Source organism: Podarcis tiliguerta, assembly GCF_965153285.1.
Source record: "Podarcis tiliguerta genome assembly, chromosome: 4".
Lineage (NCBI taxonomy): Eukaryota > Metazoa > Chordata > Lepidosauria > Squamata > Lacertidae > Podarcis > Podarcis tiliguerta.
This window is the reverse complement of record NC_139537.1, coordinates 64,075,919-64,334,830: the sequence shown is the minus strand read 5'-3', so window position 1 is coordinate 64,334,830 and position 258,912 is coordinate 64,075,919. Positions and strand designations below refer to the sequence as shown.

The window sequence follows — 258,912 nt, the reverse complement described above, 5'->3', positions numbered from 1 at the left end:
GTGAAAGGCTGGTAGTTAATAATAATAGTAATAATAATCAGCTCCAGTCAGCATGACCAACAGGCAGGGATTTGTAGGCTATCAACATCTGGAAGGCCAGAGGTTCCCAGCTCAATGGGCAGGCTTGGTGTCTGCATGTGTCATCGTGTGCCATAACTTACAAGCTATGACTCCCAGAGGACAACAGCTTGAAAAGGATGCACACACACACACACACACACACACACTCAAAGCAAACAACATTATTGAGCTTTGTCCAAAGTTTCAATGAAGCTCAGAAAGACCGAGCCAAACAGGAATGGGGATGAAGGTATCTCACCTATCACCAGTGCTGTTTTCTGAGGGTACGCAGGGGTACCTCTACCCCTAAACATTTTGTAAATCTTAAGTTTGGCCTCATTGCAGGGCAGTATTTCAATGTGAGTAGGAAAATGAGAGTAACCCTAAACATTTTTTTTTTTAAAAAAAGCACTGCCCATCACTATGACAAAATGCAATCCTCACCATTGCCACACTTCACAAGGCTGTGCATAGGAATGAGAGAGGAGTTCTGTTCCATAACTGTTCAGAGATTCCTGCACAACCGGGGTCCTGTGTGACACCAAGCATGAGACAAGTGGTTGTGGCTTGGGAAAGCCACTTTGCGAGCCAAATTAGGATCCCTGATGGGCCTGATTAGGACTGGGCTGGAGGTTCCTCACTCCTGATTTAATATATGCAACATTTGTACAGTTTTAAACTGCTCTTGGGGTGGTATTCTCTGATGAACTAGAGAATTAACCTATGGCTAATTTCATGTGTATAACGAGGAGGGGGAGAAAAGGAAGCACACACACAGAGAGAGGAAGAAAGAAACAGAGAAGGGGCACATCATCCATTCTTGGTTCTGACTCCACCCACTAGCAGCATGTGCCCCTTGACAGATTAACCCCCAAGGGACTGTGGACCTACTCACTCCTGTTTTAGTCTAGTTAGTGAGTTTATGTTTCCTTTGGTGCATTTTATAGCCTTGGCATGCTGTGAGCTGCCTTTTGAATGCTTATCCTCAAAGCCAGTGTAATTTATAAATAAATAAATAAATAGGAATACTTTGTACACGCTCTTTGCATCTTTGGGTAAAATACATATATAACATTGCTTGACCACCCCATTAGTTTTTGACTTTGAATGCTGGCTGGGAGGATGAGAGTTTAAATCCAACAGCTAAGTTGGAGAAAGCAGACCTGCTGCATAAGTAAGCACATTTGTTGAGAGTCCTACTGACCTAAAGCTGAATGTTTGTATATTTCTGATGATGTTTTCATTGCTGCTGACATTTCAAGCTAATACAGACAGCATTTGCTTGCAGCCGAATGGTCTCCAAGCAATTACAGAAGTGGAATTGCATGCAAACTGAAAAGAAATCTTTGATCTCTACAGGCCTGGCAGCCGCTCTGCTTTCTTTAATAGAGTATTGAACAAAGTCTATCATTACGGTCTTGTTTTAATTGGTTCTATAGTTCCCATCAACCCTCTTCAGCCTGATAGACAGGAGGCAGTATAACATCAAGGAACTGGAGAGTTGGCTTTCACAGACTGTTAATAGCTCTGCAAACATGACACTACTTTAAAATAAAAGGGGGACTAATGACCCCCAAACACCTTCATTTAATAGTCCTGAGTTTAGGAGATGATTATTTACAACAAGCTATCAATAACAATTGTCTCCTGGACAAACAGACTCAGGAGTGAAACAAAAAGACCCATATTTAATGCAGAATATCATTCTGCATAAGGAATGCGGGTGGCACTGTGGGTTTAACCACAGAGCCTAGGTTTTGCCAATCAGAAGGTCAGTGGTTCGAGTCCCCGTGACGGGGTGAGCTCCCGTTGCTCGGTCCCTGCTCCTGCCTACCTAGCAGTTCGAAAGCACGTGAAAGTGCAAGTAGATAAATAGGTACCGCTCCGGCGGGAAGGTAAACGGCGTTTCCGTGTGCTGCTCTGGTTCGCCAGAAGTGGCTTAGTCATGCTGGCCACATGACCCGGAAGTTGTATGCTGGCTCCCTCGGCCAATAAAGCGAGATGAGCTCCGCAACCCCAGAATCGGCCACGACTGGACCTAACAGTCAGGGGTCCCCTTTACCTATCATTCTGTATTTATAACTGCAGTACTGTAGGGAGGGAACAGGGAGAGAAGAGAGAGTGATGAAGGAAAGAAGCAGAAAGGAAAGAATGAAAAAACTGTTAAAGAAACCATTTCGTCTGTGTTCAAGCATTCTGTGCTCTCTTTACCAGGAAATCAGCTATGAAAAAATGGGGTTTCTTTATTGTTTTCAGAGAACTGGTGGGAAGTAGGCTTACATCAAAAGTGCAGATTGTGGTTTCTTTTATTAAAGGAAAACAACTGACAAAAATGAGACATTTATGCCTACATTTATTCCAGCTCCAATTACTAAATCTGTGTTCCAAAAGTAAAAAAGGATTACACCTTTCAAATACATGCCTGGCTCTAAACTTCAAAACCATCTTTCATTGGAACAAGAAATACTTAAACAGAATCTTAAGCTGTTTGAGACACAACCAGGCTATTGTCAGTTTCCCTTTGATGTTCTAAAGGTTTATTTTTAAGACATCACCAGCTTAAGCTGACTGACATGTTTCTGCCTTCAAACAGCCATGTTAGTTCTCCATTGTTCAGCAGAAAATTCAGATGCTGGTTGGGGATTTTAGCCCTTTCCCCACTTCCTCCAAAACTCCAGGAAGCCTTGACTATTTGCAATGAGTTTCTGCTGGTAGAGCGGAAGGACATGCACACTAAGTGATCTTCCTTGTCACTACATTTCTACTTGCGGTTTTTGAACTTCCTGGGACTATCATTTCTGCCTTGCAACTCCAATCCAATGTGACCGGGTCATGGTATCCAACTTCTCCATATCACAGCAGCAACGCTGCTTTTGCGGAAGGGATTTAGCTCAGTGGAAGAGCTTCTGCTTTGCATGTGGAATGCCCCAAGCTTGATCCCTACATCTCCAGGAGGGCTAGGAAAGACTCCTGCCCTTCAGAACTGCTTCCGGTCAGTATAGACATTGCTGAACAAGATGGTACTAGGAAAGTGGTACGTACTCCAGCTCTGCTTCATGCCTTTGAGTCTGTGGTGTGCCTCAATAGTAGCCTATTCTGTCCACATTGCTCTTTAGCACCTACATGAAACTGCTGGGAGAAGTCATCTGGAGGTTTGGGAAGCATCACCAATATGCAGACAATGCCCAATCCTGCCTCTCATTTCATTCACAAAGCATGGAGATGCTGTGAAACCCCTGAACAGGTGCATTGACATAGTTTTGGAGCAGATGAGGGTGAGCAATAGCCATTCAAAAATCCATAACTTTTAAGAGACCATGTACTACAAAAGGGAGAGAGTTCCACAGTCTGGGAGCCAGTGCAGAAAAGGCCCTGTCTCTTGAAACTGTATTGTTTTCACATGATTTCACTGGATTGATTTCACATGAGCAGGGCCTCTGAGGCAGGTGCTTCAAATAGCCCAGTCCCCACCTGTTTGCGTAGGCCCTTAAATGTTGAAAGCAGCACTTCAAAATGTACCTGGTAATAATGAGTTCAGCTGGTATAGAACTGCTCCCACCAGCAACCAAACAGCAACATTCAACACTATCTTCAAAGGCAGCTCTATGTGCAGTGCGTTAACGTAAGTCTAACTTGGATTTGACTGGATGTGCATGGTTTATTGACCCATGGTCAAGCTGGCCGTAGCTGATAAATCTGCTATGTATGGGCAATTCTATCCATTTTGGTTTCTTCTATAAGACACAATTACGCCTAATATACATGATTGCATAATATAATGCATTTTGTATGTTATTGTTACTAATATATACATTTGTATGCACACTAGAGTAAGGAACGGCATTACAAAATTTGGGGAAGTATGAATTTTTGAAGGGTGGCTGCATTTCAGTTTAAGTGTTGTTTCAGAAACTGCACATTTGGTATGTTTGCCTTTAAATCCAAATTGAATAGAGGGTTTTTTGCCATCCCTAGTGCAGCCTAGGCTGCTGAAAGGCACTCCTATTCACAGTCTCTACCAGCACTTCCACAGATAGAATGATTGACTATTAAACCACTCAGAACCGCAGCTCTGTGAAGGGAACAGGGGTCTTAATAAACTACATTTCCCAATATTTGGGGGGGGCATGGCAGTTTAAAGTGGCATGATACTGCTTCAAATGTATAGTGCAGATGAGGCCTGAGCAGGATTAGCAACAATTGTAGCCCTATATTTTCCACCTACAGTCTCAATGTACCCTACTATGCTTCTGTTTTATTTCTTATCTCTGCTTGATAAAGAAGCATTTGCTCTGCTTTCCTTCTTAGTTGTTCTCATTTATGATAACAAACCTGGAAACCAAACTCACATGATTTCATTAACTATTTCTTCTCCTATTCTCTCTTTGTTAATGTCTGTACATGAACATACCTTTGCTCGTCTTCCTTGCTTTTGGAATTTTTCTGCCTGTTTCTTTATTTGTTCATTGTATTAATTTCTATCCTGCACCATATGCCCTCCCAGGAGAGACTGCAAGTTTTTAAAGAAAGAAAGAGAACAGCAATGAAAGCAGCTAGAAAATCATAAAATAATGCTCCGCAGTAAAATAGCAGATAAGGCACAATGGATTATAAATGCACACACAGCTGATAAGATGCAGCTTCCAAAATGTCTTTAAAGGTGTGTTTTTTATATAAAAAAAATTAGGATAATAATGCGCTTTCCACAGGGAATCTGAATATAACTTTTAAATGTTAAGATTTTAAACTTAGTATGCAGCCTTTATTTTATATCTGAACAATTGGGACACAGAGATTAATGTTTCTCTATAAAGTACAGAGCATTTTCCCTTAGTCCAATTTTGGGTACAGTGGTACCTCTGGTTAAGAACTTAATTTGTTCCGGAGGTCCATTCTTAACCTGAAACCATTCTTAACCTGAGGTACCACTTTAGCTAACGGGGCCTCCCACTGCCGCTGCGTGATTTCTGTTCCCATCCTAAGGTAAAGTTCTTAACCAGAGGTACTGCTTCCAGGTTAGCGGAGTCTGTAACCTGAAGCGTTTGTAACGTGAAGAGTTTGTAACCCGAGGTACCACTGTACCACAATTTAGGAAGGTTGTTGAAAAGCTTGAGTGTGTGCAGAGGAGGGTAACCAAGATTATAAAGGGTCTGGAAACCAAACCGTATGAGCAACGGTTGAAGGAGTTAGGAATGTTTAGGCTGGAAAACAGGAGACTGAGGAGATATGATAGCCACCTTCAGATATCTAAAGGACTGTCACTTGAAGCGGCACAAGCTTGTTTCCTCTTCTCCAGAGGCTAGGATCCAAACCAGTGGTTACAAGAAAGGAGATGATAAGTAAACATTAGAAAGAACTTTCTGGCAGTACAAGCTTTTTGACAGTGAAACAGACCCCCTCAGAAGGTGGTGGACATCCCTTCCTTGCAGGCTTTTAAGCAGAGGCTGGATGGTCATCTGTTGTGGATGCTTTAGCTGAGATTTGTTGGACAAGTTGACCCCCTGGGGTCCCTCCCAACTCTAAAATTCTATGATTCTATGGGTGGTTCTGGATTAAAAGTATCCTGTTTTGGTCAACAGATGGCAGCATTGTCAGCATTAACTTGGTAGCTTGGCGGCTATATATCATACAAGACCTTTTGGGTTTTGTTGCTGTGAGGAGAAATGTGTGTGTGTGTGTGTGTGTGTGAGCGCGCGCGCGCGCACACACACACACACACGTTCTGGAAAATAAAAGGAACAAATGTGGCTCAAATACCCTTGAAATGTTTTGCCTTATACAATTTCAGGGATAAGGCTCAAGGATTGGAAGAAAAATGTTTAAAAGGCTGAGCAGGTTGTCAGCTGCAGTGGCTGACCCATTAGCCTGAATGCAGCCACACCAAGCTCAGCTAGGCCCCATCCGCCTGCCTTCTTCTGGGTGGAGCTGCCTGTCAGATTCCTCCTCCTCCTCCTCTTCAGTCTCAGTGTCACCTTTGTGGAACTCAACAGGAATGACACCAGAATTAGTTGGCTTTCCTTCTCATTGGTCTCTGCCTTCACCAGCCACTACAGCCCCTCAGAAGGGATTTGTGAGGCTGAAGGGTGAGAATGAAACTTCTCAAGTTGGGTGATGTGTTGGCTGAACGGTGCTTCCTACCCTATGTTAAAACTTGAGGGGAGGATTCCAGGAGTCAGAAGCTGCATTCAGCATTTTTTAAAAAAGGATTGGGCTGGTACGATTACTTCTATCTTTCTCCAAACCGGAACTCTGTTTGGAAAAAGAGCTGTGTGTAGAAAAAGGACTATGTAAAAGTCCTTGAGAGGAAAATCCATCATAGTTGAGTAGCAAAACATCTGCTCTGCATGCAGAAGGGTCTAAGTTCTACCCCCAACATCACCCGGTAGCATCAGAAGAGAACCGTGTCTGAAATCCTGGAGGGCTGCTACCAGTCAGTGTAGACAATATTGAGGTAGATGGACCCAAGGGTCTGACTTTGTATGAGGCAGCTTCCTAGGTTTCTAAGCACATCCATATACTTTCAGCAATTCTGGCAACAGTCTTGTAATAGCCCATTTTTAGTCATGTATTATAGACATCAAAACATGATGGGACATGGTGAACTGAGCTGAAATATGTACCTGGGGTTTCAAGTAGCAATTTGTTCTCATCTCACAGCTTACCCTCTCAGCCAGCCTCTCTCCCAGCCTGGTCCAGACGTTTTGGACTACAACTCCTATTAGCTACAACCTGCTAGCTCTCACACAGGTGTTCAATAAAAACTACATAATTTCAAAGCCAAGACTAGGCTCTCTATATTCGAGTGCTATTTCAAAGCCAATACACCCACACCAGCATTTTTGACATTGTGAGCTACGGTCATCCATCAGCTAAACACAAGCCGCTGTTAGACGCACCAGAAAATACGCAGACAAAGCAAATGACATTTACAGACACACACAAACATGTTTACTGTGGTAAAAGAGAATAACCTTGCAATAAATGCATTATGCATGTTCACAAATTTCAATCAATTTGCCTATTTTGAATGTCAATGGTTGCTCTGCTTTGCTTAATGTTAAAACTATCGATTGGGCTGATTTCCCCTGAGCAGTTATGCCAGTAGTATAGCTTCAACCAGAGTGTTCCTTCAGATTATAGGTTTTGGTTGAAATGCTGATGATTTGTCACACGGACCCTGACTCTCATATCACGGGAACTAGTGTAACGGCTGGCCACAATTAGTGTGACCATCTACTTTCCCTGACATTTTAAAGTACTGAGAGTGGAAATTGCAGGTGGGATTTTTTTAATGTCACTCAGAGTCTGGATAAGATGTGGGAGGCGGAGGAGACAGCTTCAGTGCTGAATTTGCAAACTAAAAATGCCAGACCAAAACTTTACTGAAATTCAAAACCTTTGCAGTTGGGACCCTTTCTACTTCTTCTAAATGGCATATGAGTATGTGTTTGGGGCCAATTATTGGTAGTCTGCCCCAGAGCTGAATTGTTGCATTCTCAGGAAGCTTCTCCTCAAGCACAGGAGTGGGAAATCTGTGGCCTTCCAGATGTGGTTGGACCCTCCTCTCAACATCAGCCCCATACAGCCTGGCCAATTGTCAAGGATGATGGGAGTGGCAGTCTAACAACAGCTTTATGAACAGATTCCCTATCCCTGCTCTATTGACTGGCAATCACTGATTTACAACTTAAATGGGCTCTTACCTGTGTATTTTCCTAACATTTCTGAACTCTTGAAGATTGCAATATACATTAAAACAAAACTAAGAATGTAAAAGCTTGCCGGATCAGGCCAATGGCCCCGCTAGTTCAGTATCCTGTTCTCAAAGTAGTCAACCGGATGTCTGTGGAAAACTCACACGAAGGATCTGAGCCCAATAGCAGTCTCCCCTCCTGTGGTCTCCAGCAACTAGTGTTCAGAAGCATTGCTGCCTCCAGACTGAGATTCTCTGGGTTCTCTGAAAGGTCTGAACACCACCTTTCCTGTTTAACAAACTCAAACTAGAAGATGTTGCTGAGTTTCAGAAGCGGCACACCACGGGGCAGAGTAGCTGTGCTATCTGGGCAGCTGTGCTATCTGGTTGCTGCTGTTGTTGGGCAAGGCAGTGGGGAGGTTGTCATGGTGCAGACTCACTGGTGGAACCAATCCAGTGCTTCTGCCAATGTGTTTGCACCATGCCAACCTCTCTCTCCTTATAAGCAAGACACCCACCAGGAAGCTAGTATAATAGCTCTACCTCACTCAGCAAGACACTTCTGCTTAAACTTTGCAAGTCCTTGGCTTGCAGCACTTAGGGTGAGGCTCTTATTTGGCTTGGATTAAACTATTTCCTCTTCTCCTTCCTATTTATCAACCCACATACTTGGCAGTGTTTTGTCCCAAGTTGGGTCTCAGCTAGATGGTGATTCAGCTCAAGAGGGGGGGTTCTAGACACGAGTTTGGGTTCTACCAAGGCAAAGTCAAATAGCAGAAAGCTCAGCTTCTGTGAAGGCAAAGTTCAGGTTCTAGTAAGGCAAAGCTCAAGTTCCAAGTTGAACCCAGATTATTCTGGAGATTCATGCCAGCAGGCTCAAATGTTTATGCCATAACACGACAGCTTCAGGTGGATACCAAAATAAGCCTTCAGTTTGTTCTGGGTGCCTAGCCCTGCCTCTGTTGGGAGAAGACTTGTGGCTTCACCAGCTATTGGCTGTAACAGTGCAGTGGAGATCATGTCTTCTGGGCCAGAGTAGTTGGACCCGGAGGATAGCAGCATGACTTTTACAGGCTCAGGAAGTGGTAGCAAGATGGGCTTATGATGAAGAGGGGGTTATGAGAAAGTGGAGTCATCTGGGATTGGTGCAAAGGGCAATTCCCCCACCTGATGCTTCCTCCAAATCCTTGACCTCGTGATCCTCTGAGCCGTTGCTCAGGGTACTGTTCCAGCAGTGATGACTATCCCTTCCCCTTAGCACCGGGAATTCTGGAAATGGTTGAAGGGGGGAGGCAGAGACATGTGGCTTCTTCCCTTTCATCCCTTGCCATGTGGCCAAAGCAGCCATTTTAAAGGAGGGAAAGGGAGAGGACGCAGCACGGCCATTGCTACTGAAGGTTTGTGGCTCAGGAATGGTGTAGTGGGAGAAGCCGCTGCCTGAAACATTACAGTGAGCTGCTGCCACTTAGCTGTACTGGGCTTGGCTAGATGGACCAATGGTGTGACTCAATGGGGTTTGGAGGCTCGATTGATTGGTGTGTTTTTGTTTTTTAAAAAACCTAACCAAAACTTCTACAGCTCTTGAGAAAAAAAAAAGACATTTTCCCCAAGTGTCTCCACTTTGGCTTGCAATTACTAGTCCCAGTTGAAATCAAGCCTAAGCGAGCTTACCCATTTAGATACCAATTTGAAGGGGATCTACAAAACACAGAAGCGTGAAAACCAGAAAGCATGTTTTCTTTCTCAAGTACTTGAAATTAACTAGAAGTGACATGAGTTCCCAGAGCATTAATTAGATATTGCAGCAGCGTCCATCTCCTGCTAATTTGCATGATTGTTCAAGGTTTTAGCATTTTTATTTCCTGAGCTTTGATTTTTCTTTAAAAAAACACAACCCACCGGTGTAACAATAATCCACAACAAAGAAAGAAAATGCCTTTTCTAAAAGCAGCAGATAAGTGTTCGTTTCACCACCCCAAAACTAAGTGTCAGCTCATTTTCTGAGTATAATTATGGTATAAGAAAATTGACTGGGTAGGGGAATAAATATGCTAGTTCTTAGACCGCCATTTGGGTAAGTGTCTTTATTATAGAATCATAGAGTTGGATGAGAACCTGAGGGTCATTTAGCTCAGCCCCCTGCAATGCAGGAAGCTCAACTAAAGCCATGACAGGTGGCCATCCAATCTCTGCTTAAAAACCGCCAGTGAAGGAGAATCTACAACATCCCAAGGGAGTCTGTTCCACTGTGAAACAGTTCTTACTGTCAGAAACTGCTTCCTGATGTTTAGTCAGAATCTGCTTTCCTGTAACTTGAAGCCATTGGTTCGAGTCCTACCCTCCAGAGCAGAAGAAAGCAAGCTTGCTCCATCTTCCACATGACAGCCCTTTAGATAGTTGAAGATGCCTATCATATTTCCTCTCTCTTTTCCCCCAGGCTAAGCATACACAGCTTCTTCAACTGTTCCTCATAAAGCTTGGTTTCCAGACCCTTCATCATCTTGGTTGCCCTCATATTTGTTTTCTCCCTTTCGTGAGCCATTCATGAGATGGGCTGTCCCTCATTGCTTTTGAGGGTTTTGCAGTAGTGGGCCAAAAGCACAATCTTGCTATGGAGGTAGATGGTCATGGCCTGTTTGACATGGGCTGACAGCAATAGGGGCCAGCATAGAAAAATCTTTCTCTAAGGGTAATAGGTGCCCAGATAAGATCTCAGGTAGGTCATCATGATGAAAACAGATCACCTGTTGCATATAGTGTAAGGGAACTACCAGGCTGAGCACTCATCCTAATATTTTCATGGTTATATTGCCAGCTAGTAGAGGATATTCTGCATTTTCCTTTGCAATATCCTATCATTTATCAGACTTTTTGTAGCTTCTAGAAGACTGAAGTTCAGCAATAACAACTAAATTGTGTGTGAATAAGTAATCTGGAAGTGTGCTATGGGTGGTCAGATTTGTTCGTGAACCAGATGTGGCTTGTGATTTGTTGAAAAATTCTCTGAGAGCCATTTATATAACCAAATGAGAAATTCACAGTGATTGTGTAAAAGATTAGCTGCAAACGAATACATGGACTTTCCCCCTCAGCTCCTACTGGTAAGGGGAGAGGAGCAGTTCAGGTGGTTATTCGCAGAGTGGTTTAACAGTCAATTCCTCTCCTCAGAAAACTCTTGGGGTCTTTGAATAATTTTCAGCACCCTTAGCAAACTGTACTTCCCAGGATTGGAGGGAAGCCATGACTGTTTAAAGTGGCATGATACTACTTTAAAAGTATAGTGCAGATGCTTCTTATTTATTAAAATTTGTAAATTGCTTGATTGAAATTTTGTTTTTCACAAAGTGGTTAAAAACCCCCACAAAGTGCTTAGAAAGTAGAGATTTTTCTATGCAATTGATAGGGTTATTAACTTCCATTCCCATGGGGGGGTCTATGGTGCTGTCTTTAATAGATGCTTGCCTAATAAAGGAAATTTCAGTTGGCGTTTCAATGTGCACAAATGACTTAATAGCACTGAAATAAGGAGACCGTTGCTACTTTGTTGTTTGAAAAGTTATTCATGAACTACGTTATCTTGTGCATTTAAAATATGCTTGCTGGCAACGTGATCCATTGTTTTAAAATAGATGAACTCTGCTTTTATTCCCTTCAAGCTTTCCCTGGCCTATGGAGGAAATGTTTTTATTGGCAAAAAGAACTGTGGTTTGCTGACTTTTCTTTTGAGAATAATGTCAAGATGCCTTAAGAAAACAACATTTTGAGGGGAGGAAAAAATGTTAAGTAGACAGACGCCCTCCTTGGCAGAATCCTTGACCTCAAAAGCAACAACATCTCATGAATATTGGTTGCCCATAGCCAAAGTGGTTAAATGGCGCTCCTTGCTCTTCAGGCATTGTTTGCTAATGAACTTTTAAGACCTGTTGTGTTCTGGATAGGTAGTTTTGCAGGTGATGGGTATGAAAGTGGTCCTTTCTCATAATGCCTAGGTGACCTTTGAACTCTTCCTTCTCCAATATTCTGTTCTAATCATCTCCAGTCTTAAACATTTCTTGAGCTTTTAATATAAAACCAGGTGTCATAAGAATGAATTGCCATGGGGTATCTAAGATTTTAAACATTATCCTCAATCCATTTAACTTTTAATAGGCTTCAGTTTGAAGAAAAGTTTTATAAGGTGGTTTCCTTTATGCAGGCCAGTCTTAGACGAGAGAGAGACAGAGAGAGAGAGAAAGAACACAAGCAGCTTCACATTTGAATTAAGTATTATCTCAGGTGGATACTATCCAGACCTAGTGATTTCTTTCGTATTTAATTTGTTAATGAAATTTAGAACTTAATCTCTTGCCACAACTGTTCCCCTCAGTCCATCTGTTTCCTACTTCTGTTATATCTAAGGATGTTGTTGTTAAAATATGCTTTTAGTGATGTGCTCCTCAAATTCCTTTCTTGCTTTCCTCATTTAGGCAAGACCTTCATTTTTTAAAGGAAGACCTTTTGCCTCTAATAGCTTCCTTGACTCTATTAATAATGCTGGCATTCTCTCAGATTTGGTGGTACCAATCCTAATTTGAGATACAGTGGTACCTCGGGTTAAGAACTTAATTCGTTCCGGAGGTCTCTTCTTAACCTGAAACTGTTCTTAACCTGAAGCACCACTTTAGCTAATGGGGCCTCCCGCTGCCCCCGTGCCGCCGGAGCACGATTTCTGTTCTCATCCTGAAGCAAAGTTCTTAACCTGAGGTACTATTTCTGGGTTAGTGGAGTCTGTAACCTGAAGCGTATGTAACCTGAGGTACCACTGTATATAATATTCCCCCCCAAGTATTCTGGAGAGATTTGATCCACTTGACTTTCCTTTTTACCAATGCCTTCATGGTTTTTTTTAGAAGTCCCCTATTTTGGAGTAAAATATGATGGCTGTGCTGGACTTTCCCGACCGTTATTCACTGACATACATGCCAAATTTTGAAAGCCCCCGGAGCTGAGAGTGCTCTTGTGTTCAGGTCCATAGCCATCTGGTTGGCCATTGAGAGAGTAGGATGCTGGAACTAGATGGAGCATTGGCCTGATCCTGCAGGCTCTTCTTGCATTCTTAAAGTGCAGTGGAAACCATTTCCAATCAATGTAGGAACACAGAAGTCTCCCACAAGGTAGTGAGCACCATTTAAGATTAAATCCAGGCTCACCTTCCTTCTTGGTAGTTTCCCATATGTTCTAGACATTTTTTTGTTACCAAAACATGCACTTTCCCCAGTCTAAGCGGAGCTAATTGAAGCCTGTGCTTTCTCCCTCAACTGCTTCTAATGATCTCCATCCTGAGATCATTTAGAGCATTTGGGTTAGAGGGTAGACAGTTGCATGCCTGTAGTACTAAATTACTTTTGGGACTTTCAATTGCCACCTACAGAAATTCTGCGGAGGAGTCTGCTTCATAATGGTACATATATATATGAAATCATTGTTGATGAGATGTGGACCATTTATTAACTTTTGGAGTACACTAACTGGTCAACAGTATGCTTATACTAATATGCATAGGATCCCCCAGTGTCCAGTCTTCTGTCCTTTTGCTTTATCTTAATGATTTTCTCTAATTTTATTGCTTCTTGTTGTTGCCAATTTATAACAAAACAATTCCATTTTGTTATTTTATAAGGGATTCTTACTCTAAGCTGCATTGGTTGTGGTTTATAAATAGAAGTCATTAAGTTCAGATACATTGACATACTTTAGATACTTTAATATAAAAAAGCAGTACCTAAACATTTTCAACTACCATGTAAATAAACACCATCATAAGAGGAATATTAAGAGCATCAAGGGAAAGACAAAAGCACTGGACGCTGAAAATAAATTATATAAAGCTTTCTGTCCAACGCTTATGTAAATTCCATCGCTCCCATTCTGATTGCGTAATCATTCCTACCATCACACCCCCTCTTCAGTTTTATTGTCCACTGAGAATTTTAGTTGAACTTTCTGTACTTTAATAAGATTTTGCATTTTCCAGAAGCCTTAAGGAATTGTAGCTACTGTATCATCATATAATCACAACCTCTTTCTCAAATAGATTTCGCAAAAGCTCCTGTGATTTCACTCATTTGTGTTAAGCTTTCTTCTTTGTATGCCTTTCGGTTTTTGGTGCGCTGGTGGCAAAACAATGAATGAAGGCATTCACATTCGGAATGCGTAAGCATGCTTTCTGAATGCAATTTATGAAGGCCACATTTTGATGTAATATTAAAAAGCACATCCATATTTGATTGCCACTCCTAAAACCAAGGCTTAGAATGGCACACCAGTATAGTGACAAAGCATTGCTTTACACCAGGGTTGCAAGATTATTACACCAGCAATATTACATTTTTTAATTGCATTTATGTACCACCTTTCATCTTAGGAGCTCAATGGTAGTGTATACATGGTTTCCTCCCTTCATATTATCCCCACAACAACTCTGTGAGGCAGACTAGGCTGAGAGCTGGTGGCTTAAAGTCAACCAGTGGCTTTCATGATGAAGTGGTATTTTGATCCCTGGTCTTCCAGGTCCTAGTCTGTCACTCTGCCCACTTAGAACACAATAACATAAGATGAGCCTCCTGGGTCAGGCCAATGGACAGTCTAGTCCAGCATCCTGTCCTCATAGTGGTCAACTAGATGTGTGTGTGAAGCAGGACCTGGGCACAACAGTACTCTGCATGCCTGCAATTCCGAGTAACTGGTATTCAGAGGCATACTGCCTCTGACATTAGAGATGGAACATAGCCTTATCCTCCATGAATTTGTCTCTTTTAAAGCCATCCAAGTTGGTGGCCATCAGTGCCTCCCATTGGAATGAGTTCCCATAGTTTAACTATGGAAGTACAGTGGTACCTCGGCTTACATACGCTTCAGGTTATATACGCTTCAGGTTACAGACTCCGCTAACCCAAAAATAGTGCTTCAGGTTAAGAACTTTGCTTCAGGACGAGAACAGAAATCGTGCTCCGGCGGCATGGCGGCAGCAGGAGGCCCCATTAGCTAAAGTGGTGCTTCAGGTCAAGAACAGTTTCAGGTTAAGAACGGACCTCCGGAACGAATTAAGTACTTAACCCGAGGTACCACTGTACCTCCTTTTACCTGTCTTGATTCTTACAATATTAAGTTTCGTTGTATGTCCGCAAGTCCTACTAGTTTCATGAGAGAGGAGGGAAAACTCCCCTCTATCCATTTTCTCTGAGCCATGTAAAAATTTCTGCCATGTCACCTCTTACTCACCTTTCCCCTAAACTAAAAAAGTCCCACATGTGGTAAAATACCTTACAGAAGAGATCAGTCTGCTTGCCTATTTCTGAATTGTTTCCCACACTATAATAAACCTTTGGAGGGGAGGCGATCAGAACTGTGCACAGTATTCCAAATGCGGTCTCAGTAGAGGTAAAGGGACCCCTGACCATTAGGTCCAGTCGTGACCAACTCTGGGGTTGCGGTGCTCATCTCACTTTATTGGCCGAGGGAGCTGGCGTTTGTCCGCAGACAGCTTCTGGGTCATGTGGCCAGCATAACTAAGCCACTTCTGGCGAACCAGAGCAGCGCACGGAAACGCTGTTTACCTTCCCACCAGAGTGGTACCTATTTGTCTACTTGCACTTTGACGTGCTTTCGAACTGCTACGTTGGCAGCAGCAGGGACTGAGCAATGGGAGCTCACTCCGTCACAGGGATTCGAACCGCCGACCTTCTGATTGGCAAGTCCTAGGCTCTGTGGTTTAGACCACAGCGCCACCTGTGTCCGGTCTCAGTATAGATTTGTATAAATGCAGTTTTATTTCCAAATCCTTTGCTAATGACCCCTAGCATGGAATTTGCCTTATCCACAGCTGTCACATGCTGGGTCAAAGCAACTGGGTGCTCCTTACCATCTCCTTTCACGTCTGCTTAACGCACCTCAACACTTTGTCAACTAATGTATAGGCACTTTGTCAACTGGAGCTCCTTGTAGCTCATAAAGCGGCAAATTCCACTATACCACACTGGTTTAGTGCTGAATACAAACCTGTCTCGACACTTGATATGATGTGGGCATTGGGTAGTTATTCACAGGAATCTCCTAATGTAAGGAAGATAATTTAGTATTGGGGCTGCCAATATCCCTTAAGCCTCACACTTGAGGATCCTGGAGCTACTCCCACCTGAACAATTGGAATTGCATCAGCCCGAGCCTTCCCTACTTTGGAGTTTCCCTAAATGAATATATGAAAAGCAGGTTTTGTCTAAATTCCAGAGTGTATAAATATTTAAGTAAATATGAATATATGAAACCGTGCAAAGTGCAGATTTTTTTTTTTTGCCGTAGCAAGAATAATATTGTTGGAAAATATGTAAGCTGTACTGCTTATAAAATATTGAAGATGAGCAACAAAACAGTGAAATAGTTATATTGTATGACATTATACAAATGAGCGAACTATGCTTGTTTTTCACCTGATCGAGAGTTTGCATATTTATTGCAGCTCACACAGAGTTTCTGTATCTCCAGATACCCTCATTTATTTAAATGAATGAACTGATGAGATTATTAGTCATGTTAACGACTATATAGAGCTTTCAACCTGAATAGCAGGAGGAAGCTATTGTCTTCAAGCCCTGCTTGCTGGCACCCCAGAGAGAACCATTTGCAGAGTGCTGGACTAGATGGAAATATGGTCAATTCCCCAGGGCTCTGCATAGTTTGGGTCATTCAGCCACTGTGTAGGCATGGAACGGTCTTATCTACTGAAATGATTGGGAAAGTCATTTCGGGCTTAGGAGCTTCATGCCTGTGCTGGCACAATGGGAAAGTACAGTGGAGTGGTTTTAGGTGTGGCCATTTTGTGAAACATCTGTCCACTGGGTTGTATTCAAGCCTTTTAGTCCTTAAAGCTGAGAGCAGCAAGATGAGCCCCATATAGTTGTGGAGGGACATGCAGAGGAGCACAGCTCCATGGTGTTTTCCAGAGCTGGAGTAATGGCGTTATCTGCTGGAGCACCAGGGTCTTTGATGGACCCCCCCCCTTCGTAGGACAATGAATATGGTCATAATGAGGCTTTTAACTTCATTGGTGATGGGTTGGCATAGAGCAGGGTAGGGACCTGTGGTCCTCCAGATATTGCTGGATAATCTCCCTTGATCTTTGGCCATTTTGGTTGGGGATGATGGGATCTATGAGCTGATGGGCTGGAGTCCAATGACATCTGGAAGGATACAGGGTTCCCCACCCCTGGTGTGGAGAACATCAGAGAATGAGGGAAACCATCAAACAGGGGCTGGAAACTTATTTCAATTTCTTTGACGAGGTTCTTACATTATTCTAGCAGTTTAAATGGTAACACTTCTTTGCAAGTTTGTGTTTCTAATTAAAAGTGAAAAGCTGCATTTTAGTTGTCTGAAGAACTCTTTTGCCAAAGCTCAGTGTGCTTTACAAGTTGATCTTGTGTGGTCAGAAGTAAGCAGCACTGAGATCAATGGATAGATCAATATCAGGAAACTATGCATAGAATTGAAGCTACGTTGCTTCTGATAAATGAGTATTGTACTATGTATTGCTGCTAGGTAGATAGATAGATAGATAGATAGATAGATAGATAGATAGATAGATAGATGGGATAATGGATCAACACAACTGCCTGTACTTTTGGACTTTCCTTGGAGATGTTGGTATGGGGGTTGTCAAGATGAACTCTTGCAGGCTAAAATTTACCACTATACCACTGATTCCATAACTCAAAATGTGTTCTAGAAAACATCCACTTGTTGTAGACAGAGTGATGGATCTGTTGGGTCTTGGATGGTTTGAGCTAGTATGGCTAACAGCTCTTGTCATTGCCTTTCCTTCATTTCCTTGTTTGTAGTGCAAACCTATGCAATTAGCACTTCAAAATATCCAAATATCTGATTAATCTGAAAGCAATGGCTTTTCCCTCAGGCTAGTCAAATAAATAAGCATGCACTTCAGATCTAAAGCAGACATTAAATATATTTAAGTATTGCATCCATAAGCAAATCTATTATATATCTATAGATTTTCTAAAACTCATACCCTTTCTCTGTTATGAATTTTTGAACATTTTATTTCAAGCTTGCAAAAAAGTCCTGTATTTTTAATTGTTATTTTACTATGTATTCACTTTAGTCTTTCAAACAGTAAGGCCAAGTGTCCTATTAACCTTGTCAATCTGACAGTTTTTGGAAAGAGTTAGACGTCAAGGGCAGTACAGCTGATTTGAATCACAATGGAACATGCAAAACAGCCCATCAATAATGGTAATTTCTACAAGTTATCAGTCATGTAACCTTGCAAGCCCTTTGGCTATAAAATATGGAAACAATTATCTTCACGGAGAGTTTTCTTGACCAAGATAACCTTGTGTTTCAGCAGCATGTCAGTAATAACCCTACATCATTTTAATTATAGTTTACATGCATCAGAGAAGAACTGGAGTTGTTTACAATAAGACCCATTAAAAAAGCTGTATTTGCATCCTGGTCCTAAACATTTGCATTGATGTAGCATCATTGCAACATTATTGGTATGCCCCATCGTAAACTTTTTTTTTCTTTTTGCTGGCACAAACATTTTTTGAAAATCAGGCTGTTGATTTCAGTTTTAGCTTCTGTAGCAAATTATTCATATTTTATTTCTATTTCTATTTGATCATGGGAAAGTAAAGACGATTTCCCTCCTGCTCTCAAAGAGATTGCGTCAGGAATCATGTTAGAATTGAAGAGGTATTGTATCAACCACTGACTGGTGTCACGTGCCATTCATCCTAAATGGTGGGGGATGAACTGGTATGCTTCTCATGGCGCAGTCAAGACATGTATCAAAATGAACCCGAGAGGCTAAGGAAAGTTATTCCTTCCTTAGAAATTCTACACACTTCCTAATGGGGCCTCCTGCTGCTGCCGCGCCGCTGGAGCAAAGTTCTTAACCCGAAGTACTATTTCTGGGTTAGCGGAGTCTGTAACCTGAAGCATATGTAACCCAAGGTACCACTGTATTTAGTAGTTATAGGGCTAATTCAGTGGCTGCTCTTAGGCAGGAGGGAAGGATGGTCAATGTAAGATAAGGCTTATCTGCACTTCCTCTTCCTCTGCTGCCTTCCCCCAAGGAAAACTGCTCTTTAACACTCAATTGGAGCAAACAATGGGTTTTCCCTTGGACCTGTGCCTAGAAAATGTGGATCAAACAGAAAACTGCTTGGACTCGTGCTTTCAAGGCATGCCACAAGTGGAAGTCTGGACAAGCCCATATAAACATGGCCCTGCAAATTCCACTTTTCTGATGCTTTGGAAAAGAGATTGGAGCATGATAGGAGAGTACTACATGATCTAGATGTATTTTTTCCACTGTAGTTTGATTACATCTTTTCTTTATTATTGGAAGGACATTCAACCAACTATGTGTTTAATAAATGTTTTCAGACACACACATTGTCCTTCAAACATCATTATAAAGATATGTCAAATTTGCTGTAGCCATGCAAAAATAAAGTCACTTCTTGAAATGGAATTGAATAAAGCATGTTGTCTAGTAATGCCCCCAATCTAACTCCAGGATACGTAGAGTGGATGTTTTGATTAATCAGGTCCATAAAGCATAACTGTGCCAGTGAATTGAGTGGTTTAGTCTATGCTCACAAAAGAAAGGTGGTTGGTCCATTTGTCAAGGTGAACATCACATCTAGACTGGATGTCACTATGCAAGTTATCCACTGTATCTGTTGATATCTTTAACTCGAAGAAGGTTTGCTACATTCAGGTTTTATAGGTATGAAGGGTTGTGGAGAATAAATGTTTGAATCGGGGTAGGGAACCTGTAGCTCTCCAGATATTGTTGGACTCAAATTCCCATGTGGTCAATGGTCAAGGATAATGGGAGTTGTATTCCAGCAACATCTGAAGGATGAACCATTCCCCATTTCTGGTTTAGATTAATTCTGTTTCTTGTCCCAAGTAATTCCTAAAATAACAATTTGTGAAATAATATTTTCAATGTGATAATTTTCCTACCATACAAAAGAGGGGATATAACAACAGGTGGGAGCTCAGGTTTTCCAGAAGGGATCCCAGGCCACTGTTGTAACAGTAATACCCTGCTGTTGAGCTTCAACTGATAGTGATGTACTCCAGTTGAAAGAGTATGCCATGTGTGTTGACATTTCAGTCGAAACCTCTGAAGCGGCAACCTTTGAGGAGGACACGATCAGCATGAAGGTTGACCTGCTCTCATACCTGACCTTTCCTCCAGCTGATCTCTTGGCACCTTTCAATAGAGTTATCAACCTTCAAACAACATTTCTCCTACTCATGATGTGTAAATCTCTCCATTTGAGCGAAGCAAACTACAGCCAACTATACTGAAAAATTTCCATGTGAATCCTACTCTTCTCTCCCTCAACCTGCTGTGAATCTGGGGCATTATCAATAGATTTCCAGATATGAAGAAGAGTGCAGTAGAAGAATTTGGAGGTGCTATGTTGTATTGCTTCAGAATTCATATTAGGAATATATTTCTGAATGTTCTTTCCATGTAAAAACAAACAAGCATAAAACACCACAAACTTGCCAGCAAGTAAAGATCTAGCAGAGCAGGAGGAAAGTGTTCAGCCCAATTATATTACTATTCTGTTCTACTCACAGAGGGGTTTTTTTAATGCAAGGGAGCATTCAAAGATGTGCAGTGTGTCATTGTGTGAGTCATTATACCACCCCAGCACACCACCATCTCACTTCCATCTCATTCTGTTGCAGGTGCAGAGTATTGCCCCCCACTGGAGAAGGGAGCAGCAGTCAAAATAAGACACTCAAACAACCATTGCTGAGAAGTTGAGCATACAAGGGATTGGAAGGACAACCATGGACAAGTAAGGTGACCTCTTCTCATAAAAGCTTTCTCCAACATGGGTATTTTATATCCACAAACTACTGAGAGTCTGAAGCTGAACATGTGATGGTGGTGGAGGGTTGGAGGGCTCTTTAAAATCCTGAAACGGCACATGGGCAGGAGCTATTGAGACCTCTTTGACACCATCTTCTCAGTGCTTTCCCTCCAGCCAGGCTTGTTTCCAGTTTCAGAGATTAGCTAGGACAGGGGTTCCCATAATGTGGTCTGCAGACCACTTGCTGTCTGTGAGTATCATACAGGTGGTCTGGCAGTGACTGCATAGCTCTGTGTGTATGAAGAATGGCAGGTGCAAAGGCTATATATATTTGAAGAACAGCAATCAAATGTTTGCATTCTCTTTCACCCACTGAACTTGGTTCAAGGGATTTTTCTTTCCAACTTTTGTTGGCACAAATTGCTAATGCTAAAAATGGTTGAATGTGCAGTATACTGAGAATGTGATTTGACTGTCTGTGTTAGGTGGAAAGAAGTGGCAAACAAGGACCATGTGAGAATTCATTTGTGTTTTTCTCCCCATTTGCCTATTTTGTTCAAAAGGCCTGTGAAGTTGGGTATCATGTTGGCGCTGTCTGTTCCATGGGGTTCAAAGGAACTCAATGGAATATCTATTTCTTGGGACTCTGGAGATTTTTCCCATGCAGAAGAATATCTGTTCCATAAAATACTGTATAAGAACTAGAGTTTTGTGTCTAGTATGTTCTATGAATGGCAAAGCCTTTTGGGAAGAGGTCATATACTTTTAGGGATGCAAGTGGCGCTGTGGGTTAAACCACAGAGCCTAGGACTTGCTGATCAGAAGGTCAACGGTTCAAATCCCTGTGACGGGGTGAGCTCCCTTTGCTTGGTCCCTGCTCCTGCCAACCTAGCAGCTTGAAAGCACGTCAAAGTGCAAGTAGATAAATAGGTACTGCTCTGGCGGGAAGGTAAACGGCATTTCCGTGCGCTGCTCTGGTTCCCCAGAAGCGGCTTAGTCATGCTGGCCACATGACCCAGAAGCTGTATGCTGGCTCCCTTGGCCAATAAAGTGAGATGAGCGCCGCAACCCAAGAGTCGGCCACGACTGGACCTAATGGTCAGCGGTCCCTTTACCTTTTGCATATACTTTTGGCCCTCCAGATGTTGATGAACTCCAACTCCCATCAACCCCAGCCACTATGGCCAATGATCATGGGTGATGGGAGTTGTAGCTACAGGCTCCCCGCCACTGTGATAGAGGTTCAAGGCAAGAACAGAATGCCCCCATGAAACTCTAGGTTATGTGTGGATAAAGTTTAGTATTGAATGGAGTGTGATTTAATGCAACTGAGGAACACTACATTCTGTAGAAATAAACCCCACTGATTTCAGTCTAGGATATTTCCTGGAAACTGCAGTTTGGAAATGTGATCAAAGTCCATAGGACTACTCTGATGTGAGTGGTTTAAAGAAGGCAGTTTTAGGAGCCTGTGGTTCTACTGACATTCAGTGTTTCAAAGTAACTATTTTGACTTAAGCTCCTGAGACACTTAGAGGGTTTTCAAAATATTATCTCGAGATTCCACAATTCTATATCCATCTCATTAAATCTGTGCAGGGGGATGCCATTAACTTCCATCTTTTCGCCTAATGATATAATACATGCTCTTTTCTTTAAAAAACACACATTCAGCATTTATCTTTCTGCTGGTCATATTCTTCCCTGTTCCCCAAATTTTACTGTTTTTAGTGTGGTTCTAAATTATGCAAACATAGTTTTAGCAGAGTGTGTAGTCTGCTGGAAGCAGAGATGGTCCTAAGGAATGAGGTTATGTGATAAGTAGAATTGGCTGGGGACTTTCCTCCTACCCCCGAATTGCCTTTTTGCTTAAGCATTTTATTGTGCCAGCTTTTGCTGTGGGGTTTTCTTTTCCACAAGGACATGTGCAAAGCCAGCATAATCATACAAATCCTGGAAGTGCCAGTAATAATTGGTTATGCCCAATTTACACATTTAATTTTCCAGTTGGAGAGTTTGTCCAAAGCATGCCTATGAACTGTCTATTACAGGTTCTGAGGGTTGATATTTTGAAGAAACTTTGTAGGGAAGCAGGTTGTTTCTTTTACTCATACTCAGTTATTCCATTTTGACTGGTATATCATCTAGAACCAAACCACATGTAATATTAAATGTGTAGCCATTTCACATTTACTATTTTATTTTATTTTATTTTATTTTATTTTGAAAAGCGCTCTCTCTCTCTCTCTCTCTCTGTGTGTGTGTGTGTGTGTGTGTGAGAGAGAGAGAGAGAGAGAGAGGGAGAAAGAAGAATCAAAATCACGATTATTATTTTTTATGCTTTCTTTTCATGTCATGGCCGCAACAAAAGTTTACACTACACTGAAAAGCTGCCAACTGTGCCACTAGTGATCATGGCATGGAAAAACTTCTCTTCACTGCCATCCCAACCTGATTGCTCTGTCATCCCCATTGTTTCTGTTTACACACCACACACACACACACACACACAACTTACTATTTACAAGGCAAGTGATTGTGGTGTGTTCCATGCAAAGAAATGAAACATAAATGAGCAAATAAAAACATTAAGGTAGTATTTGGTATACAAAGATAAATGAGACTTGTTCTGGGGTTCAACAACAAAGACATCAACTAGAAAATGCACCTCTCTCCATCTTTTTCTCTCCCCTTGCCCCACCACTGTACACGAGGAATATTTACATTTATCAGCTTTGCCTGATCCTGTTAATACATTACAAAAATGAGACATGCGGGTATCTCTGGAAAGTGACTTCGTTTCTGTATTCTAGTTCAAATCCAGAGTAACTTGAAGACTATAAAAGGAATGGAACTTCTGCTAAAGATTGTTAAGGCTGGAATGTATGCTGACATAGTGAAATGGCTCTTGAGTAGTTGAAACTGTCACTTTCCAATTAGCAGTTCATGAGCTTAATCTGGCCCACAGCTAATCTATATCTCTTTCTGCCGCTCGATTTGTCTTAAGTGGCAGGGGCTAACATTCCAAACTGGCCTTATGCCTTTGCTGAGATGGGGGCAGAAGAGGGGTAATTGCAGAAAACCTTCCAACCTTTGGCTCCACTTATCGACTGGCTGAGGCTGCCAGAGGAGCACATGGAACCATTAGCACAGTGGAGCTTGTGCGAGTAAACAGCTCTGAACAGGAAGACTTTGTCTTGGCTCAGTCTGCCAGCGCTGTGCTCTAGAATGGTAATCAACCTGGGGATGTTTACCTTCAGTGTAACACGGAGCTTTACAGAATATCATAAGCGCAATGGACAGCTCCCAGCTCCAAAGCGTTTACAGCCTAAAATAAAAAGCTGATATAGCATTCTAGCTCTAAAAAATGTTAAACAGTAAGGAAGGGCTGCACGTTTCCAAAGTCATTCCTTGCATATGTTTGGGATGCTTTTCATACTACTGGCAAGCTATGTTTATGTGCACCCTACTGGCTTCTGTAGGGACGCAGGTGGTGCTGTGGGTTAAACCACAGAGCCTAGGACTTGCCGATCAGAAAGTCAGCGGTTTGAATCCCCGTGACGGGGTGAGCTCCCGTTGCTCGGTCCCTGCTCCTGACAACCTAGCAGTTTGAAAGCACGTCAAAAGTGCAAGTAGATAAATAGGTACCGCTCCAGCGGGAAGGTAAACGGCATTTCCGTGCGCTGCTCTGGTTCGCCAGAAGCGGCTTAGTCATGCTGGTCACATGACCTGGAAGCTGTACACCGGCTCCCTCGGCCAGTAAAGCAAGATGAGCACCGCAACCCCAGAGTCGGTCATGATTGGACCTAATGGTCAGGGGTCCCTTTACCTTTACTGGCTTCTGTGGGACTTACACATGAGTCACGGGAGCTCAGAGCTGATGCCGTGGGATTTCTCCCCATCTTGAATTATTGCCCTCTGGCCTTTTGGTTAAAAGATGTGCTCTCTGCTGAACACAAGTGTTCCTGACACTATGTATTTTTTTTAAAAAAGTCTTCATTTTGGCACCACCTTTCGATTGCACAGCTGGCAACAGTCTCCAAGGAGCAACTGGGTTATTTTGATCTTGGAAGAAAAATGCCCATGGTGCATAGAAGGTGGTGAGGAAGATTAGCATTTTGCCAAGCTGTATAGGAGCTCTTCATTTATAATCATGCATTCCTTCACAGATTGTTTTGGAGCCTTGAGCAAGGTTTCCTGTTTTTAAAGAATGGGTTTCCTGGGGGAATTTGCTCTGTGCTTTGTATTCAGGGATAGAAATCTTGGCTCAGGCGCCGCATAGAGCTGCCACTAATGAGCCGCGCGTTTCTCTTCCCCATCAACCTCTGGGCAGAGGAAGTCCTGGAGGCAGCCCTGCAAGCAGGATATTGCCGTGCAAACAGAGACAGTGCTCCCAAGGTGGTTACTCAAAACCATTCTCCAGGAATATATCTGGATTTCCCACACCTCTAGCATCATGTAGTGGGGAAGGCATTATGGTCTCTTCTTGGCTGCCTACTGGATATTGCATATGACAGGTGTATGAATTGCACGATGGATTGCATGATGGGATGGGATCATTTGGCTGGTTGCTGCCTTATGTGCTTGAGTCATGGGGTGGGATGGTATACAGTTCCTAGGGATGCTGTAGGAATGTGGGAACAGTGTATTCTTGTGCTATTAATTCTGATTTGGTTTAAGTACAGGACTGAGATTCGTTTGCACAGGCATTAGCCTACTCAGTCTACTAGAGCCTGAGGGAGCACAATTTGCCATTATTTATTTCTGTATTAATTTTCTCCAAGGAACACTGTGTGGCATGCATAGCTCTCCTAACCACCACTCTATTAGTCCTATGAGCTTAGACTGAAATATGGTGTCTAGCTGAAAGTCATTCGGTGAACTTTGTGGCTGAGTGAGGATTTGAACCTGGGTCTCTTCAGCCTCCCAACCTAGCAGTTCGAAAGCACCTCAAAGTGCAAGTAGATAAATAGGTACCGCTCTGGTGGGAAGGTAAACGGCGTTTCCGTGTGCTGCTGTGGCTCACCAGAAGCGTCTTAGTCATGCTGGCCACATGACCCAGAAGCTGTACGCCGGCTCCCTCGTCCGATAAAGCGAGATGAGTGCCGCAACCCCAGAGTCGGCCACGACTGGACCTAATGGTCAGGATCCCTTTACCTTACCTCTTCAGCCCTAGTTTGATCTCTGCACCACAATGAACGTGCAATGCAAAGGTATTATTTCATGTGATTTTTATTTGAGATAACTGATTTCTCCAGCCCACTCATTCTGCAATGGGTGTGCATACTAATGTTAAAGCAATGACTTGAAAAGCAAACTTTGATTCTGAAAGAAGTATAGTGGCGGAGCAATAGATGCATTTCCCATTTCAGGTGCTGCTAGAAATGAATATCTGTTAGTACTCTCCTGAAGGAAGGCAAGATGACAGCTGCTTCCAAATGAAGAGTATATTGAACAGTCACTTTGACAAAATTTGTGTGGAGGTTATACAATGTCTCTCTCAAGTGGTTATTACCCTGCACTGTAGTTTTCCATCACCTTTTCCCATCGCCAATATTTGTTTTTCAAAATGGATTGTTTTGCCACTGTGATTTCTTGCAATAAGATCATAAGAGCTTTGCTGGATCAGGCCAAAGGCCAATCTAGTCCAGTATCCTGTTCTCACAGTGGGGAAAGAGATAGATGCTCCCCTAGAAAGGCAGCATTCAATGTACCCACTTTCACTAAGGTGGGCTGTGAAAGTGCACTCTTATTGTGCAAAGGGCCAGCAACTATTGAAATGTGTGTGAGATCCATAGAAAAGTGTAGACTGGAAACATCTAAGATGGCAGGTCCTTTCTGCAACACGTTTCTCAGCAACTTTTTAAAATGCTTCACATTTGGAAGCTGTTCAAAAGACGGACATGCGAGTCATTCTTCTGCTCTACTGCTTTCCTAATTTGCTGTAATGGGAACACAAGATTACTTGTTCTGATATCACTCACCTTATGGTACCAAGCTTAAAATGCCTTGTGCTGAAAAGCAATTACCTTTTCAGTAGCAAAAACAGAAAAGAAAAGTCTCATGTAGATGTCCTGGCCATTTTAATTTAAAAAAGTGACTGTAATGATATTGGACATATGCATTAAAAAGTAATATCTGTTTAAAATTGAAAAAACGAAGTTACCGTTCTTAAAACCCTTTTGCATTAAGAACGGTATGAAAAGCACTTATTAAAATGATTTTCTTCTTCTGGTAAACTCTTATCACTCCCTTTGCAAATAATTTTTTTTAGTTTTTCATGGGATCAGATTAACATTACAAGTAACCGGATATTATTGAAATATTGTTTTCATCTCAACTATTAGCACTTATTTGGTTTACCGTGCTACTTTGAACACCTTTCAGCACAGAACTAGATGTTTTAAGTCCAGTGAAATCAAACTTGTACTCAACAAACAATTACAAGGACTTGTAAGTTCATCTCGCTTCAGGCCAAGGGAGCCAGCGTTTGTCTCCAGACAGCTTTCCGGGTCATGTGGCCAGCATGACTAAACTACTTCTGGCGCAATGGAACACCGCTTGGTGTGGAACACTGCTTCTGGCACAATGGAAGCCAGAGTGCATGAAAACACTGCTTACCTTCCCACCACAGCAGTACCTATTTATCTACTTCAACTAGTGTGCTTTCGAACTGCTAGGTTGGCAGAAGCTGGAACAGAGCAACAGGAACTAACCTCGCTGTGGGGATTCAAACTGCCAATCTTCCGATCAGGAAGCACAAGAGGCTCAGTGATTTAGACCACAGCGCCACCCACATCCCCTTACATATGAACAATGCCTTGTGAGTATTTGGCCATAAAAGGCAGCCCAACATTCCTTTAAATAAAAACTTGACTAAGAGGTGTTAATACTGGGATAATGTGGTGCTTATATAATTGTAAGAAGAAAGCATTGGCCACAAAAGACTGCAGATTTGGAATTAGTAATCTGGATATAGCATTTTTCTGTCATAACCTGGAGCATTGTTGATTCATCTCAAGTTGACTCACTTATCTTTCTGCGTCGTTAAATTAGCTATAAATAAATTAATTCCCATCCTTAATAAAGTAATCATGGTGGGAAAGCAACACCACTTGACTAAAAGACAGCTATATTAAATTTGCCTCATCTAAGATAACTAGATTACAGCTTCACTTCCTTTAACAAACTACAAGTCAATTGAATAACTAACTCATGTGTAGCATCCACAATGAACTTTCTCAGGCAAATAAACTTTGAAGTATATTGAAAGTCATGTAAGGGATATATAAACTGGAATGACACCAGATTGAAAGCAGAAATGACAGTACAGTGGTACCTCAGGTTAAGAACTTAATTCATTCTGGAGGCCTGTTCTTAACCTGAAGCACCACTTTAGCTAATGGGGCCTCCTCCTGCTGCTGCGCCACCGCTGCACAATTTCTGTTCTCATCCTGAAGCAAAGTTTTTAACCCAAGGTAATATTTCTGGGATAGCGGAGTCTGTAACCTGAAGTGTATGTAACCCGAGGTACCACTGTATCCCTTTCCACCCCAACCATGGCAACCTAATGATGTGTAGGGTAGCTACCTACCTGTTCTAATGTTGTTGACTTAGAAAGTTTTTTAAAGGTTAAAGGCGTATCTCTATTTTTATCAAAAGTTTATACTGCATATTAATAGCATACAATAATACATACAAGAAACAGGCATTAACAATATGCTTCAATAATTACTTACTTTAAATGTCTACTGTTTCTTTAAGGAAGCTGTTATCTCCTTCCCTACACTTCCTTAATGAAAGACCTCCATGCCAATTACTGTATTCTCAGCTGCACTCCAGTTAACTCTCCTAGAAAGACAGATAGAACAAGACCTGAAGGTCTTCTCCATTGGATGAGGGTTAAATGTAGTTCCTTGGTTGTCACTCACAATGGAGCAGCCTCTTCCTTCAGTGATTCCAGGATCTGCTTTACCCAAACCCACTACAGTGAATAAGGCAGACACACAGCCTACTTAAACCCCCAAACAGGGCATTTTAAGGATAAGGACGGGTTATTGCTGAGGATCTACTGCACCCTAGCCCAGTGCAGCCACCAGCAAGTTGTGCCAAGGGGGTCTGATACAAAATGGTTTGCAAACATGCAGGCTTTCCTTCTCCTTCCCTTTCCACCCTGGTCAGTATGAGCATCTGGGCTCTAGATATGGTAGTGATGGCTTTGTTGCCCCCCAGAGGTGATTGTGCCCTTTAGACTACCCCTTCATGGATCACTGCCTTGCCGTGGCGAAGGGGCTTGAATAACTCAGAGAAGCTATGAGCTATGCCGTGCAGGGCCACCCAAGATGGACAGGTCATAGTGTAGAGTTTTGACCAAACGTGATCCACCTGGAGGAGGAACCAGCAAGCCACTCCAGTATCCCTGCCAAGAAAACTCAATGGACAAAGACAACAGGCATAATAAAAGTTATGACGCTGGAAGATGAGCCCCTCAGGTCGGAAGGCGTCCAACATGCTACTGGGGAAGAGCGGAGGACAAGTACAAGTAGATTCAGAGTTGATGAAGCGGCTGGGCCAAAGCCGAAAGGACGCTCAGTTGCGGATATGCATGGAAGCGAAAGGAAAGTCCAATGCTGTAAAGAAAAATATTGCATAGGAACCTGGAATGTAAGACTTCAGCTAGAGAGGCCTAAGAAGTAGGTATACTAGCCTAACATTTAAAAAACATTTTACCTCAGTAGTCAGGCACTGTGAATGTGAAGGGATGTGAATGTTGGGCAATTCTTCCGCAGCTATTCCAGCTGGCAATCACAACTATTGGTCCCGGTAGTGTTCTAGCAAGAAGGGGCAGGATAAATGTCCCCCACCAATCACTGTGAGCCAAATTATTTGGTATTCTTACCCAGCCCTAGTACTCCCTTATGTCACCAATGGAATAATTTTCAAGAGATGAGTCAGAGAATTAGTTTTTGTGTTCTTGTGCCTTAAACCTGAGAAAATTGTAGCTTAGATCATTGTAGGTTGCTCAAATAGCCATAAGGAAGTAGTCTGTCTAAAAAAGCCAATATGTACCAGATAAATTCAACTGGATTTGAAAATCTGGCTACATCACATTGGGGAAAGCTCAGCTCATAGGATTAGGGTATAAACAAACAAATAAAAAAATTGCATTATAGAAAAGTGTTGCTGAAACCTTCTGGCCACTCTTCACTCTTCGGGGAAGAATTCGACAGAAACAACATTAGACCAACTGAGTTTTCTTTCCATCACATTCAATCAAAATGATTTCATATGACTTCTCCTGGCTTCATGAAGCTCTGCTGCCATGCTCTTTCTTTCCAATTGCATTATCCATACAGGCTCGGGCCGCATTATTGCAGTCGATATTCCAGTTACATTCTGTCTGGGCCCAGCTGTTCTGCTGATTAACATCCCACGGTGGCTGCAATAAGCCCATTGGCTATAAAGGGAGGATTGATGCCAAACAGCTGCAGTGCAGGGTCACTTGGAAGAAGGCGGGCAGCGTATTTGCAGAACGCAAGGAAACAAGACAGGGATGAGGCAAAGAATTATTAAACCCCAATGTGCACAGTGTTTCATACGAGAAGCAAAATCCTTCTGGCTGTGCAATCTAGAGGCAAATTATGATATTGTCTGGTTTTTAATACAAACGGAAGAGGACAGGGAATGTTTTCAAAATCCAACACCACCTCGGTGAATATAATAGTTATTTTTACATTTCTATCCAACTCTTCCATGGGTTCACCGAGGGATGCTCCCCAAGGACAGTGAGTAAGGAGGGGATGCTGATCTGCATCTGACCTCCAACAAGTGATGCCAGTACACTTACTGGGAGGGAGAGGGGCAAGCTGTTGGGGAGGCCAGCATTGTGTGGTTGCACTCACAGAGCCAGTCTGGGGTTGCCTGGGATCGAATCTGGGAGCTTCTGCATCCAAAGCAGATGCTCTGCCTGTTACGTTGTGGGTGAACATATCAGACGACACAGCGATTCTTCAAACAGCTCTTGTTTATTCACAGGCCAGAACAGAACAGAACTGAAGGGTTCAGCCAGCCTGCTTATATAGAGCTTCACTACAACACAACTGTATGGGATGCGGGTGGCGCTGTGGGTTAAACCACAGAACCTAGGGCTTGCTGATCAGAAGGTTGGCGGTTCGAATCCCTGCGATGGGGTGAGCGCCTGTTCTCGGTCCCAGCTCCTGCCAACCTAGCAGTTTGAAAGCACCTCAAAGTGCAAGTAGATAAATAGGTACCGCTCTGGCGGGAAGGTAAACGGCGTTTCCGTGCGCTGCTCTGGTTTGCCAGAAGCGGCTTAGTCATGCTGGCCACATGACCCGGAAGCTGTACAACGGCTCCCTCGGCCAATAAAGCAAGATGAGCACCGCAACCCCAGAGTCGGCCATGACTGGACCTAATGGTCAGGGGTCCCTTTCTTTACCTGTAAAGAACTGTAACAACTTTCTGTAACTATCCAATCACTGAACGTCACTTTCAATCCCTTATTTGCATATGTGGACCTGAGTGAAAACTATCTACTGTATCCCCCTGCTGCCCCAGGATGAGAAATTCAGTACATAACACTGCCACTGAGCTAGGACCCTCTCCCCATTCCACTTCCCCTCAAGCTAAGTGCAGTCATGCTGCTGATGAGACGAGAGGGGCAGGGCAGAGCCCCTCCCCACCAGCTACCCCTGCCTCTCTCACAGTTAGGCACTGAAAAGGTCTGTCACTGCTTAGTTTCAACAGTGTCACACCTGGGCAGATTCTTCACTGTGCCTCTTTTAAGCAATGGCACTGTTATATATTTCTTTGGCTCACTGTGTTGGGTAATAAATACCACTTAGTGACTGCAATATATTGGGTTGTTGTGAACACCACCAAAGGTTGCCAAATGGCCAAAGCAACTCACAATGCTGCTGTCACAATGAAATAGATGATACAGGTCATGGCTGCTAGGCTGCAATCCTCAAATATCTACTGTTGAGGGGGTCACGGAAATTACTTTGGAGTAATTAGTTTGTGGCCTGAACATATCATTGACAGATACCTGGAAGTCCCAGGAAACTTTCAAGTTTGCCCAAGGACATCTGTCAAGTTTAGGTTTAATGATGTTTGGCTGTTCTTCCTAAAAAAACTCCAACCCCTAGTAATACAACTCTCTCTTCATTGTGTGTATTGTAAACTGTCCTGGACAGATGACTTTGCCCCATACTTTTTGCTGTCCTGCTATCCCTCCCTTCACATGTCAGAAAGCATTGCAGAGTCAATTGCAGTCATATTAACGTCAAGAAAGTGTCTGAACTATCAGAACAATTTGCAGTAGGAGCAGTTCAGCACAGAAGTATGTCAGTATTAGTACTCAGGAAATACAACTTCTTCAACAAAAAGTGACAGCCTTTGACCTGTTCCACGGAGCAGAGAATCTGGGCTTGCACAGCCAATTTTGGCTTAGTTGCTCCCTGTCTGCTGAGACAGAAAGGTGTAAAAGATGCCATCACATACTGTCAGAAGATATCTTTGTACATTAAGCTCCAAGCAGTTTGTTCTCTGGGTATTTAGACTGCTATCCTCAAGTTCCTACAGGTGTCATACTTTTTGGCAGCTTGGTAAGAACTGAGATTGCTTAGACAGCCAGGTTTCAAGTTCATTTACCCAGGAATCACAACAATGTAAGATGTATCCTAAAATTTCAACACGTAGTTTCAATAGTGTGTGTGTGTGTGTGTGTGTGTGTGTTAAAAAGAGTGTAGACTTGGTGTCAAGCCAGCTTCTAAGTTTGAAACACTCAGATTGTAAACATCTTTGCTCCAACATTACTGATGGTGATGCAGCTGATTTCCAGAATGGTGCGTTTTGATCACAGCCCAAGTCTAGAAATATTATTCCTTCTTTCTTATTCCAGCTGAGTACAGTTAGTGAATTCTAACCGCCCACACAATTTCTCTTAGGATTGCCACAGCGTATGAACAGAGCCTGCTGTAATCCTCAGGCAAATGTTGTGCCACAGGCTGTTGTTTTAAGTCAGAAATTGCCAACTGGTGAGTCACATGCTACTTCCAGCAATTGTACTTGGCCCTGCTGTCTTTTAATGAAGGTGTGGTTGTCCCCAGAGGTTTTCCAGCAAAGTAAATGAGATGGTTTTTAAAAGTACGTGAGAGTGTGTGTGATGAAGAGAATCAGTATGGTAGTTTTTCTGTCTCTTTGGGTTTTGCATTCAGTATCCAAGTAGATGTGTTCCGTGAGTATAATCACAGTGCTAACTTTATTATAGTGCCTGAATACCTGTGGTGAAGTTGGGCACTCAAAGGGGCACAGCTACCTCACCAAAGCTTCCAGATATATGAATAGATCCCTTTATGGGTGGCATGTGAAGATGAAAGACTGGGTGGACAAGGACACAATGGCCCACACGAGAAGAGGCTGCTAGCTGCAGAAGTAGTGGGCAGGCATTTCCCCATAGTACAGTGGTAGAACAACTGTCTTGCATGCAAAAGGTCTCAGTTTTGATCCCTGACATCTCCAGGTAGGACTGGGAATGTCCCCTAGGAAATCCCCCCCCCCAAAGGCACTGCTGGTTAGTGTAGACTAGGAGTCACCAAATGTTTTGGATCACTGGGCAACCTTTCAAATTTTGAGAGAGTGATCTGGGTGCCAGTCACAATATGGCTGCCATGGGGTGGGGGGGTATGGCATAACCCAAAATTATAAAGAGAACAGCCATGGCAAAGCTTTCCCCCTATTCATATTTGTATACAAGAAACTGCGTAAACCAGGGGTCAGCAAACATTTTCAGCAGGGGGCTGGTCCACTGTCCCTCAGACCTTGTGGGGGGCCAGACTATATTTTGGGGGGGAAATGAACGAATTCCTATGCCCCACAAATCACCCAGAGATGCATTTTAAATAAAAGCACACCTTCTACTCATGTAAAAACACCAGGCAGGCCCCACAAAGAACCCAGAGATGCATTTTAAATAAAAGTGCACATTCTACTCATGCAAAACCACGCTGATTCCCAGACCGTCCGCGGGCCGGATTGAGAAGGCGATTGGGCCGGCCCCGGCCCCCAGGCCTTGGTTTGCCTACCCATGGCTTAAACTGTTGAATATTCTACCTGTTAAAGAAACAAGAGCCCTGTTCCCACCCCCAAGGTCAACGCTAAACGAAAACATAGATCGTCATTCTGTACCCACTTACCTGGGAACACGTCTGATAAACAGAAAGAGACTTACTTTTGAGTACACCTGCATATCTCTGTACATTATGAATGCAGTGAAGACATACCTAAGCCTCTTTGCTTTATTTCTCTGGAATTGCTGTCCTTTGCTCACTCACATTTTGGTGGGCATATTGGTGAAGTTCTCCTGAACAGAGCTTGGCCAATAACTTTGGGAGCTCATAAAAGTTAGAGCTCGCTAAACCATGTAACAATCACTGCTTCTCTCTCCTCATTCCCACCAGCCTTTCACTTCCCCCACTCTTCTTTTTAACTTATTCAAATGGTTGTCGTGGTGGGAACAGAGCAGCCCCATGCAGAGAGGAAGGAGGCTGGTACCTTCATTGTTCTTCCTTGCTGTGTTGTGTTGTAACTGCGCTAGCCCTAGCTCTATTTTCTCTGGAGCCTTGGGTCATGCGCCAGAGAGGGAGGGGGCTGGCAGGGAGGGTGTTTTGGTGCAAGGAGGGGTGGAATCTTGGATTTCCACATCTTGGGTTGGTTCAGAAAATTATCTGAGTTCTTCTTCATTTTTTTATTTTAAGTCCAAGATAATTTCCAAGTTTATCCAAAGCAAGTTTATCACAAAGCAAGAGCACACCCACCTAAGCGTCTTATAGAGAAATGATGCAACATCAGTGTATTTGGTGTTTTCCATTTGTGCCTTTTCAGTTCTGATTTGTGGTGATATTTTGGCAACAACTGCAGTACTAGCTTATCTAGAATAGAAAAGCAGAGCATTACCGAGGCATTTAAGGACTACTAGTAGAGTTTATTGCCTCCTGATGAGGACAGATTTGGAATTAAATAGCCCACTAATTGCCCTATGAACAGTCTCTCTTAATTATCCATATCAGTTTCTGGTGGGGAAGTGGGGGGGGGGCTTTATTTGCCTTTTTGTGTGTAGAAAAAATAGCACTATTCCACTTCTGTGCATGAGCAGGAATTGACATTTGGGCAGCTAATAGGCTATTAATCACTAATCCACCCACCCACACTCATCAGAAAGCAATTAAATGAGCGGAATTTACAAGAACTAAAGTCTTACTAATATTGCTGAGAATCGTTACTGAACAGAACTTACTTTTGGAGGAACATTGCAGGATAATTTTAGTGACGGAGCATTGTTCATCAATATAGGCCAACTAAATGATACTTCCATTTAAACTCAGCTAGCAGCGGAAAAGCAGCGTCTCAGCGGCATTAATGGGTAATTGCATATGTCTCTTTGGCTGGGTGGTGATTTTATGATTAGACCCATTCAACTGGTCTTTGCCTACGTGGGTATGTTACTTTAAACAATATAAGATTTGTTGTATGAACAAAATGTTTACATCAGTTACTGTGCCTTATTTTCCTCAGAAATCCAGTAGTTCACTGCACTTCATGAGGAGGAAAGCAGGGAGACAGTTAATGGGGGTAAAAGCCCATTACAATAGAAGGATGCATTAAGAACATTTATGTTCCACCAAAATCAATGAGACTTACAGCCCAAACCTAATTGTATTTACTCGGAAATAAACTCTACCAATCTCAGTGAAACTTTTAAGCATGAATACCTTGTTAGTACTGCTTTGAATTCTACTAACACACACACAAACACATATACATACACATATATACTTTTAAGTCCATTCATTTGGATTTAGGAATGCAGATTTCTCTAGATTGCTCAAATCTATGTTGAAATGTGTTGGATGCACATGCATATTGTATCAGGGCTACAGTGCAGCATAGGACTCAGGCTGTTTATGACATGCATACACCCATTTTGCTAAATATTACATTGGTACAGATATAAAGAATGAATGTTTCAGAAGCATAAACACATTGAAGACTACTTGAATGGGTGTGCAGAAGGCTGAACAAAAGGATTGCTGTGTGAAGGATGGCTTTCTAAGCTGCCTGAATTTTCAAGGAAATATTTGAATCCGAAAGAATGACAGTATTTGACTTAGATTCCATTACCATCATATTTTTTTTCAAAGGCACTGTAATATCAGGATTTTCGCATGAGCTGGTGACAGTGGCAGTTTGTGCAAGCAGTGACTTTAGCAGTTTTACTGCTTCAGCTAAACCAATTCTGTGGCAAGCGGAGTCATTTATGGCATCTGCAGTTGTTGGGTTGTACTAATGGCACAATCTGTGCTGGCTCTCCTTGTAGCTCTTTGTTCTCAGTTGTTTTCACATCTTGTCTTTAGTTTGCTCAGTTCAAGCAATCCTTTGATAGTGTATCTCTCATTAGCAACTTACAGCAGTAGTGTGGTAATGGAAATTAGAAAAAAATAATAAGATTGAGACTTTCCCTAAGCAATGAAGCTAAAAATGCAGCCCTATTTTCCCTTATGATTCTCAAATATGGCTAAAGTCTTAGGAGAATGGGAAAAAAATATAACCTGTGAAATGTTGGCATCAAAATAAAAACTTGAGAATGTGTATTATCCCTCACATGTTTCAGAGACTTCATCAGCGTTATTATTAATAATTCATTTATAACATTTACGGTATATACCACTTTTTGTCAATGGATTTCAAGGCAGTGTACAAATATTAAAGTAAAATAGCAACGAACAAAACAAACAGCAGATAAAAGCAGAAAGCAGTGTCATATGCTGTGTAAGCAGCATTTTGGCTTTATAGAAGGGTTTCTTGGGCACCTCCAAAATCTGCCCCAGAATAACGGCAAGTTCTGTTGCACATACAGAAGTCTGCTGAATGAACAGAATGGCAGTGCTGGATACAATCCACAAGTTTAAAACATTTAAAGTATTATGGGTGGTTTTAGAATGTTTTTAAGTTCCTGGGTTTTGGGAGGGGTGCCTAAAAGACAGCAAAGTTAGTGCCACAAAGCTGTAGCTATTTTGCGATAGCATCCCAAAGCTGGGGCACCAGTACTAAAAAAAAGTCAGCCATCTTGGACTTCCTTGGGCAGTGGTGAATTCTCCTTCCCTGGAGGTTTTTAAGCAGAGGTTGGATGGCTACCTGTTATGGATTCTTCAGTTGAGATTCCTGCATTGCAGGAAGTTGGACTAGATGGCCCTCAGGGTCCCTTCCAACTCTATGATTCTATAGGAGGCTAGGAGGGCAGGTGGAGGCGGCGGGAGGTGGGCATACTGCCCGCTCCTAGGGTGGCTCCCTCAAAGGAGGGACCCCAAGCCCTCCTTCTGGGCTCCCTTCCAATGGCTGGACCCAGGGCATGTAGCGATCTTGTGGTGGTCAAGGGCTAGTCTCAATATTCTGGTGATTCTATAAGCTTCACCTCCAATTGAGATGGTATTTGAAGAATAGTCTAAGCAAAGGGGAATGTTGCTATGAGAGAAGGTGCCCCGTCAAGTGAAGAAGAAGAGGAAGAAGAGTTTGGATTTGATATCCTGCCTTTCACTCCCCTTCAGGAGTCTCAAAGCGGCTCACATTCTCCTTTCCCTTCTTCCCCCACAACAAACACTCTGTGAGGTGAGTGGGGCTGAGAGACTTCAAAGAAGTGTGACTGGCCCATGGTCACCCAGCAGCTGCATGTGGAGGAGCGGAGACGCGAACCCGGTTCCCCAGATTACGAGACTACCGCTCTTAACCACTTACACCACACTGGCATATGAGTCATATGTCACTTCTGATTTCTCCAAGTTTTTTTTACAGTCAATACTTTTTTTAAAAAATCAAACAAACCCAACCACAAATACATATCGACAAAATGTTGTGTAGAAATCTGCATTGTGCATGGTCAATGAACATCTTAAAAACTTCACAGTAGAATTGACGGGTTCTGATTTACATGCAAGAGAACAACATCCAGCTTCAGCTGAGGTTTGACATAAGAAACCGTTCCACCAAGAACACAAGCACTGCTGAAGAAGGCAGCTGCTGCTGCTGCTGCTGCTTTTTTAGATATTAATTTGCAATGCATCCACTTCCTATTATTTCATGCCATGACACATCCCACTTAAGCTATTTTAGAACATCAGATGTGACTGCAGTGCGTACAGTGTGTCACATTATATCACATCATGAGGCAGCACGGGGTAAACATGGCGCGATTGGCAAGCTTTTAATTTGCTTCTCGGGTTGAACAGTTTGGCCCCGTCAGATAACAGAAATGGAAATAAGGAAAATAAATGAAAATACTGCAAGTGAACAGAAATGGAACAACCTGCCAAGCGTCTGCTTAAAACGCAGCTCGAAAGCATTCCAAATGCCTGCATTTCCTCTCACTTGCAGGATATCCTTGTTCACTTCCATTCGTTTTTCTTTTAAATTCTTATTCTTGCCTGTGATGTTAGTGCTGAGCTTGCATGTCTCAGCTCAAATGGACTAATTGTCCCCATCTACAGATATGGCCACTGTGCTATTTATTTCTCTAGATGCATCCCTCCAGATGTTGCTGGGCTCCTATCGTCCTTGGCCATTGGCCATGACCACTGGGACTGATGTGAATCCAACAACACCTGGAGGGTCTCAGGTTTCCCCTCCCTTCTCTCGATCTCCATATTTCCCAACCTGTCTAACTGCATGCCACAGCAACCAACCAGGAATGTGAGGGTACACCCTGTACTGGCATCATTAAATTTCCTGGTGATATTTTGTGTCATTTTGTTTGGATTCAGGCTGTGTGAAAAGTTTCCTGGTTTGCATTTTGTACTGAATATCACGGATAAAGAAAGTTTCAGTGGAATCTGATTTCGCCAAATTCCATGGGGAAAGAATTTTAGTTTGGTTTGGGGTGCAAGTGTTTGCAGTTGTTCGTAGGTAATGGTTGTTTCCTTATTGTTGGTTTTAGTTTCCATATGCTGATCTAGAATGGAGGATGTCATGTTTTCCTACCAGCAACTTCACTTTATGAACAATATAGCTGAGCCTCAACTGGCTTCTGCATATTCCCTTAAATATTCTTTATTGTGATGACATTTTAAACACTTACTGCATTGTACTTGCCCTCTGAACTTTCATGAGAACCAACTACCCACTATATTTTCAGAGGGTGTGCCTTCAGTCCTGCAGTATCATACTGTGGCGATCACACAGGGCCCACGGATGTTTGATGGTCTATTGACCCTGTGCCACCACTGTAATTGCGTTCTTTGCTGCCACCAACCCCTTTCTCACGGGTACACACGGAGTCCAGTCAGTTGGTAACATTAACAAATAATCAAGGTTATTTTTATAGGCATGAACAAGCTTATGGTTTCAGTTAATTTTTCTTGGCAGTTTCTTAATCTTAGTTCCTTAACTGTCTTATTCGTTCCTAACAACTTCAAACTAATTATCCCAACTAATTATCTATCTGACTCCACCTAACAATTCCTCTCACAACACAACTCAACCAACCCACAGACTATTCCTCCTTCCTCCTTCTCCAACTCCCCACTCTCAACTGACTTTCACACAACTCCCCCTCTAACCCTAACTCCTCCTATCAGTTTCCACTGGCCAATCACATCATACTCATTTTAACCCTTTCCTTATGACCCACCTAGGACGCAAACGCCACACATACCTCTCCCTCTCTCCCATTACTTCTCAACACCGCTGTGCTTATGCTGCAAGCCTTTTCTCCAAAATGTTCATTTTCCAGGGTGGGGTGGTAATTGTGATTGTGGCAACAGCTACCTGCATGTCCTCCCAGCAACACAGCTTCCCTAACCTGAACCAACCCAGGCACAGAAGACTAGATCTGTGAAAATGACTGGTGGAGAAGAAGCCCAGCTCCAGGGACATTTGGGTCAACAGGGTCCTTGCTGGGAGGGATAAAGATTGCCCCAGTTGTTTCTGGGGGTGCACGTTTTCAGTGCAAGTTACTGGGAGAGCAATCCCTTCATTAATTTGCATGTGGGGGTGGGGAATAGGCTGGATCCTTAGAAACACCTGGTGGTGGGAGAAGTGCAACCTCTTGCCAGGGGGCCCCTTGGGTCACTACTAGTTGCTTGTGTTTAAATTTCTCATTACTGTTCAAAGAGATCCTGCCATGTCTTCTCTTAATCATAAATCACACACTCTGCCATAGACCATCCGTGCAGACACTGACCCAGGTATTCATATGTGTACAAAATATATTCAAAAGTTTACTTGATTTAAAAGACCTTTCAACTATTTCCTTATGATTAAAGACCTTCCCATTTTTATTGCTTTCCACAGTGCTATGGAGCACAGAATGGCACCATAAACAAGGGAAGTACACCATTCTATGCCCTACAGTGTGCCCCATGAATGGCCTCCTAGGACAGTGATGTCTCACGAATGAAAGGGGCTTTGGTGTGAATGGGACACAGGGCAGAAAATGCAGGCCCAGGAAGATGCACACCTCTTTTCAAGACTGTTACCTTTTAGGACCTGACCAGCAAACTAAAACAAGACTGAAAATATGAACCTAGTTAACCTTTTTTTCCCGTACAACCTTTACTTGTCATTGTTAGGTTTTCATCTAAAAAGAAATGAGTTGCATATAGGGTTGTTTGGGATACTGAACAAAGTAGCCCTTTCATCTTAATTGCTTAGGGGATGGATAGGGCAAGCCTGGAATTCTTCTTTAGCTCAGTTTTTGGAGCATGGTGGGGTTTAGAATCTGCCTGCTTTAAAAACCAGGAGCTTGCCTCTTTTTGACACAGGATTTTAACAGTTCCTGAAGTTCACATATGAGCCTCCCCAGTTATTTTTAGCTGCCTTTTCAAGGGTGTCTGTCACTGGAGATGGTGGATAGGTTTGCTTTCCACCCCCGATAGAAGTGATTAGGTAAGACTTCTGCTGCCGAGAGGGAGATGGACTGGTTAAACCCGTGGGATTTCTTCCAGCTATATAATGCATGATTTGGCAATCCAAGCAATACATTAGGAAATGAAGCTTCTGCCTTGCTTCCCTTTTCTGTGAAAGAAGAAACAATGCTTTAGGAGGGATGATGATGATGATAAATCTGGGTTACTTTACTGAGAATGTCAAAGCTTATTTTGTTTTGCTGGTGCTCAGAAATCTGGACTTGTCTCCCAGGTGAACAGCTAAGCTTCCTCAATAATTAACAAATGTTCACAGGTCCCCCTATGGAACAGGAGTACAAGGCAGTCTTGACAGCTTAGTCTAAACTGCTGCCAAAGTCCAAATGCCTTCTAATATAGTCCATTCTATCTCTTTCCTAAAATCAATGCTTCACTATACAATTAGCAAAACTGCAATAGATTCCAACGAGCTGCTTAAATGAGTTGATCTACAGCTGGAAGAATCTTACAGTCGTTTAATATCCACATTTTCTGCTCTCCTTCTGTAAGAACAAATTGATTTTCTTTAAATGTTTATCTCATCCTCAACTGACCTAAAATCTCCTAATAACAATACTTAGCAACCAAATAGTGTTTTAGATGTGGCCTGCTTAACCAGCGACCCACAATATCCAGTGCTGTCCATCAACCAAGAACTGTGGCCTCCTTTGGGGTTGGAAAAGCATAGTACAGTGGTACCTCAGGTTACAGATGCTTCAGGTTACAGATGCTTCAGGTTACAGACTCCGCTAACCCAGAATTAGTACCTTGGGTTAAGAACTTTGCTTCAGGATGTGAACAGAAATCGCGTGGTGGCAGCACGGCGAGGCCCCATTAGCTAAAGTGGTACCTCAGGTTAAGAACAGTTTCAGGATAAGAATGGACCTCCAGAACCTGAGGTACCACTGTATCATGGTAGGTGAATTGCATGTTGGGATTTGTAGTTAAAGAGATAGAAATAATCTGGGAGAATCAGGAAAGAAAGGGGAGACTGAAATGTTTGGAGAAGGGCAGAGTTGAGCTTTAGTCTGAATTCACAGGGAAATTTATTCAGCTTCTTCAATGTTTCCCTAACGGTTAATTTCTGTATTATATTAGAGCTTTTACATGACATAAAAGCCACTTCTGGAAATCTAGTGGAAAAGTTTAACACTCATTTCTGGTTAATTGCTTCCAGAAAAATCCTTTTTGCAGTTGTGGGAGTAAGGTGACAGAATTTGGGGCCTGTGATTCTTTCCTGCTATTTTCATGAATGAATCATGGGGGGTGGGGGACAGAAGCACACATCTGTGGAAAGGGCAGGAGAGTAATGACTTTATCCAATAACATTTGTTTGCTGTGCCCCACTGGTGTGAATGGAGCATGGCATGCCAGTATATTGGTCAAAGAGCCGCAGTTCCAAAATGACAACCCTGTGAGGTAGGTTAGGCTGAGAGCGAGTGACTGGTACAAGGTCACCAGGTGAAATTCATGGCCAAGTTTGAAACCTGGTCTCCCAGTGCTCTGCTACACCACAATGCCTCTTTACTCAGCTGCTTTACTCTGCCTCCAGATTCCTGCCATCTCTGCTTCCCACTATTGATACAAAATTTAGCAGGCATTAGAGTCCGCTAAATTACAGCTACTATCTTTGACACAAATTTTCTTTATGAGATCTTGGTATCACTTGGATGTACCTTTAATGGCAATATGCTTGAAAATTCATAGTCCTCCACTTAGACATTAATGGCAGTGGTATAAGACATACGTGATATCATTATTCATGCCAGGTGATACATGACTGAAATCTAAAATGGGTTTGCATATCAATCAACTACTTGAAAATTTGCCAGTAGGGTGATCTAGAGTTCATTGAGCCTTAGGTTGTAATCCTGCTCACATTTACCTAAGAGAAAGCCCCATTGAACATAGTGGGATTTACCTTTGAGTAAATAGGTATAAGATTATGAAAGATGGGTGGATCTTACCAAAAAATCTCGGCAGTGTGTATAGCAAATTTCGATGACCTTCAGGATGTAGTTGTATAACCACTTTTTGTTACTTTCCCCTCTCAATATTTCTAGTAAGAATAATAGCATTTGTCATTTTATACAAAATCTGTCTCTCTCAAAGTAACTTAATAACAAGGCAAAAATGAACAATTTAAAAGCCAACAAAAAACTGAAACATAATCCTAACCATTGGCCCCGTCAGACATTGCTATATTACAACTCCCATTTGGTCTGTTTTTAGGACCTGCTGTATTCCTGCAACTGTAGTTTGCTTTAACTCTTTTTAATTATTATTTTTAAATGGCTGTAACCTGTCCCCCGATCAGCTGGCAAAGGGTGGGTAATAAATTTCATCATCACCATCCTCTTTTTTTATTGGCTTTGTTGCCTGGGGCTGTGGCATCCAAGTGCCATAGGTTAGCAGCCTTTAATGTAAACAGTTCCTAAGAATCCTCAGCAGTCCTGGATTTGAGAGGAGTTTCAGACCACAAATGCATAACAGGGTATTTCCTGCCCCCACCCCACTTCCGTAACTTTTAAGAATCCCCAGGTCTTGAGTTCTGCTGGAGCTTTGGGAACTCTTATTTCAGAGCAGCAGGAACATATAGTCGACTGTGTAATAGATCTGAGTGATTCGTTCCCAATAATGAGCTCAACAGGAAAGAAGAGAAAATAGCCTCTCGAAAATGTGAGTCTGATTTTTCTCATGGCACAAAAACAAGCCGCTCTCCAGAGAAAATGTGAGATTCCGCAAAGTGGACGCAACTGAGACGTTTTGTGTAATGCCTGCATAATTTGCATGGGAGGGATGTTCAGAAACCACAAAGTCCTAATGATATTCCTGACAGTCATATGAAAAATATGGCTGGTGGTGGGGGGAATAAGGAACAACAACGATGCATCTTAAATTGTTGTGGAGTTATGCAATTAGATTAGATTATGCACAGCGCTGCCAGTTATTTCAGAAAAAGGTTTAGCCCTTTAGTTAGTATATTTGTTAATATATGACTGCTCAACAGCAGCACATTAATGAAGCATTAATGGTAATGCGGTTTCCCACTCATAAAGCATGGAGTCTGCTAAACTGCTCTTACAGCTGCTGTCTCCCATTGCTGTTGACTTCATCTGTCTTGATGCCTGCAGCAGTTCAGCAAGACCAAGAGAAACAACATTAGACTCTTCATTATTTATAACCTTTCCCCCCACCATCCACCACCAATAAAACCGAAATGCTATAAACACTGTTTCCATGGAAACACAAGAAAAGCGCAAAATATCATGAGTTTTTGCTGTCATTGGTATCTCTGAGGCCATAGGTAGGAACAGGCTGAAACATTGTGTGGTAAGGTAGACGAGGGGTGGTTGCCCATGTTTATCCCTAGTTGAAAAAATAGTGCAACAGAGCCAGTGTGGGGTAATGGATAAACTATTGGACAAAGACTGGACAAGATCCACTGTCTGTAAGATATTGCAGTACTGGGCTAAGCCTGGGGGGAGCCAGGTTCTGATCCACAATTGGCCATGAAGCTCATAGACGATCTTGAGCCAGTTGCTATCTTTTGGTTTAACCTACCTCACAGGATTGTTGTGAAAATAAAATAGAGGGTGCAGGGGGGACTTTGAGATCCTACATGGAAAGGCAGAATATAGAAGTTGTTATTCATACATACTAATGTACACACACATTCACAGGGCAACTTAGTGTTTATTTCTGCATGCCAACAATTACAAATCAGTATTCCTTTCTGAAATGGAGGCAGTGAGAGATTTTACTTTCTTGGGCTCCATGATCACTGCAGATGGTGACAGCAGTCACGAAATTAAAAGACGCCTGCTCCTTGGGAGAAAGGCGGTGGCAAACCTGGACAGCGTCTTAAAAAGCAGAGACATCACCTTGCCAACAAAGGTCCTTATAGTTAAAGCCATGGTCTTCCCAGTAGTGATATATGGAAGTGAGAGCTGGACCGTAAAGAAGGCTGATCGCCGAAGAATTGATGCTTTTGAATTATGGTGTTGGAGGAGACCCTTGAGAGTCCCATGGACTACAAGAAGATCAAACCTCTCAATTCTTAAGGAAATCAGCCCTGAGTGCTCATTGGAAGGACAGGTCATGAAGCTGAGGCTCCAATACTTTGGCCACCTCATGATAAGAGAAGACTCCCTGGAAAAGACCCTGATGCTGGGAAAGATGGAGGGCACAAGGAGAAGGGGACGACAGAGGACGAGATGGTTGGACAGTGTTCTCAAAGCTACGAACATGAGTCTGACCAAACTGCAGAAGGCAGTGGAAGACAGGAGTGCCTGGCGTGCTCTGGTCCACGGGGTCACGAAGAGTCAGACACGACTAAACAACTAAACAACAACAACAAAATTCCTTTCTGAAACCCAGAAGGATGTTTTCTGTGCTTTTCTTTCTAAACATTGTGCCTCCCCTCCATTCGTTTAATGCCTACTGGAAAACTGAGGACCAAAGGCATGGTTCCAGTTCCATCTTTTTTTGTGACTTAATTGTCAGCTGGTTGTGTTTGGCCATCAGCTCATAGATGAAGTATGAAAGCAGTCAAAGGAGCAAATATCAGCTATATTTGGAATATAGTTAAGCTAGGCACTTATGAATTGCCCCCCTGCCCTGTACAGCTTAGGCCCAGGCTATCTGACATATTCTCCCATACAAACTTGCCTGGGCTCTGAGATAATCAGGGGAGGCCCATCTCTCTCACACACCTTTGGTGGGGATGCAGGAGAAGGCCGCCTCAGCGGTTGCTCCCAGTCTTTGGAATTCCCTTCCTAGAGAAGCTTGATTGGCACCCTCCTTGTTGCCCTTCCACTGGCAGGTGAAAACTGTTTTATTCCAACAGGTTTGGGGCTGAAGGTTCCCCATGTCTATTGTAAGGACTCCACAGGTAGCTGCTTTGGATAGGCACAAAACCACATGTATATTTTGTATGCTCAGATTATAAATTATGTTTGAAATCTATTTCCCTGTTATCTTTTCTTTTTTAAAAAAAGAAACACTGAATGAAATTGAGTGGGCATTACAGCAGAACCTTCACTTACCAGTCCTCATGCCTCAATGTACTTTGTGCTACTATTTAACTTCCTTAAATAGAGAAATATGATGCAAGCTTTCTCCCATTTCTTCTTAAGTGCAACTTTTAAGACTAATAAAAATCTAGGATGGTTATATATATATATATATATATATATATATATATATATATATACACACATACACACACACAATTTGAGTGAGAGATGGTCCTTCCTTCACCAGCTTGGTGTTAATGCTGTTATTTTATTTTTATTGCTAAACTCTGCTTTCCAGTAATTGCCTAGAGATATGGCACTAGGTAAATCTTTCTGTGACAGAGCCAGGCAGGGCAGCCATTATTCAGCGCTTACTAGAAGAAACAAGTTGTCTTTATCCGTTGATCAGCCAGCAATTTGTTTCACCACATTGATTGTGCTCCATCTTTCTGTCTGGGATTCCATTCTCTGAAGCATTTTGTCATTCACCCTGGCAGTCTTAACAGTGCAATGCCATACATTAAGTTCAGTGGCACTTAGTTAGCCCAGGTAATCCATGATTCAGCTACAACAGAAAAGTGTCCGTGAAAATCCCTCAACATTTTAGTATGAATGTCTCCTAGTATGCACATTTTCTATGCATTTTCCCCCTAACATTTTTGGAAAGCAGTTTTCCATACTATAATGTGTTCTTGTATGTTATTTTCACTAATACTTGCATTTATATGTGCATCTTACCCTAATATATGCATTGGTGTCCAGACCCCTTGTCTGGAGAACTGCACCGCAAAATTCAGAAAAAAATATGAATATAAAAGGATGGCTTTGTTTTGGTTCACTAATTGTTTTGTTAAAGTGTGAATTAGGTCGGTTCACCTTTGCAAACTGACTTGAATTTTCTCCTCATGCCTACCTCCAAGTGAAACATAATTGAACACAATCCTCCTTCTATCCTGTAACACTAAGACCTTCCAGTTTATACTGAATTTTCCCACTGGTCAACAAGAAGATTTGAAACAAAAAGGACTTATTTAGCAGAAGTTGGAGGGTTCCTCAAAAAAACACAACTCCATTGCATCTGAATTATACCAGCTTTTTCATTTTTCTCGAGAAAGTCAGTGGGGGAAAAAATCCCCCAATTAAATGGGGGATGGGGGAGAGATGGAATAGCTGGAAAATAGTAGGAGCACTAATAAGAGGGCTTGAAATGGAAGAAAATCACTCAAAGTGAGGATGGAAAAAGAGAAGAGCAGAACTCATAGGTGATATTAGACAAGGAGAAAAGAATGAGGAAAGACAAAACCCAAGAATGAAACCTTCTGTTTTTTTTTATAATAATATTTATTAATTTTCCAAGTGTACAAAAAAGAGAAAAGCTAGAAATAATAATAAAAAAGAGATACATACAATAAAATAAAAAAATAAAAAAAAGGAGGGGAAGAGAAAGCAGGGGGAAAAAAGCAAAGCCAAAATATACCCAAACAAGAATCCCACACCCTCCCTCCACCCTTCCCTTCAAAACATACAAAAAGAACATCAAAAAACAAAAAACAAAAAACAACAACAACAACAACAAAAAGAATAAATCTCCATCATTCCACATCTATTTTCAAATAACTTATTTCCTTGGCCTCCTCCCCTCTCCCCTTCTGCATTCCAGTTATTAATCAGATCAGCAAATTCTTTCCGTCTTTTACTGCTTACTCACTTATTTACTTAATCCATTTATATCTTATTATCTTCCCAGTTCAAGTAAGCGCCTAAAAACAAATTTAACTAAACTCCAATTCCCTAGTTAAAAAGAAGATACAAAAAACAACCACAATAGAAACCTTAAAACTTATACTTTTAACTCATATACCTTTAAATCTTATTCCCTCATTTCCTTATGTTGTTTCCACAAAAGCCGAATGAAGTCATTCCACCATCTCCCATTTGTTCTTAATTATACCATATTATTTAAATACTGTTTTTTATTTTCCCAATTTTCCCCACCGTCTCATCTCCCTGGTATCAGGTACTGCCAGTCTTTTTTACCAGTTTTATCAATCTTATCAGTCAAAATTAATTTCCTAACCCGGTTCCCTTATGTCCGAGGCCCTCAAATCGTCTCCCTGTACTGCCTGCAAGTTTCTTCTCTGGCCTAAAGTTAAGTCCCAAAGAGCTTTTCTCTCAACGTCTTCTTTAATTTTCTTCAGCACGCTCGCCCAAACTTCATAATTCAGTTCGTAAACCAGTAAGTATTCCAAGGCGTGCTCCACAGTTTCTTTGGGGTAACAATCGTCCATCCTTTCAGACTTTCTCGCAGTGTCCCCCTCCAGCGTGTTTATCATCCATCTTGCGTCACTCAGTCCATGAGGGACACTGCTCTGTCTTTCAACCTCAGTATCCTCAAAGTCAGATTTGTCTCCATCAGTTTGGGACTCTGCTCCTAAGGCTTCCCCTTGCAAAATCGAGGCCGGTTTTAATTGCTTCCTCGTCTTTTCCAGTGCTTGACTTTGTGAATTTGGTTCCTTTTCTCGAGCCTCAGTTATTAATTTGTTCCCATTCTGTACCAAAGTCATTACATTCTTCCTCAGATCAGAAACACTCTGCTCAAAGATATTCACTTTATTTAAAATGTCATTCAGTAGAGCTGTTATTCTCTGAGCCATATCTTCCAGCTTGTTTTCCCAGTATTGTCTGCTGCCTCTCAAGGTCACTTCAGAACTTCTTGTCTACCATCTGGTCAAAATTTTCCATCTGCTGTAACTATGTAACAGTCCCATTATCCAAGCAGGCAACATTTAGAAACTTTTGGCAACAACTTACTCTGGTGATTTTCCATTCACTTCAGTTGTAAAAATCTGCCTTTCCACTCCTTTTTTCTTTCAAAACCTGCGAGTCGGTGCCAAAAAGTATATGTCTCTGATCCTCTTTCTCATTAAGATATAGTCCATTCCACCATTATTGTTGTTTTTAAATTATACAGGCTGACAGCCCGGTCCCAGGTTCTGAGACGGCAATAATCCAGGTCAGGTTTTCTGTCCTGCAGGGCTCAAAAGATAAAGATCTCCCCCTCTTCCCCTGCTTCCGAGGGAGGGTCGGCAAGCTTAGATGGTAAAATTCCTCGCTTTAAAAGACACCTTTCCCAAGCTCCGGATTCTAGCGTCTTTGCTTTAGTCTTTATGCAGAACGGAAGGTGAGCTTCCTGTTTATACCTTCACGTTCAAATGCCAAATTCAAATAATTTATCATCCAATTCTGTTACTTACGAGGTCTTTTCAAGTCCAAATGTTCACAGGAAAAGTCGGCGCTTTCTGGCAACAGCTGTGCGGCTTCACTCCCTGAAAACAGCGATTGATCCGATGTGCCGTGCCACTCACCCCACGTCGCTCCGGAGCCCCGAAACCGGGGTCTCCCCGCGAGTAGGGGGGGCACTGAAGGCACCTACCGAACCCCAAGTCCACGGTCTTCCTCCGACCGTGGTTTTTAGCGGGTCTCCGCCTCGCCGTGGCGGTCAGACCCTTCTTTTCAGGGAGCAGTCTCCTCCGCAGCGGAGGAAATCCGCCATTAGCCAGCGCGTCGACTCGGAAGCTCAAAACCCAAGAATGAAACCTTCTGTGGTACATGGTGATGTTATTAGGAAAGGATGTTATGAGGAACAAGAAAGAGATTGATAAAACACATGAGGGAGAACAGTACAATGCACAGCAGGAGTGCTCCCTAACAAGGACAAAGAACCGCAAACAGATGACACAAAGGGGTGATGTGCTTAAATTGCTTATTATTTATAAGTTTTCATAAAACTTGAGTCAATAAGATGACATCAGTTCTCATAGCTCACGAGACAGAAAGATCCAGGCCACAGTTCTATCTTATGCTGACTTCAGTGGTGTATCAACAGGCAAACACACTGCTTTTTTTCCAGGGGGTACTCAGGGGTATGCAGTACTGGCACCTCCTGTTGTGTTGTTAAAAAGTGTGGCACTTACTTTAACAACTTCATGGTGAGTACCGACACCTGTTTTTCCTAGAAAAAAAGCACTGGGCAAATGTATGTCCCAGGTTAGAGTCTCAGTGATGAGGAGGAGAGCCTGGAGAGTGAAAAAAACACATCTTGATACCACCCTTCAATAATATTTCTAGGGCAGTTTACACAAATCTGGACTATGACTGCATTTTTTTGCATCTGAATCCCTATAGACATTCAATCCTTGTACAGTACATCTTGCCCCTGCTCCTTTTCCAGAAGGGAGGTCATTAGCTGGCCATATTGCTGTTCAGCTTGGGTTCCATTAATCATGGGCATTGCCCTCTGTACAAAACTTGGGGCATTCCCATGTGGAATGCAGTGAAAGATTGAGATCCCTTAATGTCTCATGCTTTACAGACTGTTTTATGATATGGCAATTAAAGGTGACAAGCTGTAGCTCTTTAATCCTGGGTGGCTTCCTAGGCAGCCAGAGAGAAACCGCTGATAGTTTTTTGATGTGGATCATTAGAAAGCCATGCAGTGCAGCACAGTAGAGCTCTGTCGTCTCTCTGCCTACAGGACAATCGAAATTCAAAAGCTACTGTGAAAAATACTCAGTGTTGCTTTGTGACGATGCACATTTTTGGGAAGGGAATTCATAAAATAGCTATTCCAGAGAAACAGGTTTGTGCTCTGAGTGTTAATTAGTCCCTGTGAGGGAGCCAGAAGAGCTGATTCATGTGAACTTTTATATTCACATCTTTACAAACCATTTGTTTCCAACTCTTGTCCAGGAACAAGGTATGTTGAAGTAGAAGAATGGAAGTCTGTCAGGCACAGGGATTGTCAATCATTTGGCTTAAATACCAGATGAATGCAAGATGTAAGCAACACTATTATTCTGCCCCTTCTTATAATAAGTCATGGCTTCCTTTCATTTCAACTAATGATCTGACCTTGTTTGTCAGTGAAATATCTTACGAAAGGTCACCCTTTTAAAAAAAAGTTGGAATAAAAAAAGAAACATAAATCAGAAGTATTTATCTGTGAGAAAACCACTGAAGCGCATTCTACTTAATATTGTAAACAGGAAACACATATCATGTAGACATCAAGATTCCACTGAAGCCAAGGACAGATTTCTAGTTTACTGCCTTGGCTGAGCTTTCGGGTGTGGAAATACAGGCAGGTAATGCCTCTTTTACAGTCAGATTCTTCCAGCGGTAATCCCCTTTCGTTTGTCCCATTCTCTGTGATCTTGGTTACCATTCTGTAGATTGAAATGCATTACTGGCTCACCTCTGAGAGAGGCAGAGTTGTTACTCTAGCTTCTCTGCACTCTTATTACTAGGAGTGAGGAGGCGGCAGGAAGGATGGACCTGCCTAAAGCCTCTCTCCTCCCCTTCTGCAAGCTTAGATAAGCTTATGGAGTGTGGGGCAGTTTTCTGATACACACAGACACACAGACACAGACACAGACACAGACACAGACACACACACACACACACCTTTTTCTGCTCTGTGTCCCTCAGTATCTGCTCTCAGCTATCTCAGTCTGTCCAGCGCTAGGGCTGGCCCTGATTCTGCTGCTGTTAGAATCAAAAACGGCATGTTTTGTGATTGCCACTTGCATGTTGTCATTAAAGGTGCTGAGCTCTACTTTCAGTTGTAACCAATCATTCTGCCTTTACACACAAATGGTCATGGAAATCCTCCCATGCCAATTCTAAAGTAGATAGACCTCAGATGGCATCTATTAGGCTCCTGCGGGGCAACTCTTAGTTACATTCAAAGGGGTGATGCATAATGATATAATTTAATCCATTCCGTTTATCTCGAACAAAGGTAACAAAATCAGAATCTCAATTACAGTTTATTTCATACTTGAAAGAAAATATGTTTATTCATTTGCTCATTGGGATAAATGGATATAATAGCGCATCTCCCTTTATTTTTCAAGAAATGATGGTGTATGAGAAATGAGACTGTGTCCTCAATTTATAAAGGGTGACGTTGTCGGCCATGCTGCCAATTTCCTATAGTGGTGCAAAATAACGGAAGTTCCTTTTCACAGTGCCAAGAGCGATCGTAATGAGATTGGTTCATGTGTGTCGCATAATAAATGCCATTAAAATTGGCTAGCTCATCCCTATCTTTCACAGTTATCTAATTTGGAGCCGGATAGTATATTTGCATGCCCTACTGTGAAAGCAAAAGTTCTAGCCTTGAGAAATATGTAGAGATTAGGTAAATCAATCAAGTGAATTCTATTCTGCCTTTAATCAACCTGTCCTCTGGGTTGGCCCCAAAATGTCAGTTTGCCTCTCCTTGAGAAATGAAGCCATTGAAACACACTCCCCACCCCTTCCAAGATATAAATATATTAATATATCCATGAAACTTTGGGAGCATTACTAAAAGTCAAATGTTACAATACAAAAAGCATGCTACCACATTATGTCTTCACTGGTCTTCTGGCTGTTAGAGCAGCTAACGGCATTCCATACTAGAACTGAGATGATCCTGCAAGGTATCATTCTTGGCCAAGAGGACCCATAAGTGGAATAGAGTGTTATGTGTTCACCAACAAAAGCTGCAGCGCTCTTTATTGCTTTCATGGGCGGCTGACCTGAAGCTAACCAGCCTTTGGGGTTTATGGACAATAGGCAACATGCATGCTTACTTTGTGTCTCCTGTGTGGAAAACAATGCTCCTACCTGTGGAGAGTTATGGAGGCTTGATAAACTAGTGCATAGTTCCCATTGTGCAGGAAAGAAGAGGAGGCCACAGGCACCTGGCTGCTATGCACATTTTCTGCTCAGGGCAGAAGTTTGGTGCTTCTGTGGCTAACAAAGGTGTAAAAATCCCTAAGATATTAGAACACCCATCTTTTTATGAAGGAAAGCTGCCTGTTGGCTCTATTAGTAGCTGCCAAGCTAACTGTAGAGCAATCTCTTGATACACAGCCCTTTTATAGGAAACTGAAGCAAAAATACAAGAATGGATGGTGCAATGAATGCATGATGCCCAAAATTATCCAGCCAAGGATGGAAATTTTAAAGTTAGGTTTTTGAAAATATTACTAATTGATCTGAAGATTACTACATATTTTCTGGGCAGAACTTCTGGACAGATGCTTCCCATGTTTTATTTTACCGTTGACATAGATGTCAGATCTCCCTTCCTCCCACGCACTGGAGATCAGATGTAAATGAGGTTCCCTGTATTTTAATAGTTGTATAAAAGGGCATTTCAGCAGAAATTATGCCTGTGTGAAAATCCTCCCCTAATGTGTTCCTTTGCTCGCACAAGTATTGGGGATACATGTCTTTTGGCATCTGGTTACCTTGTTCACAAAAGGGACAAATTAAACATCTTGAGTGTCAGATCATCGTTGTTGTTGTCATCATCATCATCATCAATGACAACATCTAAATCATATCTACCAGATTTAACTAAATAGTAGCAATAGTAGGAGTCAGTGCAAGTCCAGTAGTGCAATGGATCTTTTTTTCCTCCCTCTCCTCTTCCTGCATCCTGCTCCACCCAGTCCTATCCCATCTTTTGACTGGGAAGTCAAAAGAAGCCCAAGAACAACACATGGGAGGAGGGAAAAGGAGACTCTTTCACCTGACAAGCCGAAACGCTTGTGCTGACAGATCTCCTTAGTGCTACTTTGAATTCCACCCATATTTAGGATACTTTATAATGAGTTTTATAATGAGTTACTGGACTGTTTGAGAACAGGGCTAATACATCATTCCAATGATTTTATTGAAACGTTATACTGTGCTAGAACACTAGGATAAATGTGATGTATACCAGATGAGAAAACGAGAATATTAGATGAGATATGGCAATTCTGTGACTGAAACTCTGTTCTTCTTTTCTTATATATATAAAAAACAGGCACGGGGAGGATTTGGACTAGAGCTGTCAAAAGGTTCTAACTCTCTGACCCTATACCAATTCTATATCTGAAATTGCCTTGAAATTGTGATTGGGCAGGGAAGGGTGAGTTGCATCAAAGTTGTGTAATAAGATCATAGGTGTAATATTCTCAAGTGGGTCCCTTGTATATCGCCTCGCATGATCGCATACACTCCTGTTAGCCATGCATTGCAGCAGATTCCAAGATAACACCAGAATAATTGCTGTATGAAACAAAAGGATAAACTCCGAGACCAGCTAACACAGAACTGAACTGGCAGAAGGCTGAAATACACCACAGAAACCTCACCCACCGAGTTAATGGAGGGGGAACAGTGGCTGCAGTCAATCACCTTTTAACCCTTTAAACACCATATACACCACAAAAGTATCTCAAGGACATGAGAAAATCATTGCTGGATCAAGTCCTCTGGTCAAGCATCCTATTCTCACAATGGGCAACTAGAAGATGTCTACAGTGGTACCTCGGGTTACATACGCTTCAGGTTACAGACTCCACTAACCCAGAAATACTACCTCGGGTTAAGAACTTTGCTTCAGGATGAGAACAGAAATAGTGCTCCGGCAGCGCGGCGGCAGCAGGAGGCCCCATTAGCTAAAGTGGTATTTCAGGTTAAGAGCAGTTTCAGGTTAAGAACAGACCTCCGGAACGAATTAAGTACTTAACCAGAGGTACCACTGTATTGGAAGCCCATAAGCAGGACCTGAGTGCAAGAGTGCCTTTTCCTCTTGTGATTCCCAGCAACTGGTATTCAGGGAGATACTGTCTTCCACCAGTGGAGGTAGAACATAGGCATTGTGACTAGCAGCCATTGAGAGCCTTATTTTCTACCAAGCATGCCAACTTGAATAAAATATTGGGGGGGGGGGGCATGTAAGCCCTGCCCCGCATAATTGATCACAAGACATAGCACAGACGTACACATACACACACACCATTTGAATGGCAATGCCCATCAACATTTTTTGGGGGGGTGGCAACTGACCCCCTCAAATACTTTATTGGGGGGGGGCTGGAGGGACCTCGGCTTCAAGGAGTTGGCTCCTATGTTCTCTACAGAGTTCTGGAAGTGGAAGAGGCTGCCGTCCCTCCTTCTCCACAAACATTAGCCAACACAAACTTGACATATAAGCGTGGCTTCATCTTTTTTTTGGGGGGGGGGAGTAGCAGCTGCCCTTGCAATTCTGCTTTCCCACTCCCCCGAACCTCTGTTTTGTATTGATTTAGAAGAGTGATGCTGACAGGTATACAAATCACCTCATTAGTTCTTGTGAGACCTTTCCACAGTATGCACATAGAATAAGTAATTAAAACCAAAATCACAGCAGGGTGGAATTCCCAAACTAAATATTTGTCAAGAAACACATTATATTAGTGCCTTGAAAAGCAAGGGAAAGAATTGGACTGACCTGCAGGTCACAGCAATTCTTTGATTGTAGCTATGTCTCAGAAGGAATTATCCTCATCCATCGGTTGGCGGGGGGTGGGGGAATTAACCCAAATAATTACCAGGCATGCAACCATCAATCACAGCCCAAAACTATGTACCACTACCCTTATTTTTTAGGGTGGGCACACTATTATTTTTGTAGCAGATATGATTAAATTATTCGTTATATAACAACCTAGTATCCTTGCACCAGATTGAATATATTTGTCAGATTGGATATGTGGGAATTTCTGGTCCTCATTCTAATCAATAATGGAACTGGAGAAAATGGCATTTTTCACTGAGAATTGGCAGCGCTTCATAACAAAAGCATATCTGGAAAGTTAATCGTTTTGCACTATGGCACATCTCCATTTATCTATGAACTGACACTTGTATTTAATTTTGGAACCCTGATACCTGAATACTGACACGGATTTTTGTTAGGTGTTGACATTATCTATAAGGGATGCTTAAGTTGTTCAGGGAGTTGGACTAGATGGTCGTTGGGATTCCCTCCAACTCTGCAAGGTCAGACGGTCACAAATCATGCATCTTGTATATCTGACTTTCAAAGCAATGCTTTTGGAGTCATTTTGTATGGAATACAGGACTAGGCGGAGTCCTGATCTGAACTAGCTAGGCTTTTCTTATCTTGAAAAAATTCAGTAGAGGGCAATGTGGATATAGCATTTGATACTTACAGGAAAACTGAACCAAAATGGCCTCCCCATGGCATTTTATGAGTAGTGAAATGGGAGAGTGGTGGCACACACACACATATCGACATTGGATGAATTCTTCAGTGTTTTTTCTCAAAAAACTCTCTTTGGATACATTTTGATTTACTTAATGTTGTCAGTTCATGTTGGTGGATGCAGGAAGCAAGCAGGATAGGAGAGGAGGACTGGAAAGTGTATGGTCCAAACCCACTGAGTTCTTCAACGATATCAAAGAAACATTAAACAATAATAAAACCTGATCTGCAGCTGCACCCAAAATTAAAGGACAGAAAAATTGAGGAGGCCATCTTGTTTACAATTCTCTGGGGGAGGACCAAAATTCCAAAAGTTCAAATTCTCAAAGAAAGCACTGAAATTCTCCAAGAGGAGGATCTAAAAAAAATGGGGGGGGGGGGAGCCAAAACTTTGCCAGAGAATTATTTTCTGAGAAAGTTTGACTCAGTCCTAATGCAGGTGCTTCTGTGCAGTCCTCTTCTAGGGCAAATGATTCTGCATGGTATCAGATGGAAGGGGAAGGCAGACCGTCGCCTTTGTCTGACTCCTGGTCCACTGCATCACTACTGCATACTGCGATGCAGAGGGGAAGGGCCAAGGTGGTGTGAAGGCACACACACTTTGCAGACAGCACTGCTTTGGCAGAAACAACCTGGGTGACCCAAGATAAAATGAGCTCTGCGATCCCACCACTGGCTACTTATTATGTCTTGGTTTTAGGAGCATTTCAGCCACCCCACCCCATTCCACCTGTTTCCATGTTGGTATTAGAAGGTACCGTAACCAGGTGCCAGCCAGGATTTACTGGTCATGCAGTGCAGCTCCTGCTATGTATGTAAGGTCCAGACTGGTCTTAAAAGCAGATCACTCACATGCTTAACCTGCTTTACATGTATCACGGCTTACATTCCTGCATCCCACCTTGTGGAAGGAGCAACAGTGGAACATGTCCTTCTGGTTTGCAGAAGAAACTGAATTTGTGTAATGCAGAATACTTAATTTACCCAGTTGTATATATTCAAAAGGACTTCTGCCCTTTTCAACAACTAATGGCAATAATTAGGAAAGATAACAAATGCCACTATGTAATTGCATCCCTTGAGAAATGTAACTTAGGAGAACAGAAGTGCTGTGTCTGCTTCTCTTAGAATTGAATAAACATCTCACCAGCCACTCTGTGGTTACCTGAGGCTGAAGCGGGGCTGGCTGTTCCTAGCCTTTGAGGATATGGATAGCTTATTGCAGGGGTATGCTTTTGCCTGTTTTATTGCATTACTTATTTATTAGAGATGGTAATAAAGCTTATGCTCAACAGAGCTTAGGAAAATGATTTCAACTGCCAAAGGCACTGTTGCAAACAGATCCACCAAGGACAAACAGAATTAGAACACTATGGCCCATATAATTCATCTTCAAGAAAAAGGAAAATCAAAAAGTAACCCACAGGAGATAAAGGAGGAAAAAAGCAGGCACAAATGGCAAAAAATGTGACCCAAATTTGCTAAGCTGCACACAAAGCAACCACCAACGGAACAGGAAGGACTCTGGGTTTCATTTGCATCATGCCATGCAGCAACAAGTGTGGATGTAGCGCCAACTGTGCACATGACAGGAAGTCTCACTCAGTTCTGTCTCTCTTGGCCCATGTACCTGTATGATAGCCACTCTTCCAAATACCCAGGGCTGCATTCCAAATCCACATTTTCACATGCACCATCTAAACATCTGGGGTGGTATCAAATTAAGTTACTTGCACCCATTCATTTCGATGGGGCTCCTGAGAGTGTGGCCAACAAAGAGCTGTGCCACCCACTTGAGTCTATGTTGTGAGACAGAGAAACGTGATGTGGAAAGAAGCCTTGAGGTATTTTACACATTCGTCACATCATAGCAGTCAAATAATCCAAGTTCACAGACCCTTTTTTCTATTATTGGTGTTACTGAATGTTCTATTGCCTGTAGTGGTGTGTTTGCACTCTCTCTCTCACACCCACCCACCCACCCACACCCACCCATCCACCAAGGGCTGCTACACGAGTATGTGAAAATAAAGGAACTCACTCTGAAACTCACCTACAGGTGGTAGCTAACACCAAGAAAACTAGAGATAATACGCCCAGGAACCTCTCCAAAATGCTGGAGAGGGTGCACCTCCACAGGCACATACCTCCACATGTGGTGGGAGTGCCTCAAAATCCAACTATTCTGGACAACAGCCATATGAGAAATATGTGAAATAACTAAGCAAGTATTAGACACCACCCCAGAATTGGCCCTACTAAACATCTTCCAAGACAACAATGACCATTTACACCACAAAGAACTCATAACCCACCTACTTTCAGCAGCCAGAAACACCATAACCAGACACTGGAGAGACCTGTCAGGAGTAAGCATGGACCAATGGTACCAAATAGTATGGGAAACATCCCTACTAGAAAAATTAACCAATAAACTGAAACCGGCCCCGGGACAAACAGAAGAAGATGCCTTTACCCCGATATGGCTCCCCTTTATCACATACACAGCCCAACAAGACAATGACAATAATCCACCAACAGCATACAAATCAATATGGCTGACCTGATCCAAAACACCCACCCACCCCACTCACACACGAAAAAAAAGATCACCACAGCCAATCACAAACAAACAACCACACCCTAGGCCAACCCCAACCTCTCTCACAACCAAAGAAACACAAATGAACAGCACGAGCATTGCTGACACCAAACCCTACATACATTAAGCAAAATAGAAACATTGCCACCCGACCCCACCCCCACCCATCTTCCCCCCTCCACCCCCTTTCCCCCAATGTCTCAACAAAAAAAGAAAAGAAAGAAAGATTGGGGTTGCCAACGTGGTACCCTCCTGATGTTGAACCATTGTAGTCCAACAGATTCTGGAGGACAGATTGGGTACCCCTGAGAAAGAGGTTAGGATGATCTTAGTAAACTTTTAGGATCTTAGAGCATTCATTTAATAGCCTAACTCAAGTGATCAGAGAAAAGTACAGGCAAATCCTCCCAGGGCACAGAACCTGCCAGCAGAATGAACTCTGATCTTGTTTGGATTCTGTTTCAGTTGGTCTACCAGCATCCATGGCATTGGGCCGGCGAAACAAACACCTGCTGTGTGTTGGTTGCTTAAGAAAATTCCAACATGGTGGCTCTAACCACACTAGAGTTCTGGGTGAACTCTTACAAACAGCAGAAGTGCAAACCTATGCATGGATGCTACCATTTCAGAATGCAAATGAAAGCTTACAGGAGGGGATGCTCCTCCACAATGTTCCCATACATTGAAAAAGTATCATTTTGGGATGGAAATTATATGCTAGAACCCTTCTTTCCCAGTCTAGTATTCCATGTGCAGGCAAGAATTTGGATGAAGAAGGAATTGAGTTATCATCTGCCCTCTACAGTGGTACAGTCTAAACACAATTATATGACCTTGCCAACTGTTTGTGAGAACTACCATTGTTCAGATTATTATTTCCCCAGCACCTCCCACATCCTTCACCACCAAGAGTTATGAGAGCTAGGAGCTGTTGACACCACCTGTCCAGATGAGATAACTCCTCACTCGCTTTAGTTACCATCATGTTGTGCCTGGTGCTTGGTAACATTCTCCGTAGGGTGGTCACTTACGCATTGCCAAAAAAGAGAGGAAACGTATTAAAAACTTCCCCCTGAAAAAGAGGGTACTGGTGTGCATAAATTTGCACATACTAATTTATAGGTGCAAATTTAGAAATACAGCACATCTCTCCATAGTGGAGAAGACCTGCTCAGTCTGCTGTCTTGGTGTAAACCATTAAAGGACAACTTCAAGGTCCCTTCTCTCCCTTCTTATGGTTTTTTTTATATCGAAACTGGACTTGAAATGGACATACAACCCTTCAAACAGAGGATGCCTTCAAATAGATGACTTTCCTCTGACAGTCCTTCTCATGTGGTGCTCCTCTGTGGAGCAGGAATGCATGTCCACACTCTGTTCACTAGGGAGAGAGGTCTTCCTTGTGGCCTGTTGAGCAACAAGAGGGTTGAGTACAGGAAAGTTGACAGCACTGACCCTCCAGCGCCTCTAGCCAGCTTCCCCAAATGAGAGTCTTGGGAGCCAGGAGCCATTGATTCAACTTGCCTGATGAGGATGAGAAGACTAAAGTTACTCATAAAGGAAGAGTGAAAATGAAACTGTAGTGAAATTTTAGTAATCTGCTTTGAGAGCTTTTTGTCAAAAAGCCTTATAAATATTCCAGATGAGTGAATAATAATGAATCCTTGTAAATAAAGCAATATGGGGTTTTGGAAAGATGAGGCAGTGGATTATGGATTTATCTCATTGCCTGAAATTACCATTTTATGAAAGGCTAATGATCTAGGACTCTGTAGGACAATGCATGTTGTTTATTTATTGACAGCTGCACAGAGGAATGGATTCTGAATGCACCCAGAAAAAGAAGGATCAAAGCTTTTAATCTCTGAAAGCAAAAAGGCCAAGGGTTAGCTTTGGAAAGGCGGTTTTGCTGTTGTGTGTTTCAGGGCTTATTCCCAAAGTATCCACTGTGTCCAAACGTAAATGCGGAAATGCAGATAGAAAAGTTTGTCCAAGGTCACCACCTTCAATGCTCTTTGGCAATCCATAAATTCATTGCTTTCTTTGATCTCATCCTTCATCTTAAAGGTCAAATTTAAGTGCTTTGAACTTTCCATAGTCTCTTGGAATTTGCTAGAGAAATGACTTCAGGGTTCCCGCTTGAATCACTTACTGGTGGAATGCTGTGTTACACTGAGTAGACTCTATGCAGACAGTCCTGACTAGTGGTGCAGTTAGATGATTTTAGACTCTGAGCTTCGTAGTCCTACAGGGCATCTTCTCTTTAGATGGTAATATGTGTTACTTTACTTTCTTCAAAATGTAATAAACCAACCCACTGCATCTGAGGGCCCTCCTGCTAATTTTACGGAGTGGCACATTGAACTTCTGCCTTTTAATAGAGGTGGTTCCAATTCGGCTCTGAGTTGCTGATAAGACCATGACATCAGCTGTCCTCCATGCCTGCAAGAATCATTCCTAATTATGTAAGCTATGCAATTGCTGCCCAACTCTCCAAAATTCCTACCAACATACTGCAAATATCTAAAAATTTCAATCTGAGAGTTAAGAAGATGATTGCGCGGTGCCAATGAAACAATGGCAAACTTATTTGTTATTCCTAATTTCTCATGAGTATTCCAAATGTGCTTTTATTTTTATTACATTTATCCTTATGACAACCATAGGAAGTAGGTTAAGCTGAGAGACAATAACTTACTGAAGGGTCTCCATTAAGCTTCCTAGTAGAGCAGTGATCTGAAACTGTGTTCCCAAAGTTCAAACACAATATGGCACCCATTGTAGCACCATGACCTACTAACTGACATGTCCAAAGTCAGTATATGCATAATTGTCACTTGTTGGCAACACCACACAATGTCTTGCATGTATGAAAGAGCCCACATCAATCAAACATCTATCCATCCACCCACCCATCCACTCATTTATCCTGTAATATAATGATTCTCAATAGAGGTAGTTCACACAGCCAGCTGTTGAATGATCAAGCTATGAGAGATTAAGGCTGTAGTCTTAAATACAGTTAAAGGTAGAGGCCCCTGACAGTTAAGTCCAGTCGCGAAAGACTCTGGGGTTGCAGCGCTCATCTCGCTTTACTGGCCGAGGGAGCTGACATTTGTTCGCATACAATTTATCCGTGTCATGTTGCCAGCATGACTAAGCTGCTTCTGGCGAAACTAGAGTAGCGCACAGAAACACCATTTACCTTCCTGCCAGAGTGGTACCTATTTATCTACTTGAACTTCGACGTGCTTTCAAACTGCTAGGTTGGCAGGAGCTGGGACCGAGCAACAGGCGCTTGCCCCGTCACAGGGATTTGAACTGCCTACCTTCTGATCAGCAAGCCCAAGAGGCTCAGTGGTTTAGACCACAGTTACTAGGCAGTAAATCACATTGAAGACATTGGGGCTTACTTTTAAGTAAATGCTGTATATAGTACCAGCTGTTCTGTAAGTGATGAACATGTATTTGTCCTTCAAAGTCTTCGACAAATTCCTTTATTGTATTAGCACAGCTCTAAAAAAACAAACAAACAACCATTGCCATCTCATGTTTCATTTCATTTCAGCTTCTCTTTTTGTCTGTTCTTCATACTCACAGCAATCTTTGTCTCAGTTAGCGGGTGGGTTAATCTGTCAATTTCAGCTTGTCTCAAAATTCTCATTTTTCTAAACTTAGGGTCAGCTCTTCCCATTTCCACATCACTTTGCAATCAAGTTCCACATCGTAAAAATTCATCAGCATTTTAGTGCAATTTTCTCCTAATATGCACATTTCTATGTACAGTGTTGCCAAATAAGTACATTTTTAGGAAATCAATTTCCGCTAACATTTTTGTATATTTTCACCAAACTTTATGCACGCTTTACGATATGCATTTTTGTAAACATTACTTAGCTGTAGAACGATGTTGCAAAATTCAGAGAAGTCCAAATGTTGATGCATGCCTGTGTTTCAGTTCTCATATTTTTCAGGAAGTCCAAATCAGGTAGATTCACCTTTAAATGTGAAATGAATTTTCCCCTCATCCCTATTCATCCCTATTCCCAGCAGGTCTTTCTCACTTGAGTGCCTTTCTCTAGTTATGGTCTGTGATCCATGAATCAAGTCATTCATTCTGGGTGCCCAGGAATTTGGGTTTGCATTTTTTCCAGAGCAGCGTGTCATGCCACATGCCAATCTGCTTTTGAAACATTGTGATGTGGCATGTGTGTGGATTCAAAGAGAGAAAAAACCCTAAGTTACTACTGAGCACACCCAAGGCCTTGGCAAGCCAAAGTGGATCGTGTCCATGGGCTATAAAAGTGGAAGCCCAACAAGATGGATGATCATTCATTAAGGCAATTTGTACAATATATAGAGAGGATTTACTTTATACAAGAGACAACTGGAAACTGTATTGCCTGCGTAAGAAAGAGCTGACTGTGGGGGAACCACCGCCCGGCGCGCCCGGCGCGCCCAGAACCACCGCCCGGCGCGCCCGGCTCTGATCTGTCAATCTGAAAACACAGGGTAAAGGAGGGACTGTGGAGAGAGACTCTGAGATTTTAAGCTCTGCAAACTGGATTATACTGTTAAAAGCTGAGACTGTTTAAGTCTTGTTACTGGGAGGAATTAGCTGCAAAGTTGCTGGGAAGGAGAAGGAGAAGACGGGAGCCATTGTTCCCAGGGGCTATTGTATCCCCCTGGTGGACATAAGGATTGTTACAAAGACTGATACAAAGAAACAGAAAGCAACTGGGAATTTTCCACTGTTTGGTTTTAAAATCTGACAGCTTGCTGCAGCTGGGAAAGTGACTGGGGACTTTCCACTGTTTTGACTTCAAGTCTGACAGCTAGCCTCAGCTGAGAGTGACCTTGAAATAAGTTGCTGTGGTATGGCAAGTGATAAGGGAAAAGTAGACCAGCTGCAGGAGAAGACTACAAGATCTGGGAAAACCTTTTACTCAGGAAGAAGAGCCTCTATACCTGACCCAATTGGAGGTGCATCTGTACAACCTAAACCAAAAGCTATGTCTTCAACTGAGGACCTTTTCAATACAGGATTTGCAAAAATTCAAGAATCATTAAATAAATTGACAGAGGAGGTTGTAGAAACAAACAAAAAGGTGTCAGAGACATCTTCTAAAATAGATCAAAATACAGCTTGTATTAAAGAAAATACGAATTTAATTCAGCAATTATTGCAGGAATCATCAAAAACAAGGAAAATTGCAGAAGAAGCTAAAGCAGCTGCAGAGGCTGCAGAAGAAAAAATACCACTGATTAACAGGCAACTAGAGGACTATAGAACAAGATTTTCCATGCTTGAATTAAAAGATAAACAAACGAATCTCAGGATCAGATCCTTGCCAGAAATTGAAAAAGAAGGTCTTAAGGAATTTCTTGCACAGGAATTTGCAGATTTCTGGAAACTGGATCTGGATAAAGAAGAAATCAAAATAGTAAGTGCTTTCCGACTGGGTAAAACAAGCAGGAGAATCAAGACAAGAGACTGTTTGGTCACCTTTGGATCTAAAGAGGAGAGAGATAAAATTTTGGGACTACATTTCCAAAGGCCTTTGGAAGTTGGTGAATCAAGAGTGGAATTGTTCAGGGACATCCCCAAACATCTCTTAGACCTCAGATCTAGCTACAGAGACTTGGTCACACAGCTGAGAAAGAACAACATCATCTTTAGGTGGGAGTTCCCTGAAGGGCTTTCGTTTAGTATAAAAGGAAGGAAAATAAAAATAAAATCAGTGGAAGATAAAGACAGATTTTTAAAGGACTACGAGGAGGACTTACAGAAGGAATTCTTTAAAGACCAAGACCCGTCCGATACACAAGAGAGAAAAAGGAGAGATATAGCTAAAGCAATCTTGGATTTGGACAAGACGACACCACCGGGACCAGAAGAGAAAGAAGACACATTGGGAGCTTCTGGAGGAATATAGCAGACCAATTTCAAGATGTCTCTGCAACTATTAAGCTGGAACTGCAACGGTCTAAACGTGGTTTCTAAGAGAAAATCAATTTTTCACATTTTAAAAAAAGAACAATTGGACTTGATTTGTTTACAGGAAACACATGTAACTAGGCTCCATAGAAAAATTCTAATTAATAAAAGACTAGGTCAAGAGTTTATTTCATCGGACAAAGTTAAAAAAAGAGGAGTGGTGGTATATGCAAAAGAGAGCCTAGCACCAAAATTAATTTTTAAAGATGAACAAGGAAGATATTTGGCAATTGAAATTCAACACCATGGACAGAAATATCTGATTGTTGGCGTATACGCACCGAACGAAGGAAAATCGGAATTTTTCAAAAAGTTACATGAGACATTGATGGACTATCTGGAGTACAATGTGATCTTGATGGGAGATATGAATGGAGTTGTTTCTACAAATATGGACAAGGCACAACGGCAGGTAGTCACCAAAGATGGGAGACTACCGAAAACCTTTTTTGAACTGACTGATAACCTGGACTTGGTGGATATCTGGAGAACCAAAAATCCTTTAGAAAGAGAAGGAACCTTCTTTTCTGAAGCCAAAAAGACATGGACAAGAATTGACCAAATCTGGATCACAAGAGGACTGGCACCAAAGACAAAAAAAGTAGAAATCTGCCCAAAGACTTACTCCGACCACAATGCTGTAAAGATGGTAATGAACTTACAACCAACTGGTTCTTTCAGATGGAGGATGAATGACTCTCTGTTTAGAGATGAGGAAATAACCAAGAAAGCCCAGAAAACTCTGAAAGACTATTTTGAGATAAATTTAAACACTACGGTGGAAAAAAGAACTGTATGGGACGCAAGTAAAGCTGTTATGAGAGGATTTTTGATACAACAGAACGCACTCAAGAAGAGATTACAACAGGAAAAAAGAGAAAAGATATTGGAAAAGATTAAGGAAGGTGAAAAAAGACTGAGATCAAATCCAAAATCACAACAAATCTTGAGAGAGATAAAGTTATATCAAGTACAATACATGCAAATGATAAATCAAGAGATTGAATGGAAGGTCAGACAAATGAGACAAAGAACTTTCGAATCAGCAAACAAATGTGGAAAGTTATTGGCATGGCAAATAAAGAAGAGACAGAAAATGAATACAATAACAAATTTAGAAGAGGAAGGAAGAATTATTCAGAACCCAGTGGAAATTAGGAGTACCTTTCAAAGATACTTTAAACAGCTTTATTCACAACAACCACAGAAGGAAGCAGATATGGAGGAATTCTTGAAAGAAAATGGGCTACCGGAAATATCTCAAGAAAGTAAATTTAAATTGAGCTGCAGGATAACAGAACAAGAGGTAGAGAGCGCCATCCAAAATATGAAACTTGGCAAGTCGCCAGGACCTGATGGGTTGACGGCAAGATATTATAAATCAATGAAAGACTGGCTAATTCAACCCTTGAAGGATATATGTAATGACATATTACAGGGGAAAAGGACACCAGAAACGTGGAAAGAAGCTTTTGTGACTCTCATACCAAAGACAGAATCGGAAAAACACCAACTTAAGAACTACCGGCCTATATCATTACTTAATGTGGATTATAAAATTTTTGCTGACATTTTGGCTAGAAGATTAAAGAGGGTTTTAGCGGAGGAGATTCACAAGGACCAAGCAGGCTTTCTCCCAGGAAGGCACCTATCTGATAATGTAAGGAATATAATTGACATTTTGGAACTTTTACAGGAAAGAATAAACACAAAAGCAGCTTTAGTATTTGTGGATGCGGAGAAAGCCTTTGATAACATTTCTTGGGGTTTTATGAAAAAGAATCTCCATAGTATGGGGGTAGGCCAAGAGTTCGAAAATGGTATAGGTGCAATCTACTCTGAACAAAAAGCAAAATTAATTGTTAACAATGTTTTGACTGAAGAGTTCAGAATAGAAAAAGGAACACGACAAGGTTGTCCTATTTCCCCTCTGCTTTTTATATCGGTCCTGGAGGTGTTGCTGAATATGATTAGAAAGGACCAGATGGTAAGAGGGATACAGGTCGGAGTTAAACAATTTAAATTAAGAGCATTTGCAGATGACTTGGTTTTGACATTGCAGGAGCCAGAGTCCAGTGTGAAGAGGGTTTTAGAACTGATTCAAGAGTTTGGTCGATTAGCAGGTTTTAAACTCAACAAAACAAAAACTAAGGTTTTGACAAAGAATCTAACAGAAAAAGAGAAAGAAAGGTTTCAGAATGAGACAGGTTTGACAGTGGTGAAAAAAGTGAAATATCTGGGAATTATTATGACCTCAAAAAATGGGAACTTATATAAGGATAACTACGAAAAATGTTGGATGGAGATAAAAAAAGATCTAGATATATGGTCTAATCTAAAACTCTCACTGTTAGGTCGTATTGCTGTGATAAAGATGAATGTATTGCCAAAAATGTTATTTTTGTTCCAGACACTGCAGATTATTGATAAAATGGACTGTTTCAAGAAGTGGCAGAAAGATATATCCAGATTTGTCTGGCAGGGCAAAAAGCCAAGAATAAAATTTAAAATATTAACAGATGCAAAGGAAAGAGGAGGCTTTGCCCTGCCAGACTTGAAACTTTACTATGAAGCAGCAGCTTTTTGCTGGCTGAAAGAATGGCTACTTCTTGAAAATACAGATATACTGGACTTAGAAGGATTCAATAATGCGTTTGGGTGGCATGCTTACTTATGGTATGACAAGGTTAAAGTTCACAGAATGTTTAAGATTCACATTGTCAGGAAAGCATTGTTTAATGTATGGATTAGATATAAGGATTTCTTTGAAAATAAGACTCCAAGGTGGTTATCTCCGATGGAAGCAAAAGCAGTCAAAAAACTCAATATGGAGGCCAATTGGCCAAAATATTGGGAGATACTAGAACAAGATGGAGACAAATTGAAACTGCAGAGTTTTGACAAATTAAAAAGTAAAGTCCGTGATTGGCTCCACTATCATCAGATAATGGAGGCATATAAATTGGATAGAAAAATTGGCTTCCAGGTGGAAAAATCAAAATTGGAAACAGAATTGCTAGAACCCAAAACTAAGGTATTGTCAAGAATGTATAATCTGCTGCTGAAATGGAATACACAGGATGAGGAAGTGAAATCAGTAATGATTAAATGGGCACAAGATGTGGGTCACAACATAATGCTAGCCGACTGGGAACGGTTATGGACCACTGGGCTAAAGTTTACGGCATGTAATGCCCTAAGAGAAAATATTATGAAAATGATATACAGATGGTACATAACACCAGTCAAACTAGCAAAAATTTATCATATGCCCGATAACAAATGTTGGAAATGTAAAGAAACTGAAGGTACTTTTTTTCATCTCTGGTGGACATGCCCAAGGATTAAGACCTTTTGGGAGATGATCTATAATGAACTGAAGAAAGTATTTAAATACACATTCCCAAAGAAACCGGAGGCCTTTCTCCTGGGCATGGTCAACCAAGAGGTACGTATGAAAGACAGGATATTTTTTATGTACGCCACAACAGCAGCAAGAATACTTATTGCAAAGTATTGGAAGACACAAGAATTACCCACGCTGGAGGAATGGCAGATGAAAGTCATGGACTATATGGAATCCGCAGAAATGACTGGCAGAATCAGAGACCAGGGTGAAGAGACGGTGGAGGAAGATTGGAAGAAATTTAAAGACTATTTACAGAAACACTACAAGATTAATGAATGTTAAAATAACATCAGATTGAATGTAGAAGGTTATTGGAGTAAAATTTTAAGGATCAGAAGACCCAACATTCTAAGTTCTAAGCATTGAATAAGCTATATTAAGACATTCAAATCAGAAAAGAGGTTAATTATGACAGAGGGAAGGGATTTGTTGTTTAATTGTATGAATTGGAATACAGGGAAGGGAGACTCGGGGAAGTCAGAGAAACAAGTTAATGCAAGATTAATATGAAGATAAGATTGTTTTTATTTCTGTTTTTTGTAGTATGTTATGTTTGTGTAATTTTGTATGTTTTTGGTGTATTGTTTGTTGTTTTGTTTTGCTTTGTTGTCTTTTATGCAAAAACGAATAAAATATTTATAAAAAAAAAAAAAAAAAAAGAGACAGTGTACATGCTGTAATTGCAGTATTAACAATTCAAGGGTAATAGTTAACATCAGTTTGAAAAACGCTATTTAGCAGTAAATCCTTAATTAACTGGAAATGTGTCTGCCTGTTTTTATGAGGCCAGGTATATTGATACTTAACTCCTAATTGGTGTTGGCTCCTGAAGCATAATGATTCAACCTGCTTTTCCTTCCTATGACTGCATACCCAAACGTGCTTGCCTGAGAGCAAAGTCTCACTGAAGTCAGTGGGTGTTACTTCTCAGTGATCATATATACTTAGATGTGTGCAGATATACACTGCATCTGTACTCAAAAGTAGAGTAGAAATGCATTTTCGTGAGTTTTTCACAGATATGAAACAGCACATAGGAGGTCCTATAATGAGAATATTTTTGGGACTATGCCATAAATAAAAAGTAGAAGAGCTATATTTGACAGGTGTCCTTTTGTGGGAATGTGTAGCAGACTTTTCCCAGTAGTGATGTATGGAAGTGAGAGAAGGACCATAAAGAAGGCTGATCGTCGAAGAATTGACACTTTTGAAGTATGGTGCTAGAAGAGACTCTTGAGAGTCCCATGGACTGCAAGAAGATCAAACCTTTCCATTCTGAAGGAAATCAGCCCTGAGTGCTCACTGGAAGGACAGGTCGTGAAGCTGAGGCTCTAATACTTTGGCCACCTCATGAGAAGAGAAGACTCCCTGGAAAAGACCCTGATGTTGGGAAAGATGGAGGGCACTAGGAGAAGGGGACAACAGAGGACGAGATGGTTGGACAGTGTTCTCGAAGCTACCAGCATGAGTCTGACCAAACTGTGGAAGGCAGTGGAAGACAGGAGTGCCTGGTGTGCTCTGGTCCATGGGGTCACGAAGAGTCGGACATAACTAAATGGCTAAACAACAATAGCAGAGTCAATGGGGGCTTTTTTTTGGCAGGGGGAGAAGGACCCTCCACAAGCGACCTCTTTTTCTCAAGTATTTATGGTGACCTGGTCCTGTGTTTGGATAAGCAGATGTAAGTGATGCCCCCCGTAATTTGTGAAAAGGTACGGTGAGAGAAAAGTTAGGGCTTCTAGAAAGAAAGAGGGTTGATTATTCAGTGGCTTAAGGAAGTTTGTGCAGGTGATATGAACATGTGAGAAAGACAGTGGGTCACAATGATTAGGGGGTACATACATATTGAGAAAGTGAGAACCTAAATTGCAGGATCAGAAATGCAAAGCAGTGATGGGAGCATTGTGGAGTCATGTGATGGCATGGCATATAAATAAATAAATATAACCTGGGACTAATGTATGCCTTCATTATATTTGCATTGGAGAAATGCAAGTGTTTGCCTGTTTCAGGTTCTGGTGTAGGAGAACAGATGCTATGCTCTTAACCCGAGGTACCACTGTATGTTTTGTGCCTGTTTAGTAGTCTTCAGAAGGACTAGTACATTCACAACAGGATTCTTTCTGGTACTCCTTTCTCCTGTAATGTCAAGGACAAGATCATTCCCTCCATGTGCAGAAGCTGATTGGGGTGGCAGCTGGATCTTACCTCAGTACTAGCACTGGGATAGCATCCTCCAGCTTAGCGGGTGTGGCGCAGGCTGCAGAGTGCACACAGCTCTGTCCTTTATCATCTCACTGCTACTCTTCATCCCTTACATCTGATGCCTGAACTAGCCACCTCACTCTTTCTAATGGCAGGTCTGGCCCTGGGAAAGAAAGAACCACCTGTGTTAATAATGAAATCGAGAGGATGTGCATTGAAATAGCAGCATTTCAAAGACACTAGTAAAAATAATAAGATCAGTGTGTCTGATCTTCTTCTTGCAAGGAGTGGGAGTTTTGACATTGACTTCAACTGGCTAATTATCAGTCCCTTAATTACCAAGTAAAGAACATTGGAGAGATAATTAACATTCCTCATCTTGGGGAGTCTTATTTAATTACTCAGAATGATAACTCTAATATTTATTTGCCATTTCATCCTTATGGCTTGTTAGTTATGTACAACATGCATCAAAGACACATTGAAAACAGGAGCAAAGGAGGGCAAAAAAGAAGCTCAAGCTAGCACATCAAATCCTAGCACACACACAAAATCACAAACATTTCATCAAGCCAACTATTTAATAATCCCTAATTGTTGCATTGCACACAAACGTTGACACACACACACACACATACAGCCAAAGCTTGTCATTTGCATCTCATCTTAAAAAGGCCAGCAGACAAACAAGACATTAGTATTATCTGCGAGGTCTTTTAGAACATATTTTACAACGTCTTTTAGCCCAATGTGCTCTTTGTCACTTCAGGAATATACAGTGGTACTTCTGGTTACGTACTTAATTCGTTCCAGAGGTCCGTTCTTAACCTGAAGCTGTCCTTAACCTGAAGCACCACTTTAGCTAATGGGGCCTCCTCCTCCTGCTGCTGCTGCGCTGCTGCACGATTTTTGTTCTCATCCTGAAGCAAAGTTCTTGATCCCGAGGTACTATTTCTGGGTTAGCGGAGTCTGTAACCTGAAGTGTATGTAACCCAAGGTACCACTGTATGTGCATAGAGAGCCAGTTCAGATATTTTAGAGAATGGTGAAGTCCATGCTAGCTGAAGCCATCCAGGTCAGGGATGGAGAATCTGTGGCTCTCTAGATGTTGTTGGATTCCAACTCCCATCAGCCCCAGCCAACATGGATGGTGGGAGTCATAGTCCAGCAACAACTTCTGGAAGGTGAAAGGCTCTTGTTCCTCTTCCCCATTTTCAGTTTAGGATGCTGTTATCAAATCAATATCTTCATTAATCAGTATTTTCATTAATTTGTCTAGATTGAAATCAATATCTTCATTAATCAGTATCTTCATTAATTTGTCTAGATTGAAACGTAAACATTGATGGATATTCAACAAAGATTGTTATATCATTCACTTTAAATCATCATCATCATCATTCATTGCACTCATTAGTTGTTTGTTTTAGAAAATGAACCTTAAGGAGACTTATATTGCAAAAATCAAAACCAATATAAAAGGAAAACAAAATGAAAGCTTAATAATGTCCACATACATAAAAGGAAGTCTAACACATCTCAAGGGACGCGGGTGGCGCTGTGGGTTAAAGCCTCAGTGCCTAGGGCTTGCTGATCGTAAGGTCGGCAGTTTGAATCCCCGCGGTGGGGTGCGCTCCCGTTGTTTGGTCCCAGCGCCTGCCAACCTAGCAGTTCGAAAGCACTCCCGGGTGCAAGTAGATAAATAGGGACCGCTTACTAGCGGGAAGGTAAACAGCGTTTCCGTGTGCGGCTCTGGCTCGCCAGAGCAGCGATGTCACGCTGGCCACGTGACCCGGAAGTGTCTTCGGACTGCGCTGGCCCCTGGCCTCTTGAGTGAGATGGGCGCACAACCCTAGAGTCTGTCAAGACTGGCCCGTACGGGCAGGGGTACCTTTACCTTTTTTAACACATCTCAGCTGCTAAAGGAGGCCACAAAACACATTTCTAAGACATACTGGGTAAGGCTAAGATCTAAGTTCTCCAGCACAAGCCCCACAGAAAGGAACAGGTTCCATGAAAAAGGAAAGTCAAGTACACAGGCTATCTGTCCAAAGGAAGAAGTCACCCATTTCCAGATGGCATAATCTGTAGGCCATAAATCCACAGATTATCTTGCTTTGTGGCAAATTAATTCTCCTATTGATTCAATTTCCTTCTAATGTAAGATACTTCTTGACAGGCAAAGTGGCGTTTAAAAAATGCCTCCTAGGAGTGATTAGCTATTTCATGCTGTAAAAGGCTCCAATTCTCTCATCTGAAACTTTAACTATAGTTTTAAATTACTCATTTAACACTCCCTCAAAAAAATTAGTTGCATTAAATTCAGTGCAAGAATGTAATGCATTTGTCCAGTGTACAGGATTTTAGGTTTTCTTTCCTACCTTTCCATAAGTACAGTATCCAGATTCAAATAAATGAGCCCGTTGCTCTTAAGCGGCTGCTCGAAAAGTATAAATCCAGATTTTAGACTAAAAAAACTATCATGTGAACGGTATATTTTCTTTTTTAAAAAATAAAATAAAATACCACGACGCAAGAGATTCCAATGATATTAATAAAAGCTGCAGTACTTTACCCATTTATTTGGTGAGTATGCTTAACAGTGCAATCTTTTGCATATCTACCTCCCACGAAAGCCATGGGGCTTGCTCCCAAGTGTTCCTAGAATTACAGCAGGGACTGCGAAATTCCAGGTGTCCAGCTCCTATAATTCCTGACCATTGGCCATGCTAGCTAGGGCTGATGGAAGCTGAAGTTCAACAACACCTGAAGAGCCACAGGTTCCCCACTCCCAGATTAGAGTAAAGAAATGTAGTGTAAAGGAAAATCAGACACTAACCAAATTCACTGAAAAAGAATAGAATCTGTACAAAAGTGTTCACATGCCATCTCTTTAAAAGAGCAGGCCATATACAAATCCCTCATATTGCCCCGGAAATTTATACTTTCTGATGCAATTATGCAACTCAAAATGAGTTCAGTGACAGCAATTCAGATACAAGTTGATGGGAAGTTTCCTATTTTCATTTGAGGATTGCTGAAAGGTGTGTTGCCTCTTTGGTGTCTGTGTTTCTCACTTCCACACAACTGACCCTACTCGACTCTCCCTGGAAAATTGGGCACTTGGAAGGTATGGAATTGGGCAAAAGAACTTTCCAGCAACTTGTATCTGAATTGCTGTCACTGAACTCATTTTGAGTTGCATGAATGCATCAGAAAGTATAAATTTCCAGGGCAATATAAATGAAAATATCCTTATTTTGATCTGAAGCATGTTGGAGGGTATGCAATTCCCAATGAAATGAGTAGAAGTTGTGGAAGCTGTCTCTCACACAACTGTGCACACCTCACATCCATCAATGGAGCATGTGCAGGAGAACTTCCTGGTGGATTGTGGCCTTTGAATAAAATATAGAGAAAGTAGCACGTTATTCCCTCAAGGAATTATTTTGAGAATAGTGAGGTGAGAACCTTTTTCCTATTCAAATATAGCAATTTGAATTGGATTTAGATAAGGCTGCTTTGTGAATGCAAATATGAACATAATTAATACAAGAGAAGGAATAGATAATACAGCATTCTGATGATCATGCAGTTAAAATTATTTAGGTGCGGAGGAAGCTCCAGCATAAAATTGCTTCCATTCTTTAACAAGCATTAATGAAAAAAGAGGGCAAAAGAGTCACAGACAAGCTGACACCATACAAATGTCCTTGCTGTATATCAGCTATAAATAGCTTACTGACTAAAGTAGATATATGTATATGGACTTACAATGGAGAGGCATGAAAAGAACAACTATATGCACTGTGAAGGGCCTTTCCATCATTTGATTTACTACTGGAAGCCAATAGGCACCATCCATTTTTCCATCTTTGGGTAATTTAAAAGCAAGGACTATACACAGGATTTTTAATAGGCTGCATTGTTCAAGAAATCAGCGAAAATATGTGCATATTTAAAATATGGAAGCTCTGGGAACATAGTTTGCCTCGAATGTCTAATTTCTTTGAAGGTTTCCCCCTTTCCAACGAGCAGAAATGGGACTAATTCTCAAAGTCAATGTCTAGTAGATGATTTAATTCAGTGATGGAAAGGTGCTGTGGCACAGGTAGATGCAAATGCAACTTATTCACATTGTTTGTACATGATTTCCCACCACCCCAATTCAGCTCACATGTGGGGTTAAATGGTTCTCAGTCACCTCTTCAGAGTGTGATAATTCAGTGGTCCTTCAGGGCAAGAAGACATACAAAAGCCCTGTTGGCTTTAGCACTTTGTCACTAGCCATATCAGTGCTTCATTTTAATGGAGTGTAAAGCATCCGTCATTCATGGTGGCAGCGAGTTATTATTGATCCAAGGGACAGATCTACTCTATAAAAATAGGGAGCTGCCTTATACAGAGTCAGACCATTCCCTGCCTGGCTCTGTATTCTCTACACTGATTGACAGCAGTTTCTCCAGCGTTCCGGACAGGGGATGTTCCAAGCCCTACCTAGAGATGCTGGGGATTAAACCTGGGACCTTCTGAAGGGAAAGCAGATGCTCCACTAATGGCTATGACCCTACCCCATCAATATGGTTCCTGTCCATGCTTTCTCTGCACACAACATCAGTGGCATGCAGTGTTCCATCTGCACATCTCAACAAGGTGAAAAAGGTAGACAAATGTGAGTCATATTATGGTGAGAGTGACTCACAAAGGATTATAAAGTTGCATAAGAGTATAGTGAGATCCAATATTTTTTTGCCCTCATGGCTAGGTCCCTTCCATCAGGTATGGAACACACACACACACAGAGAGAGAGAGAGAGAGAGAGAGAGAGAGAGAGAGAGAGAGAGTTTTATTATAGCAAGTATGGCCAATTTGTGGAAAGGCTACAGTCCACTTCTCCCAGGTAGTGTGAGGACCAATTGGGGTCACGCCAGCCCGAAAACCCCCCTCTAGCCATGCTCACCTTCAGTTCAAAGGAGTGGGAAGGCCCCATCTCACAATGTTGCCTGACTGTGCATGGTAAGTGGATTTCATGCTTGGGACTGGGTTGCCCAAATACTTTCTTTAAAAAAAGTAATAGAATGGAGAATCACAATAATCTTATTCTATGTGTGTATTTTCAGACATAAGTCCCACCAAATTCAATTGTGATAGGATCTATTTCTAAGTTAGTGGGCATATAGGAGTGTCGTCTGAGTTTAACTTATGTCAGATTGTGGCTAGTTTGAGCAAAAGGATCTGTTTACACTTTCTATTTTGCATTCATATCGCATGAGGAAAACAGCATTCAATCACTGCATCCCCTTTCACCACAAACCAGCCAGGAGTTATCATACCATAACATTTCAGATTTTGATCATTGTAGGAATGATTCACAGCCTACTATAACTCATTTCACATTCATTCTTTATACTGTTATCCCGGCTAGCCTAAAACCGTGTCCTTTGAGAAATCTGCAGATGGCTCTCTAGATTGTTGGCATCAGTCTATCTGACATGTGGGGCAGCATAAATCTATCAGGCCTTTTCCTACAAGGCAGCATGGATTTTGTGCTGGGTCTGACTTTCAAAATCTATTTAAAGGTTCCAGCTGCTTACATTGATATTCACCTTGTATCAGAGGCTCAGTTTAGCTGCATGTTTTTATTAAGCCAAAATGTAATTTTTTTTGGGGGGGGAGGGGAGTCATAAGAAGGAAAAGAAGGAAAAAGATGTCTGGGATGTTGCAATTACTTTCTTGAATGATTAAATATAAATTTCTCCTTTAACACTCTCCTTGCTAGTGAAGCAGCTGTTGACTGGATGAGCTAAGAGAGAGAACAGGTGTTAATACCTGCTGCCAGGAATGATCTTGGAGGTATATAGGAAACTCTTCATGACAGTTTGAAAAACTGCAGCTACATGTTCACAAGTATTGTAGATGGTGGTCACTTCCAGATGGCCGGTTTCTTGATCATTCATCCTGATTTGTTTGCACAAAGTTTATGCAGAGGTGAAACGATGTCCACTTTTCATTGAACATACCTTTGGATTTCTTTCAGGGAAGTTAGATGATGTTGCACTGCAAACAAATGTTATCCTACGCTTTCACATTAAAATGTTAATGAATTTTCATGAGGAATTGTTTTTAAAAATTGCAAACTGATGTGGAAATGTAGAGAACTAAACCTAAAAAAATTGGAAAAGTTGGAAACCGAGAGAAATGGAAACTGACAGATCTTCCCGTCCCTTGTTAGAAGGCACGCCCCCCCACTAGTCTGAACTGATCTGTGTCAGCCATGTTCCTTCAAGAAAGTTTTTTCCTTTATTTAATCACATTTATTGGTGCCTGCCTCTTCTTCCCCCTCACTACCAATGGAGAGTTACAGACTGAAGAACAGAGCAGTTTCTGAGGTGGAGGCAGAAAAAAAAAAGCATAGTTAAGGAAGACAGTCTATAAAGAAGAATAGAAGATTATATTGATCAGAGAAAAAGGGAGAGAGAAATATGGTAAATATGAGAACGTTCTATGTCTAAGGAAAGAAGGAAGGGGATAATGGAACATTAAAAACCCTCTATTTGAAGTACTGTCTGTCCCACATCCAGTTCAAATATAAAGAACAGGATGAGAACAGGTGGGGCCTTGAAGTTGCCTATCAACTGTTTCACCTTGGACAGCAGCCTGAGCAGGCACAAAGGTACCCTGGTCCCTGTCTTCAACACTATGATGAGATGTTTGTTTATTCAGCACTTATGTCTAAATTAGCATAGATACATATACATCTGCATATGTAAATATTATGCAAATCTTTATTTTTGGTGACACTTTTTTCCTTTGGAGCAACTCATAAGTGGCCACCCAGCATAGGGTTTCTGAAACTGGAGATTGCACACAGCCAATTCTTTCCCCCCAAGAAAAATAAATTCCAGTGTTCACCATGAATTTGTTACAGTAAGTAGGAGAAGTCAGTAGGTCCTAGGAGAAGGGGGGTCTGGAATGCCTTCTAACGATAACGTGTCAGCCAGCTGCTCCAGCTCTGCTGCTTCCCCCTCCTCTTCCATTATCTCCCAGCTTTGTTCCTCTTCTGTCTCAGAGTCATGATCTTCTACAGACCAGCCATCTAAATCTATACTGTCCTCCTCTCCTCGGGAAGGTTCAGGAGAAGGCGGAGCAGTCTCCCCCATTCTTCCTCAGTCTAGTCCCTGACAGCAGTTAGGCTGAGGATGTTGTGCATTGCCTGCTGCTTTGCCCCTTATATTCAATGCCCAGAGACATTCTTTTATGACCTGTTCTTGACTGTCTCTTAGGCAGATTCCCCCCAGGAAGTGCCAGTCGAGCTCCTTGCTGATAAAGATCTCCAGATTACACATCTGGTAGCCAAATTTGCTCTGGCAACTAAGAAGCTCCATTCTAGATATGTTAATGCTTTCTAATTTTAAAACCTCATGCTGTAAATTTTTATGCTTTAACTTTTATAGGTCTTGATTTCAGCCTTGTTCTTATCCCCCGCTGTACATTGTAAAGGCCTTTGGCTATATAGAATAAATTGACTGTTTGAATTAAAATAGCCTGAAAGCAATGTAACAAAACAAAAATACAAACAGAAAAAAAAACAATTGAAAGTCATACAATTTAAAAAGAAAACACTGCACAATGCAAAATTCCTAAGATGCTCATCAAACAAGGAGGCCATGTTTCCGTGTTTTACTTTCAGTTTCTCTTCTGACACTGGGCAATGTTGGCTGCTGCAAACTTTATAAAATGAGGCCAGAAGAGACTGACGTCTATAACAAACAAACTTCATATATACCCTACCCCAGCTTGGATGGCTTTGAAAAAGGAGTAGACCGATTCATGGCTCTCATTGGGACAACACTCTTGGCACTCAGGTCCTGCCTTCAAGATTCACATATGCATCTGGTTGGCCACTGTGAGAACAGGGTCATGGATGAGATGGGCCTTGGGCTTGATCCAGCACAGCTCTTCCTATGTTCTTACTGCAATAACTGAACACAGAGTAGCTGCTGCCCTTGGTTTCAATTCTCTTCTGGTGATTTGCAGAACTGCTCCTCACACCCATTCCCAGAATGATTTGTTTCATACTGTCATTACAAACCTAATGAAGAATGCAGGAGAGACTTATATACCTATAACTAGAATATGCGTTGGATGAAATGAAATCCCAACATGGAAATTTGTCTTATGTGAAGGGATGTTAAAACGTGCCAGCCCTATAAATAGTCAAATTACTGTGGAAGGCTATTGCATGGTTGCCATCAAACATCCCGGTGCCCCCTTAAAGGAGGATGTTGGCACACAGCAATTTTTACACACACCACAAAGCACCAAATACTTGTTTTACAAAGCCATGTTGCCCTTTTTGCAGTACCTCATAAATAAATCTCATCTTCTCCGTATAATAAAATATGACATGCCACTGAATACAAGAGTGTGCGTATTGGGCGGGGGAGAGAACCTGTGCTTTTATTTTGCATAAACTATTTCTACTTGCCTCACAAGGGCTTAGAGTTTTAAAATAAAACCTCGTCATGGGTTATGACAGCATTTTGCAGTATTGTAATATACGATTTTTAGAAGCCTTTTCCAAATGTTCAGCTGCTGACATATGAACTGCCTCTGCTCAAAGGTTACTGATTTTTGCCATGAAGTGGAGTGCTGCATTAACCTTTATTTTATTTCCTCTAAATTAGAGGAACATTTCCTTCTGTTGAGGCCCGTCTTGTTTCAGGGGTAATCCACTGCATGCTAGTGGCATACATTGCTCACTTGTGTGGCCGCCACTTCTTCCAATGCCTTCCATTTGCATTTTGAGGCCCCATTTGAGAAAATGAGTAAGGTCACATCCACGCCATTCGTCTAAAGCTCTTATACCACTTTAACAGCCACGGCTTTCTCCAAAGAACCCTGGACACTGTAGTTTGTTAAGTGTGGCATGAGTTATTAGGAGACTCCTATTCTCCCCCGCAGAGCCACAGTTCCCAGAGTTTCCTGGGAAGAGGGACTGACTATATTAAACCACTCTGGGAATTGTAGCTCTGCTTGGGGAATAGAGGGGTTTCCTAACAACTCCCAGCCCCCTAAAAAGCAACAGTTTCCAGGATTCTTTAGAGGAGGCCATTTCTTAATCAAAGTGAAGTCTGGGGTCCTTTGATGCTGTCCTCATTTTGGTACAATGACATATTTTCTAGAATGGAGCCATGTGGCTCTTCTTGTTCTTAGTAACACTCTCTTATGGTTAGTAAGACTCTTTATGGTTCTATTAAAGGAAGAAAAGAAATTGCCAATGCCAAGAGAATCTTTCTGATAGGGTTCAAGCCTATTTGGTGTTTTTCGTCATTTATCGAGATATTACAGCTGTGGCAGTTAACATTGTCATTGAAATGAAATATCACTTTCCCCAAAAATGTTAACTGCTCCAAAAAGGTAGAATCTTCTCTCATGTTTCTTAGAAACTGCTCACATAAAGCTTCCCTTAGTGGCAGAACCCGCTTCCATTAAGTTTATCTTTTTTTTTTCTAAACTGCCTTATGAAATGTCATCATTAACAGCAATAGCTGATTTCACATAATTTTTGAGGAGCCTGTTTTGATCTCTTGCTTGGGGTCGGGAAAAGGTCCTGTAACAAAGTTGTGACTTTGCTATATATCAGAGGGCCAAACTTGATGAGACAAGGTATATCCAACTAGGGATCTCCCATCTCTTTACATTTTGATAAAAAACACACACACCAACCTGGCTTTTTCTGCAGTGGCTCCCTGGTTGTGGAATGCTCTCTCCAGGGAGGCTTGCCTGGTATCTTTAAGTGGGGTGCTTATTGTTTTTGCTTTTTACTATGGTATGTATTTTGTGTTTTTATCTTGTAAACTGCCCTGTGATCTTCGGATGAATGATGGTATAGAAACTTAATAAATAAATGATACAGTGGTACCTCTGTTTAAGAACTTGATTCGTTCAGGAGGTCCGTTCTTAACCTGAAACTGTTCTTAACCTGAGGTACCACTTTAGCTAATGGGGCCTCCCACTGCCACCACCGTGCAATTTCTGTTCTCATCCTGAGGTAAAGTTCTTAACCCGAGGTACTACTACTGGGTTAGCGGAGTCTGTAACCTGAAGTGTTTGTAACCCGAGGTACCATTGCGATAATATATTTTCATAATCTTGGCCTCATTTGCAGTGTGATGCAAATGGCTATACCAAGGGTATATGAAAACCCTGATATAGGTTTAAAGGGTAGGATGATCTGTTGTGGACTTATTTCTTGTTGGCTCAAGCTTGTTTGCCGAAGAGTGTCCACCTGTGGATGTCCTTCCACTGTCACCATCACAATTATGATGGTGGCTTTACTTTTTCCTGCCACATTTACAACACGGAATTGCTTTTCCAGAATCTTCTGGATAGTTGGGTACCCCCCACCCTTCAAATGATAGAGACAGATGCATCCATTCTTTATATCAAAAAGCACACCCATTCACAGCACAAGCCCATTCACCTTTACTGAGAAATAAGTCCCACTGAGCTTAATGGGGCTTACTCTCAGCTAAGGAGGTTCAAGATTACAGCCTCAACTCCCAAAATGAAAAGGTGTCACCTTCGTTACTATGTGGGATCAAGCATTTATTCCACACCCACCCACCCCTCATTCTTACAGCAAAAACAGGTCACATCTGTGCTGTTCTGAACAGGAATAATTTTAAAGCTTTAGAAGTCTATAAAGAAATTCACTTTGGGGCCAGAAACGTCAGAGAGCAACCAAAAGGAGAGGGGGAAAAGCAATTCTCCTCTGTAAATTTTTCCAGGGCTGCACAGCAGGGATACTTTGCTGCTCACCCAGATTTCTTTATGAAGATGAAGGAAGACAGGGGCTTTGTTTTTTAAAGATATATATGATTAAAAAACCCCAAACTTCTGTTTTTCTCAAATATGCAAATTTGGGTCTCCATAATTCATAATTTAACATTCTGTTAAGGTATTTCTTTGCTTCCCCTCTCCGCTCTCCCTACCTCAACTTTGTCTTTGTCTCTAACAATGGTGCCAAAGAATGCTGAATGAGTAATTGCAACAGAGGAATTGCAGACTTTAGGTTTGATGGTTTTCAGTTTAATATCCACAACACTGCAGGATTTTCAGCTACTCATTTATAGCCCTTGCCTGTGCAATCAATCAGTTACCCTAAACAAAAAAGAATAGCAACACCAAGCCTATGGGTGTGAAGCTTTTCAAGTTATTATTTCAAGATTTCTTTTAATATAAAAAAATCCAGCCATTATTATCCACACAGATTGCCATGAGCAGCTGTATATTCTACCATTTGCATGACTAAATTAAAAGCTATCGCATGCCTTGTGTGACTCACTTGGCATCATTGTGAGGAAGGCTGTGAACATTCACTGCAAATTTCACAGCATTCAATTTAAGCAGCCCTACAGCAAAAAGGCCTCATTCAATGCCTAAATGAGCAGAACAACCAGACCAATGGCATCACATGTCATGTGATGCCATCTCACATCTTCTCAATGTGCTTGGCACTGGGGATGACACAAACCAGAAATCGAGGAGTTCCCAATAGAAAAGAATAACATCTGAAGATTTATTGAAGTATTTTAAATTACCAGATCTTACCTAAATAAAGGCAATGTACCAATACAGTGTGATGTGGTGGTTGGAATCTCTGGTTAGGAAGACTCAGATTCTGTCCCTCCCCCTTCTGCCATTTTAAAAAAGTAGGTTTTTTTGTTTGGATGATCCATATTGAAAGAAGACTTTTGAGTAATGCAAATGTAATGGAAAATGTGTCATATAAATCCATTTGACTATAACTAAATCCCTGCTCAACCAAGAAGGTTACTAAATGACCTTCGAACTGCAGACCTTCTGATCGGCAAGCCCTAGGCTCTGTGGTTTATCCCACAGCGCCACCCGCGTCCCTCCCACTTTGCCTTAGGACGTCCCTATTTTTATCAGACAAATGTTGGAGGGTATGATGTTGCATCAGTGAGGCTGGGGTTGTGCAGATGCACTGGCAAAGCCAATGCAGCCGCCCCATTGGTCCGCTATGCAGCCTTAATAATAAGAAGTGACCTCAGGTGACCTCAACCCACCCCCCTCCACTTCCATACTACTCAGAATGTGGTGTCAGGAGACCAGCTTTGCAGAACCATCCTATTGTTCCAGCTTCTCCTGATGGTTTCTTTTTGGGGACAGAAGTGGGTTTGAACACACACACCAAAAATCTGAATAAAGCCATGTGGTGCTAGGCAATGAGAAGGAAGCATTTTCCTGCTTAGTAGCTCCCTCCCAAGAAATCAAAGCCAGCCTTAGGTTGTTCTAGTTATATTGACTGTGCCTTTTACATAGGAACCCCACAGACAAGCTTAAACATCAATAAGTATGCCAGCAATTAACTAAATTACCTGTGGAGAGGGCACATCAAGCCAGGCAGAAGGCAATTAGGCATCTTTTAGTTCTGCATCCCCTTGCACATTAACACTACCCGAGCAGCATGGAGTAAGGAAGCTGAACTCTTGAGAAGTTCGCCCGAACAAATAAAAAGTATCACAAGTGTTCCTGTCAGTTATCTGGGGGGTGGCTAGTGGGAAGTGGGTGTCACCAAGAACTGGGCTTCCCAGCACTGGTGTCACTGCCCTGTGCTGTGATGGCACGGGGGACAGAGTGGTGGCAAGTCTGAGGCAGTTCTAGGGCCGGAGTGAAGCCAATTCAGTGTTCCTGCAGCTGCTCCCACACCAACCTCAACCCCATAATGCCCTCACCCATTCAGGTAAGCGGTAATGATGCCAGTTCTGGAAGCACAGTCCCTGCCGAATGCCAGAGTCCACCTCTGTTTTTCTGTTTAAGTCATAGCAATTAGATTTAAGTTTGTGTCTATATAAAATAGGATCATAGAATCACAGAACTGTAGAGTTGGAAGGGGTCCTAAGAGTCATGTGGTCCAATCTCCTGCAAGGCATGAATCTCAGCTAAAGCATCTCTGCCAGAACAATTTATGTAAATGTGCATCCCCATTTATGTTCTTCTTTTGGGGTGGTGCATTTTCATTTTTGCTATGTGTACACAGTTACTCTACTTTAGCACACCAGAAATTCCTGCTGTTGCCTATCCCCACTCTTCTATGCTCTTCCACCTCTTTGTAAGCTCACTGTGGGTGACGGACCAGGGAAATGCTTGGCCAGGGGCCCCCTTCAAACCTGGCACTCACCATTGTTACTATTACTACTACTACTACTACTACTACTATTTTAATCCTTTATTTCCCATTCTTCCTCCCTTAGGAGATCAGTGTTTCTGGGTCAGGACATTTCAGTAAACTAATATAAATAAGTGCTAAAAAATAAGTAATGCTCGCAGCAGACCAAATAACTAGGGTGTCTCAAAAGCCTGAATGAAAAGTCCTAACTGCCCTCCTTGGTGCAAGCAGTGAAGGAGCCATATTGATTTACTTAGGGAAAGTGTTCCAGAGACGGGGGGCCACCACAGAAAAAACCATCTTACACCTTTTCTTTAATTTTCTATGAATAATCTAAGACTGTTGTTTTGTTCAAGCAGTTCAGTGAAATCATCTTTGATTTAATAATATATTCTTATTAATAATCATCTAGTATCAGATTTAGCATTTCTTGTCTACAAGCAGCTAATTGACATCAATGCAGTTCTTGCCGGACATTATTACTTCGGACGAGGGATGGGGGAGAAATTGGATTCAGTGAGCATTTAAAGCCGAATCTACCAAATTTGCACTTTCTGAACCAAAACATATGGCTATCTTTCAAAATTTGAAGTTACCTGGATTTTGTGATGCCTTAATCCGACCAATGTTTACAAAAGTGCATACTGGTTTATGAAGGGAAAGTACATAAAAATAAAGATATTCATGAAAATAATGTAGAAAGATGTTGATGGATTTTCATTAGGACTTAAAACCTCCCCACCCCATGCCAGCAAATTGCTGCATAATGTGGAAAACTGAATTTAAGATAGGAAAGATGAGAAACCGAGAGAAGTGAAATTGGCAGGTCCTTCCATCCCTACTTTAGACCATCGGGGTCAGTTGTTAGGTCCTATATAAAGGCCCTAGAGCAGCATGGCTTGGCTGCTCCAATCCTTGTGGCAGTGAGGCTTCAACAGAGCAGGTGACAAACAGGTTTAGAGCTCTAAACAAAGACCAACAAACTTAGCTGGCCTATTTCATCCAATAAAATGCATGGAGAACCTGATATTTCCATGATGTAGGGGGAAAGAGCAGCTGTGTGTTTCCCCTGCCCTCCACTCCCCGCTCTAATACATATCCGTAATGCTGACTGACAAGGGAGGAGGGATTCCAAAGAATCAAAAGCCTGCGAAGCCTTTTAAGGAAGTTTATCTGTAAAGAAAAAAACATTCTTATGGGTAACTGTAATGAGAGCTTGCATAGCCGACTCGACAGGATTTAATTTCTGTGCCAACCTAATAAGTCACAACTGTAATGCATATATGGTATGAATGTTCTCTCGCCTCTAATGGGCTATTTCCGTTGATAGCATCACAGAACAACATCAGCTGTGCAACATGCTACTGTTGACTTCTGCCGGTGAGATTTATCTTTCCAGATGTGGGTTAATCTGTGGTTGGTGAGCAATGACCTGGTTAGCATGCCAAATGATTTGCCTGCCTTTCTAAATAATAATGCTCAAGGTCAGCCCTCATTCTCAGTGTTCTGAAAAAGGGCTGTCGAGGGTGGAATGACTGAATCCATCGACGGAGCCAGAGTATTTTCTTGATTGGAACATTTAGAGGGCAGAAGATATTACATTAATCCATCTTTGAGTGTAATGAGACTCCACATCACTTTCTTGTGCTGGCAGGCAGTTTTCCAAACGGAGTTGTTACTGAGTGTTTCCTTGATCTTTCTGTGCCAACGGGGCTACCTTTTAACTTATTCAGCCTTTGGCAAGTGGACACATTGCACTGGAGTTATGGTACATGCCCTGTGTTTATTAATAGACATGAGCTGGGCTTTTCTCCCAAAGCATCGTGCCTTGCTGAAGACCCCAACAGATTATATATATACACACACACACACACACACACATATATATATGTATATATATATATACATATATATATGGCAGGGTGAGCTCCCGTCATTTGGTCCCAGCTCCTGCCCACCTAGCAGTTTGAAAGCACCCTTAAGTGCAAGTAGATAAATAGGTACCGCTTTATAGCGGGAAGGTAAATGGCGTTTCCCTGTGCTGCTCTGGTGACGGTTCGCCAGAGCAGCTTCATCACGCTGGCCACGTGACCCGGAAGTGTCTGCGGATAGCGCTGGCTCCTGGCCTCCAGAGTGAGATGAGCGCACAACCCTAGAGTCTGGCAAGACTGGCCCGTACGGGCAGGGGTACCTTTACCTTTTTATATGGCTTTAAAGGAGAGAAGCAGTTCTTGCGCATGTAAGAAGACATAAAATACCTGGTTACATTTGGAAAGGTCATTCTCTTTTCACTCCCCAAGAACTAGTGCTTTGGAAGAGAGCATAGAGCTGAATTTATTAATCCAATTTTTGCACCCTCCGTCCAATCTTCAGAAGCCTTTCTGTGAGTGGAATGATCAAGCAGATTCTGGAACAGCTTCTGTGCAACCAAAATGTAGTAAAGGTAATCAGAAAGAAAATATAAATAGGAAGCGGGGGACGGACGACCAAGGCTTTGCATGTGGATTTGTGAATGGCCACAATCTGGAGCTGAAACTCCTAAACGTGCTCACAAAACAGGAACTGCTTGCCCTTGTGCAGGGACTTGCATGAAGGCATTCCCTGGGTGTTATGTGATGTTAGTTACAGTAATCCCACTGAAATCAATGAACTTTAGTATCTTGTCCATTGATTTCAGTGAGCCTAATCTGAGTATCACCAAAGCTGCAATCCTAATCATGTCTACTGAGAAATAAGTTTTATAGAATTCAATAGGGCACGTTCCTAGGTAAGTGGGGTTTGGATTTTAGCTTTCATTCGATAACACCCTCTGTGTTTTTAAAATTGCTTTCTACCATCACCATCTTTACCATCAGCCCCTACCTGTCTTAAACAAGACCCAGCAGCTGCAGATAATAGCCAGCTGCCTGGTTAGAGGAGATGCCTCTATGGATCAAAACATCTGGCGCTACCTGGCTCTGGGTTGCTAGGCAGCACACACTGGAGAGAAGAGACTCTGCTCCTGTGGTCACAACAGAACCTTTGCAGAACAGCAGCTGAAGCAGCCAAACCACCAGCAGCATCTAAGTCACCCCACCCTAACTACAGCCTTCATAAATCACTGCTGCCTTTAAAAACCCTTTATTATGTTATGTATTAATTTTCATTTATTGGCAGCCATATTGGGCATCTGTCATCACACAGAAGGGTGGAATATATGTACATATTTTAGATAAATAAAAAACCAAAAAGATTGCTTCCACTCATTATACTGTTGCTGTGTGTATGCACAGGGAAATAATCTGTGTATGAAACAATCTTAGAGACTCAGAGCTGGCATCCTGTTGCTCTTACTGGTTGCTTCATCCCTAGATGAAAGTTTAGGGTTTTTAAACTGTAAGATGGGACCTAATTAAAGCACAAGGATGGGGAGGCTGTGGCCCACTAGATATTGTTGTACTACAACTCCCATATTCCCTTGACCATTGGCCATGCTGCTTGCAGATCATGGGAGCTGAAGACCAGGGATACCCAAAGAACCACAAGTCCCCCAACCCCTGTTTTCCCCCTACTTACCTAGATTTGAAGTAACACAGAATTAATTGCAGGAAAAGCCTTCATAGAATTCCCGGCAATTGCTCATTCATTCATAAAAACCTTTTTAAAAAGGCCCTGTTGGATGGGACCAGTTGCCCATCAAGTCCAGCATCGTATTCTCACAATGGCCAACCAGTTCCCTATGGGAAGCCCCAAAACAGGGCAACAGTGTTCTCCCCATTTGTGCTGCCAAGCAGCTGGTCTTCCAAGGCACACCCCTGTCCTGACATTCATTGATTTAGTCATTGGTTCATTCGTAGCTCTGAAAAGGAGTGAGGCATGGAAATCAGCTGCCTTGCTAAACATGCAAGAGATATCCCATTGTGGCTAGGTAAAGGTAAAGGACCCCTGACCATTAGGTCCAGTCGTGGATGACTCTGGGGTTGCGGTGCTCATCTCGCTTTATTGGCCGAGGAAGCCGGCGTACAGCATCCGGGTCATGTGGCCAGCATGACTAAGCCACTTTTGGCGAGACAGAACAGCGCATGGAAACGCCGTTTACCTTCCCGCCAGAGTGGTACCTATTTATCTACTTGCACTTTGATGTGCTTTTGAACTGCTAGGTGGGCAGGAGCAGGGACCGAACAACGGGAGCTCACCCCGTCATGGGAATTTGAACCGCCGACCTTCTGATCTGCAAGCCCTAGGCTCTGTGGTTTAACCCACCGTGCCACCTGTGTCCCCTTGTGGCTATGTAGGTGATTATAAATCATTTGTCTAAAACTGATCTAGCTCTGCATTTTGGACCACTGATTGCCCATTTCAGCCCATAAGAATAATAAGCAAAGAAAGAAATCTGTGGACAATGAGGTGGTAGCGCTAGCAATGTTAATTTATCAAAAGACTTATAAAAGAATATTACTGTTTTCACAATCATACCACAAAAGAAGAAATGATATATTTGCACTCAGGTGCCAATTAGTTCACTATGGAGCCACAGGCAAAAGCGAAAACATATGGAATTCTTAGTGTGTAGCTTAAAAGCAATTATTTGCTTTAATGATAAAATCTGCCTAGCTTTCCCGACTCTTCCATGTAAATTCCCATTTAATTTCACAGATGGCATCTCTGTCATCATTTCTTTCGCCAGAGAGAAGCTCCATTTCTCGAAACAATTAAATTTCAATTTCTTTGGTAGCTTGCATGTTCTCAACCACGTTTTTAGCCTTGTAGGCACAGTGGGAGGAAATTCAGAGCTGTGATACCAAGAAGGGGGGTGGGGGGTGGGCAGGGACAGACAGGCAGGGAGAGATGGGGAGAGGGAGAGAGAGAATGGAGTCAAGTTGAGGATAAATGCCTTGCCTTGCAATCTAAGCCACAAATCTGCTTTTGGGAGCAGCAGCGCAGCTAGAAGAGGTTGTGATCCAAATTGACAAGGAGCGAAATTGACAGTGCAGGTTTATAGAGTCTGAGCACAAGCATATTAATTAGAGTCAATCAATGGGAAAGCGGATGCTTGGATGAGAAAAGAGAACCACAGAATCTGATCTGCTGAAACTGCCTCCAAAAGTCCATCCATCTTTCCTTTTTTCCATGCTAAGGAAAGTGGGGCGAGGAGCAAAAATGTTGGGGGGGGGGGACCTATTCAGACTGCATGGGGAAAGTACACCTTATTAATATGCAAGCTGAAACTGACAAAAATGTTAGGCAGTGGCTGATGGGTTAGACATTAATAGATTGTGTACAGCTTTTTCTTTTTCCCATTCTGGTAGCATTACTATTATTATTATTTAAAGATGCAGCCTCATATATTTTAAATGCATGGCTCTGTGTCAAAACACCATGATCCTAGAAAGTCTGTGCAAAGCATGGAAGGGAATTGGGATCGTGGCTGGAGGCATTTTGAATGTTATTGCTGCAAGTTACCCTGCTAAAAAAAAGGGACACGGGTGGCGCTGTGGGTTAAACCACAGAGCCCAGGACTTGCCGATCAGAAGGTCGGTGGTTCGAATCCCCACGGCGGGGTGAGCTCCCGTTGCTCGGTCCCTGCTCCTGCCAAGCTAGCAGTTTGAAAGCACGTCAAAGTGCAAGTAGATAAGTAGGTACCGCTCCGGTGGGAAGGTAAACGGCGTTTCCGTGCGCTGCTCTGGTTCGCCAGAAGTGGCTTAGTCATGCTGGCCACATGATCTGGAAGCTGTACGCCGGCTCCCTCAGCCAGTAAAGCGAGATGAGCGCCGCAACTCCAGAGTCGGCCACGACTGGACCTAATGGTCAGGGGTCCCTTTACCTTTACCCTGCTAAAAGGGCAAAATACTTCTATGGTGTTGGATTACCTTTTCAGTTGGGTGAAAACTCCCCAAACACCTTTAGGGTGTCAGGGTGGAGGAGGTAAATGATGCAAACTGCCCCAGGACTGCCCGCCCCCCAAGCCTGTCCCTTCCAGTGTAGTGATTCAGCCACCTGGTGCAGATTACTCCATTGCAACCTGTTCTAAGTTACTCCCTGGAATGTATCCAGTAGATCTGGAATGTGGAGTTAGGTGTAAAGTGTATCAGCTTTATGTTAAAATAGGAAAAGGACTCAGGGCTGCACAACAGCATCATCACAATGATACTTGTATGGAAAAGCCGCAAATAACTGCTACTTCAGCTGTCCCTTTAGGCTACCTACGGAGGAGATACGATGCTTTTCAATCAGCTTTACAGATCCCTATGAGAGTTCTCCCCATCAGCCCCATATCCGCTCTCCACCACTGTGGTTAAAAGAGCTCTGATAAGTGGTTCTGGCAACTCCAGCAAAGTCACAAAACTTGCTTGTCAGAATCCCTTCTCCAACCCCAATCTCCCCAAAACTTAGCTTCTGGCTTTTATTTATATATATTTATTTACCTTCCTAGCTGTATATTTCCCTCAAACTGAACACATTATGTGACTATTGGCCCACCCCCAAGTAATATTTCAACCATGCCTTGGGTGGCAAGGGGTGAAGGCATGGCGGGGGTGAAGTGTTCCATTGCCTGTTGTTTGTCAATTGTTGTGGAAATGTGCTGCCTCACTGTGCCTAGAATGTTTTATCCTGAGATGATCTGCAGGGATTATATTTGGGCAGCTTTTGACTGGATGTACATCTCTTCTATTTATTAGATGCTAAAACTAGACAGATTGGCAAGTGACATTTTTCGCTTCACCTATAGCAGATGGCATAGCTCATTTGACTGAATGTGGTTCACCTTGGCCAATTCTGTTTCCTGCCTGTGTGTTTTCTGTTGGCTTGTATGTGATGACCTCCAGGCTCTTTCCATCCCTATACATCTGATTCCATTGCATCTTTTTAAGTGTGCTACTTCAAAACATAAAGTACCATTCCAAATCCACCTGAAATTCAATTGTGTGAAGATCAAGCAATAAGGTGGCATCATGTGTCATTGAGGGAAGGTGTCTGCATGTTGCCATACATTTATCCCAAATTCATGTTATTCTTTGAGGGGTCCCCCACCTCTCACAAGCACAAAACTTCTTTTCTGTAGTGAAGGAAGGGGATTCTGCATCAGTTGTCTTTGCTCGCCTCTCCATTGGCAGGAAAACAAACTATTGAGAAGGTACACCTGGTGGGCAGGGCAGCCCTCTTGCCAGTTCAACTTGCTGCCAGCTCTTGCTGGAAGATCAAGGGATGGCAAAAGAGAAGAGGTGGGAACTATTGAGCTCTTTTCTCCTAATAAGTTGTGTTCATTTCACTTCCTATTCTGTTAAGTTGTTTATTTTTTGGCTATACAGTTACTTGCTTAATCACGAATTGAACTGGCCAGGGGGTTGCCCTGCCCACCAGGTGTACTCTCTTGAAAATTTTACTTCCTGGGCAATGGGAACCCACACAGGATCCCCTTCCTTCCTTCAGAGACAGAACTTACCACAGTAAGTTCCAGCATTTGCTCCTATAATAATGCTATATGGATGCATTCAGACCACAAAGAATACATGTATGCCAGCTTTATTTCTGAAGGGCATGGAGGAAGGCCGGCCATTGTGATATAATCACTGTGCATACCCACCATGAATTCTTATGACGGAACTTTTGCTCTCCAGTCTTTGATATTCACCCTGAGGTTCTGAAATCTATAAAGAGTTGCCTTACAATGAGTCAGACTAATGATCTATCCAGGCCAGGATGGACTAGCAACAACTCACCGTGGTATAAGGCACTAATCTTTCTCTGTTCTGCTACCTGAGATCTATAATTAAAGATGCTAGGGGCTAAAGCAAATGCATTATGCAGATAAAGTTTCTGCTTTGTCACTGAACTCTGGTCCTTGCTTGAAGTTCTGATGATTGCTACCTCACATAAGGCAACCAATCATTAAAATACTCATGGCAATGAAATGTCAGAGTTGTATGAACAAGCGTTTAATCCATGTTGCAGGGCACAGGTATTGTATAGTGGTGCTACTTTAATTGGCTTTAATTGTCCTGAAACAAAATTCTTAATGAAAGAAACAATATGTGTCCAGAAGCTAGAAAAGTGCCAGTTATGACACTTGTGGCTTTTTTTGCTCCTCTTTGTGAAACTTGAATGAATCTGTGATGGATTGCCATGGCCTTTGTGCATCGGTTGTGTTTTCATTACGTCATACAATCTGTTGACCAAAGGCAAGCAGAACTGACAGAAAATAAAATACTTTTCTACTTTTAGGATGCACCTCCTTCAGTTAGGGATTTTATTTTCTTGGAGGTAACTATATTCCATTCCATATATTCCAGAGAAAAACTATTCTGAGAGACTCTTGACTTGAGTTGCATTTAGGTAAATCTTGTCTTCTCTCTCTCTGGTTCCTTTGGGGATAAAAATTCTAGTAATGAGCTTGCTGAGTAATTATGTTCATCACAAGCCCTAAATATTAACAGTGCAACCCTACTCACATGTAAGTCTTACTCTGTTCAGTTGGGCTTCCTCCAAGGTAAGTGAGGTTAGTATTGCAGCCTCTGGCATCAAGCAGTTTAGGAGATGATAATTTTCCAGAATGGGTGATTAATATTGATTATATGCAACCTAGTTCAAATGAAAACCATGGGAGCTTTTATAGTCACCTTACTGGGATGTTAATTGTACTCAAAGTTAGTTCTTTAATTTCTTACATGTTTAAAAAGTGTTTTGAAAAAGTGTTTTGGTTTCAGTATTTTATTAACCCAGTATGAAACACAGGGCTTATTGTTTTTCCCAAAGGCTTCAATTCAAAGTGTGACTTCACCTCATGCACTTTTTCCTCTTTCTGTCTTTCATGGACATCCACAAGGATTTTTTTTCCAGAAAGAGGGACAAAATAAACACTTCAAACAAATAAACATAATTATCATCAGAGAACACATCTACATTTTTTTTTTGTACCTCTGATGACTGAGTGGTGGTGGTGGGCTGACCTGACCTCTGACCTAATCCTGGTCTATCCCTCCACTGTTTCTCAATGCGGTGGGACGCAACTTGAATTTTTTTTTAAAAAAAATTGTTCACAGTTCACAGCCAAAGTCTGCAGGATCTTATAGATATAAATAAAATTCATCTACATTGCCCTGGTGCTAGGGCCCCCTTAGGAGCTGCACGCGGGGCCCAATTTGGCCAAATTGCTCCAATTGCCTTAAGGTCAGCCCTGATGAGACTGTGCAGGGGTTGGACTGACAAGCCCTGCACCTTCTAGGTCCCTGGTGTCACTATTCAGAGTACAGACTCAACGACTTTTTATAGAAATAAGGGGGGGCGCTTATTGGAAATCAGTTTTGTCAACTCTCCTCCACCCCAAACCCCGAGACAATGAGCCCAGCCACCTTTTATTCACAGTTGCATAAGCACTACACAGTTGCATAAGCACTACATGGCCATAAACTTGTACATTCAACTGCTGAAATACACACCCAATATGTAGCAATGGAGATTTATGTTATTGCTTTATGAATGAACACTGTGTTTTATTACTGGACTCTATATTTTTGGAATTACCTAAGAGCCACCAATAGGGAGCTCTAGAATCTGACAGCTAACCAATTGGGTACTACCAAACAGCGACCCCTATTGCTGAAAGCAGGTAACCAGCAGGAAACGCTTCAGCTCAGCCTTTGCACTGGTGACTGAACACCCCCTGCTGTGCAGATAATGGAGAAAGGTCGTAAATTGTATCCCTTCTGGCATCCTGGCCAACTCTGTTATGCTGGTGTAAACCCTGGTGCACCAGGAGCTCAGAATAGCAGCAAATAAAATCCACTCACACGTCAGCGACTGATAAAACTTGTCAACCAGTTCTTCCAAAGTCTTACTAAATTATAAAGCTCCAAAATACAGGCCAAAAGAGAACAGGTCTGGGAAGAGTGAGGCATACAATGGGCACCACCAATGAAAAGACCCTGCTCCGCGTAGCTCCTGCCCTGTCATTTGACAGGGTGCCCACTTGCCCTCCTTCTTGACATGGAATGCTTTCTATTGGAGTCTCCAAGTCCAGTACAAAGACCATAAGAAGGGAGAGCAGAGACCTTGAAGTTCCCAACAGCTGTTAATCAAGCAAGCGAGCACACAGGTCACCTTTGTCACAGTCAGGATTCCTATGTCCTGGCCCGGCCTGCTCCCAATCTTGTTCTTGTACAATCTTGTTTGTTCTCAGTAACCAAAATTATATTATCAACATATACAAGCAGAAAAGTTGTTTTCCTTCATTTGCAAGGAATCGTACAAAACAAAGTGGCACTAATAAAGAAAAGTTCCAGGGTGACAACAGAAAGCAAACTAAAAATGCTTTTGCAGTTTGTCAAAACTATCCAGCAATATCAAATTATAGAAAAACTGGTGCTATTAACAGTAATCCTTCTAGTTGGTTAATTGGTTCAGCAACTTCCATGCACATGACACCTGATGCTAATTCCCCCGCCCCAAGAGTTAAATGATAACTCATCAGAGGCAGCCACAGTTGCAAATGGCAACAAAATATCTGTGAAAGGAAGAGGAGCAGGTTTGTTCAGGTGTGTTGCAGGTAGAAATACTGTTTGTAATGAAGTGAGAGCAGTAGTTTACTTGCTTGAATTAACAAATAAGAAAGTTTTGAGAATTGAAATTCTAGATTAAAATTGATTACTTAATTGAGAAGGGGAGTGTAAGAAAAACATTGGGGCCTAATTTGAATAGTAGAGTGCCTGGTATCTGGTAGGCAATCTCATCCTTTATTTCCACACTGTGGCTGCAGACCAAATTACCTGTCAGGAGAGTTATGAGATTCAGGTGAGGGTCAGATGCCTTGTCAATCCCAGCAGGTATATAAGAGGCCTTTGCCCTGGCCAGGCCTTTGCCCTGGCCCATGCCCCCTGCCCTGTGGTCACCCATGCTCTCTCTAGTGAAAGTTCATCCTTAAAGAAAACCACGGGGAGGGTAGCATTTATACAGTGGCTTTGCCCTTGGTTCTAAAGCTAGGTTCTCCATTCATTGCTAAAAGAGAGCTCCTAACAGTGTACTTCACAGAATTATTATAAGGCTGAATGAACTAAAAATGGCCATGTTCAAAAGTGATAAATAATTCAGTCCTTCGAAGCTATCACTCTCAGTGATGCAGTGAGTGCAATGCATCACATGGGGACCAGATTGTGCCATTTTTGTGGATATCGGAATATAGCTCTAGCTTTTCTTTGGGGACTGCTAGTTTATGATAGAAAGCCAGATGTGAAGGAATGTGCACATACCCTAATGTGAGACTGTCATGTTTGTCAGACAGTGGCAGCATACTAATTAAGATTCTTATTTTTAAAAGGAAAAAATGTTACGTGCCCAGTGTGTGTGTGTGTTCTCTACTCCTGTTTTTTCTGAACAGCAGGAAGTTCTGGGCATTTCCCCCTTCCCCTTTTTACAGGGATCAGTTTCCTTTTAGAGGAGAGAACATTGTACACAAGTGACGACTCTGCAATGCCCTTTTATGATTTAGAAATGTTCAGGGACTGCGGATGTCTTGGAGCATAGAAACAAGTGCACATGTGCAGTGCAATCCTATGCATCATTACTGAGACGTAAGACCTGCCATGTTCAATGACGCATGCTCCTTGGGAAGTATGCATAGGATGGTATCTACGGTCAGCTACATCAGCTTCAAAGCAAAGATCTAAAGGAGCCAATCTGGGTCTCTCTCAAAATCTCTAAGCAACTCAGCTAGCCAGCTGCAATGCCCACATCCATTTATTTTCCATGTGTTCTGGAAAGGAGTTTTTTTGCACGGGTTTTCTGTATATGCAACAAAGACATACCTGGAACTGTCCAAATTATTATTATTATTATTATTATTATTGTATATTTATTTATACCCCGCCTTTTCCCCTGAAAGGACTCAAGGCAGCTTACAACTAAAAGCAAGAACCACTAAAAACATATAAGAATCCATCATTAAATTACAATTGAATATTGATAGAACTAAAACTATATACATGTTTAAAATCAGTTTAAAATGTACTGGTAATTGCAATAAAAATAGCACCAGCCCTTTAACTAAATAAGTGGTAGCAGCTCCTGAAGCCCTCAAACTCATCATCTCCTTATTCTGACATAATTAAAAAGGTAGAATAGAAAGATGTCCTAATGTTTTTTATTTCGTCTGTCACTCTAGTAGTCTTCAGTATGTTTTGCAGAGCATTCACCAATAAGAATAACACTTTTTGTGCAGTTGGCTTTATTCAAATGATTCTGCATATTATTGATATTTGCCTGGGAACTTACTGCAATTCCTTTAATTATTTATTGGGAATTTGGAAGGAAGGCATAAGGAATATGTTGGGGAAAAACCTTTTCCTTCTGAATATTAACAATTAAATATTAATTGTATACATTAGTATTTTTAAATGCCACAGATACTTTGAAAATGGCAAGACTTCCAAATTACAAAGATATTCAGACAGCTATTTGCACATAAGAAATTAACAACTTTGCAACTTTAAAATCTTCATAGATTTCAGTTCAAACGCAACTTCCACAAGTGGTGTTATTTCCCCATCAGAGCAGCATCCCAAACATCCAAATCCAAGACCTTTGCTTTCTGCATTCCTGTTTTCCATTGCTCTCCCACCAGTTTGCATCATCATCATCATCATCATCATCATCAATTTATTATTTATACCCCGCCCACCTGGCTGGGCCTCCCCAGCCACTCTGGGCGGCTTCCATAGAAACCAAAAATACACTAAAATATCACACGTTAAAAACTTCCCTGAACAGAGCTGCCTTAAGATGTTTTCTGAATGTCAGGTAGTTGTTTATCGCTTTGACATCTCGTGGGAGGGCGTTCCACAGGGCGGGCGCCACTACCGAGAAGGCCCTCTGCCTGGTTCCCTGCAGCTTTGCTTCTCGCAATGAGGGAACCGCCAGAAGGCCCTCAGCACTGGACCTCAGCGTCCGGGCAGAACGATGGGGGTGGAGACGCTCCTTCAGGTATACTGGGCCGAGGCCGTTTAGGGCTTTAAAGGTCAGCACCAACACTTTGAATTGTGCTCGGAAACGTACTGGGTGCATTGACTACCATACATTCATTTGACACATTTTCAGTTCAGTAGGTTTCCAAAGTTGGCGCCGTCGATAGCTGGAGCTTCTCTGCAGCTCTAACACACAGTTAAAATTGTGCGTATGTGGTGCAACCAGAGGTGTGCATTTATTTCAGACTAATTGAACAATGGGGCTTATTATCCACTTATTACAAAATGTCTGTCATGGGTAATTTAAGGGGGGGGGGGCAAATGGGCTTCATTTTCGTTACCTAATTCACACCCAATCATCACTCATTCAAGATGGCTGATTTCTCAGTGACTGCCTCCTGTCATCCATACATTTTATCTTTCCAAAATCCCCCAGAAATTGTCTCATTACAGGTCACTCTGGACAGAAATGATGGCAGCCACAAAATCATGGTGTCTGCTGTTTGGAACTGTCATGTATTGTTTGGGCTGATGCCAGTCCCCCCCAGAATACCCCAGGAAGAAAGCAACATCCAGAAGACCTGGGGAAATAAAATGGCTTCTGATAGCATCAGTGTTACAGATCCATAAAGGAAGAAAATGAATGTGATAAATGAGGAATGCAGTTTTTATGAGTGAATAATCAAATGAAAGGGTTTAAGCGCATAATGAAATGAAGGAAGTTGCTAATAATGGAAATGAATAGAATAACAAAAGGGTGAAAATTCGTGCACATCCCTTGATGTTAAGAGAGCTACAGAACTGCCACAACTCTGTCACACCAAACATTTAAATAAAGCACATATAAATCACACACACAGAGAGAGAAAATTCTGGGAACTGTAGTTCATTAAGGCTTCTGGGTGTTGTAGCTCTGTGGAGGGCAGTAGCAGCTGGCACCCACTGGCTTCTAGAAGACTGGGAGACCAAGGTCATCGATAGGTGGAGTTTTGTCTCCATCCTTCTCCCTGCTTAGCTCTACAGGGGCAACACTGAGGCCAAGGAAGATGAAGCTGATCCAAGTAAGAAGTCAGTCCCGCGAGGTCCGATTGAGGGCAGGCTGAGGTTAGTGAGTCAGTGCCCCATTCATCTTAATGGACCAGCCTCCAGTGCATCTTTTTCCTATGTGTCCCCTATTAGATTCCTGTGATTTGGGCTATCGGTGTGGGATGACCTGGCCAATAGCTCAGCCATGACCAGATAGTGTTGATAGCCCATAACATTCAGATGACTTGTCTCTGTGGGAACTAAGATGATCCCAAAGGTCAAGGGATGATCTGCCTGCATTGATATAACTATACAGTGGTACCTCTGGTTACGTACTTAATTCGTTCTGGAGGTCCGTTCTTAACCTGAAACTGTTCTTAACCTGAAGCACCACTTTAGCTAATGGGGCCCTCCTGCTGCTGCTGCGCTGCCGCTGCACGATTTCTGTACTCATCCTGAAGCAAAGTTCTTAACTTGAAGCATTATTTCTGGGTTAGCGGAGTCTGTAACCTGAAGCTTATGTAACCTGAGGTGCCACTGTATCTCCAATTGCTTTAAGTGTTGAGTATTGTATTCTCGATTTTGTTGTGTTTTTAGGTTTTGCTAACCACCCTGCGCTCTGTGTGAGGAAGGGTGGATGATAAGATAGATTTCTGTGCAAAAAGTAACAAGGAGCAGAACTGCAGTGGACACATAATGTATGTATATTTTTAAGGATGCACAAATATTAGGAAATTACAATAAGCCTTTAAGTGGCTTCCTTCCAAAAGAAGCTAAATGCAGGGAAGGACTGCATCCCTGGAAGTTCCTCCTACTTACAACAAAGGGGGGATATGGGGTGCCAGACTGTCTTCTGCTTGCTGGAGCCAAAATCCCTTCCAGGGTTTTTGTGTATTTATTTGTTGACAGCTATGTACATGAGACAGGTATAGGAGCTCTGAGCAAAATGTTGGCAACTCAAATAGGCATATTTTCCTTCTATGTCTCCAAATGGCCCTGCCTTCCCTTGAGCTGCCTCCTCCTCCTCCTGCTGGGGCTGCTCCTTCCCTGACCCCCTCCCACTAGTAATTGCCTCTTTCCCTTCAGCCCATTTGCCCAACTGTGACACCATAGGGAGCCAGTGGCAACAGCTGAGGAAGCATCTGTACAGCCTCCCATTATCCATCTCGGTGGGGTGAGTGGGGGGGAAAGCTTTAGTGAACACTACTTAGTGTTTGTATGGATGGTTTTGTTCTTTGGCATTTAGCGAATTGATTTTATTGTCGTTAGAGCTTGCATTTATGTGTTTTATTCTGCTTTTACCACGTACACCACTTTGATGGCTTTATATTCTGAAGCAATCTATTATATTTATTTAATAAATAAATAAGCAAGCAATAGTCACCTCCCATGCACCTCACTTTGACTAATGGCTTTACCAGTTAAGTGGGTGTAGGATTGCAGCATTTGTCTACTAGAGCAAGGAACTGCCTTCCAATGATTGAGATAATTTGTGAGTTAATAGCTCAGATGTGATTTCAGGAAAGCAATTTCAATCTGAGTTTAGAGAAACAAGCCATAGCTGCCGCTTTATTAACTGATAAGGTTATAAAGGTTACCGGGAAGTAAGGTTCCTACCAGCTCAGTGCATTTATTGCTGAGAAAATTACTTAACTTTCAGGGGATCTGTACCAGCAACATTCTCATTAACAGAAAGCCAGCCTGTTTTATCTTTGTGGGCTCCTAAGCACAGAGATTAAATTTCATTTTCCTGCAAAATTTAGGATTAGAATTAGTTCAGCAAATAAACTTCCCTTGTCATTTTGGATGTTCCTCCAGAGGCAGTCCTGTACCTTTGAGTGATCCATGCATATCTAGAAAAATCTGACCAGTGAAAGTCTGTATTTCTTTTAGAAGGGTTGGATGAAGCATGCATCCTTGGGAGAGTAGTGCTTTTGGGTTGCTTGAAAATAATTCACAAAAAGAAACTTCTACTGGAAATGTTAACCCATTTTATATCCACCCACTACTCTTGTCCCTTCACCACTTACTGATGCTTTGGTACCACCACTGCCCTGCCAATTGTAAGGACATATTTCTCCTTCACGACATTATCCTAGCCAATTAGGGATCACATGGCAAATGCATCCAGCAAATTAACTATACACTGTCCTCTTAAAGACAACCTTGCCTCCAGCCTCTCCCTTTCCCTCTTCTCTTTTAAACTTCGGGAAGCTCTACTGCACACTGCTGTCTTGGAGCCTGCCTGAGTACTGTATGTAAATACATCAGTAATCTGCCAACACCAGTGCGGAGCCTAAATTCAGTACAGACAGCACAGCAAACATGATGACGTTCACGTTAGATGCTTAAAGTTTCACACACAAAAACAACTACCCCCTGTACATCTGTAATGGCATCTGTTGCGGTCGTAGCTTCGACATTCTTGGAGAAGACAGATGTGATCCTACGCACTCATAACATGTACGAAAGCTACACTGAAATCATTGTAACTAGGAACCAGGCAAAATGACCATTTACCAGGTGGCAATTTACTATGAGGTGCAGGTTCTCAAGTGGGTTGAGAACATTTTGCCACATACTGGGCCAAATTTTGCCACACTTTTGTTCCTGATACATGGCAGGATCCTCTACTACTTCACAGGATTGGTTTGATAGGCTGATTTAGTTCATTTATATGCCGCCTTTCCACAAGACGCGGTGTCCAAAGCGGTTTACAACAAATGTCCGCTTATTCTTGAAATACAAAGCACTGGGGTGGGGTGGGGAGAGGAACCGGTTTACAAAATGTATCGACAAATTCAAATCAGGCAAAAACCAACCATTGAACAAACATAGAATAAATTCAACATTACAAATGAAATAATCTAGACTTCAATATGTAAATATTCAGCAAAAAGAAAGTTAACGGGCATTAAAGTTCCAACTGCTTGTACTTGTCTTGCTGCACTTCAGAGGGGAGGAGTCATCTCACCACCAGTCTAGATGTCTTACAAGTGAATGATAAAGAGAACCACATCTTGCCATCTGTAGGCTTAGTGTACCATTATGCTAAGTGATAAAGAGACTTATAGCACACAGCAGGTACAGAGAGTTGGTAAACGGCCATCTATGGCCAACCTTCCTTCATATAGTACAGAGACAGTTGGCACTTCTCAGGTTCAGATGTGTACCAGACGACAGTCATGTCATTACTGTCACATTACATTTCAAAATGCTGCTTTGAGACATAATGCATCAGCTAAGAGAGGGCTTGTATTTACGGGGCGGGGGGGGCAAATTTCAATGGCTTCTTTAGATGTCATTCTGGTATTTGTGAGGCATGTTTCCTTTTTCTTGGTCCGTGTCCGCTTTCTTTGAATTATTTCATTTCATGATGTTGTGGACCTTTTTGCCAGTGAAAGAGCCTTCTGTCTCACCCCTGAGAAGAGCCTGAATGAATAATAAAAAAAAGGATACATTTAAAAACCTTCTGAATAAGTAGTGTGATCTTAGATTCGTCTTTCATAGAATATTTTAAACTGATATTTACAAAAGAGATTCCCAGTAGACATTTACTTCCAGGCATTGCGTTTCCAGTAGAACCTTGAAGTTTTATGGGGTTTTTGAAAAACAATCTACAAAGGCTGGCAGCAGCAATGGCTATCCGCTCAGATGACTTGGAAGATTAATATCTCTCTTAGCAGATATTATATGTGATAGCTAATTTCTAGTCTATTCAGAGGCAGTATATGGCTAAATAATAATGAGAAATAGCCATGCTTTGCTCAAAAACTTCCTAGACTAGGGTAGATGGGTGCAGAAGTGCTAACACCCATGCTTTAGGTCCCAGGTCCAAGAGCTATGGCTCAGTGGTGGAGCATGAATGTAGAAGACATCAGGTTCTGTTAGTTTCTGTTTGTGCCACTAGTGCAGTGCTTTTGAGTCACAAGACTCTGTTTACATTTCAGAGATTCCAGGCTATTGGAAGTCTCACGGAAGATAGGATGTTACTGGTTTCCTGTTCCTTTGTTTTTTAGTTGCTCTCTGCTCTCGCAGAGAGAGGATGTATTTTCTTTTCTGTCTGCGTAGCGAGAAATAAAACTCTTTAGCCATGTAGCTCATACTATCTCGTCCTTCCGCATGCTGCTGTATACGCTGCGTAATGGGGAAACGTGCTTGGAGCCTTATCAAAGGCACAGGTCGTTAATCATCGTCAGAGGAGATTTGGAAGGCTCGACCGGAGGAGTTGTTCGGTCGAACGCAAGTCCAACAGGTTCAACCCCTGGCATTTTCAGAAGGAGAAGGAGAAAAGGAAAGGGATTTTTTTTGGGGGGGGTCCTGAACTTTCATCCTGAGGTGCAGCCCTACTCGCACCTCTGGTGGGGCTCAGAAAGGAGTCCTTGGAAGTAGGAGCTCAGAAAGTAGTCATCCTATTCCCTTACTTGTGAGTGAACATCAGTAGAAATTAAGTGCATCTTGGCTAAGAAGCTGTGATTATTTACTTTATTTCATCCCTGGTTCTTCAGTAAAATCCAGAGCCACCCCAGTAAACATGTTTCATGAGGACTCCACAAAAGACTTGTAGTGGCTAGGAGCCATGGCTGAAGATCCAGGAAAGCACAACATGTGCTTCCGTTACAGCAGAAATGACAGTTTCTACCATCACGAATTAAAACTGGGGGTGGGGGGCGGGAACCCAGCAGCCACTTCTGGTTCTTTGCAATATTACAAAGCATAAGGGTTCGATTCTACTATACCTTTCCTAGAGCTTGCCTCTTTTCCATCAGAGGCTGTCTGTGATGTTTTCTTCTGATCAGTGCTCTAAAAGGCTTCCCCCATCACCTGTGCCATCATTCACCTGGAGCCTTAATAGCCTTGCCAGCCTACTGAAGCCACAAAACGAGAATGAAAAGAACAATTTAGGGAAGAGACAGCATAAGGACATTCTTCAGCACTGCAACATCTTCAAACGTATATTTCTTTCCACTTTCATGCTTGGCAGGCCTCTTGCTATATTAGTTTCCTGCGATGGCAATCCCTTTTTGAAAGTGCTTTTAAGTTGTGGCTGTTTTTAAATGGAGGTTTCGCCCAACCCCAAATATAATTGAAAGTGTTCAGAACTTGATGGCTGGGGCCTAAGTGGCATCACTTGCCTCCATCCTCTGCATTTATTAGCACGTGGACTATTTTTTAAAAAATATATAAAATGGTTGCAGGTTGCATTGCCCATTGTCTGCCACATTTTCGTTTGACCATCTTCCATTTTAAAACTCAGGGCAGCTTAGTATGCGCTGTAAATTTATTGCTGAAAATGTTAGTGATCACCTCCTTTGTATATTTATCTCTCTATGCTGGGAAGACTAAAAGCTCATCCACACTTCTGCTTGTCCTGTGCCTGGAAAGCACGGGTCTGAGAGATTTCCCACTTGTCCTGTGCTTTCCAAATAGTTTTTCATTTGTCCCACCATTTTGGCATGCATTCAACCAGTGTACCTCTTCATAGGAAGGCTAGTGATTTGAAAATATGAAGAAATGAGCTCATATTAGTGCTTTAGTGCTGATTGGGCCCAATCTAGGCGTGATGTAAACACATCATGAACCTGGGAGATCCATCATCGACTCGCCCATTCTTTTCTTGTAAGGGTTAAAAGCAACTGTTTCCCCCTAGATTTGTTTGGGACTGCAGTGCTGAATGAAAGAGGTCAATCCTTTCTCCTGTAACTTTTTCCTCCACTAAATTGCTCTCCTGTAGTTATTTGCATGTTGTCCTCCAGGACAAGTTTGAGATGCTTAGTTGAGGTTGTTATTTATTCCGCAGGGGAGAACATGCAGGAGCACATAAACAAGGGATCAAATACAGCCACAGGAAAGACACCACAAGACACACACACACACACACACACACACACACACAGAGAGAGAGACAGACAGCTGCATGGATTTGCATTGTTCCCAGTGCAATTTGAAAATTCATCTTTATCAAGGGAAACAATATTTATATTCCTCCCTGAAAGCTGCTTGGCAGGTGGGTGGTAGGTGGGGAAAGACTTTCATGCCTCAGCTCCCTAAAGCGGTCCTTTTGTCTTTGGAAAACTTAAGACTCGTGAAATAGGCAGAGATATCTCTGACACAGTTATCCATGCTCTAGCAACACATAGTTAGATTAATGTGCTGTATCTGAGGTGCTGCCTTTGAAGACTGTCCTGAAACTTCGGTTGGTTTGGAACGCAGCAGCTAGGCTGTTATCTGAGATGTGCCAGTTTTAACTGATCAGACTTTGTGCACAGTTTGAGACTGGGAACATGGGCCACCAGCTTGTTTCAAGGCAGAAAAAGTGCTGGCTCTGATGTGTAAGTGCAAAATAATTTGGGACTAAGGTAGTGGAAAGCATGCCGATCTCCCATCTCATTTTATCCAGTCTTTAATGTTCGCATCAGAGCAAATTTTATTTGTGGGTAACCCACCTTTGCAATGACAAACCTAGACAGCATCTTAAAAAGCGCAGACATCACCTTGCCAACAAAGGTCCGTATAGATAAAGCTATGGTTTTCCCAGTAGTGATGTATGGAAGTGAGAGCTGGACCATAAAGAAGGCTGATCGCCGAAGAATTGATGCTTTTGAATTATGGTGCTGGAAGACACTCTTGAGAGTCCTATGGACTGCAAGAAGATCAAACCTATCCATTCTTAAGGAAATCAGCCCTGAGTGCTCACTGGAAGGACAGATCATGAGGCTGAGGCTCCAATACTTTGGCCACCTCATGAGAAGAGAAGACTCCTTGGAAAAGACCTTGATGTTGGGAAAGATGGAGGGCACAAGGAGAAGGGGACGACAGAGGATGAGATGGTTGGACAGTGTTCTCGAAGCGACCAGCATGAGTTTGACCAAACTGCGGGAGGCAGTGGAAGACAGAAGTGCCTGGCGTGCTCTGGTCCATGGGGTCACAAAAAGTCGGACACAACTAAATGACTAAACAACAACAACCAACCTTTAGGGATTAGGCAGGAGTGGTGACAAGAGAGGGCCTTTTCAGTGGTGGCACACTCAACAGACATATTTGTGAAGTGCATGCACTACTAAGCAGCGAGTTAGCACTTTTTATTTACCAAGGCTTGAGATAGTCAGATGGTGCTTTCAGTGTCATACTAGATCTATTGGGTTTATTGACCAATCCTTTATTGACTGCTGTTTGCTACTTGCATTTATTTTATCTTTGGTTAAATTGCCTTTTATATTCATTGTATCTTTTGATTTAGTCTTGTATTTTTGGTTGTTGTTTTTTTTTACAAAAGGACACACTGCAGGCTATTTCGGAAATCTTTTAGTGGAAATGAAGGAATGAGGAAAGGAAAAGGGGGAAGGGATTTTGGACAGATAATGAAAAAAAAGCTGCCCAGTTAGAAACACAGTCTAACCTGAAAGTTATAAATTCAGTAAGCATATTTGCTTTCCTGCCACATGGAGAGAAGAACAAATGCATTTCTATTATCAGGCTGCTCTTGGCTGTGAGGCTGTTGTTATTTTTTGTATATTTTTATTCTGGATGATTTATCGTGCTTTTACACATGACGTTGACAGTGCTCTTTTGCAATTTGTTTTTAATTTATTTTGCGAAAAGCATAAATAAAGACTTATAAGAGTATTATTTTCTGCTGTTTTCCACTTGAGCAATTAAAGGTGAAATAAATGTGAAAGATGTATTTTATAAAGGGAGATTTAGCCCTGGAAGTATTGTGACCTTGGGACACATCCACATGGCGCATTTAAAGCATTCTTATACCACTTGCACAGTCACGGCTTTCCCCAAATAATCCTGGCAACTGCAGTTTGTTAAGGGTGGTGGGATTGTAGCTCTGTGAGGGGTCTCCTAACAAATTTTAGGAGATTACAGCTCCCAAGGTTCTTTGGGGGAAATCATGACTGTGAAAGTGGTATACGAGGGCTTTAAGTGTATGGTATGAATAGCTAACAATTCGCTTCCCTTTCATGAAACCCAAGACCCGCTTGCAACATGTCATTTATGCAACAATATCACATTAATGATACTGGAGCTGAGGCTCCAGTACTTTGGCCACCTCATGAGGAGAGAAGACTCCCTGGAAAAGACCCTGATGTTGGGAAAGATTGAGGGCACAAGGAGAAGGGGACAACAGAGGACGAGATGGCTGGACAGTGTTCTCGAAGCTACCAGCATGAGTTTGACTTAACTGCAGGAGGCAGTGGAAAACAGGAGGGCCTGGCGTGCTCTGGTCCATGGGGTCACGAAGAGTCGGACACAACAACAAATCACATTAATGGTAGATTTAGACTGGCCTGTCCCCTTTATTAGTTGTTCTGCAGTGCTTCCTCAGTGTTACCACATGATTGCTGTTTAGAGGGTCAATCTTGAAACAGCAGCCCCCACGCCCCCAAAAAACCTAGAAAATGTGTGGCATAATGCTGTTTGTGTTGCTGTGATGTGGCAGGTCAGTCTGCTAAAACCCAAAGATTTGCTCGCCTCCCATCCCAGCGCTGACTCTAGGTAAGCTGCCTAAGTTTGCTGCCACAGTGTGTAAAACTGCAGGGACCATGTTATTCTCCCTCCCCAGTCTCTTATTTCGTAGAGCTCATGAATTTAGATGGAAAACAGTCAAAGCCTAGATGAATTACCAATTTATATTTGCTTTATTCTACTTTGACAGCCATGGCTCCCCACAAAGAAAGAATGCTAGGCACGGGGGTTTGGTGGGCTGCTGAGCCTCCTCTGACAGAAATCTCTGTCCCCATCTGAAAAAGTACAGTTCTCAGGAATCCGAAGCAAGAAGAAATGTCTCTTAAACTAGTTTAACTGAAAAGTCCTGTGAAAGTTAACTTTGGAAGTAAGGTATTCGTCACAATTTGCTTGTACAGATTTTCTGGGGTTGGATCTACACACAGGAGGAAAGCGCTATAAATAAATAATAAATAAAATCTTTATAACAAAAGAAAAAAACCCTATGTAAAATCGCATAGAAATGTTTTGTGCTCTACAGTGCCATCTGGTGTTGCATGTTTATAACACATTTTAAATGCTGGTGTTTTTTAAAAATAATAATAACGTAGCTGAGTCCCAGGTAGGCTGCTAACAAAGCATGCCTTCTGATTTGTGGGAAGGTTCTATGATGCAGAGTCAAGCAATTTTTACCCCACACTTTCTAGAGCACTTCCTGACCACAAAAAGTCCCGCTTTTTTAAAAAAGTGGGCTTGCCACGGAAAAGCACAAATCCAGTTGAAATTGGCATCCTGAATTTGCCAGCATGTATTGAATCTCACTTGAAAAATGGCAACAGTCTACTGCGTTCTGTTGGGCTTCCTCCCAGGAAAGTCTGCTTTAAGGTTGACAGCCTATGGCTGAAGTCTGATGTGAGCAAGCCCCTTAAAATGTACTTAACTTACAAGAAACATGCACATAATTGCACTGGGCATCTGCAGTGTGATTTTCCCTTCCGTTGAAGCCACCACACAGTTATTTTAAATCACATGCATCGTATAGGGAGGAATTCAGTGCCAGGATCTTCTGATCATTCTGCCAGCATAAGCATTCCCACATGCCAGACAAAATGGTCCCCCTCCCTCTCTCCCTGCATGGGTTCTGAGGGTTCCCACAATCCTCCAGAGCAATTTCTTTTGGGGGGGGGAGATGGTGAAAGCCCCCTTGCACTAACGAGAATCCTTGTGCTTTCTTCCCCATATGCACTGGGCTATTTGACTGTGGCCCATATTGTTTACCCTCCGTACAATCGATGCTCCTGTAGAATTTTGGTTGTAATAAACAGAAGAGACAGATCAGGCATGATTTTTGAAATATAAGGTCTTGCATTTTTTGTTCCCAGAAATCTGCTCTGTCTTCTATCAAATTATTTGAGAGTCAATGTCAGGAACAAACATGGGCTAGTTCATTTTAATACTGTCGTACAGAGTTTATTTATGGTAAATCTGAGGATTAGCACTACTAGAGGTTCAAATATTTTGACGTCAAGTGAAACTCCTGACAGCGTTAATATTAATTATCGGATTTTTATTCTAGGAAACCTTCTTTTAATAATTGATGTAAAGTGTGTGTTGCTGCCACTGTTCATTGTTTAATTACTTTTCTGATCAAACACATTAATGAAGGAAGACCTAATAAATCATGCAAGAGCATAGCGAAGTACTTAATTAGTATGTGTTCCGTTGATTGATGGTAATAGAAAACCACAGCAATCTCGAAAAGGTACTTAAATGTGACTGTGCTGTATTACAAGGACACCTTCAACCAAGTTTGCTATTTGAACTAAAATAGGAGGCAATAATTCCTCTTTAAAACACAGTCTTATAAGACACTGAGGCTGAAATATCTGTTACTTTGCATCCTAAACCTTTAAAAAGTGACTGAATTAGGGATGAGAATTCCATGGCCTTCCATATGCTTCTGAGACACTAATTCACCCACCATCCCTGACCATTGCTCATGCTCGCTGGAACTGATGGGATTTGGAGTCCAACAGCATATGGAGTGCTGCAGATTGCCTCTTCCTGGTAATTTGAAGGTTGGTTATCAAAATGCACGGTGAATAATGGATATTGGGCAAGGTAAGCCATCAACACTGAAGCCTACTCCAGGTCCTAAACTTGGCACCTGAGGCACTTCAGGTAGAGATACTCATCTGACTGCTGACATGAAGGAAGTTTGAAAAGTTAAATTTTGCTATTTGACAACAGCCCCACCCAGTAAATGTAAACATTTATCAACAAAGGCTACAATCCTATATCCCTGCTTATCTGGGGGTCTGAGGCGGCCTCTGGGTCTAGTAACCCACCGACATCTCCCGAGCTGCAGAGACTGAGGTCTGAGAGAAGGAGAGACCTGACTACTTGCAGGAGGAGTGCTCGCCTTTGGACGAGACAGGGAGGTGAGTCACCGGGGGATCAGGACCGGCCGTTACCCTGACAGAGATAAAAGGCTGCTGGACCCCGCCCCAGGTTGTGGGAGCAACGTTGCTGTTTGCCAGAACCTGCCTGTGATCCTGTGCCTGACCTTACCTGGCTTCCTGCCTCGTGTCCTGCCTTGATCCTGTCGGACCGACTCCTCGCGGAACCCTTGGATTCGGGAATGGATCTGGACCGTGTTGCTTGGGTTACCCCCAGGCTCAGCACACTAGTGACTTCCATGTTGGGAAGTCAGGTGAGCAGTGCTGCCCCACTGGCCACTCCACTATAGGAATTGTGCTGTATGGGTGGTAGCAGGCAATATTACTGTGAGGGGGTTGGATAGGTCCTGCCCCCTCTTGCTGTTCCCCAGGGTGGTGAGAAAGGAAGCTCTTCTTAGCACAGCTGCATTCCTTCCAACTAAGTTTGCAGCATTCCTGTTAAGAAACTATGGTTTGTAAGCTACTTCAGGAGACTTTTTTGGCCAAAGAGCAGGATAATAAAAATAAATATGTAAAACACAGTGTCTATGTTTTGTAAGATTCTACAATGGCATTTTCAGCCATCGGCAAGCCCTGTGTGAGAAAAAGAATCTCATTCAATTCCAGGAATTCTTTTCCGATTTTTTTTTTATTATAAAAAAACACACATTATTTTTACCTAAGCTTTGATGCCTTTCCCCACACTGATTTAATTAGTGTTGGAGTGACAACAACTTCTTGAGGAAGAAAAACCTGCATGCTGGTGATAAAGAAAAAGTAGGAATTTAAATTAAGGATAGCCTAATAGCTCTGCTTCATTTGCCAGACCTGATATCAGCAATAAACACTGGTTTTAGGCTGAGATGGTGTATCCAATTTTTCATACAAAACTCAGTTGTAGCAAAGAAGACAGGAGATTTATGCACACTATTTGTAGGGTCCACAAGCTAGTGAACATTAAAAGCCCTTGAACTTTCTAACAGTATGTACTTCTTTCCTGTCATGACTATATGTGCGTTTAACACGCCACATTCTGCATTTCATTTTTACTCATAGAGTGAGATCTGACAAAGCATTGGTAGGTGTCTGCTTGTGTAATGGGGCAACTCTTTCCACTTATCTCCCCTGCAGCCCCTCTGACACACCTAAAATCTGCTTTGGGGGGGTTAGGGGACTTTCCAGAGCAGACCTTGGGCCCAGACAGGGGCTTCAGGAAGAAGGAGAGAGAGAAAAAGTCCCATTTCAGAACCGGATTTCCTGTTGCGCAGGCAGGAAGACACCATTGGATGCCATCCATGATGTTCTGTACTACACATAAGGCTTCCCAATATGCAAAGCATGTATTTCTTTCCAGACATTTCCTGTAATCTTCTAGAGATGCCATCAACTGCTTTTCAGTGGCAATGTAATTTTCAAGTATATTCCTGGAACAGGTTCGTCCGACACGTATGTGGGGTGTATAGCATTTTGATGTGTGTATTTGGAGTCCATAAAGACAATGGAACTGGAGATGCTTGATAACTTCTTCAGTGACATCAGGCAAAGAGGAGGAGGAGGGCATTTTGTCAAGCTTCCAAATGGGATAAATCTGGGAGGGATTGCAATCGTTTTAGAGATCAGGTCCACGTAGGTAGATACTAAATAACAGTTGGCTATAGCAACAGGGAAATGTAACGGGAAATTTAAAAGGTAAGAAGGACTAAATGCCACAGTGATTGCCAGGCTGAGTACGAGTCAGCAATTTAACTCTCTTACCTCACTGGTCCCATTCATTTCAGTGGGAATTCTGTTGGAGAATTTCCCAGTGGAGTTTGACAAGGGACTTTTCTGCACCAGAGCAAAATGTGCATCCTATCCCAGTGTTGTCCTGGACCATTCTCATTTTAAATCTGGGTCATGGTAGTCGTCCCCCCATTTGGATATTCCAAGGATTGCAAACCTCCAGATTGAAAGGGGTGAAAGTCAAGGCAACTCTGGGGTGAGGAGGCCATCATGTGGATATCTCTGCATTCTTGAGGAGACAGGCTGCTGCAAATTTACATTTTGCTCCAGTGTGGATGAGTCCAACGAATACATAAGGACTGAACTCCACAGAATGAAAGCTCGACTATCCTGCACAATTTTTATTATTAATATAGGGAAAATGCAATAGGTATGTGGCTGCTTCACATCACTCACTTAAGGGATTGTGTGGTGATGAAAAGCTGAGGTTCTACTTTGGGAATGCAAGTCATGAGTTGGCTAATTGCTTACATCCATCATGACATTATAAGATGTAGACATGAAAGATATTTTGGGGCCCTGTGACTTTTTATTTGTTTGATGACACAAATGAAAGGAGACTTTATGGAAGCCAGACTTGATCGAGTACACTCTGCAGCACATTGTCATTTATTTAGAAATGCTAAATTAGAACAACGAAGAGTTGTGACAGAGGCGGTCATTTTTATTATTTTTAAAAGCACAAATTATTCCATCAAAAGAGGACCGTTTGTAGGGTATCTAATGAGCAATGTGTATTAAGATGTCAGGCAATCACAGTACATATCAATCAGATTACTTACCCATTACAAAAATGTTAAGCATAATGCATACAGTGGCAGGGTGCCAACAGGGCACAAGGCAAGGAAAGGGTTTTTATTTTTTTTGGTCTGCCATTTGTACAATTAGACTCAGCAAGGATTTTTTTTTAAAAAATCTCAAAACAATTAGGAACATTAAAGGAAAACAAGTGGTACCCTGCTTTAAGCACACACCTGTTTAAAGAATGAGATAAGAAGGTTCTTTGAATGTCAAGCTAGGAGTTAAATGACTTCCAGCTGATCTGTTCGTTGAGCATCCATCCTAGTTTGTTGCACAAAGTTTGCAGGGTGGTTATATGATGTTCACTGATTTAGCATTACACTTTTCTTTGAGTTCAGCGAGGTTATACATGGAACATCAAATGATTGTTGTTCCACACGTTCCAGTGCATTTTCTCCCATCACTTTCCTTACTGCAAAAAGGCCAAATTTGGAAGGTTGGAGATAGGATTGTTGCACAAGAGGGCCAAATCCAGTTTAAACAATAAGCTGGGTTGTGCCTGGATGTTGCCTGCAAAGCAGCAACAGTCTAGAATCATCCTGAGCTCTTAGAAGAAAGATGGGACAGAAATGCAATAAATAAAATAAAAGCATCTGTCTTTGTCTCAGTAGGAGACTGGAGTAAATAAAAGCAAGTGAAATAAGACATGTTCCATTTTTAAACATTTTCAAAATTCTCATGAAAATTCATCAGCGTTTTGGTAGAAGTTTATCCTAATATAACTTTGTCAGTGTGCAATTTTGCATTGATGTACACATTTTTGCTAAGCCATTTCCCCTAATGCAATGCATTTTTGTTTGTTATTTTCACTAATATATGCGTCCTAGTTCATGTATTTTTGCACACGTTACTTGGCTGGGGAACTGGATTGCAAAATTCAGAGAAGTGCAATTTTCAAAAGGTGCCTGTGTCTCAGTTCACATATGTATCAGGAAGTGTGAATGAGTTAAGTTTTCCTTCAAATGTAAAGAAAATAGAATTTCCCCCCAGTCCCTAGAGGTGTTACGCAAACCTGGGCTGTGTACACATTACCAGCTTAAAATGCAGCTAGGTTAACATTTTCCTCAATTCAGATCGAAGCAGCTTTGGGGTAAGACACATCAAAATGAAGTATTTCCTAAGAAATGGCATGAAAGATACAAATTGTATCTAATGTTGTGTTCATACCACTTCCCAGACCAGTGATGAGAGTGCACTGGATGCATAGTATACAACATTATTTGGTTGGTAGTGTTTATAAAAGCATTTCATTGTTTGTTTGTTTTTAAAAGCCCACACACCAAGAATTCCTCTTTGCAGGAGAATTTACAAAATAAAACGATGAGAATAGTCTCATCATAGCTAACAATCTCCAAGCCCTGCTGCCCCCGTCTTCAATGATCTAATAATATAAATTTGGACATATAATCATATTTGAGTTTCTTTCAGATGTAGAAAGGCTTGTTTTCTTTTTAATCTTCTGGCTGCATATTTCCTCTGGGTAATTCAACTCCTTTATCTCACGTTGTCTTCAGAGTGTTTGCTGAATCCCCAATCTGATCCTTCAGAATTTACTTCTGTTTATGACTCTTGCGCACATTTTAATTATAATAGATGAGACAATTTAGCTTGAACAAGCAAGAAAGTTCAGCGCACATGATAAAGAGTAAACAAGTAGATCAGAAAGATTGATTAGTTGACTTAAAGGAGGGAGCAGGCATCTGTGACCTGACTGAAATCTGCATAGTATAGTTTGGAAGTTGTTGTTCTAGCTTCATCTTTTGAAACTGTGTGTGTGTGTGTGTGTGTTTAAGTTGCAGTTTGTTTTTGTTGCTGCCATCGTTTTGACATTGCCATCCTGAAAATATAGATACATATTGATTCTATTGTATGGAATCTTAAATGGTAGATTCTGTTTAATAGATTCTAATATTTAATCTTAATATTTAAGATTCTAATATTTAATAGAATCTTAAATATAGATTCTATTGTATGGAATCTTAAATGCTAGCCCCCTTTAGAACAGGAGTGGCTAACTTGTGGGTCTCTGGATATTGTTGGACTCCAGGTGCCACCAGCCCCAGCCAGCATAGCTGCTTTATAGTATGGAAAACCATGGGAGCAGCCCAGGGCCAGCCCTATGATGAGGGAGAGTGAAACAGCAGCTTCAGCCAAAAGGTGCAGGGAGCGGCCAGAGTTGTGAGTGCCATGTGGTCTGCCCTGCACCCCCTATGCTAGCCTGCTGACCTCCAGTGCAGTAGAAGAAACCGTTCCTTCACCAGAGTCAGAATAGAATTCAACTACCAGTCCAATTGGCACCTGTGTATGGTTAGGGGAAGGCTGCCATCTTGTCCTTTGCCTCAGGCTGCAAAATGTCTTGAGCTAGCTCCAGAGCAGCCACACACATTTCAGCATGAACATTGCAAAATAAGTCAATCTAGAGCATTTATATCTGCCAATAGCTACCCTGATACAGCAAGGGAGGTTTGTTGCTGAAACACCTCCCAACCCATCACCACTCACTTATATGGGTTTAGATGAGAAATGCTAATCTAATCCCCAGCAATAAGTATCTTTTACTGCGGCAATAAAGGTTAATTCTTACCCACCTTTTTATTACAAGTGGTGTGCCAAAGGGGGTATTGATTTCACTTTTGAGTATGACAGTTCCAGAAGAAGAAGAAGAAGAAGAAGAGGAGGAGGAGGAGGAGGAGGAGTTTGGATTTGATATCCCGCTTTATCACTACCCTAAGGAGTCTCAAAGCAGCTAACATTCTCCTTTCCCTTCCTCCCCCACAACAAATACTCTGTGAGGTGAGTGGGGCTGAGAGACTTCAGAGAAGTGTGACTAGCCCAAGGTCACCCAGCCGCTGCATGTAGAGGAGTGGAGAAGCGAACCCAGTTCACCAGATTATGAGTCCACTGCTCTTAACCACTACACCACACCAGCTGTTGATGAACTGGAAAAGTTTCAGAGAGCAGTAACAAAAGATGAAGACAGGATGGTATGATTAGCTCATGAGACCTACAGTAAGGTTACCAGATTTTTTTCAAAGAATCCGAGGACACTTTTTTTAAAAAAAAAAGAGAGAGAAAAGTTATTTTAAAAATTATTTTTTAAAAAATTAAGAAGTAATATCTTCTCTTCTGTGGTCTCCTCTGTCGCACAGCCTTCCTCTGGGCCCTGGCCTGCTCTCTTGGAGCACTAGCTGCCATGAAGAAGGCTTGGGTCGAACCTGGGCTCGGCCACATGTCCTTGCCCTCCTGGTGCTCTCTTACCTCTGCTCCTCAGCGGCGGCAGTGGCGCGGCAAGGTCGGGGCTCCCCTCTTTTTTCTCTTTACTCTTTCTCTCTCCTCCTTCCCCCTGCATCAGCTCCGGGGTTTTTACTGGCCCCGGAGTGCCACTGGGCAATCAGCTGCGTGGCCAGGCACTCTCACTCCCGGCTCGATTTGGGTTGCGAGGGGGGGATCAGCAGTTCCCCCAGTTGACATGTCGGGCGTCCCTAGTTCCCCCTCAGCAGTGGCAGTGACAGCGGCAGTCTCAGCAGCGGAGCCAGCCTGGTAGCGCAGTTGGCTCTGGCTGGCTTCAGGAGCTGCTCGCTGCCGTGGCGCCCGCCATTTTGTCTCACCGGAAGTCCCCATATGATGTGTCTTTTGCCGTTGAACCAATCCCGCAACATTCATTCCTTACTAACATATCTACAACACTTAAAATATAAATCTGGGGACATTAAATGAAATCTGGGGACATTCCGAGGACACATTTTGTCTGGGGACAGATTTGTAAAGTCCAGTCGTGACTGACTCTGGGGTTGTGGCAGTCATCTCGCTTTACTGGCCGAGGGAGCCGGCGTACAGTTTCCGGGTCATGTGGCCAGCATGACTAAGCAGCTTCTGGCAAACCAGAGCAGTGCACCGATACACCGTTTACCTTCCCGCCAGAGCAGTACCTATTTATCTACTTGCACTTTGACGTGCTTTCGAACTGCTAGATTGGCAGGAGCAGGGACTGAGCAACGGGAGCTCACCCTGTCGCGGGGATTCCAACTGCAACCTTCTGATCAGCCAGTCCTAGGCTCTGTGCTTTAAACCACAGCACCACCCACATCCCTTTGGATTAGAGTAGCATGAGGCTAATATATAAGAAGAAGAAGAGTGCAGCAATGGAAAGCGTTCTGGAGGGATGTCTTTGGAGTTGTATCATGGGGATATGGCAGGTAGGGCCATGGCTGCAGAAAGATGGATTGAACACCCCACACATCAGCTGATGCACAAGGAATTCTGCTCTGTCTCTCTCACCCACCCCCACTCTGGAGGGCCAGTTTGACACAAAGGTGGGACAACACAGTTATCCATCACCTATGTCAACATGATGTCAGATAATTGACAGGTGGGTGGTCCTGCCCATTTGTCAAAGTTGGTCTGCTGGAATGGGGAAGATAAACACCTGACCCATTTGGCCAAAAGGGTCCCCCACCCCTCATCTATATATCACAGCAAATCCTGGTCTCAATTTCAGTATAACCTACCAGGGCGGAAAAGATCACACAGCATATTAGCACTCTTCAGGTCCAAATTCAGCGGTTGTCCTGAGGGGATGCTGATAAACAGTCAGTAGGACTTAATGAGAAACATATATATAACTCTATTTTAAAAATACTATGTTTCTCATTGTGCCAGTCTCCTGCAAGACCATTTACCATGGTGGTTTTTTTTATTGACAAAATTAATAAAACCATTCAGCTTAGTGGAAACATTTTGAAATGTAATTAGTATTCCATAATAGTGAGCATAAAAGCTGTCTAAACAGTATAAAAGCTGCCAGAATTTTAAAGACTAATTTTGATTGCCTCCTCATTGATTAATTCGCAGGCGCATAACCAAGCATTCATATCCCCGGCAGAGTTAGTGATAAATAAACATGAGCCAGGAACCTGTGAAGAATATTTATTGACCTCACTGCACAGAATGCATTTTGAATTGTCAGGAGGGCAACACAGCAGCCCAGGAAGAATTGGACCTTGGTAAAATTGATATTTTGTGTTATCTGAAAAACATTATGTGAAATAGATGCTGCGTGGCCTTCTGATGCAATCAACAGCTTCCTTGTTATGGAGCAGTAACTGACTTTAATGAAACTATCCAAGAGTAAGCCTGCAACCGTAAGCTTAATTTTTTTCTTAACCTGCTACTAAACTTCTTGGGTAGACATATATAGCATTGCATTGTAAATGGATATGAAAGGCTGCCATGATCGGTTGCCTTTCATAAACATGCTTCCCTCACCAGCTTTACTTGCAGGCACCTGAAGGACATCTGGTTGCCTGCCTCTGGAAATAATGGCAGAAGTGTGGATTTCAACTCATCAGGGAAGAATAATCTTCACAAGAGAGGTGCATCATCACAGCTCACTCAAAATCCATAGCTACGCAGAGTAGGGTAGCAGCCTCTAGGGGTTCACTGCCATGAGATTGGAAAAAAGGACATGAGATTTTTGAACCCTGCCAGGGGGCAGGAAGGGGGAAAGCCATGTCCCTGTTCACCTTTCTGATGAAGTTTAACCTTGTTGCAACTGTCCAGGGAAGGGATCCTGGGATTGTGGTGGATAGCTCAACGGAAATGCAAACACAGCATGTGACAGACATGGAATAGATGAATCCCATGTTAAGAAATTTAAAGTCATGAGTGGTTGAAAAAGAACCAAACCACCTAACATCTTCACCAAAGCAAGGACTTTAATGCTGAAAAAACTGTGCCTGGTGCTAGGTTTGGTTTGTGGGGAAGAACATGCAGATTATTGAACGCCATTGGCAAGTTGTGGCTTAAGAGTGTATCTCCTGAAGTGTGCATTGAGTGTTGTGGAAGGGGAAAGGGCATTCAGTGAACTGTCCCTTATAAAGAAGAATCATGTCTGGTCAACCATGAGTGAAGAGCGATTGAACAGTTTAGTGCTATCACCCATTGAACACGAACTTGCTCAAGGTATTGATTTCTCAGAGGTCATCAGAGACTTGGTGAATGAAAAAATATCAAGAGGATGGCACTGAAAAACATGTCGAAGAAATTTATTCATTATATGATGCTGTTTGATCTACCACTGTCACTTGGATATTGTTCTTTTTCAAAAAGACACGGATATTGTTGAATACTGTTCTTATTCATAAAGAACTTAGACTGATTATTTCCCTGTTTGAAAAGGTTTTTTTAGCTGCTCCTATCTTTTAATGTTTAAATCTTATAAAATAATTATCTGATAGTTATATGATTATGACTTTTGAACTATTTATAATGGTTGTAGAATGCCCTGGGAGGGCTGAAACTCCGAAAGGCAGGTTAAATATCTGTTAAATACATTTTAAATAAAGACTGTGGATTCAAAGTAACTGTCCATATTGGTAATATACGAGCATGAACACCAGGTCTTGCCAATTGATTAACAAGCAGTGGGATGGGATAGGAGACCCAATCCACATACAGTGTGCAAGATCCGGGAAATCCGGTTGTCACTTGTGCTGTGGGCCATGGGATAGCCATCTCTGGTGTAGAGAAAGTGGACAGAGAGAGGCTTCATTGCCTCTTTAATAGCACAAGTGTTCATCCAATTAAACTAAATGGTGGGAGATCCCGGGAAAGCAAAAACACATACTTCATCACACAGTGCATATGGAATTTTCCACCACAAGATGTTGCCATGAGTGAAAACCAACATAGATGGCTTTAAAAATGTGGATTTGACAAAATTCATGCAGGGTGAGTATATCAGTGGCTCCAAGTCATGATGGATACATTTTAGGATCGGTGTTACCATGCCTCCAAATACGGGGGGGGGGGGAGCAGTGGGAGAAGTCTAGTGCCTTCACATCCTTTATGTGGGCTCTTCATAAGCATCTATAGTTGTAGAAAGCAGGATTCTGGACCAGATGGGCCTTTGGTCTGATCCAGAAGGGTCTTCTTATGTCCTTATGACATTAGATGAATAGAAGCTTCTAGAGGTCTATACAGTATCAGTCTTCAATATATATCCAGGACTGGTATCTTTTCATTAGGTACATCATGCTCCCAAGTCTGCTGAACAGTGTTGTGAATTGTGCTGCCAAGCGGAGAATCAAAATGTTGCTTACATATGGCACATTAACATTTGTATGAGCCTACTTCCACTCTTGCATCCTATTATAGCGGCTGCAGCAATCTGTCATCTATAAGGAGTTTCAGAGCTTGTTGAGAAACTCATAAATAAGCTACAATAGTCTTCTATTGTGCTGAGGCATTCTGAAACATCCTTATGCAGTGTAATAGCCCTTGAGAACTAATGTCGGAGAAGACATTGCAGGGACCTCATGGATGTCCATCTCATTTTTTATTCGTGATCTGGACAAGACAAGATGTCCAAGCTAAGAAAGGGCAGTGTGTTGCTTTTTTAGTACAGAAAGAAGCTCCAAATTTCCAGGAGCTAAGACGAACCTGAAGTACATTTTTGCTCTTTAGAATCCTGAAATGCTTCTTACAACTGCATACCGAAAATAACCTGTTGTTTACAGTTACCACTTTGAGTCACGATCATTATAGTTTGAGTGTACCGATGCAGTTTGACAAAAGTTCGAATCTCAAGGGGATAGATATGCATGTCCAGAAAAAGTTTCCAACTCAGTTCCATGAGTCAAGAGGCCTTTGATAGTTTCATCCCAGGAGGAATCTTGCTCAAGATGCTTTAGAGAAATTAGAATAAAATAAAGTGGATGAGTCATAACCACAGTTATTAGGAGCTGGCTGCATAAACCCTCCAAAATGGAATCTGCGGCTCAGAATTAAACCTGAGAGACTTGGGCTTCAATGACAGATAGTATAACCCAGTGGGAGCTTCTTCACAATTCCCATTGAAATGAATGGGGATATTAATATATTAATAAAAGAGCACTTCTTGTTTTTGAAAGAGGCGCTTCTCAATCGGGTTAATGTTTGGCTGTTTTATGTTTCAGTGTGAAAGTAGTTCTCTGGGGGGAGCTGAGATATTTCCAGGCAAACCCCCTAATGCTGAGAATACTCAGCTTTCATTGAACCAGTTCAATGCTGGTATTGTTTTACTGATCTGCTACTGCTTAGCAATCTTACCTTATGTTTATGGGTTCTTCTTCCTGGGAGAAGAACGAGTGATCTCATTCAATAGCAGATCTGAATGCAAATGGAACAATGTCACAACCACACACATATGCGATGAGGTCCTTGAGAGCAAATGGACCAGTCTTCAGGAAATACTGTCTTCATTCTCAATGGGCACTTGCTTTGCCCGCTTTCATTGCAAATCTAAAACAAAGTCGGCAAAAGGGGTTGGTTTTTTTGACTCTGCTGAAAGTGTTCACCAAAAGTGCTGCATTTGCCAATATTGAATAAAGTCTACAGTGAGATGATTAGCCAAGTCATCTTTCTGTCTCACAAGACAATAGAACAGTTACCAAAAACGAGTTTCAGTAGCGCATCTCAGTTTGATGGCCTTGTCGAAGGGGGGAAATTAAAAAAAAGAAAAGGGAAATCAATTGCACCCATAACATAAACCAATATGGCTGGATTTTACAAGCTTTTAATTGACTGTAACTAATTGGTCCCTCCACAGGGTAGAATTACTTAATTTGCAAGAGACAGTAAAACACTTTGGTATGATAATACTTCTATGGCTGTTTGCATAGACTGTTTCGATTCACTGCTGCTTTCTGCTTTGAGCAATCATTTTTAACAGACCTGCAGAGGGCCAGGGGGTTGGGAAGAAACCACTCATTGTATCATTGCAGGAAATAAAATGTAAAAACTCCCAGCTATTATAAACTTAAAAAATATTAGTACTGTTATTTTGAAAACTTAACAAGACTGCTTTTCAGGAGAATGGCCAAATGCATACTGTTTCATCAGTGATGTCTCTTTGCACAGGCTAATCATAGTGCCAGAGTCCATCATGCTAATTTGATCTGTTTTTGTGTCTTACAACATATCCATAGTACATTAATTATGAACAAGAATTCATTTGGATAGATTAGCATGAACATCACTCCATGGGATAAGAAGAAGAAGTGTGGTGGGTGAGCAACAAATATGAGAGCAAGAAACTCTGAGAGTTAATACATTAAGAATAAACTCGGGATTTTGGAGGTGCATTTAATAATCAAACATGGCAGTTAAAATAAGGGGAAATAAGAAATCCACATAGTGCATTACTTTTTTCTCTCCCTCCCCCCCAAGCTATGATACCTTTACCGGGACGCGGGTGGCGCTGTGGGTAAAACCACAGAGCCTAGGACTTTGCCGATCAGAAGGTTAGCGGATCGAATCCCCGCAACAGGGTGAGCTCCCATTTCTCGATGTTGGGGGTTTGGCATAATGGTTGCTACTTCTAAAAGACCAGAAAAGGAGATGCAAAATGATGTGGGCATATCCTCACCCCATCAGCTGTTACATCAGGCACCGGCAGACTTGCTCACAGATGGATGCTCTTTGAGTCCTCTGTTCAGAAGTAAACAAATGGAAAAGTGGTCATTCAGTCCTGACATCCTATGTAATGTTTAAGGGGTGATTTTCAATGTAGGAGAGGCAGATGTGGATTTTTTTTTTGAGAAGCCATTTACTGAAACTTTTCTAATTTTGGGTACCATAGGAGGTACTGGTGGACACACTTGGTACCTATGGGTACCCCTGTGATCTAGGAATCCCAAATTCACCCAATAATGGGCTCTGAGGCCATTTTCTTAGCCTTCAGTCTAAACTCATTGCACCCAGTATTCCAGCAAAGAAATGAACAGGGGAGGGGGGGGTCAATTTTACCTGGTATCAACCTTGCTTGACATTCTGTGTCTAAGGAAGAATTACCCTAAATTATTTTAAAGGCTAAACCAGGTCAATGCCCCAGCACAGAATTTATGATTATTATTATTTTATTTTTTGAGATGTATTTAATAGATTTCACTCCAGGACCAGATTTTGCTAATAACACTGTAGCAGAAAAGCTGGATTCAGTGATTTTTTCCCCATCAAAGTTTTACATGCCAAGCAGTTCCCATTTGAATTAAAAGTCTGCAAGAATAGGTGGCGATTGAAGGGATAATGTCCCCCTCCCATTTGGACCGTAGGTAAAACAGATGGTGATGTACCAATTTATGAGGATTATGAAGCAGCAGCTAATCCTTTCTTAGGCAATGGATCAATACCCCCCCTTCATGCAGTGACATTTTGGGGGGTTTTGTTGTGTTGTTTTTGCAGTATTATCAAGGGGAGAGAGCTTCCCAAGATAGCTGTGAAATGGGTTTACCAGCAGGTGGCGCTTATACAGCAAATATGTCTTGCAGCTGAATCACTGAATACCCTTTTCAAAGGGGTTATTGGCTCACTCACCTAGTTGCCCTGTGGCTTGGCCAATGCAGAGTATCTCTTTCAGTGGATTACAAAGCAGTGGAGCGAGGATTATGGCAGAGTGTTATCTGCATGACAGGCCAGTTAGTGGATAAATGGGAAATTCTTGAAAACGGCCCAAACTAAACCGAAAGCCATTATCTGAAATGGGAAAAAGGATGGGAAATATTTATTTTGCCCTCCCTGCAAAAATGTAACATATCCAACCCAAAGGTACATGAAAAGGATGCAAAGCAAAGAAGAAATTATAAAATCTGCAAATCACTCAGAAGCACAGGTATTAAGGTGGATTTTCCTACAGAGCCAAACTTTGTTCCTTATATAGGCATTGTCATAGGGCAAAAGAAGTAAAATGTTAGATGGGGAAAAACATTTGAAGTTCATACCAGCCTTTCACAGTAGAGCACAAGAGTCAATTGTTAGTAAAAGCTATGATTTTGAGGTGGTTGTTTTCTTTCTTCCTGGAAAGGCTAAAACAAATTTGATGAGATTAAGCCGTGGTGAGAATAATTGCTTTCTGAGCTTAAACACAAATCCATAGTTCAGATCTTATTAGGCTACAGCAAAATATGATTTCTCTAAACCTGAGATTCATATCCTGCCCAATCCTCAAGAGGTCTGTATGGGCAACAGCCTTTTTTAAAAAGAGAGCTTTTAAAGATCAATAAATTGAATAGGTATAAATATGAATATATTGTGGCATGCCACCCCAATCGCTGAGCGGTGTGAGAATCCAGGGTTCACAGCGCTTACCCAGGGTTCGGCTCCTTTGGAATGAGGTACAGTGGGGACTGTGGAGTCTTTATGATATATGGTTTATTTACAGATATATGCAACCTATGATGGAGGGGTTCACACCATCAACACCCCCAAAGGATCTTGCTTCGCCCATAGCCACATCATTGGATTCGAGCAGAAATCAAGCATCTCCTTTTATCTCTCTGGCTTCCACCTTCTTCTAGCTTTTAGCTCACAGCTCTCCACTCTCACTTTTGTCCTTCTAACTACCAGCCAATTGAGGGGCCCACTCAATTGACCTCTGGTGCTGAGCCACTTCCTTTGTTCTCTTAAGAACCCATTACATAGGCTATCACCTCACTAGAAATTTAGCCTGGCTTATATTCTAACACTTGCTGGCTCTAGAGGTTAGAAGGGTCTCGGCATACAGGCTATCCCCCGTCCCCCAACACACACACACACTCTTCAAGTAACAGTCTTGCACATCTAATGATTTTGTACAGGTAAAGATGTTTGATAGCTCAGTTGGTTAGAGCTTGGTGATGATAATGCCAAGGTTGCTGGTTCGATCCCTGTAAAGGATAGCTGCATATTCCTGCATTGTGGGGTGGACTAGATGGTCCTCAGGATCCCTTCCAACTCTATGATTCTGTGACATCATCTCTAGAAGTGGAATGGAGCTCTGGATTTGGGAGGAAAAGTGCCAGGAATTTATAGTGCACAAAATCTATAGAGGTGAATAGGTATTGAAATATACTCGGAGTCCTGTAGTGATTTCATGCTCTTTATTGCAGCTTGTAAAACAGTGATTGAATTGCCCCCCTCCCCCAAACCTCATGCTTTTATATACATTATTTACACAATGAGTCCCGTCTGATTGGCTGATTCTGCTTCCCTCCTGGATCCTGATTGGTCTTTTCCTGCAGGCCAATCAGTTGTTGCATTCTAGGATCCTACTTGCCTATTGTTCTAGGATCCAAGCTTAGTACATAACAGGTATTATGTAAGAGCTCTTGCACAGCTGTCATTTATTCATATTAGAGTTGCAAGGAAGAACTCCCCAATGAATTGTCCTCTTGTCGTTTCCGTGCGCTGCTCTGGTTCGCCAGAAGCGGCTTAGTCATGCTGGCCACATGACCCGGAAACTGTACGCCGGCTCCCTTGGCCAATAAAGTGAGATGAGTGCCGCAACCCCAGAGTCGGTCACAACTGGACCTAATGGTCAGGGGTCCCTTTACCTTTACCTAGGGAGGGCGACTACCCAGTTATCTTGGTTAAATCCAGCTCACAGTGGCCTTAGAAACAATGATGAGATATTGGCGAGGAAGTAGGGTAGGATGTAGGGCCCCATGTTATCAAGGCTTTACAGGTTGAAAGCAACACACTGAATTACACATCAAAGCACAGAGTTTTCCATTGAACTACCAGGCCGTTGCTACTAAGCGGCTAAGACTGGGCCGGAAGGGTGGGGGAGACCCACTTACTACTGGCTATAAACTGAGGCCTATGGAATGGCTGGCTTGGCTAGGGCTTGCACTATGACATTCGGCCTGCGCAAGTGTTGTTGGTGAGCCATGTGTGCCTACTGCATTTGCTTGAAGAGTGTGGGAAGCTCTGTAATGATTTGCACAATTGCATAGGCAATATTTGACTTTCCAAGGGTGGAAGAATTGGATGGGCCGTTTTAATATCATATGTGTGTAATCTGCCATCCAGTCCCATGTATCAAGCTAAAGGTTTCCTGGAATGTGCACCATGCAGTAGGATGCTTTCAGGCCTCAGTGCACTCATACTTCCAAGACTACAAAGGAGACCTTGACACAGGCAGGCAATCCCTTATTGGAATGCTTTGAGCATGTTGTGCAGCATGAAGGTGTTATAGGAAAGGGTGGTGTCATGCAATAGTTTTACCCTCACAGTGGATTGATTGGTTCCTTCTCTGCTTGACTAGCCTATGGTACATAATGCTGTGATTGATGTGTGATGGTGGAGTTGTCATGGACACTATTGCATTGTCTATCAGTGTTGATACAGTTGTTTAAAGCAGTATCGTTTTCCCATCAACCAACAGCTCCTGCCGGGAGCGCATAGGATCATGATTGCCTATTTCATTATCAGGCCAATATTCTGTCTGCTTTAGCAGCTGCTGGTATAGCACGGTCATTGGATGCTTTCAAGGTGCTCTGAGTCCAGGTGGTCTAAGAAGCAGCTGTTTATATGAAGAAGAAGAAAGGAACACTGAATTAGGGTTCCTTCACAGTCCATCAGCTTTTCCATTTCGGCTGCAACCGACATGTGGTGGGCAATTCATTCCCCCTCCTTCCCAGGTCAGCTTGCGGATTAAGGACTTCCAGAAGAACCCTAAGGGAATGCCCTTGCTAAATTCATTCAGCCCAGGATTTTTTTATTTTTTTTTTCTTTTCTTTTTTGGACAGTGTACAATTTGTGGAAAGATTATTTTTAGCCCACCTTCAGTTTTGGAGTATCAGCAAGGAATGTGTGATGTTCAACCAACCACAAGGTGTTTATGTGCTTTTAGAGATTGCTGTTAAACATAGCAGAGGATTGCCCTTCGAATAATTCATCAGCCAATGATAGTTCCTTCCAAAGGTTTAAAGGTTGCTGCTTGTTATTTTGGGGAGTGATGCTATTTTCCCCTGTGGAGCTTTGACTAATTTATTACTCAGTCAAGATACTTAAAAAACAACAACACAACACACCAGTCAATTTATTTTACAGAGAATGCCAGCAAATAGTACATTAACACCTTTAATAATCTTAGTTGATTCTCCCTCTCTCATTTTTCTATAGACACTATGAATAAGTGTGTCTGCAAATAAGTATTATTCAGCTCTCAGCCTCAGTTACCCGTTCTGATAATTGACTAAAATGTGGATGCAGATTAAGTATGTCTTGTTCGTAAGCAATTTTAATTTTTTGCTTTCCCCATCCCCAGGAGCTTTTATTTCATTATTGATCTAACATTTTGAAAAATGAATTAACAGCATGGCTTTTCGCAATGAAATATTTTTTGAAAAACCACTATGAAATAATTCATACAAAATAAACTCTAAATAGCAACTCTATGAAGCACCATCCAAGTAAATAGAAACACTGGTTAATTACCCCCCACACACACATTTCAAGCAGGAAAATAAGGACATTTCCCACCCCACCCCCATCCCACTGACCAAATTGCTTGCCAGCTCAACCTCTGGCCTCTGCCTCCTCCTCCTCCTCCAGGGCCTTAGCCTCTGCCATCTCAGGAGATGCTGCTCCAGCTGGTGTGACCTGGCAGAAGGCTGCACCAGTCCACCAGCATGCCCTAAGGAAAGCTGCAGCCTCTGCCACATCCTCCTCCACAGGTGCCCCAGACATACTTCTGGAAGCCAGCTTCCAGTAGATCTGCGATGGAAGAAGGAAGAAAAGTGGCAGGCTCATTCCCCCCCCCCTCCCATTTTTTGCTCCCACTCTCTGGTGTGAGCCAACTGACTCACACTACAGAGGGAACAAAAACCAAAACTACCCATCTTTTGGTCCCACGCTCTGCAGTGGCCAGAGCACAGGAGCCAAAATGAGACATCGCAGATTGGGATCAGAAGCCAGGGCAGCTTCTGTCAATCCATTATGTCCTGCTTAAAACGAGACTCTTGGAGGGCATGTGGTTACTGTACCTTGCTGATAGACGCATACTAGGACCATGCACCAGATCTGGCTAAATCCCAGATCCTAAACTGGATCAGGATGATGTGGTTAGATAAGGTTGAGGCAGCTCCAGATTGTCCTAGACCAGACTTGATCCACCTGGAGTGATCTGGGGGTTGTCAAAAGCAGCAGCCTGCCCGCAAGGACAGACAAAAGAGAGAGAGAGAAAGAAAGAACAGGAATGTCTCCTTCTCCCCCATCCTGACTGCCTGCCTGTTCAAGCCCTTCCACCAGTCAATTCAGGGTTCAGATATGAAATGGGTTAGCCCTAGGGTTGACTGAGCCACTCTGAGGTGCTTTGCCAGGCCCCAAATTGGATTGACATGCTCATGCACAAGCCCTAAAATAGATGCAAAACCCATTAATATGTCTGACTATACACTTCTCTCTGCTCACCCTCTCTCACTTGCTGCATCTCTTGTGAAACAGGTCAAACAGTGACAGGAGGAAGAATGCCCATTGCACAGCTAGGCAGCTTATAGGGGCATGGCAGGTCTGCTCCCCCCCCCAACCAGATTGTGATTTAAAGGCAATACCTGCAAAGTCTGTGGAGAACAGTGTTCAATTTTTCTATTATTATTTTACTATTTTAATTATTTACTTACTGATGTGTGGCACTCCTTGCCTTGATGACACTCTATCTGCAGCACCAATCACAAGAAGCTCCACCCCTTCGCTGCCATACCTTTCACTGGCTCTGCTCTACAGCCTCCTTGAAGTGAACTGGAAGCGACAGCAAGGAGGAGGAGGGTCAGGGGGCTCTGTGGGGGTTGATAGTGGCCCCCTCTACAGAGGAAGGGGCCTTTGTGGGTGCCTGACAATACCAGCTCTTGATCCAGGCCCTAGTTACATACATATCTGCTTTGATTGCCTTGTAAACCAGGGTGACATTAATTGCTACAGAATTAGACTTGGATACTTTCCAAGAGACAAAGGTGGCCAAATAAGCGAGGGAGGAGGAAGGACCAGGGCACACAACCAATTAGACCTGATTGGCTCTGTAGGCTTGAGAGTGATGAATAATGTATATCCTCATTGCTGCGTATGTGTCCATCCTCCTGAAATATGTGAACTTGTCTAGCTGCAAAAACAAATGAGACTTAAAAGTAGAGCAACAACTTGCAGTGTTGTAGGGGCTTTTTGGGGGGGTGACTAATTGATGCAAATACGGATCGTTTGGTAATTTGTTATCTGGAAGAACAGCAGGCTGTACAATAAGCATATTATATTACCCAATGCAAATGATTCACAGGAACATGCAAGTGGTTCACATTCAGTTCTGGTGCACCTGAACCCTGCCTGCAAAATACTGACACTCTGGATGGTGCTTTTGGACTTGCAAATCCACCAACTGTTTCTGGCAATGTCAATAGGCGAGATAGTGGAAGCCTTTAAATAAAGCATTACCCTGGAAGAGCCTCTCTTTCAAAATCAGGATGGCTATTTAATCAACATAGGTGTGCTTTCATTTGGCAGTAAAGGCTGGCTACTCTGAGCATCAAAGCCTGCATTCCTGCCCCCCTTCCACTACCATTTCATAGCTGATCAGTGTGATGTTTCAAACTTCTTTATTCCTCTATTGATAGCAGAGATCAGATCCCTGCCATGACATCTTGTCTGTGTGTTTTGCTTTGGTAATCAGCTGTCCCCTGCAGGAGCTGCAAAGCCACATTATAATTCTGGGAAATCAGAGGATGCTTGCGACAGGTACTTTGCTTTTGAAGGCAGCCCCAAAGGATGAAACATGGATTTTGAGGTTAAACTTTAAGGAGATTTGTTGCTTTCCTGCTGGGCGGTATATGTGGCAGGTGTGTAACACCCCTTGCTGTATGTTTCGTATATCAGCTTGTGGTGTATTGTTGATATGTTAGGGCAATGTTTGAGCCACTGTACTGCGTGAAAGGATAAAAGCGTAATACTTCTCTTGATGATGAAAAAGCATAGCATTTATCTAGTACTTTAGAAAATTCAAAACGTACAACATTGTAGAAATCCTCAACATTAGATGCACCAAGGGTTTGTGGCTCTCCATATGCTGTTGAACTACAATTCCCATCATCCCCAGCAAGAATAGTTAGTGGTTGGAGTCCTGGAACATCTGGAGGGCTATAGGTTCTCCATCCCTGCTATACATTATAGTCAGAATTATGATAACATACTGCATTTGGGGGTTGAGGTGAGGAGAATGTGGAGATGTGCTAGAAACATAGCAGTCTTGCTTATATGATCACAGATTAGTTTATTATCATATTTAGATATGGAAGCAACTTCCCAACCTCCCATCAAACTGGTGGGTGTCCAAGAGCAAGGTGGGTTGTGTTGATCCCCATATCCTGTAGCTGACCTGTGTGAATTATAACTCACCAAGCACATCCCACCAGCCATGTGTGGCAAACTGATCACTAGGGTCTGGGTTAATTGGACCAGATCACTTTGACACTGTTTCCACCTCTATGGTTTTGTGGCTCTGTGGTTCTATGCAAGGCTATAAGCAATGAATGAGAACCATCTGGATCAAAGCAATCACTGGAAATGAAATCAAGAATTGTGACAGAGTTTTCCTGGAGACGCATTCTGGAATCCAATATTCACTTGGTAAATTATCTTAATAGCCTGATAACAAAAGACCTCTTTGTTAGCTGCATAATCAGTCCTACTTTAGACAGCTCTTTCGTGCAGCTCCTTTCTGCTCTGATTTCCTGTCATTTGCCCCTTCTGATCTTGCATTAGGAATATTAAAACAGAGGGCTTGCTTGCCTATCAGAATTCCAATTTTGTTCCCACGTTGCACACTCTCTGTGAAGACTCACTTCTTGCTTAGGGCCCATGCTAATAAATAAGAGAAACAAGGTTGAATGAGAATATGCATGTTTAGAATAAGGTTGCCTAGAGTGGGATCTATGAATAAAACAAGCAAAGGTAATGACTCACATTGCGCCATTGTGTTTTGAAGTAATGGCTTCAGCTAATATGCAGTTAGGTAAAGCCCCAATAAAACTGCTCTCATGTGAGATGAAAACTAATTTGACATCCAAAACAGTGCTAGAGTCAGGTTGAGGACAGCGGCTGTATGTGCTCAGTACCCATGCAGAAGATGGAGTGTGTCCTTCACATTCATGTCCCTCACAGGCCTTTCACCAAATGATGGTGGACAAGGTGTGTAGTTCCTCTTTTCCTCTCTCTCCTTTCCACTGACCCTCCCTTGCTTACCTGGCATCCCACACAGTGGCGGCGGCAGCTCATGCTCATCATCACTTGCTCACTTCCATCACTTACAGAGAACATGGGAGTCAGAGGACGGAGCAGCACCAGGCCCTGGTGCCACCTGATTGCTTACCCTCTGCCCATGGTAAAGGAGTTGTGTTGGAGAATGTGTGATAGCTGCTTCCCATGCTACTCTTCCTTGTTGCCACTTGCTCCCTCACATGCCTTCTGCTGTGGTGAGGGGCAATGTGAGTGATTAAGATCCAGTGCCTCTCAAATGTGGTTCTCCAGCTGTTTTTGTTGGGCTACAACTCCCATCATCCCTAGCTAGCAGGACCAATGGCCAGGAATGATTGGAGTTTTAGTCCAACAAGAGCTTGAGTTTAAGAAACACTGGATTAAGCAAATGGTGGTGAGGAAGAGCAGGGGGCTCAGTCAGGTGTCGCTGGAAGGGCACGAGATAGATTGTGGTGCGGAAGAGTAGAAGCATCAGTTTTCTCTGCCACCCACGTCCCCTGGGTCCAAATCCCACCATGGAATGATGTCAACTCCACCTCCTCACCCTATGTAACAGCCTCTGCTATACACATATGAGGGAGCAGGCATTTCTGAAAATGGAAGGAGAAAGCCACAGGCAAGGGAACCAAGTGGGGGGCTGTCAGATTACTCCTGCATACAGCAGTGAGAGGTGAGGCTATTGTCAGGGCATGAGTTGAAGCTTTTCTCTCTTTTTTTGGTGGGCCTTTACCTGCTTTGGTAGTCTGGTTGTGGTTGGCAGTGGGCCCCGTGCCACAATGTGCATATGTGGCATATGCCCAAGAATGCCAGCTGCTGGTGAAGGCCTGCCAGGACTCGGTAGGGCGGCACCTTTCTTCAGCTCTCAGCTTTGATCTACAACTACAGATAACATTTAGGGAGTAGGCACATACAACTTTATATTTGACACTGTAGGTATGTGATGGTGGGGGAGGTCAGCTCATGCATTCTCAGACTGCTAAAGAAAGGCTTGGGGAGTAGTAGTCAGGTCATGGCCCCCTGGGGCAAAAATAACTACCAGCCTGATGGAAATGAGGGAAATAAAGTGGAGGTTCCTCCTGGCAAAGGTTGTCAGTGTTGACTGAGGAGGGAGCAGCAGAACAAATAGATGAGAAAGAAGAATACCCAGCAAACAGCTCAGATACTAGAACAACTGTGGTTGGTTTCAAAATTCAGCGATGATGATGGAGAGAGAAGGGGCCTGGCTCGTATGCTCTGGCACACAGAAATCTCCCCAGCATCCTACCTGGATTTTGTGTTGATGGCAGCTGGATTTGACTCTGAACTGCAAGCCCTGGATGATGATGATGATGATGATGATTACTTTAAAAATGGAAATGTTTGGTTTCATTAGGCATCAGTGATTGAAATGATTAGCCACTGCCTCACCCTGAAAGATAACCTGAGATTTATTATTCCTGGATGTGACTTTAATGCCTTTGCAAATTGAACTGTAGTTAATACCCTTGCAGTGTTTTTGTTTTGTTTTTTTCATTTCTAAAAGCTGGGTGGGTGAATTGATATTAATTTTAGATTCTTTTGCTCAATTACACTTTTTATCATACAGTTCAAGAAGCAGGCAAGATTCATTTTTAAAAAATAAAAATAAAAAATCTCTGGCTCACCGCAGCAACACATTTCATTACCTTCAGTTCCACTACGCTTTTAGCTATATTTACTCTTGTCCCTTTGTGTAAATGGAATTCTTTTATTTCTTTCAAATATCTGGGCACTATGACTGGTGCTCCTATTACTTGGAGCGGCTATTACTTCCAGATAAATAGGAATAAGGTTGTGGTGTAAACAGAAGAACATCAGCACTGCACTCTTTGACAAAAGTGCTCTAACGGATTTGCTTTTTCAGATGAAGATGCCTTTGTTTATTATGTCTTCTCAGTGAAAACATAGGATCCTTGTAAGGCAGGAGTGGGGGATCTTTTTCAGCCTGAGGGCTAAATTCCCTTCTGGGCAACCTTCCAAGGGCCATATGCCACAGAGGCAAAGTGGGTGGAACAATGAATTCAAATTTTACCTTCGCATAGTAGGCAGGAGCAAGCCAGCAGTAAATCACATCGAGCAAGTGGAGTTAACTCTTTATTAGCAAAACCAGGAACTGCACAGAAGTGTCAGGCCTAATGAGTAGAGCAACTCATCTCTGGCCCTCATTAAGCAGTTGCTAAGCCTTGCTGTCTCTTCTGCTTCTGACGTCTCCTCCTCCCAGTCTTCTCCCTCTGACCACGCATTTTTGTCCCACCACCAATCCCCGAGCTCTGAGCCTTCTTCCTTTAGGGATTCCCCAGCTGGTTCCTCCCACCATCCCTCTATATCCAACCAGTCCATGACAGCTAGGTTCTGTACAGTCACCTCTGTATTCTCCATACAGGCAAGCAAGAAGCATTGTCAGAATTCAATAACATATTCCAGCCAAGCAAACAAAGCTGGAAATTGGGGGGAGGCCTGGGGAGAATACCAAGGACCTGAGGTTCCTTATCCCTGTTGAGCAGGATAATGCAGTGTATAAGCGCACAGATGTCAGGGGAGAGAGTCTTAATTAAGAATGCTAAGAGAAGTAATGCATATTGCCCCAATCCAGCAAGTGTAATCTACACACAGAAGCAGGCTTCTACAAGCATAACTCATGAAATATACATCTGGAGGCACACTATAATCTGCATAGTGATGCTTATTGGAACACCACTGAATAAGCTGGAACCATCTTTTTTAATGCATCTAGAGACATCACTTGATATGCATAACTATTAACCTGCAGCTGGAGACTGGATTGGGAAACTGCCACACTCTGAGATGTTGTTGAACTATGACTTCCATCATTCCTGATAAGGGTGGCAGGAGTTACAGTCCAACAGCTTCTGGTAGGTCACTAGTTCCCCATCCCCTAGATTTTCATTTGAGTTTTTCAGGGTGTTTCCCCCCCCAGAAATAGTTTGACAAATTCTTTTGCATCTGACATCATACAGGGGACAGTGTAAAGGGAGAAGAGCATCTGGGTTCATCATAATTTACTCCATTCCATCTCAGGTAAGCTGGGAGCAAAAGAAATTATTGCCTCCACCACTTTTATTTTTCTTGCCAAAGCAGAGATGTCTCAGACCATGTTGAAAGTGACCAGGTCTCTTACAGCTTTACAAAAGAGGATTAAGCTCTGAGCCTAAGTGCAGATTCTGAAGAGTTTCCCCATTCATGAAGCCAGTCTCTCTCAGCAAGGGTGCTTACAGCTGGCACAGAATGGAGGCCATTCACAAACTGAGATAGGAATAGTGTTGTCAGCCCATATTGCAAATGTCAGTTATATCTCTGCATTTCTCTGCCTGACTGCAATTTGTGGGAAATAATGGTGATTGGCATATTAGATGGATGATATAAGCAGTAGATCAGGTCACCAAATCATGTGGCAAATGGTTACAAAGTTTCACCTGTTGCAAAAACCACACAATTTTTCATATAACACCAGAAATGATTCCCAGGCTGAAAGTGCAAGTACTACTTTCCAGGTACAGTGGTCAAACACAAACAGATCCTTAAAGACTCTGGGCTAATCATCTTCTCTTTCCCACACCCATGACATGGTTGACGTGAAACAGCTTCACCTCGGCAACAGGGAGACCATTCACAAAAGCATTTTGTGACTAGGGTTGCATTCAAAAGAACATGTTTTCAAATGGAAACACTGGAAGAGTGATGGTAAGAATGGTCAGGAGCAGTAGAGAGCAGGTCTGAGCTACAAAAATTCCAAGAACATAGGTCAGTTTTGATATTGGGTTGTGGCGTCTAGTCTGGGGGGCAGGCATATATCCTATCAGTTCAGTTGATCTGGCAGAGATCTGTTGCATATCAGTGTTGAAGGCTAACTGCAGAACTGAGCTGCTAGAAAGGATAAATATTATAAAGGTCAGTGTATGTCTTGCTCTGCAGCAAAATGAGGCTCATAGTGGATGTAAGGTATGGTTCTGATGTTGCTTTAGCAACAATCAGAGACTGAGCCCTATATAATAGCAGCTGTTACCCACACTGGAAGATCTTTCTTCAGCTAAAGGGGCCCAGTCCACTCCAGTAGTCTCCTACTGCAACAGAGTGGAGGGGCCTCCAGTCTACCAAACTTTATGGACAGATTCAGATACTTGGTTCCCTTAGAAGAAGCCAGCGCTTTGACTCCAACTAATGCAATAAGGCTTCCCCCTTCTCCCCCCCTATGCACTGTCCATGCCTTCCTGGAGGGCCAGGAGGAGGGGAGATAATTTTTACTGGGCAAGTAGAAATGCTCTGGAGCGCTAAGTTGAATTTCACCCTCAGTAATGGTGTCCTCTGAGTCTGAGGATTGATTTGTCAGACACAGCTTGGGCAGAAGACTGTAGATTCAACACAGGTGCTTTATCCTTCCACATGTGATGAGTTTTAATTGAAATAACAGGTGAATAAATTAAAAGGGAAATCTAAATTGAATTCTGCAATATCACATGACACCTGGGATCCAACTTCAAATTGCTTTACATATTATGGTGTGCTTAATGAAGAGAGGATGGTGTCATTGTGATAGGAAAGAACCGGGCTCTTCACTCTTCCCTAATCTGGGGCCAGCCAGAAGCCAACTTAACTTTAATAGAAATGAGAGCTTCCTCTGGGCAGCTTCAAACTGGAACACCATGTAATGATTTTCTAATGGGAAACATGTAAAGTGTCCATATCAGATTAACAGAAGGAAAAAGCCAGCTCAGAAGTAATAGGGAGTTTCAGGGTTGGGATTGGGGACTGAATCTAATACTCCTCTTGACCCAAACCAGGGCATTACAGATTTTAAATACTGATCTTCGTGTATACAGTTTCTTGATGAGCATTTTATTTGGAGGGAAAGATGTAAAGTTGTCTTTTGTTTTTTAAATTTAAAACGAGCCATAGAAAATGTCCCCTTTCACTCTGGCACCCCGCTATGTCTTTCTTGAATCCTCATGTGTAAAAAGTGGCAATAAAACTGGAGTACTTCCTTTGCTTGTGGAATGTCATGCTCAGTATGTAATGAGACATTTAAAAATCTGGCTGACATCTTCATCAGCCGTAGGAGGGGCTAGTTTGCTTGACATTACATTCCAAATTTCTACAGCAGAGCCAGAACGAGAGAGAGACACCACATCTTATTGAGTTACAAATACACAGGCACTCTGTCCACTTTACCTCCTAATTAGATGTACTCTGGAAACAGAAAGTTCTGTTGTAGAAGATTCAAATAAAGAGGCTCTTCAGTGGGCAGACTTTCTGGTGAGAGTTAAAATCCAGCTGAATAATGTCAAGGATCCTGCATATTTCCAGGAGACAATGCAAAAGGTGGCCCCTTCCACCATTCAAAAATAAGAGGCTATTCCTTCTCCAAGGTTGCTTTTTCTCTTGCAAATAGGGCCCGTTTCCAACTCTTGAGGTAAAAAGATATGATTTCACTCTGTCATCCCACCGGCTCCACGGCCCTCCATTCTTACCTGTCCCTCCTTTGTCAAGCAAGCAAGGTGCAAAGATATGCCTTGTTTCCACAGAAGACGAGGCGAGAGTGGGTGGCTTCCATAATCGAAGCCCCTCTGGGAGGTTATGCTGTCCTCTGAGGCGCTTGTGGGGTTTCTTCACTGAGATCCTGGGGGTCTTTGGGGTCTTCCCCCCCCCCACCTCACCACTTCTTCCCATTTCAGAGTCAGGAACTGCCGTGTTGAGAAAGGCAGGCAAACCGAGTTGCCACAGCTCTCTCGCCACCCCTGGGAAGCCGGGGCTCTCCTTCTACCCTACATACAGTCTGGCAGCAGTAACTCTCATGAAGTGGCAGGAGTGTAAATAACGGATATTTCTGAGGCACCATGGTGGGTTTCTGACTTCTCCCCACGCTGCCTTTTCCCCACCCAAAGTGCCTCTTCTGTCTCTCCCCCCCCCCCTTCCTGCGCCTTCCTTGTTCTTCCCCCCCTTGGTATCCCCCTCCCGCCCCACGGAGCTGTATAACAGCAGATTTGGCCACGTCTTTTCTCAGATTTCTTCGGCCCCATTCTCTCTCTCTCCCCCCTGCGTTTATGGGAGGAAGCTGGGACCCAAAACAGACGATGGGACGGGAGAGTTAAGCGCCTGTTCCTGGAGGAAGAAACGTCTCTGAACTCCAGTCACGTTTGATGGAGCCAGAAGCATGCGCACAAGCTGAGCGTGGAGCTGTCCAAGTGCTGAAATTTATAGTCCGTGTGTAAGATCAGAGCTCCTTCCCTCATTCCGGCACAGGAGGGAGCGTAGCATTTTCCCTCCAGCTCCACACCAATCACCCCCTCTCGATATTTACAACTTGCCGATAAGGAAGAGGGAGGGAAGGAGAGAGGCAAACAGCTTCTTCCCCCATTTTTAACGACGATTCAGACAAATGCCGATGTGCAAGCCCAAGGGAAATAAGAGCAGATCTGGAAGACAGACCAGCGTGGCAGCAGCCCTATTCCCCTTGGCATGGTGCTAAGGTAGAGAAGGATTTGATTTTTCTGAGCGGGGTTCAGGATTTGGGTGAAAGCATCCTAGAGAACTGCCCATTCAGATGCTTCGTATCTTTTGTGCTGGCTGTTTCGGATGTGCCTGGGCTTAACCTAACCATGATTCCGAGGACTGGTACTTTTGATTTTTTGCCATCTCCAATGTATAGAAACGCAGGTCTTCTCTTTCTGATTTTAAAGAAATTTAAATTATTGTTGGATTTGGGGATTTAGAGAAGCCCTAGTACTTTCTGAGAGCCTTCCTCCCCTTTGATTGACTCTGGAACCGTTTCTGGGATATTTTTCCACACTCAACGCAGAAAACAGGAGGAATGAACCGACAGCTAGTGAACATTTTGACAGCCTTGTTTGCCTTTTTCTTAGAAACACACCACTTCAGGTAGGTGAAATCAGTTCCGAAAGCCTCTATTAAACCTGTAGGAATTTAGGACAACACAGGAGGAGTACTCCATAAACTTGACATATTTTAGCTGTGTTGATAAATATTTCATTTTAAATTTATGCAGACTACAGACAGGTTTCCATTTGAGAATAGCTGTTGCTTGGTAACATACTTTTAAAAAATCCAAACAAGTTTGGGCAAGTGAAGTTATATAGGTACCCTTTCTGTTAGAGAAAAAAATGTTTTATGGGCAATGAAACAGGAAACATTTCCCCATGTAATCTACCTTCTTCAATATTATTGGAATTTCTCAACTAGTCCCTTTTCTTCCTGTATAGGATAGTAAAATCTGTTTTTTGGGATGGGCTTATTTTTGTCTGAGGAAATATACTCAAGTGCATTTAGTTAATCTCTAATGCACTTTAATCTCCCTGTTGTGTTAATCACAAAGGGTGGCAGAGGAGAGTTTCCACATCCTTGAAATGCATGCTTACCTGAAAAATAGCAGTGCTGTTCTGTATTAGTGACTGTGAGTAAAAACTGGAAGACTGGAGCTATTCTGGATTAATTAACATGGGGTAAAAAAAAATATGAATTCATGTATGTGGTGCTAAAGAGGCAGACAATTGCTTGCGGAAGAAACCTCAAAAAGAAGTCATTATCCCAGCAGATTTTGATCACTTCAAGAAACATCTGTTTAACATTTAACATGCCTAGATCATATTGTTTTAACTAAACACCCTGTGTGTTCAGCAGAAGGAAAAGGTGGATAGTTAAATGGACAAATCAGATTTTTAGATGAGTTTCATTATGTGATTATTTCCAAAGGGATAATGTATTTGTCAATGTAACTGACAGCTGATGCACTTCAGTGAAACTGTTGGTGCTAATGAAAGGCTATTCCAAATAACAATGGTGTAATTGATCATTATCCAATTTTACAATTACACATTTTGTCTACTTATCAGCCTATCCCAATTTCTCTACATGCCAATTTAAAAAAGGGTTGTCATGTCCTGCTTAGCAATGCTGTTTGTTTATTTATTAAATTTACATTCCGCCCTTCCTTCCAAAGGAAACCAGGTATGTGATGTTACAAGAGTTGATGAGGTAACATGTTACTGCTTCATAGTGTAGGGTTAGGAATACTTATTGACTTCAGTGTCCAATAACCCAGAATGCATATTTGTGCAGTCACTATATAAATAAAGGGTGATATCCAAAATTAGTCATACTCAGAGTAAACCCACTGAAATCAATGGACTTAAGTTTATTGATTTCAGTGCATCCATCCTGAGTGTGACTAATGTTGGATACCACCCATTGTATTTCTTTTTCATTTCTCTGCTCTCTCTTCACATTTAATCAATTTTTAGCACTTACTTTAAGATAACACTAGAACACAGCCTATTGTAAAAGTCCCTTTGAGAGGATTACTTCTGATCCCTATTAGATGGTTTATTCAAACATACATCAATTAAAGTACACATTTTAGACACAAAGGAATATATTAAAATGTGTGGGAGAGTTATTATGATGGAATTCATTTCCTTGTGGATCAAATTTGTTCATTTCAAGTACTTCTTGTTCTTTATCTTAAGGGGGAATGCTTAGCATGTTACATGAAGAAAGCTATGAAGGCATGAGAGCACAATTAACACCAAATAGGATATAAATTGATATGAATGCTGTAGGAAGGGGCCATTCTCCTTGCTTGATGTGGGCTGATTGAAAATTAAAAACCTCACATCTCAACAATTCCCGGAGGAAATAAATAGAATTGGTGAAGAACCAAGTCATTTAATTAATGCCTATTAAGGTTGTAGAGTTTCTGTGCTTGTGTAATGTTCTGTACACTAACACAGCCAAGGTTTCTAACTCCTCTGTGATAAGTTTTGCCAGTTTTTCTAAACTACTATGAACCCAAAGTAAGGCAGATATGTATTTATGATTGTTGTTGTTTAGTCATTTAGTCGTGTCCGACTCTTCGTGACCCCATGGAGCAGAGCACGCCAGGCACCCCTGTCTTCCACTGCCTCCTGCAGTTTGGTCAATAGCCATATGCCATCAGCGATACTTATAAAATTCTTCAATGATGTCTAAGTAAAAGCCAATATTGAACAAAAAAATCTCAGTCCTCGACATTTTTTGCCTGATTCTTGAAGAGTTGTGACGCTGTTGGCTCTTCCATATTTGAGAATGATATGCAATACTTTATTAATATCATCAACATATTGTTGCATTCTTTTCAAATTGGCAATAGATTTCTCTCGTGAAATTATGTGAATTCAATCAAAGAATAATGGCTAATGCTAGTTAACTATTTGTTTAGGACAACTTTCTGTAAAGAACATGATTCCAGATCTGGGAAAACCCCTTCACAGGCACTGTCTCCTTCGGATTTCTTGGACAAACTGATGGGACGGACATCAGGTTATGATGCACGAATAAGGCCAAATTTCAAAGGTAAGTTCTTTCTAAGTCCATTAAAAATTAATTGGGAGTCTGTAAAATACCAATTGTGATATTTACATGTGCACTAGTTTAGGCCTTTATGAAACTCTGTTCTCACAAGCATATTAATCACTCAGTAATTAAAATGTGCTTTGCGTATATGAGTGATCCATCACAGATGCAGCACCATAAACAGAACTTAATATTTTGGAAACACAAATGCTTTTTAGTTGAGTGTATTCACTTGCAGTAATCAAGGCCTAGTTCTCTCTCTCTCTCTCTCTCTCTCTCTCTCTCTCTCATGCACACACACACACACACACTTGACTTCGTCCCGCTGATCATTGTACACTAGATGACTGGGGTGTGAATTTGAGTGAAGACAATTTATTTGAGGTGATGTTGCGCAAAATGAAAGCCCCAACTGTGGTGTTAGATCTGTTATGTCCCATTCATTGCTAGACAGTGCGCTTCTCAAGTGATGAACATGCATGTCTGAATCAGCTTGAAGCGTTGAGGAATCACTTGATGCATATGCATGTGTAAAGTGGCCCAAGTAATTACTCTGATTTTAGGGATGTGGTTCTTTACTGGTTTCAACACAATTCTAAAAGTGGAGTTGAATTACCTCCATATGGAAACAGGGTAGAGAATTAGTTTTTTTTTATTATTATATTCAACTTATGTTCAACAGACGTACTCATTTTATCCATAAACAGGATATTATGTTGAACATAAGTTGAATATAATAAAAACACCCTACCCCATTGATTTATAAACAAACACAGCAATCTGTATATACATGTCCATGATATTAGGCCTATGCCATTTAACTTCCTTATTTCAGGTTGATCTGCTGAAGTCTATTTGGACTGTCAAATCCACTTTGAAATAAGTGAGCTGGTGATTAAAGAAACAGAAGGTTTAGTTATTAGTAAGTAAGACAGTGCACAAGATCTATCCATGAAATACTTGGGGAGAGGTTACCCTTACCTTGGTGCACAGAAATGTTATTTTGTCCGATTCTAATTTAGATCTGAGCTATTGTAGACATGATGTGTTTAAAATAAATCTGTTTCAGCCTCTGCTGTTCAGTGGACAATACAAAGGATGAGATTTCCAGAGTGGTATATAGACAAAATAATTGGGTTGTGTGGGGAAAACAGGTGTTTCTGCTACTTTTGTCATTTGCCTTCCAGATGTTATTGGACTGCTGCTCCCATCAGGCTCAGCCAACATGGCCAGTGGTTGGGGATGATGGGAACTGAAGTCCAACAACAGCTGGAGGGCATCACATTGTCTGCTGCACAGTAGTCAAGAGGTGGCACATTTGAGCACGTAACCTATACAAGACTGCATTTGCAAATATATCAGACTGCCACATTTTACAAGAAGCTGTGAGCTGAAGGTGCTGCTATCATTTGAAAAGAGGACACAAAATGTGCTTCTTTGCTTCTCACTTCTACTTCTACCTCCTAGAGCACCCTGAATCCATTTTTTTCCTGGAATCTTTAGTGTCTTCTGCCTCCTTTGCTTTCTAGCTGTTAAACCTTTGCAGGAATATATTGAAACAGTGAAGTAAAAATTGCAGAAGATGGGTATAAGCACGTGTGTCTGTGGTAGGATTGCCATATTTCAAAAAGTAAAATTCCTGACACTCACAAAGTTGTGATTTTAAGATGCTTTTTCCATCGTGTTCCCATACATCTGGATGGTTTCCCCTGACATTTTGCCAATTCGGCAAAATTCCTCCCTGACACTGTTTTTACACCCGGAAACCAGGACATTGCAGGAACTTTCCTGATTTATGGCAAGCCTAGTCTGTGGAAGATGCAATAATGCTAAAGGAAAGGCCAAATTCTTCACATACACGATGGGAATAGGGCCAAAGGTGGATGCAGAGAAGACCCTTCCTGTTGCTTATAACACAGGATCCCTTTTGGCTTATAAGATCCAGGCTTAGGAAGCTGGCAGTAAGCTATTTTTTAATTAATGAAACTTATGAACTGCTTGATTGTAAAACAAAACAAAAACACACACCACGAAGTAATTTACACCAATATAAAATAATGCACAAAGTGTTGCTGATAAAAAGCAGTTAAAAGCAGGTGTTCAAATATTCAAAGTGTAATTAAAAAAAATCAGTAGCAAATAAAATAAAACACATATAACATCTACATGTCTAGCTGGGCTTGCCTCAGCAAAAAATGTTTTAAGCTAGCACCAAAAAAGGTGCAGCAAAAGTGCTTACCTGATATCTATTGGCAGGGAGTTCTAAAGTACAGGTGCTGCCACACTGAAAGGTTGATTTCTTACAAGTGCAAAGCAAGTATCTTGTGGGACCTGTAACAGTGCCACATACGCAGACTGAAATGGTTGCACAGGCATATATTAGGTAAAGCAATCTGGCAAATAAACTGGCCCCAAGCTGTTAAGGGCTTTGTGTACTAATAGCCTGGTACTTGGCCTTCGCCTTCTCCACTAATTACTTACAGCTTCCAGGTCAAGCACAAGGGAAGCCCCTAATGATTGTCTTACAGTAATCCAACTTGCACACTTGCTCTTGAGAAGTTCCCAAATCCATATTAGAAGAATTTCACAAATAGTATGCAAGCTTTTGAGTTCTCCAGATTCTGTCTTTAGGCAAGATGGTAAGCAGGGCAGAGGGCAGATTAAAAAAACACTCCCAAAAAAAAAACCTTTTGCTGATGCTGAAGCAATGGCAGCTGCACCTGGTCTTCAGATGGAATAGGGGAGGAGATAGCAGGCATTCAGATGAAGGTGCAGATTTCAGGATGCACTGAGGTCCTGCAGGGATCAAGAAGCATAACAACTGCTGACTCTCCCATCCCTGAAACCCCAAAAAGGAAAGAAGGAAAGGCTGTTACTTCCAGCCTTAGGCAAAGCACCCAGGCTCCTTGATGAGTGGAAAAACAGAACCAAGAGACACTAGATAATCTTTATGTTACTAAAGGTAGATATCAATTTTAGACCATGTACCAGTTGATGGGCTAGGCACACTGTGCTGTGATATGCAGATTGGCCTAGTGAAGGTTCCTAATATGGCTACCTTTCTGTATTACTTTTTTGGGTATGACTTGTTCATGAGAACTTTCAAGCAAAGGCCTGAATTTATATACCCTCCTTCAAAACTTTCCATATTTACACCCCATTGATGCAATGCATATTTATTAAGTATTGATGAAGATGAAGAACTCATGGTAAAAAGTTGGGTTTTGGACACATTTTCATTCTTAACAGAAGTGAGGCCATTTTGTACACAGTTAAATTTTGCTCTAGACCAGGGGTTGTCAACCTGGTCCCTACCGCCCACTACTGGGCGTTTCAGGATTCTAGGTGGGCGGTAGGGGGTTCTATGGCACAAGCTGAATCCTCCTTCCATCAAGCACTGCTGGGCGGTAAGGAAATTTTACCATCAAGAAAGATGCATTAGTGGGCGGTAGGTATAAAAAGGTTGACTACCCCCGCTCTAGACAATGGCACTTTCACAGTATGAAAATGAGGGAAGGATTCTTTGCTTCATGAAATACAGCCCTTCTTTGGAATATAAAATAGATGTCAAGTGGGCTTGATTCAATGAACCCAGTGAGTTAGCAAAAGCTAGCAAAAGGATTCCTGCACATGCAACAGGACTCCCCCCCCCCCTTCTCCTCCTATGCACCTCTATGCTTCCCTCAAATCTACTCTGGAGGGTTGGGAGAACCCTCCCAATAGTGGGGGGGGGGGGGAGAAGAGATTGTTCTGTCTGCCACATGCTTGCACTGATGAAACAATCATATTAGCGTGATGTTGCATTCCATTCAGTATCTTATAATGAGATGCAGCACACATACACCATTTGAATGACAATGCCCATCAACTTTGGGGGTGGGGTGGCCCCCTCAAATATTTTAGGGGGGGGCTGAAGGGACCTCAACCTCATATGTATGAGGTGCATTTATATAATACTTCACAGATCGCTTCCAAAACTTGCATGCTCCTCCATGCTCTTTACTGGATAAAATAAATATATTGGCTTTCTTTCTGTTTCCATTCCCTGACACCAGTATGGCAAAGAGGTGCCCATGCTTGGAAGGCAAGTGATTGTAAAAGTGTCACTGAGAGCAGCCTCACCCAGTTTATGAGTTTCTGACCACAACTTCAAGACATCTAGAGAGCACCAAGCTGGTTTCAGTGCTTGTAGTCCAAAACTTTTGGAAGACATTGGGTTGGGTTGATTTAGAGAGTCTGGTATCGTGGCGACACTGCAGAGCACATCTGAGCCTTTTACACTGTGGAGCGTTTTTGAGCTTTCCTGTGCCAGCAACTTCCAATGCGATCTGCACAGTCTAACAGGTGTACATTAGCATTTAAAATGTTTAATTACTGGCTAATGAGGGAATGCTACAGTACAAAAAAAAATGGCATATTTGAATCAGAAATATTCTCGAGCATTTTAAGCACGAGAAACAAGCTTTCAAAAAGAAGAAAATAATTCAGATACAATTAATATGTGCCAGCAGGTAGAATAATTATACGAAAAAAAGGAAACTCACCTTTCAACACTCTCCTTGTATCTGATTCATACTACCAACCATTTAGTAGTGCTACTTTCTATGCCAAATCTAACATGGTCTTGTAAGTGGCTTGGAGACCTTTTCCTTGTGTAATAAGCAAATAATAAGTTCAAGTCGTCATCTTCAGTGGCAGTGGGAAGCTGTTTTAAACAGCCCTCTAAAATATAACTATACACACCCCTCAGATATGTTATGTATAAATGATCCTATGGGAAACTTTTGGTCCAGATGTTTCTGAACTACAATTCTCATGGCCAATGGCCAGGGGTGACAGGAGTTGTAGTTCAGCAATATCTGAAGGGCCAAACTTCCCTTCACCCCTACTATAAGCAAAGGATTCCCAGAACCCACACCAGTTTAGGAGCCTCACAAACATCTGTTGAATCTTGCCCCTTTAACATGTGACTCACATAGCTGGAATTCCAACTGATTTCATCTGGTGATTGCTCCCATCATATCTCACTTCTGCTTGACTTACTATTATCTCATTTAGCAGGTTTTAGTAACTTCTATCCAAACTGCAGCCTGGACAATAAAGCCAATCTCTCATATTTCTCTTTTAGAGTATGGCTGCATGCAGTTATTCTCCCCTCTACTTTATTTGGGAAACTTTGCATATGGGGAAAAGAGTGATTGTATTTTGAAGGATTATATCTACAGCCTTAAGGACCACAAGCTCCTCATTTATAAAATGAAAGAGGAAATTTTTCTTCAACAGTTCTAACAAATTCATTGATCACCTACTAAGCTCCAATCCCTTTGGTGACCATGCAAGATGTTTGCATGTCTTTTCTCTCTGTCCTCAACAAAGAAGCACCTACCCACATTTTTTGGCACATGATGCTTCTTCCCAGTGCTCCACACTGGCATGTCATTTTGCCACGAATAAGGCTGTCTTACTGTGATTACAATTTTTACACACTATTCACTTTATTTCAGCAAGTTATACAACACTTAAGTTTCCAAGCTGTGTACAATAGGATTACAAAAAGCATACAGTAGGTACAATTAATTAAAATTAATAATAATACTGTAATAAAAAAAAAATTACTGGCAAACCAACCTGTGTTCCAAATTGGTAGAAGGATATGATAAAAAAATATGAAGTGCATAAATGTCATAACACAGATGGACTAGGCACCATACAAAACACATTTGTTCTTTTCTAGGATGGCTTAGACATCCAGATGTGCTTGAGGTCTCTTTTTCAATTGGGAATGATTTCTCAGCTTCAGTTACCCAGGGGTAAAAACAGCAAAGTCCTTTGGGACTTCCATAATGAGGCATCAGAAAATACTCTTCTTTACTGCTCAGTTTTTTAAAACATCTAATGAGGGGCCTCTGCTCTGCAATTGCTCTGGAGTGAATCTCAGGTTTGTACTTTGCATACTTCACTAGGGCTGTATAATAAATAAAGATGCATAAAGTCAATCATGTTGTTCAAATCATAAACATGACAAATCCTGAGCAGACACTGTCACATTTACCTTAGTTTGCATCATTCCACGCCCCCAGCAGAAACATTGTTAATAGTGCTCCTATTCTGCAAAGCTGGATTCATAGAGATGAGTTTCTAGTAAGACTGAGAGATAAAGTGGGAACGGCAACAAAATGTTGCAGTGTTTTTCCATCTCCTTTATAGGAGTGTTTCTGTCCATTGTTTTGAGCTTCCTTTGCCCGCCTTACAACAAGTAAAGAGCTCAGGCAGGGCATTTTGCCACCACCTTCATACTCACCACACCTTCACACTGCAGAACACCTTAGTGTCTAGATTATGGAAAGGAATGGTCTCATTCTGCTTTTAGACAGAACTCACTCTGAGCATGGTGTCTAGTACTGGGCAGCATAGTTTAAGATGAATGTGGACAAACTGGATCATGGTCTGCAGAAGAGTGAGAAAGATTGTGAGAGGCCTGGAGGCCAAGTCCTAGGAGGAATGGTTGAAGAAGCTGGGCATGGAGTTAGCCTGGAGAAGAGATTATTAAGTGATGATATGATATCCTCCTTCAAATATTTAAAAGGTTGTCATGTAGTTGGTTGGAGCAAATCTAGTTTCTGTTGCTCCAGAGAGGAGAATCCAAACTAATGGGTTCATATTATAGAGGGGGGCAACTTAAAGAGGAATAATTTTGTGAGCTGTTCAACAGTGGAAGAAGGTAGACTCTTTTTCGCTAGAGATGTTTTATGAGAGCTGGCCACATATCTGGGATATTGGCCCAGATCTGGGATGCTGGATTTTCTAGGAGAGGCTAGACTCAATGATACTGGAGATCCCCTCTATCTCTGTGCTTCTATGGGTACTGAAATGAATTACAGTGGCACAATTACTGGGAGAGGCAGCCTTTATGACAGTTGTGTGCCCTTACATCAGTAACTAGATTGACCAGTGAGCAGAAAACAGAGGCAATGGACCATTATCTTATCCTATCCATAGCCTAGTGAGGCCAAACCTGTTTCCCTGATAAACATATGGCCAGGCAGCCTGTGTCAGGGCTTATGGTACATTATGTGTGTTTCCAGAACTCTCCCCTTCTTACTGAAGCTACCTGTGCAGAGGTTAGACAGGGGTTAAATCACTTCTATCTCATTGAGTAAGCATGCAGGCCACTTTTAGTCCATGTTGCCTGCCACCGTTTTATACGTGAATCTCCCATGTCTAGGGAAAAGTATATAGGTGAATGGAAGAATGTTTTCCTTGCAGAGGATCCCAGGTTTAGTTGCAGAGGGTCCCAGGTTGAGGGTCTCAAATCTCCCATTTGAAAGAAACTGTTAGCAGGTTTCTTCTGGCTAGCCACTGCTTGTCAAAGTAAACACTACTGAACGGGATGGCCACATGGTCAACATAAAGCAAATCCCTGTGTTTTATGCTCAGGCTTTGCTTATTTCAAGACCCCTGAAATGCTGTCTTCCTTTCAACCAGCAAATATTGACTGAGTTGTCTGTATAGTGATTAAAGTGTGCCTTAGCTACTTGATGTCATGTGCATTGACTTCATGCCCACTGACAACCCTGAGACTTTGCCGTGTTAGTATCTGGCTCAGATCTTGTGGTTTCATAGTAGTATATTATCAGCTATAGCAAGGGACAATAGAACTTGCAAAATCCCTCCTGATAGTAACAGAGGGAACTGCTTTCTACCAAGTCATACCACTGGCCCATCTAGCTCTGGGGTTGCCAGTGTGCCTTCCAAATATTGTTGGTCTCCAACTCCCATCATTCCTACTGGCCATGCTACCTAGGACTGATGGGAGTTGCAGACCTAGAACTTCCAAGGACACTACACTGTCTATTCTGACAAGAACCAGCTCTTCAGCTCTTCTTTCTCAGCTCTGTCTGAAGATGCTGAGGATTGACGCTGGCACCTTCTGCGTACAAAGCCGATGATCTGCCCTCCCCCCTCTCCTCCTTGCTTTGTCTCTCTGCTGAGAAAGATGAGTTGCTGGAGGCACCAGAGAGCATATCTGACACCTCACCCACCCATTGCAGTCTCTCTTACCCTTGGTGTCAGAATCACGTAACCCTGTTACATATCACTCATGGCCCTCGTAGCAGAATTAGGAGAGTCTGCCTTCCTTTGGAAAAAGCCTTTTTTCTCTTATCCATTCCATTGTACAGAGTGAAATACTGCATTTTGAGCTCTGTTATGAATGCCTCTAGTGCAGCCTCAGTTTTACTTGGCACATTAAACAACGCTGGTGGGGGGGGGGGGGGGGGGGGGGGGGGGGGGGGGGGGGGGGGGGGGGGGTGGGGGGGGGGGGGGGGGGGGGGGGGGGGGGGGGGGGGGGGGGGGGGCGGGGGGGGGGGGGGGGGGGGGGGGGGGGGGGGGGGGGGGAGAGTGACAGAAAACACTACATTATATTTGCATGAAGCATTTTTCATCTCTCCAAAAACTGATGGTTGCAAATCCATTGTAGGTAGCTAATGCCCATCTGGTAAGCAGCCATTATTAAACCATTTCACAAGGCAGAGGCGGGTTTAGGGCAGCGCACCCGGTTCCCCTGCACTGGGCGCCAAGTGGAGGTGGTGCCTTCTCGAAGCCTGGTAAGCGCTTACCCTAGGTTCTGGAAGGAGGCGTGAGGGCTGTGACAGGGTCCTAAAGTCCTCTTTTCTCACTGTCAGAGCCCTAGAGCCTCCTTCCCAAATCCTAAAGGTAAAGGCAAAGGGACCCTTGACCATTAGTTCCAGTCGTGGCCGACTCTGGGGCTGCGGTGCTCATCTCACTTTACTGGCCGAGGGAGCCGGCGTACAGCTTCCAGGTCATGTGGCCAGCATGACTAAGCCACTTCTGGCGAACCAGAGCAGCGCATGGAAACGCTGTTTACCTTCCCACCAGAGCGGTACCTATTTATCTACTTGCACTTGACGTGCTTTCGAACTGCTAGGTGGGCAGGAGCAGGGACCGAGCAACGGGAACTCACCCCGTTGCGGGGATTCGAACCCCCGACCTTCTGATCAGCAAGCCCTAGGCTCTGTGAGTTAACCCACAGTGCCACCTGCGTCCCTTCCCAAAGCCTAGTGCCTCCCTTACATGGCTTTTGAAAGGCAGTACAAGGGCTGGGTGGGGGCCATCAAATTTTGGCCTCACACAGGGTGCCAGATTACCAAGGTCCTCCCCTGCACAAGGGACCAGGATAGGATTATGCAGTGTTCAGGCCCACACTTTAAAGCTCAGTTTCCAAGCACTCTTTCGTTGCCCCAGAGCTTTCCCTGCAAGAACCCGCTCTCTGAGGCACAAGAAACATCTACGTAATTGGGTTTTCTTCAGATTGCTCTTTGCTCCCGTTCAACCTTAAAAAGCAGGTTTTTGTGGGGGAAGCTGCAGGGCAAAAAAAGGAGAGAGAGAGAGATATTGGACCCGGAGCTTTAAAGTGTGCACTATGCTTGGAAAGTGTGGAGGAAAGATAAATGTGGATAAGCCCCTGTTACATCAAGAGGAAGACCAGGCTTTCCTCTGGCTTTCCATGGGTGGGAGAGTTTGGATGTGGATTCAAAAAGGCAACCTTCTTCCTGCAACCTAAAGTGGCTCCGTCCCAGGAGAATTCCACCGCAGGCTCATTTTGAATGTATACATCAGCCCACATGTGCATGGATACATTTCTATGCAAGCAGAACTATTCTCTTTCCTCTGTTTAGCCACTGTCACCCACCCCACCCTTGAGGACTTTTGGACAAATGAGGCCGTACTATATATAGTGCCTTCAGTGCCAGACAGTGCTGTGACAGGGCTATTATTTCATGTTCTAGAGTGACAATGTGCCCCAAGTCACTCCTTCTGATGCAAAAGGACATGTGAAACTTACTGCTGTCTCAGTGTTTGTGAGCTGCAGTTATGGCGGGGGTTGCGGGGGGTGTATCTAATTACAATTCATCTCTTGGCGTCATGTTATTTTCATGCTGAGTCAATGGGTTTAAAGCTGGATAATAAACACACTGGACTAGGTCATTTATTTATAATTTACCCTGGCAACAGTTACAGATAATGGCTTTTGTACTTTATCTTTCTGGCACTGGGAATCAGTTTTCCGTGGATCCCCCCCGCCCCCCACGTTCAAACCCATTGCATGGCAATTTGCCAATACCATGGGGAGAAAAATTAATTACCGAAAATACTCAGTTAGAGAAAGGAAACATTCAACAGCAAGTAAACAACAGAATGAAGGGTGGGGGGGAACAGTTGTTGCATGGAAACAGCTTCTTAATGTGTGAAGAGGGGTGGTATGTAAAGTGCTTAGTAGAAACCCAAGAGATATCCATTTCATTTGTTGTCTAAAAATGCCAATGTTTGTATTGAAAATGGAACACTGAGCGCGTATAATGGAGATCCGGAGAGTTGGAGGTCTGATGAGACACAGTAGAGGAGCACCTTCTTTCTCACTCTTCCCCATGCACAAGTGAGCAATGGGTTGATCAGAGCAGTGCTTCCCCCATACACACCTTTGGAGAGGGATCACATTCACACCAGGCCATCACACATACAGGCCTCTTAGTGTAATATTACAGACCCTTCAAGACCCTTTTCCAGAGACGTCCTTGATTTAAAGAAGCCACCCCGGTTTCTGATTTTATCCCAGAATGTCCTACTTTTCCTTACTTGTCTCTATTTTCATCGGATAAATGTTGGAGGGTATGGAGTTATCCAGGCCCCGGGCTGTCTGAAGGCAATCCTGTATAGGGAAGTTTTTTAAATGCTTAATGTTTTGTTAGGTATTTATATATGTTGGAAGCTGCATGGCTAGGGCAACCCATTAAGATGTGTGAGATATAAACAGTATGGGTAGTGGCTTGTTTCTGAAGACTTGGTCATGTGGGGGTCTGTGTGTCCCTCAATTCATGTTCTTCATCGCATACCACCAATGCAAGCCTTAATCTGTCTATTAATGCTACATAGGGAACAATCACCTGGCAACCAGCTGCTGCCTTTGCATTTTGTCTGCAAAGTCCCTTTTGTGAAAGCTCCTCCTCTACCGGCCTCTGATCTGATGTATCTGTAGGGCAGGTGCGTGTGGCTTGGCCAAAAGAAACCAAATGGGAAAGCCTGGCAGAACTATGGACTGGAGGCTCCCCACTCCTCCACTTGTTGGTGGGTGATATTGTTTTTGGCTACATAAGGACTGACTGTCAGAGAACAGCCCATGTTGGACAAAAGACTCCTTCCTGCATTGCAGGGGGTTGGATTAGATGGTCCTCGTGGTGTCTTCCAATTCTATGATTCTATCAACTGATATTGCTATTAGTACAGTGGTACCTCGAGTTACAGACGCTTCAGGTTACAGATGCTTTAGGTTACAGACTCCGCTAACCCAGAAATAGTACCTCAGGTTAAGAACTTTGCTTCAGGATGAGAACAGAAATTGTGCGGCGGTGGTGCAGTGGCAGCGGGAGGCCCCATTAGCTAAAGTGGTGCTTCAGGTTAAGAACAGATTCAGGTTAAGAACGGACCTCCGGAACAAATTAAGTTCTTAACATGAGGTACCACTGTATACACAATGATTGCTCAGGAGATGAAACCCAGATTTTGTTGGCCCCTGGCTTTCCCCCTGAAAATAATCTATTCCATTCCATTTGTTTTTACTGTCTACAAATACAGAAAGCTGCCCAGTGATCAGGTTGTGCATATTATCTTTTCAGCTCTTGAAACTAGGATTCAGATTTTGCTTGTCACTGAAGAGATGGCAGGAGGTCTCTCAATGCTGATAGATTTCATATAGATACAGTACATCCCAGTGTCATGCAGGGATGTTTGTTAGTCTGAAAAGAATGCCATGCTGGCACAGTAGAAGGAGACTGTCTGCAAAGAACAGGAGGAATTGTAAGCCAGCTCAAGACAAAGAGGAGAGAAAGTGATCTGTCTTATTTGAGCGTGTCAAGAAACTACTGAGTGCCATAAATCTTACACACACTTGAGAACAAATTTTGATCCAATAATCTGTAGAACCATATCCATTTTGTCTCTTTTGTTCTCTGGAGACAACCAAGTAATACAACACAAATAAATAAAAGAAGTATGGGAATTTGAACAGTGCTCAACATGAACGTCGCCTCCCTCCTTTGTGTATCACACAACTGTAATTTAAAATTTTATATAGATTTGGGATGGCATTCAACCAAAGTTAGAGGAGATGATACCTGCCCCATCAGCCCCACATAGAACACATTCTATTTATCAGGTCTTGAGGTTACCAGAGCATGATTCACCACAGCAGAGCTATCCCATCCAATAATAGCTGTAATGGGCACACTAGCTATAACTGGTAAAAGGCACTGCTAGCCACTGAGGCTGCTTGAACCTCAGATAACAGAGATGGAGCAATAATACATAATTAAATCAATTTAAAAAACAAAAAGACCAGCAACGTAACTGATAATTAAAATATCAGAGTAGACTTAAAATACCAAGCCCACCTAATAAAAAGATTGGCTATTACAAGCAAATATTTTGCTGAAATGGTTTCCATTGTGTAAAGTCTTTGGAAGGAATTCAGTGTGGCACTAAGGTGATTGCTCTGTCAATGCAAGCATTCCTGCTTGCCTGATGGATCTATCTCCCCTCTCCTCTTCCCACCTGCCATTCTGGAGATTCTTCTGACTCCCACTCAGATTCAATTGGGAAGCAGGGGTGGGGGTGGGGGAGTTAGGCCTGTTTCACTAGCAGAGGTTTTTGCCTGAGCTTCAACTAGTGGGACCCATTACAGTGGTACCTCGGGTTATAGACACTTCAGGTTACAGACTCCGCTAACCCAGAAATAGTACCTCGAGTTAAGAACTTTGCTTCAGGATGAGAACAGAAATCGTGCTCTGGCGGCACGGCAGCAGCAGGACGCCCCATTAGCTAAAGTGGTGCTTCAGGTTAAGAACAGTTTCAGGTTAAGAACAGACCTCCGGAACGAATTAAGTACTTAACTCGAGGTACCACTGTAGTTGAATCCGGCCCTGTGACTTTGTGCAGAAAACACCAAGATATTAAATTCCAACACATATCATAGAATCATAGAATTGTAAAGTTGGAAGGGACCCCAACTTTTTTCCCTTTGAAGAGGCCTGGACCCAGAGACACTTGAGTCAAAAAAGCTGCCGCCTACTCGAAGTCCTGCTGTGAAAGGGGCTTGCCTTCAACTGACCAAAATCACTTAATGACATGATATCTAGCCTTGAGAATTGTGGTGAGAAATAAAAATAATTAAAATAGAACCAACTCTGATTTTCCATGTTTCAAGTTCAGCATGTTACATTTCAAGCCCAGTTTGATCTTCTTCCATGCCCTTCCTTTCCAATCCATCTCCATTGTTATCATTGCCCAGGCATTTAAGCAGCACAACTCTGTCTTCATTATGCCATTGTGGCACAGCAATTGGAAGCACTCAGTCCATTTGAGAGTTTGAATTAACTGGCATGTGTGAAAGCACAAAGTGCACTTCTATTCTCTCTCCTGTCACATTAGTTGGAATGGGAAGCTTTTAACTGGTGGACTCTGAGAACTGACGGCAAAAGCACAACGGGTGGGAGCAGTTTGCAGAGACAATGGCTGCGTGCTCTTTTATGAACCCATCCACTTGTTTTGTATTAATGTGGAAAGTTTACTTGCAGCCCATCGAGTGTGTAATCCATGTTAAGACACCAGAGGTTCCTTCATATATCTAAGTAAAATTAAGGATTAATCAGGAAGTCTCCATTACCAAGTATGACAAATGAAAAAAGAGTTTGCTGCCCTATGTCTCCATCAGCTGCCCTTCTCAGTGCCCAATCCCAGCACAGCTCCTCGTCCACATATGACTCAGCTGCTTCTTGTAAACCCTCCGTCAAGCTTTGAGCATTATATTGTCACCATTGCTTTTGCTGCCTTCTCAAGGCGGCCATGTTACACCCATACATTGCATGTGAAGGAAGTTGGAAGTATCTTGGGGAATATGGTGCTGGATGGGACAAAGGATCAGATATTGTAGTGATTATGGTGGGGTGGGGGGATGTGATTATATATGCCTTTTGATTAGAAGACTCAGACCAAACCCTCCCAACTGTTCCATGGTATTTATTATGAGGAATCACTGGCATTTGGATGCAACTAAAAGAGGATAGAACTATAGCTCAGTTGGTTAGAGCATGGTGCTGTTAATGGCAAGATTGCAGGTTTGACCCCCCATGGGACAACTGTGTCTTCCTACACTGCAGTGGCTGGATGAGATGATCCTCAGGGTTCCTTCCAACTCTACAGTTCTATGATTCTATTGTTTCCTGTGATGTACATGGTCATAATTTTTCCCCAGGCTATAGAGTCTGTCTGAGTTTTTGAAGATTTTTTTTTAACCCGCTGCAAAACCCGTAAAGCAGGGACAATAGTGGTTGAGTTTACACACCACAGTATCTTTATCATGCCACCTTCAATGGGGGGGAAAAGTCATCAGACTTACCAGCATCAAAAAAATCCCATATTTACCCTGCGTAAGAATGATTAAAGGGATGCGGGTGGCGCTGTGGGTAAAACCTCAGCGCCTAGGACTTGCCGATCGCATGGTCAGCGGTTCGAATCCCCGCGGCTGGGTGCGCTCCCGCTGTTCGGTCCCAGCTCCTGCCCACCTAGCAGTTCGAAAGCACCCTTAAGTGCAAGTAGATAAATAGGTACCGCTTTATAGCGGGAAGGTAAATGGCGTTTCCGTGTGCTGCTCTGGTGCCGGTTCGCCGGAGCAGCCTCGTCACGCTGGCCATGTGACCCGGAAGTGTCTTCGGACAGCGCTGGCTCCCGGCCTCTTAAGTGAGATGAGCGCACAACCCTAGAGTCGGACACGACTGGCCCATACGGGCAGGGGTACCTTTACCTTTAAGAATGATTAAGGCTGAGCTGAGTCTTATAAATGAACATTTTCGATAATGCACTTTCCCTTTTTGTGATTTGGGAATCACAATAAAAGGGGACAAAGCTGTTCTCAAATGCAGTGTGAGGTTGATCATTGATCCACCACAGTCAGGTCATGTTTAAGGCAATATTACACTAACTGTCAGAGTCTTCTTCTTACTTTCATTCCCATCATCACCATCTGTTTACTTGTATGCCGCTTTCCTATGCCCGAAGTGGCCAACATCAAGCAATCAACAATAAATATAACAATTCCAAAAACATATTAAGAACAATTTAAAGTAACCATAGGGTCAATAATTGGGAGGAAATGCAGCATTATATAAAGCAATACAAATAAGCTAACCTAACTTAATTTATCAGCTACTTATTATTATTATTATTATTATTATTATTATTATTATTAATACCCCACCCAGCTTAAAATGAAACAGTTGCATTCGGTCAACATGTGATAAGGAAGCAAGATTTCCCCAGGTTCCATGTTTCAGTGGGTCTTGCTCTTGACTTTCATATGTTCTGTGGAAGATGAAATCAGGGCAATATTTGCATACAGTTATAGCCGAGTTTCTTCCAATTGATCAGGAACCCTGGGAATTCAGGGAGCAGTTTCTACCAAATTTGTAGAGATTAGATCATGGGGCAGCAGATGGAAAAGCTTAGGACAAGGTCAGAGGGGCATGCTTAGCTTTCCAATCATTTATAGAAGGATGTGGAAACGAAGGTGAGAACAGGGCTAAACCAAACACCTTTCACAATAATGAGCTGCTTTTCCTTTGCTAGTAGTGAATCTATGCATAAACTAATCAGGTGTTCAGTGTGAGCCTTATTTTCTTAATGACTTCAGGCCCTACAGAGTGAAGGGGAAACTAGATGTAGGTCTATAGCTATTGTTGGGTGGGTGGCTTTAAACCAAATGTTTTGGGGTCACCTGGGTGTGAGGAATTAGTATTTGTAATGCCTAATTTTAAATAAGGCACCATGGAAGGAAAATGTGTCATCTCTGGCCTTGACGTGGATGCTGAATGTGGCCAGGGAATCCACAATGTTTGCGACACAAAGACTTGTGAGTACTTCTTCTCAGCAGACCTGGCTAGGATTGCACTGTAAGCCACTGTGCTCGCTAAGGCTTTAATCCCCAGACCTCGTTATTCACATACCATTCTTAGGAGGCTTTTGTTTTTGCCTTGAGCAGACATTTCCTTTCATTAGAAGTTCTGTCCTATTCTCACGCCACCTTTCTAACCCTTATTAAATTCAACAAAGAGCCGTACCACTAAAGCAGCACTCAACACTTCTCCTGAGCCTGAACTGCTGAAATTTGCAGTCTTCTTTGACCTCATTGTAGGTCAACCTCAAGGTGTCTTTGATAGCAACTATTTGAGGTGAAACAGCTCTGTTTGTCCTTCATGTTATGATACTTTTTGATCTAATTGGGAGGTTGTACTGAGAAGCTCTGAGTGTTTTTTTCCTGAACAGAAGGGAAGGCTTTATAGTAAGCTACCTAGTACTGAGATTACTCCAATGATATTCAGAAATTGTTACTTTAATTAGAAAGTACCGGTACCTTACATTATTATTATTATTTGCATCCTATTGACAATAGTTCAAAGCAGGTTAAAATAAGCCAGCATCTCATTTTATCATCCCAACAATTTATTTTATCCTGAGAGTCTGCTCCATAAATTAACAAGGATTTGAACCTGTTTTGTTCACATCCCATCCCATCTCATTTTCATTTTATATTTTATTTCATACCTGATATTTATACCACCTTTTAGGGTACAGTTGCCCCTTCAAGGGGATGTACAAAATTACAGGAAGATATAGCCTCATTCTCCATGAATTGGTTTGAAGTCATCCATGACCATGCACTATGTTAAGAGGTACTTCCTTTTATCAGTCCCTAGTTGTAGTATTATAAGAGAGGGAGAAAAAATTCTCTACACCATACATCTATTCCCTTATCATGTTCTCCTTCTCATCGTTTTTCCTTCATAAGTAAACAGTTGCAAACATTGTTTTAACATGAGAAATGCATTTTCTTAGTGGAAGTTGCTTGCAAAATTGTGTATATTAGCCAAAACTGCATACAGAAATGTGTGTCTTGGGAGAAATTCACACTGAATTTCTCACAAAGCGTCATACTTTTTTTTTTTTTTTTACAGGAAATTGCAAATTGCTGTCGAAATGTGGGGAACTGAATTTGAGATTCAATTTTAGAACCAAAATTGACAGTTTCTTCTTTCCCTGTGCATACACATGATCATTAAACATGTACAACTTCTCTTTAAGGACTATTTAAGAGTGATGCATTACTACATAATATATATTCAGAGCACTCATTAAGTACATGTTTATGCCTGAATAAGATTCCTGGAGCCGGTTTATGTCTTCCTGTGTCATACAGGGGAATCTGGAAACAGCCTCTGTGCAATTCTTTTTCAATGCCATCACAGAGCCATGTAGCACCGGTCATAACATAAATCTTCAGCCTGATTGGAGAGCACCAGCTGCTGTAAGAATATCCTTATATTATATGTTACTGCAAGTGGCATGGAAAATCCATAGCATGGATGCGGTTTCCAACTTTCTCTGTGTGATGGAGCTAGCACCGAGCTCCGCATTAGTGATATGCATTAGCAATTTGGCCATGCAGCAGGGTGAAGCAACTTGCTTCAGGCAAGATGGGAGAGATGAAGGCAGGAATTGATGTCTCAGTGATGGGAGTGAGACTTTGAAAATTATTGTCCCTGGTGGGGGAGAAGGGGTGTCATTTGGGTTCCACTTCAAACAGCAAAATATCTACAGCTGGCACGGATTCTAAGTAGGACACGAGGAGATAGTAGCTCTTCTGTGTTGCTTAATTGGCAATAATCAGGTATGATCTGATTTTCCACTGCAATTCTGCTTTGTATATCAGCCTTCCAAAAACTCTTAGCAGCTACAATAGCAGCTGTAACATGCTATAATGTGTCCAGTCTGGGTAGCTTTAAAAGGCGTTACACACATTCCGGCAGGAAATTCATTCAAGGCTATCACTGGATATTGGCTATATATTGCCGCCAATATCAGAGGCAGGATGCATCTGAACACCAGTTGCTGGGGAATGTGATCAGAACTTCCCATAGGCATCTGGATGACCACCCTGAGAACAGAATATTGATCTAGATAGGCCTTTCGTCCAACCAAGCTGGGCTTTTATGTTCATATGTCATTGGCCTCCATAAACGCTTCATTCTTCAAGGCAGTGATCACCAACCTTGTTAGGTTTGGTGGCTCATTTGGAATGTGGAGCAAGTAAAGTAGGTGCCACCTACTCTGGTTACTTCTCTCCTCCCCTCTCCTAGATCACCCCAAGACACAGAAAGAGAACATGTTCTCTATCTATCTATCTATCTATCTCTCCACTTTACTAAGAAATCAAGGTAAAAGACAGATCCACTAGAATTAAATGGCTCCTTCACAGACCATAGAGCTGAAAGAGGAAGCAAGAAAGAGTGGCACTCTTTCAACTTCCTTCTTCAACTCTACGTGCTTCTCAGTGGACGATAGCATAACCATTCTCACCACCTCATGACCAAAAGAGCAGTGAGGGAGGGATAGCTCAGAAGGTTTATGAACACCAAGGAGAAGACCTCAATGGTGCCACGTTGGTGATGCCCACACAAAGTACAGTTCACTGGAAGCATCCCAATATACATGACATTGCGTCATGCTTTGGTGGGTGGTGCTGTGGTCTAAATCACTGAGCCTCTTGGGCTTGCCGATCAGAAGGTCGGCGGTTCAAATCCCCGCAACGGGGTGAGCTCCTGTTGCTCTGTCCCAGCTCTTGCCAACCTAGCAGTTCAAAATCACACCAGTGCAAGTAGATAAATAGGTACCGCTGTGGCGGGAAGGTAAACGGCATTTCTGTGCACCCTGGTTTCCGTCACGGTGTTCCATTGTGCCAGAAGCGGTTTGGTCATGCCGGCCACATGACCTGGAAAGCTGTCTGTGGACAAACGCCGGCTCCCTTGGCCTGAAAGCGAGATGAGCGCCACAACCCTATAGTCACCTTTGACTGGGCTTAAATGTCCAGGGGTCCTTTACCTTACCTTAATGGGCAAGGGCAGATTTTAGAGGATGTGTCCACAGTGAGAAGCAAAATCAACATTTCCCCCCACAATCATGTCCCACTGGGTATATATGCTATGCTATTTATACCCTAGATAAAGAATTTAAGAAGATAAGAGTTTGTGCTTGATAAAGCAGAATAATAATTTTAGACCTTATTTGATTTTTCCAAGAAACTGCATAATCATAAAATAATACCATACAATTACTACATTTTAGGTCCTAGAGGGTTTTTTAAAAAAACTATTTCTCTTTTTAATGGTTGCTCAAAATTGCTGTCAATGAATAGTAATATTGACTAAAAGGAATTTATGACAAAGCCCAGCTTTTAAGTCTTTTTAAGTTCCATTTATTTCAAGATACTGCAAGATGATTAAGGTTTCTCAACAGATACCTTACATAGGGCCCTTTATATTTTTGACACACAGCATCTAAGAAGCAGAATAACGTCCCAAAACCACTGCACAGAATGACAGCATAAAAGGAAGGGGGAAAACTAACTTCAATGGGAAGGTTACCTTTGATTTGTACTTGTAGCAGTTTGGAGGTTTTGTCATACACATGATTCCTTTTTTTGGATTCTTGTGATCATCTCATTCTGTCTTTCACATTCTGAGTCTCTTTATCATTTAGTTGGGATACTGGCTGGTTGTATCAAAGTTCCTAAAATGCCATTTTAATTATTGCCATAAGGCCAATAAGGAGGCATTGGTTTCCTCTGAAGGCCATAAAAACACAGAACAATAATGTTTTGCTCTGTGACTTCATTCTTGGTGCTTTCACCAAGTAGAGGAATAGTAGAGGAAAGGGGTGTGTCTGCATTCTCTGTATTTTACAGGTTAATGTTTAGTAGGCTTATTCTGGTGGCTGGACTTAGATACTTAAAAGTGTCACAGGTGCCAGCATAGAAAATGGATGCCACAAGCAACAAGAATAAATATATATATGTGATTCTACTTCTTACTGCTGAGTATCATTACATATAAAAAAACACTGGGAGACTCCCTTTCCCTCCAAAAAAAAACCCCTTGTATTTCACACAAGGACCTACAACAAAGTGTGGCAGCCACTGAAGGCATGAGAACTTCCCAGTGAATTGTGAATTGAATTACCAAAGCAAGTTAGCGCCAGAAGTCAATAGGGATAGGGGATTCAACGCACACAGTAGGTTGACATCAGCAAACTGTGGGTAACTGGACACTAAATGCTTTCAATTTATAAAGCACTGCAGAACTTCTAGAAGAATAGATTAGTAAGCAAGTCTCTGGAGAAGGCAGATAAAAGGCAAGGCTAATCCTAGCTACAGGATCTTTAGCAAGGTTTTGCTGATTCAGAATTCAACTACGAGAAGGTATTTTGTTTTGGAAGAAATGAGGACGCTTTAGTGTTTTTATATGCACTGTACCCCGCCCAGAGTGGCTGGGGAAACCCAGCCAGATGGGTGGGGAATAAATAATAAAATCATGATTATGGAAAACTAAATCCAGGGCAGGGCTACACTCAAAATGGATCTTTCTGTCATGGGGCTACTCCCATGATGAATCTGGGGAATTATAATTCTGTGAAGACAGTAGGTGCCGCAGTGCAACAAAATATTTGTGCTAGTTGGGGGCAGTGTAAGAGGTTCCACGTGCACAATGGGCCTTTCACCCTTCTCCTCTCCCCACTTGCCCCTCCAAAAAGTTGACTTGCAGGGGGTTAGAAGACGAGGCGAGGGCAAATTCTTCCATCAGGCAGGCAGAAAGGTTTATGTGGATGAAGCATACCCCTTAGTGCTCCTTTTAATTCCACCCTATATATTTAAAACCAGGGATCCATGAACCAACTCATTATTTCCTTATGTGCCATTAAAGCTATGTTCTTATATTAGGCCACTTTTTAAACGAAGTAATTACCAGCACTATGGCCTTGCCTCATTATACAGTATATTTCTTCCTGAAGGCTTCTGCCAGCTTAAAAATGTTTCATTGACATTATTACTGAGGTGTAAAAGTTAAAAATTTGCAGCTGCCACAATACCTCCAGCACAAATTGGTATAGCTCCACCGGATAGAGATAATTGCTTAGCCTTGTTGGGAACTCACAGGTCACCTGACCTGTAAAATAAGATCTGCTTCAACAGAACCCATTCATCGCTATTAAAATGTAGTTTGAAGTTACACCTGGCTGCTGACAAGCCTACTGCTTTCCCAGAATGCCACAGTGCTGAGAATGTGGCTGCCAACTTATTCAGTTGAGGCACTCTCTAAACCAGATCTGCGCCAGGCCTGGAATAAAGAGGTCAGCTCCATTTGCTAGTGGCTTTCTTCCTGTAAATCTACACTTGTGGTGCTCTGTGAACACAGTCCACTGGGCAGCTGCATTTACATTGACAAATACTGTGAAATATTCAGTACTTTAACAATGTGAATGACAAAATGGTAACAGTGGGACAGTTTGCATTATTCAGTCACATGGCGATTGATCGATTGATAAGAGTTTTTTGCTCTAGAAAGCATGATATGTAAATGTTGAGCCTGAGATGCATTTCATAAATCTGAAAGCATTTATTAGCTAGTACATAAAATCACCTTGGCTAACAATGTCTAATTTTATGAGGAAAGGCAACAGTAGTGTCACACCTTAGTGTTGAGTAGCCCTACTGCACTCACTGTGTCAGCTTATGAATGAAAGTTTCCATGACTGCTCCCAGGATGAGGACTGATGAGGCTGTCATGCAATCTGCATCATGCCTTGCTGTCTAGTAAAAATCAATCTTGCATTAGTGGAGACTGTAGACAGTGTGCAGTGTGTTGCCATAATCTTTTGTCACAAACGTTAATTTTTAAATTAAATGGATCTGAGGCAAACAAGCGACCAATGACAAGTGATGGACAGATCCTGTTTGTTTGTTTCTTTCAAACATGTTAAGCAAACATTTTAACAATTATTTGCATATATGAACATCTGTGTACTGCCATTCCTTCAATATCCCAAGAGAGTTTGCAACACATAAATACCAGTACAATAAAATAGTCCATTACAATCCAGTAAAAATCCAACAATCACCACAGTTGCCAGGGAATTCTCTGTGGCTAAATTATGAGTAATAAATTCTTCAATTTATTATTTCTAGACCATCCATTATCCATACAGTAAGGCATGAATAACATTAAACGCAGCACCAAAAATGATACGATAGAATACATAAGGCAAACAATTATTATAAAAAGAAAACAATAACCAGAGCAGACTAAAATACCAACTGTAAAATGTGCCTGGGGGCCAGTAGATAAGTGTTGACCTGGTGCTGAAACAATCATAAAATTGGTGTTAGTTGAGCTCCTATGGAGGGCATTTGAGGAAACAGGGTGCCACCACAGAAAAGGCTCTGGAGTTGTGCTGTATTTTTGTACTTATGTCTTTCCAGGCTGTGATGCTTTATGGCTTACATTTTTTATTTGTTATTTTCTTTATTTCTGTTACATTTGCACTTTTAAAACAAAACAATAAAATTATATATATATATATATATATATATATATATATATATATATATGAATGCAAAGGCCCTGCCCCATGTAGATGTCCAAATTTGTAATAGAAGAGTCAGCAGTCAGTTTAGCCCCCTCACTCCATAGTGTTTTCTCTTTATATAAATCATCTATCAAAGAATCCAAACATTACATTATTGATTTTTTGGCTTAGGAGTGTGTGAAAAGCAACCAAAGAATCTGTTCCACGGGTCTTTTCTGTGCCGTATACCAGATAATGTAAGAGTTCCTTCGGGAATTTTGGACTGCATGCAGATTTCATCGTTTTCTAAGCCTTTTGCAGTAAGAACAGCAAATAGTTTTATGGCGCCTTGTGTGGACCACAGTCCATTTCAACAGATGCATGAAGGTGTAGTCCTAAATTGGCAGGCATCAGTATCCATCATTTGCAGGAGTAAGACAGAGAGACGCAAGGGCAAAGAGAAAGTAAATATATAAAAATCAGACAGTGACCATGACATAAAAGCATTATAATTACAGTGGCATTCAACAAAACATTTAACACAGGCATTTTGGCAGCAGTGTGCTAATTAACACACTTGTTAGAGAGTAACTACTCTTTGTGTTACAAGAGCTCAGCTGATAAACACATTTCAAAATCAAAGAAACTGTCATGGGTACCACAAAATAATACATTTCACAGAAGAAAAACTGCTGATCCTCAAAATACTCTTCCCTAGATTAAACACTTACACCCCTGAAAAACCCAAAGAAAACAAAGACAGAAAAGCAGGCAACCTCCTCAAACAACCCGCAACAACCCATCATATGACAAATTGGGAGGGGGCCTTGATAGGTGTGAAGGATAGTGCCTTATAGCACCATAACACCCATGTTGGGGACTCCATAGATCACCTAGATCTGGAAAATGAATCTGTGAAAGTTATTTAATCGATATAAATATTGTTCATTGCTGAGTCTCACCTTTTGCTTAGTTTCAGCAGTCACTGTTCCAGATTTTGTTTTTTTTATTTTATTTTATTTTTTTAAAAAATAGATGCTGGTGGAGCAGAACTTTGCTATGATATATATTGCAACATTTTTATTGCATTCCACAGGTCCTCCAGTAAACGTTACTTGCAATATTTTTATCAACAGTTTTGGATCTGTCACAGAAACCACCATGGTAAGTGTGGCAATGCCACTGGCAAAGAAACAACACTCCTTAATCTATGTCATAAACACAACCTGTCAATTTTTTTTTTCTATTTATTGTTCAACTTGCAGGTCCTCCTGTAAATGTTACCTGCAACATATTTATCAACAGCTTTGGTTCAATAGCAGAAACTACAATGGTGAGTGGGAAAAACCATTGAAGCCATCTTGTGAAGGGGGGTGATGTGCTCTGGATCTGGGGAATTCTAGATGTAGGGGCTTCAGGTTTAAGGGAGACTCAGCATGTACACTGTCAGCCTTAGGACAATTATAGAGTGTAATTCTTAGGAATAATTTATATAGCAATCTAGAATTTTATTTTTAAAATTACTTTTATTTATTGAATTTATACACCGCCCTACACCCAGAGGTCTCGTGGTATAAACTCTAAACATGAGAAGCAGCAGAAATAATGGTTATTACTTAGATCAGTGATGGCCACATTTGAGGGCAGATGTTCCACAAGTCAAGTCCAGAGTAGCATTCTTTATTTGCAAGCCCATCTCATACACACACACACACACACACACACACACACAGTGGTACCTCCGTTTTCGAACGTCTAGGAAGTCAAGCATTTCGGTTTTCAAATGCCAAAAACCCGGAGGTAACAGCTTCAGTTTTTGAATGCTTTTCAGAAGTCAAACGTGCCACGTGGCTTCCGTATTGAGTTTTCTGTAAGTAAATGCTTCCATAAGTAAATGTTTTTGTTTTTGAATGTTTCAGAAGTCGAATGGTCTTCTGGAATGGATTATGTTCGAAAACCAAGGTACCACTGTATATGTATTTCCCATCAAATGAGGTGGAAAATAAGTTGCAGCACAACATTGACTCTTTGCTAGTCTTTGCTGTTCTTCTAATGTTGAGTTCCGGCTCCCATCAGCCCCAAGTAGTATGGCCAATTGTCAGGGGGGATGGGAGTTGTTTGGGAGTCCAAAAACTCCCACAAAGTTGGGGCAGACTGCTCTGTTCTACACCCATGCAGGCACAAGCATCTTCCTGGCCCCGCCCAGATGTGCACAGACTCCCATTGCTGATGCCAGTGGTGGAACACACACTCCTTATTCAGGAGTGTGATTATGGAAATCAAGTTTATTTCTCTGAGGAGTAAATGGCAAGGCACCATCACAGAATCTAGAACCCAAAGCCAAATTTAGCTTATATTGAGCCCAATATTCAATAGGTCCATTAGAGTTATATTCAAACCAGACTGATGAAGAATGCAGAAGAATCACCACCCAACTTGCAGGGTTCCCTCCCTTCCCTTCCCCTCCCTCTCTCTATGATGTTTAAGTCCTCTAGCTGGCAGCCACCATCACACACACACCCCCACACCACCCGACGGCTGTGGAAGTCAGAAGCTTTCTGGAGGCCAAATGAGAGCATCATCCAGCAGGCACAGAAAGGAGCTCCTTCTCACTGAGCTGTTTCCAGTGTTACTCATACTCAGAGTAGACCAGATGAAATTAATGGACATGACTAAATTTCATTGGGTTGACTCTGAGTAAGATGGAATTGAATACAATTCAGTCTTTGCTTTTTTCTTTCTTTCTTTTTTTTAAAAAAGCCAGTTCAAATATGGCTGCCCCAGCACCACACTGAAGCCCACTTTCGTTAACACCCCCCTCATCACTCCCAGTTTCAAAGGGCCATTTTCACATTTCCCTGCCAAATGAACTGAAAGTTACTTTCTGAAATAAAAATGAAAAACAGGGAAATGGCTATACGGCTTGGCTGAATTAAACGTACTTTTAAATTATGCCTGGTTACAATCTTCTTTTTTGTAAAACTGTTAACAGGGCAAGTTATTTTCTTACATAAGTATTAAAGTACAAAGGTCCCAGATGTAAAAAGATAAAGCAGTGTCAAGTAAGCATAGATCAAAGGTGCCTTTGTAATTTTGCAGTTTCTGCAGTCTGAAAAAAGCAGATTTGGCATCTGATTGCCTGCATGCTCCCCTGTGGCCACCTGGATGCATTTGAAAGCCTACCACCAGTTGGTGGTCAATGCGGCAGGGAGAAGAAATGTGGCAGTTCACGAGGAGAACCACTGGTCTCCATGAGATGGTGGTAGAGAGGTGCAGGCCTATCTGGTGCTGAGAGACAAGGAGTTGCCGCAGCCAACGCTGTGGAAGTGTTGCTGAGTGGATAGTCACAGGGAGCACAGTAGACACTTTCCTTTGGGCATGTGCTGAAGTTGTTTTTCACCTGTCCAGAATAATTGCGGCCTTCTGACCTGGCATGGTTGCAGGACTGGACAACAGCGGCCTCTCGTCCAAGACCTGTCCTGTGCTGGCTAGGATGCTTTGAGGCCTTGAAGTGGAAACACTTAAGAGCATGTGTAACAGAGTTCCAGAAGGTAGTCTCCAAGTACAGGTTCCTGGGAACTGCATGGGACGCAGGTGGCGCTGTGGTCTAAACCACTGAGCCTATTGGGCTTGCCAATCGGAAGGTCAGTGGTTCGAATCTGGGGTGAGCTCTTGTTGCTCTGTCCCAGCTTCTGCCAACCTAGCAGTTCAATAGCACACCAGTGCCAAGTAGATGAATAGGTAAACAGCGTTTCCATGCAGTATGGTTTTCTTCATGGTGTTCCATTGCGCCAGAAGCGGTTTAGTCATGCTGGTCACATGACCCAGAAAGCTGTCTGTGGACAAATGCTGGCTTCCTTGGCCTGAAAGCGAGATGAGCACTAAAACCCCATAGTCGCCTTTGACTGGACTTAACCATCCAGGGGTCCTTTACCTTACTTTACCTTTTTACCTTTACCTGGGAACTCAGATTCTCCACTGCATGGAGAATTCCCAATGGGAAGTCTAATACTGCAGTAGTAGTAGTAGTAGTAGTAGTAGTAGTAATAATAATTTTATTAATTATTGAATTTGTATACCATCCTTTATCCAAAGATCACAGGGACATTCACAGCACAAAAATACAATACTGAAAATGTTCAGCATTTAAGGAAGCCCACTCTCCCCTCTAAGCAATGCCACGGCAATCCTCCCAACTCAAGCAGAATTGCAGGGAATTAAATTTCACCTGAGACTTCACACTGGTGCTGTTGAAGGGCCTTGAATGGTGTTTCTGCCCTCTCCATTTAGGACTCGGACAACTGTAGTGCTGAGGTGGTAGGCTCAATTCAGTTCACATTTAAAGACAAATCTACCTCATCCACACATTCCAAAGCAATACACAAATCTCAGCACAGCCATCCTTCAAAGGCTGCCTTTCTCCAAATTCTGCAGTGCAGTTCTCCAGTAAATAAAGGGGTACAAAAATGCAGACACTAGGGTAAAGTGTGCCTAAAAATGCATATATTAAACATATGTTTAAAAGCATATTAATGTACAGAAATACACTGTATCTGGTAAAATATAAATATTAGAGAAAACAGGCTTTGCAAAAAAAAGTCTGTGATAGGCAAAAAGTGCTTGCAAAAGTATGTACTTTAGGAGACAGTTGGATGAAAATACTGATGAATTTTCAAGAAGATTTGCAAACTGATTTGGATATGTGGAGTAGTTAATTTATAATTATAAAAATGAGAAATGAACAGAAGCCAAACTTCACAGATTCACTCATCCCTTGCCTGGCATATCCTCCTTGCTTTTCATAGAGTTAGGCTATTAATGGGGGGCTATAAATGTTTTAAAAAGAAAGGTCATGGAGGAGTTCAACAGGTCCATGAGTTTTGGGGATTGTGGGATGCGTATGACAGACAGCCTTTGTTTAGGGTCAAAATCTGAAGAGCATCTAGCCAGGTGGGTCTGGGTCACAACAAGACCTAAGATACCTGACTGTCACTTACATACACTTCAGCATAAGGTTCTATAGCCATAGCAGGTTTTGCTGCAACACATTAAAGGAAACATGAAAAAAAACCTAATCTATAACTTACATTCTTTTGTCTCTCCCACTAGAAAAATAGGATGAAGTTCAATCTTATTCAGATCAGAACTATACATAATAATTCCAATTAGGTCTAGCGCTCCTTTAAAATCTTGTCCCATGCCCTTCTAAAAGTGGTAAGTCTGCGAAAAAGGCTCTGTCAACATAGCCACAGGGGCTTTCTAGCTTTATCCTAAAACCTTCTGCTGACCTTAATGCAGGCAGAGAACAACAGCAATATTAAGCAGTCAAAATCCTGCATGTCACTGACTTTACAAGATGGCATTCAATGACAATATTTGCACGACCTAATGCTGATGGCATTAATCAGACTCCTCCATTGCTTTGATTAAATCCCCTCATTGCATTTTTCTGTCTATAAGGTATGTTAATGTGTGTCTTTTCAGTGTTCATTACCGCATTTCTGCTAACAGCAGCAACAACAAAAGGCTTGAATAGTGAAGTAGATTCAAACAGAGATGTTTGGCTGCCATGTTTGCTTTAATCATAATACCTGCAGACAGCATCGAAGGAGTTCTGCTCGATTCAGTGCTGTTCCGATGTCTGACATTGACTTTCTCAAAGCTGCCATATCTTCAATGAGTAGCTTTGAAACGTGTTTATAAAATGGTCCTAAAGGCAAACATCAACTACTGCTCATCTGCTTTGCTTTATAAACTTGATGATGTGCTGGACAGTATTTCATTCTTGTGGTAATATAAAATCATGAATTTCATGAGGCTTCAAGAAGTTATTGTGTCCTCACAAAACACTGTTGACAGGTTGGACATAAAGTGGGGAAATTTGGTTTCTCAACAGTCTAGGAAGGCAAACAATGGACTGCAGGTTAATAATAATATTTTTAAAAAACAAAAACCTTCCATGGCCCAGAAAACCAAGATGGCCAATTTGAAGTAAACTGAATACAGAGGCAAGAAGAGGGATCTGCAAATATCTGATAACAAACTCAATGATTATTTAATATGCTTCAAGTCCAGCCAAAGGGGGATTTTGTGTTTTCCGTAACTTGGGCTAATAGACAAAGAGAACTCTCTATCACTGGAAGAGTACTGTAAATCTAAATATCATTGGTCTTCTGAGGAGTAAATGGTACTTCAGTTGCCTTACTGGTTGGCTGCAAAAGGCTGAGACTCTTAGACTGAAGTCTCAGGTAAGATTTTGTTAATCCTGGTTTTATAGAAATAAACTGAGACATCTCAGGTCAACATTTTGCAATAGTTTTAGTATGACTGGATGTTTGTGATAACTGTACTGATAATGGAAAATGTGTGCAAAACTGCTCATTGTGTGCAGATTATATTTTGGGCTTGTTATTTTTTAAGATGTTTCATTTCCACCCCCCCCCCTCCTAAATATGATTTCTGGCAAGACAAATGTTCTTTCTAGAATCTCCCTTTTCTGTCCTGCAGCATAACTTGAAAAACTTACAGCGCATCAAACACCCACAATTTTAAAAACAAAAAAACCCAAACTCTTCCTATCGTGACAGCAACTGCAATAACGTTTCAAAAATTTGGGCTTGATAATGTGCTATCACATTTTGAATTGGTGTAATTTTTTTTTAAAAAAACATTTGTTTACTTGTTTGTTACATTTTCATCCTTGCTTTGCTTCCTGCCTATGACAGCAAGGCAAGAAGCCAAAGTGTGCTCAACGTTTTATGTGACTTTTTTTAAAATGTTATTTAAAAAAAAAAAAGCGAGGCAAGAAGCCAAAACAAATTAAACTGACAAGTATTAAGATGAAATGGTGCTACACAGTGTCAAGAGAAAGCATTTCCTGAAATACCAAAATGATTAATATACATTTTATACTTATTGAAAAAGGTTGTGTCTACATGAAGCTTGAATATAATACATTGATGTTTTCTCATTGGTGAGGAGTTGCTCTTATCCCCTTTAAATTAGCTGGTGTCATAATTTGTCTGGTGTGTTGATTAGACATTAATTAAACAGTAGAATTAAACAATTCTGCTGCTTGACTTTTGTGACAATAACCTGTGAAATGCCCTTGTGGCTTGGGGTTTTCTTCAACACTGCTTGCACAACAGGACTTCCTTTTTCCTCAGCTCTTACTGCCCCCCATTAGAGCCTCCTAACATTTCAGAACTGATTTTGGGGAGTGCATTAGGGGCTGGAGGAGGCAGGAGAGAGAAAAGTAGCTCCGTTGCATAAATTGAAGTCCATTGCACCAGCAGAGCTACAGTGCTTGCCACAGCCCGTTGCTAGTGCTGCTGCATAGAAATAGATACAGCTAAATTTAGTGGTTTTTATACCAATCAATATATTAGCATCATTTTTAATCGCTCTTGAAGATTAGTCTTCAAGATCATGAACTCAGATTTAACATTGCATCTGAAAGCTATCCCATCAAATATATTTAGGCCATGATCCTCAAACCATTTTTGGTGGACAGTCCTTTTGATTTCAAGGGGATACTTCTATAATAGAAGAATTTTTGAACAAGAGGCTAACCAAGTGCCCATGAAATTCAGGGCTCCTGCATTGTTAATAGCTGCATGAAATGGGGAATTTTGGCTGGTGTAGACTCTCTTTCCACTTGCAGAACTATGATAGTGGCAAAATCACATACCCTTTTCTATTTTGTTATGCCAGGTTGCATCTAGTCCACTTTCAGAATTCCCAAATCTCTTTTTAGGAAAGGAGGAAAGAGCTTCTCTGGTTGGGTACAATTTAATCCCTAGATTCCCCACTCCACTGTTTTGTTTTTTTTAATGCTTGTGATTTGCTGCTTTAAGCGAAGTTTTAGTTTTCAGGCTACTGCTTTTTTCTGTTGCTGGTTTAAATGATTTGTTTGTTTTTAATTGCAGGCTTGAGGTTTTGTAGGGTTGTTTGTTTTTTTACATCATTATTAGGATTGTTAGTATTATTATTATTTGTATTGTAATTAGAGACTCCTGGGCCACGTGGTGCTTGGGAGAGCAGAATAGAAATAAATAATGAAGAGATCAATACAATGGTGCCCTGCAAGACGAATGCCTCGCAAGACGGAAAACCCGCTAGACGAAAGGGTTTTCCGTTTTGGAGGTGCTTCGCAAAACGAATTTGCTATGGGCTTGCTTCGCAAGACGAAAATGTCTTGCGATTCCTGGGGTTTTTTTTCCGCTCCTCACCCCCTTTTTCTAAGGCACTAAGCTGCTAATAGCCTTTTAGCAGCTAATCCGCTAATCCCTTAAGCCTTTAATAGCTGCTAATAGCCGCTAAACTGCTAATAGTGCTAATCCCCTAATCCGCTAATGGGCTTGCTGCGCAAGACGAAAAAACCGCTAGACGAAGAGACTCACAGAACGGATTCTTTTCGTCTTGCGAGGCACCACTGTATTGCATCTGATCAACAAGTTTGGAAGCCGTTGCCAGGTCAACTGTGTGCTCATACAGTCCTGGTCTTGCCTCTACCTTGTGCTGTCCTAGCCAGATAAGAGGTGGTGATGCCATTGTTGGCTGGCAGGCTGCACAGCACTGCTCTGCCCCTCGGACTGCTCCTATTAACTGCCGGGGATTTTAAATCCTTCTTTACCTCAGTGCTTATAGCATAATAGTTGTATCTGTGCAGTTTCATAAATGAAAAAGCATATTCTGAGTTGGATTGCAACTGTTTGCCCCTCTCTCCACCAGTTAGGGAGTGATCTTAGTTAGAATTCCACAGAAGTGCAGCAACAGTCAGATTTATGTTACCACATTTGTGAAAAGTGCTGCATTGGTGGCAGTTAATTAAAAAGGAAATCCTGGGGCTATTGATTTTAATACAGTGAATGTTAAAGCTGCCTTTTTCCCCCTGCAAAGAAGGAACCTCGCAACCACCACAAAATGAACCTTAATGGTGTTCATATTTTATACTGTATTCCTCATTGCTATTAAAATTAATAGAAATGTTTCCAGAGATTTCAGTGCCTAATGTGAGGCTAGGAGGAAGGGAGAAAGCAAGGCAGAGCCAATGCCATGTAATGATAATGAAAGGGTACTTTCGTTCATCTCTAGGCAAACAACCCAATGAATCCACAGATGAGCTGGAGCCCGAGTCTACATCCTTTTCCTCAGTACTATCTAAAAATGCCTTTCATCTTAAAAGAGGGGGAACAGAGTGCCCTCCAGATATTCTTGGACTACAACTCCCATCATCTCCAGCCAGCATGGCCGGAGGTCAGAGATGATGGGTGTTGTAGTTCAGCAACTTCTGGTATGTCCTTATCTAGTGTGTCCCTTTTGTAATTCTAACAACGCATTCTTATGCGAGCTTATACAGGCTACAGTCCTAACCTCACTTAACTGTGAGTTGATTCAGTAGGACTTAATTCTGAGTCAACACTGTGAGCCCCACTTTCTCCAGAGGAGCTTATTTCCTGTTAAGGTTGTTTAGGATTGCCACCTGAAATCTTGTTTATGTGAAGAGCAGTTTCAAATGCAGCATTATAATTTGCATGGGGTTTGATTTGAGGTGAAAGTTGCCATCTTGTAGGTGGGCGATTGGAAGGGTTCGTGAAAATGAACCTACTTTCTTTCCATGTTTCTGTGCATTTTTCATGACTTTTCATATCCATTGCTTAACTGGTCTGCTGCTGACTCAGTGCTGTCTCTTACTACGAAAACCACTTTGAGAACTTCTTGTTTAAAAGCGTTGGATACATTCAGTATTGTAAGGCCCCATCTGCACTTAAAGCAGTATCATACCACTTTAACAGTCAAGGCTTCCCCCAAAGAATCATGGGAGCTATGGTTTATTAAGGGGGACTAAGAGCTGTTAGGAGACCCTCAAAGTGCCACAATTCTCAATGCTCCTTGTCCCTCACCGTCCTCTGCAACAACATGAGAATACTGGTCAATGAAAAGGTTTCTAAATGTCTTCATGGCTACAGTGATAGATACAAAGTCACTAATTTGGGTTAGGGAATGACATCATTTTCAGGAGCGTTCAAAGACTCCTGGTTCAAAGGTTCAAAGGAGCATTCTATTGACTTTCACTTTGGTGAGAAAGTTCCAACGATAAATCAACACAGAACATAGAAAATTGCCTTTTACTGAGTCAGGCTATTGATCTGTCTAGTTCAGTATTGTCTACAGTGATTGGCAGAAACTCTCCAAAACTTTTTCCCCACTCAATCTAGCGATGCCAGGAGTTGAGTCTGGGAGATTCTGCATGCCAAGCAGTTGCTCTGCCACTAAGCTCATATGTGTGGTTTTATCTAAAAAGTCATTCGTCACCTACATTCATAAGGGCAAGCCAATAATCAAGGGCACTTAGTCAAGCTGAAGTTTGAAGCAATTAGTGGCCCTATTATAGCAGCAGCATATGTAAACGTCCATCAAGAAGGAACTTCTTTCTTGACACGTAGAAGAACACATTACAGTCCATGTAATTAGCTGGACTGAGCTGCTTGATGAAAATCTAAAACTCTTAGCCATGCAGCTTTAGGTAAATAAAAGCTAAATGAGAGATTATAGCCCCAAATGGTAACATTCGGGCCAAAGCCTTGATCAAAGTAGCCCATGCATATATTTTTCAGATTCCAACCCCTAGGAGCCCCAGCCAGCTTGGCCATTGGGCAAGGATGATGGGAGTTGTAGACTATAACATCTGGAAAGCACCACATTGGCTATTCCAGACCTAAATCCTCACAATGGTTAATGTTGGAGTTGCTATAAAATGAGCCTATCATTTTGGTTTGGAAAATGTCACTCTTGATGCTGTGTTGTTTCAAAATAAGGAATCTATTCTGGTGATTATTTCATGGGCTGTACTATCTCAGTTTTGTCAGAGAAGCCTTTGGGGTGAAATCGAACCAATGCAGAAAACATCACCTCCATTGCAGCTTTGAATCTAAAGAGCTGTGAAACCAGTTTCATTTCCCCGAAGACAGTTTGGACTTCTTTCTTGAAAAGCAGTCCCTCATGCCACATCACAAAACTCTTTCATAAGCTACTTGGCATATGACAGGTGTGTGTCTTTCTTGTTTAAAGGAGGGGAGCTAAAAATTACTCTGGGCATGTTCAAGTTTTGGGGGATGCCTAAAGTAGCTATTTGGATTCTCTGTCCATGGAGTTGGGAGCCAAAGAAGCTGCTGTCATAGGTCCCACCCTGAAATGACTCTCACTCAGGTTGACTACAGCTGCTGGAAAGCTCCAGAAGGCATGGCTGTAGGGCAGTTCACCAACTGCCTTGGCAAGGGAGGTGGGAGACCAAGAAAAAATTGATTCCCTCCTATGTAGAATGTGAAAGGAAAGCTGCCATTTTGTGCTGGTTTTCCCTACCCTTCCACCCCTCTTCTTCACTCACTTCCTGTTGCAGGCACAGCTAATCCTCTTCCTGACATTTATTTATCCAAGTTATATATTAGTTGCATGTCGAGACCCTGAGGCCACCCCCTCATTGAGGAATGAGACACAAGGATATTAGATTAATGGTTACTGGGCAAATTTAGGCCACAACTTTATTGGTTACAGAATGTAGGCAGTATTGGCTTAGGCATTAGAATTGACCCGACTATATCTGACTCCTGCCCGTCACGCAGGGAGTCCTGTAAGGGTCAACCACAGGTAGGGGGAGCTCCATCGGCGCAAAACAACTCGAGCTCCCCCTGGGTTCCATGGCCCTAGCCCCGCCCCAGGCTTCGGACAAGATCCACACCCCCGGATTCCTTTCACGGAATACCCTTTAGCTTGGAGGGGCAGGTGATGGCCACACCTCTGCTCCCCCATCATAAGATCAACCAATGCCTAACTGCCAAACCTTACAAAGTTTTGACGACTGCTGCGAGGTAGGTGAAAACCAAATGGCCCAAGCCAATTTGCCAAGCAGAAAAATTCCTACCAGGCCCCTCAACGGCGATCAACCGAGGTCCATAGCAAGGCCAATGTCAAGAACCTGAAAATAGGGAGGTAGGGTGGGGGATCGAGGAAGTGAGCTAAAAGGAAGCTCTCCCGCTCACGCCTCAGTTTAAATGGGTCCTGGCCATGGCCCCTGCAGCTAGCGGATTGGCTGGCTGGATCTAGGACGTGGCTTGGACCTCCGGGTGACAAGGGACTCTGCCCCCGCCCCCAGAGGGGAGTGGGTGGCCACATGGTCCACTGCAAGTCCTCCCTACTGGAAAGTGGAGCGGATTTGCTTTTCACTCAGGAAGTCACATACAGAGAGAAATCAAACCATAGAACCTCAGGTGGATCCTCTGAGTGGATACAGATGAAAATATCATACAGTCAGTCAGTTATTACATTTTCAGTCTTCACCCCAACCCATGACTGATATTTCATCACAAATGGCTTCCCAGAGGAAACTGAGGTAAAATCACCATACCAGCATTTTATTACCTGAAGAAAATAATAATAAAAATAATAATGATGTCTGAATCAGCCCTATGATGTCCGTGGTCAAAGGAAAACATAATGCCCTCTCAGCTAATTATATAATTGCTATTAGTCTCAGTCTAATAAAGCCGAATTACATCTAATCCAGGCAAGAGATTTAATAACTGGTGTGCCTGACATTTCTGCAGGACTACAGAGTGAACATTTTTTTGAGGCAGCAGTGGAACGACTCCCGTCTTGCTTACAGTGAATACCCTGATGACTCTTTGGATTTGGATCCATCTATGCTAGACTCCATTTGGAAGCCGGATTTGTTCTTCGCCAATGAGAAGGGTGCAAACTTCCATGACGTTACCACAGACAACAAGCTTCTGAGGATATCAAAAAATGGAAAGGTGTTATATAGTATCAGGTAAACCTCTCTCTCTGTGTGTGTGTGTCTTGGGCAGGGGTTTGAACTTCTATCTTCTATTTTTGTTATTCCTCTTTTATATGGTAATGAGGCTTAAACGCAGAAGGGTGGTGGTGGTGGGGAAATCTCTCTGCTTCATTTTGCCCTGCTTGTTCTCTCCTCAAATGAGGAAATCAAGTAGGACAACAGAACAAGCTAGTCTTGGTGAGAATATAAATGGGCCCAGCAACCATTGCCTCCATCTACAGCAGTGATTACCACCAGCATCAAATGGAGCCACCCTTTTTAAAACAAAAACTGAAAAGGAGGACTTTTTGTTCCTGAACTTCATTAAAATGCAGAAAGAAAGCGTGATTTTTAAAATGTCAAAAGAAGCATTTTTTAAAAAGGCATCTTTAGACCTTGAAGTATATTAAAGTAATAACTCAGATGTGTCTATATATTTATGTAGCCTGTCCTTGGTTGCTCAGCCTAGTTATTTAGGCATTTTAAAATGCAAAGCACAGTGACATGCATTACACTGGGGTGGCTCTGGTTAAAGTTGGTACATGCTCTCACAAGCACCCTTTGATGAGATGTGATTAAGCAGGATGCGCACAGAGAATCGGAATGATAAAGAACCTCAAAAATAGCAAGGCTGAGGCATACATTGTATAAATGATTGTTGCAGCATAATCTTCATATGCTACTTAGCATGCTTCATTGGCTTATTAATAGCTTAATATTTGCAATGAGGCTTGAAGATGGAAAGTCCACTTACTGTTAACAAGGCAAATTAATCATGGTTTTGAAAGTCCTCTTTTTCTTGCCACAGTTGGTTCTAAATCACCACCAGTGCCAATGTCTGCTTAATTGTTTAGTAAAATATTTGCAACTCTTGAGTTGTATTCAATGGAGTTTACTCACAGTAGACCAATTGAAATTAATGGATCTAGGTTAGAAATGCCCATTCATTTTGGGGGGTCTACTCTGAGTTGAACTAACACTGGATACAACCCATGATCTTGTGGTCACATGGAATTTGTCTTAAATGCAATGGTTCTAGGGCTTTCATCCATATAGAAGGAAGAGCGGACTTTCATTGTCTTTCCATAGGCATCCATTAATCCACCCTTCCCTGCCCCAGAATTAATTCTGTAATAATTCTGACCTGACCACCTTCAATCTTCTTAATCCCCTAAAACTCATGTAGACATTATTCTGTAAATTCAGAGGCTATTATATCAGAATATAATTAGGTCTGTGTACAGACTCATATAAACAAAAGTCCATTTGTGTTAGTATTTCAAGTTGCACCATAGGCACACTGATCTTATTCAGACACTTACTTGAGAATGGTCCATCTGTCCTCTGTCTGCTGTACCCTGCTCTACATGCATTGCACCATCTTTCTTCCAATTATTCTTGCTATAGTCTTTAGAGTGGTCTTAATGACATAGGCAGATTAAAATGGCAGCTGAGTACCATTGGAAGTAGATTCCATTGGGACTACATTCCAGTTGGTTCCAATTAACTTCCTCATCATTCTGACCAGTCCTCAAATTATGCAGCAAAAGTTAGGGGAGGTTTTAATGAAACCCAAAGCTCTATCCCTTCACTTCCCCATTTTTAGGCAAATTATGGGTCGCCTGTAGCCCTACAACCAGTAGCTAAAATGAGGGAACTGAGCCTCTATAGCCTCTATAGAAAGAGGAAGCCTGAATGATAAGAGCACCATCAAACACAGCAAACATGTGGTTACTTACCAAGCGCTGTTCTCACGTTTAATCCCCAGAAAAATAAGATGTTTCTCTTTGCTTGAGTGACATCAGATGTATCTTACTGGAGGCAACAATGCAGCTGAGTGCTGCTATTTGCAGCACAGATGGATAATTTTCCTGACAATTTTTCATGCTGCAAAAGTAATATTTCAGGCTGTCATATCAGATTTGTAAAATTCGGGAGCTTGAATGAAAGTTTATCTGAAGCAGAGTAAGCATATTTTTGTGTTGAATCAAAAGCATGTCATCTCCCAGTTGTGCTTTATGGTGCATAAATGTATCTTTCATGGGTAATCAGCATGAAGAATCAGCATTGCACCTATGGCCATCAATTTTCATTTTACTTTGGGGTGTATTCAGACCAATTTAACAGTTGATGCGGGATAGAATGCCATCTCAGCAATTTTCAGGTGGACCTAAAACCTCCCCATTTTGTTTCAATGACTATGAAGCCATCCCAGGATGCTACGCAGAGCAAGGTTGCACTAGCCTGCCCCATCCCCATCCCCAGCATCATCATCCTCTTCTTTCTCTCTTTGGGTGGCTCCAGATTCTCTGTATTTTGCAGGAGGGATTCAAATGCAAACTGGGGCTTTGTTGTTGTTGTTTAGTCGTTTAGTCGTGTCCGACTCTTCGTGACCCCATGGACCAGAGCACGCCAGGCACCTCTGTCTCCACTGCCACCCGCAGTTTGGTCAGACTCATGTTTGTAGCTTCGAGAACACTGTCCAACCATCTCGTCCTCTGTCGTCCCCTTCTGCTTGTGCCCTCTATCGTTCCCAACATCAGTGTCTTTTCCAGGGAGTCTTCTCTTCTCATGAGGTGGCCAAAGTATTGGAGCCTCAGCTTCACAATCTGTCCTTCCAGTGAGCACTCAGGGCTGATTTCCTTCAGAATGGATGCGTTTGATCTTCTTGCAGTCCATGGGACTCTCAAGAGTCTCCTCCAGCACCATAATTCAAAAGCGTCAATTCTTTGGCGATAAGCCTTCTTTATGGTCCAGCTCTCACTTCCATACATCACTACTGGGAAAACCATAGCTTTTACTGGGCTTTAACTGGGGCTTTACGTTTGCACAATTAAAGTGAACAAAAGTGGTCTGTTGCCCAGACCCACTTCTTTTTAAACACAGGCTATATACAGGCCAAACACTTAATGCACGTGATCTTCCTCAAAGAACCCAGGGACTTTAGTTTGTTAAGTGAACTGGAAATTGTAGCTGGGGGCCCCTCGCTAAACTACAGTTCCCAGGGTTCTTTGGGGGCAACACTGTGCTTTAAATGTATGGCATGTTTGCAGCCACAGTTTGGGAAGCGATGGGGGAAAGCATGAAAAGTGTGGAATGAATGAAGAATTAACAGGTAGATGTAAAAGTGCCTTGCAAACAAATCCTGATGAATCCATTATGCTTGTTGCCTGTAAAATTATCAGAACATAAGGTTTGTGCAAGCAAATGAAGAGGGATGCTGAGTAAACAGGTCAGTTGGACCTGTTTTTCTCTGTCTGTTCCAGCCTTACCTTTTCTTGGCACATGCAACTCAGGAGAGCATAATTAACACGAGGTAGTTTGGCAGCAGCTTCAAGACAGGCAAAAGAAAGTGCTTCTTCACACAATGCGTCATTAACATGGCTTTGTTGAAGGGCCATGTTGGCTGGAACAGGACAGACTGCATAGACTAGTTACAAATGTTTCCTAAATTTATTACAAACTTTAGGACGGAAGCTTTTTACAGCATCTCTCTTGCCCTGAAGAAGGAGGGAGAGAAATTTTGAAATGTGCACCTGATTTGCCAGAAAACAATTGGCAGTATTCTCTTCTTTATTGGAAAGGGGATTAGACAAATGGATATAGGATAGATCTCTTGATGCCTTGCCATGACATCTAAAGAATGATTTTGTACCTAGTTGGTGTGTTTCCCAAAAAACATCTGCCTGGTCATGACTGGAACAGTGGAATTGAACTTGATGGACCTTTGGTCTGATCCTACAAGGCCAAATGTTATGGGCCAAATATCAAATAAAATCAAATTCCACAGAGAACATTACAAAGTTCTGTATTGAGACAAACAAATCAAACACACAGAAGAAGATGGGGAACATGCAGCTTGGCAGTAGTACATATAAAAGGGATCTTGGGATCTTGAGGTTGTAGTTGATCACAAGGTCATAGGTCAGCCATGTGATACAGCTGCACAAAGGGCTAATATTAGTAAGAATCCTAGTTTCCAAGCTATGAAATGCAATTGTCCTGTTAGTTCGACTGGTGTTAAATAAGTCAGACCTCACATGAAGTAAAGCATGCAGTTCTGAGCCCCATGCTTTAGGAAGGATTTTGACAACTTCGAGTGGGCTCAGAGAAGGGCTATATTGGTCTGAGGCATGAAAAGCAAGTCTTGCGATTAAAGGATTTAAGGAACTGGAGAAGAAAATACTGAGGACTGGCATGACTGCCTTCTTCAAATACCTGAAGGGCTGTCATTTGGAAGGGGGGGGGGGAAGAAAAGCTGTCTGCCACAGCTGCCACAAAGGCCAAAAACAGATCTAATGACCTTGTATTATAGGAGGACAGATTTTGGTTGAACATTAGGAATAACTTACTGACGGAAAGAGCAGTTTGAAAATGGAACCAGTTTCCTAGAAGGATGGCCTGCTTTCCCTTGCTGGAGACCTCTGGCCAGCCATGTGCTGAGGAATGATCCAGTTCTGGATTTCCTGTGTTGAATTAGATGGCTGACAAGCCCCCTTCCAACTCTGTGATTCTGGGTTCTTGTTCAAATACATGGTTGGAAGAAACGGTAAAGAACCAAAGGGTTTTATGAACAAAGTCTAGGATCCCTTCATACTCTTCTACTTTGCAAGAAACCAAACCCTTAAAGGTCTCATATGAAGTTAGCATCAGTATATTTTCTAGAAAGTTAGGCGCTAAATCTTTAGTCGGTGCAAACTGGGATGATGACAGTGGGCACAATTCAGCAGAACATTCCTGTTTGTTAGCCTCATCGAAACAATTGCTCCTGCACAGTGCTTCCTCATCCCAGGGAATGTCTTTGTGCTCTGTAACACACAATGTTCAGAACTCCAGAGAATATCTCAGATCTGCAATGTATATGGGTCTGTTAATCTGTGTGTGTGTGTGTGTGTGTGTGTGTGTGTGTACAACAAAGAGAGCGAGAACAAGAGCTTCAGCTTGATGACTTTAATGTTGTTCTATAATCTAATGTTAGAATTTAAGAGGATTTTGACTTCTCTAGTAACACTGCTTTATCATGGAAGAGATTAGCAAAGTGAGAGGGCAGAGGTCATTATCATGACTAAAAGTCATTCTTTGCCCTGCAAACAGCTAAGTATTTTGTGTATATTCCTCTCTCCTGTTGTACAGTGATATTGGCTGTGCCCTGATGACATTGACAGGTTGCCTTTTTTTTTAGAAGGCAACACAGATCTTGCCTTCTCAGGGGAACGTTCCTTTCTCGATTTCATTTTTCTAAGCCCAGCACAAGAAAAATGATTCAATTATCCTCAGGCAAAATTGTATGAAATTCCTTGTTCTTTGGAATGACTTTTTAAAAATGTAAAGCATTCCACTGAGGCTTGAAATAGCCTCCCGGAATAATGAAAGTGGGCTTGAAGAATAAGAAAATACAGAAAATGCTAATTGATGGTGCCTGCCTCAACAGAGTTAAAGCGCTTTTGCTAGATGTCACAGGAATGGTTCACACGTGCATCACATCCTTTTTGTACACTTGATTACTGAGAACTTGGGGCCAATTCACACATGCAAGTTCGTCACTTGATGACTGTAACATCAAGTGATGACTTGCATGTGCAAATGCGTCAAACACCTTGGCTAGAACTTACACTCTATTGAACACAACTTTTTGTACAGTGTGTTCACACATTCAGCTGCTGGCCCTCAAGTCTAGGATCACCAAAGGCAGACAGTGTTGCTAGTACTCAGATGCACATAGCATCTTCACACAAGTCATTGGGGATGGAGCATGTATATATAAAAGCCAGCACCAACCCTTGCCATCGTATCTTTTTATCATCACAGCGCTCACCCTCTCTCACTTGAGGTGACAGGACAGGTGCCACAGGGTGATAGCCGAGTTCATACCTATGACAGGGGCTAGTCAGCCTAGTGCTTGATTTGGCTCCTCCAACTCCCAACCAAAAGCTCATAGAGCTCTTATTGCAGAGCCCTCTGGTGACAAATATAGCCTATTAGGCCTATACAATGGCAGAAATAGTGCCTTAGGCCAGAATGTGGAATATAAGTCCCGCCTACAACCAGAGGTCAGTTCCGCCCCATCTGTTGAGCATTGACCCTCCTGCTGGCCCTGTTGTTGTGAAGAGTACCATGCCAAACTCAGCACTGGAACATTGCAGGACATTTGTCTGACAAACCTTTCAGCTCCAACTGCTACTTTAATCAGTAATCAATAGGAAAAGACAAGAAGCACATGAGAGCAGCGATAACTACTTTTGATAAGTGGCTCACATATGGATCCTGCAACATTGCTAGGTTTGTATGCAGAGATCCCAGAAAACTGACTGTGCATTGCAGAACTGGAACTATCAGGCATGCCATCAAAGAACCGGAATTTTGCCCGTAACATTTTGAAGTCACACTTCATGTTGCAAAGCAGCAGAAAATGATTTAAATATCCTGAAAGTAACAGCTTTTCTTTTGAAACTCAAAATGCCTTTGCTTTAAATCCTCCCTCACTCGGTGGCTTCGTTTCTATCAAAAAATGAGCATGCTATATTTAATTAAAAATAGGAGATATGTTGGCAGAGCCCATATATAATTTTGTATGTAGAGAGCACTATTCTTGGCTGGAAATATTTTTTAAAAAAAATTGGCAGACAGTTTCTTATGGAAATCAGTATTAATAGGCTTTTTGGAGAATGCTTACTGGATACAGGCCAAAGTACACATCTGTGTACATAAAAGTCTAACCGAAAATGGTTTGCATCTGGCATGAACTGGTAGTAACTTCTGGTGATCCGTGTCCTATGCAAAATATTCCTTTTGGCAGCATAGCCAATGGTAGATTTAAAATGCAACAACAAATGTTCCCATTAGTCTGATTTGTAAATAAGTGCCATGAGACTTAAACAAACCGAAGCAAATTATTTCCGTTTGGGGCAGCAGTAATAGCATAGCTCTGCTCCATACATAGGATATTTCCTTTTTAATGATATTGTGTGGTACCAGACTTCCATGAAGATAATGACAAACTGAAAATATTTTAGAGAGCTACAGAGAGATGCTAATGGTAGATTCTTATGAGGACCGGCAGAAGAGTAATTATTTAACCAACAAAGTGTAGAGAAGGAGAGGCAAGAAGAGTGTTGAACTATTTTAAAGTATGTGAGATAAAAGTTGGCCAGGGCTGGCCCTGAAAGCTTGTCTCAAGTGCAGTGGAAGACGCTGTCCCATAGCTAGTGCTGAAGTCAGATTCAAGGGCCAGTTCTATTGCCATCAGTATGTGTGTGCATGTGTGTTTTGTCCTTTGCCTCAGGCAGCAGAATCTCTTGAGCGGCTCCTGAAGAAGGGCTAAGGCAAAACATGTGAATTAACGTGTTCTCAGGCTGCAAAGTAGCATCAGTGCTTAAAGGTAAATGTAAAGGTACCCTTGACCGTAAGGTCCAGTCGCAGACGACTCTGGGGTTGCACGCTCATCTCGCTCTATAGGCCAAGGCAGCCGGCGTTTGTCTACAGACAGCTTCCGGGTCATGTGCTGCTTCTGGCGAACCAGAGCAGCTCACGGAAACACCATTTACCTTCCCTCCGGAGCAGTACCCATTTATCTACTTGCACTTTGATGTGCTTTTGAACTGCTAGGTTGGCAGGAGCTAGGACCGAGCAATGGGAGCTCACCCCGTTGCAGGGATTCGAACTGCCGACCTTCTGATCGGCAAGCCCTAGGCTCTGAGGTTTAGACCACAGCACCACCCACATCCCTCTGGCATCAGTGCTTAGGGCACCATAAAATGAAAGCATCCTTCCCAATCCCCACATTAGGTGAGATAACTGAAGGCTGTTCCCTTACTCTTCAGTTATTTACAGGACCTTGGTCTTCCACTGATGTGTAAATAAGATTCATTGTCAAGCCAGCGAGAAGGGTGCTGCTATGGCTTTCATTTTTATAGAGGGTTGCCTGTCATTGCTTTTGTATCATAACATATTTTTATATATAAATAAAGCGCCTACTCACGGAAAGGAAGTGACAAAAGAGTTTGAAGGTGCAGCCATGTTCCAACTCATAATATAAGAGGTTCTGAATTAAATTCCATAATGGCCCAATTACTACATTAATACAGATAATGCAGACATGCACCCTTGAGGCTTCTTTGTTCTCTACCACCCTTCCCTCTACTCACAGACATAGTCTTCCCATCATCAGCACTGGCTCTACTCTTAGATGGAGTGAGAGAGTAAATTTTGGTGGGAAATGGTGGCAGCCCCAAAGCTGATTTCCTCTGTTAGATCGCAGAGTTTTGCATGCAAATGACCTGTCCTGGACTCCTTAAACTAGCCTGCTGCCTAAGGTGTAGTGGAGGATGATATCCTATCGCTGGCCTCTTGTACATGGAAGGTGAAGGCGGCAGCATCTTATCCTTTGCCTCAGGCAGCATAATGTATCGAACTGGTTCCACCCATCAGAGTGACAGACACCATACTACAGATTACAAGTCTGTAAGTTTTGTATGGGGGAAGCTGGAACTGGCATGGCAGCAATGGTCTTTGTTGAAAGGAAACATGTGGCTGAGCTTAGAGGTCGTGGCCACTGGGTCCAATTCACAAATTAACCTTCTGAATAGGCAGGCGATTCCCAGCCATTTTGTTGCTGGAAAAGGTTGCATACAGGTAGCATAAAAGTCAGAAGTGTGGTCCACATTTCATTGAACATAGATATATTGTTTGCACTTTCAGTTTTGAAATTGCTGGCTATTATAAAGAGAAGGCAAATGTCCAGTGTTTATCCTGAGACGCACTAAGGCAATAAAACAAAATCAAAATGTAAAACCTTAAAGCAGAAACAGCTTACATTAGTTTTAACTACTAACCACAACCATATTTGAATTTAATTTCAAGGATTTTCTGAAGGGATGATAGATAGATGATAGATAGGTAGATGATAGATAGATGATAGATAGATAGATAGATAGATAGATAGATAGATAGATCAATAGATAGATGATTGGTAGATATAGATAGATAGATGCTACATTCCTTGACATACCACACCAACATGCAGTGACTCATTACAGCATATTTTATTACACTTTTAAAAAGAAAAGAGCCCTGCTTTCTGTTTTTGCCACCGCTCCATTATGTGCTACACAAAGTGAAGTGAAGCTGTATGAACATTGCTCTGTGTTTGAGGGAACATTCTCAGAAACATCAATATTTATGAGGCATCAAGTGCAATCTCGTTCAAATGAGTCTCTGTGTAATAGTAGGGTGACTGTTGAATTTGTTTCTAAGTTTATAAAGCACTCCGTTGCACTGGGGAGAAGGCATTCCTGCATTAATTAAATAAAAGCGAACTTTATTTTCTATATGTTAGGAATAAAGTGTATAAACCAGTAAATGATAAAGGAGCTTTTCATAACAGCTCCATAATCACACTCCCAAGGAGTGCCCATGGGAGGCAGCTGTGCGGATCCAGGCATATCTCCCCAAAGAGAAGCAGTAAATACTGTAGCATAATACTCAATTTATCAGGATCCGATAACAAGTCATAGCGTAAGTGTGCTCTGATGGTGAGCATGTTGGAATTTGGAAACATTTTTTCCCCTGAAAGAAAACTCCATTGAACTCAGCACTCTTTCAATGTCTCTTGCCACCTTGAAGTCCCTGTCAGGATAAAGAGTAGGGTATAAATAAATATATAATTAGGATGATGATGTGTACAATATATTGAACTTTAAACAAAAGAACTTCTGCCTGTTGCCCCAGACAGCATGGCCAATGGTCAGAGCTGATGGGAGCTGCAATCTAGGTGATACCAGGTTGGTGAAGGCTGCTCTAGGAGAATAGGAATGACTCAAACTCAGTCCATCAAGCTCAGTGCTATCTACATTCGCTGGCATTGAGCTTTTCTGAGATTTCAGGCAGGGAGTCTCTCCCAGGCCAACCCCTAGCTACAGATCAAACCTGAGGCCCTCTGCATACAAAGTAAGTGGTCTACCACTGAACTATATCCCTTCTCCATGGGCTGCAACAGCAAGAAAAAGAGGCAGCCGTCATCTAATGGCAGGTCTCACCTACCTGCAGTATAGTTGCCTATAGGAGACACAAATCCGAAATCTGTTCCAAGCAGATGGGAAGAAAACGCGTTGAGGCAAGTGAAGAGGGAGAGTTGTGGTTGCTATCCCAACAGCCCACCGTCTTGGCTGCTGAACATGTTATCTTGCAAAGAAAAATCCCTTCATTCTAAAGGTGTTACCATTTCTCTTTTAATAGCCAGTGGGATGTTTGGTGCTTGACAATGTGCTGGTTTTCTCTGTGTTGCATTTTAGTCCGTTAAATGGTTTAATTTTATTTAGACATTACTATTTTTCACTTATTTTTGTAAACTAAAGGGCTCTGTGTTACCTCCTTTCTGGCTAGGCTTTAAAATGCTTCTCAGCCTGGTTTTTCTGTTTCTATTCCACACAGAATAACCTGTATTGTTTGTCCCCATGTGCTGCAATTCCTTAGTACAGTGGTACCTCTGGTTAATAACTTAATTAGTTCTGGAGGTCCGTTCTTAACCTGAAACTGTTCTTAACCTGAAGCACCACTTTAGCTAATGGGAACTCCCACTGCTGCTGCACCATCGCTGCATGATTTCTGTTCTCATCCTGAAGCAAAGTTCTTAACCCGAGGTAATATTTCTGGGTTAGCAGAGTCCGTAACCTGAAGCATATGTAACCTGAGGTACCATTGTACTAAGCTTCTCATTTCTGAACTTCTTATTCAATCTCATGGCTAGAAAACCACCCATAATACATCAAACTGAACCCAAAGGGGTACTTCCAGAAGACCTGTTTATTGAGGATTCATTCTGATTTGTTTGCACCAAGCTCAGATGACATTGTGTCGAAGCCAGAATTATCCCACACTTTCCAGTGCATTTCCATATGACTTTCTTTATTGCAAAATAAAGAAACTAGGTTTTAGGGAACCAGGTTTGTTGCACAGGACATTCCAATTCAACTATAATTGTGCAACCTCAATTTGTCCATATTGAATTCTACCCAGCTATAGAGACAGTCTGCAAGTGCCCATAGATTCACTTGCACTTTCTTTTTCTCTGTTCTTTTTAGCTTATCCTAGCTGCTGTACCATTTGTTTGGAGGGCAATTATTACGTTCGTTGAAATATGCAGCATCTGGAAGGATCGTCTTTTAGCATAGCAAGCTTTTTATGTTAGGAAGTCAGATGTTATGAAATAAGCTGCAATAAGGAGGAAAATCCACAGATAAGTGGATTTGCAAATGATCCTGAATATTATTGCTCATCCAACATTGTTAATGCTGGGAGACCTTCATTATAAATGTGTGGCTGTTTTGTCAAGCACTGAATTGGGCTGAGTGGATTTATGTTTCAGACAAGTGCTCATTCCTTAGAGATTGCTGAACTTTCTCCCATGTGTTTCACTGAAAAGGGATAGCGTAGCAAAGGGCTTTCCCCATGAGGAGAGCTGTCTCTCATCTGTTGAATAAATATCTGCCTAAGGAAAGATATCCTTCTCACAGTGGAATATCCCTGTTTTTTTAGTTCAGTTTGTCAACGCAAACCTGTCTAAAGGATATTTTGCTTTTGACCTATGCTACAAAACCATGAGAAAAACTAAGTCGAGATCTCTTCCAGGTTGGGTGGCAATTACTCATAAAGCATGTCAGAAAAATTCTTTTTTACCTTCAACAATGTTTCATTTTGGGCCTTCTTGGTAGTGGCGCCCGGCCTGTAGAACGCCCTCCCACCAGATGTCAACGAGGTAAACAACTACCTGACATTTAGAAAACATCTGAAGGCAGCCCTGTTCAGGGAAGTTTTTAATGTGTGACATTTTGATGTATTTTTAATGTTTGTTGAAAGCAGCCCAGAGTGGCTGGGGAAACCTAGCCAGATGGGCGGAGTATAAATAAATTATTGTAGTAGTAGTAGTAGTAGTAGTAGTAGTACAATCTCCCTCACAAATAAAACATATGTAACACAAATGGCACATCTATTACATGCAATAGAAATGTCTGACAGGTAAGAAAGGCCACTGTATATTCCACACTAATTCTTAATATTGAAAAATAGCTAGCCTTTGCCATGATGAGCTCATCTGCTGTTCCATAGAAAAACTGAATTCTGCAGACATGCAAACAGAGGAACATGGTATGTAGTTTCCCCCACCATTTAAGTTAATTATTATTTCTGTACAATAATCTGTAAACTCTCCTCCTCCCCCCAGCATTTGGTTTGTGTAAATTTTCAATTATTTTACTGAATGTGCAGTGTAATCCTTTGCATATTTACTCAGAAGTAAATCTCACTGCATATAGTGGGGCATAGCCTCAAGTAAGTATGCATAAGTTTGCCAACCTGCCTGAGTAAGCCCCACTAAACATTATGGGTCTCACTTCCAAATAGCTGTTCTGAGACGGGCACTGACCTCTGGCACGGCATGACCTACTGCAAGGCCAAGATCTGAATGGATGTAGGGCAGGGCTCAGATGTTGCTTCATACTGAGCATCAGACTAGCAGCCTATCTTCTTCTTGTTGTTGTTGTTTAGTCGTTTAGTTGTGTCCGACTCTTCATGACCCTATGGACCAGAGCACGCCAGGCACTCCTGTCTTCCACTGCCTCCCGCAGTTTGGTCAAACTCATGCTGATAGCTTCGAGAACACTATCCAACCATCTCGTCCTCTGTCATCCCCTTCTCCTTGTGCCCTCCATCTTTCCCAACATCAGGGGAGTCTTCTCTTCTTATGAGGTGGCCAAAGTATTGGAGCCTCAGCTTCAGGATCTGTCCTTCCAGTGAGCAGCCTATCTAGCAGCAGCATATGCATCCCTGCTGATCGCCCTGCCCTCACTAGAGGGTGCCTTTCAGTTAAAGGGCCCTAACATACCATCACTTTCCTACTGCAACAGAGCACAGGAGACTTGTGATGGGGTCCTCTGAGTCTGAGAACAGCAACACTGCATCCATAGGCTGGGGCACAGGCAACCCAATGGCTCATTGGGTTGATGTACTTCTAGGGTTTCCTCCTTCTGTTTCAATGCCCTTGTCCTCCTCACTGAAGACCAGCAATCCAGCTCTAGGGACATTACAGTAACCAAGCTTGATCCCCTTTAATCCCCATTAATAAGACCCTCGTACATTCCTGGAAGGCTTTGACGTTCAGATCGCTGAAGTGTAACACTACATCTGTTTTTTGTTTCTAATGATTTGTTAATCTGAACAGTTTGAAAGTCCCTGTCCTGGTATGGCAAAGAATAATAATAAAAAAGGTGCAGCCCAGGTTTGGACTTAAATTTAGATTTGATTTCACTACTCCCCATCCACTCAGTGTGATACTAACAATTCTATTTGTAATAGCGTGCCTCTTTCTTGACCAACTCTTAATAGAAGTTTCTTGACTGTAATGTGCGTGTGTTTTTAAAAGAGGTCGAGAAAATGCGAACGGCATTCGTAGGATTGGTTTCCATATAAATCCGCTCTAGCATGCAATTTGCAAGGAGAGGCGTATAGTTAATTTGCAACAGAAAAAAAGAGATTTTTAATTCAGTTTGCCAGATCATTAAAAATATATATGAGGGTACATTGGAAGCAGACAAGTATTTTTTGGAGTTCAAAGGGACTTGTCTGTGAAAGAGCAGCTCTTAAGATAAGCAACATCTGGCATACTGACCTTGTTTCGCCATCAGAACTAATAGACGGATACAGGCTTTGATCTTTTTGATGTAACAATGGCTCATTTAAAAGAATCCCATTTTTGTTTATAATTCCATGCTTACTAAACTTAATTAAATCTCTTTTGCACTCCTTTAGGCTAACATTAACCTTATCGTGTCCCATGGACCTGAAGAACTTTCCAATGGATGTACAAACATGTACGATGCAGCTAGAGAGCTGTAAGTAATCAGATGCCGTATATATGTGTGTGTGTGTCCATGTATGCTTGCACTGCTTGAAATGTCAGCATTTAATGTCACTTTTATGCTGCTACAGCCTCATGTTCTCTTACACTATGCTGCTGATGCGCCTTTTCTGCTGACACAGAACTCTGCAATAACTGCTGCTGCTTCCATCTAACCAGGTTTAAATTGTCCCTCTCATATTTTAATGATGCTTGTTAGATAGCCTAAGCACTAAGCGTATTTTCAGACCACAGAGCCTGATGCGCTGGCTCCTGACCTTGGGAGGTTTTCCCTTCCCCTCTCCCCAAATGGTGAGTGTTCCAAACTCTGCTGAGCCATTTGTCCTCACCTCTAGACACATATGTTTGCTCTCTGTCCACATAGGTGCCTTTTCAGGGTGCAGTTATTTCCCAGTGTCAGTGCACATGCTATGCATACGTAAGGTCAACTTTGTTTGGGTGCCAAAGACATTTTGCTTTCTGAAGCAAAGGACAAGATGGAACACAAGATGGAACACAGAGGCCCACTGTCATGGACTGGCTGGGTTAGAGGAGTGGTGGGAGACACCAGGAACCCCCAAGGGAAGAAGGGGATGGGTGGTGGGATGACAACAAGTGGTCAGAGGGAGAAGAGGGAACAGACTGGGTGGAGGAGGTGTCAGAAGCTGAAGAGGTAACAGGGCTTTGTGAGCAGGAAGAGGCTGTGGCAGAGAGCAGTCCAGAATCAGCGGCAGAAACAGAGGCTGGAGAGGAAGGGATGAGTGAAGCATTGGATGTGAGGGCGATCTGGCTGTGACATTTGTCACCCCATTGATCGATAGGGTTGTTTCAGTTGATCTGGCTGGCTAGGTGGGTATCCCCTCCCTCCCTCCCTACTCCATGTGCGTCCCTCCCAAAACTGCATGCTCAGTGGAAGACAGTGGCCATCCCAGGTTCCCCACCACCATTCGCTGGGCTCTACATTTATTTATTTACTTACTTATTTTCCTTCCGCTGGTGCAAAGCTGCCATTGTGTAAATAAATTACTCATAAGTTGTGGGGTTTCTGTATATATTTTGGAAAGCTGTTTGTGCGCCATGCACTTGGACACCTCTTCAAATATTGCAACCAAATTTGGCGTGGTGGTTCCTGATATCAAGGGGCAGGATTTTGTCTATATTTGGATACAATTGGATGCCATTTGGAATCAATATGGTAGACTAACTAAACCTTTCAAAACTTCATTGATTTTAACCACTTCACTGATTTTTTTGGTCTTTTAGAATTATAGAGCAACACACAGGGTACAAGGCTGCTAGAATTATAGATTCCCTCAAACATGGTCTTATCATAGATATCTTTGTGTGTTTCCCTTATTTATACTGCAGGTGTACAGTCATTGTTATCATGTCACTCTTTGTGAGAAAGGTAGTGATTATAGTGCTGTTTAAGAGTTAATTTAGTGTATCTGCCATTGATGTTTTCCCACTGAAAACCAAGAGCGCTTTTACTGCCATAACTTGTCTCTCTTGCCTTTAGACTGTGCTACTCCGATATTAACTAATCAAAGATAATTTGTTTATTTTAGTTGGCTACACTATGAATGACCTGATATTTGAGTGGATGAGTGATGGTCCAGTGCAGGTAGCAGAAGGCTTAACTCTGCCACAGTTTATTTTGAAAGAAGAAAAAGAACTTGGCTATTGCACAAAACATTACAATACTGGTGAGCATTTGCTTACTGTTTTAACAGTTAACTTCTGCAGATGATAGGAAATGGGGTGAGAGGGGTGAAATATAAGCTGGGTGTGGAAGGGCGAGAAATGCATTTTATACAGCCTTCCCCCAACTTGGTGTCCCCCAGGTTTTGGACTATGACTCCCATCAGCCCCAGCCAGCATGGCCAATGGCCAGAGACAACCAGAGTTGTAGTCCAAGACATCTGAACAGCATACGAGGATCTTCTTCCAACAGTATATGTATGCATTTCTCTGTAGCTACTATGAAATCCCGTTCTTTACTATATCATTATGTGGACTACATTGCACCCCAAAGGGTCAGAAAACAAAGAGGTTGTTTTTAAATTTGAACCAGGAAAGACATTTTAAGGGGAAATGCCACTCAATTGCAATGCCTGGAAAGTTCGTTTTAAAAAGCAGTTCTTGATCAAATTAATCCCATCCAAATAGGAGCTTCTTCCTCTTATACAAAACAAACTAGCTCAGTTCAAGTTCATCCCTGACAACATTATCAGCATTCAGACTGTTTGCAAGCTTCTGTGCTCAAAAGTAAATAAGAGGCAGCACACAAGTATTAAGTTGCCTGACAGACAGAATGTCAACAGGTGGAGGCTTTCACCAAAATTGCATTTCCATACTCAAAAAAAGTTTACTCTGTTTAATTTGTGCTAGTCACACGGCACAAGCCATCGTGTGCTTTGTTCCTGTACTTCTACTGAAAGCTGTTCCTGTTGGAAGAAAGCAAATCTCTTCAGTTGAGAAGATAATTGAATTACCTCACATTCCTTCCTTCTGGTTGTTTTACCACAGTGATTAAGTGACTAAGCACCATTAACTACAGCTGTGCCTCCATGTCTGCCTAATAAGCCTTAGAAAGATGCCGTCACATTTTGCTTTCTAAGTTTCGTTATAAATGTTCAGTTCACATATCTCTTTTTCAAAATAAAAAATAAAAAGCTAAGAACCCAGGTCTTCTGCTGGGTTTGGGATAGGGAACAGACAAGAAGAAGAACTAGAATTCATTAAAAGTTCTACTCTAAATTAATTTTTAATTCAGTTTTTGTACGCCCTGCAATTGAGGGGACTACTTTCAGGTGTTGTTCATAAATTTTTGGACTAGTTCGGTGAACTAGTTCACTCCAAGCATTGCTGAATTTGGAATGCAGCCAAGTATTATGTTCCAAGTCAGGTTACTAATTACAAGCATTGGTGACTTCAATAGTTTCCATTGTCAAAGATATAATCCACTGTCCAGTTTTTAAAAGGAGCTTGTTTATTTGATACAGCAACTCCCATTGCTGAAAACATCAGGCCAAATGCCCCAATTCAAGTATTTCATATCTGATTGTTCAGGAATAAAAAATTGTTTGCCATTTGAAAACATGAATAAAACTACAAAAGCCCTCATTATACATTGATAAAACTATATATAGACTATCCAGCAAAAACAATGTGTATCCCTGCCCCCCATGGAAAAAATGTGTTACAGTAAATTGTGTCAAGTGATAGAAAATGTCAGGTGAGCACCTTGAGGTCATCTCCCCCAACATAGGGTGCCAGCCACAAGAATTTGTACAGTATTTCGAAGTCCTTGGTGAAGGAAGGAATGAAGGAATAATATTAGACATTTCAAAACTCCCTGTGCCTAAGGCAGTTAATTTATGCTCATAATAAAAGAAGATTAAAATGTACAAAAATGATTTATAAAAGCAATTTCATGTTCTAGGAAAATTTACATGCATTGAAGTAAAGTTTCATTTGGAGCGTCAGATGGGATATTATTTAATCCAGATGTACATTCCTAGCCTGCTGATCGTCATTTTGTCCTGGGTTTCTTTTTGGATCAACATGGATGCTGCTCCAGCCAGAGTTGCCTTGGGCATCACCACAGTCCTGACAATGACCACTCAGAGTTCAGGCTCCAGAGCTTCTCTTCCAAAAGTAAGAATTCTCCACTTAACCCATTCACTAATGGAAAGCAGTGAATGCTATCTTCGCTATCATCTTTTGTGTCGTGCTCCTTAATTTTTCTCACGCATTTTAATTGCCAGATGGCCTAATTATCCATATGCTCTGCCCTGGTGAGTTCTTTGGATTTGGTCCGTTTTACTCTGAGAGGGAGCTTCTGTGTGTGCAAGACCGTGAGAGTTAAAATATGTAATGCAACATATGGAAGGAACAGGATAAGGTCATGATTCCTCTTGGGAGGCCATGTGCTGGGGTTGACAGGAACCCTGGTCCAACACGAGGAGACAGAATCATTGGGATTGCATGGGCAGATTTGGGCCAATGAAAGTGTTCGATGGTTGCACCCACACAATGCAAAAGCGAGTTCTCTGATTGCGTTTTTGTCCTCTGTTTACTAATTTACATCTCCTGAAACCTTCCTTATGATTCTACATATATTGGGGTTGATTATGCTTTTTAAAATGTTTCCATTGGATTCCTAAGCATGTTTAAATGGAAGGAAACATGACTGATTTGAATGCGACTTATGCTGTTACAAACACGTTTAGGATCATGGTGCGCTTGTATTTAGGAAAACCTCCTCCTTTGAGTAAGGGGACTTTTGTTGCTGCTCCCTTGTCCTTCCAGCTACAAAAACAAACATGAACTGGGTTTTCCATCAATTGAACATATAGAGCCCATGAACAAGCAGCTTATATGTATGTAGGCTCTGTTCACACCTTCAGCTGAGCATGACGGGGTTGCTACTTCCCACATAAAAGCAGTCGAATGATTCCACAGAGCTTGGTCATCTTTCAAGGCCATGATCTGCAATGACTCACATTTAATTATATTTGAAGATGGTGTAGTCTGTTGAAATGGGATATTTTGCTGAAACTTTGAAAATTGCACAGATTTTGTTGATGTTGCTCTTCTGGTGGTAAAAATGAAACACCACTGAAAAATCTGGTGATTCATCACTGTTGGCTCAACTGAGTGGCTTGCTTTGCAGAAGACGTGGTTTTACATGTGGATTGTAAGGAATGAAATGTTCCATGGCAAATACTTCTATATTTTCTTCACAAATGTATGTGACATTTTATATCTAGAAAACAATTTAGAAAACATGAAACTGCTTTATTCCTGGTGAGACTATTGGTTCTTCTTGCCTTGTATTTTTCCGTCAGCCTGGCAATAGCTTCCAAGCAACCATTTCCCCAATCCTTTTAGGCGGAGAGACTATTTAAAACTGGAGACCCTTTTAAGTGAACAGGGAACCACCTGCATATGCTATGACATTCAGCTATGACCCCTCCTCAATTTAGATGAGTGTTGGCAGATAGCTAATTTTATCCTCCATCTGAATGTGGCTCTTTTAGTTCGGCCAAGCTTTAATTGGCATTTTCCTTTGGTTTAATGTTCAGCATTCTTTGCTTATAATTCCCCATGGCTCTGGCCTTACTACCAGGCGGAGTCCCCATCTACACTATACCAGTTTAAACAGCTATGGCGTCCCCCAAAGAATACTGGGAACTGCCATTTGTTAAGAGTGCTGAGTGTTGTTTGTTACATTTCCCAGGGAAATGTATGGAGCAGAGAGGACCAGAATTAGGCAGCCTCCTGAAATGACTGGGGTGTGAAGCTGCAACTCCTAAGCATTTACTCCTAAGCTGGCCTCTTGTCTCCATATGGAAGACACTGTCAAATCGCCAGTGTTGAACTTAGAGTCTCCTAGCAGTCCAGTTGGATTCTATATGTTGAATGAGAGGGTGCCATATTGCCCTTTGCCTCAGGCAGAAAAATGTCTTGGCCTGGCTTTATGATGGATTGCTTGTAGATGCCTTCTGGTGAGTAAAGGAATATTATGTTAAAGGTGTGATAGCTGGATGCAATTGAACAAGGGCCCACAAGGAGGGAGAATGTAATCGTTTAAATATGGGATTGGTTCTGATTTGATGCTTGTAAGGATCTAACTCATAATTGTTTCCCAGAGTCAATGCCGCAGTACTCGGGTTAGGCCCCATTCAATTCAACAGCAGCCCCACTTTGTGAAGCAAGGGATTGGACACAACGGTGTATTGAGGCTAGACCTCAAACCTGATAGTGAACCTTCTTTACTGATTATATGATGGATTTAATAGACCTATAACTAGACTCTATGACTTGTTTTACTTAATATGATTGCTAGCGGAATTACCTTTGACTGACAGCAGTGTGAAAAGTTTGAAGGTGCTGTTTTGAGACATTTTCCTGTTATATGAGCTAGTGAAGACAAATAAATAAATACGGTAATTCTAGGAAAAAAGAAGAATGATTTTTAAAAGAATAATTTGTAACTGTGGAGGGGACATTCTAATTACATGAAAAGGATTATCGAAACCTCTAAATCTGGACTCGTTGAGTTGAAGAACATTAAACCGTATCTTTGGGGGCCTGCCATGATTATTTATTTCACAGTTACTGCTCTTCTTCATGTCAGATTCCCTGATGCTAATGCTGTTCTCTTCTGAAGACATTGAGATTGCTTCTCTGAAGATGGATTGCTGTATGCAGTCAAACATGGCTCTCTATAATACGCTTCCAAACACCTTTAGAGTTACCTGAGATGTGCAATTCTGTAACTGAGCTGGGCAACCAAACTACAACCAGTTTGCAAATGTTCACAGATAGTCAATGTCCTTTTCTTAGTAGAAACATAGGAGGTCAGGTCATTGGTCCATCTAGCTCTGCACTGTCCACTCTGACTGGCAGCTGCTCTCCAGGATTTATACTCCCAGTCCTACTTGGAGAATGTTGCAGATAACCCGGGATCTGATGCATGCAAAGCTACAGCCCTTCTATTATTTTGTATAAAGTTTTGTTTTTACTGTGCTAAGTTTAATACAACAAGGATTGTACAGGTTTAATACAACTAGCATTGGCTTCAGTGGGAGAAGATTAAATTCCTCCTGTCCCAGCCAGGGCTTAGAAAGTAGTGGGTCATCTACCATTCCCACACCCCACTTAAGATTGCTTTGTTAGTTTGTAACCTTAAAGATCTTACATAATATACAAAGATATTGAGATTTTTATATCTATATGTTTCCATCTATATAATTAAACACGAGATGCCAAGGCTTTGTGTCTGGTTTCCATGGAAATGCACTGACAGCAACAGGTGTGCTGCATAATTATAGCCATTGGTTTTTAGCCTGAGAAAACACTAATCCACAAAATCCCACAAAATATACTCTATAGCATGTGTAACCGTCTTTCTGTGCGTGTTCAACTCATTGGGGAGAGTGTTGAAACTTCTTGAAAAGCCCCAAAGAATTTGTTGTAAAGCCGGATGTTTAAAAGCAACAATAGAATTAGTATCTCAAAAAATGGTAGTGCAAACTCCTTTTCCCATTCATGCATGAATACTTCTGTGGTTGGTTTGCTTTTTGCTGGGCCTGAAACAGACTTTACCTCTAAGTGGCCGAGTTTGCATGCGATAATGAATGCCACAGTGAGTGATTTACCATGAACACACAGATATTGCCCACTAATATGTGAGATGAACAAACCACAATTCCTGGCTTATCATAACACCCGAACCAGAGACCCTAGCTTATACAAATCACAATCAGTAAGCCAAGAACTAGTCTTAGCTATATTGAGATAACATCCAACCAGGTATTGTGGTTTGTTTCTCCCACACATATTAAGAGGGAGCAAAGTATATGAGATTGGTGCATTCATGGAAATCCATTCACTATGGTTTGCCATGGTGTGTAAACCTCACCCCAAACAAATCAGAACAAATGCTCAGTAAAGATCAGGAATCATCTAACCTTTGTGTAAGCTTTGTGCAAGCAAATCAAGGTGAATGCCCAATTTTTTAAAAAAATGGTCTGGAGGTGCCCTGAATCACACATTGCCCCTTATGACTGCTGGGCAGGGATCAAGGAGAATTTTGAATCAGTTCACATTTAAAGGCGAGTCTACCAGATTTGCACTTTCCAAAACAATACAAAATTTCAAAATTTGCATTCCCCTGAATTTTGCAATGCGCCTCTCCAACCAAGTGATGTGTACAATTCATATGCTAGGGCAAACTGCTAAAAAATATGAATATATTAGTGGAAGTAACATGCAAAAATGTGTTGCGTTAGGGAGAAATGCTTTGCAAAAATTGCATGGAAGAAATATATATATTCGTAGAAATGTTGATGAACTTTCATGAGGACTAAAAAAAAAAAATCATGAACAGATGTGGCATTGTGGAAAGGTGGACTTCAGACTGCAAAGAGAGAAACTGAAATTGATTTTATCAGGGTGTCCTGGGCTGGGCTAGGCTGAACAAAACACAAGTTTTCCTCTTGCTGACTCTCTCATCCCTGATTTTGTTTCATTTTTTGTAATTCAACGAGTGGGACACCTGGAGGTTACATTGAAACATACATGGGGATGATGCATATTTGGGGATTGTCACCACTTTTGTTCCTTTGTTGGATGGTTACCTAAGCAGTTATTTGAATAATGATCCAAATATATACCAAAGGATGAACAACCCCTCAGTGGGAACCTATTTTTAAGGCACAGTGTGACACAAGTGACATGGAACTCTCTCCCCAACCTGCCCACCCAGTTGTCCTTATTCCACGTCATAAAGGCTTTTTAAGGCTCTAGAAAGACTATTTGGATTTCACAAAAGATCAGCAATTGCACTGTTATAAATACCTATAAATTTTTCAATCTCGTGTTTGAACGTCTGGATTCTATGGTGTAATTGCATTCGCTTGCTGGGACTGGCTGCTGTGAGCAGACTGCCAGTGACTGCACACATTCACGAAGCTTTGATGTTTAGGTCATTCTTTAGCACTGCTATTGTGTCCTCTTTGATGATGGTTCCCTTTTCTCCATATGTATCATTTTGATAGCTGGAACCATTTAGGCCTGCTTAAACATATCAATGCTTTTGTTCACTTTGAGGAGTAGGCACCTGAACAGGGCAGGTTTGGGTATCTATTCAGTACGCAGTACAAAGCAAACACTTGCTCCGCATGTGATTTACAAACTGTTCTTTGCCAACTATTGTTACCTGAAGTGTCAGCATTTATTTTGGATTAAGGAGCTTTTGAATAAGACAATGGTTTCCATGAAGACTGTAGCAGCAGTGTGCCAAAATAAAAAGAGGTTTGCATTCTGCACAACACAACATACAGAAATAGCTCAATTGCATTACATACACACACACAAAAGTATTGTGCTAGAGTCTGAATAAACCCTTTTGTAGACTTGCTGAAAATCTTTGTTCCTTTGTTTCAAAAATAAAAAATAAAAAGCCACTGGCTATCGTCTTACGTGTTCTCTACATCTCTATCAATCAATTTAGCATTCACCCATCATACCTATTTTGTTGTTGTTGTTGTTGTTGTTGTTGTTCCAACTCCCTGCTTTCTTAGTCATGTCAGCTGGTAACCTAGGAAGATTTTAACCAAGACTGAAGCCCAAGTACAGGAATGCACCTTCAGTAGAGGTCTGTTCCACTAATTACTTGTACAATCTTGTCAGATGAATTATGAATTACGGTCAATTTACTGTGCTTAGATTTAGTTGTCTTCCAAACGGAGCTCTGACTGAAGGCAAGGTACACTCGGTCTAAAAGCTCTGTCTATTTTAGAGTTCTTTGAGAGCTTCACGAAGCATGAAGATAGGGGTGACCCAGAAGACACTGTGTACTTGAGCTTTCAAATACGCTCCTGATGAAGCTTAGCAGTCAGCAGATAGACCTGCTTTTGGATCAGTTACTGGTTAAAGAACACGAAACAGAGAAAGTAGGAATGAATGAATGGTTCTCACAAGTGAGAGATCTATGAGCTTGGGGTCTCCAAGGATCTGGATTGAGTCAAGTGCTTTTTAACTTGGTCCAGAGCAGGGATGGGGAACTTGTGGCCCTCTAGCTCTCATCAGCCACAACCACCATGGCCAATGGTCAGAATGGGGGAATGGGCATTGAAATGACAAATGCAATCAAGGGTTACGTGATGCACTTTGAAGCAGGAAGCCCTGACCTCACATGCACACTGATGGGATCTGAACTGACAATGGGGTACCAAGAAAGAGATCTTGGGGTTGTTTTGGAGAGGTCAATGAAAATGTCAGTTCATTGTGTGGCACTTGCAGGGGGTCAGGAAAGTGAACTGTATGCTAGAGACCAATAGGAAAGTAGTTGAAAATAAAGCAGCCAATGATGATGAATATAGCTGGTACGGAGAAGCTTTTTCAGTCAATCGCAGCCCTTTCGCATCTGGCCACAGCCCAATTTCTTTGATGCCTTTAGCAAGTCGAACTCAAGGGCAACAGCAAAGCCCCTAACTGGCGCCCTGAATAAGCCTGTAGAATCTAAAAGCATCTCCTCACAATAGCTTCCTATCTGGTTCCTATTTTGGTTCAAGCAACTGTATGCCTTGTTGTGTTGTTACATATATTTTGTAGGATAGTTAAGTATGGAAACAAGAAATATTGTCTTTTGTTTATTTCTGGAGCGCTGAAATAGCGCTCCTGAAATCTGCTGTTTTCCATTTTCTATCATAGACTTGCTTTCCCTTTCCTCCTATCTAGCGAGAGACAAGAGCAATATATTACTGTTGTGTTGATAGTGGTAGCCTATTTATCATGACTTTGGTGGCATATCTTTGGGGAGAAAGATACTCATGTTTCTCTAGGATGACTGGGGCAAAGACAGATGCTTTATAATTTTAGCAAGGCCGCAAAAAACTCTCTGTGTGAAAAGCCTGCCTGAGCAGTACCTGCAGTGGAGCAAATTGGTTAATGTAAAATTCCCCAAACATGGCTCTAAGAGTTGATTAGCTTCACAGTTTCCATACATTAATGAGGCTTCCGTAAAAGCTGTTCACAGTTTAGACGATTTGCTCTGAGCACTTTTCTCATTTAAAGGCATGGAGAGGGTGTAATGAACTATATAGCAGGTTCATTTGGTCAGCCTCCTTCAATATTTGGATTATTAGATAGCCATCCTGCAGATATGCTTCCATCTCAATTAAAGAATGACAGCTGTACCTGTCAAATATATGTGGATGTAAACTGAACCAGGTCATTGGAGCGGGGTATAGCTCTTGAATGCTTTGCCTCTAGAAGGTCTCAGGTTCAATCACTAGCATCTCAAGTTCTAAAAAGGTATCTGAGGCAGAGGGTTGGCCAGGTCGGGAACTGTCTGAGGGGCTCGGTGTAGGAAATTGCAGTCAAACCTAACTATGCGTAAGTGCTAGTTAGTGCATGAAGGGGTTAAAACAAGCAAGGTCTGTTCCTAGACTCAGCTAGGTCACCCATTACCTCCATGAGGGAGGAGGTGAAGCTTCTTCTCCTCCTTTACTCACTGTCTCCCATCATGTAACTGACCAGGACAGACATGTCTGAACTTACTCCAAGTTCATGTTTAAAACTATTAGTGCTTTCCCCCCTAGAAAATTAGGTGCTGGTACTCACCATGAGGGACGCGGGTGGCGCTGTGGGTTAAACCACAGAGCCTAGGACTTGCCGATCAGAAGGTCGGCGGTTCGAATCCCCGTGACGGGGTGAGCTCCCGTTGCTCAGTCCCTGCTCCTGCCAGCCTAGCAGTTTGAAAGCACGTCAAAGTGCAAGTAGATAAATAGGTACCGCTGCGGCAGGAAGGTTGGCAGGAGCAGGGACCGAACAACAGGAGCTTACCCTGTCGCAGGGATTCAAACCATTGACCTTCTGACTGGCAAGCCCTAGGCTCTGTGGTTTAACACCTATTCCACACTGTACTACTGCTGAGAGTGTTTTTAACTCTGCTGGGGGCTTTCTCCTGCTGGAGAATGTGAAAAGCCCTGAATGTGGAATCTAGGTGCCCAGTCAATTTTGCTAATTACCTGCACATGGGTCTCATCTATATCCCTCCATACTCAGAAGGGCCCCACACTGGTCTGATCAGTCCACACTGCTAAAGTTCCCAGATTTTTATTTGGTAGGGAGGATAAAAAGGGGTTGAATAAGTCTCCAACCCCTGCAGATAGGTCTAAGGTTGCCAACTTTTTTGTTATAAAAAGGTAGCTTTGTTCCTATGCCTTTAACAGTAACCCGACATGCAGGCATTTAGCAGAATGAAACTTTCCCAGGATTTTTACACCATTGTAGGAAATGCTTGTGTTGCTAAATTTCCAGGAGCTTTAGAAGAAAAATAACTGAGACCTTCAGACACTTATACAAATGATGTTTACACATTAGAACAAAACAAACTCAGATTATTCCTTTGCTAAGAAGAAGAAGACGACGCAACATGCAAATGGAATTCTAAGTTTAAACATGTGCAAGAAAATAGAGCATTGGCACTTTTTTCCCCACACAAGAAAAGGAAACACAGCAAAGGGGTGGGGGAATCACACTGAGGCATGGATGACAGAAGGATATGTAATGAGCCATTAAATTATAATAATTAAAATCAATTATCTCACCAGCTAAATACAGTCATATTTATTGTTGCGTGTACTTTCTCGTACAGTGGGGGAAAAACAAAAACAAAAAAATCAAGGATATGCTTGCAGTTTTTTCAGGAAACTTACAACTGAGGCAGGAGAGAGTTCCTCACATTTGTGTTGCTTTTCTTCTTCATACCGCCCTCCTTTTGTTTACCGTTTTTTAAAGCCAGCAGCTTTATTTGCAGTGCTTGCAAATAAGTTATGAGGCAAGCACTCAAGATACAAACTTGTGTTTTGTACTGACAAACAGCAAGGTCAAAATGGGTATGCAATTTTGATAAGAGCTTTCTCTTTCTTTTGTCACTGGATATTCTCAGATCCAAAGGCAAGAACGAAGCTGAGATCAGCTTTGTGAAACTGGGCCAAGAACTCCTCAAACATAAAGTACCGGCCCATTTTATCTTTGCTTATTTTTGAAGTAAGGATGGGTAAGGAATTAAAGAAGATAGCATTAAGTGTGTATGTGAGAGAGCGAGAGAGGGAGGGAGGGAGCAATGGAGTGGTGCTGTTTCTCAATGGATAATTAACAAGGCTTTTGATTGGTATTGACATGTGGCTCTCAGACATGTTCAAATGCATATGTTTTTTCATGTAGTATGAATAAATTCCCGTTATAAGACAAATACTCTGGTGCATGTCTGCCATGTCACTTCTCTGGTTTGGTGTATTAGTGTACACTGGAAAGCAAAATATTGAAAAGCAGTATATGTAGGAAGAGGTGGTGTTGGGCATTGTACCATCAAGAAGTTGCTGGCTTCTCCTATGGAATGATTGTTCTAGCCATGGATGCTACGAGAGTGGTAGCATTCATCCATTGGGGGGGGGGGCAAGCACAGCAAAGGGAAAGGAAGGAATTTCACTGGGAAGGACAGCAGGCCAGAAATTCATGTCAGCTGAAGGGGTTGGCAAGAGAAAAGGACTGTCCCAGCTAGAGCTGATGAGCCGTTTTTGTCTCCCCCTCTAAAGTGGATGTATGTGAAAGAGTCATAAGTAGAGGGAGAGATCACGACCTCTGAAGCTATGGCAGAGTGACTGGGACATCACCAAGAGCATGTCTTGGTGGTGTTGAAATATCTCCACTGGCTTCCTATTGGTTTCCAGATACAATACAAATTCTGGTTCTGACTTTTTAAAGGCCTTCACAGCTTGGAGCTTTCTAAAGGAGCTCCTGGTCCCTGCAAAAAGCTGCCCAGCTCTTATGATCTTCTGGTAGTGTTAATGTTACTTGAGGTCAGGAGATCTATGATGCTCCAGAGGGCCTTCTTGGGGAGGTGGTGAAACACTCTCCCCCCCCCCCCCCTCCTGAAGTGCCTGCTTTGTCTGTTTTTCAGTGACAAGCTATGAACAGGCTTTCTGAATATTTGGGGAGATATGGTGGTGGATATGTAAGGTGATAGGTTTTAATTGTGTTTTATGGTTTATGTCATCTTTTATATTGGAGCAATCTAACCTGGGGCCACTTGTGATGAGGTGGCAGAAAATACATTATACAAATAAAATAAGGGCCTAATAAGAGCCCTGTTGAATCCAGGCAAACATGAAACATTTAGCAATGATTCCCATAAACACTGTTGTTATGATAATCTAATCCTAATCAGTCAGGGTTCATTTTAGCTATTATATAGGATCGTCAGAACCTAGCTCCATGTAGGGAGACTTGCATGTGTGTAGGTGCTCCTCATTAAAAGCGCATCAAGAGTCAAGAATGGGACTTTTTACAGTCTATAACTGAAACAAGTGAAAATCTAGTTTTTTAAGGGATGTATCCTGTCCAATATACCACAGACTAATAATACACAACAGGTTCTTGATATTTTCTTTGTTCTCTATTTTTCCATATCAATATTATTGCATTTCTAAAGCCATGCATCATCAAGAGTTTAGGTGCTGCAGCAGCTGGTTTGTTTTTATTTACTGTATTTAACATTTTAGGAGACAAGGTGCTACATTTGCTTTATCTAGTACTGATTCTCAAAAGGTGGAAAATTCAGTAACTGGAATAGACGTTAAACCTCATTTAACAAATAAACATGCAGTGAGCCATTTCAAGCAATAGTTTGCTGTTCTGGGAAGTTTGCCAAGAAAAGCTTGCATCCGGGCATTAAAATCTCTCTCTTTTCACAAGGCAGTCCTAGGTATGTCCAGGGAAGGGTGTATGGGATTGCAGCCTTAGTGCATAGGTTTAGGGATCCCCAGTACTCCATTTGGCTTGGTGTTAACATCTAAGAGACTATCTTCTCCATCAGTAAGTCTTGGGATAGTTCAGTTGGTAGAGCATGAGACTCTTAATTTCAGAATCATGGGTTTGTTAGCCCCACATTGGGCAAAAAGATTCCAGCATTGCAGAGGGTTTGACTAGATTACCTTTGTGGTCCTTTCCAAGTCTTATGATTCTATGACCTTTTAAAAGCCCAGCTAGGATACATTTTGGTATTAAGAAACAACTGAAGGTGGCTAATGAGAATACCTCTAATGTATCTGAAGCAGCAAATATTAAAAACAGTATCCGACAGTGACTAAAAGTTTCTTCTTTTTGTATCTGACAAAAAAAAATATTGTACCCAACAGTTAACAGATTGCAGATTGTCAAAAGTAAGACGTTAACTCATCTATATTTATTTAGCAAATCAATGATATGATTTGGATCTAAAAATAACTTACGTAATGTAAGGCATAGATATATAGTTCTTGTTTTTTCCAGCTCCCTCTGTGTGTGTCTCTCTCATATTTCACACATTTTCTTTTCTGAGAGAGTGGAGTTGCCAAGATACCATAAAAGGTACTCCTTTTCTCGGGTTTTCCAGCTGTGAGTAGAGAGAGCATGGGAAATCTTTTGTAAACTCCTCAACAGATGCTGCAGACAACCTTTGTGGCTCAGAGAGGTGTGGACAGTTTTAGCTAAGTTCAGAGAACTGAAGGTTGCTCTTATCTGTCTCAGTGAGTTTCAGGGATACTGAATGGCACTATTTAGAATTGTCTTTTTTGGGTGCTTTCAAGAATGCAAGTACCAGAGCACTAGGAAGAGACCGATCAGCCTATTTTACAGTCCATGCCAATTTCACACGTATTCATTCTTGTTCTACTCATTTCTGAATTAACCTGAATTTTTTAAAAAAGCCTACATAAAAAGTTAAATATGTAATATGCTATGCATTTTATCACAAAATGCATATTTAATACATATTTTATCTCAATGTACACATTTCTCAATCCATTTTGTAATGTATTTGGGTACATCCTTTAAGCTGAAAAGTGCAAAGTCCAGTGGATAAGTACATACCAATTCACACATTAGTCCAGGAGTTGTGGATCAGTTAAGTATACAATGGAATTGATAAAAATAAAACTCATTAAGCATCTCTATGCACACAACACACCATGGCTATGGTGACTCAGTTCCACCTGACAATTGTTGTTTGCCTTCTTTGATCTTTGTTGGAAGTGTAGGAATGAGGCCCAGCCAAAGCATTTTGCTGCCTGTGGTGGAATAGGGAATAGTGCTGTCAGGATGCTGTCAGCGGCTCCCAGCTGGTTGCCCAGGAAAGTATAAGACAAGGAAAAGTTTCTTACAGTGCTTTTTTATTTCAATCTTTACAGAGAGGGGCTATAGAACCCAGCCTCTTGGATAATGGCATTGCCCCGAGTGAATCTCCATTGTCCCCCATCTCTCCCACTTCCTCATTCATCATCATCACCTCCTCTACAGGTGCTGCTATGTGCCCTCTGTCTTTGAGCTCTTTGCTCTCCTACTTTTAAGGCTCACTGACTTCTAGGAGATGGAGAGTCTGGAATGTTTTCTAATGACAACCTGTCAGCTGGGTGTTGTCCCGGCTTTCCCATGATTTCCTAAGTTTTCCCCTCATCTGCCTCTGAGCTGCTACTGCCCTCAACCCCCTGTTGTAAATCTGTACTATCTTCCTCTTCCTCCTCCCTGGAAGGGTCAGGCTGGGGAGGCGGTCCCCACCATTCCTCCTCTGCCCAGTCCCTGACAAGTGCATCTACCATTTGCCACCATCCCCAAGACAAGGTGCTTAGCATCTAGCAGCTGCATAACTTCCAGTCCATTTCTGAGCCTGGTTCAGGCTGCTGGTCTTATCCTCTGAAGACCTTAATGGCTTGGGACTAGGGCTGAAGTGTAAGTTTGTTGTTTTGAGCCAGAACTCCTGAACCTGGGGGAATAATTTCAAGAGTCACAAACATTTTTCAAAAGGTTCCCAGGGGGGCTAACACTGGCGTTGGCAATGACTTATTATTATTATTATTATTATTATTATTATTATTATTTATTTTTTACTTTAATGTTGCCACTAACTATAGATGAGGCGCTCCTTTTGGGAGCTGCTGACTCAAAGCTACTGTTTCCACTCCCCTTTGGGAATGCCCCTGGATCAGTGCGCCATCACGAGGCAGCATTGATCCTAGGATCCGATGACTCTTTGGTATTCCTGTGGATAGAGAGAGTTTGTTCAGTGGTCTGGGGAAGCACCTTGCTTTTAGATCTCTAAATGAGACGCATTGTCCACGCATCAAGTTATGCCAAAATGCCAAGGGAACACAAAATGACTTTACTCATCCTAATGGGAACCAAAATGTTCACATTACATAGCACCGCTAAGTCAAGACAAATGTGATATTGTAGGTAGCAATCACTAACCACAAATCATAGGGATGGTGACATTTACCTAAGGGGAGAAATGGAGATGGGAGATTTTGCTGTTACACATGAATAAAGACGAGCTTGTTAATGACAGTGATGTTGATGAAAAGTGAGCTGCAGGGAGCTGTTCACCAGAAAATTTAAGGTCAGGTAAAGAAAACCTAATAGTCTCTTTTAAAACTGCTGTCAAGGCAGCATTCCACACATTTAGTTCCTGTTCAGATGGAACACGGTAGGGGGAAGGAGCAGAGGGAGACTTCATAAAATTTTGTACTGGCTTTCTCGTTTGGAAACAATGGATGGAAGGCACAACCCGTATCTGTTCAGTCTGTATCTGTAACTGAACATTCCCTTCATAAATAACCTGAGTCCTGAAACTCTTTCAGGGGTTGTTGGCCTGTGTCATAGCAGTAGGCTCCCCCCGCCCAACCTACATGTATTCATGATAAGTGTAGAGAATCTTGCTGCATATGCTTTGATGGATCTCGCCACCGTGACAATCACAAATCAGCCCACTAAAATAGCATCCTGTGCGTGTCCCTCTATCACAGGGCTCACTAGTGTGACACCCATGAATTTAATGATACCCTAGAAGTCTTTCCAGGGTGCCTGTAAGGCCTCTGAGCCCCCAACCTCACTGCCCCTTTGGTCATGAGGTGCTAAGGGTTATTGCCTTTTTCTCACTTTAGAAATACGCAGAGTTGAAAAAGGAAGTTGAAAGAGTGACACTCTTTCCCACTTCCTCTCTCAGCTCTACATGCTTTTCAAGATGCAGATGAATTCTACTGGATTGGACATTTATCAAGATCAACTGGAAATATGAAGTGTGCTCATTTCTTAAGATAAGCTTCAAAGGGCCAGCTTGTGTGCCCACCTAGACGATAAATTGGCTTTGGGACAACAGAGACAATGCCTTTTCCATGGTTGCCCTCTAGTTAGGGAACCCCTTCCAAGTGAATTGGTTCCATACAATTGTTGTTGTTGTTTAGTCGTGTCTGACTCTTCGTGACCCCATGGACCAGAGCACGCCAGGCACTCCTGTCTTCCACTGCCTCCCGCAGTTTGGTCAAACTCATGCTGGTAGCTTCGAGAACACTGTCCAACCATCTCGTCCTCTGTCGTTCCCTTCTCCTTGTGCCCTCCATCTTTCCCAACATCAGGGTCTTTTCCATGGAGTCATCTCTTCTCATGAGGTGGCCAAAGTATTGGAGCCTCAGCTTCAGGATCTGTCCTTCCAGTGAGCACTCAGGGCTGATTTCCTTAAGAATGGATAGGTTTGATCTTCTTGTAGTCCATGGGACTCTCAAGAGTCTCCTCTAGCACCATAATTCAAAAGTATCAATTCTTCGGCGATCAGCCTTCTTGATGGTCCAGCTCTCACTTCCATACATCACCACTGGGAAAACCATAGCTTTAACTATACAGACCATTGTTGGCAAGGTGATGTCTCTGCTTTGTAGGGTGCTGTCTAGGTTTGTCATTGCTTTTCTCCCAAGAAGCAGGCGTCTTTAAATTTCGTGGCTGCTGTTTGCCAATGGCACCTCAGGAACTGTCAAATATGTGGTATACAAGGCTGAGGTTAAATATACAATACAGGCCATCAAATGGGCCTTGAAAATATGCTTGGTTTGGTGAGGACTTCCTCTAAAGGTTTTTGTAGCTGCAGGGCTTTTCTTTTCTTTTCTTCGCTTGCTTGTTTTTTGTACAATTGCCGGGGGCTTTTAATACATTTTTATGAGGTTTTATTGGCCTATGCTCTTAAGATGTTGTGTTTCTAACTGCTGTGTTTCTCATAAAGTTATTTCAAACTTGTGCTCAAAACCCGCTTGTGGGTTTCCACAGGCATCTGGTTGGCCGCGATGAGAACAGGATGGTGGTCTAGTTGGTCCATCAACCTGATCCAATGGGTTCTTCTTATGTTCCTATGAAATTTGAATACATGTTATATTCTAACTATGCTCTGAAAGATGGTATTTAAAATACTTGAATGAATAAAGAAACCTTTACTGAAGTTCTCTTACACTGAGTAGATCCATTGGTCCATGTATTTAATTATGATCCCTGACATATATAAAAGGGAATAACAAGGGTATGGGGGGGGGAGTAGTAGCAGAGAATAGAAATTTATCCTTCTTTAGATAATTCCAGCATTAATGTTCCATACTTCTTTAGCAGAAGATATTCGCATAAAAGTATTAACATTCCATTTTTATGTCTCTTAAGAACGAGCCAATTTAAAATTCAACTCTGAATTTTCTACATGACATGGCTTTTGCACGGCCAGTGTTTGCCAATGGCATCTCAGGAACTGTCAAATATGTGGTATACAAGGCTGAGGTTAAATATACTTAATGACTCATACTGCAGAGTTTTGTCTGCTTTCCTCACTAGAAGGAGACGATCTGCACACTGAGCTCACAACTTTCCAACTGATCCATTTAGCAAATGCTGATATTCATGTATTGAACACCATGTGCATTGGCTGCAGTCCTGTACCCACTTGAACTCAATGTCTAGAGGGCTTCAGTGGAAAGGATAGGAGGGGAAAGGAGGGAAAGAAAGGAAAAAATGGAAGGAAGAGAAGATCTTAAGGTCTATAAATAGGTTAGACTATGTGGGATATCATTATTTTTCAGGAAATTTGCCAATAGTCTGTAAGTAAAGCAATAGTAATGGAAATGCTTTTTAAATCAAGTTTTTAGTAAGATTTTTTACCTAGAGAAATATAGCACCTATCAAGAGTATAGATATAAACTGGCTTAATGGCCATTTCCTTTCTCCAAGAAATATAGAGAGTTTGGTTTAGAGTTTGGATTTGATATCCCGCTTTATCACTACCCAAAGCAGTCTCAAAGCGGCTAACAATCTCCTTTCCCTCCCTCCCTCCCTCCCAACAAACACTCTGTGAGGTGAGTGGGGCTGAGAGACTTCAAGAAGTGTGACTAGCTCAAGGCCACCCAGCAGCTGCATGTGGAGGAGCGGGGAAGCGAACCCAGTTCACCAGATTATGAGTCCACTGCTCTTAACCACTGCACCACACTGGCATCAGAACTGTAGCTCTGATGGCAGAGAGGGGAGGAGATAGGGACAGGTCAACAGAGAATGCTCATCAGCTTTGCCAAATTATAATTCCCAGGATTCTTTGAAGTGATCCAACCCTATATAGGTTTGAAGATATGCCCCTATTTGCTAGAGATCAACAGGTCTTCTAAATAAAATATCCTCAACCATTGTATCTTCCTGTAGAAGGATAAGGAAATAGAATCACATTTCTTCTATGTCCCCACATACATAGGATTACCCATGCTCTTGGAAATGCTAAGACGCAAAAGAAAAAAGGTGGGGAGGGAGAAGGAAAAAATAAAACTCAGATACCAGTTCTTAAATTTACGAAGTTCTTATAATTATCATCTTAACAGAAAATTGTTCTGGGAGAAGAGGAACCGATGGCAGCCGGTCTCTTGACATAAGAGATGAATGCACCACTGCTTCCCATCTCTCCCTTAGCTACAGCTTAGTGGAATTTGCATTTCATATTAACATTCTGAATATCCTTATTGGTATTTCTGTATTGAATAGTTAAATGGGTAAAGGTGGATCCATGGTTAGGAGAGAAATTGAGGGAGGCATGAGGATGGATGATACAGTGAAAAGGAAAGAAAACTCCTCTTCATCTTTTATGAACTGAAAGGAAGAGGAACAGCTGGAGGAGAAACAGAGATGTGGATGAACTAAATGTTGTACGGCTAATCTGCTCACGAGTAATCATGAGTAATTAAGAAGGGCTTTGAGAAATGAGTTTCTCGTTAAGTAGTTTGGGACAATGGAGCATCTCCTGTGTTTTATTAATCAGCCAAGCTGCTGATTAGAACCTTCACTTCTCATTTGAAAATAATTATAAAGTAGTAAACAACACTAGTAGGTGACCTTTGAAAACTCAAAGTATCCTTCTTCTAAAATAATTTTGGAAAGGACATGAGCACCTCTAAGCAGTTTTTCAGAACCATGTGGACATGTAAAAGGGAAACAGATCATTCCCTCAACACTCAATTTAGTCAACCATGACAGCTCCAGAAGAATAGTCATTTTGGTCCATAGAAGTAAAAGAATGTAAGGAAACCAACTTGAATTTTGTGGCCTGTTTTCATAGGCCCACATGCATTATTCGCCTCCATCATGAACCTGGGGTATATGGGGTGTTGGGGGAACACGCTGTGCTCCTTCTCAGGTAGTTTGTCCAACTTTGGTCCCCACCCTGCACTCAGCTCTCACTTGTGGCTCCTGGAAGCTGTTAGCATGTGACAGCAGCCACACTCTGGAAATGGCTTCAAGTGGCCAGCTAAACCAGGTGAGGGTAGAACTTCCCCTGCATGTGAAGACAGGCTCCAGGGGATTGGGCGGATGAGACCACTGGGTCAAGAAGGCAGTTTCTGCGTGTGCTGCAGGGGGAAGTGAGGGGCAAATGGGCATAGCCCATCTAGGAGAAGATAAACTCTGATCCTAAACCTATGCTGCCTTGCACCTCGGGAGAAGAAAAGGCAAAAATCTAGAGTAGAGTCCCTAATAATTATTATTAGGTCTGGGTGATGTCTTGTACACCTCCTTCCAGCAACTTCTGCAGCCAAGCTGGCACCAAACATATTGCTCTGCTTTCCTTTGGACCACAACAGTGAGGGGCAGGGTGCGTTCTTGTCGTCTTCAATCTGCACCTCCAGGCCCAAATAACAACACAAAAGAAGGGAAAGACATTCCCATAGTCAAGGAGCTTTAGGGTAACCACAGATTATTTTCTTCTGTAAAAGGTGGCTTTGCGTAACACAATACTCTGATATTTTAGAATAATGATTGCAAGCTGCTTCTCAGTCCTTTACAGCCCAATTTTATGCATGATTTAGATACATGGCTGGAGAGCGCTGCTGAAAAATTCAAAGAAGTGTGGACTTGGAAGAACATATTGTTTTGGAAAGTTGGGTAGATTCCCTTTCACATGTGAACTGTATTTAATTTCTCCCTTCTCCCTAATCCCTGAGCTGGTGGATACCTTCCCCCTCTCCACAGTGCTTTTTATCTGCCTGGATCTTCCCAGCTTTGGTGGCCTGATAGGTTTCTTGGCTTGCTTTTTCACCGCAGCCACTGTAGATTCATGATGACAGGTAGGTAAATGTCAGTTTACGCGGAAGAAATAAATTCAGCAGGTTATGTGTGGAACAGAGTTCACCAGGGATACAAAAGCTTTGCTATATTACTAATTACTAATGGCAGAGAAGATTATACTGACATTTCTGGCATTTTAAAAAAAGAAATCATAAGACACAAAGGTGATTTAAAATCCTTGAAAGCCCCTCTGTTTTTACCACTTCTGTACAGCAACTAGCAAGTAATCAAAACCAGGGGTCACAGTTCATTTCCTTTCAAGCACACCTCTTGTTTTTCAGTACCTGCTGAAGACCTTCAACAAACCTTTTAAGTGGAGTTCCCCTCGTCTCCCCCCATCTATGTATAGGATTTGAAATAGTTTTTACCTTTGAAATGGTTTCTATATATAAAATTGTTATGTATATGTTTGGATTGCTGGTGTGTTATTGCTAAATCACTTTGAGATGTTTCCTAGGAAATGATCCTTAAATGGAACGAAATAAACTAACAAATAAATAATTTGCCAGCAGGGTCAGTATCATCAATTCTTTGAATATGGAACTTGGGTGGTCTGGTGCCTCTCAGTTTGGCAGTAAAAAGGTAGGCAGCCAAAAACAAGTAGTTTCTGGATGCTCATGGTACTCCTCAGATAGGCGAAGAAGAAGAAGAAGAAGAAGAAGAAGAAGAAGAAGAAGAAGAAGAAGAAGAAGAAGAAGAAGAAGAAGAAGAAGAAGAAGAAGAAAATTAAAAGATAAAAGTGTCCTTAAAAGGATCTAAAAGCGTGCAACAAGGATCCATATCCATATCCAGAAGTCCTGTGAAATTCTGAAGGTTTCAGTGGAAGATACAAAACAGCAACAGCAGGGACTGATGCCCATTTGGACTGGTAGGATGGAAGACCAGGAGGTCAACAGCAGGTGGAGCCAGAACTAATGACAGGCAGAGCCAGCTAACTCTAGTTTTGTCCCCATCCTCTTCCCTGCTGAGTTCTACAAGGGGAAACATGGAAGAGGAAGCTGCTACAGGCAGTGCCATTATCTTGATGATAGTAAGAAAGAAGTCATGCAGGTGGGGTTGACTGAGGGCAGAGTAAGGTTAGTGGACCAGCCTCCACTCAAATGGAAGGAAAATGGTTGTGAAGGGGGATTGGGCCATTTAAGGTCTTAACAGCTTATAGGCATGGATGTGAGGCTAAAAAGAAGGGGGAAAGGGCTCTCTCTGAACTCTGTGGGGAGATTTCAGGTGGGAGGAAAAGGGGGGAAATGAAATCCTTCACCTTTTCCCATCTCCAGAGCCCCCCCCCCCCACACACAGAGAGAGACACACAGAGAGAGAACATATAGCAATAAAACAATTAGCATGGTACAGCTCCCACAATTTCAGGAGGAAGGAAAGATGCCCTTGTTCTTTCTCTTTCCCATCCAAATGTCTTTAAAGTATGTGACATCTTTGGCAACCTCAGTGTCAAACAGAGTGATTTGAGAATCACAGCTTCCCTTTGATGACTTACTAAAGTGCCAGGAGTGAAGAGTAAATGGCAGCCATTAAATATCTTGCCCAAATATTGATGTCTTACATAATTGAAAAGCAAATATGAATACATCACAGGCTCATGGTTTATCAGAGCCCTAAAGTAAATGGTTTTAAAACCTTGTTTCCACAGTATTTTAATACATTGGGGGGGGGGGCTGTATACACAAACACAAACACAAAACAACAATGGTTGACAACAAAGGAACGAAACATACAAAGTAAGACGTAAATATATTCATGAATATATTGAGTGTCATATCAGTAACTGCAGGACCAGACTGCATGTCTTACAGTTCATGATGTTGTTGCTGTTGTTTTCTTTTGAAACTGTTGTTCTTGTTTGGATATTGAAAGAAAAACAGAGGTTTTTCAGAGGATATAAGATGTTATTCTATGAGATAGTTGCAGGAAATTCCACATGACTGGATCACAGCAGCCCTGTCATCTCACCTCACAATACAGCATCCGGTATATATAAAATATGATCCTAAAAGTCAGGAATCTTCTAGAGCTGCATTTATCCTGCAGACAGCAGCAGAAATTGCATGCTCTCTCTGTATGCTTAGAAGCACCTCAAGATGCTCAAGAGACTGCTTTGATCAGGGTTTCTAGAAAAAGGGGTACCATAAATCACCATGAATACCTCCCTTGTTCTTTTAGAATGGCAATGACGCCCACCTGAGAGGTGCTGAAACTGAGTTCACCCCTGCTTTTTCACCCTGAGAGCCACAATCCCAAAAGGGCAGCTTGCTGAGAGCTGCAAGCCAATGGTGGACAGAGTGAGAGGGAAAATTATACCTCTGTAAGACATCCCAGCCAAACAAAAACCAAATGTTTCCACACACACACACACACACACACACACACAAAGAGCCAGGTGGGCCAGAGTTTACTCACTTGAGGCCTGAGGAAATATCTGATGGCTGGACAGAGAGTTCTGGATGAGCACACTCAGGTCTTGAGCCTGAGGTTCCCCAATCTTTATTTAGTCTTCCCAATCATTGCAGATAAGGGCACATATTGTTAACATTTACTGAAAGCAATAGAAGGCAGTATATGCAAGTCATTAAATTCTTCTGTTGTATTCAATGAGCTAACAGTTTTTACCTACAAGTGGAAGCAGAAACAGAGAAGTTGTTGGGGTTCTTCCAAATCACCTCTACATTTCTTCACAAAACACTGCTGCATTATACTTGACAAAAACTTTGCCTTTTCAGAATCCAGCAAATATGAGGCTAGCTTATTTTGAGTACAAACGTCTTTTGGATGACTCAAGTTTCCAAAAGAAGGTATTTCTGAAATGTGCAGAAAATGCTTTAGATATGCATGCAGTTGCTAAGGCAATAGGAGGGTCAGGTGTTTGCACGTAGCTGCTCATGGGCTTCAAGGCATTGTTTAAACTTAATCTTGGCCAAGTTTCAAAGCTATGCAGCGCTGAGATGCATGGCCAGCATCAACAGGCAGCATAGTCAGGCACTAGCTGGGGGTCCACTGCTAATCAGAAGCCTTTGAAACAAACGCTGATGCTTCTCCTGTTTCCCAGGCATTCCCTTTCCATCCTCCTTTCTTCCTTTGACTTGCCATAGTTGACAGGGTGGGTCTGAGTCTGTCACCCAGAAGTGGTCCTTGACACAGCCCTGGTGAGGCCCCCTTGCTCTCCAGCTTCCCACCACAGTGGGCTGCTGGTGTTTCCCAAGAGGAGAAGGGTGAGGGGAAGGGAACTCAGAACTGTGTGGAGCAGCAAGAGCATGAGATTGCCATGATGCACAGGGCTGAGCTCCCCGTGCTTCACCCCTACTGTCTCCCTATCAATGAGCACCAGTTAGAAACCAGGCTTCCTGTATTTCTGCTCCAGCTTTCTGGAATTCCAATTGGCACCCAACTATATCCAAACAAATACAATAAATAAATAAATAAATCTCAGGAACATGAAATTTGATTGTGACATCTTAAGAGGTGTCTAGATTTATAGAGAAGACACTGTCTTGCCAGAGTTGTGCATGCTCTAGTTATCTCCCGCTTGGACTAGTGCAATGCGCTCTATGTGGTGCTACCTTTGAAGGTGACCCGGAAACTGCAATTAATCCAGAATGCAGCAGCTAGACTGGTGACTGGGAGTGGCCGGCGGGACCACATAACACCGGTCCTGAGAGATCTGCATTGGCTCCCAGTACGTTTCCGAGCACAATTCAAAGTGTTGGTGTTGACGTTTAAAGCTCTAAACGGCCTCGGTCTTGTATACCTGAAGGAGCGTCTCCACCCCCATCGTTCAGCCTGGACACTGAGATCCAGCGCCAAGGGCCTTCCGGTGGTTCCCTCATTGCGAGAAGTGAGGTTACAAGGAACCAGACAGAGGGCCTTCTCGGTAGTGGCACCCACCCTGTGGAACGCCCTCCCTTCAGATGTGAAGGAAATAAGTAGCTATCTTATCTTTAAAAGACATCTGAAGGCAGCCCTGCTTAGGGAAGATTTTAATATTTAATGCTGTATTGTTTTTAACACTTGATTGGAAGCCGCCCAAAGTGGCTGGGGAAACTCAGCCAGACGGGCGGGGTATAAATAATAAATTATTATTATTATTATTATTATTATTATTATTGAGACAAACAACTTCCCAGGGTTTTTTGTGTGTGTATTTTTCTTAGTTTTCTTTGGTAGGTCTCCTTCTTGACAATGGGAGAGAGACTCTCAGATCTTAAGGAGGTCTGAATACATAATGTACATGAATACATAATGTACATAGAGTCTGTAAGCTACTGATCTGAATGTTTCACAAATTTGAGGGTGTGGTAGATAAGATATCCAAAACCATGTATTGATTTACAAGATAAACCCTCGATTTCTAAGGATTTGGTGGAATTTTTATTGCAAACTCATCCTAGCCATAAGCTGCACAACAGCGAGGGAAGAGGGGTATGTGTTGCTGCCCAAGACCAAGCAAATCCAGTATCACATTTTTCTTCAATGATAGTTGTATGTGCATTGTGAATGCCTGTCATATATGATATCTCTGCCTATATGACACCCATTCACTTTAAATCTGCATTCTGAGAGGGAACATTAGATGCATTTGACCAAAAGAACTGCTACATTTGAACTTGCTATTCTCATAGCAAAATCAGAGCAATTTAAGAGGTGGAGAATTCACTGCATGTCACTTTCTGCCAATCATCAAGTATATTTGCCCTTATTTTCTCATTCTGCCAACCCACGTTTCTAATTTGCAAGTTTATGCTGAGATTCATCTCTTTTAACATTAGCTTCCTTCAGTCCCATGGTAGCACTTTGACTTTTTTGAAACAAGAAAAGAGAAACAAGATAGTAGTAGCTTGAGGCAATGTTTCACAGTCAATAGTTGAACTAGCTAGGATAGGAAGGCATTTGCCATCTAGTAATGGTCTGTGCTGCTAATTTGGTATTAGCACAACTTTCATATAATATCCAAATGAGTTACAATTTATCCACAGTAGCAGGTGGCAGAGTGGTGGTGCTCACCTGACCTATGGCAACCAAGTTACAGCTGGCAGCTGGTTGGTGCTGTGCAAACACACCAGCCAGAGCACCAATGGTGCTCCTGCTGTTTTTCACAGAACTCACCATCCTGCTGCCTTGCCCTTCCAACTCTACCTCCCAGTAAGCAGCAGTGACCCATCTGCCAGAAGGTCAGTTGAGTGATGATGCCCCACAACTCTCATTCCATTCCATTCAGCACACACAGAATCTGCATTCAGGGAGTTCCACTCAAAACAAAGTGGTGACACTGTTACCAAACAAATTTCTAATTGCAAGAGTGAAGGACAGCTCTTGGAACCCTGAAAGCTAACATTCAGGCCAAGTTACACAGCTGTTGTGTGCATGGCTAGCCACTCTTTTACTAAAGTCCCTTTAGATTACCTTCTTGAGCATGGTGATCATTTGTTGCTAGCTTGAGCAAGGTAGTTGCATGAGGTGTGGTGGTGCGCACAAAACTGACTGCAAAGCCACAGATTTGGCCTTTGCATCGGCATATTTAAACCCAGAGTTCTATGTGCTCCATCACTCCCCATGCAGCCACTTCAGTTCATCAAAGCCATGCCTTCCTGTCATTGAGAGCAAGTAACTACCAAGCCCAGGAGGGGCAGATCTCAGGGACCAAAGCCCAGATAATTCTTCACAGTGATTGCATCTTGGTGTTTGATTGTTCAGTTCACTTTAAACAAGCCTGCGGAGGCATGGTTTGTATGACAGGTTCATTGTTCTCTGTGGGCTTAATAAAAAGTGACCATCCATCCTCACAGTTACTGTTTGAACTGCCCATCCTCACCTCCTGCGGAAGCTTGTCAAACAAAAATATCACTGTGCAGGCATGGCCACAATCCATATAACAGAACCATAATCATAACACTGGGTACCATATGTTATAAATCTAGAGCAGCATTCTGCTTCATATAGGCACATAAAACTTTTATTGGGCCTCATGATTTTCCACACAGACATTACAACATTTTAGGATTTTGTTCAAGTGGAGCTGCTTTTTCTGCCCCTCCCCTTGGTTCTTTTGTAGTCATTAGCAAAATAAACACTTGTGATAATGTGTGTACATATACATATATGTATATATATGTATACATATATGTATACAGTGGTACCTCGCAAGACGAATGCCTCGGAAGACGAAAAACTCGCAAGACGAAAGAGTTTATCGTTTTCTGAGTTGCTTCGCAAGACGGATTTCCCTATGGGCTTGCTTCACCTTTTTTTAAAAACCGCCAATGCATTCCTATGGGAAGCCATCAATACACAGTGGTGCTTCGCAAGATGAAAAAATTCACAAGACGAAAAAACCTGCAGAACAAATTAATTTCGTCTTGTGAGGCACCACTGTATACACATTCTCCAGCTTTATTCTATATAAAAAATACATTCTATAAAAAGATGAAGGACTCCAAAGGAGAAAAGAATTATTAATTTGTCATGTGATTAGACCGAGTTAAAGTCTATCATCTGGTAAGCAGCAAGTGGTCTGGGTCATCCCATGATGGTGAAATGGGTTCAAATTGTGATACATCCCTACTTTGAAATGTTGTAGCCGACCAGCTAGCATGATCAATAAACCACTTTATTCCAAGTAAAGGGATGGTCAGTCAGAAAAGTTGCAACTCCCATATTGTGCATTAAGTTCTCTATGGGAGTGCAGGAAAGCAGGAGAATATTGTATTAGAGGAACATACCCTATTGTCTTAACATTTCATAAAGGAGCTGGGCAGGCACCTGATGTGGTCATCTTTCAAAGCCAAGCCATAAATAAAGCTTGATGGGTGCAATGTAACTAACAAGTTTTCTTGACAGCAAGCAACCGAGAGAAATCCATCATAGTGAGATAAGTGCACGCACTTATTTTCACAAGGTGCAACATGAAAGGGAATCTAATAAAACTGGGCTGGCTTAAAAACAAGTCCCTGTACACCTGTATTTACAAGCCCAACTTTAAAAATAAAATAAAATACCAGGAGTCCAAGAAGGAATTGTGGGAGATGAGAGGTGTCTTTTCACAACATTGTTCATATATTTCAGTGAAAGAGATATTTAAAGGAGAGAAAGGATTGATAACTCTTTATACTGCTTTGGTAGCTGTGCACAAACCATACCACCCAAATACATTTTGCTGTGAGACTTGGACTGTTTCACTCACCTTTGGCAGACTTGCTCTGCAGATGTTCAAGAACATCACATAGGTCTTGCAGAGACACAGAGTAGCTCCAGAAAGTGTTCTGCAGAAGAGATTCGAGCACATGCCAGGAAATCACAATTAAAATGAATCAAAGCACTCTGTCACCCTAGTGCAACAAATCCACATTTTGAATGGACTTTTTGTGGTTAGGAAATCGACATGGGAAAGAACTGAGAAGTGTGGAATGAACAAATGGTTAACAGGATGATGTATAAATACCTCACGAGCAAATCAGGGTGAATGCTCATTGTTGCAGAACCATCCCATAAACAAATCAGAACAAATGCTCAATAGTCAAACCACAATGTAAGCTTTGTGCAAGCAAATCAATGCAAATACTGTATAAGCAGCTCAACTGGAGGAGCCTTTGCTACCTGCACACAAAACGTGCCATCCAAATATCTTTCACTGTTTGACTTGCAGTGCCTCCAAACTGTCACTGTTTGCAGGAAGGATTCAAGGGTAAACTAGAACTTTATATTTGCACATTTACAGTGGATTAAAAGGCTGTATCATGCTAGCAACGGGATGGAAGGTTCTCTCCAGTTCCCAATCTTAAATCTGGGGTTCATTCCAACTTTCTTTCATATGGCTTTTCAGCTCTGTGTCTGAGCAGGTGTGTGTGTTTGTTCCGGCGCTTTCCATGGGAAAATCCATGTTTTTCCACTCCATCAGTTCAAACGGCATTTGCTGTTTTCGTGGATTCAGTGGTAAAATGCACAGGGCCAAAAAACAAACAAACAAACAAAAATAATGCTTGGGCATGAAGCTTTAAGGCACTGACTTGTGCCTGGAAAGCACTCTGCAAAAGGAAGTCTGGATGAGCCCTTAGCTCTTCAGATTTCTGCAGCAATGGGGCATTCTTTTTTTCTTTCTTTTTTTTTAAATGCACGTGAAAATTCACTAGCATTTTAATGTGAATTTTGCCCAATAAACACATTTTGTATGCAGTGGCTGGAGCTGATGTGAGTTGTAGTTCAAATCATCTGGAGGGAAGAAGGTTGGAAACAGCTGAGCTAGATGAACAAGTCCAAAAGAATTCCCAAAAAGCTGATGGTGGCCCATGTGTGTGTGGGGGGGGGGACTGTAATAGTCAACCCAACCAAAGAAGAATGGCAAATTAAGTTGACAGAATATGTACAACCTGCAGACTTAACATATAGAGTAAGAGAACAAGAAGAACATACGTTTAAAGAAGATTGGAAAATGTTTGTGGAATATATGGGAAATTATTGTGTAAATCTGAAAATGCTGGCAGCATTAAGATAAATTCAACAGTGTAAATAAGTTTTGATGGATACAATAATAGAATACTGACTGGTATAGTTTTTGTAAACTATGCAGGGATTTATGATATGTAAAATGAACCAGGGAAAGAGAAGAAGGGAAGTCACTGATATCTTAAGGATGTGAAATGAGTATTTTAAATTGTAAAACAGAAAATGTAATTAAAATTATATAATAAAAAACCCTATAATAGTCAAAAGTGTAAGCTACATAATTCATTTAACATTTGATAGCTTTGATATTAAGTGGAGAGCACTTTTGATTTAATTGAGTTCAACATTTTGTTTAAAATGGTAATGTGAGTAGCTTTGTTGCAAAATTAAAGGTATAGTTTATTTTATTCAGCATTGCAAAACATAAGCAAAATGAACAAAGACATGCAGTATTTAGCAGCTGGAAATGTAAATGTATGAATTGTCCAGTTCAGTGTTCTACATGTGGGTGGGTGTATCCACACAACTGCGTGTGCACACACAAACAGCTCCGTATTGCTTTTGCCTTTGAAAACGCTGGTGAAATTCAGAATGACTCCAACTATGCAGGTGACTGCAGTACATTAAGAAAATACATTTTCCACACTGTAGTTTCTATAGCAGTCACAACTAAGTGAACCATTAAAAGTGATCCAGTTCACTGAACCAAATAAGAAGAACCTAAAATTAGAAAAAGTAAGCCTGAAGCTATTGGCTTAAAAAAAAATACTCTTGATCTTTGCTGTTGATGATTAGCCAAAAAATTATTTAAAAAACCTCCTCCTGAATTCTTTTCTATCATTTGAAGCTTCTTTCAAAGCACACAGATTTCTATGACTTTCTTCAAGGCATAATTATGAAAGGAAGTATATTTGTTTATTTCTTATGACTGATAGTCTCTCCATATTAGCAATGAATAAATTAAGTCCATTGGTTAGCGACAATTGCCTTGCCGACACTGAAAACAACATCAGATTAAATGATGGAATGTGAGCAAATGAGGTATCTCCTCTTATTATGATCACTACCGATCAAGCCTCTTCTCATCCAGCTTGAAAAGGTCCTTGTCATTCTAGGTTTGGGTAGCTAAAATGTCCTCATTCCGAAAAGGAAAAAGATGGTCTTTCTTCCTCAAACCATGATTAGGGCTAGAAGACTTATGTACAAACCCCACCCAAGTCCTGTTTCCTTCACAGAAGTGAATGGGGAAGCTCTTTAGCAAGCTTCTTCAAACACGGCCCTCCAGATGTTTTTGGCCTACAACTCCCATGATCCCTAGCTAGCAGGACCAGTGGTCAGGGATGATGGGAATTGTAGTCTCAAACCATCTCTAGGGCTGAGTTTGAGGAAGCCTGCTCTTTAGTATCTTGTGAGTGCAAATATTGGGGTACATTTCTAATAACAACAACAATAATAATTTTATTACCGTATTTTTCGCTCTCTAACACGCACCCGATCATAACACGCACGTAGTTTTTAGAGGAGGAAAATCCGTAGGCATGCCACCTGTAGGCATTCCCTCCATAACACGCACAGACATTTCCCCTTACTTTTTAGGAGGAAAAAAGTGAGTGTTATGGTGCAAAAAAATACGGTATTTGTACCCTGCCCATCTGACTGAGTTTCCCCAGCTACTCTGGATGGCTTCCAGCATATATAAAAACATAATAAAACATTAAACATTAAAAACTTCCCCAAATAGCCCTTGCATGCTTGTTACCCCCATGCGTAAAATGAGACAAATTTATGAAACAAGATGTAAAGTGGTGGTTTGAAGGGTTCTGTATGTATTAGTACTAGGAGAAATGTATGGCTATGGATTGTGGCACTGTTGAGTGTTGTCTTCACTTCTATGCTACAAATTCCTTGGCTCTTTTCTTTTTATGCTGCTCATACCTGATATGATGACAAGGTGCTTTAACCAAAATAATAATAGTAATCCTAGCAATAAGCAACCCTGAATTCAATTTATTTCATTATTTTACAACTATGTTTGGTCAGCATGCAGTACCCCTGCAGTCTAGTGCGCTAAAGACCGTCTCTGTGAATAATTTCTTTCCCCCTCCAAAAGGGTTTTATATAGCCCAAATTGCAGTTTTCTTCACAAATTACACTTGAGCAAATAAGAGCACTTTTCAGTCCTTCACCACCGGCAGACTCAAGGTAACACGTCTGGCCTCTTTCCAAGGTAGAAGAGACCTTGATGACATTGGAGATGGAATGGGGACATTCCAGTCGTCGGGAGGGGGGAGGGGTGGACATGTTACACAAAAGCTTTTTTTTTAGAAAAGGCAGAAGGCAAAAATAGATCATATATTATTTGTGTCATTTAAAGATTTGAGTGATTTAATATTTTGCAGATGTCAGGGCAGGTAAAAATGCTCCAGGTATCTTTGATCAAGAGCAACTGCAAGCACATTTCCTGACGTATATCACTCATAGTCATCAAAAACAAAATAATTCAGCATCCGCATGAGATATTTGGTTTGGGTTAAGAAAAAATGGCTTTGAATTGATTAATGAACATTTGACTGCATGGCAAATTATGGATTTTTTAAAAATTAATTTGTTTGTCACAGTATCCAATCCTTTCTCTAAAAGTGAGTGCCTAGATTCCTAGAGAAGAGTGACAAACGATGGAGGAGAAAATGGCTAGAGAAATCTATATCTTCCATAGCCTGCAAGAAAAGCTATGCTTTAGACCATGGTTAGGCAAACTAAGGCGTGTTTTTACATGAGTAGAATGTGCCCTTTTATTTAAAATGCATCTCTGGGTTATTTGTGGGGCCTGCCTGGTGTTTTTACATGAATAGAATGTGTGCTTTCATTTAAAATGCATCTCTCGGTTATTTGTGGGGCATAGGAATTCATTCTCCCCCCCCAAAAAAAAAAAATATATATTCCGAGCCCTCATAAGGTCTGAGGGACAGTGGACTGGCCCCCTGCTGAAAACATTTGCTGACCCCTGCTTTAGACCACCTACACCTGGGGAAAGTGTTATTCCATTGGGATAACAAAGGCTGTGTACACACCATACTTTTAAAGCACATGGATCTCCTCCAAAGAATCATGGGAACTGTACTTTTTAAGGGGTGCTGGGGGGTAGCCATGTGTTTAAACATATAGTGTGCATGCAGCCAATGCCAGATTTTCTGAGCTCTGGGGGTGGGATGGGGGAAGCTGAGGTGAAAGATGAGAGGGGGGACATTTTGTTCATACAGATGTGCCAAGAACAATGAGTGAGCAAAGCATGGCTATTCCACAATAATGAATCATCCAGTGACCTCTCATTGCATGGTTTTATGTGGATTACAGTTAAAGTTAGGCAATCTAGAAACCTTTGGGGTTCCCTAATTTAGTCAATTAAACCAGATCTAGTCCCCTTCTTTTGGTCAGTGTGGCAAGATCCACCTCTCCATGTAGTTTAAGTCAACATAAGGGTAGAGTGAAGTAAAGCACGTTTCCTTGTTCCTTCTCAGTACAGGAAGTCCTCAGGCAGTCTTATATGGACTCCTATTTCCTGTGGCTTTCTTATTGAGCACTTCATGGTATTCAGAGAGTACTGACAGTATCATGCTGACTCTTTCTTATCCTGGCCCCATGTGCCTGAGTAGAATCGCAATGCTTCCATACGGTGCAAAGAGCCAGCATGGGAGAAGTGCAATTAGGAACTGGACTTCATCAGAGAGCAAAGGATTAAGCACTCTTTGCCTCCCCTTGATCTGGATCAGGCACCCCTGTGCCTGCATGTTGTTTATTCTAACATAAGAATTCATCTAATTATTAATGGCATCTAGTTTGGCCCACAAAGTGTTGTGTGACAAGCTAGTGAGCCGCTAACAAACAAAGATCTAGCTTTCTACCCTTAGAAGCTAATGGTCAATATTGAGAATTGCATTCCATAACAGATGAAGCAGACAATATATATCTTGCTGACACTCGTGGGAGGTTTGCTGATTGTTGCTATGGATGCAGGATTTTATACCTATGATTCTGTTTTTTATTTATTGCAATGCACTGAGAATAATGCTATATTTTCTTTCCACATAAATCTATGTGATTCTGCCTTGGGGCAGAATATCACTCTTGGATAGAAGAAATGGGCACATGGGGGTAGAGAATGATAGAAACATAGAATTGTAGAGTTGGAAGGGATCCTGAGAGTCATCTATTCCAACCCCTTGCAATGCAGGAATTTCAGCTATATCATGCATGACAGATGGCCATCCAACCTCTGCTTAAAAACCTCCAAGGAAAGAGAGTCCACTACCTCCTGTGGGAGTCTGTTCCATTCTCAAACAGCTCTTACTGTCACAAAGTTCTTCCTGATGTTTAGTTGGGATCTTTTTTCTTGTTACTTGAATCCATTGGTTCGGGTTTTAACCTCCAGAGCAGGAGAAACCAAGCTTGCTCCATCCTCCATGTGGCAGCCCTTTAGCTATTTGAAGATGGCTATTGTATCTCCCCTCAGTCTCTTCTTCTCCATGCTAAACATACGCAACTTCCTCAACTATTCATCGTAAGACTTGGTTTCCAGACCCTTGGTTGCCCTCCTCTGCCCATGTTCTAGTTTGTCAATATCCTTCTTAAATTGTGGTGCCCAGAACTGGACACTACTCCACGTGGACACTACTACACATGGAACTGGACACTACTCCATGTGGTGGAGAATTACTCCACCTGTGGTCTGACCAAGGCAGAAAGGTAAAGGTAAAGGTACCCCTGCCCGTACGGGTCAGTCTTGACAGACTCTAGGGTTGTGCGCCCATCTCACTCAAGAGGCCGAGGGTCAGCGCTGTCCGAAGACACTTCCGGGTCACATGGCCAGCGTGACATCGCTGCTCTGGCGAGCCAGAGCCGCACACGGAAACGCCGTTTACCTTCCCGCTAGTAAGCGGTCCCTATTTATCTACTTGCACCCAAGAGTGCTTTCGAACTGCTAGGTTGGCAGGCGCTGGGACCGAACAACGGGAGCGCACCCCGCCGTGGGGATTTGAACCGCCGACCTCTTGATCGGCAAGCCCTAGGTGCTGAGGCTTTAACCCACAGCGCCACCCGCGTCCCAAGGCAGAAAAGAGGGTGACTATTTTCTTTCAAGATGTCCAAGGGATGTTTGTCCTTTCTTTTATTCTACAAATAACCTCTCTAGTGGCCTGCACTCTGCAGCCTTCTGGAGTGCCCACTCTAATAGGAAAGCCCAGCCAAGCATATTGTGGGGCTCCCAGAAAGTGAAGGTTGCAGAAGACCCATAGATGGTTGAACAATGAAAGGGGGCACTCACTTAATCCTAAACACCCCTTACCTCCCTCATAATTAAGGAACAATTTTTTAAAAAATGCTCAAACAAAATTATAAAATAAGTTCTCTAGAATCCTGAGAAAGAGACCAGGGGGCAGCCTTTTCCTTATGAACAATTATTCTCTAGAACTGTGAGGGCAAAATTCAGCACAACACAAAATATTGCAGCATCAAAATAACCCAGCTAGCGCAGCATCTGGAAGTTTAAGTGACAGGATGGCTAAGTGCCCTCCTGCCCTCAGTGCCTTTATTAACTCTAGGGAAGGATTTTTTTTCGGTCAGAAATGCAGATCCTTGAGGCTTCACATCCAACAATAAGGTGACTCAGAACAACTTCCAGGTGTTTATAAATTCCTTATAAGGTGGGTGGTTTTATGGAACGGAGGGCAGGGGAGCGGGGAATAGGAAGACATGCTATGAAGGCATTGCAAATATATATTTAGAAGAGCTTGCAACAAATGCCAAGTACAGCTGCACTGGAGACCAAATCACATCATGCGTTTAAAACTGGAGTGGCTTCGTAACATTTTGCTCTCTTACAATTAGGCAGTAACTTGTTTGAGATAGCGCTGAATGAATGAAAAAACAGAGGAAGAGGAATGGGATGAAACTCAGGAGGTTGTTGCTGCTTATTATGAATGTGTTCTGAAACCAAGATGAAGGGCTGCCCTCAGGTCCTGATTGTCCTTTTTCCTAAAACCTAATGGAGGAAGTGAAACCCTTCTGGGTGCTGTTGGTCCCTCCCCCTTGTCTGTTCGTGTTCTGCTGCCATTTTTTTTGTGAAAGTCTTATATAGTGACAGTGTACGTTGTTGCCTTTAAACCTCCTGACTCCACTTATACATGTCTTACTGCGTGATGATATGAAAATAAGTTCATTAAGACTTACTCTCCAGCAGTAGCAGCTGGGACTGAGGGTTGTGAGAGGTAACCTGCTCAACCCTACCTCACTAGCTACCACTGTTCCCTAGTTAGTGTGCACAGCATCGTGGCTGTAGAGTTATTCTAGATACTATGCAGAATGTAGTGGTAGACAGATAATAAAGTTCTCAACTTCAGTCTGCTACAAAGGTGGTGATATTTCTGAATATATAAAACACAAACTCCTTCATTTGGGGAGTTTCTTTTGGCGTTTCTGTCAGGACTCACTTGTTTTCATGTTCCTCAAGAGTATTGAAAAGTGCTTTCTAATTTTGGTGGATTTCCTGCACAAATTGTAAACACACACCTGTCCAATCTTTGCTGTTCTTCTCAGCACTGTTTCTCTTCATCATATTTCCCCTCATAGTCCTCAGCCACACTGCCCTTGAATCCTAGTGGCTGTGGCGGCCAAAGTGATTTTGATAATGATGTCATGATGTTACGTCTGAAGTAATGATGTCATGAACACCCTGTGGGTCATCGCAGCCAATCACACTTGAGGAGACTGCCCAAGGGTAAAGAAGAATGGCACGGAGGAGAACAGATCAAAGGGGTCACTGTACAGTAACAAAACAATGTGAATGTTGGGGATGTGTATGCAGGGCCATCTTACCCATAGGTGCTAGGGGTGCGGGGCACCCAGGCCCTGGGCTCTCAGGGGCACCAGGCCGACAGTCTGGGGCCCGAGAGTTGAGTCTGGGGAAGAGTCCGCCTGTCAGTCAAAGTGCCACAGTGGGCTCTTCTGCTGTGGGTGGCTCTGCACCTCCTGTGTGCCTGGGACTGGGCAACCTAGGGGGGCTCCGGGCAGATCTTTGCACCCTGGCGCCGCATATGCTTAATATAGCCCTATGTGTATGTATTCTGGTCATCTGTTTGACTGGATCAAATGTAGTACTTTTCAAAGGGAATCATAGCAAAATTAGGGAACATTCAGTGCAGTTCTACTTTATGTGACAGTTTGCAGTGCTTAGTAAAATCAGAATACAAAGGCTCTCTGTGCAAGCCCACATTCTCTGTAGATGTTTTCTGTCTTCATCTCATGCAGATCTGTCATTCCTCATTACAAGATGCCATGATTTTTATTTCCCGTTTCCTTTGTCTTGTAGGTTTCTTATGTAAAAGCTATTGACATCTGGATGGCTGTGTGTCTTCTCTTTGTGTTTGCTGCCTTGCTCGAATACGCAGCAGTGAATTTTGTGTCAAGGCAACATAAGGAATTTCTCAGGCTTCGGAGAAGGCAGAGAAGGCAAAACAAGGTACAAGACTCTATCCTCCATATAATCATGGTTTTTCCCAAAAAATAATTGTTTGCACTCTTCTGATTTCCTCCCTTTAGCACGCAAGACACAAAATATATTTCTTTATCTCCTCAAAATTTTAGTCAGTGAAAGGAGCTGAGAATATAAAACAGGAGTTCATTGTGTTTCTATCAGTGCCTGAACTGAAAACAAAAGGTTTTTCATATTTGCAAAACAAGTCCAAGTATGCCTTTCTGTAGAGAAATATTCAATATTGAAAGGGCAAACCCATGATATTTTGCAAATTTCAGGCTTGCTGTGAATATTCATGTCACTTTTAATTTGAATGTCTTCCAGGCACCAGTCTTCATTTCATTCTTTTTAGCATTGTTGTCTTTAGATTCTGCTTTAGCTGCCAATCCATCAACCAGTATTTGCACTGTGGCAGCTGAAGTGCCATTATTATGTTGAACTGGAATTTTAGAAGTAATTTATTGCCTAGAGTCCTGACAATAGCTACTCATTCAAAGCTGATTTTCTCTTGACCTCCATATGATATTTACCACCCATCTTTCTCAACAAACAAACAACAACAACAATAACCCATACACCATACTAATCACATTATTTCAGCTACTCTTTGCTTTAGTTTGACTTTCATAGCCAATTCCAATTGATCTCCTTCTCAGTTGCTTTACATTGTTCACCAGGATGCTCTTCAATAACTCTGCCATTCTTACTTTTCTTTTTGTTTTGCTTTGTTTCGTTTCATATATCATTGCACCATTTCCATTCTTGCTGCTGCTCTCTGTTCTGGCCAATCTGGGAACAGGCACAGACTGTGGCTATTGGGAATGAAAGCGTCGAGTCGGTACGGCGTATGAATGGCTTGCGGATGAAAGAGTCACCAGCACACGGGATAATGAATCAGATCTGCAATCCAAGTTTGAGGGTAAAGAGAGAGAGAGAGAGAGAGAGAGAGAGAGAGAGGTTGTATGAAAATGATGTCATAAATTGGCAACTGCCAATATTTATGGCATCGTAAGTAGTAGAACTCTTATGTCAAACAGAACAGTTCTGACCATATGTAGATCTTGGTATGTTTCGACTTCTTGTACTCTGTGTTTCTGCTGCTTTCCCATTACATCTTTCATGGCAGTCCTGCTGCTTCTTTCACCATGGATTAGCACATACATGGGTAAGCTCATTTCTGCTATTATTTACAATGCACTTATACTGCTGAACTTTGAGTTGTGACTCAGAGCCAATCTGCATGTGGCACTGATGCCATGAGTGCAACATGTGTGTCTCGTTATTTCAGTGTAAACAGAAATCTCAGTAGTAGTAGAACGGTCAGGACTGGGCCCAGACAAGGGAAGGGGATCTGACTCTTTCCCTCAACCTGTGACCTCATTAAGCCCCATCACCTGCTATTAGTTCCCAGAAGCAAAGCCTCCATTTATGCCAATGGAGGCTTTCCTCTGAGACAATACCAGCTGTGGGTAGGGCAATTTTCATCAGGATCATGGTATGGGGAGGCACGTTATCCTGCCGTGTGCCATGACAGACCCTCCAAAGTGTCCCTATTCTCCAGAAGCTGTTTCTATTTAGAGAAGCTGTCCCGGTTTCTGATTTGATCCCAGAATGTCCCTTTTTTCCTTAGGACATCCCTATTTTCATTGGATAAATGTTGGAGGGCATGGAGTTATCCAACCCACAAGCTGTCTGAAGGCAATCCTGTATAGGGAAGGGTTTTTTAAAAAAATGTTTATTGTTTTATTATGTTTTTATATATGTTGGAAGCTGCCCAGAGTGGCTGGGGCAACCCAGTAAGCTGTGAGGGGTATAAATAATAAAATTATCATTATGGACTGGGACGTCCCTATTTTCCTTGGAGGGTATGCCATGATCCTGCTTTCTCCTCTCCTTGCCATGGCTGCTAATTACACTGGACAACTCAGACATGCTCACTGCAATTAGTGTCATGTTTCGTTTGGCAAACAAGAAAGCGGGGTCACCTGTGAAGAATGCTATTGTGACAAGTATCCTATCTCTCGTCAAAATGCATTTTCAGAACCCAGTTGTGTGAACAGAACAGAAACAACCCTATCTGCACGTTTAGGACATTGTATTTAAAAAGTTGCTGTTACCTGCACAGACAAACACATGGCCTAGTCTCAAAACAGAAGAGCTCTGTTGAATCAGATCAAAGGCCCAGCTTCTTGGAGGAGCCAAGCAGATACCTCCAAGAATCTTACAAGTAGAGTTTGAAGGCAACAGCGCCCCCCACAATGTTGTTCACTGCAACACAGTGTTCAATGAACAAGGAGGCCCTGAGCAAGGAAATTTCAAAAAGCCCAGTTATTAAATAGTAGCCTTTGATACTCTGATCTTCCATGACTTTCTGTAATCCCCTTTGAAAGCTATCTATGCTCATTGCCATCATTGGCACATCTTGTGACAGTGATACCCATAAAATAATTGGACATTTTGTAAAGAAGCACTTTCTCTTGTACTACCAATTAGTTTCATCAGATTAGCTTGCATTGCGTGGCAAGTCCCCTCTCCCCCATGTGAAATGAAAACACCCAACACATTATTTAAGGTTAATGGGCATAAAAGGCCACAACTTTATTGATTACAGGAATTAGAAGGTATTGGCCTTAGGCACTGGCTCCTATCGACTACCCGGCATGGAGAACGGGAAGGGTTATCCACCAGCCGTGGGTGTCCTGTTGAAGTATGCCAACTAGGATCCCACGGGTGTCACCGCTTGGGGGCGTGCCGGAGGCCCTCACCTCCCTAGGTTTCGGACAAGGCAACATGCCCCGGAGTCCTTTATCGGACTACCCTTTTCCATTGGGGGAAGGTGATGGTGTTTCCTTCCCCCCCTTCATTTGCATAACAATTACCCCTGCCAATGCCTAACCACCAATACCGAGGAAGTTGTGACGTTTGCTATGAGGGCAAACTGGGCAAACCAGGCAGCTGGAACGGGGCAAAGAGGGTGGTCCCCGGGCGCACCTGGCCTTAAATGAGCTAGGCACGCCTCCCGAGCCCGCTGATTGGCGGGCAGGTTCACAGGTACGCGCGGGGATTCCCTCATTCTCGCGGGGGCTAAAGGCCAGCCCCCGTGGGTGTAGGAGGGGGTGGACCCGCCCGCAACCCCACCTTCTCCCAAGCTCGGAAGTGGCTTTCTCGTGTTATGCAATATGGGGGGGGGGCCCTCTACCCACTGTCTCCACTCAGTTGTGCTATTTCACATTTATAATGCTGTTGCAACCTTCCATGTACAGATTCTGTTCCAATCCCTTCATCATTTTTGTTGCCCTTTTCTGCATCTTCTCCAGTTCTACAATTTCCTTCATGAGCTAGAGCAACTAAAACTGTATCTAGCATCACTGTCACATCCAGAGTATTTAATTTGCATTGGGAATTTGCATGAAGAAATGCTGTCTTATTTATGAGGACAAAAATCACTTTGAAATCATATATATTCTCCAACCCTACTACTTATAAGTTTATTTAGAAGAACATTCTCAACCTTACACATAGGAAGAGAAGAATACTATGCTGAACTGATGGAAGCAGATTAGCTTTGAGGAAGGCCATGGTCTAGAGATAAATCACATGATTTGCATGCTAAAGGTCCTAGATACCATTCCTCATATCTCCAGTTTCTTTAAAAAAATTAAATCCAGGTATACCAACACTCTTACACTAAAAATGAACTTTCTTGAACTTACCCCTACTTCTGGATTTTTTTACATCTCTGCCAAGGCTGGTGCTAAGTAACAAGAATAATTTTTGAAACTAGGGTAATTTTGCATTATAAGGGAAGTATCTGCCTTTGTGATCAAAGCAAGAAGCACCGTGCATGCTGCAAAGTCTTTATTCTGTTGTCCCTGAATAATTCAAGAAGCTATTGTCTCATGTGGCAAGTCAAGCAGGATATTTCCCAAAAGGCTGGCAACAGCAAAAGCCGACCTCTGTATTAGGGTTGACAATGCTGATTCTGTTGTTAGCACTGATGTTACATTAATACTGGTGGGATCAAGGAAACTGGAGCTCAGGGGAAGGTATTAATTGATTTGCATATTTATGCCACAATAACCTGAGCAGATGCACCTGCAGACAGAACAAGGTGCTACAATCTACATCTACTGTACATCAATACCCAGAAGTCCAGTTACTTCCTCTATATTATAAAGATGACCCTGTGATTCACTTTCCCCCGCCCCAGCAGACCAGTCTAAAGGAAGTATCCTGCCCCCTAGAAACAGCTGTGTAACTGGAATGATCTGGTGTATCTTGCTACTCTGAATATCATTAGTCATGCATCAACCAAAATATAGGGGGGAAATGGGATCATGGATTTAGGATTCTTTGGGGGCACGACCCTTACCATAATGGAAAGCAGGGAGCATGCTTAAAATGTGGGCCTCCAAGCCTTTGAGATTCTCCCTGGATCATGCTATCTCTGCAGCCCACACTTCTCACTGATTATTCTGTGCCCCCTTCAAATGCTTTTGCTTGGCTGGAATGCATTATTGCCCTGTGCTCATGCCTCTTGCTCGCCTAGCTGAATGAAGGAGAGGGGATGAGTGTGCAGACTAGATTCTTGCAGGGCTGACTTCAGTCACGTCTGTTGCTCCACATACTTTTGCTTCTGGACACACCCCTTTATTTGCATCTGACTCTCCGCAGGGTCGGCAAAATAAATGCTGCTCAAGGGCTGAAAAAGGTTCCATAGCCTCCAACATTTCTCTGGTGAGAACAGGGACATTCTAAAGAAAAGCAGGGCATTCCAGGATCCAATCAGAAACCGGGACGGCTTCTGTAAATCCGGGACCCTCCCTGGAAAATAGGGACACTTGGAGGGTCTGAGGTTCCCTGCTGCTAATCTCAAAGCAAAAGAAAAGTCAAAGGTTTTACAAGAGTAGTGTGGCTCAGTGTCACATTATCATATACATGGGGAAAGATGAAAGTACATTTGCATACATGTTAGTTAGGAAAGAGCTTGCTAGTTCACTCTCATTTAGCTCCCCTACCCTGAATGTCTAAAGTGGCCTGCCAAGAAATTCAAGCAGTCACCACTCCTCAGAAAATCCTTGTCATTAGCAGCTGCTTCTTCCTTACACCTCTATGCTGCATGATTCAAATCAGAAGTGGCAAGAAAGAAAGAGAAAAGGGGGGCTTGTGTCTCACTCTGTGATACCTGCAGCCATTTCAGGAAGTGCAGATGAGTTTCGGTGCTTTCAGAAATACGTACTGTCAGAGGCATCATGTGTGAAACACTTTTATGTATCACAATGTGGAGGGGCAGAAATCTTTTGCATCTGTGATAGCACATCTCAGGAACTAGCTGGAGAAGCAGCAATGGCCTGCTTCTAGCTTAGGGAATGTTGTAGTAAAACATTCGGGCATCTAATATGGACAGGGGGTGGTGAGGGTCTGCTACATTCAATGCACATTCTTCCCCTCAAAGAATTCTGGGCAATGTAGTTTCCCTCTCACAGAATTGCAGTTCCCAGCCACCCTTCACAAATTACAGTGCCAGAATTCTTTGAGAGAGAAAATGTGCATTAAGCATATAGCTTGTTTTTGTGTGTGTGCTTTGAAATGTGCTTTAAAGGTATGGTGTGTTTCAGCCATATTGCTGTAGCTAAGGCGAGAGCGACGTGTGTTTGCAAAGCATATATTCCATAAATGTGCATGGGTTGTTCCCTATTGCTGGTTGCTTCTTCTTTGCTTCAGTGCTGGGTTGCTTCTTCCAAAATGTAAACTTACCTCATGGACAACTCAGTTCGTTAGCGCGTGGTGCTGATATCACCAAGGTTGCAGGTTCAGTCCCCATAAGAAACAGCTGCATATTCCTGCATTACAGGGTGTGGGACCAGATGATCCTCAGGGCCCCTTCCAACTCTATGATTCTATGGGGGGGGGGATGAAATCACTGCCTTGAGATTTCTGGATGGGCCTTGCCAGACAGAGACAGATGGCTGTCCCTTCTCTCGCCTCCTCCCTTCCAGCCTCCCCAACCCAATCTGATAACGTGCTGCATTATTACCACATCCCAGTCATATCAGGAACGGAGACAACAAAAGGCTGGGGCTATTTGTAAAGGCATAGCTTTATTACTTAATTTTGACTGAAACGAAACACTCATATCTTGTCAGTAAAAAAATATATATAAATAAATAAAATACTCCTTTCCCCAGGCTGCATTTGCCTTGAAAAATATTCAGTGCTTCTGTCCCCAGTGGAAATGTTTTATACTTCCTCAGATCCTTGTGTATAGCACTTTGTGGTAAAATGTGCCCTGTTTGTTTTATGTAACATTCCGCATCATGTGAATAATGGAAGTGCTCAAGGAAAACCCTTTTTGCTGGGCTATTTTTAGCCCTCACAATGCAAGCTCAAGCACATGGGTTTCATTGTGAGAAAGACAGCCTTAATATGAATGGCTTTATGATTCCCACTGCCTTTAGCATCTTATTTGCTTCAGGCAACCCATAGAAGTTGGTTGGTTATACTGAAGATCAACATTCCTTCAGGGCAGACCTGTTGGCGGTTGACTGTGTCACAGCGGTGTGGACATTTGGCACCCTTTAAACACACCCACAGGGATGCAGGTGGTGCTGTGGGTTAAACCACAAAGCCTAGGACTTGCTGATCAGAAGGTTGGCAGTTCGAATCCCTGCAAAGGGGTGAGCTCCCGTTGCTCGGTCCCTGCTCCTGCCAACCTAGCAGTTCGAAAGCACGTCAAAGTGCAAGTAGATAAATAGGTACCGCTCCGGCGGGAAGGTAAACAGCGCTTCCATGTGCTGCTCTGGTTCGCCAGAAGCGGCTTAGTCATACTGGCCACATGACCCGGAAGCTGTACACCGGCTCCCTCAGCCAATAAAGCGAGATGAGCGCCGCAACCCCAGAGTCGGCCACAACTGGACCTAATGGTCAGGGGTCCCTTTACCTTTACTTAAACACACCCACAGAGCAATCCTAACTATAGAAAGCTGGTGTAATGTACACCCGTGTAAGTCATGGCAGCTTAAGTTACTCCTGTTCCAAATTCCATTCAGGAAGAATTTGACTTACACCACCCTTTCTGCTGGCTGATTTTCACCAGGCTGTTAGGTCATGTGTCCAAGCTGGAAAGGGTTTGGACAGTCTCTCCCTGCCCCATATTGCACTGGATTTAGGGCAGTGCAGGTGGTTCCCCCACACAGGACGCCAAGCCAAGAGGGTGCAACATTGAAAAGATCCGTAACTGGGAAGATCCAATTGGGAGCGCCAAATTTTGGGCTCATTCAGGGCGCCATATTACCAAAGATTACCCCTGCATGTACCTCATAAGTTCCATGAACTTAAGCTGAACTGCAGCGAGGAAATGACACTGTCTCAGTCAGAGCTGAGCCAGGAAAGCCCAAGATCCTCAGAATCCAAACTCTCATCCCTCTGTATCAGTATAATAAATTAATAACCAGTTATCACAGATTTTTTCTTTTTTTTAAGGGGAAATACTGTGGAAATCTTGACCAACAGGAACCCTAGGAAACTCGGGCTTAGTTCTCACTGGGGTTGTGCCACTTCAGAATGTGTGTGGGTGGCACAGTGACTCACATGATCGAACGTTACTCAATAAGAAAATCCCTCCAAACTAAATGTCAATGTTTCTGGATGGAGAATTATTCACTCAAGTATGCTCTTATCTGTACTCCAGAGTGGCAATGTCCAGATAACTCATTGAGAAATCAGCCTTAAGAAAAGTAATCCAAACCAAGTAATCTACTCAGCATATTAACTGTTGCACGATTGGACAAAGATTTATTTAAAGGGATAAGTAACAGATAATTTTGTTTTGGACACAAAATCATTACAAGAGGAAAGAGGGTGATTCATGGGCTGTAACAGGCAGCCACAGAATGCCAAAGGCAGAGTTTTGTGGTTTATTTGCATCTATCCATTTGGGATCAAATCTGTATTCCTTAGCCAAGAGTAGACTGCTAGAGAGCCTGGGAGTGGGGGGGGGGTTGTCGTTTCCTTTTTTCTTTTTCTTTTTAACCTTATAACTTTGTGCAAGAGGCCAAGTGATACTCATCACCAGGTAAGGAAAGGGCTGTACTTCAGTTCACTGGGTTTGACGTACAATTTGCTCATAAACAGCAGGGAACACACCGCAACTGTACTTTGCCATTTCCCAAATGATGAAAAGAGCCCACCTGCTGGGTGCAAATACTCCCATTCTTTTCTGTGCCTGGAGAAAGAGAATAAATTGAAAATAGGACATGAACAGCTGGAAAAGAACCAGAAAACAAAGCACACTTTTATTTTTAAGGCCACAGGAGCACAGTTTAAAAGCACCTTCCAAAATTAAACTGCACGCACATGGAGGTCTTTTTTTTATAAAATAAATAAATAAATGGAAATGTATACCATGAAGAATCCTTTTCTCTTTTTCCCCATGTTTCTTTTTACAGTTCCTAATACTTGATTTGGGCCTTGTCTTTAAAACATGAATGCTGTTGCAAAGCATCTGTTTCTGTAGGAGACCCTGTGATACAGATTTCCTAATTTCTGTCTGCACTTCTTAATGCAGGCATGGGGAACCTCAGACCCAAAGGTCTAATGTGACTCTCCTGGCCTCTCAGCCTTGCCCATAGAACCCTCCTCAGACCACACACCCTTCCCTGCCCCACTCCTCTCAAGTTCTACATTGCACTCCTTTTGAGTGTTTTTGCCTGTCTAGAATGTATTGTTATAAGTTGGGTGGCGCCTCCCTTGTTGTTGGCATCCGTCTGTCTTGGGAGACAATGGAGGAGTGTGCCTTTGTGGATGAAGTCAAGCTTCTGGAAGGTTGCCTCGCCTGCTGTGGCTGTACCCACCAATATGGGAGAGATGTTTCGTTGCAGTTGGGGCAGATGGAGGCGTCTGGTTGTGCACCATGGTGTTTCTCTCTGTGGTCCTCCCAGTGGTCATTCCTCCTCTGGTCATGGCTATGGATGCACAACCTGACTGTCTGTCTCCAGGGACACACACACCCATTAAATCCAAGAAATTTATAAATGGCAGGATTTTGATTATTCAGAAAATGAATGGAAAATACAAGCTACAGAACTGTGTCAGACAAGGAATCTTGTGCTGGCTTATTTAGACCAGCCTGGCTAGTTAAGAGCAAAGACGTTAACAGATCAAGCTGCTGATTGCTGGTCTTTAGTGCATCCAAAAAACGGGTCTCAGGTCTGTGAAAGATGGGTTGCCAAGGTGATGGCGAGGGAGCAGGCTGTGCTCAGAGGAAAAATATGTCTCTAAAAACCTAGCCTGGTGATAGGAGATGGATGGAGAGGAGTTGCTTAGGTGAGAGGTGTGCTGCGAAGAGAAAGGAGAACAAAGACAGAATCATTTTGGCAGGCTGAAGGGAAGCTAGGAGATTCCAGCGCTGCACTGCTGTGGGGAAGAAGCCACCATTAAGATGGCCACACTGTAAGATCTGGACACCCTTCCTCCAAATCCAGGTGTAAATATGTGAATAAATCAAAGGAACACTGGCTCCTGGAACCCCCTGGAATATTACTACCACTCTGCAGAGATTGGGGGTGGTGTCCAACCTGTGTAACAGTATCTTGGAACTCTGATAATGCGTCTTGCTTGCCTAGATGGGGAGGATGGAAAGGGAGATGCGAGCCAATTAAAATGTGTTGCTCCACCCACTTTTGCTTCTGGCTCCTCCTACCTCTGGTATGTGGACTCTGGGATGAAATGTGATCCTCAGGCTGAAAAGGACCCCTTCACTTAATGGACTGAGCCAGGATGTCATAGGAGCCTCGTTTCTCAGACTCTCCAGCAGCAATGGAGGAGACATTCCTCCATTAGGGCAAACTCAAGCCCTAACTCAAGTTTGCTGAGTGTTATGTACTGAGTTGAATAGGATCCAAACTGCAGCAGTCTGATTGGTCCTAGAACAATAGGATCCAAAAGGCAGCAGTCTGATTGGTCCTAGAACAATAGGATTCAGAATGCAGCAGTATGATTGGTCCTAGAACAATGCAGTAGTATGATTGGTTGGCAGGAACCACCCAATCATGCTCCAGATAGAAGTGAATCCACAACCTGATTGGCTTACAGTAGAATTCCGGAATTAGCCAGTCATGTGCAGCCCATTGTGTAAATAACGTATATAAGGCAGATACTTTGAGGGGACTTTCATTCATTCCTCCTCACCACTATGAGCTGAATAAAGAGCATGAAATCACTTTGCGACTCTGAGTATATTTCACTGAGACATTCCATGTGAGCCCCTTACAAGGCCCTGGGCATCATATATTACTGAGTAAGTTTCCTAGTGTGCCCACTGAGTTCAGGCTTCCCCTAATTTCGTCCTTAATAAACTGCTTCCACCACCTATTCAGGCCTTCCTAATGCTTTCATGGAGAATGCTTAGAAAAAGCTATACCTTGTTCTGAAAAGCCGCAGAGAAAAGCAATGGGGAAGCTATGCTGATTACAAGATGAGCCTGGGGAACTCTTCCAAAACTCATGCTGAGTTTCTTTTTTAAATCTCTCCCTCCGCTTCTTTCTTACTTCATTTCTTCCTTTGTACTCTATTCCTATGAAAATCACTTCCCTCTAGGATTTCTGCTCTTCCTTATTATTATTATTTTGTAAACTTGTCTTTTCCTTCAACCTTTTTACCACACTACAATAATTATTGACATCAGATTCAGTTTAACTTAGGTTACAAAAAGTGGTAAATGTTTCTAAATATACGTATAGAAACACAAAGTTGGCTTGCGGGTCGGTTCACCTGGTGGAAAAGAAATGAACAAAGTGTTTGGGAATGCTTCCTCCCAAGGTGAGGGGCGTGACCTAGCTAAGCCTGACAGCACAGCTTACTCTGTGGTCTTAACCTCTTCATGCATTAATTAGAGTTAAACATGTTGGTTATATGAGGCTGATTTATCCCACAAGTGCATTCAGGATGATAAACTAGTGTTTCTCACGAGGATGGCTGAAAGCTGGCCACATTCTTTTGGTAGGTTCTGCTGTTTCCCAATATACTGTTGCTCAGCTGTCTTAATAGAATGGACCCATTTACTAGAATGAGTCACGCATTCATTTTTAATGCTCTGCCTTCCTTGGTGGCAACAGAGTTGCCTCCCGGTGCTCTGCAATCTTCATCTGCCACAAGAACTGCTAATTAAGAATGGAAAGTACAGTCCATGTTTCATAGAGATATACTAGACTGCAAGGATATTGCAGATTATAAGCATGTTCATTATATATATATATATATATATATATATATATATATATATATATAAACCAACCCCTGAACACACTTGCATTTACTAGCTTACAGTGGAATGTTTTGCTTTCTCCAGGCTTATTGTCCTTTCATCTGTAATGGCACGTACTTGTAACGCTCTTTGGTGAAAATATCCCTTGAGTTTGCCCTAAACTCTGCTTGGTCATTCTTAACAGGTGGTTTCCCACAAGGAGAGCTTCAGCCCTGTAGGTTTTATAGTCAACTTCCTAATTTAGCAAAGAGACAGTAGGAGCTTGTAAGGCTGACAGCATCTGGCCTGAAGAAGGTTCTTTTGCCCGGTTCATTTGATGAGCAGGTGACAGCCAGCCAGCCAGCCAGGCTTCTCTCTTTGCTATGCTGCACCACTGCAGGAGAGGCTGTGCTCAGCTGGCAAGCAGATTAATCTTTTTATTAGGGAATGTTTTGATGACAAAGCAAAGTACAGGCACTGAAGCAGAACAGACCATTCCTGTGGAAACTGGGTGCAAGAAGAGGGTGTTTTGACAAGTAATTGTGAGGACTAGCATATAGCAAGGCATGTGAGTCCTTTCCAGAGAAGGTTGGAGTCCAGTTAAGGAATGTCGAAGGGCCATGAGAGTGTCTTGCCCTGAAGCAATACTTGTCTGGAGTTTGGGGCTTGGCAAATGAATGCTAATAGTTCAGCAATTTGTTCCATGGCTAGAAAATGAAATGGACAGACAGCAGACCTCTGAGCTGAGGATGCTGCAATTTAGGTGCCTATGATAAACACCTAGATTCCAGTTTGAGCTGGACTGAAAAAGAGACATGGAAAGCTAAATTAGGGCTCTGTGGACATTTTAGGGTGTTGGCTGTGGGAGCATTGGGCACTGGCTGTCTGTTAGCACGTTTAAGCTGTTCCTCCATCTATGCTCAGACTGTATATTTGTAAATAAGCACAACAGCAAAATGCTCTGAAGCCTTCAGTGGCCTTTCAAAGGAAACCACTCCTGGGTCAAGTGGAACTTTTCAACTCCTGGAGAAGTGGGGCGAGCTTAACAGTATTATTACTTATTAACGGTGGGCATTAGTGTCATATCTGAGAGCGGTAGATAAAACTCTTCCGCCAGAAATAAGCACTGTTACAATATTAAAATGGGACCTTGCTCTCAAGATTGCATGCCAAGGTTAAAAAGACCCCACATACAAGCTGGAATGAAGCAGACTGTGGTACCATGCTATTATTCATTGCTAGGCGGGAAGTAGGTTTATCTCTTCAGAGACCTTGGTAGGGATGTCACCTTTTAGTGATGTCCTGCTTTTACAAATGAGTTAGATCAGGCAGCCTGGAAATGGGAGTGTGATTACGCAGCAGCTGCTGTGTCTCTTCAGCATGGCAAAACCAATCCAGATTGGTGCTGTTTACATGTAGGCAAGCCAACGCAACACAGAGGTTAATGAATTATTGAGCACCTCTCTTAAATTGGCTGGGGCATAATTAACTTTACTCTTTAAAGTGCTGGGTCCAGGGGGGAAGCTCGCAATGTGCAGGGAAAAGGGGGGGGATGCCATTTTTCACAACACTATGTGGCAGATTGAGAAGCAGGGGAGGAGTGGGAAAACAAAGATAAATTGAGTGAGATAACCTCGTTGTAGATACACTTGAAGAATAACGGCAGGTAGGGAAGCATGGAAGTAAGAAAAACTAAAAGCTACCATCTTCATTCATCTCCCACACTCACACTCAAACACACCCCAACTGAGTCCCATATTACAACCTGTTTACTTTGTTTCAGGAAATTCAATGGGTGCCATTTTGTCTGATCTCATCTATAATGTTCTTCCCCTTCCATTTGTATAGTCCCGTTCTGTGTCCATTCTTGGTCACTCTACATCAGTGATGGCCAAACTCCAGCTGTTTTGGGACTACAATTCCCATCATCCTTGACCACTGGTCCTGTTAGATAGGGATGATGGGAGTTGTAGTCCCAAAACAGCTGGAGGGCCAAGTTTGGCCATCACTTCTCTACAGTGACCAAGGGAAATTTGGAAACTAGCCTTTCTGTAGAAGCTGACTGCTTAACAACTACCTAATGGGTGAAATTGATCCTGCTACTGTCTGTCTCATAACCTGCCTCACTGGGTTGTTGTGCTGATAAAGGGGAGGGAATGGACCACATGTGTCACCCTGAAGACCTCAGAGGAAAAGAATGGCCCAGTGAAATAGTGAACTCAGAAAAGTCTATCTGAATTGATCCTCAGCCTTAAGAAAGCTTTTGGCACCTGATCACTACACCAACATCAGACATGAAAACAGCATGTCTATTTGTTAGATTACTTTAGAATGATAAGGTGAGATAGGTTCTTAAAGCAAACAAAGTGGCCAACCCTATTAAAAATAGTAACTACATAATTTCAGTACAGAAACAGGTAAAATAACAGAAAACAAGCAACAAATAGCAAACACAAAATAGCAGATAAAATGCCACATGTAATTAGTAATTATTTATGTAGTACATATTTACTGCCCCCTCCTCTTTCTAGGCAAGATTATCCTCTTAGTTCGGAAACATCAAAGAAACAAACCAGCTGAAACAAATCACCGAAGCATGTTCAGAGATTTCTGACTCCCACTCCACACACACACACACACACACACACACACACTGTGTTATTTGTGCTGCAACTTTCCTTATACCTGTGTGGTGGCAATCAGTAATGCAACCCTATGGCCAGGGAGAAGGGAGCACCTTTTAGGCATTTGAGGTAAGCCATATTTACTGACCCAGAAAACGATGCCTAGGTTACTTGTTGCAAACAAAAGATGTGCAATCTGATAGAAAGAAGAGGGTTGTGGTGGTTTTTCTATAGCTAGATGAAATGCCACTTTGAGTTACTCTGCTACCCAAAGCTCTTATTTTATTGTTGGCTGATGCTGGTAATTCTTCTCCGTGCTGCTTGTCTTTTGTGTTTGTCCTTTGATCTCCACCACCTCTCTTGTGGCTCTCGCTGTTTAGTCTTGATGCACACAACACACAAAACATTTGCTTGCTTCATTTTCTTGGGGTTTTTTTTTGTTTTGTTTTGTTTTGCTCCTTTGTGACAGTTGGCATTCACATTTTCTTCCTGTATGGTATTTGCTGTTTATCTCATGTGTTATCCTGGCGGAGTTCACAGATGATGAGCCCACATGAGGACCGTCTCTTTAGTCACTTTCAAAGTTTAGTCAGAGTTGGCTGAGCTTTTTTTGCCCAGTGGCTGCTGATCAACCCTCGGGGGGGGGTGTCACATGCCAGTGATGGATGTGGTCATCCTACACTCTATTATTATTACAGTGGTACCTCGGGTTAAGAACTTAATTCGTTCTGGAGGTCCATTCTTAACCTGAAACTGTTCTTAACCTGAGGTACCACTTTAGCTAATAGGGCCTCCTGCTGCAGCCGCGCCACCAGAGCACAATTTCTGTTCTCATCCTGAAGCAAAGTTCTTAACCTGAGGTATTATTTTTGGGTTAGCAGAGTCTGTAACCTGAAGCGTCTGTAACCCAAGGTACCACTGTATTGTTATTATTATTACCCATCCTTTTTTGCCTGATGTGATTCAAGGCAGCTTGCACACACACACACACACATGCACGCACGCACACACACACCTCAGCTGATTCAAGCTGGTTCGCTTGTATGCTTACCTTTCAGCCTTGTGCAGTGGTGTAGTGTAGGCTGCCAGTGCCCAGGGTCACACAGAGGGGTGGGTGGGAAGGAGGGAAATGGATAGAGTATGCATGCTCATTCAACTGCCTAACTGCGGCACCCAGGACATTGCAACCTCAGAGATGAGAAAAGAAGAGTCATTCCATTGTCTGGAGAGGTCTTTTCCTAGTTTGCATGGAGAAGCCATTTTCAATGGAGCCCAGAGACGGAAGCATGCAGCTGAATTGAGGCAGCACCGGGTGTTGAAATTTTGTGCCCCCTAACAATGTTGCACCCAGGGCAACCATCCCTGTGGCACCCGCACGCACACACACACACGCACACACACACCATGCTACACCACTGGTCTTGTAGACTGCTCTTTTGTGATTGACATCATACCTTGGCATTACTTCCAGGTCTATGTTTTTAATGGGAAGCAACTTTGAAATCTCTTGTGATGAGCCAATATTTGTCCAATAACTGTCGATTGACAAGGAGGCATTACAAAATGTGCCTATCTAGTGGCCTCCACTTTAAGCTGGTTGCTTCCTAATGTAAAGGTAGTGGATCAGGGACTCAGTACATGGTCCGTGGTAAATGCCTAAATGAATTTTTCTTTGGCTGTTGCTCATGTAAATGTGCAAATTTTTCCTCCCTTAAAAGAAAAACTTCTTCACTTTTTTATAATCTGCTCCAAAAACTTCCCTGACCCCTCTGCTTCTCCTCTCTCTCTCAGGCATTGGCTGATACGCTCTGATATAGCTGCAGAGTTTATTTGCAGGCAGAAATATGGAAGCCCCTCTGCCTGTCTTTGGCATGAATGAACAGGCATGCCTGGACAGCTCTAAGATGGATATCTGGCTGCTAAGGAGAGCTTCATGTTTAAATTGATGAGCCAGGTTGATGAGCAATTTCATGTTAAATTTAGCCACTTCATCATGTCCTGTGTCTCACAGGCTTTTAACTCACACCTTTTGGAACAGTTTCAAAGTCTTTCAATGAAAACAGATAGGTTATGCGTGTTGCTTGTGTATGTGATGAGTCTGAGAGTCAATTGCATTCCAATTTTGTAAGGGCCATGTGAAGATAAAAGCATCAAAACTGATAAAAGCTACTGAAATGAGTTGAACGGAAACAGTGCTCCGTCTGTACATAACCATTGAAGTGTTTTCCGTACAGTTATTTCAGTATATCTTTGCTTACTTGAAGCCTGCATTTCCCAGACGCAGATATCAATTTAGCAATAGGAAGAACACCCACACAGCACTATCTTCCAAAGTGCTCGAAATACCCTCATTTAAATTAGCGGGAGGTGATCTGCAGACTTGAGGCAGCAGCGATCAATTGCATTGATGAGCCTTCTTCCTGCAAGATGCGTTGGTAATTGGGAGGAAAATACATGTTAGGAGTTTGCTGGAGATAAGTCTCAAAGCTAAAGCAAGTCTCACTTATCTCTTGAACATGTGTTACCACAGCTGCTCGTTTAAAACTGGCATAGAGTTTAATATTCAGGGCAGATGGGATTGCGGGGGGGGGCAGGAATTGTTGGCACTGGACTTGTTTGCACTATTCTTACTGGGCAAGGATTCATTATTTCCCCTCCCCATCATATTTTGGATAATTAGGACAAGACATACCGTTTTGGAGGCTTTCAGGGACTTCCTAGCCAAGTGCCAAGGGAGACAAGAAATGGCCTTTTCCCAAGGATCTATTTTTTATCATGCATGTGTTCTTGAAGGACAGTGGGCTAGCCACAAAATTTATATTTGCTCTAAATAATAATAATAATAATTATAATCATAATACCCCACCCATTTGGCTGGGTTTCCCCATCCACTCCCATTATATTGTCTTTAAATCTGTGTACCCCAGCAAAATAATATGTTTTTAATGTGCATACAATTGCTTGTGCACATGCTGCTCAAATAAAATATCTTGAGTTGCCTGTTCACAAATTTCTGACTCCCTGTGAGGGAAAGAAGCATCTCTCAACATCTCTTAACCCCCTACATGCATATAATTTATTTATTTTTAAAAAGGAAGCAGGGATTGGTAGAGGAAAGGGAGCTGGCACAGTCATAGGTCATGATCCGAAAGGCTGCATAGCAAGGCCTCCATGAACGATGTGGCTTCTGAGTCTCCTCCCAGCAGATCCTTCATCTGCTTGACAAGCCATTTTTAAAGCTCAGAACTTTCCTCCCACACTCCTCTTTTAGCATCTCCTCAGGGCATATCTATGCTAAAGAGCCAATCTGCATATTCAGAATGAGGTGGTGGGTAGAGTGATGTGGTAGAATTCTGGGCTGTACCACTTCAGACTGCAGGTGAGTGTGGGTGGGTGTCATGTTTTTGAATGCTTTTGGTTGGGGGAGGGGGAAAACATGCTAAACTTCTCTCCCTGATGTAACTACTTTGCCACATTGCAATCAGTATTTTTATTTGGAAAGGTTTACCATAGACCCAGAGTGAGTTCTTTTTTAATGTGAACAAGGATTCAAAAAGAATAACCCCTCTACTGAGGTGGTATAGTCTAGAATGCTCCCATGTCAGTAGGGATGGAGGAGAAAATCAATTTGGTTTCTGTTTAAAGGCAAACCTAGCTAATTCATATTTTCTGAAACATTTCAGGAAGCAAAAACAGCCATCCTTCAAATTACCTGAATTTTGCAATGCAGTTCACCAGCCAAGTAACATGTACAAAAATGCAAGTGCTAGGATCAAGTATGCCTAAAAATGTATACATTAGTGAAACTAACATACAAAAAAAAATTCATTATGTTACAAAAAATTATTGGGCAAAATTGCATTCAAATATGTATCAGGAGAAATTTGCACCAAGTTGCTGATGAATTTTCATGAGGGTTGTTTTAAAATTTCACAAACGTATGTGGAAATGTGCAGAACTGAAGATTGGAAAAATTAGAAATGGATAAAAAGCATAAGTCACAGATGTACCCATCCCTGCATGTCAGTCTTGCACCTCATTCTGTATAATGGGTATGACAGCTGGTGAAGCAGTGGTTTCTTCTCCTGACAACTGTATTTCTTTGAGATATGAACCTGTAACATAATTCTCAATATCCTTGACAAAACTTCCATTCTCAGATTGGAGAGGGGGACACCCATCTTTCCCCCCTCCACCTCTTTCCCCCTTTTCTTCCTAATGTCTCAACAAATGAAACTGATTTGTAAAAATGTTACATTGGGGGTGGGGGGAATATGAGAGAGAGACATTGCACATACTTTTGTAAATCAATAAAATCTTTCATAAATAAATAAATAAAAAGAATGGGGGCAGTAGGATAAAACTATTACATTAGCATAACAACCCTATAGCCATGGAAGGGTTTTGAAGGTTTGTTCTCTTTTTAAAAAAATATTTTTGTTGATTTCCAAAAACTAAAATTGAGCCACCTTGAGTATACATACATAGTAGAATCCACCTACAGACAAAAATGATAGAATTCCTGATAAAGAGTCAGACTAGATCTCAGCAAATGATCGAATTATAATAAAAGAGTTGTTCCTAGATTTGTATGATTATTATGGGTCAGTATAGCCCCTACAAAGGGAGGCATGGGTCTTGGGAGGGCCTGAGAATTGTGAGTCCTAATTAATAAAGGGAAACATTTAAAACCACACTTCCTAGCCAATCTTTATTCGCTTCGCCTCTCACCACCCGCCTGTGTTGTGTAAGATGTCTGGACAGGACTGTAACCCAGACATTATTGAACCATGATTGCCATTACTGTGTACCATGTACTATTATTATACATGACTACCATTGTTTAGCAATGACCATCCAAGCCCCCACCAGTAAAAAAATAAACAAGGCAAGTTATTTATCCTTAACTGTCGGATTAAGGTCACTTTCCAGAGCTTGCAGTGCTAAGCAAAGGGCAAGCAACAGGAATTAGTCAGTAGTTTCCCCAAGACAGTGTGAGGAGGTGCTGTGAGGTTGTGTGAGGGAGCGACTCACACATAAGGAAGTCTCTCTAAATTGCTGCCGCCTCCTTCATCAGGAACTCCAGGCTGGCATGTGTAAAGTAGAAGCTCATTATTTTGGGGAAAATCTGGACAAGCCAGATGAACGTCTCCTATAATAAGCTATTAGCATATTTGAGAGTTTCCAAATAAATTTAAAACACAAAACAGTGGCTGCTGAGAACCTGTTCTCCTTTAATTAACCTTCTGACCTGGATTTGCATTGCTTCTGCGTGCAGCACTAAGGAACAGGAAAAGCGTCCTGGGAATGCAGCTTCGCTCTATGCTTATGCAAGTGCTATTAAAGGTTTTAAAAGGAACTCAATTCATTGCAAATTTACCAGGGCATGTTTCCCTTGGTGTGGAAGATAAATCAAACAGCTACCTTTTTGGAAGGGAGGAGAAATCCATCCAATTTATAATTTTATTTTCTTTGGGGTGCTGAGCACTTAGACCAGGCTTCCTCAAGCTCGGCCCTCCAGTTGTTTTTGGCCTACAACTCCCATGATCCCTAGTAGCAGAACCAGTGGTCAGGAATGATGGGAATTGCAGTCTCAAAACATCTGGAGGGCCGAAGTTGAGGAAGCCTGACTTAGACTCATAGAAGACTTACACAGAAGCATGCAGAAGACTTATGTGGAACTACTAAAGGGATGGTATTACTCAGAGTAGACCCACTGAAATGACAGGCTCTAACTTAGTTGTGCTCATTAATTTTAACGAGTCCACACTGAGTAAAACTTAGTTGAATACCACCCAAGCTATCCAAGCAACGTTTAGTCAGGCTCCATATTAAGCAAATTACATGTGTCAAAGAGTTGTGTTGGGATGTCTAAATGTCAGATCAGGTCTGCAACAGAAATGAAAACCGGCTTCATATTTTGTCAGTACAGGACATTGCAAAGGGGCTGTTGTTGAGAAAGAGAAAGAAACCTCTAAAAGCAAGTTTCTCAGCACCCTTTACAGAATAACAGTTCTTAGGATTGTTTTGAGGAGACCAGTGTTGTTTTGCATAATACTAAAACTGCTACTCATAATCCATCTTTGAGAAGATTAACATGCCACACATGGGGAGTTATCTCATTTTCACAGCAACCATGTGAGGTAGGTTGGGCTGGCAGATAGTGACCGGCCCAAGGTCTCCCAATGCCAGTGTGGTGTAGTGGTTAAGAGTGGTAGATTCATAATCTGGGGAACTGGGTTCGCATCTCCACTCCTCCACATGCAGCTGCTGGGTGACCTTGGGCTAGTCACACTTCTTTGAAGTCTCTCAGCCCCACTCACCTCACAGAGTGTTTGTTGTGGGGGAGGAAGGGAAAGGAGAATGTTAGCTACTTTGAGACTCCTTCGGGTAGTGATAAAGTGGGATATCAAATCCAAACTCTTCTTCTCTTCTTCTTCAATGCTTTTCATGGATACCGCTCAACTGCCCTAATTAAATTGGGACATCCTGTTTGGGGGCCCTGAGCTCTCACACGAAAGCATGGCACTCAAAAACATGTGACAACACAGGGCCCCAAACACATGTGTTTTGGGCCTCCGTACTTTCACACAGGTCACATGACTTGCCTGAGAACACAGCTCAGAAGACGTGCATCACAGTTTTTGGCCTGTGCTTGCTGAAGGGTATGTTCACTGCCAGTACTGAACTAAATGGGGCAAGGCCGTCTCCTATGGTCCTATGGTCTGGTCATGACATCTGTCCACCACTCCATTGGGGAAATCAATAGAATTAGAGGATATCCAAGTGTTCTTTTGTCGGAAATATTGTGGCGCTGCCCATTTGGAAAGCGATATTATGAACAGAGCTCTTGCTCAACAGCTAAGGGCGAAAACTTAAATGAGATTTGCATAGACGATTAACCGCCTTTCCCTTCCGTTGCTTACCCTCCAGGATGAAGATGCTGCTCGCGACAGCCGGTTTAACTTCGGCGGCTATGGGATGGGTCACTGCCTCCAGGTGAAAGATGGCGCTGCCATCAAAGCCACACCTCCCAACCCGCCCCTGCCCCCGCCCCCGCCGCCAAAGGATTCCGATTCCATCAAAAAGAGGTTTGTGGACCGTGCCAAAAGGATCGACACCATATCCCGAGCGGCCTTCCCGCTGGCCTTTCTCATCTTCAATATATTTTACTGGATTACGTACAAAATTATACGCCACGAGGATATACACAACGATTAGAGACGTTTCTGTCTGAGCTGGGACCTTCTAGCCAAAGTGACTCTCTTGTAAATAAAGAGTGAAATGTCTTTCCTGTCATTGACTGAGGGTTTTGTTTTCTGTGGTACTAAAGAGAAAGGGCGGGGTTAGAAGAGGAAGAAAAACAGAAAGGAAAGTTTCGGTAACAATTGCACAAAATGAGATACTGTGGGATCACCAAACGAGGATTTGCCCTGATTTCCTCCTCTTGCTGCGTGGTCCTTCCAGACTCTTGCCAAGATCAAGCAAACCTAAATGGGGCCATTTTCCCTCTCTCCAACCCCCCCCCCCCAGTGTCTCTAAGCTGTATTTAAGAAATACTTTAAAGCATCTACCATGGGACTGTCTGTAATGGCTGCACTGCAATGAGTTTAAAGAGGACCAAACTTTTTTCAGGGTAACGCTGCCTTTCTATATGAAACAAGTCTAAGCTACATTCCATTAATGTCTGTAGTTAATGATTTGCCCAGAAGTCCCTTTGTGGATTGTAAATTATTTCTACTAACAGGGCATGGGGGGTGTCAAGGGGGACGATTTATACTTTAATATCCTTGTGGGTGTGCATTTTAATATTCCTGCTTTCCTAGAACTGTAGTTTTTGAGGTCCAACTTGTGTAGGGTGTGGTTAATTTCATAGTGTCCACTTGTAGAAACAACCTGAGAAATGGCTGGTTTTATTTTGGTTCTAAGACAGTGCACTTATTTCATTTCATTTCATTTTTGCCTGGTTATTACTATATTTTTTATTATTGATGACATTCAGCATAAGGTGCCAAAACTGTAATTTGACCTATCGTATTTCCCTGTATTGCACTGTTGATTAAGAACTTGTTTCCTGACCTAGCTCAGTTTAGCATTGACTTTCTATTGCTGCTCTCATTGTAGCTGCGAGTTGATAGCTCTGTAGGTAAACACGACTCGTTTACAGACCTCTAATTTATATCTTTACTATAAAAAAGAAAGAAAGAAAAAAGTGGCTATCATTTTAAATATCATTGACTTATCTGAAGAATTTTAAAAACTGTACTGTGATTTTCATAACCTGTTAACCTTTTGGTGCCAGAGCTATGTGGTCCAAATCCTTGCTATGTGTTCTAAAGTAGAAATAAAAAGAAAACAAAAACCAAACAAAAAAATGAGGTATTTTTGCTTACATGGGTGGCAGGAGTGAAACCTGGAAGATTTTTTTATTTTAATCTTGTTTTTTTAAGTTGCATTTCAATCAACTTGTTTTTATTATCGTTGTTAGCTGCCCTGACCCCGGTCTTGGCTGGGGAGGGCGGGGTATAAAGAAAATTTATTATTATTATTATTATTATTAATTTTTATTTTTTTAAAGCTTTGCTATTTCCCATTTTCTGCAAAAGGGTTTACTGCAAAAAAATTAAAATGTATTATTGATTGGGGGGGGCATATTTTCCTTTTATGGCTGCTAGTTCTTGTTGCAAGAAAAAACCCAACCTACAAACTGAACTATTATGGTTGCTTCCAGATGACCTATTTTATTGAGAAGTAATTCTGACTTGTTTGCACAGAGTTTATGAAGACACTCAATGCTGTCCACTGTTTACTGAGCATTCTTCTTTATTTGTTTGCAGAGAAGTTATATGGTTCCCTGCAAATCAGTTGCTATCCCACACTTTCTAGGGCATTTTACCATCACTTTCCTTGCTGAAAAAAGTATTTTTGTTTGCTTTTTGAATTACATTTGTTGCACAATACTGCCAAAGTTTATTAAAGCAGCCCTGTTTAGGGAAGTTTTTAATATTTAATGCTGTGTTGTTTTTAACACTTGATTGGAAGGCTCCCAGAGTGGCTGGGGAAACTCAGCCAGATGGGCGGGGTATAAATAATAAATTATTATTATTATTATAAATCCATTTAAATTAGGCAAATCTACATTTCCAAGTATGTGACTGAATTGCTCCTGCAATTTAGTGATCATCTGAAAGCTACCTTGGGGCAGAGGGAGTAAGGCCACTTCTAGGCTGTTGCTATTTTGAGGGATGATTAAATCACACACCAACAAATTAAGGTTGCAGAATTAAAGTGGATTTGTTGCTCTTGCAACAAACCGATTTAAAAACAATAACCCAACTCTTTGCTGTAAGGAAGGTGACAGGAATATGCACTGGAAATTGTGTTGTAACATTTGCTTGACGGAACATCATGTAATTTCCCTGCAAACAAATGAGAACGAATGCTCAATAAGCAGCAGACATCCTATTACCTCCACATAAACTTTCTGCAGACATGTCAGAATAAATGCTTAATAAGGAGGGTGTGTCTGGAAGCTACCCAAGTCTCTGGGAATCCCAGGTAAGTGCATATATATGGGTTTTATACTGATGAAATTACCAGAGAAGATTCACAAACAATTAGAATTATAGCTGTTTAAAATCTTTTATTTCCTGAAAGATCCTCCATTATTACAAAGCAAGGATCAGCAATGATTCCCTTTAGTACTACTTGTATTTTTTGTTCAATATTTATTAACATCTTGTTTCCGTGCTCTTATCTTATAAGCTACCATTGCCATCTGTTACAAGAAATGAAATGAATTATCAGCCAAATCACAACAATGCTTTCATTTCAAATGAAATTCCTTCCTTAATCTTAAGCATTCTTTTTTTCCCACTTGGAAAATTAATAGTTAATTTTTAGTTAATGCATCTATTTATCAAATCGTTTTAACAGAACCATGCTAACATTCTTTTGTAGCTGGGTGATGTTTGTCTCCAAAGAGAAACATGGAGATTGAGCAAGAATTATGTAGTACTGTATGGTTCTTTTTCCCCAAAAGGTGTAGAGAATGCCTGGAACTGGCACCAGAGGTCAAAATGGCTGAGCACCTGCCAAGGTGCCACCTCACAGAAAAGATCCCACCACTGAGAGCATCTGAGTCCTGCTGCTTCTTCTCCCTGATGTTTATTGTTTGGCCCAGAAGGGATTGTGGAAGTGAATAGCAATGGCAGAAATGACAATGAGCGACAGCTGCCCTCTGCTTCAAGTGTTGGCACATGCTAGGCTTGTGCAATCTACTTTATTTATATCTTCTTCTTCTTTTGTTACTATAATCCCAAGGTCAACTAATGGGAAACAGGTGAAAAACATTGACTCAGGAGGCAGAACATACTGGAAGAATTCAGGACAAGGTGCCTATGATCCCCAAAGTAGCAAACGATGCTATTGGATGATAAAACTTACCATTCCTGACCATTTGTCGTGATTCCTTGGGCTGATGGGAGATGGACTCTGAAAACAGATGCCGAGCCTTTGTTTTCTCTCAAACAATTTTTGTTTCAGGAGGAAGTGCTCTGTCACTGGGCTGCAGCCCTTCCCCTTCTTTTCTCTGGCAGAACTTGTGCTATTCAGGGCTTCAGAATAGGCAGAAATTCAACAGGGCAGGAGTTGTTCACTTTGGAAAATGCCAGCTATGCTTTACATTTGCCCAGAGTCTTGTTATTAGCTGAAAAGGGAAATGTTAAGGGGAAGTCAGCTCCTTGGAGGCAACAAAACAGTACAAGTGCACCTGACAGAATTGACCTTAAGAAGGAAGGAGGAGAAAAAACAACCTCACAAACCAATGGCTACTCAGTCAGCAGCAGCATCTCTCTCAGAAAACTGTAGTGCTCCAACAAAATGTGAACAGCAAAGTGAATGTCCTGCTATCAGCAGCTATCAATCAAGGTCTCTCAGAGAAAGCTTCCGGAGTGAAGACTCAACCTATTACCAGAAAACAGCAACCAAATTGAAGCCGATATTGAAGCATCTATGCTAATGCTCTGTATTCTAAGGAATACAGAGATAGAATCAAAGAGGAATGAGATTTCATGATCTGTCTCATAGGTATCTCCTTAATTTATTAAATCTGATAGGAAAAGGATAGAGCTGAATAATCCAATTTCCTCTCTCCAAAAATTCTGCCTGACTTGTTGGCATTCATAGTAAATAAATATTTATTTCCTTTTCTAAACAAAATAGATATGGTTTCGACAAAATAAAGCAAAAATAAAGCAGTATTCAGTGATCCTGAGAACACAAGCCTGCTTCTATAACTGTAGTGCCTCTGCTAGACCCTTTTGGGAATCTAAAGATTAGTCACGACACAAGGCATTGTGCGACATCAGCATGATGACCTCTTGCTTTGGACAGGACTTAAAATGTGTTTTTCGCGTCATTCCAAAAAATAAAACGTTCCAATGGTTCTCCTGTGAAATTTGGAAATGGTATTCATGGACTTGATTCGTGGCATGTGATTTCATTCACTTAGATCAAAATGCTGCGGAAAGGCGAGGTGGTTTCTCTAAGCCTATTTTCCTCCTGCACACAAGAGGCACAAGATCCCTGCCACAGCTTTTGCAACATGATTCAATTTCAGGGAGATTGTCCCTACCCTTCATCACGAAAGCAGGTCAAGTTTGTGAAGGCAAGCCTTGAGGCAGATCACACCTCCAACACCTTTCCCTTAATGCAACCAAGCCGAGCTGTTTAGCAATCCATCTGTAGCCTTGCTCATTTATGCTGACAATGCTTTTGACAGGGCTGCTTGGCTGTATGTTTGATGACAGCAGTTCAGCAGAGTTGGAGCGCTCCCCCATCATTTATAAAGTCAGGCGGGGATTGTATAGAAGCCGCTGCATGTATCAATAGTAATGGATGGCGTTGTATTAAAGGCCTTTCAGCTGGAAGAGACAAATACAGAGCGATGGTCTTGCAACAGGTAATCCATTAGGTGAAGGCCACTGGAATCAGTCTGCATGTGATAATTACAATGTGTACCTATAGGGACAGCTCTGGGCAGTCTTGAGTCTACCAGGTTCTTTTCCTTTAGGGGGGAAAAGGTAGAGTTATGCGCACTATATGAGCAGGAAAAATCTGGAACGCTGTTTTTTTTTTATAAATATTTTATTCGATTTTGCATAAAAGACGACAAAGCAAAACAAAAGCAACAAACAATACACAAACATAACATACTACAAACAACAGAAATAAAAACAATCTTATCTTCATATTGATCTTGCATTAACTTGCTTCTCTGACTTCCCCGAGTCTCCCTCCCCTGTATTCCAATTCATACAATTAAACAACAAATCCCTTCCCTCTGTCATAATTAACCTCCTTTCTGATTTGAATGTCTTAATATAGCTTATTCAATGCTTAGAACTTAAGATGTTGGGTCTTCTGATCCTTAAAATTTTACTCCAATAACCTTATACATTCAATCTGGTGTTATTTTAATATTCATTAATCTTGTAGTGTTTCTGTAAATAGTCTTTAAATTTCTTCCAATCTTCCTCCACCGTCTCTTCTCCCTGGTCTCTGATTCTGCCAGTCATTTCTGCGGATTCCATGTAGTCCATGACTTTCATCTGCCATTCCTCCAGCGTGGGTAATTCTTGTGTCTTCCAAGGATCTGGAACGCTGGTTTACAGGGGTGTCATCTGGCAAACGATGGAGAGGGAAGGCAGGACTGGTTGTGGTGCACAGATGATAAAGACAGAATTTCAGTAATGAAACAAACACTGGATATTTGGAATAAACAGGACTACAGCTGCACAAGCAGACCGATGAAACTTGTGGTTCAAGACAAAAAGAAATACTTCAGAAAAACATTCAGTCATGGTAAGTGATAACAGTCTCCCAAAGCTGAGAGGCAAAATGTCGATACACTATTTAGAAAATATAAGATAAGACAATAAGGCATAATATTGTGATAATTTTAATTTGTGGAATGTTGACATTTATTGGGGGAAGTCTTTGTGTTATCATTTACAATTCTCAAAGTGCGATAACAGTCAATTCCTCTTCCCAGGGAATTCTGGGAATTGTAACTCTGTGAGGGGAATAAGGGTCTCCTAACAACTCTCAGCACCTTTAGCAAACAGCACTTCCCAGGATTCCCACTCATGAATCTATCTGAACCTTATTCATTTATTAGACTCTTCTCTACCCCCCCTTTTTTTATGTGATGCTCCAAATATGGGTGAACAAATCTGTCCATTTTTGGTTCTCTCAGCTTCTCATTTTCACCCATGTTAAAATCAGTTATCCTCATTTCTGGTATATAGATAGATAGATAGATATTCCTTATGGAAATTTATCAGCATTTTAGTGTGGGTTTCCCTTAATAAACACGTTTTTCTACTATCTTAAACACAGAACATATTTGCTGCTGTTGCTGTCAGTTATGCCATAGCGGGTGGTAGATGCGGAGGCTCAGGCTTGATGACCTGCATCTGCACTAAAAGAGAGCCAAAATTGTCTCTGGCCTCTTCAGCAACCTCAGCTTTTGTATCTGAAGTCCATCAGGGCCCCACCCTCCCAGGCCAGGACCCACTCCCAAAATATATACATTTTTGCAAGGAATTGTCCCTAATAGAATGCATTTTGTATTTTATTTTCACTAATATATTCAAGTGTGGTGTAGTGGTTAAGAGCGGTAGACTCATAATCTGGTGAACTGGGTTTGATTCCCTGCTCCTCCACATGCAGCTGCTGGGTGACCTTGGGCTAGTCACACTTCTCTGAAGTCTCTCAGCCCCACGCACCTCACAGAGTGTTTGTTGTGGGGGAGGAAGGGAAAGGAGATTGTTAGCCGCTTTGAGACTCCTTCGGGTAGTGATAAAGCGGGATATCAAATCCAAACTCTTCTAATATATTCATTAATTTCCACACTTACCCCTAATATCTGCAAAAAAACCCACAACCCACTACTTGGCTGGAGAATTTTGCATTGCAAAATTCAGAAAAGTGTGAATTTTGAACAATTGCTGTGTTTTGGTTCACGTATTGTTTCAGAAAGTGCAATTTTCTAAGTTTGCCTTTAAATCCCCCCTCATCCCAACTCCAGATTAGTATTCTAGCACGTGAGAGGGCAGCGTGTTTCTCCTTTACCCCATCCTACCTCTGTCTTTGATACGCAAGGTCAAGCAAGCTACTGAATAGTGATAGCCAAAGCAAATAAAATGCAAATAAACCAAAAGCTCAAGCAGGAAATAAAACAGAATAGTCAGGAAAGAAATCCATATCCTTTTTCTCACCCCCCTCCCAATTGAGCTAAAACATTTTAGAATAACGGATGTCTTTTTTAAAAAAAATACCATTCCAGTAAAGACTGTTAAGCACAATGACCTTTACACGGCAATGACAAGCATTACTGGGACTTCCTAGCATTTGATCAAATGGAAGAAACTTTTGGCTAATGTAATATGAGTGAGAGAATCTGATTACCAAAGATGAAGACGTCTCAAGGGAAAGAAAAAAAAAGAGAGGATGCCATGTCCAGTCTATGGGCTCCTCCCAAACAACTTTTTTTTTATTGAGCCTTCATCCTGATTTACTTCCACAAAGCTCATGCGGAGGTTAGACTATGTCTGATTTGCTTGTTTGGTAGTTGTATGTCTTCCCATTAATATTCACTATTATAATATTCATAATATTCAACCCACACTTTTCACTTCATTTCCCCACATAGCAGCATCAAAAGAGCTCAGTTCTTATTTCAAGAAGGGGGTAGGGGTTTGTTGCACCAGGCCAGCGTTGACAGAGCACTTTAATCTCCCTTAATTGCGCAAATTTACATTGCCTGTATATCCTTGAATCTCTCTGGCAAAATGCTGCCTTAAGGCGGCTTAGGATCAAAAGGAGAGTGTTGAGCAAGGGCTTGAATCAGCAACCTTTTTAATTTTTGAAAACTGTTGTGCCACAATCTGAGACTTGCTAAACAGGTACTGTGCCAGGCACAGGAATCCTGAATGGAGAAGGCTGCCACTGTGTGGTTAAGAATGCAGAGGGTGAAATCCCTGCGCTTTTTAACATCGCAAGCAAGAGTTGCGCATAGTCTCTTTCTCGTGGGAGAAAAATAAGAAAAGACGGCTCTTGCATCACTAAGTCCTTCTCCTAATCAAATTAACCCTTATGTAAGCAGAATTAACACACCGTCCCCATGAGGAGCAGATAAACCCACACAATTCTTCAAGGCTGCTGCTGCAAACAGGAGAACCAGATTCCCTCCGTAATAATCGGGAGCATAGGCTGTGATCCCACGTTCAGTTATGTGCACATAACATATGTCGAAACTAATGGGATTTACATCTATGGAACAGAGCATAACATTTCTTGTCAAATGATTTGTTTCCTGCTACAAGGAACAGACTGGAAAAACTGTCCCTCTGCTTATATGTTGAACCCAAGAGATTCCTAAATATTTTGTGGCATATCCCTGCCTGATTACCAGCTTCATCAGGAAGCAACATTAATATTTAAATGTCACATTTTGCTGCCTCATTTTAGTGCCAAAATTATTAATCCTGCCACAGTTTCAGTCTTGACATTTTTTCAGATCCCTTGATGAATTTCAGATTTATCGTCGGCCCCTGCAATATCTCCTCAATCAATTTTGTCACAGTTCATTTCGTGTCTGGCAACACAATTGCATCACGTGGCTTGTCCTCATTATATTAGTGGTGAACAGGAAGTTTAGCTCTTCCTCACCCCTGCCCTTCCATCTTGGCTTTTAGTTCAATTTTTCTAGATGGTTTTTGGCTTTGTTGAACGTCCTCCCATCAAATGTCAAGGAGAATAAGAACTATACAACTTTTAGAAGACTTCTAAAGGCAGCCCTGTATCAGAAAGTTTTTAACGTTTGACATTTTGTTACGTTTTTATATTCTGCTGGAAGCCGCCCAGAGTGGTTGGGCAAACCTAGTCAGATGAGCAGGGTATAGATAATACAGTGGTACCTCAGGTTACATATGCTTCAGATTACATACGCTTCAGGTTACAGACTCCGCTAACCCAGAAATATTACCTCAGGTTAAGAACTTTGCTTCAGGATGAGAACAGAAATCGTGCTCCGGCGGTGCGGCAGAGGCGGGAGGCCCTACTAGTGGTGCTTCAGGTTAAGAACAGTTTCAGGTTAAGAATGGACCTCTGGAACGAATTAAGTTCTTAACCTGAGGTACCACTGTAAAATTGTCATTATTATTACTGATTAGAATGATGGTATATGCAAAATGGGGGCAGGGAGTACCTTCAGCCAATTAAGTAGAGAGGCCTCATCTGCACTACACATTTAAAGCAGTGTTCCTCTGCTTTAACCAGTCATGGCTTTCCGCAAATAATCAAGAAAAGTGTAGTTTGTTAGGAGTGCAGAGAGCTGATAGGACTGGACACCCCTATTCCATAGTCTCCAGCTGTCTCCCAAATGCCAGGACCAAGTGTTTCAGGAGGTTATACTGTATTCATTCTGATTTGTTTGCAGTGAAGTTATACAGTGTCATGTGACACAATCATTGTCCCACACTTTCCCCTACATTTTTTTTATAAAGCTGGTTTATGAAATCTGCTTTCACAAGAGTTCCAAACACACTTTAATTGTTCAATCTGACTTTGCCAGTATGTGGTTAAACCCCACATACAAAATAGTGAGAGTCTGGACCAGTGGCTACATCATCTCCCTTTAAGCAAAGGAGCAGAATAATAATGGTGATTTTTTTAATCCAGCATCAATGCTCTAACATATCAAGAAAAAACAGGGGTTTCTGGGAAACGTTGGCAACATTAACTAATAACTGCCCTTCACTCTCCTCTTCCTGACCTACCTGGCTGATGTCTCTGAAAACGTTGCATCTTCTTCTTAGGTTTGAATCATCTCCTGGGATTGAATCTCGGAACAATCCACTTCATTTACCTCTGATCTCCTTATGGAAAAAGCCAAGAAGTGCTCCCCTGGGAACGATTACACTCATTCAGATTGGCTAATACACTGTAATGGATTACAAAGACAACTAAAGAACAGCTTAGATGTAAGGCTATTTACTAAATATCCCTCCCCGCCTTGCAAAAAAGAAAGAAAGAAATCAGATGTATTTGCTAACTAGGTGGCAGCCTTTCAGGTTTACACACAAATGCTGCCTCCCCAAAACCCTTTCTATTGTGATTACTTGTTGCTGTTTTTTCACCCTGTGTTGATTTGCAGAACCACAAACGTTCTTTTAAACTTATCTCTTTATCTTGTTTTATTTCTGTGCTACCAACTACATTCAGATATGATTAGCATTACGTTTATTCTATTCCACTGACATGGTGTTTCCCAAACTTGGGTCTCCAGCTTTTTTCAGACTACAATTCCCATCATCCCTGTCCACTGGTCCTGATAGCTAGGGATGATGGGAGTTGTAGTCTAAAAAAACCATGTAGAGGATGAACATTAGGGAAATGTTATACCGTATACGTGCAAGAATAAGTTGCTTCTGGGGCCCCTCTGAGATTGGTATGTGTTATTCAATTCAATCTGATGCTCATCCCATAAACTATTTTTCGTTTGTTTGTTTTTTTACAGACAGCGTGGGTATTTATCAGCAGTCAAGGCAAATGTCACAATGAAATGTTTCGGAAGCAGTAGCTGACTACATTTCAAAACATAATTGGCTCTTTGAATGTAGAGAAAGAGACGCCGAGGCTGTTTGCGCCGCACTTGGCTGTGCCAGAGAAGCAGATACCGGCCAGAATAAAGAACATTTGTAAAGCAAACAATGCTCAAGGGGAAAAGAAGAAAAGAAGAAAATGTACAAGGAAGCAGACAGACATGGGCAGCGTTATTCTCAAGGGCACAGCAGACATGTAATTATAAAAATGATAAAGTAAAATGCATTTACCCTGGCTTCATGTATTTTTTTCAGCATAGCTTTTAAACCTTGTTTAGGGTCCCTGGGTTGGTGGTGGTGCAAAATGTCTTCCCCACTGCAAAAACTCTGGCATAATTGATGGGCAACTTGGCTGTGGGTATCAAAAATGCATTCATCAATAAAATGAAAGCATTTACTTTTTTTCAAAAAATATTTGCTCAACTCCGCCTATGCATTCCTAAGTTATCTTTCTCATTTGTTAGTTAGGTTAAACTTTATCAGGTAAACCAGGGTGAATGCTCAATAAAAAAGTTGCCTTTAGGAGCCCTGAGTCACTTTGCAATTGTGGACCCATTGGTCCCTTCTGAACACCAGGTAGGGATGGATGAGAAATTTGGCAACTAGTGCACAACTAATGTGCCAACTAATGTGCACAAGAATGCATGTAATAGGGTAACATGGACATATATTAATGAAAATAGTGTTAGGCCTAGACGATGTTGAGTGTTGAACAAAAGAAAAATCAAATAGTACAGATTGTAAAGAATTGTCTTGGAAAATAACTGATATTTCATATATTGAACATGAAGGTTTTTGTCTATTTGCAATGAACCTATGCTCATCACTTCTAACTCCAATTTCAATGTTATTTTTGAACAATGTCCATGTTATTCTTTTCTAATGCACAGGTGTGAACAACGCGTCAAAGTAACAAATAGATGATTGTGTTATTCTCTCAGAAGAAATTATTAGTGCCATTTTCACTGTAAGTATAGCAAATGGCACCTCAGCACTTCCTCTCTATAGATAACTTCAATGTAATGCTATACTAAACCATGGTTTCCTGTTACAAAAACTACCTCACAAGCCTCCTGCTCTGCACTTCCCCCTCTTCTTCCACCTTGCATGTGAAAATTTTTTTGAAAGCTTTTACTTGAGAACTGACCAGTTTCCCTGTTATATCCAAACTCAACAAACGGTAGTTTTTCCTAACTATGGTTAGTTTATACAAACAAGGATCAAACCTGGTTTGTTAAGTAATCACACTTACAGCAACCCACAGTCTCTTGATTTCAGGAATCACAAGAAGGGTCCTCTGGTTAATTTTAAGTGAAAGCTTCCAATTTCCCTTCTGTGGATAGGGAGAAGGGGAGAAAGGAAGTCTGGAAGCCCAAATCTCATTCAGTCTCTTTTTCCCATAATGTTAAACCATGACATTCTAACCAGCCTTTCTGTGGAGAGCCTAAGATCACCAATGGGCACACAGCAAAGTGTTGTTGTTCTATCATGTCCATCGGAATCATTTATGACTGAAACAGGCTGTGTAGAGAGACAGCAGCTGCTTCTGCTGAATCATTCAGTCATCAAATGAACCTACCTTGAAAGAACAGGTGGTGACCATAAGCCTTCCAACACAGACGACCCCAGAATGAGGGAAAATATCCAGGTGGGAATGAGTGAAAAGAAAAGCACTTGTGGACCTTAGCTCCCACCGCTCTGAGTTTCTGGCCTACTCCACTTTTGGCAGACAGTTAATGGGATGGTTCTGGCTAACGTGAGCTTGGATGACTTTCTGGGCCTGGAGCAGATGGTACCTTCTGGGTACCTTCTAGATTTTGATACATTTTATTGTAGCCTCAGAGCAGGTCCAAAAACTGAGAATCGAATCAGCAGCCAACCGTTCCTGGGAGATGATGCATGGAAATAAATTGCTGCCTGATGCCTGAGGAGAGCGGCTATTGTTCTCTTTTGATCCCAACCTTGATTACAAAGGGTTCTCTCTAGCCTTTGCTCGTGTGATATTCCCATCAGCAGGCACTGCTTACTGAAGCTATGGATATGAAATTGTCTTATGGAGACAGCACACAATGGGGCTTCCCCCTCAAGAAACCACACATACTCATTCATGCTCAGCCAGTTCCAAAGTGCTCCTGGGCCCGTCGTGAGCATGGATTTGCAAAAGCGGAGGCAATTCCGATAATGCTGCCAACCCTC

The 258,912-nt window shown here is 42.1% G+C and overlaps 1 protein-coding gene and 2 long non-coding RNA genes across 15 annotated transcripts; 2 read left to right on the top strand and 1 right to left on the bottom strand.

Annotated features, from left to right (window-relative positions):
* Window positions 1-134,590: 134,590 nt before the first annotated feature.
* Window positions 134,591-247,466, top strand: GLRA2 (glycine receptor alpha 2). Of its 13 annotated transcripts, none has more exons than XM_083437465.1 (11): window positions 134,591-135,120; window positions 137,865-137,998; window positions 161,558-161,686; window positions 161,788-161,855; window positions 173,128-173,351; window positions 187,158-187,240; window positions 188,814-188,951; window positions 190,691-190,905; window positions 225,017-225,166; window positions 225,981-226,100; window positions 245,981-247,466. In XM_083437465.1, exons 1-11 carry the CDS (start codon window positions 135,110-135,112, stop codon window positions 246,266-246,268), a joined length of 1,560 nt encoding a protein of 519 aa, XP_083293591.1. In that variant the 5' UTR covers window positions 134,591-135,109; the 3' UTR covers window positions 246,269-247,466. The 13 variants fall into 13 exon arrangements, with proteins under 13 accessions (XP_083293591.1, XP_083293595.1, XP_083293586.1 ...); XM_083437469.1 differs by having other exon boundaries at window positions 134,593-135,529; window positions 190,829-190,905; XM_083437460.1 differs by having other exon boundaries at window positions 134,594-135,529; window positions 245,981-247,463.
* On the bottom strand, window positions 241,268-249,749 carry LOC310676129. Its single transcript, XR_014510418.1, has 2 exons — window positions 249,494-249,749; window positions 241,268-241,467 (listed from the first exon to the last, which is right to left on the bottom strand). It is a non-coding gene; the product is annotated as an uncharacterized lncRNA (long non-coding RNA).
* Window positions 249,750-250,800: 1,051 nt separating this feature from the next.
* On the top strand, window positions 250,801-257,191 carry LOC310676131. Its single transcript, XR_014510420.1, has 3 exons — window positions 250,801-251,009; window positions 255,931-256,095; window positions 256,632-257,191. It is a non-coding gene; the product is annotated as an uncharacterized lncRNA (long non-coding RNA).
* Window positions 257,192-258,912: the final 1,721 nt, after the last annotated feature.

Excerpts from the sequence above, each read along its gene's own strand:
- GLRA2 (XM_083437460.1), top strand. The coding sequence starts at position 135,462 with ATGAACCGACAGCTAGTGAACATTTTGACAGCCTTGTTTGCCTTTTTC. Across the intron at positions 137,999-161,557 it reads AATAAGGCCAAATTTCAAAG|ATGCTGGTGGAGCAGAACTT; the intron begins GTAAGTTCTTTC and ends TTTAAAAAATAG. Across the intron at positions 225,167-225,980 it reads GGCAGAGAAGGCAAAACAAG|GCACAGACTGTGGCTATTGG; the intron begins GTACAAGACTCT and ends ATCTGGGAACAG.